The following is a 288,358-nucleotide window of genomic DNA, read 5'->3' as shown; positions in this document are numbered from 1 at the left end:
TTACAACATGTGTGTTACATTCTCTGTAATCCCAAGACCGCTTATTAAATAGTTTACCTCTCTCCTCTGATTTGAAATGCCATTTAAAAAACAAACAATGGAAAGTGGGTGATGGGCTTTGAGGAGGGTACTTGTTGGGATAAGCACTCAGTGTTGTATGGAAACCAATTTGTCAATAAATTATATTACAAAAATAATAAAAATATAAAATAAAATAAAAAACAAACAATGGTTTACTGATACAAGGATATCAATGAAGAAGCTCTCTGACACTGATATGAAAGCTCACCAGGATATATTATTAAGTAAATAGAAAGAGCAATGCAGGGAAAGAGTGCATATACTATTGGTGTAAGAAAGGAAGAAAATATTTGACTTTGTATTTGCATAAAGAAACACTAAAAGAATAAACAAGAACACAAGTGGTTATCTGAAGGAGGCAGGAAGTAGCAGAATGGGCAAATAGGGACAGAAAGGGGAATAATAATTCTTTGTGCTAGGCAGTATAATTCCCCCCAAATATGACTATGTTCTAATCCCCAGTACCTGCGGTTAGATGGCAATTACGTGACAATGGAGAATTATAGTTTCGCATGGACTTAAGGTTGCTAATCAAATAACTTTAAGATAGAGAGCATATCCTGGGTTGTCTAGATGGGCCCAATGTAGTCATAAAGGTCCTTAAAAGTGGAAAGGGGAAGCAACAAGAAGAGTCAGAGGATGATGTGATTATAGAAAGGCACAGAAAGATGCAAGGTTGATGGCTTTGAAGATGGAGGAAAGGGGCCACGAGTCAAGGAATGTGAATGCATTAGGGTTCCCAGAGAAACAAAAGATACATATACATGTATAGAATATATAGAAAGAAGAGATGTATGTGTATATATTATATAGAGAGATAGATATACAGAGAGAGACTGATTATAAGGAATTGGCATACAAGATTATAGAGGTTGAGAAACCCCATAATCTGCTATCTGCAAGTTGGCAACCCAGGAAAACTACTGGTTAATTCCACTTTAAATCCAAAGGCCTGAGAATCAGCAGAGCCAAGGTTGTGAACACCAGTACAAGGACAGGAGAAGACCAGGTCCCAGCTCAGCAGGCAGGCAGGAAGGAAAGAAATTCTCCTTTCCTCTGCCTTTGTTTCTATCCAGGCCCTCAGTGGGTTGGATGATGCTCACCCTCATGGGGGAGGGCCAACCTTTATGGAATCTACCAATAAAAGTGTTAATCTCATCTGGAAACACCCTCACAGACACACCCAGAAATAATGTTTAATCTGAACAAGCTGTGGCCCAAATTAACACATATAATTAACTATCACAGTGTGCAACCTCTAGAAGCTGGAAGGGGCAAAGAAGTGTAATCTCCCTTAGAGACTCCAGAAAGATATGCACTCTTGTCAACACCTTGACTGTAGCCCAGAAAGACCCAGGTTGACCTTCTACCCTACAAAAATGCACTTACTTTCTATTTTCATTTGTTTCTAGTAAATACTTCTATGACCGTAAATTTTGCATGGAATGCCACTTTAAACTGCCTTTAAGCCACAGTTTTTAAGGTGCAGTGATCTCAGTGCCATTCATTTTAAAATTTTTACAATTTTATAATTCCTCTTTATCCAAAATATAAATGTTAAAAAATTTCAAAATAGATTCCTTTTGCTCTCCCTTTTCTAATTTTTATTTGTTTTATTTCATTATTTTTGTTTACTTTAATATTAAGTTATTAAATTATTTTATTTGGCAAACTATTTTCAATCGATTTTACGTATTCCTTTTTTTAATGTTTATTTATTTATTTTGAGAGACAGAAAGAGAGAGCACACGTGCATGACTTGGGAAAGGGCAGAGAGAGAGAGACGGAGAGAGAGAATCCCAAGCAGGCTCTGCACCGTCAGCACAGAGCCACAGAGCCCATCGCAGGGTTCAAACTCACAAACTGGGAGATCATGACCTCAGCCAAAATCAAGAGTTGGCTTAACCGACTGAGCCACCCAGGCACCCCTTTTACATATTCTTCCTAAAGCACAAATCTGATCCTGTCTCTTGCTTCAATGGCTCCTCGTTACCCTCAGGATAAAATCTACAACTCTCACTGGGCTTCCCGTGAAGCCCTTCACAGTAGCATCCCTGTGGACTCCCTCAGTGCCCTGGCTCACTGTGCAGCTGACTCTTCCCCAGTCTCACCCTCACATTCAAATCGACCCTTCAACCTTCCCACCATATAAACTAATGCCACTGCATACTCTATAGCCACACAGAATTCCACTTGTTTTCGTGAACATGCCGTGCTCGCTCTTGCCTCAGGAACTTAACATGTTCTGTTTTCTCTGGGGAAACATTTTCTCATTTCTATTCTATTAACTGAATAGCTCTGCTCATCCTTCAGGTCTGAGGATGGACATCAGTTTCTCCAGAAAGCCCTTGGTGAAGGTAAGAAGCTCCTGCTAGACTCCACACAGCACTTACCAGGTCACCATCTCATCACATGAAAGCCCATCACCTATCTATTTTTTCCTCTAGAACTGTGACCAACTTAAGGGCAAAGACTGTCTTGTCCATCCTAATGTAAAGTCCCCTCTTCTCAGCTCACTCAAAGTTCCTGGTGCTCAGTGAGTATGTGTTGAGTATTTACTTATTCAACAAATCCATGTGCATAAATAGGGGGGAAAAAAGAAAATTATAGAGAGAAACAGTATATATATATATAAAATATTTTCAGCTGTTATATATTAAAAACTTACTGCCTTCAGCATGCCTGGGTGGCTCAGTCAGTTGACCTTCTAACTCTTGATCTCAGCTCAGATCTTGATTTCAGGGCTGTAAGTTCAAGTCCCATGTTGGGCTTTGCAGTGGGTGTGATATTTCCAAATTTATTCTTCATAAAAGTCATGGAAAATAGGTACATAAAGGTGCTCCCTGCCTATGGAGGTCTTATAATATATACAAATATAAAATACATACAGTCATGGCCACTCTCTGAAAATTGGCCTTGTAAAGAAGGTACTGAGCCAGTGGGAACTCAGAATTTGTGTCTGACCTCTATTTAACTTCTCTAGAGCCTCAATATGTGATAAGTTCCAAAAGCACCTGTTGGCTTTGTATATGTGACACTTCATGTTTGTTTCTCAAGCCTGTAAGAGAAACAGTGCCCATAAACACAGCTGCTGCTGCTGCTTTGGGCATTGTTGCCCTCTCATTCTCTGTTAAGCTGTGATGAAATCAAAGATTTATCCCTCTGTAGGCTATAGAATCACCAAGGGAAAATAATAAAGCTTAAGTGAGCAGCACCCAAGCCATCGGAAAATATTCTTGTGTGTGTTCACCTCTATTAAGCCCTAACCCATCCTGTAATGCCACATAAACAATCCAGTGCATTAACATTCTCAGTTTAGGCTCACAATTCTCAGAATCCTCATTTTGAGCCTTTGGTTAATGCACAATTATTTGAACAATAAAAACTGATTTTTTTTAGTTCACAATAGAGCTTTGTGTGAGCAAATGTATGTGCTTTTCATTCAGACATAAATAGCCCTACTTGGTTATGAATGAAATCAGCGTTTATTGTACTAATAATTCACAAACATGAATTAAATATACCTAGAGCTAAACAAGCTTTATTCCCTGCCTTCAACCCTAACATCTCTTCACTTTCTCACTCTCTGTTTCAAAAGGATATTTAGAAATAAATTCTGGATTTATAAGAAGTAAGGGTGAATAATATAGCTATATCTGTTGTAAGCTAGTAAACATGAATAAAGCCTGATTGGACATTATATCTGTGGTCTTTATTCCTCTGACTGTATGTTGATTTTATATGATGCTCAATACCTTTCCCTAATGGGAAGTCATGGGAAAAGTAATACAACATCTTGTACATTTTCTTTCTTTTATGAAAATCTCAACCTTACAGGTCCCATCCCAGCTGGGATATTATGACTAACTCTTGCAGTTTGTATGATAATATCTACCATTTATTAGATCACACCTATGTGCTAGGAATGCTCATCCTCACAGTGATTCTACCAGGTAGTTACTATGCCCATTCTAAGGAAGCATAACCAAAGTCTTTTTTTTTTATTTTATGAAATTTATTGTCAAATTAGTTTCCATACAACACCCAGTGCTCATCCCAAAAGATGTCCTCTTCAATGCCCATCACCAACTCTCCCCTCCCTCCCACCCCCCATCAACCCTCAGTTTGTTCTCAGTTTTTAAGAGTCTCTTATGCTTTGGCTTTCCCTCCCACTCTAATCTCTTCTTTGTCTTTTTTTTTCCTTCCCCTCCCCCATGGGTTTCTGTTAAGTTTCTCAGGATCCACATAAGAGTGAAACCATATGGTATCTGTCTTTCTGTGTATGGCTTATTTCACTTAGCATAACACTCTCCAGTTCCATCCACATTGCTATAAAGGGCCATATTTCATTCTTTCTCATTGCCACGTAGTACTCCATTGTGTATATAAACTACAATTTCTTTATCCATTCATCAGTTGATGGACATTTAGACTTTTTCCACAATTTGGCTATTGTTGAGAGTGCTACTATAAATATGGGGGTACCAGTGCCCCTATGCATCAGTACTCCTGTATCCCTTGGGTAAATTCCTAGCAGTGCTATTGTTGGGTCATAGGGTAGGTCTATTTTTAATTTTTTGAGGAACCTCCACACTGTTTTCCAGAGTGGCTGCACCAGTTTGCATTCCCACCAACAGTGCAGGAGGGTTCCCGTTTCTCCACATCCTCTCCAGCATCTATAGTCTCCTGATTTGTTCATTTTGGCCACTCCGACTGGTGTGAGGTGATATCTGAGTGTGGTTTTGATTTGTATTTCCCTGATGAGGAGAGACGTTGAGCATCTTTTCATGTGCCTGTTGGCCATCCAAATGTCTTCTTTAGAGAAGTGTCTATTCATGCTTTCTGCCCATTTCTTCACTTCAAAGTCTTAATTAGGTTCTATGTCATGTCCATGGTACAGCTAACAAATGGAGAAGTCTGGGATAGAATCAAACCCTTTATCTTTAAGCAAAATGACTAGAGACAGTAAAAACTCAAAACCTATCCCCAACATTACTGAATTATTTTTTCATAAAGAACACAAATAAGCTACTAGATTTCTTTCAAGTTTCTATTTGCCTTGGGTTCTAAGGCTAACTGCCCTTTGGGTAAATTTGAGTGCTCAAGATAAAGCTGCCTTCAGCTGAGATCCCCATATCCCACACAAAGTGGGGTACTGGGGAACTGGAAGAGGAGGGGGCCTTGGTGTGGACCCTGAGGTGGGAAATTTGGAGAAATCTGAAGATTGGGAATGTGGAATGCAGGGTTTTAGGCATAAAGGTCAAATCGAGACCACCACCACAGTCTCTCATTTCCCAAACACAAATCTCTTGAAGCCACAAAGCCACATATTGTTATGACCCGATGTACTGCTAAAAAGTACAAAGTACAAGAAAATTTGTCTCCCATAAATTTTTTCCCCATGTTTTCATCAGTGATGCATTCAGCCACCAAAAGAATAGAGAACACTGAGACATGACCAGACAATGAGGTGTTTCTAGTACAGCATATGATTATCCAATCAAATGGAACTAAAAACTAGCAATTAGGTCAAACTACATTAACATTAAACACAACTTTCTAATGCACATATCATCAATAATACAGACTCTGTCTTGGTTGAAGGTGGGGTAAGGAGTACTTCAACCATGGGATTAGGAGGACTGTAATAATATTTTCCCCCCAAGCCCTTGCTTTTCCATGCCTAAAGCAAAAGGAAATAGCTGAATTCCCTTCAACTCAGGAGGTAGGAAAACTAGTATAAGATAGCCGATACAATTCCATGTAATTTCTGAGCTACATTAATTGGAAGTTTTCTCACCTGAGATCATGGTAATTGTCAAAACCTGAGGAGCAAGAATTGTTGACTAGGAAGGCCAGGCACAAGGTGCCAAAAGCAGAGACTCAAGGTGAAGAGTCACCAAATAAATGGGGCCAGTAACTGAAATGGGGTCATATGGAGTCCATCATCTAAGAACTAAGATCAAAGAGTTTGGGAGTCCACAGACAGAGTCTGGATCAACCTCAGGATGAGGCACTGCTGTGAGGCCCCAAAGCACCAAGAGCTATAGACAGAGCAAAGGATAGAGGCAACATGAAAGGGCACAAGGAATCAATGCTGGAGAGGCTCAAGAACTGTCATCATGATGAGTGACACTTACCGTGCATTTACTTCATGCCAACCTTGGGCTGAGTGCTCTAAAAGTATCATTTCACTTAATCTTTACAAACCCAGGGGAAGCTGACCACAGAGACCAAATATTTGAATCATTCTGCTACCTGAAGAACATCTATGAGCTCAGAATGTGTCCTTGTTAAGTGGTGGCTCTCTGACTGTTCGGAACAAAAGACATGACTAATCCTAGAACCTCCTTCAGCTGTTAAAGCAAATTATTTTACAGATGCTGTGTGGTGGTGCCAGCACTCTAATTGTCCTGTGGAAGAATAATCAATGCCAGCTGCTAGCTAGAGGAATGCAAAACTTCCACCACACCCCCACCCCTCACTGAATCTGACTGGAAGTAAGTTCAAGGAAATCTTTTTTGGTGTTTAACAATAAAGCCAGATCAAGAAGCACAGGAAAGGTGGGCTCAAGATCCAAGAGTATATGTTGCAATATCCTCAAAATACCTCATCTTCCAGTTTGAGGACATGTTGGAAAAGTGACATTCATGTTCATAGGTTCTTGGGAATCTGCTACAAAGTTTTAATCAGTCAGGAATTGTTTTCTTCACCTTCTTCCCTCAGTTTTCACCATCCATTTCTCTCCCTTTTCCCTCAAGATCTCCCACCATCCACAATGTTCTCTAACATTGCCAATGGTTCAAGAAAGTATCTAAGACACTAGCTTGCATTCTAGTTCTTCCAAAATAAAACTCCTATAAGCCATTATATTGGAATACGTTCCTTGGAGGCAGAGCCTAAGACAAGGATTCTTATAGGTGGGATTTACTGGGGGGAGGACTCTCCTATGGGGAATGAGACAAGCACGACAAGTCAGAGAAAGGAGCTAAGTAAGTGTATGATCTCAGTCGGAGTCTGGCTTCAGTATGATCCCATGGAGAGCTCGAACACAAAACACACCACAAAACCAGCCCTCACTGGGGGCAAGAGGACCAGTCTTCTGTCCCCCCAAGTCAGTTAGTTCTTGGTTGTATGCTAAGAAACAGGACTTGAGGAGGAGCATTATGTCCCAAGTAGGCAGCTTATATTTGACCTAGGACAATTCTCCCAAGAAAGGGACAGCTATGGCTTGACTGTTTTCCATTTCATAGCTGTGTTAATTCTGTACTTTGTCCCCATATGGGGATTCACACTTTCTATAACCCAATTTGGACTATTTAAAGGGAGTGAAAACCTTGCTTCAGTGGTTCAGAAATATAGAATTTCTTGGTAATCTGTCAAACTATTTACCTGGGTTCTGTTTCTTTTATCTATATTTTTAAATATTGTAGAGAGAGCCACCAAATCTCTCCTGACTCAGAGTTGCAGAACACATAAAAAGTCTCTTTGTAATTCCTTTTGCATTTTGTACCATGTCTGTCCCCTTGCAAGGTATAATTTGTTCTGCCTCCTGTACCTTTGACACCAATGGGAATAAGGCCTATTTGTAGAGATAGCAGAGAGATGGTAGCCATTAAATCTGAAAGTGTTACCTTTTCTTGTTTGCAATAGGAATGATTATCTTGTAACCTCCAAATGGCACCTGCTTCAAGTGCAGAGTTTAAAGGGATTAAGGAATATGTCAATGTTAAGAGTTAGGAAGGAGGAGGAGAGGGGGAAGATAGTGGCAGAGTAGAAGGACCCTAGGCTTACCTCATCCCATGAATGCAACTAGATAACTATCAAATAATCCTAAATACCCAAGAAATCAATCTGAAGACTGGCAGAACAAATTCCACAACTAAAGGTAGAGAAGAGACCACATTAAAGACAGTAGAAAGTGCAGAGATGCAATTTGGGAGAGAAATGGATCATGGCTACTGTGGTAGGGAGGGAGGCACAGTCACAGAGAAGGGTGATAGACAGATTAATGCACAGGGGAATGCACTGGGAAAGTGAATCCCTGTGGCAATTGGCTCAGAAAGCAAGGGGACTCAAATTTCATGAGTTCTTGCAATCAGTGGGGCTTAAACCCTAGAATTTTAAAGGTCAGCATACTTGGCTCTGGGAGAACTCAGAGAACATTGAGGCTTCTCCTAGAGAGAAGGCAGGTGAAAGCCATGAACATACAGTGTGGAAACAAATCTGAAGAGCATCTGGGGCACATGGTGTGGAGGTTAGTTTCTCATCTCAGAGTGTGTCCCAGAGAGGCAACATTCATGGAGAAACCCTTTTGGAAACAAAGGAACTGGCAGGCACCATCTCCATCCCCCAGCCCTCACCATTAACACAGTGCCACCTGCAGGAACCAGTCCAGCATCCACACTTGCTACCTAACTTGCTTACAGCAAGCCCTACTCTCCACACTCCAGAAGAGCCGTTCTTCCCAATCACACTTGCCTCAGTCCCAGTGCCACAGGCACTCTCCCCGAGAAGAACAACCCAAATCCCTGCCAACACCGCATCTCCTGACCTGGGAGTTGTGCAAAGCCTCAGTTCCAGTGGCAGTGGCAATGGTGACAGATCACATTTCACAAGCAGACCAGAGCACACTTAGTTAAAACGTGCAACATTCAAGCCAGGGACCAAACACTACCCACAACAGGCAAAGAGAGCCTCTGCAGACAACTGACCTGAAGGATAAAGTCACCAGGGCACAATAGCAGAGCACGTGCAGCACACATTGGAGATACTCCTGGAATGGCAGGCCTTGGGGAACAAGGGACATAATACTGCAGAGCACTATAGGACCTCTTCTTCATAAAGCTATTCCCTCAAGAACAGGAGACATAATCGCTTCTCGGCCTTTTGGCTAAGATCAAGTGAAGAACAGGAGACATAGCTGACTTTCCTAACACAGAGAAAGGCACAGAGACTTAGATAAAGTGAGATGACAGATGAATTTGTCCCAAATAAAAGAACAGAACAAGGCCACAGCCAGAGACCTAAGTAAAACAGATATAAGTTACATGCCTGATGGAGAATTTGAAGCAATGATCATAAAGATACTCACTGGACTTGAGAAAAGAGTGGAGGACATCAGTAAAACCATTAACATGGAGATCGAAATAATAGAATAGAGAGAAAGAGCACAATAAATGAAATGAGAAACACACTTGGTGGAATGAACAGCAGGCTGGAAGAAGCAGAGGAACAAATTAATGACCTAGAAGACAGAGTAATGGAAAGTAATCAAACTGAACAAGAGAAAAAAAGAATTGTACAAAACAAGAAAAGACTTAGGGAACTCAGTGACTCCACCAAATGTAATAACATTTGTATTATAGGAGTCCCAGAAGAAGACAGAAGAGGGAGCAGGGAATTTATTTGAAGAAATAATACCTAAAACTTCCCTAATCTAGGAAAGGTAACAGATATCCAGATCTAGGAGGCACAGAAAACCCTCAATAAAATTTTAAAAAAGCAAATCCACACCAAGATATATTATAATTAAAATGGCTAAATATAGTGATAAAGAAAAAATATTAAAAGCAGCAGGACAAAAAGAGACAGTTACATACAAAATAAACCCTAGGAGGCTATCAGTGAATTTTTAAGCAGAAACTTTCCAAGCCAGAAAGGAGTGGCATGATACATTCAAAGTGCTGAATGGGAAAAGCCTATAGCCAAAGCTCTTAATCTATCCAGCAAGGCTATCATTTAGAATAGAAGGAAAGACAGAGAGTTTCCCAGACAAGCAAAAACTAAAGGAGTTCATGATCAGTAAACCAGTCCTGCAAGAAACACTCACTGAGGGGCAAGGAAGGACCAAAAATGACAGTATGAGTGCAAAAAACACAAAATCAGTAAAAATGAACATTTACCTTAAAAAATCAGTCAAAAAACTCACGGAATGCAGATGTAAAATATGACACCATATACTAAAAATATGGGAGGAAAGAGTAAAGAATGGTTTCAAACTTAAAGGACCATCAACTTAGTATAGACTGCTATCTGCAGAAAACGTTATATACAAACCTAATGGTAACCACAAATCAAAAACCACTAATAAATATGTAAAGAGTAAATAGAAAGAAATCCAAATATACCATTAAAAAAACAACACAGAAAACCATGAAATAGAGGAAGAAAAGAAAGGATCAGAGAAAATCTTCAGAAACAACCACAAAATAAGTGTAAAAGGGCAATAAATACATATCTATCAATAATTACTTGGCATGTAAATGTACTAAATGCTCCAATCAAAAGACATAGGGTGAAAGAATGGATAAAAAAAAACAGACCTGTCTATACGCTGCCTACAAGAGACTCATTTTAGACCTAAACACATCTGTTTGAAAGTAAGGGGATGGAAAATCATTTATCATGCAAATGGATATCCAAAAAAAGCTGGAGTAGCAATATTTATACCAAACAAGTGGACTTTAAAACACAGATTATAACAAGAGACAAAGAAGGACACCATATAATCATGAAAGGGACAATCCAATAAGAAGATATAACAATTCTTAATATTTATGTACCAAACATGAAAGCACTAAATACAAAAAAAAAAAAAAACCAGCTAATCACAAACATAAAGGAAATAATTGATAGTAATAAAATAATAGTAGGGGACTTTAACACCCCACTTACATCAATGGACTAGATCACTAAACAGAATATCAAAAGGAAACAATGGCTTTGAATGACACACTAGACCAGATGAATTTAACACCTGGTTATATTCAAAACATTCTATCCTAAAACAGTAGAATACACATTCTTTTCAAGTGCACATGGAACATTCTCCAGAACAGATCACATGTTAAGCCACAAAACAAGCCTCAACAAATTCAAAGAGATCATAGTCATACCATGCATCTTTTCTGACCACAATGCTATGAAACTAAAAGTCAACCACAAGACAAAAAGCTGGAAAACCCAATACATGGAGGCCAAATAACATGCTGCTACGCAATTAAAGGGTCAACCAGGAAATAAAAGAAGAAATAAAAAATTACATGAAACAAATTGAAATGAAAACACAGTGGTTCAAAACTTTGGGATGCAGCAAGTGCACTTCTAAGAGGGACGTTTATAGTAATACAGGCCTACTTCAAAAAGCAAGAAAAATCTCAAATAAACAACCTAACCCTAGACCTCAAGGTGCTAGAAAAAGTATACCAAACAAAACCTAAAAACAGCAGAAGGAAGGAAATAATAAATATTAGAGTAGAAATAAATTATATAGAAACTAAAAAAAACCCAACAACAATAGAACACATCAATAAAACCAGGAGCTGATTCTTTGAAAAAATCAATAAAATTGATAAACCTCTAGCCAGACTTATCAAGAAAAAAAAGAAAAAAGACTCAAGTAAATAAAATCACAAATGAGGGAGGAGGAATAACAACCAATACCGCAGAAATACAACAGTTATAAGAGAATATTATGAAAAACTATATGCCGGGGCGCCTGGGTGGCTCAGTTTGTTAAGTGTCTGACTTCAGCTCAGGTCATGATCTTGCAGTTCGTGAGTTTGAGCCCCATGTTGGGCTCTGTGCCAACAGCTTGGACCTTGGAGCTGCTTCAGATTCTGTGTCTCACTCTCTCTCTCTCTGTGCCACTCCCCCACTCTCACTCTGTCTCTCTCTCTCTCAAAAATAAACAATAAACATTAAAAAAAATTTTTTTAAAAACCATATGCCAACAAATTGGACAAAGTGGAAAAAATGGATATATCCCTAGAAACATATAACCTACCAAAAGTGAAACAGGAATAAAAATAAAATTTGAACAGACCAATAACAAGCAAACAAACTGAGTCAGTATCAAAAAAACTTGCAATAAACAAGAATCCAAGACCAGATGGCTTCACAGGCAAATTCCATCAGACATTTAAAGAAGAGTTAATACGTATTCTTTTCAAATTATTCCAAAAATAGAAAGGGAAGGAAAACTTCCAAATTCATTCTATGAGGCCAGCACTATCCTGATACAAAAACAAAGACACCAAAATATATATATATATATATATGTATATATATATATATATATATGTATATACATATATATATATATATATATGCCAATATCTCTGATGAACATCAATGCCAAAATCCTCAAAAAAGAATATTAGCAAACCAAAAAATATTAGCAAAAAAATATTAGCAAACCAAATATATATATATATGTTATATATTGTATATTATATATTATATATATAACAATATATTTTAAAAAATCATTCACCACAATCAAGTAGGATTTATTCCTGGAATGCAAAAGTGGTTCAATATTCACAAATCAATTAATATGATACATCACATCAATAAAAGAAAGGATAAGAACCATAAGATCATTTCAAAAGATGCAGAAAAAGCATTTGACAAAGTAAAACATCAATTTATGATAAAAATCCTTCAACAAAGTAGGTTTAGGAGGAACATACCTCAACATAACAAAGGCCATCAATGAAAAACCCACAGCTAACATCATACTCTGTGTGGAAAAACTGAGAGCTTCCCCCTAAGGCCAGGAGCAAGACAAGGATGTCCACTCTCACCATTTTTATTCAACATATTACTGGAAAACCTAGGCCACAGCAATCAGACAACAAAAAGAAATAGTAGGAATCCAAATTGATAATGAACAAGTAAAACTTTCACTATTTGCAGATGACATAATACTATACATAGAACAACCAAGACTCTTGTGAAAAAATTCTAGAACTGATAAATAAATTCTGTAAAGTTGCAGGATACAAAATCAACATACAGAAATCTGTTTCATTTCTATAAACAAAAAATAAAGAAGCAGAAAGAGAAATTAAGAAAACAATTTCAGGGGCACCCTGGTGGCTCAGTCTGTTAAGCTTCTGGCTCCTGATTTCAGCTCAGGTCATGATCTCACAATTCATGGATCAAGCCCCACATCAGACTCCATGCTGACAGCACAGAGCATGCTAGGCATCCTTTCTCTCCCTCTCTCTCTGCCCCTCACCCACTTTCTCTTTCTCTCTCAAAATAAATAAACTTAAAAAAAATAAAAGAAAACAATTCCATTTACAACTGCACCAAAAATAAGATACCTAGAAATAAACTTAACTAAAGATATGAAAAACCTGTACTCTGAAAACTATAAAACAGTGGTGAAAGAAACAGTGGTGAAGACAACACAAAGAAATGGAAAGACACTCCATCTCACGAATTGTAAGAACAAATATTGTTTAAATGTCCATATTACCAAAAGCAATCTAAACATTTAATGCAATCCATATCAAAATACCACCAGCATCTTTCAAAGAGCTAGAACAAACAATCCTAAAATTTTTATGGAACCACAAAAGACCCTGAATAGCCAAAGCAATCTTGAAAAAGAAAAGCAAAGCTGGAGGCATCACAATTCTGCATTCAAATTACATTACAAAGCTATAGTAACCAAAACAGTACAGTACCGGCACAAAAACAGACACATAGATCAATAGAACAGAATAGAAAATCCAAAAATAACTCCACAATTTTATCGTCAATTAATCGTCAACAAAGCAGGAAAGCAAGAAAGACTAGTCAATGGGAAAAAAACTGTCTTCAACAAATGGTGTTGGGAAAACTGGACAGCCACATGCAAAAGAATGAAACTGGACCACTTTCTTACATCATGCACAAAAATAAATTCAAAATGGATTAAAGACCTAAATGTGAGACCTGAAACCATAAAAATCCTAGAAGAGGAGGAGCCAAGATGACGGAACAGCATGGAAGTTTTTTGTGTGTCTCATGTCCATGAAATACAGCCAGACCAACACTAAACCATCCTGCACACTTAGAAAACTGATCTGAGGATTAACACAACAATCTGCAAAACCTGAACCACAGAATTCAGCAGGTACGTGGCATGGAGAGGTGAACTCGGGTAGAGAAAAGGCATGGATGACAAGGAGCCACTTTTTTTTTTTTTTTTAATTTTTTTTTCAACGTTTTTTATTTATTTTTGGGACAGAGAGAGACAGAGCATGAACGGGGGAGGGGCAGAGAGAGAGGGAGACACAGAATCGGAAACAGGCTCCAGGCTCCGAGCCATCAGCCCAGAGCCTGACGCGGGGCTCGAACTCACGGACCGCGAGATCGTGACCTGGCTGAAGTCGGACGCTTAACCGACTGCGCCACCCAGGCACCCCAAGGAGCCACTTTTTTAGGCAGAGAGATGATGGAGATGGGGGAGAGAATACAGTAAAATCACCTCTCCCGAAAAGCAGCTGGAGAGAAAGTGGAAAATTGGAAACAGCCACAGGGACTGAACTAAAAAGGGAGAAAGGAGAAAGGAGAGGGTTTAAATTCCATTAAAACTGTAAAAAGGGGGAGTGCAGTCTGAAACTCCACACCTCAATACCTGATGGTGCTCTGGTGGAAAGGGCAAATCCCCAGGAGCAGAGTGGGGTCCGGGAGGTTCTAGGGCCAAAAAGGGAGATGCGGTTCCACTGCTGGAAGGACATTTGGTAGAGGCTGTGGGGCCACCTGGGCCCAGCAGACCCCAGAGAAGGGCCACATTTGGTGATGCTGGAACAAGGTCATTGAGGGTGAAGCCTGGTGCCAGATGTGTGTTGTGATTTTCCATAATCCCTGTGGCTCTGCTGCTACACTCTCGCAAACTTTTTCTGGAGCAGGCTGGCACCTGGCTGCAGTCTCTAAACATTGGCAGCAACACGGTCCTGCAAGCATTCCTGGGTGCAGTGGCATTGCTCGGTGAGACCCTCCACAGAGGGACGGAGCAGGTCAAAGCCACAGTCCCTCAGAAGTGTGTGTGGAGGGGGGGGGGCGGCCGAGGAAGGCAGCCGCATCTGAGACAAAACTCAGGAGGCAGGTGCTGCCTGGGGCTTGGTCACAGACAGCATGGAAGCAGAGAGTAGACAGAAAGTGAAGACAAAGGATGGGTGCACAATTGCTGATTGGGGAGAACAGAGTTCTGATACCAGAGACTGGGTAGCTGGGTGACGCCATTTTCACCGCTCCCACGCATGCACATACGCACCTACAAGGGCGGCAACAATCTACCCCAGTAGGCTAGTAGCACCATCTAGTGGATAACAGAGCCATTACACTAAGCCCCACCCAACTGGGCCAATCTCCCTCTTCAACAACAGAAGTCTCACCACCTGCTTACTTTATGGACTATAAAGCACTTCATAGTTTGACTTCTAGGGGAAAATGAAGGAATTTCAGTTGTATTGCAATCTGTTAGCAGGTCCAAATATTCAATTTTCTTTCTTCCTTCTTTCTTTTTTGTTTCTTTCCTTTTTCTTGAATACACAAAGAGAAAAATTCATTTTTATTTTCTAAAAATTTTTTAATGTTTTACTTATTTTTGAGAGAGACAGAGACTGAGCAGGGGAGGGACAGAGAGAGAGGGACACATAGATTCTGAAGCAGGCTCCAGGCTCTGCAATGTCACCACAGAGCCCAACACGGGGCTCAAACTCACGAACTATGAGATCATGACCTGAGCCAAAGTTGGGTGCTTAACCAACTGACCCACCAAGGTGCCCCCATTTTTATTTTCAATTTTTATTAAAAATATATTTCTTTAATTTCTTTTCTACTATATTTTTTACTTTTGTGTAAATGTTTTTCAAATTATAGTTTACTTTTATCATTTCATTTTAGTCTATTTTAGGGTATTCATTTTTTCAAATTTTCAAACAATTTCCTTTTTTTCTTATTTTTCCCCCATTTTTTCTCTAATCTATCAAGCCACTTTCAACACCCAGACCAAAACACACCTAGGGAATACCATCATTTATTCAATTTTTTATGTGTGTGTGTTTGTTTTTAATTTTTAAATTTTAACATTTTTTAATTTAAATTTTTTTATTTTACTTTTTTCTACCTCGTTAATTCCTTTTCTTCCTTCAAAATGATGAAACAAAAGAATTCACTCCAAAAGAAAGAGCAGGAAGAAATGACAGCCAGGGACTTAACCAACACAGATACAAGCAAGATGTCTGAACCAGAATTTAGAATCACAATAATAAGAATACTAGCTGGAGCTGAAAATACATTAGAATCCCTTTCTAATGGAGATAAAAGAAGTAAAATCTAGTCAGGATGAAATAAAAAATGCTATAACTGAGCTGCAATCTCAAATGGATGCCGCAGCAGCAAGGATGCATTAGGCAGAACAGAGAATCAGCGATATAGAGGACAAACTTCTGGAGGATAATGAAGCAGAAAAAAAGAGGGAGACTAAGGCAAAAGAGCACAATTTAAGAATTAGAGAAATCAGTGACTCATTAAAAAGGAATAACATCAGAATCATAGGGGTCCCAGAAGAGGAAGAGAGAGAAATAGGGATAGAAGGGTTATGTCAGCAACTCATAGTGGAAAACTTTCCTAACCTGGGGAGAGACACATACATCAAAATCCAGGAAGCACAGAAGACTCCCATTAGATTCAACAAAAACCGACCATCAGCAAGGCATATCATAGTCAAAGTCACAAAACACTCAGGCAAGGAGAGAATCATGAAAGCACCAAGGGAAAAAAAGTCCCTAACATACAAGGGAAGACAGATCAGGTTTGCAGCAGACCTATCCACAGAAACTTGGCGGGCTAGAAAGGAATGGCAGGATATATTCATATTCTGATATATGCTGAATCAGAAAAATATGCAGCCAAGAATTCTTTATCCAGCAAGGCTGTCATTCAAAATAGAAGGAGAGGTAAAAAGTTTCCCAGACAAACAAAAACTAAAGGAGTTTGTGACCACTAACCCAGTCCTGCAAGAATTTTAAGGGTGACTCTCTAAGGGGAGAAAAGATGAATGAATGAATGAATGAATCAATCAGTCAATCAATAAAAACCAAAAGCAACAAAGATTAGAAAGGACCAGAGAACACCAACAGAAATTCCAACTCTCCAAGCAACATAATGGCAGTAAATTCATATCTTTCAGTACTCACTCTAAATGTCAATGGACTCAATGCTCCAATCAAAAGACATAGGGTAACAGAATGGATGAGAATACAAGATCCATCTATATGCTGTTTACAAGAGACCCTCTTTAGACCTAAAGACACCTTCAGATTGAAAGTAAGGGATGGAGAACTATCTATCATGCTAATGGTCAACAAAAGAAAGCCAGAGTAGCCATTCTTAAATCAGACAATCTAGACTTTAAAATAAAGACTATATCAAGAGATGAAGAAAAGCATTATATCATAATGAAGGGGTCCCTCTGCCAAGAGAACCTAACAATTGTAAACATTTACGGGCTAAATGTGGAGGCAACCAAATATATACATCAATTAATCACAAACAAAAAGAAACACACTGACAGTGATACCATAATAGTAGGAGACTTCAACACCCCACTCGCAGCAATGGACAGATCATCTAATCAAAAAATCAACAAGAAAACAATGGCTTTGAATGACACACTGGACCAGATGGACTTAACATATATATTCAGAACATTTCATCCTAAAGCAGTGGAATATACATTCTTCTCCAGGGCACATGGAACATTCTCCAGACTATGTGTCCCACATACTGGGACACAAATCATCCCTCAGCAAGTACAAAAAGATCAAGATCATAACGTGCATATATTCAGACCCACAATGTTATGAAACTTGAAATCAACCAAAATAAAAATTTGGAAAGGTAATAAATACTTGGAGACTAAAGAATATCCTACTAAAGAGTGAATAGGCCAACCAATAAGTTAAAGAGGAAATGAAAAAGTATATGGAAGCCAATGAAAATGATAACACTACAGCCCCAAACCTCTGGGATGCAGCAAAGGTGGTCATAAGAGGAAAGTATATAGCAATCCAGGCCTTCCTAAAGAGGGAATAAAGACCTCAGACACACAACCTAACCTTATGCCCTAAAGAGCTGGAAAAAGAAGAGCAAATAAAACCCCAAACAAGCAGAAGACAGGAAATAATAAAGATTAGAGCAAAAATTAATGCTATCGAAACCAAAAAAAACAGGTCAATGAAACCAGAAGCTGGTTCTTTGAAAGTATTAACAAAATTGAAAAACCAGTAGCCAGTTTGATCAAGAAGAAAAAGGAAAGGACCCAAATGAGTAAAATCAAGAATGAAAAAGGAGATATCACAACCAACAGAGCAGAAATAAATACAGTAAGAGAATATTATCAGCAATTATAATGGGCAATCTGGAAGAAATGGAAAAATTCCTAGAAACATATACACTACCAAAACTGAAACAGGAAGAAATAGAAAATTTGAACAGACCCATAACCAATAAGGAAATCGAATTAGTAATCAAAAATCTCCCAAAAAACAAGAGTCCAGGGCCAGATGGCTTTCCAGGGGAATCTTTCCAAACATTTAAGGAAGAGTTAACACCTATTCTCTTGAAGCTGTTCCAAAAAATAGAAATGGAAGGAAAACTTCCAAACTCTTTCTATGAAGCCAGCATTATCTTGATTCCAAAACCAGACAGAGACCCCACTAAAAAGCAGAAGTATTGACCAATTTCCCTGATGAACATGGATGCAAAAATCCCCAAGATGTTAGCCAACCAGATCCAACAATACATTAAAATATTATTCACCACGACCAGGTGGGATTTATACATGGGATGCAGGGCTGGTTCAATATCTGCAAAACAATTAACATGATTCATCACATCAATAAAAGGAAGGACAAGAACCATATGATCCTCTAAATAGATGCAGAGAAAGCACGTGACAAAATACAGCATCCTTTCTTGCTAAAAACCCTCAAGAAAGTAGTGATAAAAGGAGCATACCTTGAGATCATAAAAGCCATATATGAACGACCCAACGGTAATATCATCCTCAAAGGGGAAAAACTGAGAGCTTTCCCCCTAAGGTCAGGAACAAGATAGGGATGTCCACTCTCACCACTGTTATTCAACATAGTATTGGAAGTCTTAGCCTCTGCAGTCACACAACACAAAGAAATAAAAGGCATCCAAATCGGCCAGGAGGAGGTCAAACTTTCACTCTTCGCAGATGACATGATACTCTATATGGAAAACCCAAAAGATTCCACCAAAAAACTGCTAGAACTGATTCATGAATTCAGCAGAGCTTCAGGATATAAAATCCGTGCACAAAAATTGGTTGCATTCCTGTACACCAACAATGAAGCAACAGAAAGAGAAATCAAGGAATCGATCCCATTTACAGTTGCACCAAAAACCATAAAATAGTTAGGAATAAATCTAACCAAAGAGGTGAAAAATCTACACACTGAAAACTGTAGAAAGCTTATGAAAGAAATTGAAAAAGACATTAAAAAAAATGGAAAAACATTCCATGCTCCTGGATAGGAAGAACAAATACTGTGAAAATGTCAATACTACCCAAAGCAATCTACATATTCAATGCAATTCCTATCAAAATAACACCAGCATTCTTCACAGAGCAAGAACAAACAATCCTAAAATGTGTATGGAACCAGAAAAGACCCCAAATAGCCAAAGCAATCTTGAAAAAGAAAACCAAAGCAGGAGGCATCACAATCCCAGACTTCAAGCTATACTACACAGCTGTAATCATCAAGACAGTATGGTACTGGCACAAGAACAGACACTCAGATCAATGGAACAGAATAGAGAACCCAGAAATGGACCCACAGACACATGGCCAACTCATCTTTGACAAAGCAGAAAAGAATATCCAATGGAATAAAGACAGTCTCTTCAGCAAGTGGTGCTGGGAAAACTGGACAGCGACATGCAGAAGAATGAACCTGAACCACTTTCTTACACCATACACAAAAATAAACTCAAAATGGATGAAAGACCTCAATGTAAGGCAGGAAGCCATCAAAATCCTTGAGGAGAGGGGCGCCTGGGTGGCGCAGTCGGTTAAGCGTCCAACTTCAGCCAGGTCACGATCTCGCGGTCTGTGAGTTCGAGCCCCGCGTCAGGCTCTGGGCTGATGGCTCGGAGCCTGGAGCCTGTTTCCGATTCTGTGTCTCCCTCTCTCTCTGCCCCTCCCCCGTTCATGCTCTGTCTCTCTCTGTCCCAAAAATAAATAAAAAACGTTGGAAAAAAAAAAAAAATCCTTGAGGAGAAAGCAGGCAAAAACCTCTTTGATCTTGGCCACAGCAACTTCTTACTCAACACGTCTCTGGAGGCAAGGGAAACCAAAGCAAAAATGAACTACTGGGACCCCATCAAAATAAAAAGCTTCTGCACAACGAAGGAAACAATCAGCAAAACTAAAAGGCAACCAACAGAATGGGAGAAGATATTTGCAAATGACATATCAGATAAAGGATTAGTATCCAAAATCTGTAAAGAACTTACAAACTCAACACCCAAAAAACAAATAATCCAGTGAAGAAATGGGCAAAAGACATGAATAGACACTTCTCCAAAGAAGACATCCAGATGGCCAACTGACACATGAAATGTTTAATATCACTCATCATCAGGGAAATACAAATCAAAACCACAATGAGATACCCCCTTACACCTGTCAGAGTGCCTAACATGAACAACTCAGGCAATAACAGATGTTGGTGAGGGTGCAGAGAAAAAGGATCTCTTTTGCACTGTTGGTGGGAATGCAAGCTGGTGCAACCACTCTGGAAAACAGTATGGAGGTTCCTCAAAAAATTAAAAATAGAACTACCCTACAACCCAGTAATTGCTCTACTATGTACTTATCCAAGGGATACAGGTGTGCTGTTTCGAAGGGGCACATGCACCCCCATGTTTATAGCAGCACTATCAACAATAGCCAAAGGATGGAAAAAGCCCAAATGTCCATCGATGGATGAATGGATAAAGAAGTGTGGTGTATACACACACACACACACACACACACACACACAATGGAGTATTACTTGGAAATCAAAAAGAATGAAATCTTGCCATTTGCAACTATGTGGATGGAAGTAGAGGGTATTATGCTAAGTGAATTTAGTCAGAGAAAGACAAATATCATATGACTTCACTCTATGAGGACTTTAAGACACAGAACAGATGAACACAAGGGAAGGGAAACAAAAATAATATAAAAACAGGGAGGGGGGCAAAACATAAGAGACTCTTAAATATGGAGAACAAAGAGAGGGTTACTGGAGGGGTTGTGGAAGGGGGGGATGGGCCAGATGGGTAAGGGGAACTAAGGAATCTACTCCTGAAATCATTGTTACACTATATGCTAACTAATTTGGATGTAAATGTTTTTAAAAAATAAAATTTAAATAAAGAAGGAAAGAAAGAAAAGAAAAATACTGAAGACTTCTGCCAATAGTCACATGAATGAGCTTGGAAGTAGATCCTCCAATCCCTGTCAAGTTGTCAGAGACTGAAGCCCAGGCCAACAGCTTAACTGCAACCTCATGATCGGCCTTCAGCTAGAATTACTAACTACTGCTTACAGCCAAAGTACTCCAAGATTCCTGACACTCAAAAAGTATATGACATAGTAAATGTTTGCTGCTTTAAAAAAAATCCTAGAAGAGAGCACAGGCAGCAATTCCTCTGACATTGACCATAACAACTTCTTTCTAGATATATCTCTTGAGGCAAAGGAAACAAAAAATAAACTACTGGGACTATATCAAAATAAAAAGTTTCTGCAAAACAAAGGATATAGTCAAAAAAACTGAAGTGCAACCTACAGAATGAGAGAAGGTATATGTAAATGATGTATCAGAAAAAGGGTTATTATCAAAAATATATAACTTGCGAAACTCAACATCCAAAATGCAAGTAATCTAATTTAAAAATGGGCAGAAGACATGAACAGACTTTTCTCCAAAGAAATACAGATGGCCAACAGACACACGAAAACATGCTTATCATCACCTATCATCATGAAAACGCAAATCAAAACTACAATGAGATATCACTTCACACCTCTCAAAATGGCTAAAATCAACGACACAAGAAACAACAGTTGTTAGTGAGGATGTGAAGAAAAAGGAACCCTCTTATACCATTGGTAAGAATTCCAACTGGTGGAACCACTGTGGAAAACAGTATGGAGAGTCTTCAAAAAGTTAAAAATAGTACTACCCTGTGATCCAGCAATTACACTACTGGGTATTTATCCAAAGAATACAAAAACGCGAATTCAAAGGGATACATGCACCCCAGTGTTTATAAGCAGCATTATTTATAGATGCCAAGATATGAAAGCAGCCCAAGTGTCCATGGATTGATGAATGTATAAAGAAGTTTGGTGTCTGTGTATTATATATATATATATATTACCCAGCCATAAAAAAGAATGAAATTTTGCCATTTGCAATGACATGGATGGACCTAGAGAGTATAATGCTAAGTAAAATAAGTCCATCAGAGAAAGACAAAAACCATGTGATTTCATTCATATGTGGAGTTTAAGAAATAAAACAAATGAGCAAAAAGAAGAAAGAGAGAAAGAGAGAGAGAGAGAGAGAGACCAAGAAACAGACTCTTAGCCATAGAGAACAAACTGATGGCTACTAGAGCTGATAGTAAGTGGGGGGATGGGTGAAGTAGGTGATGTGGATTAAGGAATGCACTTGTAGTGATGAGCACCATGTGATTAAAATAAAAACTTAAAAAAGAAAGATTGGAAAAAAAAGTCAGGAAGGAAAGAACAATGAGTTATCTGAGTGCAGGAAAATGTCCCAAGAAATACAGATATATGGGGTAGGAGACTTAATTTGTTTGGTTTAGGAAGCAAAATTTAAGTATTAAGTCAGATAGTTTTAATTTTTGAACTCACTCAGCATGTAGCATCCAGAAGAATTAAGTGGCTTAGTCGTATATGAGCTTTGGAGTCTGAAAGTTCTGGTTTCAAATTCTGATCTTTCCACTTTCAAAGCTATGTGATCCAGTGTGTGATCCTGGACAAACTTCTCAATCTCAGAAACGTATTCCGCATCTGGAAAATGGTGATAATAATACATACCTCTCAGGGTTAATTCACATGAGTTGAGAAAATAAACCTATGGAGCTTAGGAGTATAAGAGGAGGAATATAATCAGGTATCAAGAAGATACTAGAACCAGTGTGTTAGTACAGATCCTCTGAGAAGCAGTTACCAACATGAGATTACTAGTACAAGAGTTTAATGGAGGAAATACCCGTAAGAGAAGTAGAGGAGGAAGCTGGAGAAGACAGGAAGGGCCTTTGGACCGTGATACATGCCTAGAACACATGGGGGAGAGGAGGAAGGAAACACAATTGGGCAGGAAGAGCCTTGGACTGCAGTGCAGTTCCAAGAGTGTCTTGGGCAAGTTGAGTCTTTGGACAGAAGTTTCCAGGTTGACTCTTGTGTCTTGCAGGAATGGGCCTCTGTTTCAGCCCTGCTGTGCACAATCATTGTCAGGGAGCAGCTTGTGGAAGAGGGACTTTGATGTTAATGTGGTGGTACATCCAGATAGGAAACAGCTGGAGCCATTGCTCAATTTTGCTCCCCACAACAGGAGATCTGGGGAAGGTCTTTTCATGGCCACCAAAACCAGGAATCAAAGGCTTTGAGAAACCTGGGATCCCTCCTTCTCTGTGTGTCTCTTTCTGCTTTGTGTTTTGTTCTTTCTCTTTCCCAGACTGGCTGCTTCTGTTTTCCCATGTGACACACAAGGCAGGAAACACCCCTCAGTTCCCAGGCTTCCATCAAATGGGCCCAGTTACCCAAAAATTAGCCACCTCTCCTTTTGTGTCTCAATTTCCGATTTCCTGGAAAGAGAGGCCAATTGGCTACACTTGGCCATGTTCATCACTGGACCAAGCAGCTACATATGGAGAGGGTAGGATCATATCACCAGGGATATGGCGGGGGTGGGGGGGTGGGGGGGAAATGGAGTAATTTCCAGAAACATGGGGACAGGGGTGGAGACTAGGACTAAATAGACAATTCAATCATAAAACATTCAACAGAGCATACCAGTATTCCTCATGGTGTCACTCTAAAATACTTTCCAGCATAAACAGTGCAACATTATGGAATTGCTAACTAGCTTAAGCTGTGATTCTGAGAGAAGTCAACTGCCTTAACAAAGGACCTATATTCCCAAAGCGGCCAGCTAGCAATATATCAGAAATGCCACACTCCAGAGAAGACTACAGTCCATGCTTCAGCAGTCCAAATATCAGTCAATCCCCAAAGTTTTGTTAATTAGAAAAGTGATGGCATAAATAGGCTTTTATTATGAGAACGGTGACTTAATTAGCATGATAAATGTTAGAAATGGGTTTTCATTGGTAAAAATTAAAAGTATTTAAAATATATGGATTGGCCGAACCGCTTTAGAGACACATCCCTCTTTTGCTTGAATGGGGTGTAAGAGTCTAGCTATGCTGTTGCCTGCACCCTTAAGAATGGTGCCTGAGTTGTGATCCCTAAGTGGTCCTGTTTCCAGCCACTGATTAAGAGGTGTTATGGTCTGGATGTTTGCATCCCAACAAAATCCTAACACCCAGTGTGACAGTAGTAGGAGGTCGGGTCTCTGAGAAGTCGTTAGGTCATGAGAGTGGAGCCCTCATAAATGGGATTAGTGTTCTTATAAGAGACCCCACAGAGCTCCCTAACCCCTTCCACCACGTGGGGACATAGTGACAAGTCTGCAATCTGCAGGAGGACCTTTACCAGACCCTAACCATGCTGGCACCCTGATCTTGAACTTCCAGCCTCCAGAATTCTTAAGATACAAACTTCTGTGTTTATAAGACACCCAGTCTTTGGTATTTTGTTAAAACAGCCTGAACAGACTACAAGAGGATTCTGATTTTCTGAGAGATCCATGACTTTACTGACCTTATAGAACAGGAGGTTATCTGTTGGATGACTACTACCTGATAGGTGTTTGTTTCATAAATAACTGTACACATGGCTGGACTTGGTAGGAGTCTCACTTCCATGTTACAGGGAAGTCAGGTTGTAGGGAACTCGCAAGCCCTCACCCATCTCATATTTCTTTGGTGTCTGCCCTTATCACGCTAAAAAGAACCTTAGGGTTGGAAGGTGACTAGATTCACTTTGGTCAGGCTGCAAAGGCAATAAGAAAGCTATTCAATCACTGGTTCCTCTGTGAAGCTCCCAAAGCCCTGTTTCCCATCTGAAATTGAGCGTGAGTCCCCTGAATATAAACACATCTCCTTGGTGACATAAGGGTTTTGTTTGTTTTCTAAATATACAACTGTCCTCCCAAGATTGTACTAGTTAAGACCAGGGAACGTTCTTGGCAGCCCACTCCATGCCCTACTCATTATACATGCTCTCTAAAAATTCTCAAATAAATGAACGAATGGCTGAAAGAATAGGCAATGTCATTCTACCTGTCTGTGTGCAATCTTATGACCTCTAGAGCACAGACTCTGTAGTTGTACACCCCTCTCCAGCTTAGGGTTAACCTTGTTTTCCCCCTCCTTCCCTTTTCCAGAGACCTCCTTCTGACCTGGGGTTGAGCATCACACCCCCTTCATATCAGCAGAATCAATAGCTCTAAGTTGGGTGAGCCAACTCTGCAGATCAGGGTCACCCTAGAGTGTTCATACCTGGAGAGCTTAGATGTACTTGGACCTGGCATAAATTCTGAATCAAATGGTCTACGTGGGAGCCCGACACTAGCATTTTTATAAAAGCTTCCTCAGAGGGGCACCTGGGTGGCTCAGTCGGTTAAGCATCCAACTTCAGCTCAGGTCATGATCTCATGGTTCGTGGGTTTAAGCCCCACATCGGGCTCTATGCTGGATTCTGTGTCTCCCTCTCTCTCTGCCCCTCCCCCGTGCTCGCACTCTCATTCTCTCTCTCTTTCTCTCTCTCTCTCTCTGTCTCTCAAACAAATAAACATTAAAATAAAATAAAAAAGAAATAAAAGAAAAAAGAAGAAAAGGAAAAAAAAAGCTTCCTCAGATGACTCTAACATAGCTGAAATTGAGAATCCTTAGTCTGGCTCTCATGTCACCAGATTCCCACACATAGCGACCATTGCATTCTGTGACCTCAGACAGAGTGGCTCATAAATACTTTTGAAACCCAGCTAATGGTGATTTAAGCAAGACTGGGTTCTTCTCCTGATCAGAACTTTGAAATTCTGGGACTCTGCCCACAGCACATGAGGCAGATCTGGAAGCATGTCTAGGGAGACATGCTGAATTCTCAGCCTAGCTCACCATGCCACCCTTTTTGCTTTACTGCCCCTCCCCCACCCTGTGTGCCAGCTGTGGTGAAGACCTGCAGCACGTGATGATGAGGTATGTCTGTGGTGATGTGCAGGGTGAGGTGGTACAGTAAGGAGAGACTCTGGAAGCATTGCAGAAACACCAGCAGGTCCAGGCAGGCAGGGCAGGTGGCTGATGAAATTTGGACAAAACACGTTTATAATTCAAAGCTGACTCCTAGCCTGTAATAGTAGAGCACATGAGTATGTCATACTCAGCATGGTGATGGCCAGTGCATGTCATCTTCTTTTGTTTGGGGCACCAAGGGACCATGTGGAATTGGCCAGATTAAGAAGGTAGGAAGCTGTTGCCTCCTTAGTCAATCCGAGATGGTGCCATTTCCACAGATAGCTCTTCCTCCACCACCCCACCCAACTCTCTAGCCATGATTTGCATTAACATTCAAGAAGATTCTGAGAGGAAATAGTAAAGAATTTTTGCCATTTGCTTTAGACACACACACGTCTGCACACACATACACACCAGCATTCTCACCCTAGACAAATCACACAGAGAGTCCTCTGTAGGCAGGGTATTGATTTTCCAAGGAAAACCTCTACCTGTTGCTTCTGCCTCAACAGTGTCTCACACTGAAACTGACCAGGCTATCTCCCCGCCTCACAAAGGATAGAACTGTGTGTGATCAGTATCTCTCACGTTCAACGCAGGCGTGCATGCATGAGCATGCACACACATGCCTCAGACATCCGGCATTTATCATTGTGAAGAACTATCCTACAAAGTGCAGGAGGCTTTTAATATCTGTGGTCCACACCCCCTAAATGCCAGCAGCAGCCTCAGTTGCTGTAATAATCAAAACCACCCTGTTTCCCGATGTCCCCCCCTGCAGGGCTGTACCGCCCCAGAATAAGGACCACGAATTGGCTCTGTGTCGGGTATTTGCCTTCACTCCTTAGTCAGCTGCTCTCAACCTTGGGGCAATTTCAACACCCCTCGTGGCTGGTTGCCTCCTCCAGCGACTTTGATGTGATTGGTCTAAACTGCATCTTACGCATCAGCATTTTTAAAAGAGCACCAGGTAATTCTAATGTTAGTGAGGTCAACCTTAACAGGGCTATATCCGCAGGCCTGGGACTCTGTGCCAGCAGTCTTGGCCAGCATCTCCTACTTGGGTACAGAGGGTGGCACAACATGAACCAAAGCAGCTGCTTTGAGTCAGGCTAACATTCCACTTCCTTCACCAGGCCCCAACACTGGGTCTCACATCTGCTTGGCTATTCTGTACCATGTCCCCTGCCTTCAGAATGATATATGGGTCAGTGAGAAGCCAACTACAACCCCTGGCTTGTCCTCTCCATGAGACACTGTAAAAGGGGAAAGGAAATATGTGTGTGCACTGCTTGGCCCAGAGAAAGAGAGCAACAGGGATGTCTGGTTTGGGAGCAGGAGTCCTTCAGGCTAACCCAGGCCTTCCTTCTGGAAGGGACTGTCACCAATAATCTGCCAGTAAATGTCTCTAGGTAGGTTTGCTTAATTATAGTGGCATTTAGCTACCCCCCATTGGGTTCTTTAATGAATGTCTCTTCCTTCATGGGTCCTGGGAGACTGTTCTCAATTATATGGCTGGAGTTTCCTGGGAAGCTTGTTTAGTAGGGCAACAAAGATTATTTGTCTCAGAAAAAAATCTGTTTTGTTTTGCTTAAACCCCACTATCTAAAGGTTTTTCTGTTGTTGTTTTAGGAGGTAGAAAAGCTTGGATTCTATAGAAGTGAGCCAATCTTTCAAGAAGACAGCTTGAGACAGCATCCTTCTGATTTGCTTTTGACTCAGAGTTCTCTCTTATCTGTAATATGTACCAGGAATGCCAGAAAATGGCTGATTTCAAGCTACCAATATTTTAAGAACTGACTGTCTTATTTCCCTTCCCATCTTCTCAAACATATACATGATTGGAAGCTCCTTACAATTAACCAGTTTATATCTTGAAGTCACATTATTGAAATACTGGAAATGCACCCTGTGAAAGAGTGATGGAGTCTCTGACCACAAGTTGGGAAGAAAGATTCTCAGTTTCCCTGAGAAGAGGCCCTGGGAAGACTGGATATGGTGTGCCAGCCAGCCATGACCAAAAATGTGCCCAACAGAGACTCAAAGGAAGGCATGGAGAGGGAAATCAAGATGCCATCCACAGAGCAAGTCACCAAGCTCTGATAAGGTCCTCAGTTTAATTAGCCCTTTTCTTCTCATTAGATATCTAGGAGGTAGAGAACAACATATTTCAAAAATAATCCAGGGAAAGAATCATGAAACTGTAGACAGAAGGACTGGAGATGGTACTTGTTGAGTCCCTGAACACCATGGCATGACCATGGGGGACCCACCTGTTCAGCTGCATGGGTTCAGGGGCCATTTGCAAGGACTGGAGCAGCACAGAGAACTTTGGCCTTTGTATATAGATATAAGAATTATTCAATTTTGAGAGATAGAGAAACAGAGCATGAATAGGGGAGGGGCAGAGAGAGAGGGAGATACAGAATCCAAAGCAGGCTCCAGGCTCCGAGTTGTCAGCACAGAGCCCAATGGGGGGCTCGAGCTCACAGACCATGGGATCATGACTTGAGCCAAAGTTGGGTGCTCAACCAACTGAGCCACCCAGGTACCCCCTTTGTGTGCCAATATAAACATGATCCTTATTGAATGTTATTTCTAAAGGTCCACTGCAATGTTATTTAGATAGCACTCCGTTTACAAAATGAGAGAGAAAAAAGAGAGAAAACAAAAATTCAGACACTATTGCTTTAGAGAGTGAGGGTTCTATAGTATATAAAACAAGTAGATATACACAAAATACCAAAAGGTAATGTTTACTATGCACCAGACAATATTCTATGCATTTTCACATATCAACATTTAATCTTTAGGACTGTTCTGTGAGGTAGGTGTCGTTATTAATCCCATTTTACAAATAAGAAAAATGGAGCACAGACTAAGTAACTCATACAAGTTCACATGCTAGTAAGTGGCAGAGTGAGACTGAAGCTGCTGGCAGTGTGGCTCAGAGTATGGGCTCTACTGTGGACGAGATCTCCCTTCTTAATTAGGTGTTCCTGGGATTGGGCATTCTGAGAAGGTGCATGTTTTCCTGGTTTTCTTTTTGACTGCAAGCTCCTCCAGGGTGTCTGGCTCATCAAGAGTGTCGGGAGAAGCCAATTCTGACTCACTATAGGGTACTGTGAGGCAGAGGTACTGTTCGGTTGGGACTTCTGGACACTGATTCTGCTTTCTCCTCCCAGAGGAAGGGAGTTCTTGCCAACAAGAACCAGGAGGCAGACATTTATAATAGCCTCTGAAAGGAAACCAAATAGATTGACAGTTCAAATTCTTGATAATGAGACAAAAAGGGTAGCAACATGGCAAAAATAGAGGTTTCCAGATCAGTCCAGATTTGGGCAGACCATTTCCTTGCAGTCAGAGTATTCTACCACAACTCAGGGGCCAAGGGTGCTCTGCTGAGGAATGCTGCTTCTGTGTTTATTTGCATGACCATCTCTCTTCTGGAGAAAATAAAAGTATGACCTTAGCTAATTAAGTGAGAGACTTTATCTAAACCTACATACCCACCAGAATATTGAAGTCATAAGTATTTGTTGGTGAAGGAATAAATAAATGAATGAATGCTGGGCTCCCTCTGCTGCCTGGTACTGTTGGGGAAAGTCACTGGGAGTGACTCACACCAGAGAGAAGCTCTCTCCTAGAATACATATCCACTTCCTCCAGAGCCCTAGGTCTCCTCAGCCTGCTGCTGGGTACTCTTGAGACACTGGCTCCTTGAGACTTTATCCTGTGACTCCGTCCCTCTCTCTGACCAGTGCCTGCATGAGAGGGGCAGAAATGTCACAGGCAGAGTGTGGCTGGGCCTCTCTCACATCTTTGAGGTTCTTCATTCCCAGCCAGGTAGTCACACCCTCTCCCCCAGCACAGGAGAGGAAGGCAGCCCCTCCCTACCCCTCACCCTACAGTGCTTCATTCAGTAAGGTTGGATTTGACATAATTCAGACTCACAGCTAAGGATTCATTTTTTCATGTGTCACCTTTAAGTCCAAAACAATATGTTTCCCCTCTTTTCTATAAAAGAGAAACTACTGTCTTTTTCATGTCCTGATCTTGTTGTGTTTGATTTTCCGTCAAAAAGAAGAACTAAAATGTAAATCCTTTGTAATAATGTATGATCAAAAGGCTCAAAGAGCTCACGGACATATTTTCTGAAGAAATAAGAGACATTACTGCATAGCCAGAAGAATTCCTGACACACTGTAACAGAAGGAGCCTTGGGGTGTCCAAATGCGAAATTATTACTGTAGTTTTTCTACTATTTGGCTGAACTATTTCCTGCCTCTATATCAAGGAATCCCATTAGCCTCCCGGTGCACTCCACTATTGTTTCAAACAAGTGCAATATTGCCCAGCTCAGAATTTGAAGCTGTTAGCATGCACCGATGGTCCAGAGCACAGCCCTGGCTGGGGGTGGTGTGCAGAAACAAAAGTTGTGTGAAACAGCTTACAAGATACCACAGATGCATTTCTTAAACCTCTCCAGTGACTAGTTATAAGAAATGTCCACAGAGCTATGCTCATTCTAGGGAAAACTTTTTAATTAAAGAAGAGATTTTCAATAGCTCCCATCTTGGGAAGGTCCACTGAGTGTAGGAATGGAAAGTTACTGGGCTGCCTCAACACGGGAGAGAAAAGGTAAAAATGGCTAAAAGTTCAAAATATGGTTTTACGAAAGCAGGCCTTGTGATAGACCACTCTGCTTGTGTTTAATTGGTCAGCTGCTAGGTGTCTCTGATGCTGTTTTCCCATCTAGCACATGGCACTAGACCAGCACATTGCCTAGCACATCACAGATACTCAAGTAATGATTGTGGCTGGGAGGAAGGGAGGGAGAGAAGGGGGAAGGGAGGGAGAGAAGGGGGAAGAGAGGGAGGGAGGGAAGAAGGAAGGAAGGAAGAAATGGATTCTCAAGCACTGCTACAGACTCAAACTAAAATAACATATAACCTCTCCTCACCATACTCACTTTCTAAAGCCCCAATATCCTAATGTAAGCCCTCACAAGAAGGGATAAGCGCACTGCCCTGGGAACAGTAGCTACATTGTGGCCCTTCAATAAGTTGGGGATAGAAGTATCCCAGATCACAAACCACTTATGGGAAAAGTAATTTTGGGGGCATCTGGGTGGCTAAGTCAGCTAAGTGTCCAACTTTGGCTCAGATCATGATCTCATGGTTTGTTATTTCAAGCCCCACATTGGGCTCTAGCCTGTCAGCGTGGAACCCACTTGGATCCTCTGTCCACCTTGCTCTCTGCCCCTCGCCTACTTGTGTACACTCTCTTCCAAAAATAAACATGAAAAAAAAGAGTAAATGCATAGTCTCTCCTTCCCCAGTTAGCATGATGGGACTTAAGGCTTCTTCCAAGTCCTTTTCCTTTACCCCAGGTTATGCAATATTACCCATAGCCCCAAACGTCAGGCTGAGTGTGTCCCCTGCCCTCCCTATTACTTCTGAGTCAGATCAGAGCTATTTCTTGAAGAGTCTTTGGTCACCAGGAAAGCAATGACCTTGCTTCCTAATGCTCAAGTTCATCCCCACTTAGGAGGAATTGCGAGACAGTCTTACAACCTTCATTCGGAAGCTCCCTTCCTCCACGAAGCAGCCCAGCAGAAAGAAGCATGTCTTAGATTTTACACCTTTGTCCTTCCTCCCTGGCATCCTTTTGATCCCCACAGTTCCTCTAAGATTGATTCATACATCTTCCTCCTCTCAACATGATGAGACAAGAGCAAAAATTATGAGTATATGAAAATTAACAGCCTTTTCCTCCCTCCCTCCTCTTCCCTTCAATTACATGAGAGTCTAGTGTTGCCAGCCAGACATCTTCCTCTATTTCTCCTCCCACTTTTTGTAAACATTGATGTTGTGAGTAGAAGAAGATATGTAAAAGATTGACATTGCAAAGGAAAAGGGAAGAAAAAAATTTAATAGAAAAAGAAAAAAGAAAAACAGATCTAAAAGTGATGGGTAATGTGGAAGAAAGAAGAGTCGTGCAGGTTTTAGGAAGTGTGGGTTTAAGAGTCCAGGAGTAGAAAAGGGAGTTTCAGGGACTAACTGTATCCTGTGTAGGATTAGGTGAGAGTGGCTGAGAGAGAGGGAGAGAGGGGGAGTGTGCTGCATTAAGAATATATTTCCTCCTGGGGCACGTGGGTGGCTCAGTCGGTTAAGCATCCGACTTTGGCTCAGGTCACGATCTCATGGCTCATGGGTTCAAGCCCCGCATTGTGCTCTGTGCTGACAGCTCAGAGCCTGGAGCCTGCTTCGGATTCTGTGTCTCCCTCCCTCTCTGTCCCTCCCCTGCTCGGTCTCCCTCTCTCTCTCTCAAATATAAGTAAACATGTTTTTAAAAAATTTTTAAAAAGGATATACTTCCTCCAGAGAATGAGTGAAGGTCTGAATTACTGTTCATGACTTTATGATGGCTGCAGAGTGTGTCTCTGAATATGATCTACCACCAAGATGGGTCACAGACAGATTTGCTCATATATTGAGGACAGTTACTTCCTCCAGCGTGGCCTTTTTCCCAGGCTGGTTTCCTCCATGTTCCACCCCTGCCCTTGACCTATACAAGCACTTGCTACTGATCCACTTCTCATCCCCAAAAATATAAACCTAAGTCATTTGACCTTTCCCCAGGCATACCAGAGTTTTGCAAAGTCCTCATTACTTGGGAAGATGGGTGTTCCTTCGTACTTTTGGAAACCTCCTTCCCTCCCATCCAGTCCCAAATTCCTACCCTAGCAACCAGCCAGGGGAAGGCATACTGGTAAAGGATCATGTGGCAGGAGATGCTAGAGACCAGGGTGGGAAGGGAAGTAACTAAATTGTTTTGGGGAGATTTTCTCAGTGTCAACATCAGTATCTGTAAGTGGACAGACTCAGAAGATTGTTTTGTCTTTAAAGTTGGGATAAGCAAGGGCAAATGTCACTCTGTAAAAGACTGGTTGTCCCGGAAGCCACAGGAAGAAAAAAGGTTTGGTAAACATACAAGTATGTGGTGTTCCACATGCTGCAAAGCCCTATTTCAAAGCATTTCTTATCTGTGAGGTTCTCAAACTCTCTTCCAGTTCTTAGCCAGCAATGTCAATTAAGTGGATAACTTGAAGACAGGCAGTCCCACACAATTTCCGTCAAAAGGCAATTTTCTGCTTTCATAACAGCAAGGATGGCTACTAGTAGTTAGAAAGGCAGAAGTGGCTCATCTATCTTTGGGGATAATTTATATGACTTGGATGACATGCAATTTAACACAGGCCACCCAAAAGGATGGTGATTTAATGCCCCAGGTTTTTTTAAATGCTTCTTTGTTGCCATTAGGTGAGTTTCACTTCATACTTCTTTGTTTTCATTTGAAGAGAAATCTGTTTCTAAAAAAAAAGTTTAAAACATCATTTTTTCAACTACAAACAGAGAATAAGAACCCCAAAGTCAAACATCTGACCTTGAACCCCAGAGTTAAGCCTCTGTGCTCTCAGTAAAAATAATAAAGATAGATTTGTGAATGTGAAACAACAAAGTGGATCCAAACAGCCCCCAGGAGATGAAGGTGGAAGGATGAATTTTTGTATTGTTTGCCTACAATGTCCAGATATGAGATGCAAATAATTTCCTTCCTGCAATTCTGTGAGAAAAAAGCTTGCTGTGGCAGCCAGCTTCTCATGAAGCTCATTACCTTTAGAAAGGACCCCAGCAACCCCCATTTGTTCCAGGAAATGGCTGACCACAGAAAACCCTCCAGCCCAATACTACACAATCCTTCCTCTTCTGCGATGTCCCCAGACTGCTCATTTGTCCCCTTGAAGCCAACCAAGACTGTCAAATGTACCTAAAGACTAACTAGAAAGTCTCTCTTGTGCTCAAAAATCCCATCTTAATAGAACACCTGTCAGTCAGATGTTGTCTCAGTGTTTCCTCTTTTAATAAAACTTACTCTCCTTTCTAACACCCTTGAACTCCTGCTGCAGTGAAAGGGCAGTAGATGAGTGGCCTTGCTGCAAGTTTATGAAAAAACCATACAAAAAAAATAGGCTTTGTTAATTTGTTGCCTCAGACTTAGTTTTAGGGAAACAGTATTATTTCCAGAGTGCTGACAAGAAATAGGAAGTTCAGTGGGACTTGTGATTAGCCCAAAGTCATACAGGAAAGCTGGAATTTCTACCTTGGAGGTCATGCATTTTTCCTCAGGCCTCCCCACTCCCCACCTTGGTTTGTACAATCCCTACTTCTGCAAACAGGTTGCTCCAGAAAACTGAGAGAGGGGAGGTCCAGAGGGAGGTACCTCTGGTGCCTGGGGCTCAGACAAGCAAATGGCCAACCAAACCTCAACGAAAAACAGCTCACAGCATGTGTTCATCTTACTGGCAAACCATGGCCACCAATGCCAAGTACATGGGTCTGGCATGCTCTCTGTGTGCATTAGACTATTTGCATCATTGGGGCTGCACACAATGCATTTTAACTTGATTTCACATATGACAAAACATTGAGGTAACAAGCAAAGGGATATGGGACAGTGTTTGGTTTGTCCAATAGAAAGACTTGAAGGTCCTAGAGCTAATGCTGAGGCCTCACTCTTCCAGGGTGCTTCCCCCAAACTATTAGTGCTTCCCATAGGAATCACCTAGAAATCTCATGAAAATGCCAGTTCTAGGTTTGAGATCCTGCATGTCTGACAAAGTGCCCACATGAAGCCAATGGTGCTGGCCTGAAGTATCAGGTAGTCCTCAACCCTGGCCACAGGATTATGAGATAGAAGAACCACCTAGGAAGAAGAATTGCCAGGCACGAGAACCACTGAGCAAGAGCCTCAGGTAATTAGTTCTAGCAAGCCTCACCCAGATACAAGAGGATGAGATAGCTGCCCCAGAACTGGGAAGCTTCATTAATGACTACCTTTCTTCACTTGAAGGCAGCCTTTTTCAGTAATTCTTTTGAGTTTAAATGCTTTTTATGTATTAGTGACAATATTTTAAAATATGTCTCATCATCAGGAAGCTGGTTTCTCTCCATGGTCCCCGCAGCCATTAAGACTAAGTTAAAAGGGGGCACCTGTGTGGCTTAGTCGGTTAAGCATCTGACTTCAGCTCAGGTCACGATCTCACAGCTTGCGAGTTTGAGCCCTGCATGGGGCTCTGTGCTGACAGCTCAGAGCCTAGAGCCTGCTTTGGATTCTGCATGTCCCTCTCTCTCTGCCCTTCCCCTGCTTGAGCTCTGTCTCTGTCTCTGTCTCTCCCTCTTAAAAATAAATAAACATTTTTAAAATGTTTTAAAAAATTAAAAAGACTGAGGCAAAAGGTTTCCTGTGCCATGAAGATGGGGATAGGAACTGCCCAAATCAGGGAAGGTGGCTCGCTAGGTACAGACAGTGACCTATACTGGGAGTAGGGTTGGGAGAGTGAAGAGAGACAGGAGGGCAGGAGAAGCCCGGCACTTGCAATAGAGAGCATTTCAGAGGAGAGTGAACAAGAGATGGGGCAGGAAACCACCTTTCCCTGACCACATCAACAGGAGCTTATGCCAGGGTGGACTTTTACAGCAGAAGCAACCGGATGTCCAGTAACTAAAGAGATGCAGGACATCCCTACAGAGTTAGAGACCCAGAGGACCACACAGAGACCAGCACCTGAGTCCAGCTTCTTTCATCAAAAGCTTCCTTTGGTATCTAGACATCATCTTGGCTGAAAAAAGGCAGAAGAGAGAAACCCACAAGACTGATATAGATCATTTACTAAAAGGAGACATTTTTGTGTCTCCTTTAAGTGGCAAATTTAAGTTTCCCTGGCTGTTTCCCCACCACCATCAGCAAGGAGAAGGCAAGTTTTTTCCCAGAGCAGTTACAGGAAATAAGACAAAATGTTCTTTTGACCATGATTCAGTTGTTCTCTGCAAGTTGTTGACCCCATATACCTAAGTCATTCAAAGCAGAGAGATCCTGTTGGGTTTTTTCTTTAAAGTAGCCTAAGAGGAGGAGAACATGGAGTGATCCGAGTTTCTCAATGAGAACTTAAAGGAGGCAGAAGAAAGAACTAGCAAGAAAATACAAACAATTATTGTAGTATCTGCTGAGTACTGCACTCAAGTAAGGCTTATCCCATACCACAATGCTGTTTTAAATCTGGCCAGTTAGAAAAAGTGGTTTCTCAACTATCTGTAAATTTGGTAGAAAAGGGACTATTATGTCTCTTTATAGCCAAATCAAATGTCATAAAGAAGTTCTTTTCAGACTTTCCATAGCTTCTCAGGCCACTATTTGGTGGTTATCTCTTCCTGCCTCCCCTGCATACTTGTCCAACTGCTTTCTAGGCCTCCAACCCATCCCAGGATAGGATCATTAAAGGGGGACTTCTCAAAAGGACACAGGCTCTTTAGCATATGCACGAGGTTGTGTTGAGAGGCCACCAATCTAAGCAGTAGAAATATTCACTTAAAGTGTTCCCTTGTATTAAGCATGTCCTGTTTTCTGTATTCAGATGCTTTGATGTGTAGGGCCTCGCTGACCTTGGACAGACTGCTCCTCCCAGGCCTAGCCAATTCCTAATGATAATAAATGATTCACCTATGAGCATGCATGCCTTTCATTAGTAACCAACCAATCCAGAGCCCACACTTCCAACTACTTCCTCTGTTGGGCCCTCATACTCAGGGCCACTATTTCCCTGCCCTAATTGCCCCAGAGCCAAGTGCCAGATAACTAAGGACTGCTCCTTTGCCCCAGAGCCCTCTGAAATTATTCAAACTAGCCAGTCCTATATGTGCCTACCTGCTTCGCCCATTCCTTCCTGTGAAAACTAAAATGAAGGCTCTTGCCCATGTTTTTGCCTTACTCTGCTGCCTCCTACTGACCCTGGTAATTCCCTGTGTGGCCCTGTGTGGTTCTCCACACCTTCCATTTCTAGGGAACTGTGAGTAAATTTCTTCCTTCATGAAAATCATTTCTGCATCGATGTCTTACCACACCCAATTAACACAAATCGCAGATACCCTTACAGCACTTGTCCTGTTAATGGTCCAGCCCCAGGGCCAGACTAGGAAGGGTCACTTGCTCATTTCCCCTCCTTGAAGAAAGCATAACCTCTCCACCTTCCACCCCAACACCAACCCCAGCCTCAACCCCATAGAGAAGGAAACAAAATTCAACAGGATAGCCAATGGCCTGAGAGAGAGAATAAGAGGAGTTAAGAAATGACAGGGCTGAAGAGGGGAGACAAGAAATGCAGGCAAGAAAGGTGGCTGGCTAGGGGTGCCTGGATGGCTCAGTCAGTTAAACGTCCAACTCTTGATTTTGGCTCAGATCATGGTTGCACGGTTCATGAGTTTGAGCCCCACGTAGGATTCTGCACTGACAGCACAGAGCCTGCTTGGGATTCTGTGTCTCTCTCCCTCTCTCTGCCCCTCTCCCAGTCATTTTCTCTCTCTTTTTCCCTCTCTCTCCATCTCTCTCTCTCTCTCCCTCTCAAACTCTCTCAAAATAAACTTTAAAAAAAAAAAAAAAGAAAAAAGGAAGGTGGCTGGTCGAGTGAATACTGAGAGGCAATTCAGAAAAGTAAAGAATTTTTTTGCCTTGTCCTTTTTTGTTCCCCATTCTGGTTTGATCCTATAACAGAAAAAATCCCCCTGCCTCACCTCTCCTATGACCACCACCGCCTGGACGGCAAAGCATCAACAGTACTTTCCTGCCCTTCCAAAAGTCAAAAGCAAAAGGGGTCAATCATTTCGCTACCAGTGCAGTGGCTTTCCAAGTCCTCTGATATTTCCTCGCTAAATCCTCTGGTTGCTCACCACATGATTAAAGTTTAATCTAGTTATGTGGCATTTTCATGTGGCTTTTTACCATTTATTTACAAAGCACTTTTGCTCCCCTCACCTCATTGGATTCCCCCAACAATCCTGAGAGGTCAGCAGGAATTAGTTTTCCAATAAAATCCCTTCTCTGTTCATCAATCCCTCAATTTCAAAGGAAACCTCAGCAAAATTTCATTATCAGAACAGACTCAATACCAATGGGATTCAAGTCTTTTGAGGCCATTTCCACCAATCCTCATGATGAATCCCGACATGAAACTGGAGACAAGGGAAGTTATTCTAATACCATTTAAGACTCCAATACTTAAATCAAGACCACGAACAACAACAAAAAAATCCATATTCTACACATTCATTCACTTGGGAAAAACTCAGATGCAAGAGGTTCAGGAAAGAGATGTGGAAAAATGCATTTGAAATCTCATTACAGCTGAAGCCATAATTAGGAGCCTTGCACTCACTTGCCAGCTCCTAAGTGTAATCTCTAAGATGGTGCAGATATGCAGGAAAACTAATAAATCCCTATTAGTTCTATGCTTCTCCTTATAGCACATGAAAATGTGATTTTTAAAAAGTGCAAGTTGGGTAATAACTTACAGATACACCTTGCTTTGTACAAAAGATTTCTTTTTTAAAATGTGTGAGTTGTCTGTGAGTCAGACTGCATTTGATATGAAAGGATATGAGGAAGGGAGAAAGGGTGGATTTGCCTTTTAAAAGAACCCAACAGATATCTTTTATAACTGGAAGAATAATTGCCTTAAAAAAGCAATTATCGGGGCGCCTGGGTGGCGCAGTCGGTTAAGCGTCCGACTTCAGCCAGGTCACAATCTCGCGGTCCGTGAGTTCGAGCCCCGCGTCGGGCTCTGGGCTGATGGCTCAGGGCTTGGAGCCTGTTTCCGATTCTGTGTCTCCCTCTCTCTCTACCCCTCCCCCGTTCATGCTCTGTCTCTCTCTGTCCCAAAAATAAATAATAAAAAACGTTGAAAAAAAAAATTAAAAAAGCAATTATCTTCTCATTTCAATACTGTGTAAATGTGTGATTTTACATGTCATATTTGCTTAAAGTGGGATGCAGACAGATCTAGTTTGCAAAACACTTCATTTAAATTCCCTTAATTAGAAGACTTTTAATGTATGAAAACAAGGTTCATACATAATTGCTGGTAGCTGCACCTAGTATGGGGTCTGAATATCCTTTTCTATTTCCAGTTTTGTTACGAACTATTTGTATGACTTAAGGTAAGTTACTTATCTTGTCATGATTTGGTTTCTTTTTTTTTTTTTTTTTTTTTTTTAATTTTTTTTATTTTTTTAACGTTTTTTATTTATTTTTGAGACAGAGAGAGACAGAGCATGAATGGGGGAGGGGCAGAGAGAGAGGGAGACACAGAATCGGAAGCAGGCTCCAGGCTCTGAGCCATCAGCCCAGAGCCCGATGCGGGGCTCGAACTCACGGACCGCGAGATCGTGACCTGGCTGAAGTCGGATGCTTAACCGACTGCGCCACCCAGGCGCCCCTTGGTTTCTTTTTCTGTAAAATAAGAAGTTTGAAGTAAGTTATTTTTACTCACTGATTTTTCTTTATACACTCATTGGTTTAACTTTTGTATTTAATATATATCAAGATGTTAATGTATATCAAGATGAATTTTCTGAGAACAATCTTTACATTTTTCCCCCTTGGCTTTAATGATATTAAGTTCAAGCCTGCTTAATGCTTCCATTAGCTTGCGATTTTGCAATATGTTTTATGTATCCAGCCTTGTTTACTCCTGTGAAGCAAGGAATATTATTGGAAAAAAAAAACTATATGCTGTAATCCAATGGATAATCATTACATTTATTATCTTGAATTTCTATTGAATTTCTCTCTGTGTTTATTATCCCATATTCAGAAAATTACCATATGTTCTCCTCTAGATAGCTATTATTATGTCAGATATATGCTTGTAAGATTTACTTTTTGTCATTATTTATCTTTTAATCATAGTTATGCTATGCCATAAATGAGAGAAGACAGATGGATCATTTCCCCAGTCCTGGCAGACAAAAAGGGGTATATTTAAAGTCAAATAAACAATGTAGCAAATACTCATTTCTTTTGCTTCAAAACAGACAGTGCTAGAATCAGGGCTGCCGCGTATGGTTGTGCAGGTTGCATACTGCACAACTCTCACATATACCATTAATATCATGTGAATGCTACCCTTGGCATTGTGCCAATACAACCTGCTGAGTCATATGCTGAGGCCCCTGCAGAAATTTATGCAAGACTTAGACCAGTCAGCGTATTTCCAGGAGAAAATGCAATTCTAACAGTAGTGTGTACAATACCATGAAGTTTATACTAGATCAGCTATAATCAGAGATAAGATAAATCAAACTGAGTCAACCACAAAGCATCCATAACTGATAAGTTTCTCTTTACTACTTAATTCTTACCATCTAAAGGGATACCTGCTCTATTTTCTCATTACCTTCAAGACTCTGCAGTACAGCTTCATCCAACTTACTGATCCAACTTACTGTGCCCTCTCAGGTTACCAGCAACATGATATGGACTTAATTTCTTTGGAGTCTCTCCAGCATTTATTTTTGCTGGTCACCCCCCTTTTTCTATGGCCTTTCTTGCTGAAATGGTTTCTTCCTTTAGGTTCAAAGATGGATGGTAAAGATCCTACCAGAAGAGCACACTGCCTGTATGGATAAGACCTGTGTTTTGTTACAAAAGTTGGAACTACATCCCAGGCAAGAAAAATAAATCATCTGGGTGCCCCTAAATGGCACCTCTCTTAGAGACACATGGAAAAGGATCTTCCATCTTAACAGAGGTATAGGTCATGATGGAGGGAAGAAGGATGTAGTATTGGGACCACACTCTGACCAGGACTCTGGTTTCTGCCTGGCCATATCAGTTGGCTTTATGTGAAACTTAGTGACTCTTGTCACCAATGGGAGTGCACTCATGATCCAGACTTCCAGGACTTGAACATCTCATAAAGGAGTGTGATTCTGGAAACTCACTCTGGATTCTCAAGGAACTGCTAAGAGAGGATTTGCCCCAGCACCAGCCACAGAAGGAAAGGACAAGCCCTCATCAGCGTAGTCTGAACCCTAATGACAGGACAGCTTTACCTGCAAAGATAGAGTCCTCGCTCTGTGTAGCCAAGGAACCCACTCCACCCTGAACTTCGGCCATGGAAGAGAGCCAGCACCCCTCTCCTCAGCGTCTCTAAATCATCTGGGATACTCATCCACTGTAGCTCAAACCCCCACAACCTCCTTATCCTGAGATATCAGGAATTGAAGAATGTTAACCCCATGGCCACTGTGGGAGCTGGGGCTTCACCCAGCTTCTGCTATTGAGACACACCTCCCTGAGATAATCTTCTACTTATTCTTAGCCAGAAAATGAGGTAGGACTAAGCCAGACTGGACATCCTCAGTCTGACAGTCTCAAGTCTCATAAGCCCTAGGGCACCCTGAACACTAACAAGGAAAGGATAAAGTTCTGGAAGGGAATAGTCAGGATGTGGAGACCTCTATTTTCAAAAGATAGGAATGCAGATAGGTCTCAAGTATTATTCCTCTGGGGAAAAACAGAGCACATTAGTCATAATACCAAAGTGTAGAGGCACCCCAGTCATAATGTTAAACGTAGACAACCCTTCTCCTTCCACTAAATAACTGCTCTTGTGCCCTTTCCCTGTCTTTTCTTTCTCACACCCCATCCCAAATATCCCTTGAGATTTAGGCTAAGGTGCACATGTCCACTCTGTGCTATTCTTTCTCAAATATCTTTTTCTTACAGATCTAATGAACTTTCACAACTTCAACACTCTCCTAAGGCTATAGTTGGAAAAGCCCTTGATTTGGAAACAGCCAAGAAGAAGGAGTCCTGAAGACATCCTCACACGGCCAGTCCAAACCAAAGGCAGACTGCTCATGCAAAAGATCACAATAAAGATAAACCCACACACTGAGAAGAGAGAAGAGATCCCATCTGTGAATAATTAGAGGACCTGATTGACCTGATAGAGCCAGAAATGTAGAAACTACAACCAGAGAAATAAAGATGGTTTTGGTGATTTGAAAGACAGGCTAATCCTCACTAATAAGCAGAGACAGGTACAGAGTTCCCGTCAAGAATAAGTCTCAAAGAAAGACTCCCTCCAGACAGAATAATCTTCCAAGTTTTAGACGTTAAAGACAAATGACTACACTTACAAATCACAAAGAAGAAAGGATAATGTTTAAAGCAGAGAGAAGAACGATATCAAACACTGCCTCAAGTGAGAAGACAAGACTTCGAGAGGACACCTACATATCAGAAAACAGATGTGATCACAATGCACACCAACCCAGCTGACTCTTCTCTCTGCAAGAAGGAGCATATTCCAAGACCTCGTGACTGAATCAATTCAACAACAAATTCTTGATCTACAAAGACAGCTCCAAAAGGCTATGAAAAATTGAAAACAGATGAAAGCCATTCAAAGGAGACATTTGTGAGAGTAGAGACCAAGGTCGGGTTAATTATATGAGGCAAATCAAGGAGACAAAAATTATAAAAGAGTTTATGAAGCTGAACAATAGGTAATGCTGTAACAGGCATATGGGAAAATTTTAATGATAACCACAAACATTTTCAAGTATATCCTGAGAACTTGCATGGATCATGAAAAATGGATCATTTTGTAGGAGATCAGAATATACCATCCCAAAATATTCTACTTTGACATATGGATTATTGGGGGCTGAATAAAATTGAGAAACAGACAAAAGAAAAACCCTCTGTTCTCCCCCTCGTTGCTAGCAAGGGAGCATAATTCTTAATCACTAAAGATGACTTTAAACCATCATCTTAGAGATAGTAACAGAGGAATCTACATAACAGACTTTACTAAAATAACGCTTATTTTATAATTTGCCCTATATTTAGCTTTCCAGTTTGCCACCCCTGAAAACCTAAATTCTTTCTCTTTGTCTTGTCACTTCCCTCCAAATTTATTGTCCTTCATGAAGATGCTATATAAGCCTGAAATTCAAACCACCTCTTTCTCCCACATATATGTACTCTGTATGTGTTAATAAACTTATTTGTATTTCTCTTATTAATCTGTCTTTTGTCAGTCTAATAGGTTGGATCCCAGGTGGAGAATCTAGAAGGGTAAAAGGAAAAGTGTTTCCTCCCTTATAATATTCTGGCATGTAATGTGTATTTAATAAAATCGAAAGTCAAAATTTAGTCTTCCATATTCTCCCATTATAGTGCAATAAAACTGAATTTCATGTCATGCATTAAAGTGTGCCCAGCTCCATGAACATTAAAAAAAGAGGTAGGAAAATTCTTAGACAGTATATGTACTCTTTCCCCTCTCCTTATAGTCTATGCTCAAATATTTTTAATTTGCCAAAAGCCCTATTCCAAATATCCTGATTCCTTCCTGACCCCTTCTCTTAAGCCAATTGAATTAAACATTTTTAGCACCAGGCTCTTAAGAAAGAAGCCTATTTCTCAGAGCCTCTTACGACATATTGACATCTGTCCACCCTATACTCCCCCACTTGGGTCTAGACTTTCTCTCTGGAATGAAATGGCAAGTGGTAGGGACTCTTCTTGGGCCATGGCCAGATCCCCTACCCTCAGTGACTTATTTGAGAGAAACTAAATAAATGAGATAGGCCACCAAAAAAATACAAGGTTATTTGCTTACTTTTCTAAGTACTTTAAGTACAGGAAACATGCTCAGCCCTTGATCTCTTTTCATACTTCCCTGTAGAATCACAAAGCTCAGGCTTTGTGTTTGCTATCCCCTGCCTGAAAAAACTGTCCCTCTCTCTGTTTCTTTGTCACCTGGCCAACTCCTACTTGGTTTTCTCATCTCAGATTAGACAACCTTTTCCTCTGGGAGCTTTCCTTGACTCCCTAAGACTGGGTTAAAACACTGCTTAGTGTTCCTCCACGCTGCTCCCTATCAATAGCCTAGCACTATGCATACTGTTCTGTAGTCGGGCACATTCACCTATATGGTCGTATAGACTGTAAGATTCTGGAAGGCAGGAAGTGCCCTTCAGATATCACCTTCTTTAATATCGTCAATGTCTAGCACAGAGCTGGGCACAGAGAAGGAACACAATAAATCTTACGTTGAAAAAAATGTAATATAGATCCAATATTACTTATAATATCTTGAGGTAAGTTCCAGCTAGGTTGAAAGACTTCAGCAATTAAGAAATGAAATAAAATTGAAGAAAGAATTTGGAATCTCTGTAAAGAAACTACTCTAAATACTGAAAATATTGAAGTTGTCATCAAAGATAGATATCTTTATAAATATAAAATGAAAACAAAAGATGGTAAAAATCCATTTAAATAAGTAGGAATGCAACAGAGCAAGGGAAATGTGATAGACATAACTAAAGCTTAGCATTCAACATACATAAATATGATACAAATATATATAAGACCATATTCCATAATTGGAAAAGAGAGATCTATGCTAAAGCATACAAACTGTAAAAAAAATCCACTGCTTCAGTAACAATTCAAGAAATGGATATTTTAAAAGTCTGGAGGTGACATCATATATTAAAATAAATAAAAATAATAAACCCACATATTTATAATTCTGTGGGAAAATGCAATTATTACTGTTGACATTATAAGTTGCTTCAGCTTGGAGAGCAATCTGGCAAGATGAGAAAAAAAACTAGAATATGTTCATACATGATACTTTACAATTTCACTTTGAGGGGTACATCCTAAGGAATTAATCTCATTAGAAAGCCAAGGATGAGTTTTATAAAGAAGTTCGTAACTAAGCTATTTAGGGATTATAAAAACTGGATCAATCCAAGTGCCAGTTGATAGAATTATGGTATAACTGCACTGGGCATCTGTTAGAGTAGCATTAATATGGACTATGTCCCAATGTGGGAGCCTGATATAAAGTACGGAAAAGAGAAAAATGCAAAATCTAAAACATGTACACAGTGTTTGCTGCCACATAAAGGTCAGAAGGGTATTCAGAGATACTATATCCTGCTTAGCTTTTGATCTTCCCCAGCTTCTGTGATAAAACTGCTTTCCCCCACCTCAAGTATTTTAGGGGGAAAAGATAAGAAGGGTCTAAAAGGAAAATGTCTGTACAGGCATTTTAATTGGTATGCAATGTACATAAAGCTGATTGCTGGCTATTATGATTACAATCATTATTATTTAATGTACCATGCTAGAATTGTTTTATTAAGTAAAAGCCAACTAATTAAAAAAAAGAGGGGGTATTCAGTGGTTACAACAACACATCCTCTATCACACATTCTTTCCCAGCCACATGCACACACATCCCTCTCCCATCTCCCCTCACTCCTTGGCCAGTGGCCCACCATACCCCTCCTCTCACTAGTCATTTCTGCTACTGATTTATAATTAAGCAAGATTAGTTCAAAATTTGTAGGGATTATTAGGCCTTGATCTCTATGAAGTAGTTATACTTTTTTGAGTCTAGAAAGAAAACACCATGAACGATTTGAGGTAATGAGAATTGCAGAGACTCACTAAAAAGGTAGAGAGGTATGAGGAAAGATGACTACCCAAGAAGCCACATTCCAGGCTCAAGAACCAACTCAGCCCTAAAGTTTCCTTACCTCAGACAAGTTCCTCACTCTCTCTGAACTTCAGATTCCTCAAGTTTCATATGGTAGAGTTGAGCTACAAGATTTCTCAGTCCTTTCCTTCAATTTTATTCTTCTTAGTGAGGTGGGGAGTGTGGTCTGTTAAATGGCTGACACACAGTTGAGGAAGCATAATTTCTCTAAACTTTATTTCCCACCATTTGCCTTTTTCTCAATTCCTGGGGTGATTCTTTTATTGATTGTCTCAATTTCTTCCCCAAACTATTGAAATGCCATTGTTCTTTGGCCATTATATTTTCATTTTTCTTCAAGTCCTCTGAGGCATTTTTAAAAATAAACCTTACTTTAAGAACAGTTTCAGGGGCACCTGAGTGGCTCAATCAGTTAAGCACCGACTTCAGCTTAGGTCATGATCTCACAGTTCACGAGTTCAAGCCCCATATCAGTCTCTCTGCTGACAGCTCGGAGTCTGGAGACTGTTATAGATTCTGTCTGTCTGTCTGTCTCTCTCTCTCTCTGTCTCTCTCTGTGCCTCTTCCATTCATGCTTTGTCTCTCCCTTTCTCTCTCACTCAGAAATACAATAAACATTTAAAAAAAAGAATCAGTTTCAGATTTATAGACTCTGAAGCACTTTGAGACATATACAAACAAAAAAGAGGGGTTTTTTAAAAACCTGTGTAAAACACAAAATATTCATAATTTTGGTTAAAATAGTTATTTTGTAAAGGCTAAAATATTCCTACATTTTCTTTTAGTAGAAAAATAATGGATAGGGGCACCTGGGTGGCTCAGTCAGGTAAGCGTCTGACTCTTGACTTTGGCTCAGGTCTTGATCTCACGGTTTGTGAGTTGGATCCCTGCCTCAGGTTCTGCACTGGCAACATAGAGCTTGCTTTGGATTCCTGTCTCCCCCGCACCCACCCCACCCCTGCCTGTCTCCTGCTTGCCTACCTATGTGTGTGCTCCCTCTCTCTCTCTCAAAATAAATAAATTAAACTTAAGACAAAAGAAAAAGAAAAAGAAAAAGAAAAAGAAAAAGAAAAAGAAAAAGAAAAAGAAAAAGAATGGAGATAAAGCATCTTGATTCTTAGCTAGTCTCTGGGCATAGTTAAGTAGCTAATCTGTTTCTTTTTTTTCTCCTTCTGCTTCTGCTTCTTCTTTCTAAAACATCATTGTTCTCATTTATGAGACAGAAAAATAGTATATAGCTAAGCTGTTAGAATTTTCATCATTTATAAATTTAATGTCACATTTGAAATAGCAACAAATAGCATAAAGATCTGTATGCTGAAAACTATAGAAAGCTTATGAAGGAAATTGAAGCATAAGAGACTCTTATGCAGAGCATAAGAGACTCTTAAAAATTGAGAATAAACTGAGGGTTGATGGGGGGGTGGAAGGGAGGGGAGGGTGGGTGATGGGCATTGAGGAGGGCACCTGTTGGGATGAGCACTGGGTATTGTATGGAAACCAATTTGACAATAAATTTCATATTAAAAAATAAATAAATAAAATAGAAAACAAAATGAAATAGCAACAAACATATTAAAATGTAAGTGATGAAATTATTTTTTTTAATGTTAACTTTTTTGGAAGAAGAGCCAATTATTCACCAGTCATATCTCTATTAGATGTTCCTGTAGGATTTTACTGCAGTATAGAAGTTTCTAGAGCTGGTCGCTCTGTATAGTTTACATTTCTTAGAACTATTAGGGATTGACTCCTTAAAGAAATAGCTTAAGACTTAGGGACCCACTTGAGACATCAAGGCAACCTTGAGGAAACTGATAAAGTAGAGATTTATACATGAACCACAGAAAGGTCAAATGGTGTAAAGGTTTTAACTTGTCTGATTGTGGGTTGTGGACTTCAGTGACAGATGGAATTGGTCTCTTTGTTATCACAGTATTTGCTTGCCAGCAATGAGGTTCAATTCCTGAGAAATCTCTTAGCAAGAGAATTCATGTTTGAGAAATTTATAACAAAATAGAAATAGTTTTATGAATAGTCCTTCTATTCTTGAAAGAAGGTATTAAGATGGGCAGAGCATAGAGGATTTTCAGAGCAGTGAGACGACTCTATATGGTACTATAAGTGGTGAACATATGTTACTATTTATGTATCCAAACCCATAGAATGTACAACATCAAGAAGGAACACTAATGGAAAGTATGTACTTTGGTTGGTAAACTATGGACAATGTAAGTTCATCAACTGTAAAAAAAAATGTTTTACTTGGGGAATGGGGTTGGTATAGGGGAGGCTATTCGTGTGTGAGTACAGGGAGTATACAGGAAATCTCTGTATCTTTTGTTCAGTTTTGCTGTGAACCTAAAAATACTCTAAAATACAGTCTATTTTTTTAAATCTCCTAAAATAAAAAAATATGAATAATACTATCCAAACCTTAAATTAGCAACAGTAAGTACTGTATTACCAATTTCCAGGTACTATTTCTCACTGAAAACTTTTTTGCTTACTTTTCTTGGAGATTCAGTGTGATGTTTATAAATTCGTTTTGTTTTGTTGTAGAAATTTGCACAATAATGCGGATTATGACTCAGAGTTCCTACATCCTGCTTCTGGGAAATTGCCTCATTTCAAAAGGCCCAGAATAACCTGGCTATAAGACGTTTTGGATAACGCTGTTCAACCTATTTGTTGCATATCTCTCAGTTCCCTCTTCAACAATGTAGATTTAGCTCTATCCATAATAAATAACCTTTTGCCAAAACATCAACTGCGATTCTCCTCCCCCTTCCCTGACACACCATTCAGCTCCTCTCTCCTCTGATGTGCCCTGTTCAGTTCTGAGGTCTGCCTGAATCATCCTTAAGTTCTTCCGGAGCCTTATGAAACAAATATCTACTTCTCTACCATCTACTATTATCAACTTTGTATGACCATTCCCTAGTTTACTCATTTTCTAAGTATCCCCAACAAGACCTTATTTGCTTCCTGCCTATCTTCCTACATTCCTGATTTTCCTGGCTGTGTTCCTGCATTTCTAAATAATATAGTCTGAAAGCCATTATGTGGGCCAAGCAAGCCAGGCATCTGTGTTGAGGGTAGGGTGCTGTCAGGGTCAACTGCAGGCGTTGGAGCCTCAGTGGGATGGCAAGGGCTCCTAAACAGGTTGGGGAGTAATGATATAGCCTAATGTGCAGCACTGGAGCTGAGTGGGGTAAGGAAGGAGTGGTGGGAAGAGGGCTATGGCAGCCCAAAGTTGAGTATAAGAGCCAGAGAAGTACAGCAGCTGCTTGGGACAGGAGCGGGAGAAAGTGATGGCTATAGGAGACTGATTACACACAGGGAGAGTTAATCTAATTACTAAATGTGTTAAGGATGATTGGAACCAAGTTTCTTGCTGTTGGATAAAGGAATTACAAATGTGTTGGACTGAAACTGAAAGCATTAAGTTCATTTATTAGTTCACAAATATTGAACTCATAGGTCTCAGTATAGAGATGTAGGAATACAGATATTCCAGAAAACCTGGTTATCAGATCTTGGTTTTTAAATGTCATTGTCCTTAAAAGGAACCAGTGCTGGGGCGCCTGGGTGGCTCGGTCAGTTAAGCGTCCGACTTCGGCTCAGGTCATGATCTCACTGTCCGTGAGTTCGAGCCCCGCGTCGGGCTCTGTGCTGACAGCTCAAAGCCTGGAGCCCGTTTCGGATTCTGTGCCTCCCTCTCTCTCTGACCCTCCCCCATTCATGCTCTGTCTCTCTCTGTCTCAAAAATAAATAAACGTTAAAAAAAATTTTTTTTTAAAATAAAAAAAAATTAAAAAAAGGAACCAGTGCTCCTTGGAGAAATGTTGGATTCCAGAGTTGAAGCAGGGCAAGAACAAGTTGGTCTGAAAAATCATATTAGGCTTGAAAGTAAGGATGAGTTCAAAGAATAATGGATACATGTCAAAGGGAAACAGGATCCAGCTTTAAGGGTATCTCACTGGCTAAATCTCGGACCATTTCAGAATCAAAATAAATAATTATATTAGTATATTATAATCCATTGACTACAACAGAAACCCATGATATAAACAAACAAACAAAAAAGCCAGGAGAAGAAAAAGTTATTCCTCCTAATACAATGCCAACTGATAAATGTAGAAGTAATGATAGAATTAGAAAAATCACCATATAACAATTATTATAGTAATAATTAACTAAGCAAAGAAGCATCAAGGGATGCTTACAGTAGTGGATAACATTTTGGTGAGAAATAGAATATTTCATAATATCAAAGTGCCTACTCACAAAATTCTTATTAATTACAAGGAGAAAAAATAGTAACTTTATAGTGGAGAAGCCTGGCAAACAACAGCAAGTGACCAAAGATAATATTGCTAGCAATGGGTTAAATCAAAATCATGTACCACCTGGTGGGAGGCAATGAGAACACAGCATCATTTCTGTGATATTCCTGCTCACACACAACACTCCCCGCCAAATGTATAATCTGAATCTAATCAGGAGGACATATCAGACAAACCTAATTTAAAGGGCATTCTGCAAAACAATTGTTCTGTAATCTTCCCAAGTGTCAAGTCATGCTGGTCAAGGAAAGACTAGGAAACTGTCCCAGACTGAAAGTGGTTAAAAAGACATGACAGTAAATACAAGACAAGATCTCAGACTGAATTCTTTCGTAAGTAGGATAACATTAGGATAATTGGTAAAACCTGAAGAGGGTCCAATGGTTAGATAATAGTAATGAATAAATGTTAATTTCCTGATTTTGATGGTTCTATTATAGCTATGTGAGAGAATGTTCTAATAGGTAGCAACTATACGCTAGTGTATTCCAGGGTAATGGTACTAGGTACGCACCTTACAAATAATTCAGGGGAAAAAATGTTCTTGCAAGATTTCTGTAAGTTCAAAAAGATTTCAAACTAAAAAGGGGAAATGTGAAATAGAATATGCTGGTTGGGGATCATTGCCTGAACGCATAGAAACTGATGGTGACCAACTTGAAAAATAAAGAAATGTATTTACTGGCAGGAGACTGGATAAGCATAAGGAAGCCTTGAATAAAAAACACAGCTTCAGAGAAGAAACGCATAAGGCAGCACTGAGAAATCTGGTTCAACCCTATCCTGAGGCCGGAGCTCTTTGGAGCCTCCTCTTAGAATCTCCACCTGGAAAGCCTCGAACATCCTTGGCCTCCCCAAGTTTAGGTTTGGCAGAATCAGTAGTTCCATTTTTCCAATTGCCTCTATGGGTTCCTGCTTTCCCTTGGTTTACCCTCTTGTCAGTTCTTCCATATTTTCAAGATTTGTTTTCAATGGGAGAGTTTGTCCAAATAATCTAGATGACCCTATTTCCATAAAGAGAAATTCCTGCTTTATTCTCTTCATAGCCCTTACCTCTTCCTAAAAAGCCTATATATTTCTTTACTTTCTGTCTCCCTGCACTAGACTGAAAATTGAGATGACAGGGCTCAAATGCCTTCGTCACCATTATATCCCATCCCAAGGAACCATTATATCCCATCCCAAGGAAAAAGCAAGCATGGCCACAAAGAACCTTTGCTACCAGAGGTCTGACAAATGATTGACCTAGGCACGACTCTTCAAATTAGCCTGAGACAATAAAAGCACATCCGTTCTTCCACATGTTATTGTTGAAACGATTTTCAAGATCTGGCTCTCCTGGGCTCACTGTCCCCAGCTGCTCCCTTTCAGATATACACCTTACCTCTTCGTCCTCCACCAAGTACATACTGAGAATGGCTCTTCTTGATTTGGCTGCTTATCTTTTCATAACCTGCTCAAATGTTACCTGCTCTATGAAACTTTCCCTTCATCCCTATGCAGAGCCCCATAGCCTCTTCTGCCTATCTCTACCATAGAGACCCTTACCATATTGTAATGAATTCTTTGGTTATATCTCTGGTCTTCTCACTATAATGTTCATGTTCATCACTGTATCCCCAATACCTAGCACAGTGCCTGGAACATATTAGAAGACCTTTATGTTGACAATACCCTAGGGCATCAGAGCCAATTGGTGCTCTCTGGTCAAACTTCTCTCAACTACGTGTTACTGACTCTCAATACCAGGGAAGTCAATAAAAACTCTTTTTAAATATTAAAAAATAAAATATCCTATTAGGCTTAGGATATTTTAATTCATTCATTTGACATTGTGGCCCAAAGATCTGCATTTTGAACAAACATCCCTTGTGATTCTGGGACAAATTTTGCGAAACACTGTTCCAGACCATTTTAAACTTTCACTACATTCCTCATCCATTCCAGTCTTGGCTAGTCTTCTCTAGCTAATCAGCCTCTATAAAACAAGGCAGACATCCCCTACAGTTCTGCTTTGCTGCTTCGGCATTTTGATGCAGATTGCCACTTTCTTAGTTGGATTTCCACAGAGACTTTGAGGCCTCAATTGTTTTGTTGAACTCTACTTTAGAATTTTATGTGATTTTATGTCCTGTGTCAACTCATTCTCATTTTGATTTTTAATTCCCATACTTCATGGTTTCTAATCCCAATTCTAAATCAGCTATCTGAGACTCTCAGCAATATCTCCACCCATGTAATTTTCCATAATAAAACCACAGGACTTCCTGGACCTTGAAAGCCACTCTCTGCCCAAGGTTCCCAAAGGTCTCTTCTACATAAGTTTTTCCTCACATCCACAGTCCTTCCTAAAATGCTGTGTGGTAAGAAGCAAAATGAATGCAAGCTTTGAAGAAAAATTCACCTCTTTTTTAGTTATAAAACTGACATTTTTGTTTCACTTGATGTTGGTTTAAGGGACTGAAATATCTGAGTTCTCTAGCTTCATTAACCACTATCCCATTAAATGTCGTGTCAAGTGAAGAGGAATCCCAAGGCTCTGCTGCTTCCTGGGATGTGGCATGTTTTATCGTTATCCCCCTTGATGAATCCCACTAAATTTGTTTTCTTGTCTGGTTCCCCCAGGAACACAAGTAAGTTAGATCTAGCCTGTTTATACAATATCAAGATGGTCCCAGCAGAATGGCACTCCTAAGAGTTATTTTCAGGCCTCAGTGAATGTCAGTAAGTGATGTGATCAGATGTACATTATCATGTCCAGCCTGTAGAACATTAAAGAAACCCTGCTTATTATCACAGGATGTTATAGGAGTTTTCAACATGAAAAGAAAATAGATTGTTTCCAGGAGTAACAAACTCAAATGTCAACAGGAACCTGGAGGATAATATAAATGTGTGAATCTAGTAGATATAAGAAAATAGGGCTTGGTGGGAATTGTGGGGAAAGGAAAATATATTTCACCAAAAGGTATTCAAATTGAAAAATAAAATTGCTAGAAGTCCCTAAAATATAAAATCTGCTGAACTGCCATCCTGCCACATTAATCTATATTCTTAAAAAGATATATTTGATCCACCCAGTTTTTTTTTTCTTTTTCAACTAGGTATTTTAGTTAGGCTCTAGGTTAAGCTACTGTAACCAAAAAAACCTAAAAATTCAGCGGGTTAAATAAGACAGAACTTTATTTCTCTAAGAGACCAGAAGTAGGTAGACAGTCCACATCATTGGGCAGCTCTGCTCCATGAGCTCTCTCTGGTATCCAAGGTGGTAGAGCAGTTCAGCCATCCTACACACAGGCTTACATCTGTGTGTCAAAGTGTCTGTTCCAGTTGCCACCACTTCTCAAGAGGCAAAAGAAAGAGGGGGAGTAGATTGATTTTAAGAACATGTCCCAAAAGTTGTACAAATCACTTCCACTCAATTACACCACCTCTCCTGGGGCACCCATGAGCACTGATAAAACCCATAGAGGGAGTTGTAATACTAAAAGACAGCAGAGAGTAAGAAATACTGGGAGGTAGGAACAGTTTCTGTCAAGCTAGGTTTTCAGGTAAAGCCAAACCAAGTTTCATAAACCATAAACCTAAATCTTTACCTACTCTTTAAATATGTGTTTATTGGCAAATCAATTCTAAACCAATCAGCTTTTAATATTTGTCATTTAACTCTACATGAAATTCACTCTATAGGACTGAAGAGAACTACTCACAAATTCACTTGAGTAGTACAGTTGTAGAAAAGCAAGAATAACATAGAGAAGGCTGGACGGCATTGAGACTTAAGAGCCTCATTTGATAGGTATAATGAAAACGACCAACTACAATTATTGCTAGAACATTACCTACTATGACAACAACTGCAAAGGAACAAAAGGTAAAAACTAGTCCAATTCAGGGCAAATGCAAAGGGTGAAGGTCTTATTCTCTATTATTTAAGTATCTAATTATTGTTGCTATTACTAACCCATCTTATCCCAAAAAGTAATGATGGAAACACAATGAGGATATATAAATACAGAAGGTAACAAATTAGACCTACATAAGAAACTTTTTAAAAACAAATGTAAGGGTATAAACGGGTCTAAGAAGAAGCTGGCACTGCTTTGATAAGTGACTTTTAGCAGGTGGCAGCTTAGGCCATCAAAAAGACTGATTAGCTGCAAAATTCACAGCATTACTAAGGTTATTTCCATTCAGTTTCTATTCCTTCAGCTTAGTTCTCTGCGTGTATGTTGCATTTTCATGGTACATGACTATCCACGCTGTTGCCTCTGCCTGCACACCATCTGCTCTACCTTCTCTTTAGCACAGTCTCCCCTAGCCCAGGCCAGGCAGTCGCTGCCTTTGGAGGTCTTCCCAGATTTTCCCCAACAGAGTTAGTCATTCTCTTTCATACTCTCACAGTTATATGTACATTATAGCAGTCATAATCTAAACTTATGCTGAATTCCATTTATTTTGTGATGATATCCCCTTCAAAAAGGTGTACATTCATTAAGCATGCTCAATAAATGTTGCTGAATCTGTAAGGAAAAGTATGCATTGCTAGCTGCACACTCTACTGAAAAATGCTCCTCATTGCCCATTCATCCTCACCATCTCTTGAGCACCCCATACTGCACAAGGAGCCATGCATAAGGATGTTCACTGCAACTTTACTTACAACTGTGAAAAACTAACAACCACCTAATTTGTCTATCAGTGAGTAGATATAGACATAAACTACTTAATTCATATGCTAGAATATAATATAGCAATTAAAATGAATAAATCAAAGCACAATTATTAGTCAATGGATTGTCTTTTCACTAAAAATCTAGGTAAATTTTTTTAAAGAAAAATAAATTTAAAAAATAATAAGGACTCTTCCCTTAACCCCAATTTACCTCTAACTTCTGTTCTGTCTTTATTTTTTTTAAGATTTTATTTTTAAGTAATCTCTACACCCAACATGGGGCTCAAATTTACAACCTTGATATCAAGAGTTTCATGCTCTGACTATTAACCCAGCCAGGCATCACTGTACTGTCTTTGTATGGCTTATTCTGGTATGAAGCTCAGGAACTGTGAACAAATTTCCATAAGCAGGAAGACAAGAGCCCAGAGGTTCTGTCCCATACAGTTCTCGAGTTTCTATCACATGGAGAAGTTCAAACCCTACATCTAGATACCCCTGAAGAATGTCTAAGTAATTCTTTGACCACATGTTAGTGATGAAAAAAAGCAAAACTGAGAATGATGCTAATATACTTTAGCTCCCAGAAACTACTCAGAGTACTCAGAGAAAATGGAATTTTAATATGTGGATTTAAAATCCTTAGCAGTTAACTATGCATTCATCCATTGGTGAGTGGAAAAGAATCCACAATGCAGAAAGGAAGACTAGAAAATCTCTACTCTTAAGAGAGAGGGTTCAGTGCTTCCTCCCCTTTAGGGGAGAACATTACACTCAACCCACTTTACCAAATTTCCAGAGTCTAAGGGAAAAATATGTTGGGAAGAATATTCAATGGGAAATCAGGAGATCTGGGCTTGTGATTATTCTCCATTTGCTCCCACCCCAGATTTATTCTCTGCCCTACTCCAAGTTCTGAGAGGCTGGACTCTCTGGATTATTTTACCCAGGCATCCAGTTGGGTTTGCCCAATGGGAGGCACTGACAGGAGATGGGAATAAGGAAAGCAAGAAATTGGGGAATTTCTCCCTCCTTTCCTTCCTGCATTGGTGCCACATTTGGGGCAGTGGCTGTGTCCCTCTACGACAGGTGTCAGGTAACATCTCCCCCAGACTGTGGCTCTCAGAGGATTTAAGGCCTCAGGGAGACAATAGCTTCCTGCTGTCACTAGTTTCTAGGTGCCTGCCATGTGGGTTTCCTTAAGTTTACCCACACCTCTATAAAAATGACCTCATGAAAGTCCCTTCAGTTGAATCATCAGACACTGCCCCTAACAAGCTGCCCCTAACAAGCTGCAAGTGCCAAAACAAACCACTTCTCCATGAGCCTCAGTTTACTATTAAGTGAGGGAAAGACAGATGACATTCAAAGTTTCATCCACCTTGAAGATTCTTCAATCCACTTGATCCTGAGACAGGGTGGAATCCTCAAGTTTTTTCAGCACATCTGTTTAAAGATGCTCCTTTTAAGAGAAAGCTACAGATGTTTGCCTTCCCATTTTCATTCCTTCTGAAGGAAATGTTTCAGCAGAATGAACTTGAGTTGACAGCCTGTTGGGCCAAACATTTTCTTAAATTTCATTTCCCGCCCCTGCTCTGAGTCTTTGCAGAGAGATGCAGGGTGATCATCCCTACTTAGATAATACTCACTGACAGGGACAGCTTAGAGCACCAGAGCCACCAACAAGCTTTTGGAAGCCCAAACTGATTTCAAGTCCCAAAACAACTTTGCTTTCCTGCCCTCTTTGCTCTCCAGTTCTTTTCCCTCTTTTCCAAACTCACCTCCTACTTCCTCCTTCATTTACTACTTCTTATTGACTCCTGTCCTTTGTGTGTCACTTCCCAAGACTATTGGGGGTACAAGAAATACATATGTCTTGGTCCTATAGCCTCAATTGTTTATTCGAAGACCCGAACAGCATCAAGGCTGATCAGCAGCTTCTGAGCCTAATGCCAAGAAGCCTCTACCTCTGCAGGCTATCAGTACTCTACTGGAGTAAGACACCTCAAAAAGCAGTCCACCTGGAATGGATGAGCAGCTGGCAGAAAGGATATCTGGGGTTCTTCCAGCTAGGCACAAGGTAGAGATTGCCTGCCAGAACTGCTGACATGATCTGAATGTTTGCTTAATTTCTATTTGAGCACTCATTCCAGGGCTGGCAGGAAACTTAATTTCAGTCTGTTTTGGCATCCTTCATATCTGTGTCTACAGAGAAGGCTATTTCTGGGTCACCAAGGCACTAGAGGACCTTCTGGTCATCAAGTCATACTTCATAACATGGCCTCTTCAGATCTGAGTGAGCCTCCTTGCTGCTTCTTCAAGGCTGTTCCTCAGACCTTGGATCTTTTTATAGGCCTCCTTGGATAAACCACAGAGGCATTGCCTTCTCAGCACACTTCCAGGAAGAGAGGGCCAGGTTCCTTCTTCAGGATTCACAGACTCCTCTGCTCTCATCCACTCTAAACAGGAATTACAGTCTTCAAAAGGGAGGAAATCCTTCTCCTTCCTGTTTCTGATCAAGACACATTATCCATGCCCTGAATCTTCTCCTCTCTTTGGGCTTAGGCTTTTAAAGGCAAAAGTCAGGATTTCTGTCTTCTGCCCTACCACCTGCTTCCCCTGATTCAATAAGCACAGCACTAGCCCATTGCTTGAATATGGGAAGGAAAAAGGAAGGGGCTGAGAGAGAAATATGAAAATAGATTACACATTCAAAGCTTCAGAGTAACACCATTCTTATCACAACTGATGTATACTTTCTTCAGTTCACATTTTAGCTAATGTCAACCTCCCAACCTCACCTCCACCACTACATAGCTTTAACAATAAGTGTTAAACACTTTCCTTACACAGATAACTTAACAACACAGGGACACATGTTTACTGAGTTTTGTGAGCATTTCCATCGTGCACCCATTCCCAACCAGCAGCCCACTGGGCCCTAGATACAATTGTCGGGGGTCTCTCAAAGCATCCTAGTGCTCTCTTAGACTGGTGCTAAGGAAATAATCCAAACAGCCTGGGAGTGCCACTGAAAGGGAGACAGGGAAAGAATCTTAAACAAAGCTCAAATCAAAAGCACAGGCTTTCCTGCAGGCAGGTTTTGAGTCCAAACTCCCACTTTGCCAACCATGAACAGTGTGATTTTAGGCCTCAGTTCCCTCTACTGTAAAATGTATATAGCAACAGTACCTACTTGCTGCCATGAAACATGAGAGTGTACACAATGCACCATCTTTAGCATTTGAGTGCTCAATAGGTTATCCTTGCCTTCATTAAGACTATCTAGAGGAGCCAAGATGGCAGAACAGCATGGAAGTTTTTTTGTGTCTCACATCCATGAAATACAGCCAGACCAACACTAAACCATACTGCACACCTAGAAAACTGATTGGAGGATTAACACAACAATATGCACAACCTGAACCACACAACTCAGCAGGTACCTCGTGCAGAGAGGTGAACTGGGGGAGAGAGAAGCTGTGGAGGGCAGGGAGCCATTTTTGTGTGTGAAGAGAGAATGGAAATGGGGGGAGAATATGGGAAAAACACCCCCCAACCCAAATGCAGCTGGAGAGAAAGCAGAAAGTGGAAACAGCTGCAGGGACTGAACTAAAAAGGGAGAAAGGAGAAAGGAGAGGGTTTAAATTCCATTAAGACTCTATAAACAGGGGGAGCGCAGAGTCTGAAACACCATAGCTCAATACCTGGTGGTGTTCTGGTGGGAAGAGTGAATCCCAGGAGCAGAGTGAAGTCCAGGGGTCTTTGGTCCACACAAGAGAGGCGGTTCCCCTGCTGGGAGGACACCTGGTAGAGGTGGTGTGTCACCCCCATCTCCCGCTACAGGCAGCGACCCAGTGGATCTGGGAGAACAATCATATTTGCTGGTGCTGGAACAAAGTCGCTGGGGATGAAGCCTGGTGCCAGATGTGTGTTGTGATAGGCCACAATCCCAGAAACACTGCTGCTACATGATCGCGTGAAATTTTTCTGGGGCACGCAGGCTGGCACCCGGCCACAGACTCTGGGCATTGGCAGCAGCACGGTCCTGCAAACGTTCCTGGGTGTGGCCATACCTGGCCATTGCTCAATAAGACTTTCCCACAGAGGGGCAGAACAGGTCAAATCCACAGTTCCTCAAAAATAAGGGGTCAGAAAAAACAGCCGCATCTGAGATAAAACTCAGGAGGGAGGCACTGCATGGGGCTTGGACATGGACTGTGTAAAAGCAGAGAGTGGATGGAAGCCAAAAACAAAGGACAGGTGCTTGATTGCTGATCAGGGAGAACAGAGTTCCGATACTACAGTCTGGCTAGCTGGGTGATGCCATTATCATAGCTCCTGTGCATGCACATACACACCTACAAGCACCACAACAATCCACCCCAGTAAGCTAAGCAGCACCATCTACTGGAGAACAGAGCCGTTACACTAACCCCTGCGCAACTGGGCCAACCTCATTCTTCAGGAACAAGAGTCTCTTCACCTGCTTAGTTTATGGACTATAAAGCAGTTCATAGTTTGATTTCTAGGGGAAATGAAGTAATTTCAGTCGTATTTCAGTCTGTTTGCCAGTCCATCTATTTAATTTCTTTTTTTTCTTTTATCTCTTTTTCATTGGTATTCTTTTTCTTAAATACAGAAAGAGAGAAAACTTATTTTTATCTTCAATTTTTATTAAAATATTTTTCTTTAATTTTTCTCAACTATATTTTTTACTTTTGTGTAAATTTTTCAAATTCTATTTTTCTTCCATCATTTCATTTTATTCTGCTTCAGTGTACTCATTTTTTCAAATTTTAAATGATTTCCTTTTTCTTTTCTTTCCCCTTTTTTCTCTAATCTATCAAGCCCCTTTCAACACCCAGACCAAAACACACCTAGGAAATAACATCATTTATTTGATTTTGTGTGCATGTGTGTTTTTAATTTTTTAACTTTAACATTTTTTTTTAATTTTTATTTTTTTTATTTTTTTACCTCATTAATTCCTTTTCTCCCTTCAAAATGATGAAATGAAGGAATTCACTCCAAAAGAAAAAGCAGGAAGAAATGACAGCCAGGGACCTAACCAACACAGATACAAGTAAGATGTCTGAACCAGAATTTAGAATCACAATAATAAGAATACTAGCTGGAGCCGAAAATACATTAGAATCCTTTTCTGTGGAGATAAAAGAAGTAAAATCTAGTCAGGATGAAATAAAAAATGCTATAACTGAGCTGCAATCTCAAATGGATGCCGCAGCAGCAAGGATGCATTAGGCAGAACAGAGAATCAGCGATATAGAGGACAAACTTCTGGAGGATAACGAAGCAGAAAAAAAGAGGGAGACTAAGGCAAAAGAGCACAATTTAAGAATTAGAGAAATCAGTGACTCATTAAAAAGGAATAACATCAGAATCATAGGGGTCCCAGAAGAGGAAGAGAGAGAAATAGGGATAGAAGGGTTATGTCAGCAACTCATAGCGGAAAACTTTCCTAACCTGGGGAGAGACACATACATCAAAATCCAGGAAGCACAGAAGACTCCCATTAGATTCAACAAAAACCGACCATCAGCAAGGCATATCATAGTCAAAGTCACAAAACACTCAGGCAAGGAGAGAATCATGAAAGCACCAAGGGAAAAAAAGTCCCTAACATACAATGGAAGACAGATCAGGTTTGCAGCAGACCCATCCACAGAAACTTGGCAGGCCAGAAAGGAATGGCAGGATATATTCAACGTGCTGAATCAGAAAAATATGCAGGCAGAATTCTTTATCCAGCAAGGCTGTCATTCAAAATAGAAGGAGAGATTAAAAAGTTTCCCAGACAAACAAAAATTAAAGGAGTTTGTGACCACTAACCCAGTCCTGCAAGAAATTTTAAGGGTGACTCTCTAAGGGGAGAAAAGATGAATGAATGAATGAATGAATGAATGAATACCAAAAGCAACAAATATTAGAAAGGACTAGAGAACACCACCAGAAATTCCAACTCTACAAGCAACATAATGGCAGTAAATTCATATCTTTCAGTACTCACTCTAAATGTCAATGGACTCAATGTTCCAATCAAAAGACATAGGGTAACAGAAAGGATAATAAAACAAGATCCATTTATATGCTGTTTACAAGATACCCACTTTAGACCTAAAGACACCTTCAGATTGAAAGTAAGGGATGGAGAACCATCTATGATGCTAATGGTCAACCAAAGAAAGCCAGAGTAGCCACTTAAATCAGACAATCTAGACTTTAAAATAAACACTATATCAAGAGATGAAGAAGGGCATTATATCATAATGAAGGGGTCTATCCACGAAGAGGACCTAACACTGTAAACATTTATAGGCTAAATGTGAAGGCAACCAAATATATAAATCAGCTAATCACAAACATAAAGAAACTCATCGATAGTAATACCATAATAGTAGGAGACTTCAACACCCCACTCACAGCAATTGACAGATCATCTAATCAAAAAATCAATAAGGAAACAATGGCTTTGAAGGACACACTGGACCAGATAGACTTACCAGATATTTTCAAAACATTTCATCCTAAAGCAATGGTATATACATTCTTCTCCAGTGTACACATTCTCCAGAATAGACCACACACTGGGACACAAATCATCCCTCAGCAAGTACAAAAAGATCGAGATCATACGATGCATATTTTCAGAACACAATGCTATGAAACTCGAAATCAACCACAAGAAAAAATTTGGAAAGGTAACAAATACTTGAAGACTAAAGACCATCCTACTAAAGAATGAATGGGCTAACCAAGAAGTTAAAGATTAAATTAAAAAGTACATGGAAGCCAATGAAAATGATAACACCACAACCCAAAACCTCTGGGACGCAACAAAGGCAGTCATAAGAGGAAAGTATATAGCAATCCAGGCCTTACTAAAGAAGGAAGAAAGATCTCAAATGCACAACATAACCTTACACCTTAAGGAGCTGGAAAATAAAAGGAAATAAAACCAAAAATCAGCAGAAGACAGGAACTGATAAATATTAGAGCAGAAATTAATGCTATTGAAGCAAACAAACAAAAAACAATAGAACAGATCAATGAAACCAGAAGCTGGTTCTTTGAAAGAATTAACAAAATTGATAAACCACTAGCCAGTTTGATCAAGAAGAAAAAGGAAAGGACCCAAATAAATAAAATCAAGAATGAAAGAGGAGAGATCACAACCAACACAGCAGAAATAAAAACAATAATAAGAGAATATTATGAGCTATTATATGCCAATAAAATAGGCAATCTGGAAGAAATGGACAAATTCCTAGAAACGTATACACTACCAAAACTGAAACAGGAAGAAAGAGAAAATTTGAACAGACCCCATAACCAGTAAGGAAATCGAATTAGTAATCAAAAATCTCCCAAAAAACAAGAGTCCAGGGCCAGATGGCTTTCCAGGGGAATCTTTCCAAACATTTAAGGAAGAGTTAACACCTATTCTCTTGAAGCTGTTCCAAAAAATATAAATGGAAGGAAAACTTCCAAACTCTTTCTATGAAGCCAGTATTACCTTGATTCCAAAACCAGACAGAGACCCCACCAAAAAGCAGAATATTGACCAATTTCCCTGATGAACATGGATGCAAAAGTCCTCAACAAGATATTAGCCAACCGGATCCAACAATACATTAAAAAAATTATTCACCATGACCAAGTGGGATTTATACCTGGATGCAAGGCTGGCTCCATATCCATAAAAGACCATGTGATTAATCACAACAATAAAAGAAAGGACAAGAACTTTATGATCCTCTCAATAGATGCAGAGAAAGCATGTGACAAAATACATAATCCTTTCTTGCTAAAAACCCTCAAGAAAGTAGGGATAGAAGGAGCATACCTAGAGATCATAAAAGCCATATATGAACGACCCAATGCTAATATTATCCTCAATGGGGAAAAACTGAGACCTTTCCCCCTAAGGTCAGGAACAAGACAGGGATGTCCACTCTTGCCACTGTTATTCAACATAGTATTGGAAGTCTTAGCCTCTGCAGTCACACAACACAAAGAAATAAAAGCATCCAATTTGGTCCGGAGAAGGTCAAACTTCCACTCTTCACAGATGACATGATACTCTATATGGAAAACCCAAAAGATTCCACCAAAAAAACTGCTAGAACTGATTCATGAATTCAGCAAAGTTGCAGGATATAAAATCAGTGCACAGAAATTGGTTGCATTCCTATACACCAACAATGAAGCGACAGAGAAATCAAGGAATCGATCCTATTTACAGTTGTACCAAAAACCATATACCTAGGAATAAATCTAGCCAAAGAGGTGAAAAAATCTACACACTGAAAATTATAGAAAGCTTATGACAGGAATTGGAGAAGGCACAAAAACAATGGGAAAAGATTCCATGCTCCTTGATAGTGAGAACAAATATTGTTAAAATGTCGATACTACCCAAAGCAATCTACATATTCAATGCAATCCCTATCAAAATAACACCAGCATTCTTCACAGAGCAAGAACAAACAATCCTAAAATGTGTATGGAACCAGAAAAGACCCCAAATAGCTAAAGCAATCTTGAAAAAGAAAACCAAAGCAGGAGGCATCACAATCCCAGACTTCAAGCTATACTACACAGCTGTAATCATCAAGACAGTATGGTACTGGCACAAGAACAGACACTCAGATCAATGGAACAGAATAGAGAACCCAGAAATGGACCCACAAACATATGGCCAACTCATCTTTGACAAAGCAGGAAAGAATATCCAATGGAATAAAGACAGTCTCTTCAGCAAGTGGTGCTGGGAAAACTCGACAGCGACACACAGAAAAAAGAACCTGGACCTCTTTCTTACCCCATACACAAAAATAAACTCAAAATGGATGAAAGACCTCAATATACGGCAGGAAGCCATCAAAATCCTTGAGGAGAAAGCAGGCAAAAACCTCTTTCATCTTGGCCACAGCAACTTCTTACTCAACATGTCTCTGGAGGCAAGGAAAACAAAAGCAAAAATGAACTACTGGGACCACATCAAAATAAAAAGCTTCTGCACAACGAAGGAAACAATCAGCAAAACTAAAAGGCAACTGACAGAATGAAAGAAGATATTTGCAAATGACATATCAGATAAAGAGTTAGTATCCAAAATCTATAAAGAACTTATCAAACTCAATACCCAAAAAACAAATAATCCAGTGAAGAAATGGGCAAAAGACATGAATAAACAGTTCTCCAAGGAAGATATCCAAATGGCCAACCGACACATGAAAAAAAATGCTCAACATCACTTATCATCAGGGAAATACAAACCAAAACTGCCATGAGATACCACCTCACACCTGTCAGAATGGCTAGCATTAACAACTCAGGCAACAACAGATGTTGGCAAGGATGCGGAGAAAGAGGATCTCTTTTGCATTGTTGGTAGGAACGCAAGCTGGTGCAGCCACTCTGGAAAACAGTATGAAGGTTCCTCAAAAAATTTAAAATAGAACTACCCTACGACCTAGCAATTGTACTACTAGGCATTTATGCAGGGGATACAGGTGTGCTGTTTTGAAGGGGCACATGCACCCGAATGTTTATAGCAGCACTATCAAGAATAGGCAATGTATGGAAAGAGCCCAAATGTCCATCAATGGATGAATGGGTAAAGAAGATGTATAGATAGATAGATAGATAGATAGATAGATAGATAGATAGATAGATATGTAGGTAGATAGATAGATAGATACACACACACACAAAATGGAGTATTACTCGTCAATATATATACACACACAATGGAGTATTACTCAGCAATAAAAAAATGAAATCTTGCTATTTGCAACTATGTGGATGGAACTAGAGGGTATTATGCTAAGTAAAATTAGTCACAGAAAGACAAATATCATATGACTTCACTCATATGAGTACTTTAAGACACAGAAGAGATGAACACAAGGAAAGGGAAGCAAAATATAATATAAAAATGGAGAGGGGGACAAAACGTAAGAGACTCTTAAATATGCAGAACAAACAGAGGGCTACTGGGAGAGATTGTGGGAGGGGGGATAGGCTAAATGGGTAAGGGGCATTAAGGAATCTACTCCTGAAATCATTGTTGTACTATATACTAACTAATTTGGATGTAAATCTTAAAAAATAAAAAATTTAAAAAAAGATTATCTAGTATATGTGCCCCAAACTCTTCTGAAGCTCTTCTGGCCCCTTCCTGTCCATGGGGATCTAAAAAGACATATTGGTTACAAAAAAGACAAAGCAGACATATGGTTACAAAAAAGACAAAGCAGAGGTATCTAGGTGGCTCAGTCGGTTAAGTGACTCTTGGCTTCAGCTCAGGTCATGATCTCATAGTTCATGAGATCAAACCCCACATTGGGCTTTGTGCTGAAAGCACAGAGCCTGCTTGGGATTCTCTCTCTTCCTCTCTCTCTCTCTGCCCATCCCTCTATCTCACTCTCAAAATAAACAAACTTTAAAAAGGAAAAGCAAGTAACATGGTGCCCATGGTGCAATCTCAGGAACCAGGAATACTACATTTGGTCTCCCAATGACATGTCAGGTGATAATTCACTAGACATTGCATTGGACGTTACTAATGCATGTACAGCTTCACCAGCATAATAGAAGCACTCTCAATCCCAACGTGGAGGGTTGCAGAAGGCTCTTAGAAAGCATGATGCCTAAAACCAGTCTGGAAGAAAGAGTTGAAAGTTTCCAGGTGGGTTGGAGAGATGAGAATGAGGGAGATTCAAAACAGTAACTTTAGAGCATGCAAAGTAGAAAGTGAAAATGGAAGTCAGGTCATAAAGAGCCTTGAAGATCATACTGAGAACTTCAGACTTTATTCTGAAGCTACTAGGAAGTCACCAAAGGATGTTAAGAAGTGAAATAGTTAGATTTAATTTTAAAAATGAAATCTGGTGTTAGTGTGGGAAATGAGTAGGAAGCAGAAAGACCTGTAGTAGGAAAACAGATAGGAAGCAATTGTAGTAATCCAGGTAAGAGGTGATAGTGCTCCAAACTAAGTCAGTGGTGATGGCAAAGAGAGGGTGCATAATAATAATTATAATAGATAATATTTTTGTTTCCTATATGTCAGACACTGTTCCAAGGCCTTTTTATGGGTTAAGTCATTTAAAGTTCATCTAAGCTCTTTCTGTCAGGTTTCTTTATTATTCCAAATTATCAGATGGGGAAAATGAGGCAGGGTCACACAGACAGCAAGCACACAGAGCCAGAATTCCAACTTGGGCAATCTGCTCCAAAGTTCTAACCATCATCCTGTGCTCCTAGGAGATTAATGGAAGGAATTACCAAATTGGTTGTGGAGTTTTGATAGAGGGAGAAGTCAAGGGTTATGTCTAGTCTTGGATAACTGAGTTGATAATGAAGAAAAAGGAATTGCAGAGGATGATGGACTTGTTTGGGAGAACGTGACTTTCACACGCCCACTAGACATCTAAGGAGAGATGTCAAATAGGCAGTTGGCACCTTGGCAACTGGAGGGAGACTGTGTCTTACTCACATTTAAGTCCTCAGCACCTCAACTGTTAGTAGGTACTTAATAAGTGTGCATTCGATGACTGGAAATTTGGGAGTCATCAACAGAAACTATGAGAGGACTTGTGATCACTCAGGAAAAGAATATAATGTAAGAAGAGAAATGGATCAGTGGTAGATTCTATCTGAGAAAGAACCAACATCTGAGGAGTACACACAGTAAGATCAGCCACAAGGGTGTTCATTCAACGTATTTTAAATCCTCCATCTATAAAATATGGAAAGCAATACTTCCCTCCTTACCTGGTGGTGAGGAAAGGAGGGTGACAAGATAGGAAATAGAAAAATTATCAGCATTGATTAAAATTATCAACAGTTTATAACTAAGCATCTAATCTGCTATGAGAAAATACCCAGCAAGACTTCTAAATAAAAGGATGACTTGGACAGTGAAGAACACGAATGAGGGGAGGATAGAGTCTGGCTGGCCAGTGCAAACCCTACCAGGCTCTGCCTATCACACAAGGCATGACTTGAATCCCACCCCTGTCAGAGACTTTTCCTGCCCACTTCACTTACTGATGGGACCTTGTACAGACACAGCATCCCTGAAAATGTACACTAGCTGGGTTCATTACAAAGAAAGCCAGGCTACTTCGAATCCATATTTAGCTGCAAAAATCCCAAACCAGTGATTTCTGGGATACCAGAATTTAGGATAAAATGAAGATTATTGAAAAATATATATACATACATACATACATATTTAAATTTTTAAATGTTTATTTCTTTTTGAGAGACAGAGAGTGCAAGCGGGGCAGGGGCAGAGAGAGAGGGGGACAGAGGATCCAAAGCAGGCTCTGCACGGACAGCAACAAGTCCGATATAGAACTCAAACACATGAACTGCAAGATCATGACCTCAGCTGAAGTCAGACATGCAACCAACTGAGCCACCCAGATGCCTCTATTGAAATATATTTTTTAAAGGAGTTTGTATTATTTTTAATAATGTTTACTATCCATTCACTGATAAAAAGGTGAACCAGTACTTGATTTTTCCCACAGACACATAATACTTAGTGGCATTCCCACCAATATATAACATCTCTAGACATTTGATTTTATTATTCCTAAGCAGGTAAAGTTTATTACCATCATTTGGTTTTGGTTTTTGTTTTTGTTTTGGGGGGTGTTTTGTTTTGTTTTCCAGAAAGGCTGCTTTATTGGAAACTATTCTGACATCATTTTTCAGACTCCCTGGCAGTCTTGGGCCCAGGGATGGGAGCCCTCCTATGACCATGGGGGGGCAGGGGTAGGGTCTCCACACACCAGGGCTCATTTTCCTATAGCTCCTGTGAATGGCAGCTGAGGACTTGATGGAATAGGACTTGATGGTCCCAGGCCCTCCACCGCGGGAAAAGCTCAGGGCATTGCCCTGCATGGCTCCCCCAAAGGCCAACATGACCAGCCCACTGCCACCTCTGCCAGTGGAGTTCACCACAGAGATGTTCACACCTCACACACCATCTCTGGCCAAGTGGCTCTCCTTGCCCTCCAGCAGCTTGCAGTAGGTGGTGATCTCAATGTCCAGGGCCAACTTGACGTTCATGAGCTCCTGGTACTCACACAGCTGCAGTGCCACATCCTGCTTGGCTTGCTGCAGGGCAGCCTCTAGCTCCTCCTGCTTGGCATGTGCATCCTTGAGTGCCAGCGCCTCCCCCCCACCCCCATTCTTCCTCCTTAGCAACGGCAGCCTCCAACACAGCACATTGGTTCTTTATATTGTTGATATCAGTCTGCAGCCTCTGAATCTCACAGTTCATCTCCAGAGTCTCCATTGGGGTTTTCCAGAGGTCATCCTCGTGCTTCCTGGCCTGGGCCTGGAGGGTCTCAAACTCGGTCTGGTACCAGGCCTCAGCCTCAGCCTGGGTGCATACTTGGCCTTTATCTCCGTTATGATGCCATCCAGGTCCATGGACAGCACCACAGATGTGTCCAAGATCTGGGAGTGCCTACTCTGGCTCAGACAAGGTCTTGAAGAAGTTGATCTCACCATTCAAGGCATCCACCTTGGCCTCCACCTCCACCTTGTTCATGCGGAAGGAGTTCACATCCTTTTCAGCAGCATGAACTCATTCTCAATAGCCATTCAACAGTTAATTTCAACCTCCTACTTGTCTTAAAGTCTTCCACAACATCCTGCATGTTTCAAAGATCTGCCTCCAGGTGGCCCCCGTCCAGCTGCAGCAACTCAAGCTGCCTCCACAGGCCAGCAATGTGGGCCTCAAAGGTATCATGGAGATGGCTGCTCTAGGCTGACTTCTGCTCCTACAGCAGGGCCTGCTTGGTCTCCAGCAGCTTGTTCTGCTGCTCCAGAAACCACACCTCATCAATGAAGGAGACAAACTTGTTGTTGAGGGTCTTGTTCTGCTTGTGCTCCTCCTGGTACATCTGCTGGATAGAGGGGCCTATGTCCACCTGCAGCAGAGCCAAGCAGATTCTGATTGATGGTGACCTCACAGATCTCAGTGCTAACTGGACACCTCTAGGCTGAGAACAGGCATGGCCAAGAGGCACCCAGACCATAAAGGTGGCTGTTGGTGAAGTTTCTGGGGCTAAGGAGCTCAGGTGCACCTGGGTGGCCCACCCCAATAAAGTGATGGAACTGGAGCTGAAGACCTGGGAGCTTAAGTATGTAGACATGCTGGCTGGACCAGACTGGACATAGTGGCAGGTACAAGGGAGCCAAACTCCCTTACCATCATTTGTAATGGGTCAGTCAGATGCAGAGTTGTCAGATATACCAAATAAAAAACAAAATGCCCAGTTAAATTTGAAATTTAAATAAATAATTTTTAGTACAAGTATGTCCCAAACGTTACATGGCCTGACACGTACATAGAACTAGACATCCTATTTTATTTGTATCTATTCTAATAGCTATGATCTTCTTTTTGTAGGATTCATAACATGAATCTGTCTCAGAGATTTGAAGCCCTCTGGTGTGGCAGATAAAAGAGCTCTATCCTTGCTGGTTAGGGACTAGGTCTGCTGAGGTGAGAGCAGGCTGGGTGGCTGGTTCATATATAAGATGCAGCCTGGATCTCTGGTTCTCCATACTCACTTCTCCTCTGAGCTCTCAAACCTACCAGGAAATCCCAAAACTCTGACAAAGAAATAGGTTGGACAACTTGAACATCAGCTCTGAGGGTAATAACAACTCCTTTTTTACATTTGTATTCCATGCTGAATTCCCCTCTTCTACTTTTAGCTTTATTTACCTTTATTTTCTGTTTTGCTTCAATTCTCTGAGAATTCCCTGAACTGGTGAAAAGTTCTCTGTGGACCCAGCAGAGTGGCCATTGTGAAACTAAAGAGAAGCTGATCCTGTGCTCAGTCCACAGACAGACAAAACTTTGCTTCTCACTACACCCAGATGTAGATATAGATATAGATATAGATATAGATATAGATATAGATATAGATAATTGTCAAGTTAGCTAACATACGAGGTATGCAGTGTGCTCTTGGCTTTGGGAATAGATTCCCACGATTCATCACTTAGATTCAACACCCAGTGTTCATCCCCACAAGTGCCCTCCTCAATGCCAATCACCGATATTCCCCACACTCACACCCTCATCAACCCTCAGTTTTTCTGTATTTAAGAGTCTCTCATGGTTTGCCTTCCTTTCTATTTGTAACTATTTTTTTCTTTCCCTTCCTCCAAGGTCTTCTGTTCAGTTTCTAAATTCCACATAGGAGTGAAAACATGATATGTCTTTCTCTGACTGATTTATCTCACTTAGCATAATACCCTCCCGTTTCATCCACGTTGTTGCAAATGGCAAGATTTCATTCTTTTTCGTTGCCAAGTAGTATTCCATTGTGTGCGTGTGTGTACATTTGTATACACATACACACACACACACACACACACACATACATACCACATCTACTTTATCCATTCATCAGGTGATGGATATTAGGCTCTTTCCATAATTTGGCTATTGTTGAAAGTGCTGCTATAAACATTGGGGTACATCTGTGCCTATGAATCAGCACTCCTGTATCCTTAGGATAAATTCCTAGCAGTGCTATTCCTGGGTCATAGGGTAATTCTATTTTTAATTTTTTGAGGAACCTACACACTGTTTTCCAGAGTTACTGCACCAGTTTTTATGCCCACCAACAGTGTAAGAGCATTCCCATTTCTCCACATTCTGGCCAACATTTGTTGTTTCCTGAGTTGTTAATTTTAGCCATTCTGATTGGTCACTACACCCAGATTAGAAGCAAGGAGACCATCTTTCAAACCATCATAATCATCCATATATGAATTATGTATTGTTCTAAGACATTTACAAAAGTATCCACGTGTCTATCCACCTCTTCACAAGTTCTACCAACAATTGATACTGATCACCTTATTTTACTAATAAAGCAAAACCAAACCCCACCTCATGGAAAGGTACTGGTGTTGGAACAAGGTCAGAGTCCCACTTAGTGACAAGCAAAGACACAATAATTATGGTGGTTTTTGAACACTCAAGTCTTTATGCACCAGGCTGTTCATCCTCACTGAACATAAAAAGCCTGTGTTTGCTCTTTGTGTTATTATCAAGGTGTATTATCTTTGGGTATTATCAAGGTGCTCTTTAGTTCATAATGCTTTGAATAAAGAAAATTTTAAAATACTCTTTTTGCCCCTTCCATTCTCTATACTTCATATGGTTCCTTCCATTCCTTGTCCTTAGGATTTTATCACTATCTGTAAAGCCAAATCACATTCTTAAGATTTTCCAGGATGGTCTCAAGGACTCAGTTCTCAACAGCTAGTAAAAGAATTCATTCTTACATCTGTTGACCATATGTCAACACCAAATCTATGCTAGGTGTTTCATATCATATAAGCATTTTATAATGCATATAGGACAGAAACTCCTATGTGCAAGGTACTGAACAAAGACAGTTAACACTTCACAAAACAAAATTAAAAATACATTATTGTACTAAAAATTAAAAAGACAATAAATGTTCCTTGAAGTTTAAGTTCAGTTTTATAAGTTCAGATAACTGCTAAATTGATAATCTTGATACAGATGAAAGAAGGAAACATGTTTTCTCTTCTCCCTGGAGAGGAAAATGCATTATCTTCTCTTCACAGCTTTCAGGTACCTGACACCTGAACTTGGCCTTGGGCCAGTGAGTGACTCACTTACTCAGTTACTGCCAAGGTAATGAAAGGGTCTTTTGTTCCATCAGTTGCAAGTTTTTGCAAGATGTTACACAGAAACACAGTTTAGAAATGTCAGTGGACACCACCCTCTCAGTAAGGGAGCCCAGAGTCCTGGGGCCTCATGGTGGCTCATACTTGGTCTCAGATAGTCTATCAAAGAGGCAGTGTGAAGAGATCCAGGCTCCAAGACTCCTAAGCCAAGTTGAGAAGAACTGCCCAGGTAATGGCTTTGGCTCTGCTGGAACATTCATCTAGGCAGAGATAGCACAGGGGAGCTTGATGGCACAAATCTTCATTTAGGCAGCAACTTGACTTAATTATGCAATTTCAGTCAAATTATTCAGCATTTCTGAGCCTCCCTTCTTCCCCCTCAGGTGATAACAAAGATCCTGAACCACCGTCGCTCAGCTATTCTGAGGGATAGGTAACATAATCAAAGGATGTTCAAGAAGACATAAAATGATAGCCTTAAACTATTCAGCCTTCATTTTACCTACCACTATGTCCCTAAGACCACATCAAATCCAGAGCACATGTTTGCTTCAGAAGACTTTTTTGGGAAAATTTCTGGGAACAGATGAAGTTCAGGTGAAAGAGGAGGTGAAGCATTTAGGATATATATTGATGTAGATAAGGGTTTTTGTTTTGCCTTCTTTTCTTCTATTTTGGTTTCTTAATGATATGACCTTAAACTAGGTGATTTTTTTTCACATTTCTTGGTCTCCATTTCAATGTCTGTAACATAAGAAATTTCCACTTGAATGCTCGATGAGTTTCATGAAGCTAACTGTACTGAATCAAATTCTCCAAACTAGCCCATGACAATGGCATCAGTAACTCCATGCTGTAATGGCTCATCCAGACACTTGGGTTCTGTCTCCCTTGACTCTGCTCTCTTATACCCCACATCCAATCCATTTACAAATCCTGTTGGCTCTACCCCCAAAACAACCACAATATCCAACCATGCTTCCCACTCTCATGAAATTCCTCTGTAATAACTGGAACTCATTATCCTCTATCACCTCTCCCTGAAGAATTGAATCATCTCTAATTGCTCTTTCCACTTTTCCCTTGTTTGTCGCTTTTTCCCAGTAATTTCCTAAACCCTCTGTATCTCTGCCTGAGGATCCTGATGGTAAAGTATGAGACAAAGGTTTCTGTGTCCCAGAGAGCAGAAGTAAGGAATAGACATTGAAATAGGAAAGGAGGTAGAGTCAACAAAAGAAAAGTGTAACTCAATCAACTGATGCTTTGTCCTCAGGGGAACTTGTAAGGGGCACCATGAATACATCTCAGAACCATGCACCTGGGAGAAGGGAAAAAGCATTAGCTTCTGTCTCCCAGTGATCAATGGATGCTCCAAAGGCCTGTTGTCTACCCACCCACCTGCCAAATTGGGTAGTACACGTGTGAGTCTAAGGGGATGTCCTATACAATAGCCTTAGAGGAGCCCAGGGCAGGACAGTAGGTATGTGGCACAAGCCAGCAGTGAGGCTTGGTTGGGAGCAACCCCAGTGTGGGTAATGGAGGCCTCACAGATGCATATTGGGCTCTTGGCTGGGCCCAGCTGCACCCAGGGTAGGGTCCCGCAGGTGATTGCAGCGACAGGGATGGATGTAGAGGAAGAGAGCTTTGCGCTGTCCTTCTCTTCCACCTCCAATGCAGAATTTGATGCTGTGATCGGATATTTACAGGACTTTATCATGGATGATGAGTTCCAGTTATTACAGAGGAAGTCTATGGACAAGTACTATCAGGAGTTTGAAGACATGGAAGAAAATAAACTCACTTAAGTGCCTATTTTTAACAAATGTATGTCTTTACTAGAAAAGTATATTGAAGAACAGCTGCTGGAGCAGATTCCTAGATTTAACATGGTGACTTTCCCAACAACTCTATAGCACCATAAAGATGAAGTGGCTGGTGACACAGTTGACATGCTGCTCACATTTACAGATTTTCTGGCCTTTAAAGAAATGTTTCTGGACTATAGATCAGAAACAGAAAAGTGGGAACTAGATTTAAGCAGTGGTTTAGTGGTGACTTCATTGTGCAAATCACCTTCTCTGCCACCTTCCCTGCGTGACCTGCACGCAGGTCTCTGCGTGACCTAGGTCCCACCATCAGACAATGGGATCTTTCTGGACATTGCCAGCCCAATAGACTGGAAGAGGCTTTGGCTAATGTGACAGAATACATCTTGGAAATACTGACTCTGTTCCTCAACTCTTCATTAATTTTAAGTATTGACGGGTCAGAAGACAATCATCTAACCCTCCTGGGACCCTGAAGCACCTTCTTGTCTTCAGTAATCCTAGCACTCCTCCCCCAAGTAGACCCCTCTCTCAGGCCTCTGAGTCAGGCTCCTCTGGAGCAAGTCCAAAGCCAGCATTCCACCCCGGCCCCTTCCCCAACATACATATTGGTAGGTCAACAGCATTTGGAAGAACCCACCACTTCCAGCCCTCTTTGTCTCAGCAGGCTCCACATGTCCACCAGGCCTTTTGTGTGCTCACAGCTTTCTACATGCATCAGTTTCAGTCCCACAGCCACAAAGGGGTTTTTGTCTGTTTGGGAACATTTCTCTAGGGTGTTACTCAAGCCAGCTGAGCTTTCTGAAGCAGCTCCCTTTCCAGCTAGTATTGGCTATAGGAATCAACAGAGAGAGAGATCCCTTACCTGAAGCTACATATGAAAATCAGTTCCTTGTCTTACACTTGTTAGTCCTTGTATCACTGTCTTCTGCTAGCCCTGATGTAGTCTGTTTCTAGAGTTCTCTTTAAAGAATTTTTAGAAAAATATTTTTATAGATGAATCCTCAGGCTAACCTAGTGAATATAATCTTGGAGCTTCCATGACTACCCACTTAAAGATCAAGTTATTATATGTTGTGTGCTTTTTAGCTGTTAGTTCTACGAAAGCAAAAATGCTTTCTGTGTTGGAATTCTTATTTCACTGGGTACCAGTGAGTGTGTTCTTATGCTAGAAGTATAAAAGATCTCTCTTTCTTACGGCATGTTACGTGTACAGGTTTGCTAAAATCCTTTCTGTATAATCAGTTAGTTTAGGTTTTCTGTTGGGGTAAAGGCTCTGTAGTTCCTTCCTCCTATCAAAATGTCCCTACCAAGTGTCCCCAATGTTCCACTGGGCTGGCTCAGCACAAGTAGGAAATAGCAAACAGCTTTGCTGGTCATCAATGCTTTTATTTAGCATAATGTTTCATAGAAATTACTGACCAGAAAACATGGATGTCACATCTCTAGAAAGAAAAAACATAGTATTTCAATTCTCAATGTGTACCTTCTATATCTTTCAAGTAGAAATAAGACTCTATACTGACTCCAATCAGCTCTTCTGGTTTTAAAGTATAAGCTATAGACTATATGTATTTCTGTAACTGATGTGTGGTGCTTGTTAAATACTTTTGTGCCATGAGTAAACTTTAAAAAAAGAAAAAGACAAATACCATATGATCTCACTCATATGTAGAATTTAAGAAACAAAACAAGCAAGCAAAGGAAAAGAGAGAAAGAGAAACCAAGAAACAGACTCTTAACTATAAAGAGCAAACTGATGGTTACCAGAGGGGAGATGGGTGAGGGATGGGTGAAGGGGATTAAGTACACTTATCTTGATGACACTGAGTAATGTATACAATTGTTGAATCACTATATTGTACACCTGAAACTAATATAACATTGTATGCTAACAATATTGGAAATAAAATTAAAAACAATAAAAATAAATAATTTCTGTTTCAATAAAAAAAAGAAATGCAAAAACTAATTACTGGGGAAAGAGTAGTCATTTCTGGAACTACTAAATATCCACATGTAAAAGAACGAAGTTGGACCCCTACATCACACCATAAGTTAAAAATTAACTCAAAATGAGTGATAGACCTAAATGTAATAGTTAAAGCTAAAAAACTCTTGGAAGAAAGTAGAAATGAATCTTTATGACCTAGGAGTAAGCATTAGTTTTTTAGATATAGTACCAAAAGCACTAGCAACACAAGAAAAACAAATTGGACTTCATCAAAATTAAAAACTTTTGTGCTTCAAAGGATGCTATCAACATTGACATTGGTACAATCTATAGAGCTTATTCTGAGAGAAGGTAACCAACAGAATGAGAGAAAATGTAAATAAATATCTGATAAGGAACTTGTATTCAGAATATATAAAAACTCTTAGAAATCAATAATTTAAAAGTTATGATGAGGGGCCTGTGTGGCTCAGTCAGTTGAGCGTCTGACTCTTGATTTCGGCTCAGGTCATGATCTCATGATTCATGGGTTTGAGCACTTTGTCAGGCTCTGTGCTGGCAGTTCAAAGCCTACTTGTGATTCTCTGTCTCCTTCTCTTTGCTCTCCCCCACTCTCTCTCTCTCTCTGTGTGTCTCTCAAAATAAATAAACTTTTAAAAAGATATAATACTGTACTAAAGTTATATAAGATGTCACATAACATATTTATAAAATGCACAGAAGACTTCAACTGACATTTCCCCAAAGAAGATATACAAATGGATAACATGTGCATGGAAAATCTGTTCAGTATCATTAGTCATTAGTCATTAAGATTATCAAATCAAAACCACAGTGAGATATGATTTTCACACTCACTGGTATTGCTATAATTAAAAAAATACATAGACAATAACAAATGTTTGCAAGGATGTAAAAAAAAAAAATAAAACCAGAATCCTCATATACTGCTGGTGGAAAAATATAAGTGGGGTAAGCCACTTTGAAAAATGGCTTCTTTTGGAAAACATTTCCTCAAAATGCTAAACATAGAGTTACCATATGACCCATCAACTTCAATCCTAGGTATATGCCAAAGAATCATGAAAACACATATCCACACAAGAACTTGTACACTAATTTTCATAGCAGCATTGTGCATGATTACAAAAAATGTGGAAATGACCCAAATGTCTACCAACAGATGAATGGATAAACAAAATGTGGTACATCCACACAAAGGGATGTTATCCAACTATAAAAAGGAATGAAGTTTTTGATACATGTTACAACATTGATGAGCCTTGAAAGCATTTAGGCAAGTGCAAGAAACCAGACCCAAAGGCCATATTGTATAGTTCCATTTACATAAAATGTTCAGAATAGGAAAATTCATACAACAGAAAGAAGATTAGTGGTAGCCCTAGGCTGGCGAGGAATAAGGGATGGAAAGTGACTGCTAATGAGTAAGGAGTTTCTTTTTGAATCATGAAAATGTTCTAAAATTAAATAGTGGTGATGGGTGCACAATTCCGTGAATATACTAAAAATGACTGAATTGTACACTTTAAAAGGAGAAATTTTATAATATGTGAATTATATCTCAATAAAGCTGGTATTGAGAAAATAGTGATGATGTGAAACATTTGCAAGGATGCAGAGAAACTGGAACTCTCACACACTGCTGATGAGAAAGTAAAATACTACAATTATTCCTGGAAGATAGATTGACAGTTTCTTTAAAAACTAAATGTATACTTATCATACCATCCAGCAATCACATACTTAGGCATTTCCTGCAGAGTGAAAATTTATGTCCACACAAAAATCTGTACAATTATTGTTTCTAGCAATTTTATTTGTAATAACCAAATACTGGAAAGAGCCAAAAGGTCTGACAAAGAATGAATAGTTGAACAAACTGATACAGACCATGAAATACTACTCAGCAATAAAAAGGAATGAATTTTTGATACATACAACAACTTGGATGGATCTTAGTTGATCTTAATGCTGAGTGAAAAATGCCAGTCTCAAAAGTTCATATACCATGTAATTCTAATTATATAACATTCTTGAAATGACAAAATTATAGAAATGGAAAACAAATTAGTGATTGCCAATGGTTAGGGATGGAGAGAGGGTAGGAAGAGGGTGTGACTATGAAGAGGTAGCACCATGGAGAGTTTTGTGGTGATGAGATCATTCTATGTCTTGAGTAAGTTGGTGGTTACATGAATCTAAATGTGATAAACTGACATAGGACCAAACACACACACACACACACACACACACACATTGTAACAATGTCAATTTCCTAATTATAATATTGTACTAAAGTTATATAAGATGTAGCCACTGGTAGAAAGTAGGTAAGGGTACCCCTGTGCACTATCTTTGCAACTTCTTATGAATCTATGGTTATTTCAAAATAAAAGGTTAAAAAAATACCCAAAAATTCCCAAAACACTGTTCTAGAGGCTCTTTAAAAAGTTCCTGTATAAATATTCCAGGAAAGGAAAAATTGATAAATAGGACTTCAGCAAATGAAAATCTTTGACTCTGCAAAAGACCCTGCCAAGAGGACAAAAAGACTAGCTAAAGAATGGAAAATAACATTACAAACAACATGTCCAACAAAGGACTAATATCTATAATGCAGTAAAAACCCTCAAAACTCAAAAGTAAAAAAAAATCCAATGAGAAAGTAAACAAAAAGTATGTACATTTCAAAGAGGGCATATGTATATACATATATATGTATATATATGTATATATGACAAACACATAAAAAGATATTCAATAGCATTAGGGGAATGCAAATTAAAACCATAATGACATCATTATGCATGTAGCAGAATGATTAAAATAAAAAATAGTAATAACACCAAATGCTGGCAAGGATGTGAAGAATCTGCATTACTCATTCATTGCTGGTTGGAATATAAAATGATATAGCCACTCTGGAAAATAGTTTAGCAATTTCCTTCCAAAACTAAAAATGATCTTACCACTTAGAAATTGCACTCTTGAGTATATATCCCAGCAGAATCAAAACTTATTTTCATGCAGAAACTTGTACAGCTTTTTTCATAATCTCTAAAACCTTCTAAGTACCCAAATGCTCCTCAACAGATAAATGGTTAAGTAAACCATGGTACATATATACCATGGAATATTACTCAGCAATTGAAAGGACCAACTATTGATACAGCAACTTAGATGAAAGTCAAGGAAATTTTGAATGGAAAAATCTCAAAAGGATACATACTGTATGATTACATTTATACATTCATGAAATAACATAATTATAGTGATAGAGAACAGATGAGTGGTTGCCAGGGGTTAGGGATTCAGGGAAGAGGTATGATGGTAGCTATAAAGGGGTATCACAAGAGAGTCTTGTAATGAAGAATCTTGAATCAAGAATCAACAATCAAGAATCTTTATCCTACTGGTGGTTATATAGAGATGTGCCTGTGATAAATTATACAGATATACACACCCACAAATATGCACACATGCACAAATGATACTTATATAATAGCTGAAATCAGAATAAGTTCTATAGGTTATACCAACGTCAGTCTCCAGGCATTGATACTGTATTACAGTTACATAATATGTTAACACAAGGGGAGGCTAGTTTATTTTTTTTTATTTTTTTTAATGTTTTTATTTATTTTTGAAGGAGAGAGAGAGACAGAGCATGAGTGGGGGAGGAGCAGAGAGAGAGGGAGACACAGAATTTGAAGCAGGCTCCAGGCTCTAAGCCACCAGCACAGAGCCTGATGCGGGGCTCAAACCCACAAACTGTGAGATCATGACCTGAGCCGAAGTCAGACACTTAACTGACTGAGCCACCCAGGCACCCCAAGGGGAGGCTAGTTTAGTGGTACACAGAAGCTCCATGTACACTTCTTTGTACTTTGTTGTGAATAATTATTTAAAAATAAAAAGTTTAAAAAATAATTTAAATAAATAAAGTTTTTTAAAAAGAAAGAAAACAACCCCTCTCCCCAACCCCTATCTGTATCTCCTACTCTTCCTTTTCACATAAAAGAAATTGAAAAGTAACTTCTTCAAATCTTCAATATCAAACAACAGAGGCCTATTTTTCTTGGTTTATAGACTTCTGTTTAGATTAAATTATGTATTAAATGAAAACATCTACTAATATAACAATAGGGGAAAATTAGCTCTATAAAATCTTCTGGTCCAAATTAAAATGTCTAAAATTTATATCATTGAAGAAAGCCAAGCATAACATAAGACTGTTAGACAAATTAAAGTTTCTAATAGTATTTTAAAAGAGATATTATATGGCAAACAACTGCTTCATTAACTCTAATACTGGCTACATTTAAAAATTTGCATACTAGTTCTCAGTCTAATTTGAACCAATTGTCCACAATTCAAATATACATTCTCTGGATTTCAAAACTCTCTAAACGTAAAGACCATATTCTCCCACTGGATACACACAGTGAGTTAAGAGTTCAGAAAATTTTCTCCTTCCCTTAGATCAAAGGAGTTAAGTGTCTGCTTGGATTCAGCTCCAACTTGGATAATTCAGGAAACTTTGATGATCTATAGAATGCATTATAGATAAAGTCTGGTAAAAAGCTCAGAAGGCAAAACATGCTGAGAGCACAAGGAACCTTCCAAGAATGGGTATTTGACTCTGACGAGAGAGCTAGTGAGAAGAACAGGAAATGTTGGAACTGCGAAGTAAATTAGGATAATGCAATAGGAATAAAGACCTTTTAGGCTCTCAGTGAATTATAAACATAAATACAGAATTCCCTAAAAGAGTAATGAAAATGAATTAGGAAAATAAGACTATCTGTAAGTGCTCCTATTTGCAAATATCCCCTGGGTATTTTAATTTCCTTCACACTAACATTAGCACAAATCTTCCTAAGTTAGTAGTCTGTGCTCTCATTTATTCAGCACAATTAATTTTGCCTCATCTTCTCAAGCTGTCATTTTCTGATGAGTTTTTCCTACTCTTCTTTGTTTTCTATTCCCCTTCCTTGAATTATGGGTTTCAAATCACTTCACTATAATAAAAGCAAACATGAAGCACTGGGACTTCATCAAGATAAAAAGCTTCTGCACAGAAAAATAAACAATCAAACCAAACTAAAAAGGCAGTTTATGGAATGGGAGAAGATATTTGTAAATTACATATCAGATAAAGGGTTAGTATCCAAAATCTATAAAAAACTTATCAAACTCAATACCCAAAAGATAAACAACCCAGTTGAGAAATGGGCAGAAGACATGAATAGACACTTTTTGAAAGAAGACATCCAGATGGCTAACAGACACATGAAAAGATGTTCAACATCACTCATCATCAGGGAAATACAAATCAAAACCACAATGAGACCTCATACCTGTCAGAATGGCTAAAATTAACAACACAAGAAACAAGAGGTGTTGGTGAGGATGCAGAGAAAAGGGAACCCTCTTGCACTGTTGGTAAGAATGCAAACTGGTGCAGCCACTCTGGAAAACAGTATGGAGGCTTCTCAAAAGTGCAAAATAGAACTACCCTATGACCCAGCAATCGCACTACTAGGTATTTACCCAAAGGATACAAAAATACACAAAGGGGTACATGCACCCCATTGTTTATAGCAGCAATATCAACAATAGCCAAACTTTGGAGAGAGTCCAAACATCCATCGACTGATGAATGGATAAAGAAGATATGGTATACAACAGAATATTACTCACCAATCAAAAAGAATGAAATATTGGTATTTACAACAATGTGGATGGAACTAGAATATATTATGCTAAGTGAATTAAATCAGTCAGAGAAAGACAAATACCATATTATTTCACTCACATGTGGAATTTAAGAAACAAAACACATGAACATATGGAAAGGGGGATAAGAGGAGAGAGGGAAGCAAACTACAAGAGGCTCTGAACAACAGAGAACAAACTGAGGGTTTATAGAGGGAGGTGGGTGGGAGACGGGCTAGATGGGTGATGGGTATTAAGGAGGGCACTTATTGTGATGAGCACTGGATATTGTATGTAAGTGATGAATCACTGAATTCTACTCCTGAAACCAATATTGCACTGTATGTTAACTAAAATTTAAAATATATATAATTATTTTAAAATATTAAAATATATAATATATATAATTATATATATATATTTATATATATATAAATCACTGTATTCCCTGTGTGTAGAGAAAGCCTTTCACACAGATCCTTAAAGAAAATCAAATCCCACTCAAACCTAATCATGAAATCCTTACATTCCACCTGTGTTGAGCCCCAATGGATGAGTAAAAGCTTAAGACACAATACTCTCAACTTACAGCCCCTTCCAGGACAGAGCAGGCCCCAGGAACATGGAATTGAAGCTAGCTTCCCCATTTTCAACATCAAAGACTAAGAAGAAGGACTACCTTTCTTCTCTGGGATCCTACCTCTCTTCACAAGAAATTGCACATAGGAAAGTCAAGCTCCTTTCCCTGCCCCCATCTTTTCAGGGAGAACCACCTTCAGTAAGCTGTCCCTACTTTTACTGTGTCAAGAAAAAATCTATAGGTTAATTTATGATAGCCTCCCCCATCCCCAAATAATTTCTCTCAATGCAGGGGCACCTGGGTGGTTCAGTCAGTTAAGCATCTGACTTCGCTCAGGTCATGATCTCTCACTCTGTGAGGTCAAGCCCCACATTGGGCTCTGTGCTGATAGCTCAGAGCCTGAAGCCTGCTTCAGATTCTGTGTCTCCTTTCTCTGCCCCTCTGCCTCTCATGCTCACTCTCTGTCTCTCTCTCTCTCTCTCAAAAATAAATAAACATTACGATTTTTTTTTAATTTCTCTCCAAGCATATATGAAAATATTCATGTAGAACATATTCAGAGCATTATTTGCCCCCTTCACTCCTGCCAAGTGGCGTCAACTTTTAGTATCTGGACTTAGTATCTGAGTGGCAAATAGATAATGTACAAAAAAGGGACTATGAATTTAGTCATTTCTAAGTTAATTTGTATCTTATTCACCACAGCAGCATAAAAGACTTATAAAGTATTGTTTAATTCATGTGTGAAGTCTATTATTTACTTCATTCACAGTCAATATAAGTGCTGATGGATCCTTTTCAATAATTCTTCATCCTGTTCTCAGTTTGGAAAACACAGTTCTGGGGAATGTTCTTGAAGCAGTGAGTTGAAAACTGTTTCCTGTGGCAGAAACACATTAGGCTGGGATTTTGAAAGCATGGCCATGGATAATGCATGGGAAATATAAAATATCATGAAAAGAAAACACAGTGTACAAGTGATTTGGAGGTTTCACTGAGATATCCTGGGGTGTCATTCATGAGCACCAACAAAATTGCATTGCCAGACAGGCATACCACACGTGAGAACCTATGTCAAGGCAAGTCTTCCAGCTCCTGGGGGGATATCTTGTGCCACAATACTGCTTTCAGTCTCACTCACTATTTCTCTTTTTCTGTTTCTTTTTTGATATCTTGTTTCTGGGTGAGTTTGCATTGCCCACCATTTTTTATGACTTTCATTGGAAGCATGGCATTGATTATATGGTCCAAGAATCTGGTCTCTTTTGACCAGAAGATGACAGAGAATCTGGTTTCTGTTCAATGAAAGATGAAAAGAAATCTTGTCGGTTCATATTTATTTGTTTGTCTGGAGGATTCTGACATCTCCTGGCTTTCTCTCTGTGTTTTGTCTTGTTTGTGCACCATTATGAGTTAAAATCACTTAAGAAGAAAATAAAGTTATTCCCACTAGAATGGAGAGTAGCCTGTGGATCAAAGAATAGCCAACTTGAGTGGCTTTGAGATCCACTGTATATTCTTAGTCATCCTGTTACCCAGCTGCAACCTACCAGTGAGTTTTGAAAACTCAATGCTGTAGTTGTGACATAGAGGTCACTAGTCCTTTTACTATGTGTGTGTAGATGAATATTGTCTTTACCCTACTTCACAAAAGTAATTAGCCTTGTTAAATGATTTATGAATAATTATAGTTCTTTCTATATCTGTGTCCAGTAATAGTGGTTGTTCTTACTTTCTCTCAAAAATTTAGAAAATAAATGTGTACACACTATAGGGTATATAATTCAATCAGACAGATGTACCATCAAGGGGAAGAAAATGCACACAAAGACTTAAATTCATGACATTGGTTTTGTGTGGACTTGAAAACAGATAGCTCTGACCTCTGAAAGAGCTTCATGTAGTTTGTACAATTTTGAAATCAACTGTGGGAATAAGCCAGAATTTGAGTTAGAATGCACAAAGCAGGATCACTGCTAGCTTGTCTGGTATTTTATGACCTCCAGAGAAAACAGAAGGTTCTGAATACAGTAGCCTCCATTACCCATGGGGGATACATTCCAAGACTCCCAGCGGATGTCTGAAACCACAGATAATACTGAATCTTACATATACCACAATTTTTCCTATACGTACATACCTGTGATAACATTTAATTTATGAATTAGGCATAGTAAGAGATTAATAACAATAATAATTAAATAGAGCAATTATAACAATATACTGTAGTAAAAGGTATGTAAATATGGTTTCTCAAAATATCTTATTGTACTGTACTCACCCTTCTTCTAGTGATGATGTGAAATGATAAAATGGCTACATGATGAGATGGAGGGAGGTGAATGACACAGGCACTGTGACATAGTATTAAACTACTATTGGCCTCCTTTCTGACAATAAGTCAGAAGGAAGATCATCCACTTCTTGACCGAGGTTACCCTCAGGTAATGGAAACTGCAGAAAGTGAAAGGGCAGATGGGGGGTGGGGGGCTATTGTACACCACTTTTTCTCTTCTCACTCAAAAGAAAATAATTACAGAGAAGTACCCAAATTAGACAAGTCAAGATATAAAGAAAAATAAACCTTAGAGTTCAGCCCTTAACTTCACTCACAGTCGGACGGAACAAGCACCACATGGTTTACAATAAAATAAAGAAAAATCCAGCTATAAACTCTAGTTTGCCCAGGAGTTGATCAGATTCCTCAATTGTGTGAGTGGGAAGTATTTTCTGAGAAATATATCTTGGTATATCTTGTCTACCTCCAGTGCAAATTAATAAATTAGGTTATAGGAGCACCTGGCTGGCTCAGTCAGTTAAGCGTTGGACTTCGACTCAGGTCATGATCTCATGGTTCATGAGTTTGAACCCCGCATTGTCCAGGCTCTGGCTGACAGCTCAGAGCCTGGAGCCTGCTTGGGATTCTGTGTATCCCTCTCTCTCTGCCCCTCCCCCCTCTCAAAAATAAATAAACATTAAAAAATTAAAAATAAATAAATAAATAAATTAGGTTATAAATTCTCTAAAATTTATCAGTTCTCCTGTTTTGATTGGCTTATAAAGACTAATAAGCATATGTATGTTTAAAAGTAAAAGAAATGAGGAATTTCAGGAAAGAATATCCAATGGGAAAAAGACAGTCTCTAGCAAATGATTCTGGGAGAACTGGACAGCAACATGCTGAATGAAACTGGACCACTTTCTTATACCATACACACAAATTCAAAATGGATGAAAAATCTACATGTGAGTCAGGAAACCATCAAAATCCTACAGAAGAAAACAGGCAACAACCTCTCTGACCTTGGCTGAACCAAGTTCTTACTTGACATGTCTCCAGGGGCAAGGGAAATAAAAGCAAAAATGAACTATTGGGACCTCATCAAGATAAGAAGCTTCTGGACAGCAAAGGAAACAATCAACAAAACTAAAAGGCAACCAAGAGAATGAGAGAAGATATTTGCAAATGACATATTGAATAAAAGGTTAGTATACAATATCTATAAAGAACTTACCAAACTTAGCACACAATAAAAAAATAATCCAGTGAAGAAAGGGGCAGAAGACATGAATAGACCCTTTTCCAAAGAAGACATCCAGATAGCAAACAGACACATGAAAAGATGCTCAACATCACTCATCATCAGGAAATACAAAGCAAAACCACAATGAGATACAAATCAAAACCAGAATGGCTAAAATTAATAATTCAGGAAACAACAGATGTTGGCTAGGATGTGGAGAAAGGGGAACCCCTTTGCATTCTTGGTGGGAATGCAAGCCGGTACAGTCAATCTGGAGAACAGTATGGAGGCTCCTCAAAAATTTAAAAATGGAACTACTGTAGGACCCAGAAATCTCACTACTAGGTATTTACCCAAAGGATAAAAAAATGCTGATTCGAAGGGGCACATGCACCCCAATGTTTATAGGAGCACTATCAACAATAGCCAAAGTATGGAAAGAGCCCAAATGTCCATTAACTGATGAATGGATAAAGAAGATGTAGTATACATATATAATGGAATATTGCTTAGTGATGAAAAAGAATGAAATCTTGTCATTTGCAACAATGTGGGTGGAACTGACTTATTATGCTAAGTGAAATAAGTCAGTCAGAGAAAGACAGATATCATATGTGGAATTTGAGAAACACAACAGATGAACATAGGGGAAGGGAAGGAAAAATAAGATAAAAACAGAGGATGGTAAACCATAAACGACTCTTAAATACCGAGAACAAATTGAGGGTTGCTAGAAGGGAGGGAGAGTGGCAGGGTGGGTTAAATGGGTGATGGGCATTAAGGAGGGCACTTTTCAGGATGGGCACTGGGTCTCATATTTAAGAGATGAATCACTGTGTTCTACTCCTGAAGCCAAGACCACATTGTATGTTAACAAACTTGAATATAAATAAAAAATAAAGTAAAATAAGAGTTTCCAGAAAATAATTATTTGAACTTCTAATGCTTTTAAATAAGCTAGTCCTTTGAGAAAGCTTCAGACAGTCACTGAAACAGTATTTCAAGAAAAAAAATAAAGGATGGGGGAGGGGAGGGGAATTTAGCTTTAAATTAAATCATTGCCCTTGGTTGCTAAGTTCCAAAATAAGATGCAAAGAAATATAAGTTGTTAGGGAAAAATAATTGTAAGAGAACTTCAGTACTTTTAAATAAAAGTTAAAAGAGTTTTTAAATATGTATACAACTATAAAATGACATTCAGACAGTATTGCTAACCAAGGTGAATCCTTGACAAAATAAACTTTTCTCAGCATGAAAAATGTTAACACAAATTTGGTTTAATTTTCCCATGAAAAGTCTAACCCTTTAAACTATCCAAATTCTCTAAAATAATTTTATGGGTCAAGTAAATCATCATTTCTGCAAAATATTTAGAATTATAGAAAACAAAAATCATAAATTCTAAATTAAATTATAATAAACCATGTCTTTATTAAAAAGGATTAAATACTATGAAGCTGTACCAAAAAAAATATTTTTTTTAATTTTATTTTAGGGGGCAGGGAGAGAGAATCCAGGCAGACTTCACACTGCCAGCACACAGCCTGACATGGAGCTCAGAACTCACAAACTGTGAGATCACGACCTGAGCTGAAATCAAGAGTCTGACGCTTAACCAACTGAGCCACCCAGGCACCCATATACCAACAAATTTAAATGTCACCTCTCTGGTAAATTCATAATACCAAAAGGAACTGTGTTTTTCTGTATTGCATAAGCATAAATAATTTCCAAAATCCTCAGTTAATTATAAGAACTTTGACTAATAATAAACTGAGAAGTTTTTGGTTACTTGAACAATCCTTTAAAAGTTAAAATTCATAGAGGGGCGCCTGGGTGGCTCAGTCGGTTAAGCGGCTGACTTCGGCTCAGGTCATGATCTGGCGGTCCGTGAGTTTGAGCTCCTCGTTGGGCTCTGTGCTGACAGCTCAGAGCCTGGAGCCTGTTTCAGATTCTGTGTCTCCCTCTCTCTGACCCTCCCCCATTCATGCTCTGTCTCTCTCTGTCTCAAAAATAAATAAACGTTAAAAAAAATTTTTTTTAATTTAAATTCATAGAAATAAAGACAATGCAAAAACACCAAGCATAGTTTATATACATGCCTCTTTTTATACATTAAATAGAAGCTATCAATGAATAGGTGGACAAGGTCATGCAAATACCTTGGGGGCATATTAGCATACATGTTTCTTTTTCTTACCTTAAGAAGGGTGAAGTGGATGTAGGTGACCACAGGCAAATGCCTACCATGTGTGCCTACGAGGCACAGCAGCCCAAACTGGAGCTCTGATCTGAAAGGAGCTTGTGTTGACAACCTGTTCTCAACTACCTGTTTGTTTCCCAGAAGTCCCTATACCTGTGGAAGGAAGTCAATTACCTCAATTAAAGGTTGAAACCAATTAAGAAAAAGATCGAGACTACAGTAGGTATAATCATTACAAAGGAATATAAATGCATTTATAAAATAAAGGATGTGACTTCGCTGTTGCTTTATACAGGAAAAAATGAATTTTGTCTTAAAATTTGAGGGGCGCCTGGGTGGCTCAGTCGGTTGCGCTTCCGACTTCAGCCCAGGTCACGATCTCACCGTCTGTGAGTTCGAGCCCCACATCGGGCTCTGTGCTGACAGCTCAGAGCCTGGAGCCTGCTTCGGATTCTGTGTTTCCCTCTCTCTCTAACCCTCCCCCACTCATGCTCTGTCTCTCTCTGTCTCAAAAATAAAATAAAACATAAAAAAAAAAATTTTTTTTTTAAAATTTGGTCATGCAAGAATGTGAAAAGAAATAGTAAAAAACAAATTTTGAGAATATACAATGAGTTGTATAAGATCAGAGGGAAGTAAATTGTATTTTCCTTGGTCTTATATCTGTAAATAATAAGTTTGAAAGAAGTACTAACAAGTATTAAAATATTTAGCAAAATTGGCTTACTTTGAAGAACTAATTTATAAGGTAGAATCCAGGGATTGGTAACCTGGTTCTGTAAAGGGCCAGATAGTAAATACCTTCAGTTTTGTGAGCCATAGGTCGCTACGGCAACTATTCAATTCCTCTCTTGTAGCCACAAAAGCAGTTACAGACAACAAATAAACAAATGGATGTAGCCATTCTTGACCAGATGGCCCTAGTTGTGGAGCCCAGAGACAGATAAAAGGCTGTGATAACCACTGGGTGTGTATGAATAAGTGATGAATCACTAAATTCTACTCCTGAAACCAATATTATACTGTATGTTAACTAACTGGAATTTAATAAAAACTTCAACATACAAACAAAAAATGGCTGTGAATTCTTTAAAGAAAAATGTTACATGGGTGATATATAAAAAGAGTAAAACTAGAATTTGGTTTTCTTCCTATGAAAATGACAAATTGATCTTTGAGTAACAGTTTGCTCTTAAGAAATAGTAAAAATCATTCTATACCTTCTCTATACTCAGCAGCCTCTTAACTCTCTGTACTTCCTTTATTTGTTCTTGAATCAATTTTAACAAAAGTCCACTTTTGAAAAAGCTAGAACATCTAGTAATTATAGTTACAGGCTGCTGTGGTCTGAAGCTAATCATTTCTTGCCTTTAGGTGCCTGTGACTTAAGCTCATACTCTATTTCCTCTGACAAATATTTTGGATATTGCCTTTCCCAATTGAGTCCCACATTCAAAATAATTCACCCTTTATAACCTAATATTTGGGATTACCCAGACTGGATAATATCAAAGATTTGCTCCCACCCCACACCACCCCACCTTATAAAGAAGAATTGCTAGAAATAATTGGATATGTTGGAAAGTCTCCACAATTTTACTTACCTCCACAATATTTGTCAAAGCCCATAATAATGAATAAGCTACTATCAAAAGGGAAGTTCAACCTCCCTAAGTTAATTATATACAAGTAAAATGTTATTAACATAAATATGTTTTGGAATTGAGTATCTTTTAGATTGGATAGAAATATATTGACGGTCATGTACAAAGACTGGCACAATAACTCCCAACAAATGAAGTTTTTTAATTAAAATTGTTTCTAGGCTTAAATATCCTTGCTAATTAGTTCACAATACAGTATGACTTAAAAGGACCTGAAAATTTGTCAATGTCCACAACATATTTTTAGTCTACGGGTAATCACTGAGTAACTCTTTATAAATTCCATAATACATTATACATCAAGAGAGGAGTCCACCGTTCTTTGTGAGATTATTTGTCATAATAAATCAACTGAAGTCATTTCATCTTATCACTGACAGGTATTTTTTGCTTTTCCCTCAAAGTTGCCTAAAGGTTTCTGCTACAAAATTCAGAGCAGGAATTTGAGTCTTCTGGAAGAAATATCAAAAAAGCTTCAGTAAATTCTATGTTCTTTTAACTAGTTATATTAAAGTAATAGACTAATGGGCGTAGGCTTGCCAGGATAAGCTGACCTTGTCGTAACTAACAGACATCTATCAGTCTGTACCAAAGATGTAAATCAGTAATACCAGGACTCCTAATCCAGAAGCAGAAAAATTCATGAAAGCCGGCTGCTAACTAACCTAAGATCAGCAAAACAAGAATTGCCTGGAGACAAATGAAACTGACTCAGGTGTGATTAATGATGTAATTTTAACATGAGAAAATCCTTTCTTCTCAATCTGTCTTTATACCTCAATTTAATAGGGTATACATATGTACATATACATATATTAAACTAAAATAAAATACTCTTCAAATAGTACCTTGTTTCAACCAAACTCAAAATTCAGAAAAAAAATCTATGAAAGATCTTAAAATTATAAGCTAATAAATAATCAGAAAAAATCTAAGATCTATGATTCTGGAAAAAGTGACAAAAATTGATTGGCTTTTTTATAAAATAAAAAAGGGAAAACCATGATTAAATATTATGCAAAGTACTTTACTAAATCTTTTTACTTTCCCAGATCATGTTATTTACATAGATTTAATAAGAATGTGTCCTCATTTCTACCAGAATATAATTGAAAAAATCAAATTTATAACCTTTGCCATGCTAGAAATGTCACATAGAAAAACAAATGTCATTTAATTGGGTATAATAATAAGCATATGATTAAGGAGTAGAAACTATACATCATAGGTGAAAATGATGTCTATACATTTTATTGGGTTGGCACCTGTCTTGTGGCTTCTGAGATCCTAGCTTTATTGATGTTACAGAATGTAGTGTCCTGACTGGTGAGAACAATGAAAAATGGTAGGAAAGCCCTGGAGTTTATAAGTACTACAGGTACAACCTGGGAAAAGAGAATTGGACAATTCTTTGTACCTCAGAAGACAAACTAATAAGGGAGTAAACGTCATTCTTGCACATAAAAAGGATAAAAATTCAGCCCTGAAGCCTTCATAAAATTTTCAGAGAGAAACTAACTCCCAAGCCTTAGTATCCTATGGCTCTAGTTTTATTAATCACTTCAAAAGGAGATATTTGTGCATTAATCAACATTCCTTGTATACTTATAAAATCAGCCAAATAAAACATCAAATTAATTATGTTTTTCATAAAAGTTCTAAGCAAACATATGTGGTCAAACCAGCACCTTTAAGGAAGAAGGTGCTTTGAGGAGGGTCTATGAAAGCAAAATTGCCACCTTGCTTTGCATCTTTGATGAGTTACCGTAAACTATGCCATTGAGCACTTTGCACCTGAGAACAATGCTAACAAGAAAACAACCAGGACTGCCCTGTCTAGCTCTGATTCTCAAAATAAATGAGACCTTGAGCCGCCAGGTCACTACTCCTTAAAAACAACAACAAAACTTTATTCATGACTTCTGAAATCCCGCTGTCCCCAGATACAGGATCCCTTGGAGTATATGATAATCAAGTAAGAAAAGTGTTGTTTTTCCACCATCAACATACTACAGTAGTCTTGGCAACTTTAATTTATTTTCTTTAAATTATTGTTATATATTTTATTTGGAGAGCAGTCTCTAAAAGCCTGGAATCCCGTGCAGAATCTCTTTGCAAGTAAGCTCCTTTTCTGTTCTAAATGATTTTGTCTCTGTGTCTTCCTTCCACATTTAAACCCCCTGCTCTTCAACATGTAGCCCCTGCAAAGTAGCCTTGACAAACTCATTGTGAACTTGCTTTAGATACCCTGACCCTGGCACAGTTACAACTAGCAGGCAGCTGCCCCTTTACAGCCCATGGGATGTCTACCCCAAGGTCCTAGAAAGCCTTGAACAGCTCTAAGGATTTGTTTTTTGCGTCTGGCAGTAACACACAGCCATCTCTCTGGCACCAGAGGGTTATCATCCCTTTTCAGCCCCACAAGCTTCTTTCAGCATGCTCCCCTTCCAGTTTAAAAATGACCCTGAGAGGGAGGAAAGAGAAGGCAGCCTCAGACGAGGTCTTTGGACATTAAATCAGCCCAAGCATAGAAAATCCACCGTGGATAAATCTTCTATTTCCTTTCCATTATGAGCCGGTCTATACGAACATAGTCACCCTGCCTCTCAGCTGTTATCTGCCTCTTCAAAAAGTTAATGCAGCTCCCAATTAGATCTTTTTTTCCTCCTGTTAATCTTGGTTCTGAAACCAGACTGCTGCTCTTCCTTTGCTGTCATCCCAGTAAGCCAAGTCTCAATTAGCCAGCCTAGTGGTGATTACCATCTTGTCACTTCACTGTTCAGACATTCTTTAATTTCCGGGAGCATGCCAGCCCCCTTCCTCCTGTCTGCCCTCCCTCCAAAGCACTTACGCTAAAACTGTAGCCCACAATGTCTCAAGCTGTATTATTCCACAGGGGGTGAAGGGCTGACAGGAAGGATGCCTTTTCCAGTTGGTCCAGACTCATTTGCATGTTAGGAATGTTAGAAGATGAGGGTTTTCTCCTGTGCCACCAGGAGTCTCTAACTGTCCTAAGTGAGACAGTCCTAAGTGAGACCTAAGTGAGGTCAGGCCTCCTGACCCTGCAGGCCTAAGGAGTTTAGATGGAACTAGTCCTCAAAGCAGATTCTAGCTTTAAAAACAAAATTTAAAAGAGAAGAGGGAGGAATCAGGTCCTCTTTTTCAATTATAAAAGACGACTAGTTGAACCCACTTTACTGAGATCAGTAAATCTCACCTCAGAAGTTAATTCAAAATTTCTAGAGTTCAGTTCTAGTTCTGCCAGTAACTGAGTGACTTTGAGTAAAGTCAAATCATATTTTGAGTGCAGTTTTTTGTTTGTTTGTTTATTTGTTTGTTTATAAGATTAGGGGTCTTCTGTTTAACTTAGAGCTACAAATACAAACTTATTCTCTTTATTCTATTCTAAAGGCACACTAAAATGAGTACATGGGAAAGGAAACAAAGAAAATAAAGGAAGAGCAGACAAGAGAGGTCCGCAAAATTTAGAAGCTGAGATGTGGATCAAGGAATTAATAGAGAAGGTAAATCCCAAGTGAGGATTGCACCAGAGAGGGATGAAAGTGAGAACCAGTCATCTCACACTGCAGACCCTCAGAGGACTCATAAACTGAAGACAAATAGCCACAGAAGGCGGGGACAAGGCAGGAGGCTGAAAAGACAGAGGGGAAGGGAAGGGCATTGAAAGTCATCAGCAGGGGGGCACCTGGTGAGCTCAGTCAGTGGAGCATCTGGCTCTTGATCTTGGAGTCATGAGTTTGAGCCCCATGTTGGACATAGAGATTACTTAAAATAAAAACATATTTTAAAAAAGAATAAAAGGAAAAAAAGCAAGTCATCAGCAGAACGTTGAACCTCGGCCCCCTCCTGCCCACGAGCCAGTCTACACACCTACCCCCCTTCTGTCTTCCATTGCAGGACACTGAGCTTTATTCTGGGGTGGGGTGGGGAATTGAATTAGAATGTCTCCAAACCCCAGTGCACCAGCTAGAGCAGAGGCATCTACTAAAAAGTACAGCGAAATAGATAATTGGAACTCTACCTACTGAACCAGAAGACCATCAGCCCCCTACTCAACTTCAAAACTTCCCAGCTAATCAGAGGGTAGCCAGGCAGAAGGACATTGGTAGATTCTTCTCTGGAGAAATAAAATGGTCCCAGAAAAATGACTGTAGGGGAGGAAAAAAATCCTCTACTCTCTTAGATTCAGTGCTTGGGTTTGTGAAACAAAGTGACAGGAAGACATATCAACAAAACAAAAACAGAATTTATTAATTTGTGTATCATGCATATGTGTGGGAGAACTCAGTGATGATCACTCAAAGCAGTGGTCAGAACGTGAGGTTTATGAAGCATCTTAACAAACAACAATAAATTTTGGAGAAGTGAGGGGACATAGGAAAAGAGGTTTAGGCTTTTAGAGATGGCAGACTGTGGGAAAGCAAATAAATGGGGGAAACTAATGGAAGATAAGAATTATCTAATTATCTGTTAGGTAGATTCTTCTTGGTGCCTGTCTGTGGGTTAATAAGAGTCTAGAGTTCTCTCCAGTGATTAAGAGTTCTTCCCTTCCTGATATAGGAAAAAGAGACAGCTTTACAAATATATGTCCAGTTCTTGGGCAAATAGAGGGAGGGTAGAGAGCTTTCCTTTTATCTGCTTCTTCCCAATTGCCTTCAGCCCAAAATAATCCTCATGCCAAAGTGTCATATTTGGGAATGGCCTATTCTGATACCCTATATAACCCATAAAAATGATCCATAAGTGCTGAGGATTTGGGTTTCCCGAAGAGATGGCCAATCATTCTATATGAACTCTATCAAATGGAAAGTTTACATAAACACAGCTTTCAGTTAACTTTTTAGGACCTTGCTCCTAAATATGAAAACATCAAAGCATCCTCAGATATTTGGGGATAGCCTAATATGAAAGACTAAGAACCAAACATACAAAGAGAAGAAAGAAACTCAAATGAAAGAGAGGCAATAACCAAAAAGTGAAATATGAATAACAGACCAACATAAACTATAATTAATATCAGAGCAGTAAGAGAAGATATTGGATCCCCAAAACAAGATCAGTGTGTGTAAGAAAGAGAAAAAGGAGAGAAGTAGAAAAAGGAAGGATAAAGGAAGGGAGGGTAAAGAGTAGAGAGGAGAATATACAAGAACAAGAAAAACTCTGACCAAAAAAAAAAGAAAAAAAATCCCCTGAAATTTTGAAAACTAGAAAGAATGTGTTGGAAGATGAAGTTGAGAAAATCTCTCAGAAAGTAGAAGCAAAAGACAAAGAAAAGGGAAATTGGGGTGGGGGTGGGGGAGAAGACTAGAAAAGTAGAGAATTTTTCCCATGACCAAATCTGATTCATAGTTAAAGAAAGAGAAAATAGAGAAAACAACAAATCACTATTAAATAATACAAGGAAATAACAAAAGAGCATAAATTTCCAGTGTAAAAGGGCCCGCTGAGTGCCCAGCACAATTAATGAAAAGAGATACCCTTTAGTACACATGACTGTGAAGTTTCTGAAATTAATTATAAAAGATTCTCCAAACAGAAACACTGAATTTTGCAGGCAATCAACCAACACCTTCAGAAGTCGTATAGAGTGATTTCTGTGACTCTACACCCATTTAAACTATCAGTCAGTTTGTATGGGGAAATAAGATCATTTCAGACCTACAATGTCTTTTTTTTTTTAGTTCATTTATTTATTTTGAGATACAGAAGAGAGGGCAGGGTCAGGGAAGAGAGAATCTCAAGCAGGATCCCCACCACCAGAGCAGAGCAGAGCCAACACAGGGCTCAAACCCACAAACCATGGGATTGTGACCTGAGCCAAAATCAAGAGTCAACTGCTCAACCGACTGAACCACCCAGGCACCCCTCAGACCTACAATGTCTTTTAAAAGTTACCTTGGGGCCCCTAGGTGGCTCAGTTGGTTAAGCATCCAACTCTTGGTTTTGGCTCAGGTCATGAACTCAGGTTCGTGGAATCAAGCCCCAAGTCAGGCTTTGAGCTGAGCATGGAGACTACTTGAGATTCTCTCCTCTCCCTCTCTCTCTGCCCCTCCCCTATTCTCTCTCTCTCTCTCTCTCAAAATAATAAATAAACATTTAAAAAAAGATATCCCAATGCACTTTCGCAGGAAGCAATTTTATCAGTCATGAATTATATAGTTACAATTGTATAGAACCAATTACTGTCAGATTAAACACATAAAGGTTTCTTTGTCTCTCTAGTGAAAGTAGGTCTAGAGATAGTCAAGCCAGCATGTGACTCCAAGAAATCATCAAGGACATACTATGTTTTGTCTTTATGATTGCTATTATTAGTACATTCATCCTCATGGACACTATATAGCTATCAGAGCAGCAGCATCACATCCATATCCCAGGAAGAAGAAAGAAGAGAGCACAGAGGGGGAAAAAGCTAACTCAGAAATCCTACTATTTATGTTTCATTGACCACATCTATCCATAAAAGAGCCTAGGAAACATGGTTTTGTTACTTGCTGAACCTAATAATGTAATTCCATTAGGTGGCAAGAAGAGGATAATGAATATTGGTTAGGCAACTGGAAGTCTAATGAAAGATACACTCCACTAAATGAGGGAGAAAACCAAGAAAAAAGGAGGCATGGTATTTGAGACACAGATAAGCTAACACAGTGGGGGAGCTGATGGAAAGTCCCGTACAGAGAACAGCTAGTCTAGATGGGGGCCTCCAAGAGAGAGGTGTCTACAAGTGATTGCCATGCCTGATGTGTTTAACCAGATATGGAAGTTTTAAAGGGTTTAAAATTCTGTTGGTTAATGTGATAGAAAGCTAAGTAAAGGTGGGGGGTGGATTATACAAAAAAGGGAATGTAATCATAGCATACATCTTGGTTCATCAGTGGACAATACATTTTCATAATATGGAGAACATTGAATGTTTTTAATCAAAGACTACTATTATATTCATAGGATGTATGAAGTAGAAGCATGGGAGATAGAAGAGCTCTAATTCTTATTCTTTTTAATTTTTAATGTTTATTTATTTCTGAGAGACAAAGCACAAGTGGGGGAAGGGCAGAGAGGGAGACACAGACTCTGAAGCAGGCTCCAGGCTCTGAGCTGTCAGCACAGAGCCCAACATGGGGCTCGAACCCATGAACCATGAGATCATGACGTGAGCCAAAGTTGGAAGCTCAACCTACTGAGCTACCCAGGCACCCCAAATTTTTCTTCTTTGTTTAATGTTTATTTATTTTGAGAGAGAGAGAGAGCACACGAGCAGTGGAGGAGCAGAGAGAGAGGGAGATCAAGGATCCCAAGCAGGCTCTGTGTTGTCAGTGTAGAGCCCTACACAAGGCTCAAACTCGCACCGTAAGATCATGACCTGAGCAGAAATCAAGAGTTGAACACTTAACCGACTGAGCAACCCAGGCACTTTTTCTTCTTCTTTTATAACAGGAACTCATTAGACATGTTTAAAAGTGATAAATTAAGAAATAGTGTAAGCATACTGTTTTAAAGGTAATTACCAAAAGCAACAGCTAAAAGTTTGGGGAAGGGGACATACAGGGATGACCGATGTTCTTCCTCATAAGCCTTAAGTTACCACTTTAAATTTTAAATATACATGTATACATGGATAAAAATTTTAAATAATTTTTAAACATTTAATGACTAAGGAAAATATTCATAATATACTGCTCCAGAGAAAGTCAGGTTGCAAAAAATATAGCCTCGGGGTGCCTGGGTGGCTCAGTCGGTTAAGCGTCCGACTTCAGCTCAGGTCATGATCTCATAGTTCATGAGTTCAAGCCCCACGTCAGGCTCTGTGCTGACAGCTCAGAGCCTGGAACCTGCTTCAGATTCTGTGTCTTCCTCTCTCTCTGCCCCTCCCCAGCTTGCACTCTGTCTCTCTCTCAAAAATAATAAGTAAACATTTAAAAAATTAAAAAGAAAAAGTTTCCCAGGGCATTTGAGTCAACCCAGGAGGTGGGAAATGGGAATGGGAAGGAAGGATTAGACGGTGACAGAAGCATGTGCATGAAGTGACTTCAAAGGTCACTGCTGCTGCAGATGGAGAAAATCAGAATGGAAAAACACTATGATATTGGGTGCTTAGAATTTAAATTCAGTTCTACAGGGGCACCTGGGTGGCTCAGTCAGTTAAGCATCCAATTAGGCTCACAGTTTGTGGGTTCAAGCCCTGCATCGGGCTCCATGCTGACAGCTCAGAGTCTGGAGCCTGCTTTAGATTCTGTGTCTCCCTCTCTTTGCCCCTACCCCGTTCATACTCTGTCTCTCTTTCTCTCCCTCAAAATAATAAATTTTAAAAATTTTTAAATAAGTTCAGTTCTAGAAATTTAATACACACACATGTGCATTTGCCTATGGAAGTGAGAATTCATGCCATCACACTAGTACAGCTTCATTGAAGGAATGGCAGAAGTTCCTGCCTTCCATCTGGCTCCAGGTGACAAGTCCAGTGTTAGAGAAGAAAGCTGGAGTGGGGTTTGTTCTAGTAGGGGAACCCCATGTGTATGGTAACCAGGGGAGGAAAGAGAGCTCTACTGGGAGCTTGCTGTTCTGAGAGATAGAGAGGGAGGGAGGGTTGGAGAGAGAGAGCCAGCATGTCTCTCTCTTGGCTAATCTCCATGTCCCACAAGAGACAGAGGAAATTATGAGATTTCTCTTTATGATGTGGTAGGGTCCAGGGGTCCTCACTTGTCTACATGCACTAAATCTCTACTTCTCTGTGCCATCACCCATGTGCAATGGCACAGATGGAGCTGTCATTTGTAAAGACCCCATGGGCAGCAGGGCACCAGTGATCATTCACTCCTGGATCCCCAAATGTTGAGATTGCATTTGCTTTGAGCCCAGACCCTTGCTTCCTGCTAACCTCTGAAGGTATGGGGGGAGAAGGGTCAGAATGCAGTTCCTAGTTTTTTTTCTTTTTCTTTTTTTAAATTTTTATCTTACAGAGAGTGAGAGCACAAAAAGGGGAGAAGGGAAAAGGAGAAAGGCAGAGGAGAAGGGCAGAGGGAGAAAGAGAGAAAATCCCAAGCAGGTCCCAGGCTCAGCATGGAGCCCAATGTGGGGCTCAATTCCATGACCCTGGCATCATGACCTGAACTAAAACCAAGAGTCAGACACTTGACTGACTGAGCCTCCCAGGTGCCCCTATTTTTTCTATCCAAATTTCTCTTCCTCTCCCCAGTCTCTAGCCCATTTCCTCTAGTCCTCAGTGCATATCTAGTACCAATCCCTTGCTGTGTCTGTCCATGCTGGTGAGTAAATCCATACTGTACCACATCAGAGGAAGGGGCTTTTGCTTTTTAACTTAAAAGCTAAAAAATAAAGTGTCTTTGCCCTGAGGTAAACCGTTCCTGGTGTCAATGTTCACCAGCCAAAGACCACCAGGAACACATTTGTTTAACATTTGTAGTTAAACAAGTTGAGTTTATTGCTTGTTGCAGGAGTAGGGGAAGCCACACTTTGGAGAACTGTGTTACATCTCATTAAAAGGGGGTTATTAAGAACTTGCTATAGGATTTTGGCTTATATTAGGTGATTTGGGGGAGGATTGAAGAAAGCAGACTTTTGCTCTGAACTGGCTACTGCAGAAAGCAGGGGTAAGATAACTCTATCTTTGGGTATCTTAATGAATCTTTTCTGGAAGGAGAGAAGACTAGATCGAGGCTAAAATCATATTTGGTTAAGAACAACAGTCTTTCACATTAGCCAGAAGAGGAAATGGCTCCTATTTTGTGGTTTAGGCAACACAATCATATTTTGTGGGGAGTCAATCATGGTTATAAAATGGGCTTGTTTTTGTCTTGCTCCATCACAACCACAGAGTGGCCTCGCCTAATGTTGAAGTTCTGTAATATTGATCATGTTCAGCAAGAGAACACCAAGGCTTAATCAGTAGTGCCAGGGAGGCTTCCAGATACCAGGGGCTGCTCTTCTCTTCCGCACTGGTTAGCTGCAAAGGTTTGCATCTGTACCATGTCAAGCAGGAAATGGCACATTAATTATGAATTTTTTTAATGTTTATTCATTTTTGAGAGACAGAGCACGAGAGGGGGAGGGGCAGAGACAGAGGGAGACACAGAATCTGAAGCAGGGTCCAGGCTCTGAGATGGCAGCATAGAGCCCAATGTGGGACTCAAATCCGCGAACCATCGTATCGACCTGAGCTGAAGTCAGATGCATAACCGACTGAGCCACCCAGTGGTCCCATCAATTATGAACTCGAAGGGGCCTGCCACACTGGGCCTAAACCTGATGATGCAGTTTGTCCCTAATTTGGTTCCATGTGTCTGATCTCAACTGGTCAAAACTCAGAGAAGTTTTGTGAAGGTTGTGAAGGTTTGTGATTCACAGTCCTAGCACCCAATGTATAGAGAAAACCTTGTGAGCAAATACAAGGCCCAGCATCTGAATTACCAAGCCCCATGCTGGGGCCACATCAGCCAGCTGGAGTGCACACAAACCTTTGATCCCTGTTGGAACAGCGGCTGGACATGGTTCTGGGTCTGCGGCCTCAGCTGAGCAGGTATGTCCCTGGGAGGGAGTCTCTTTATTCCAGGGAATCCTCACCTCCAAAAAAGGTGAAGCTTTAGCATACAGACTTTTTAGTGACAGGTGTATGGAATAATTTTTGCAACCAGAGCACGTTTTCTTTCTTCTAAATGTGTCTTAGCCAGAACTACTGTAAACAGTAAAGAGTACTTAAGTTCCCCATGGGCCACTGAACATTAACATGTGAACTTGATCTTTAAACCCTTAGTGCAAAGCATCGTAGGAGGCACCACCAACTGCCCCAAATTATGTCCTCCTATTTCAGGTCCTGCAGTTCTAGAAAAAGTATACAAGAAGTGGCAGATTTTTATGAATGAACAAATACAGAGGAACTGAGTGGCTAGCACAAGAGGGGTGGAGTGGTTTATCACAGAGGAAATAAGTCATCTTCTTAGAATGAAAATCAGAAAAAAAAAGTCCATGAAATTTATTTCAAACCCAGAGTCTTAGAAAGGAATTAGAAAGACTTTAGCAGGAACATGCTGTCTCTACAAATTAGATTTACTCAGTGACTCAAGGGAGAATCAGATCAGCTTAAGAAACAAGTTTTAGTCCTTCAATCAGAACACTGGCTGTGGGAAAGGAAAAGAAAAAATACATATAAAATAAAAAGACATACTGACTAACCTGCAGGGAGAAAAGACTTGCCTTAGGAGAAAAGTTGGAGGCCACAAAGGCCAGAGATCTCAAAACAGATTTGAAAGGAAAAAAGGCTATACTCAGACCTAACTTCTCAAAAAGCTGCAATCAGGGATGGTTTGGTTATTGCTAGATCAGAGAGGGTGATGGAATAAGGGTGACCCCACAGAGGAAAATGGGGAGACCACAGAGAGCAAGGGAATAATGACCTGGGGACACCATGGTTCGGGAAACTCTTCAGGGCCACCCTCTCTAAGCCTCAGGTGGCAAATTGATATGAACAATGGGCAAACTACCCTTAAGTGATTGGAACACTCACAGGAGACTTACAGGACATGTGCACTGACTTGAGAGGGGAAGACCAGGAAAATCAGTATGAAATACTTCAGGAATTAGTAAATGAAGGTCAAGACCTGAATATAGACAGAGCTTGCATCATGAGAGATAAATGCCTGAGATATGCAGGGGAGTAGGTGTACAGAAGAAAAGACGATGGGGTAACGTACAGCCTGGCAGGATACTCGCAGGTCGAGTCCTGGACTGAGTTACAGGCTGGGTGTATTGTGGAATTAATAGCCTGAACCTAGGGAGGGAAGGTAGCAGGATTTCTTTAAACAATGGAGAATTCCATGAGGCCCGTATGAGTCAGAAACTGAGCCAGCTTGAAAGGGAAGAAGTCCTTGTTGGTGTTATGCCCAGAATTCGTGATCCCCAAAGACCACCAGGGAGCCGAGTCCGATGCAAAAGCAAAAGAACCTTTATTCGAGCTAGCTCGAGCTCAATCCCCTACCTGCACCGACGCAGCGATGAGATACCAGGGAGAGAGAGCGAGTTTCAAAAGCACAAAGGTTTTATAGGGGTCTAGGGGCAGTTGGTGAGGTAATGGCTGTGGCCTCAGCCGATTGGCTGGGGAAGGGTCGTGGCCTCGGCTGATTGGCTGGGGAAGGGTCGGAGTCCTGTTACGCAGGTCGCTGGGCGTGTTTTGATCAGGAAGTTTGAACGGGTGAGCAGGAGGTTACTCAAGGGGAGGAGGCGCAGTCTGAGGTTTCTGTGATTTTCCCGGAAAAGGGGTCATGTCGGGGACATAGTCACTCAAGGTGGAGAACACAGAACAAGATGGAGTCGGCTGGTGTAGGCCCGCCCTTTCATTCCCCCCTTGTCATGTAACTTACGGACCCAATCATGGGACCGGCTGCATTTATGGTGACAAGGGGAACAGAGTTTGGAGGTTTACGCTAAGTTCTGGGAAGCATGTGTCCCTGGGGTGGCTCTGGGAGGTCTAATTAAGTATTGTCCCTGAGCTGGTATCTATGATCTGCCAGGTGATGTTTTGGGGGACGTGGGGACTCCCAGCAGCATGAGCAATGACAAGCAGAGTTAACAGAGTTACCAATATTAGGTGGGTCGAATGCGCTGTAGCTTGAGCTTGAGCTTGAGCGGGTTGTGTTGGTCCCGACTGATGGCCCATAGCGTGACGAAGTCCTTCCGGATCGAGGAGGGGTCCGCTGGCCGAACGTGGGTGTGATGGACCCAGGTCGCGATGCCGTCTACTTTGAGAGCGGTGGGGGTTGTCAGCACTACAATGTAGGGTCCCTTCCCGCGCGGCTCGAGAGTCTCTCGGTGGTGCCTCTTGACATAGACCCAGTCTCCCGGCTTGTACGGGCCAGCCTCGTAGATGGCACGGAGGCGCGGCCAAATGTCCTCGTGCGCCCTCTGGAGCCCTCTCAAGGAAAGAAAAAGTTCTTGATCTTTAAACTCTGCAAGAAGTTCAGCTCGAAGGCTGGGAATAACAGGGGGTGGCCTGCCAAACATGATCTCGTAGGGAGTAAAACCCAGAGTGTAAGGAGTGTTTCTAACCCGGTAAAGGGCGTACAGTAGGAGAGTCACCCAGTCCCCGCCAGTCTCCATGGTTAATTTGGTAAGGGTCTCTTTTAGGGTTCTATTCATTCTTTCTACCTGTCCTGAGCTCTGGGGCCTATAAGCACAATGTAATTTCCAGTTTGCCCCCACCGCCTTGGCTACTGCCTGTGTTACCTGCGAGATAAAAGCTGGTCCATTGTCTGATCCTACCATGGCAGGAAAACCATACCTGGGTAAGATGTCTTCTAGTAGCTTCTTAGCCACCGTCTGAGCCGTTTCATGCTTGGTTGGGTATGCCTCCACCCAGCCAGAGAAGGTGTCTGTAAATACTAAAAGATATTTATAACCATACCTTCCTGGTTTGACTTCAGTGAAGTCGACTTCCCATTGGGCTCCCAGTCTGGTGCCTCTGAGCCTGGTTCCTTTTTTATTTGATGTGGCTCTCGCGTTGGTGAGTTGGCAGGTCTTGCAGGCAGATACAACTTGCTCTATTTTGGTGTCCTGTTGGTGAATCTTGATTCCGGCATGTCGGATTAAGTCTTTTAATTTTCGGGCCCCCATGTGAGTAGACCGATGCATGTGCTCTAATATTGAGACTCCGAGCCGGTCTGGCAGCACAAGCTCCTTGTTAGGTGTATACCACCATCCCTTTATCTCCTGGGCCATGGGGAGTTTCTTGATCCGCTGTAACTCCTCCTGGGAGTATTTGGGCTGGTCTGGTAAAACTGGGTCTCCCGGGTCCCGTAGTTGTATGGTCATGGTGGGGACTGGAGTAAGGGCTACTGCCTTGGCTGCCTGGTCAGCCTTTCGATTACCTCTAGCTACTGGGTTATCAGCTTTTTGTGCCCTTGGCAGTGGATAATGGCTAGCTTGGCAGGAAGCCATAAGGCCGTAAGCAGGTTAAGTATCTCCTGCTTATTTTTTATAGTCCGTCCTTCTGCCGTCAGTAACCCCCTCTCCTGATAAATTGTCCCATGAATATGAGCTGTGGCAAATGCATAACGGCTGTCTGTGTAGATGTTAAGCCATTTTCCAGCTCCCAGCATCAGCGCCTTGGTGAGGGCTATGAACTCTGCTCGCTGGGCTGACGTTCCGGAGGGTAGAGCCTCCGCCCATACGGTGTCCGTTTCGGTGACCACCGCTGCACCCGCATACCTGTGTCCATCTCGCACAAAGCTGCTGCCATCAGTGAACCAAGTAGCCTCGGCATCGGGGAGGGGCTGGTCGGTCAGGTCCATCCGGAATCCATGTACTTGTTCCAGGATTCCCGCACAGTCATGTAGTGGAGCACCTAGGTCAGGGTCGGGCAGCAGGGTTGCAGGATTGAGGGCTGCACTGGGGTGGAACCGCACTCATGGAGGGTTGAGTAGGAGGCTCTGGTAATGAGTCACACATGTGTTGCTCATCCATCTATCCGGAGGCTGTTTCAGGACCCCTTCAATGGCGTGTGGGGTCGTGATCCAGATCTCCTGTCCTAGGGTCAGTTTGTCTGCATCCTTGACTAGGAGTGCTGTCACCGCAATAATTCTTAGGCATGGCGGCCAGCCGGCAGCCACTGGGTCTAGTTTCTTAGACAGGTAAGCCACTGGGCGGTTCCAGGGGCCTAAGGCTTGAGTTAGAACCCCTTTTGCTATTCCCTTATGTTCGTCTACAAAGAGGTGGAAGGGTTTCGTAATGTCTGGTAGGCCCAGGGCTGGGGCACTTAGGAGGGCCTTTTTTAACCAATTAAAGGCAATTTCTTCTTTTTCAGTCCATTTAAATGTTTTCCCCTCTTTGGTAGCTTCATATAGGGGCCTGGCGATCTCAGCAAAACCTGGAACCCAGAGGCGGCAGTAGCCGGCTGATCCTAGGAATTCCCTCACTTCTCTTCGGGAGGTGGGAGTAGGGATCTTTAGGACAGTTTCTTTTCTGGCATCTGATAACCGCTGCTGTCCACCCTCCAGGATATATCCCAGGTAACTTACCCTCTCCCTGCATATCTGAGCCTTCTTCGCGGATGCCCGGTACCCTAAAGCCCCCAGGGTAGCCAGCAGGTCCTGGGTCCCTCGCTCACAGTCTTTGGCCGTGTCGGCAGCAATCAGGATGTCATCTACGTACTGTAGGAGGGTGAGGCCAGGGTGCTCCCTTCTGTACTCACCCAGGTCCTCGTGTAGTGCCTCGTCGAAGATGGTGGGTGAATTTTTGAATCCCTGAGGTAGCCGTGTCCAGGTGAGTTGCCCACTGTAGCCCTCCTCCGGATCATGCCACTCGAAGGCGAACAGGGGTTGGCTCTGGGGTGCCAGCGGCAGACTGAAGAAGGTGTCCTTTAAATCTAGTACAGTATACCAGACCCTGGAGGGCGCCAAGGAGCTCAAGAGAGTATATGGGTTGGGAACAGTTGGGTGTATGTCCGCAACCCTCTTATTTACTTCCCGGCGGTCTTGTACCGGTCGGTAGTCATTTGTGAGGCTTTTTGGCCAGCAGTAAGGGGGTGTTCCAGGCAGACTGGAAAGGAACTAGTACCCCTAGGCTTTGTAGTCTCCGGATGTGTGGCTGGATCCCCTTCCGGGCCTCCTGGGACATGGGGTATTGTTTGATCCTTACCGGACTCTCTCCTGGCTTGAGCTCTACCAGGACTGGGGTCCTATGAGCAGCTAGTCCCATCCCCCCCCAGTCTCTGCCCAAACTGAGGGGAATTCTTGTAGCCATCTGTCTATATTATCCTCTCTCAGGAGCGCCTCCTGGTGGAGGAGGTATTCATCCTCCAGTTTCATGGTCAGTACCTGGATGGGGTGGCCCTTGCCATCGGTGACCTGAGGCCCCCCTTGTCTGAAAGTTATCTGAGCTCCAATCTTGGTCAGTAAGTCCCGTCCTAACAGCGGGTAGGGGCATTCTGGTATTACCATAAAGGAGTGGGATACCCAGCCCGTTCCCAAATCTACTGTTCTTCGGGTAGTCCATGAATACTGGCTCATACCAGTTGCCCCTTGTACCCAGGACTTCTTGCTGGCTAGTTTTCCTTGTGGGGTGCGGAGGACCGAATGTTGTGCTCCGGTGTCGACAAGGAAGTCAACAGGGGTCCCCTCCACTTTAAGAGTTACCCTGGGTTCGGGGAGAGGGTCCGAACCCCGACTCCCCTAATCACTTAGTTCATCTAGCTCTAGGACTTTTACTCGATCAGTCTTGCTTCCTTTCCCGCCGGCCCTTTTCAGACAATCTCGGGCCCAATGCCCTATCTCCTTGCAGTATGCGCACTGATCCTTCTGCAGCCTCTGCTTCCCCCCCTTGGTGGTTCTTTTACCTTTTCTTGTGTCGTCTGCCAGCTGCCGGAGACGGCGGTCTCGTTCCTCAGGGGAGTCAGCAGTGGTAGCTAGTAGTATTCTGGCCAGGTCTCGAGTCTGCTTACTGCTGGCAGCCGCCATGGCGCGAGCCTGCTTGTCCTCAGGAAGCTCCCGGTTATTATATACCTTTTCGGCTACCACCAGTAAGTCGTGCAGACTTTTTTCTCCTAGTCTATCTATTTTCTGTAATTTTCTCCTAATGTCTATGGCCGATTGGTTTACAAAGGCCATGATAACAGCTGCCTTGCTTTCCGGAGCCTCTGGATCCATGGGGGTATAGGTACGGAATGCCTCCATGATCCGTTCTAAAAAGGCAGCCGGAGATTCATCTTTTCCCTGTTGTACATTTCCTACCTTGGCCAAATTGGTTGGCTTTCTAGCAGCCATTCGGAGACCCCCCATTAGAGTCTGGCGGTAGACCCGGAGCCTCTCCTTACCTTCTGCCGTGTTGAAATCCCACTGGGGCCGAGTTAAGGGGAAGGAGGCATCTATCTGAGCCTGGTTGGTGGTGGGATTCCCGTCTGTGCCCGGAACTAGTTTTCGGGCCCCATTGAGGATTCTTTCTCTTTCTTCAGTCGTGAACAGGACCTGCAAAAGCTGCTGGCAATCTTCCCACGTGGGCTGATGGGTAAAAAGAACAGAGTCTAATAAATCAATAAGCCCTGCTGGTTTCTCAGAAAACTTAGGATTCTGAGCTTTCCAATTGTAGAGGTCACTAGTGGCGAAAGGCCAATAGTGATGGGGCTGATTCCCCTCCGCGTCTGGGGGTCCGGTGGCTCGCAGGGGCAGAATAGTGGAGTCGGCGGCGGAGGCGGATTGCTCCCTCTGAGCCCTTTGTCTGGTGAAGGGCGGGCTTCCCACTGGAGCCTTTCCGCCTCCCGCTCTCAGAACAACGTCTGCCTCCCCCGGAGGGGGAGGATGGTGTTCTTCCAGCATCCTAGAGGGGTTATACGGGGGAGGAAAAATTAATTCTTCTTCAGTACCCCCCTGTAAGACAGGGTAGAGGGGTGCTGAAGGCTGGATAAGACTTTTCTTCTTCTTTGTCCCCTGCAAAGCAAGAATGGGTTTTGGCTCCGGAGGGAGCAGGGCTAGGAAGGGCTTAAGCCAAGAGGGTGGGTCTTCTACAAGGTCCTGCCAAGTGATAATGTAAGGGAGCTAATCAAGATGGCCCGTCTTAGGCTGAGAGATGATACTCCTGACTCGGTGGATGGTAGGGAGGTCGAAGGTCCCCTCTGGTGGCCATCCGACATTGAAAGTTGGCCACTCGCTAGAACAAAAAAACTGCCACCAACCCTTTCGGACTTCCACACTGAGGTTGTTAGCTCTTCCCCTCACATCCTTAAAGTGATCAATCATAATACTTAGAGGAGTAGTCTGAGTCTGTCCCATAACGTCCGTCCAGTAAGTCCACAGAACAAAACAGAGAAACACAAAAACAGACAAACACAGGGCCCCTAGAAAATCTTCCAACTCCATGGAAGCAAAACTGAAAGCTAGCTTAGACATTTGAGGGGATTCCACGTCCCTACAAAACCGATGAGGGGATTCCACGTCCCTACAAAACCGATGAGGGGATTCCACGTCCCTCCAAAGACGACGGCCTCACGCCAACCAGCAGGAGCGACCCGCCTCGTCTCAGACCTTTGAGGGGATTCCACGTCCCTCCAGAAGGGAGAATCGGAACGTCTTCCGAAACTCCCGGCCCGTGGTCCTCCAGTGCGTCCACTTAGACCGCGTCGGGCACTACCAGAATTCCAGAAGTGACTCACACAGAAAAGACAGAACAAACAGACAGACACTAACCGTGGCCAGTCAGGCTCTCCGGGTCGGGGGTCCCTCGGGGGTCTTGGGGATCCCGGGCCGAGCCCCCAAATGTTATGCCCAGAATTCGTGATCCCCAAAGACCACCAGGGAGCCGAGTCCGATGCAAAAGCAAAAGAACCTTTATTCGAGCTAGCTCGAGCTCAATCCCCTACCTGCACCGACGCAGCGATGAGATACCAGGGAGAGAGAGCGAGTTTCAAAAGCACAAAGGTTTTATAGGGGTCTAGGGGCAGTTGGTGAGGTAATGGCTGTGGCCTCAGCCGATTGGCTGGGGAAGGGTCGTGGCCTCGGCTGATTGGCTGGGGAAGGGTCGGAGTCCTGTTACGCAGGTCGCTGGGCGTGTTTTGATCAGGAAGTTTGAACGGGTGAGCAGGAGGTTACTCAAGGGGAGGAGGCGCAGTCTGAGGTTTCTGTGATTTTCCCGGAAAAGGGGTCATGTTGGGGACATAGTCACTCAAGGTGGAGAACACAGAACAAGATGGAGTCGGCCGGCGTAGGCCCGCCCTTTCATTGGCAGGAAAAAAACAAAACAAAACAAAACTTGAGCTCGTGTATATGTGTTTCTTCAGTATGATGAGTTTGGTGCTGGTGCCATAATAATCTTGTTAATCCTACTGACTGCATAAGATTACATCAACTTTGAAGAGAATAGGACATTCTAGCATGTGCCCAGAGTGTCAGCACTGCAGAGTAAGCCAGGCTTTGCAGAAGGAGGTCTTTCTTACTGCAGAGAGAGAAAACAGGAAAGCAGGAATTGGGCATTAATCTTTTAACTGCAATTAGCAAGCCAAAAATTTTAGTTTTGAGTCTTTGAGGACTTTAAAAATGAGAGTGCATATTCAAATTTGAGGCACTGGAACACTGCAGGCACTGTGTTATTTGAGCTAAGTTTAGGCAGGCTGGCTTTTAAGTTTACTTAATCATCTCTGGCGAGCTGTATTGAGCTGCATGCCTGGACCTAAGTGGATTTAGGATGTAGTAAAGGGAATGAATTTTTGGCCTAGGGTACACTATGGCCTTGGAGCTGCTTTAAGTCAAATCCTGTCCTGACCCATGTCAGAGGGCATTAAGCACTGGCACCTGATTTGGCAATTAGTGGATGAAGGGGCCAGACCCCCCTCATCCCCAGCCAAATTTAGTCCACATCCTTCTTTTGGACTGTCAAATCAACTAAGAATAGTTTCTTACAGTTTTAAAGGGTTGGGAGAAAAACAAATAAATAAGAATATGCAACATAGACTATGTGTGACCTCAAAAGCTTAAAATAGTACTATTTGGTGTTTACAGAAAAAATAAATTGGCTGACCTGAGAGAAAATACTTCCTTCTCTCCACATTCCTACCTCAGCCCACCAACCCTGCCCATCTCTTTGAAAAGTGTTGGGTGAGAGCTTCCACTTTTTTCCCATTCCTACTCCTGAGAAATGAATGGTTAATGAGTGGTGAGGAACACCATAAGTTGGGCTCTGTCCCACGTAATGAGAGCTGGCATTACTTTGCTCAGAAGGAAAGTCAGCTCTTTCCCTCCCACTGGCTGTGCCTGGTGAGTGCGTTTATGAGACCAGGTGCTAGACAGAGGTCTACTTTACCAAGTCAGCTCTGCCACTAGCAAGTCCCTCTGTTCAGACTTCTGGGAGGTAAAAGTAGAGAACCACACTTGGGCCTTAGGTCCAAGCTACATTCTCCATGCAAGTCTTACCCAGAAGCCTAAGAAGGGTGCTGTGCACACTCTTGGTCCATCAATAAAGGCAATTTCAGGATTCTTAGCAGGTGACTCATGGCTGCCTTCACATGACTAGAACTTGACTGAGAAGGCAGGCTCCATCCCCCAATGGTTTTATTCATATGTGCATGGGTCCTTGAAGCCCGTATATAAATTAGAAGGAACACTGAGGAAACTCCTTTAAAGAGGCTTTATCTTTCTCTTAGAGATTCACATCTTGCTGTAAAGAACACTGAAATTATGCAATTAAGTTTCTAGAAGCAGACATACTCGGACTCCAGCTTAGTCATTTGTTATCTGTACTAACCTTTGGCAAATTCCTTTAACTTCTGACTCAGTTCTCTCATCCATTAAGTGGGGGTTAATAATACTACTATAATAGCATGCTTTTGAATACAATTTCTATAAAGCTCAACTCAAAACTGAATAAACCATAAAATAATTCATTGTCTCACATATCTCATAGTTGAGAGGTTAGGCAGAATTCAGGGTTGGTTGATTCAGCAGTGCCATCAAGGACCTCCATTCATTTTTCTGCTCCACTCTCACCAGCGTTAGCTTCCCCCCAACAGCACTAGGAAAATAGGCTGTCCTACCTTCATTTTGAGGGCTTTGGCTTTTCAGGGATAGGAATAGGGCTCTGAGTGGGGGAAGCGGTGAACTGTAGCAGTCTCTGTCAGCTCCTTGTCTACGTCCTCTCACCCTGACTATGTCAGGGCATAGTGACTTGACTTCCAACTGCCAGCACATGCATTTCTTCACCTGAGAGCTTTGTCTAGCTTCCAGAGCTGGCATCAGGACACAAAAGCCAAAGTATAAAACATCCATCTACCTATCTCCTCAAGAAGGACAACAGGGCAGCATTCTACTCTAGCCCCTGCAAGTTTCCCTGGGCAGTCACCCACTCGCACTTGTTTGGGCTGCCTTCCTCTCTCTTTCTTACTTCTCTATTCTGTTTGCTGGCAATTCCTGTGCTTTCAAACTCCTGTATCTGGGTTTGATTTTCCAGAAGCCTATCTAAGACAGACACCTTCAGAGCTGCTGGAAAAACAACTCATTACTTTAAAAACTTGCAAAGATAGGGGCACTTGTACCCCAATGTTTATAGCAGCACTCTCAACAATAGCCAAATTATGGAAAGAGCCTAAATGTCCATCAACTGATGAATGGATAAAGAAATTGTGGTTTATATACACAATGGAGTACTACGCGGCAATGAGAAAGAATGAAATTGGCCCTTTGTAGCAACGTGGATGGAACTGGAGAGTGTTATGCTAAGTGAAATAAGCCATACAGAGAAAGACAGATACCATATGTTTTCACTCTTATGTGGATCCTGAGAAACTTAACAGAAACCCATGGGGGAGGAGAAAGAAAAAAAAAAAGAGGTTAGAGTGGAAGAGAGCCAAAGCATAAGAGACTCTTAAAAACTGAGAACAAACTGAGGGTTGATGGGGGGTGGGAGGGAGGGCAGGGTGGGTGATGGGTATTGAGGAGGGCACCTTTTGGGATGAGCACTGGATGTTGTATGGAAACCAAATTGACAATAAACTTCATATATTGAAAAAAAAAGAAAGAAACCAATTTGATGATAAATTTCATATATTGGAAAAATAAATAAATAAATAAATAAATATTTGCAAAGAAGGAGAAAGAAACAAGCATTTATCCTGCCTATCCTATATAGAATGAAATAACAAATATTGGACAAGGAAACTTTTTTTTTTTAATAGAAGACCTCCAACAAATAAATGAAGAAGAAATGATTGAATTAAATATCATCATTTGAAAACTACTAAAGAATTATTGCATGATAATAGGCAATGATCATCAATGACTTCTAGCCTCAAAACAGAGACAACTGGATATCCTGATATGCCTCGTATTGGAAGCACACAACATTACCTGTGATGTAGTTTTGTTTCCCAAAACTCGTGCTGAATCTGATCAAGACTCTAGACCTAACTACCAGTTTACAGGAAATGCAAGTAATAAGGAACATATTAAACCCTACTCCAGGGAGGCAATCAGCAAATTCCAAATTATGACAATACTATGCAACTAAAGGACAATTTAATCAGCTGTGATAATGAACTTTTTTTTTTTTTTGATTATCCATGAGGGAAAAGGAGGGAAGCAGTGGGAAGAAAAGCAGAGGGGAGGAGAACAGAGGGAGGAGATGGGATCTTTGTCCTATTTTCAAGTGACTTGTCCTTGAAAGAAAAGACTGTTTATTCAATAAGATTTACCTACTAATTGACTAGTTGTCATAGCATGACTGCTTCTTTGCATCAGAGAGTAAAAAAAAGAGATGAGAAGTGTAAGTGGAGTTGGAAAAGGCTTTGAAAGTGAGAATGCAAACTTAATGAGCATTTGGTACTCTACCTTTTTTTATTTTTTTCACGTTTATTCATTTTTGAGAGCAGAGGAGGGGCAGAGAGAGGAAGACACAGAATCCAAATCAGGCTCCAGACTCTGAGCTGTCAGCACAGAGCCTGAGGCAGGGCTCAACCCCACAAACTGTGAGATCATGACCTAAGCTGAAGTCAGATGCTTAACTGACTGAGCCACCCAAGTGCCCCTGGTACTCTATTTTTTAAAGTGTATTTGAATCTAACCTAGAAACCCTGGAGTTTATGAGATCTTGGGGAGAAAGAAGGTGTTTCTATGCCATTTATTATTAAAACATTCCTGTCTTTGCCCTCTCCTCTGCTTTTCTTATTTCCTTCTTACAAAGAAAAGACAATTTCTCCTTTTCCTTTAAACTGAACATCCATTCATCTCTGAGAAAATGGCACCTGTGCCCCCAATGAACCTCATGAAGTTGAAACTCAAGGACCTCATCGACATCAGAGAGAACTTGAATGTAAAAGGTTTTACTGTGCTTGTTTGAAGGGCAGCTTTTCTGAATTTCAGGCTTGTTTTTGAAGGCAAAAAAGAAGACTATATTAGTTAGCATAAATACTTGCTTCAGCATTTCCCCCATTTATTCTACCTGAGCAGGTGCACAGTCCTTTAATCATAACTGTCAAGAAAGGAAGGCTTGCAATTTCCATCACTTAAAAAGACAGAAAGATGAAATAGAGGGGAGTCAAGAAGAAGGAGAGAGAGTGTGAAAATAGACACATTTACTGAAAGACAGGGATTGGGGGAGAGAGTGGGGTGGCAGAGAAAAGGAGGAAAAGAATGAGCACATGGTTTTACATTTTTCTCTGTTATTAGTTCATGAATAACAGATAATTCTTGTTGAGTCAAGAAAGAATGGTTTCAAAAGTTTCATCTTACACATAGGGTGGGAAGCTAGCGACCTTTCAGAATGTTCAAAAAATAAAAGAAGAATATTCAAAATAAAGAATTAAATTACTCGTTGTTTATGTTCATCCCTCCTCACCTTGTGAGGAAAGTAGATATTAGAAAAGACTTTTTTCTTTTTTCTTTTTTTTTTTTTTTTTTGGCTGAGGACATAGAGGGATACATTTTAGAGAAGCCCAGGGAGGAATAAGTTGCATTGCTGAGAAAAGAGAAAGATCTAGAGAGAAAGATCCAGAAAGAGCTACCTGGAGGAGCACAGATGTGAAGAAGGCATGGGGGAAGAAGCATGATGGGAAGGTGTACACACTTACATATACACATACACATCTGTAACCAATTATAAATGTATATATATGTATATATTCACATACACATATACATACAGAGAGAGAGAGAGAGAAACTGAAACTTCAAGGTATATCTGGTTGAGAGTAATGTCAAAGACACATGCTTTTGGTTTGTTGGAGTAAACTGTAAAAACCCAAAGAGAGGGACCATAAAGACCTATAACTTAACTCCAGCTAAGAAGATGTGCCAAAACTTTTTTTGTCTCATGATGTATAGACTAGCATATATTTTACCAGAATGAGGGAGGCAAGGAGCCATCCAGAGAGAAATCTGATCTCTTAGTGAGAAAGTAATTGTAATTCTCTACTAAAGCTCACCCAAACCCCTGAGGCAGCTGAACAACCACTGGTTGGGTTGTCATGAGTTGTAAGCTTATATTACCAGGTATCAACATCAAAATTACAAAATCACAGTTTAGCCAATGAGTCACCTAACTCATGAGTGAGTTAGGCAGCTGCCACTATGCATTCAGCTCCGATCTAAATGCACTTCCTGTAGTTTGATAGAGAGAGGTTTCTACTTGACTCATCAAACACTTGAGCAATCAGAACTATATTAACTATCTGATACTCTGAGACATCTTGATTTGAAAAATCAATGTACAGAAAAGCAGTTCTTTATGCCATTTATAACAGAAAGGCATTGATTGCATCGTTATTTACATGGCTGTCAGGAGAAGTAAACTTTATTATGGCCCAACTGCATGATTCAACATGTCAAAGCCTTACCTGATGGCTGGCATGCCTACTAAAATGTCCTTACTACTCTTTGCTGTAATTTATAGTACTAAATCAAAAGGAATTGAGGGTATTTTTTAAGTCCTAATGACTGATGCCAAATCAAAGGATCTATTTGGAAATACAGTCGTAAATGTTTCTCCCACCATTTAGAGGGAATCATGCTACAAATAACTGAACTCAGAGAAAGCAAATATAACAAATCACTACCATAGTAAAATATATCAGAAACAAACAAAATCCAGTAGGAAATTCTCTCTGAAGGACATAGAACTAAACATTGTATATATGTATGTATGTGTGCATTTTACTTGTATCTGATCTACTTCCAAAACTACATCAAGAAGTTTATAATAAGAATCATACATACAAAAAAAAACACTGTGTAGAATAAGATAATATATTAAATATATAAGATATCAGTAAACAACACTGTTGAGCATTACATATGGTACTTGCAGCAAAGGCAAAAGGAGAATAAGATGGCTTACAAATGACTCATTTCCTAACCCAAAAAAAGCATTAAATAAGTACATAAATAAATCTTTCCATAAATAAGTTCCTCAAGAGAGGAAAACATTTTCCTGTATAAAACTCTAAAAGATATTTACCTTCTATGTCCTCATACAAAGTCCATCAAACAATATCTTCAACATCCTTTTTATTGGATCCAATGTCTGGGGGACTTTTTCCATAGGAATATTCACTTCTACTTGGGCACAAAGCAGATTATTGAAATATTTATAACCCCCAAACTTCAGTTTGGAAAATTATGTTCATCATCCTTTTTGCAACAATATGAAATGCTCTCAGCTTTCAAAACTGAACTGATTTCAGTCCTATCACCCAGATTTTCCTATCTCTTCATAGAAGGATCTCAGTAAGTAGTTACATGGTTCACAAACTGGAGAGTAGGGTAATGGAAAAAACAGCAGCAACATCAGGAATCTAGGTATTGAAAACACTAAAGTCCATTCCTGTAAAGTAAAAAAATGAGCTAAACCTACTTAAAGCAGTTTCCTAAAATCGTAGAAAATCAGTACTCCCCAAAGAGTCAAATCACAGCATTAGAACTGACTTTTTTGGGGAGGAGGAGGGAAAGGAAAGCAAGTGTTCATTATCTTTTGTCACAGAGGTTCATTTGATAGAGCATGAATGCCTTTCATCTTTACCATTTCTCTATTTAGACACTGTTTAATTAGGTTAATAGAAACATTTAAGGTTTTGATAGTCTTTTAATTCACCTGCACAAACAGGGATAGTTGGAATTCAATTTTGGAAAAAATGATACAGCCATTTGAAAATGCTTTCCCTTTTATTCTCCCTGAACACATTTTTGGCATCTTATTAACATTTTCCAAATTGAATGAATCTGTCTCTTTGTGTTAGCAGATAAGAATAGGGAGAGGCCAACAGTCATTAGCAATTTATCATCCTTACTGATAAATTGGGACCTGGGCTGCCTAGAACATTAAGTTATAAGGGCAGCAGAGACATTGAAGAGTCAGTGATGCAGACCAAATGATGTCACGGCACACTCTGACACGTGCTGGAGTACATTAGCTGGTTGAGGACGTTCCTTCCACTCATTCAGCTCTACAGAAGTTGACAATCACATTTTTCCCAGACAGCTTTGCTAAGTCAACATGTCTGTCTCAACATGGCTGTAGTCTTAAGTCATCTGAACAAAACAAGGACAGAAAAACAGCTATGAAATCCAAAAAAGCAAAGAAATGAGAATAACCGCTTTCTCATACACGTAAAATACATTCACACTCACGAGAGCAAAACTGTCACAAACATATAGGAATATCCTGGACATTTATTTATTAGTAAGAGCCTTACCATGACCTTATCTTTCCAGCCTCATCTTATATCTGCACCTTTCCCACTGGTCACTGTACTCCAACCACCCTGGCCTTCCTTCTGCACCTCCAACATGCCACTTCACCATCTGCTGAGGGCCTTTGCACTCACTGTTCCTGTGCATGGGACATTATCCATGCATGTCTCCACATGGGGACTCCTTCTCATCATTCCAGTCTCAGATCAAATGTCCACTTTTTAGAAAATTAGTGGCACTCACAATTATATGAGATTATCTCATGTTTGTTTACTTTTAAAATATTTACTTATGTATTTTCAGTTGCACACAATTGGATTAATCATGGTATGATTTTGACATGCCCTCATTATTGGTCCGTATATGACCCAATTTTATTTAACTGGGTTTTTTTAATAGTGTGATACTGTTCACAACTTGAAAATAACTTAACATCTATGGTTGGTTCTCTTTATTTGTGGTAATTACATTATATAAAGTCACATCAAGCACCAAATTAGCAAACACTGAAGCACTGCTCCAAGAAGAAATATAGGATTATATTACTGCAAGCCTCTGGTAACATTTTGATCAGCCAACTCATAACCTTGTTTTATGGGTGTTCCTACTAAAGACTTCTTATTTAAGATATATTGTTGATTCATTAACATTGAACCAATGGCCAATAGCACTATAACTCATGCCCAAACGAAACTGAACAAAACACACATTTCTTCTCCATAAGGCATATTCAGCCTCCTTGAGCTTAGGAACACTACCTAGCATTTCAGATACTTGGGACTTATTTTGAACAATTAAATCACCAAAAAAGCACAAAAATGCAAAAACATGACACTAAAGAAACCATGAAAAGGACACTTGCTTACCATATCAGAGCTGAAACAACAAGGCAGAGCATTGCCTTGTTCAACTTGAGCTGGCAACATATACGTGTGTTGAGCAGCTCAAATTTCTTACCACTCTGAGCATGTTTGCAAATGACCAAAGAAGCACTTTGAGTATTGATTTTGTGGATACAAATAAATTTTAGTAAGTGGACAAATTTGCAAATATGAAATCTGAAAATGAAATAACCAACTGTAATTACACAGTCTTCCCTACCAACCAATCTTCTCTCCTCCAAGGTAATCATACATCTAAATCTTTAGAAAGTCTTAGTTTCCCTTTTACATTATGTGTGTTTACACTTATATGAATTCATCACAAAGGGTATTTTTAATTTTAGTTGCTAAGTGTGTCCATCCACAAGCACCTCTACTTCCTGAAATTGGGACTCCTGGAGTCCTGACTCCTAGAATTTAAACTCTCTCTTTATAGGACTAGTACCTTTACCAGATATGTTAATTTCCTAAGGCTCCTATAACAAAGTACCACAAACTAGGTGGCTTAAATAACAGAAATGTGTTGTCTCACAGTTCAGAGGCTAGAAGTCCAAACTCCAGGTGTTCTTCTGAGGGTTGTAAGGGAAGGATCTGTCCCAAGCCTCTCTCCTGGAGGTAAATGGCTATCTTCTTGTGTCTTCACATGGTCTTTCCTCTGTGTGTCTAGCTGCAAAATTCTCCTTTCTATAAACACACTAGTCATAATGGATTAGGCCTACCCTAAAGACTTTATCTTAACTGCCTCTGTAAAGACCATTTCCAAATAAGAGATACTTAGGACTTCAACATATGAATTTTAGGGGGACAAAATCCAACCCATAACATCAAATCCTAGTCACCTTGAGGACAGGAATGTGTCCCGTTTGTTGTTGTAGCCTTGATGCAGGCCTTAAATTTTCAGAATGTGAAAGTTATACACAAGCGTGTTATAAGTGGGAAAGTTTAATTATAACAATCTGGAACAAAATTTAGAATTCACAGAAGTTTAACAAGTATCTTAATTAAAATATCTAACTTCCCAAAGCAATTTTCTCATATATTACCACATCAGGTCTGCAAATCTTTCACTCATTCATCAAATAATTATCACATGCCTATTATTTACCAGAGGCTAGAAGTCCAAAATCTTCAGGAAGTTACAGTCAGGGGAGGAGGCAAACCAGTCAAGAGACAATGTCAGGCCTGACAGGCCTATGCATAGCCAATGCCAGACCTGTGCATAGCCAAGACAGCTGTCATTACCCTATAAAGAGAGATTAAGGCACCTACATTATATGTTATTCTGATGGTGTTCATGGGATTCCTGTGCCATTCATCCTTTCTACAAATAAGGAAACCATCTAAGAGCAAAAATACTGATTTCCTAATTACAATATGTATATTATGTTACAGGAGTAAAACTCAGCTCTTACCTCTGTGATTAATTCTCTTCATGCCATGTGACTAGGCCAGTTAAAAAGGGAGAAGAGGGGCACGTGTGTGGCTCAGTCAGTTAAGTGTCTGACTCTTGATTTTGGCTCAGGTCATGTTCTCATGGTTGTGGGATCGAGACCTGCCTGGGGCTCCATGCTGAGCCTGGAGCCTGCTTAAGATTCTCTCTCCCTCAGTCCCTCCCCCACTCATGGGCCTGCGTTTGCGTGCTCTCTCTATCTCAAAAAAGAAAGAAAGGAAGAAGAGTCTCCTCCTGCTATCCACAGCAGCACAGGTCCTGTTACTTCCTGAAGGTTATACCAGTAGTTCCATAAAATACCTCATCTATCTAGAAGAGAAATGTCTTTCAGGAGCAATGGAAAATCATAGTGCAATAACTTTCCTGTAAGTCTTTATCTGGCAACCTATCTAGTACACTACCAAGAAGCAGCTTTCTTTAAATGCTGTTATGGGGGCACCTGGGTGGTTCAGTCAACTAAGCTTCTGACTCTTGGTTTCAGCTCAGGTCATGATCTCACAGTTTTGTGAGTTTGAGCCCTGCATTGGGCTCTGCACAGGCAGCACGGAGCCTGCTTGGGATTCTCTCTCTCCCTCTCTCTCTGCCTCTTCCCCACTCATGCTATCTCTGTATCTCTCAAAATAAATAAATTTAAAAAATAAAATAAAATAAAAGTTGTCATGGATGTCAAAAAGTCAATGAACTTTTTCATACTACTTTCTGACCTAACTTAGTTCATAGTCCCACAAATCCCCCTCAAAACCAATCCATTCATTTCCCGCACCACTCTAGCAAACTTTATGTAACATTTATAAACTGTAACTTCACCCCATCTTAGAGGGGTTCGGAGAAAGTTTTCTGAAAGAAATGGGTAATTTCAATATGGATTTTGTTTACTCCGAGTTTGTTTTGTACTCGGAGAGAATGCATTGTCCTGAGCAATACTTCTGGAATTCCCCATTCCCATCTTATCAGCTTCTCTTCCATACCAGAAATGCCTTCACGACTCTCTTCAAAACTTGCATTAAAAAAAATAAATAAACAAAACGCCACTCCTTTACCCCAGTTCATTGTTATGAAGGACACCAAGAGATGAAAAATTAAAGACATGCCTTTCAAATCCAAAAATATTTGTAGAGTATCCACTATGCTGATCCTCTGGGGATCGTGAAAAAGAAATGAATCCTAGACTCTGCCCTCAAGGTTCTGTCATCTGGTAAAAGATAAAAGGCATGTGCACAAACAAGCATAGTGCATGAAAGAAATATTCAAAACTGAGGCACAGGGTGTCATGCCTAAATTAAAGAAAATCTGAGTCTTCTAAAAAACCTCTACCTCAGCAGTTTGAGAAAATTGCTTGTCACCAAATGATAAAAACAACAAAATTTCCATGGTTTCCAATTAATGCAAGGGATTCCATTCACCAATGTACTCTTCAAATAAGGGACTTGTCTAACCAAATTGTGAAGCATAACCATTATTACCAATTCCTGACAATTGTTCATTTAAACAAATGTCAGCAGCTAAGGTGGCTGCATCCCCCAGCTTAAACACCACTGTGTGTAATGTTGTAATTAGAGACAATGAATGGGATCCTTAAAAACAATGGAAGCCTCTCTTCAGCTTCTCGTACAAAAGAACAATGAAAGCCAGGAAGAGGTAAAGTGGGAATGAGGTGGGCAATAACAAATTGTTAATAGGGCTCGTGATTTCCCGACACAAAGCTGCAATGATGTGACCACACTGTGGAAAACATTGAACAAACTGAGGATTGATGGATGGGTGGGTGTGGGGGGGAGAGGGGAAAATGGGTGATGGGCATTGAGGGGGGCACTTGTTGGGATGAGCACTGGGTGTTGTACGTAAGACATGAATCACGGGAATCTACCCCCAAAACCAAGAGCACGCTGTATACACTGTATGTTAGCCAATTTGACAATAAATTATATTAAATAAATAAATGAAAATAAAAATAAAAAATACACATAGCTGGTGATCCCTCTGTATCTGACATGGAATATGTTGTAGGCATGAGTCAGAAATAAGTCGCTGCATAACAAACCACCCCAAAGTTAATGTCTTAAAAGAATTTATTATTGTATTTCATGGCTCTTGGGGTTGATGGGGCTTGGCTAGGCTCTTCTTGCTTGGGGTCTTTTGGTTTTTACAGTCAGATAGCAGCTGGGCTGGAGTCCTCCGCATACTTGCCTAGGCTGGAACTTGAAGGTGGTCACTCCTAAGGCTAGCTGTTCTTGTGAGCTGGTGGCTGGGAGTTCATCTGAGATGTGGGACTGGGGCACTTTCACTATATCTCCATGTGGTTTAGGCTTCCTCACAGCATGGTGTGCCAGAGTAGTTGGACTTCTTAGATGGTAGCTCAGGGGTCCAAGATGACAAGGCACAATCTGCCAGTCCTCTTAAAGGCTGGACCTGGACTGTCATAGCACCACTTTTACCACAATCCATTAAGTGAGCATGCCACTAAGGCCAGTCCAGATTCAAAGGGAGGAGATTGGACTTCCCTTCTCAATGTGAGGAGAAGCAGAGAATTTGTGGCCATTTTTAATCCACCACAGGAGGCCTCTCTGAGGAGATGATACTTATGCTGAAATCTTAACCATGAGATAGCCAGCACTGAGAATAATAGTTAAGAGCATTTTAGGCAGAAGGCCTCTCCATATTTCTGAACATATATCCAGTCCGTGCATCATTCAGATACTGCCTGTATCAACCACATTTAATTTGCCCATTACCCCAGTGAGAGCCATCTAGGTTACCTATCACTTCTTGCTACTTTAAACAATGTTGCAATGACCATCTTCATCCTCTAATGGATTTGTGTGAGATTTTCTCTAGGATGTTATCTAATCAAAAACAGCACTGCTGGGTCATAGAAGATACATGTACTTAACTTGGCTGATGTTTGCCAGATTGCATTGAAAAATAGCTCTACTGGTTTGTACAGCCACCAGCAGTGAGTGTACAAGGGTTCCTACAGTTCCACACTCCTATCTATGTTTAACGTTACCCAACTTTCTAGTTATTGCTAACCTGATACAAGTAACACAGTACCTCACTGCACTTCATTTGCACTTCCCTAAATACTAATAAGTTTTAGCATCTTCTTATAAGCATTTCAGCCATGTAGTACATCTTCTATGATTGTGTGTTTATAAACTGTCCATTTTTCCATTTTCCATTACTGTTTTTTCTTGTTAATTCACTAAATTGTTTTTTTCAGATACTAGTTTCTTGTCAGTTTTAGACATTGCAATTATCTTCTCCAAGTCTGACATTTGTTAACATGGTCCATTGTGTCTTCCTTAGAACAGAAATCCTTATTTTTTAACAGAATCAAATCTCTGGAGATTTTGTCTTATGGATCACCTTCTGGGGTTTAAGAAGTCCTTCTTTAATTCCCAGGTTATAAAAATATAAACTGTATTATCTTCACACTTTTACTTTTATAAGAAGTTAGAAAAATATGGAGTCCAAATACACAGTATTAGGAGAGATCCAGTTTTATTTTTTCCATATAGTAAGTCAAGTTTCCTAACATGATTTATTATATGATCCATACTCTCCCTATTGATATTGTTGTCTATAATTCTCTTTTATTACTGTCTATTCTCGTTCTGTTTATAGTTATTTTTCCTTATACATTCTGCATCTCACCTTCAATTACTTTCTGATTTCTTTGATCAAAGTTGCTGTATCCATTTACTTACTGATTCTTTCAAATAAAGAGCTTTTGATTATGTTGATCTTCTCTATTTTTATTTTTGTTGTTGTCTGTTTTTGTTTTTGTTTTTGTTTTTCCCCTTGTTTTATTCTTGATTTTTTGGTTTCACTTTTTAAAAAAATTCTTGAATTGAATTATAAGATTATATTTTTCTTCCTGGTAAAAATATTTAGACCTATAGATTTCTCTATTAGTACTTGTTTAGCCATGTTCTACAAAGGCTAGTGTATAGCATTTCAATTGTATTTCAGTTCTAACTATTCTTTAATTTTTCTTAAAACTCATTTTTAACCCAAAGGTTATTTGGTCATAGGTTCTTTAGTTTCCAGATAAAGGAAATATTTTTAGTCATGTATATGTTACTAGTTTCTATTCCTATGGTTTAACAAACATAGACTGCATAAAATTCTTTGTGCTTTATTAGGCCTAGTATACTTTCAACATTTCAAAGCCTTTTTTGTGAAATTTCTATTTTTTTTTGTTGGTACTCTTTCTTCTAATTTCTGAGTATTTTTTAAAGGTTTATTTATTTTTCAGAGAGAGAAAGAAGGGGTTTGGCAGAGAGAGGAGGACAGAGATCCAAAGGGGGCTCCATGCTGACAGTAGAGAGCCCCATGCGGGTTTTGAACTCAGGAACCATGAGATCATTACCTGAGTGGAAGTCGGATGCTTAACTGGCTGAGCCACCCAGGTGCCCCAAATTTCTCAGTATTTTAGTTGCCCATGCTAGAATAAATTACCAAAAATTTGGTGGCTTAGCATATCAGTAATTTATTCTCTCACAGCTCAGGAGGCCAGAAGTCTGAAATCAGTTTCATTGAATCAAAACCAAAATGTTGCAGAACCACAGTCTCTCTAGAGGCTACCATGGTTTCTGGTGGCTGTTGGCAGTCCTTGGCTTATAGCCACACCAGTCCAGTCTCTGCCCCTGGGTCACATTGCCTTTCCCCTTCTGTCTGCATCGAATCTCCCTCTACTTCTCTTTTATAAGGCACATATCACTTCATTTAGAGCCCACCTGGATAATCCAGGATAATCTCCCATCTGAAAACCCTTAACTTAATCATATCTGAAGAATTAAAAAAAAATTTTTTTTTAGACAAGGTAACATTCCCAGGTTCCAGACATTAGGATGTAAATATCTTCTGAGGGGCTATTTTTCAGCCTACCATTGTGGGTTTAATCCATTTGTACTTATTTTACTCCATTTAACTTATTTTAACAAAACTGCCATCCTATTATGACTTTTTTCTCCCATCTTATATCATGGTTTCCATATTCTACGTTTTCTTTAATATACTTTCTTTATATTTTCCATTTACCACACTTTCTTTCCTGCCTTTTAGTGGATAGATCAACTTTCTTCTGCTGATTTAATGGATACAAATCTTATTTACATTCTTATAGTGTTGCCTTGGGGTCTTTTATCAGTAGACTTGTTAACAAAGAATTCATAGCCTCAAGAAAAAGTTTGCCCCAAAGCACAGCTCCAGCCCAAAACCCCAAAAGCCCTGCCCTGGCAGGAGCCTCCCTACTCCTCTTTTCCCTCTCTCCTTTACACACCAGAAATAAGTTTCATTTGCTGAGCTCTGCTACATGGGAGGCACTGTGCTAAGCCTTTAAACTCCTCATCTTAGGGCACCTGGGTGGCTCAGTCAGTTAAGTGTCTGACTCTTGATTTCTGCTCAGGTCATGATCTCACGGTTGTGAGATCCAGCCTTGCAGACCCACCTCAAGCGTGGAGCCTGCTTAAGATTTTCACTCTCTCCCTCTCCCTCTGCACCTCTCCCCAGCCTGCCCCCCCCCAACCCATCACCTGCTCAAATGTGCATGCGCTCTCTCACTCTCTCTCTCAGAAAGAAAAAATAAATGAACTTGTCATCTCATTTATCCTTCTAACAATCCTGTGCAGTACACATTTAAGTTCCACTTTGTCAGATGAGGAAATTGAAGGTCAAAGAACTTGACCCAAATCACAGATAGTGTCAGCTCTTTCAAACTATTGAACAGCATGATTCTATTGCAACTTTCAGTTTGTTATGACAGTGAGATGGAAGTGCATACAAAGTCACGTTGAAGAGATGCTTACTTCTTTTACACATGCAACTGGTTTGTAAATGAAAACATACACGTGTTCAAAGATGCCTGAAACAATCTGCTTGATTTTTCTGTAACTATACAGTAAGATGGAAATAGTATGGTTTTGGGAATGAAAAACCTGAATTCATTCTCAGCTTTCCCACTTCCTAGAGAGCTGAATCTTAGGTCACAAAACCACATAAGCCTCATTTTCTCATCTTTAAAATGAGGGTAATGATAGTATCTACCTCACAGAGTTAGTGAAAGCACATTTATGTTTTGAAACGTTTCATGTTTTGAAATTTTATATATTTATTTAAATCTTTTCTATTGGGGCACCTGAGTGGCTCAGTTGGTTAAGCGTCTGACTTCAGCTCAGGTCATGATCTCAAAGTTCATGAGTTAAAGCCCCTCATTGGGCTCTGTGCTGACAGCTCAGAGCCTGAAGCCTGCTTCAGATTCTGTCTCCCTCTCTCTCTGCTCCTCCCCCACTCGTGCTCTGTGCCTCTCCCTCGCTCAAAAATAAACATTAAAAATTCTTTTTTAAAAACCTTGTCTGTTTATTAAACAAATTGAAGCATGAAAAACATACATGGAGGTCCTTGATATAGTGGAAATATTTTTAAACTGACAATCAGGAAAACTTGGTTGCTAATTTTATTTTTACCTTGGTTTCCTCAGCAGTCAAATGAGGAGACTTAACTAGATGGTTTCTAACGTTGCTTCCAACGCTAATTCTCTTGGACTCTACCTGCACGGACCACAGAACGGGAGCTGATGCTGCAGTTTTTGTTGTGTGTTAATGCCACCCAGAGAGAATATTTATGGAGATGAATAAAAACAGTGGTACCTTGTGTTTTTGTCATATTTTCCTTGACATCAGAATAATGGCCGCAGTGAGACGTTATATTAAACTTTGCTGTCTGGGTGCTGCTCATTGGTCAGAGTGACTTGTGGGAAAAGTACTGTGATGCTATGAGTTGAAATATTACCTTTTAGCTCAGCCAGACAAGGAAAGCAGAGAAGTATCTTGTTTAAATTTTCACTGGAGGGGACTGCTAGTGCTGTGCTCACATAAGCTATAACAAAACCCAAAAATCAACAGCCTAAATCATAATCTTTACAAGTGGGCCGAATAGTACATACAGTATTATAATGTAATTTGTTGTCTAAAAAATTTAAAAATATACTCTTTTTATAAAACAACAATCAGAATCTTCTTGGCTCATGGGTAAAGGGAGAAAGGGGGAGATGGTTCATACCAGATTTAGGTAGGGACACCTGGGTGGCTCAGTCAGTTAAGCATCCTCAGTCAGTTGATGATCTTGTGGTTTGTGAATTCCAGCCCCCCACCGGGCTCTATGCTAAGAGCTCAGAGCCTGGAACCTGCTTTGGATTCTGTGTCTCCCTCTCTCTGTTTGCCCCTCCCACACCCATGCTCACTCTCTCTCTCTCTCTCTCTTTCAAAAATGAACATTTACATTTTTTTTATTTTAAAAAATTAAAAAAATTTTTTTTAATTTTTTAAATTTAAAAAAATGTTTAATTTTAAAAATTTTAAAAAGATTTAGGTGGATTCAGGAGGAGGGAAATTTTTTTTTGGACTATACAAGAGAACATGAATTAAAAGGTTGAGAAATACTCCTTTAGAGAGATAAACTGTTCCTTAAAAGGTTTTCTGTTTAATTTGGTTAGGTTTTTGACCAACCACAGATCCCAAACTGTGAAAAGAGCACATACTCAATATGCACCTCAAACCAAACAAAGGTACACCCTGGAAACTCATGAATCAACTCCTAAGAACATAAATCAAGGGCTTGATTACTAACAATGCCTCCCTGTATCCAGAATCCATGAGCTCCACAGTATATTGGTGATTTCCTGTGTAGAAATTTTTTTCAATGTTCCTTCCTTTCGATATTCAAAACAAATCATACTGGGTACCTGAATAAAGGCCATTTGCAAACATTAAATTCCCATCCCTCTTCTTGGCTGACCATAACAGAACATTGTAAGAACTCATCTCCTAATACCTGTATATTGTTTCTCAAGTTGCCACGTAACCATATTTATACAGTATAACTAAGCCACTGACCACTCTGTCCTTGTTGTGCCCTTTGATTACAATTATTTAATAATATGCAAGGGTGAGGGCAATTATTCTTAGATCAGTGTTTATATCCTGCTTTGGACCACAATAAATAGCCAGTTACTTCTCTGAGGAAAGACAAAATTATGCTGCCTTCTGTTTTCCATCTCATGTTATGCTTTGAATCTTGAATAGAACACAGTGATTTCACAGTGTTTTGGACAATGTGTACAGTTTTGAGGCCTGGGGCATTCTTACTGACTGCTATTTATCAAGTACATGTATCATGCTTGCCCAAAGAGGAATTTCAGATTGAGACCAAGCTGGCATTTGTGAAGTGCCTTCTCCAAACCAGCAATTTCCTAAGCACTTACACAATCATGAATGGATATATTGACAGAACTGTTTGATAATCAGCTTAGTGGAGGTAGTTATATCTGGAAGCAGTCCAAGGTCCCAGTGCCTTTAAATCTACATTATCACAGGTAAAATTGGAGAAATCTGAGTGAGATCGTAGATTATATCAATGTCAATATCTGGTTGTGATATTGTGCCATAGTTTTACAAGATGCACTCTTCCTTAAAGGATTTCCTTAGCTCTGAAGGTTCACTTTGTATCTATATCTATGGTTTTGTCAATCTTTATTTATCTCTTATTTGCTTAAATAATTTATTATTTATTTATCTCTTATTTAATTGCCTGTGAGATTACACTTACTTGCCCCCTGTGATTTCATTATGTTTAATGACATGAGTCTTTTTCAAAATTAGGCTGTCCTTTACCTTTTTTGCAAATGTCTAGCATATTTCCTATGTTTTTCCCTTTTTAACTGATATTTACTCAAGAACAGGTCTATTATTAGCACCTGCACCCAAAAACTAACGTTGGTTGACTGCCTGGCTTTCCTCTCTGTTAATCTGGGCACCATTCAGTCCCCTTGGCCTTCAAAGCTGGAGGGCTAGAGAGGGTTGGTTTGCTTGATCGATTCAGTATGCAAAGTAGAGTGAACAGAGAGCTGAGGCTGGAGATAGTCAAGGTTACTTTTTTCTGTTTTTTGTTGCAGCACTATTTAGGATCAACTCCTACAAATTTGGAGGGGAGTGCCCTGTCGTTTGCAAAGGGACAAAGTGGAGAATGCAGTTTGGCTCAAGATGTCTTCCCTACTTTGGGGTTACCTGACCATATTACTGAGAAGTCACTCCACAGAATAGCCCTGCATGCTATTATATTTTATATAATAAAGTGTTATATTTTGTAAAGTCATTTGTGTTTTTTAAACATAGTCACCTTTGCTGCTATTTGCCAACACCTGTGAAAATATCCCTTAGTAGATTTGTCACTTTCTCCATACCAGGACTAGCAAAGTGAGGACAAGATTCCTAGAGAGCCAAAGAGGATCCTTTTGATCAAGCCAAACTCTTTGTAAAAATTTTTTTAACGTTTTTATTTATTATTGAGAGACAGAGAGACACAGAGTGTGAGCAGGGTAGAGAGAGGGGGAGACACAGAATCTGAAGTAGGCTCCAGGCTCTGAGGTGTCAGCACAGAGCCCAAAGCAGGGCTCGAACTCACCAACAATGAGACCATGACCTGAGCCGAAGTTGATTGCTTAACCAACTGAGCCACCCAGGCGCCCCTAAGCCAAACTCTTTCGGACTCAGGGTCTTCCCACATGCTGTTCCCTCTTCCTAAATACTTGTCCCCAATTTTTCTCCTTGCTACTTCTTACTGATCCTTTAGTGATCAGCTTAAATGTCTTTGCCTTGGAGATGTAGTCACCAATCCTTCCATGAAATTGAAGTTTCTCTTTGTTATGTTCCATCAGAGCTCTCTGTTCCTTTCCTTCTTGGAATGCAATACATTGATTTGGGTTGAAGCACCTGGGTGGCTCAGGTGGTTCAGCGTCCGACTCTTGATTTTGGTTCAGGTCATGATCTCAGGGTCTATGATTGAACCTTAGGAGCTGGACACAGCATGGAGCTGAATGGAGGGCTGCTTATCATTCTCTCTCTCTCTCTCTCCCTCCGACCCTCTCCCCAACTTGTGCTCTCTCTCCCTCTCTCTCTCTCTGTCTCTAAAATAAAAAAAAAAAATCTATTGCATATTTATTTAGGTTTATTTGTTTAATGTCAATCTGTCTTTAAATTCTATCAAAGCATAGATCATGTCTATTTAGTTCACCACTGTCTACCTAATGACTAGCCTAATGCCTTAGCCTCAGTGAGAAGTACTTGGTAAATAGTTGTGGAATAAATGAATAGATAAGCTAAGGAACAAGAGACTGTGTTGTGTTTGATTTCTGCTGCAATTGCCTGTTCCCAAAGTCCCAAGTGCTATTGTAGATGTTGATTACTATCATCACTATTTTATCTGAACTTTTGGAACAAACTCTCATCAGAAGTTATGAAATATCAGTATTTGATAATGTGTTTTGATCCAGAAGCCATATAAAACCTGTCCTTAGATGATAACCTGTATAGAGTAGTATAAACACCACAGAATTTATGTCTAAGAAACTTGGATTTGGACTAGTTGAATGGCTAGTCTATTTAAACAATTTTACCTTCAATTTGCACCAGTGTGTGGAATAATATGGACTTCTTGAATCTTTGTGCAAGGATAAAATGAAATAACAAATACTAAATGCCTAGCACTGCAAAAACAAAGGGTTTTGTCTTATGTCCAATTCAGACCAATAGATGGTGGTTTCCAGGAGTGTTACTCTGAAAAGAATTGCGAGGTCTTATCTAAGTTCAAAAAGTGCTGTGATAGATTAACAATGTCTGCAAAGGACAAATTAAAGAAAGTGGTAGGAATATTTATCGACTGCAGACTAGAAAAATGCCACTCAATGATTGTTAGTTTCCTTCCTTTTTTGCTGCTATAAATTCCAAGTAAATCAGAAATAAAGATTACCATAAAATGTCTCAAAACCTAAAGCTAAACAACAAGGGCAACTTAGGGCTTGCATTAGGCCAAAATGAAAACATGACTTTTAGAACATGGGTAGAACTACTTACAGATTCCAAGGACGTGAATTCATAAAAGTCCAGATACAATTCAACACAAGGTCCTTGTATCCTGACAACCAACCCCTGCCCCCCTGTAGAATGACACAACTGACTCACAGTTGTTAGCACCCCCATCATCACCTGCACAAATCTGGACAGCTATCTGGTGGCAAGTACAGCACAAAACTCCAGGTCTTTAAAAGATTCTGCATCTGTGCTTCATCCGTGGAGATAATTTATGGGTTTTAGTAGGTAGTACATTTGAACTTGGCGCAGGTGTTTGCATGCAAGCATAGCAATGATCAACTTAGATAAGGCCACAGAAAATGATATCATTTAGAAACAAGCATTCAGCCACCGCAACAAAGCGCAGCTTAACACAGAGCCTGCTTAGAGAGGAAAAGCAGATCGTTTAGAGCCACAAGACACACGAAAGCATTGATACTATGTTCCAGCATATTCTGGAGTGTCCTCAAAGTTCCCAGCACATTAAAATACTCTGATTTTTGTAATTGTGAACTTTCTCCATCTATTCCAAATAAACTCAGTGTGAAAGAGGAAAACAGTTTTTCTTTTCTGGATCTTTCTGAACTTTCCTAGAGTTATGAAAATGTTGTGTAATGACTGACTGAATCAGAACAATCATTTGTTGTTTTTTCTCCCAGCAAGAGATGTGCACTCCCAACCCTTAGGAGATCCTATTGTCCCATCCCTACCCCAGCACCAACCTCTGTAAAGCTCTTTTGGCAATCATACTCTGGCCCATGGCAGCAGAAAGTTTTACCACCATAGTTTAGTATTATTTGTAAAGACTTGTTATAATGCCAAGGATAAGAAGTGATTTGAGGGAGATTCAGCAAATGGGACCCCTGAAATAATCTCCTTGTCTCCATTCTGTGAATCTGTAAGGTATCAATTCAGAAAGTCAAATACGGCCCACCTTCATACCAAAGGTCTAGCTAGTAGTGACTGAGTTAGAAGCCAACACAGGTTTCTTGATTTTAATCTTATACTTGTTACTTTCTGCCCTCCTGCTGTAACCAGGTTTATAGAAGCAGGACAGCCTCAGGCTTACAAAGGAGCCAGCTTTGTGGCTCCAGTCCCAGGTCTGCCACTGTCTAGACGGTGGCAGACAAGTCACTTAATCTCTCTGGTTAATGAAAAGGTTAGGACAAGGTGATCTCTGATGCCTCTTCTAAATCAGACAGTCTATTCTATAAAGATTGATCCAGGTCTCCTGTTTCCTCCTTAATCTTTTAAGAAAGCTCTATGGCTTTCAGAGGTTGGGAGTCATGCAAATTTTCTACTGTTTGTGCTCTCAAAAAGGCCACCCTCAGGGCAGCCCTGCCTGGGTCCCTCAGAAGAAACAGCCCTGATATTTGCTCCTCAGTCTCACATCTCCAGAACAAAGTCAACTTCACCCATAGCCTTAAGAGACAGCTCCAGTAATCTACCCAGTATGCTCCATGAAACCTAATGTACAGCCACCACTTCCCACGTTCTTGGACTTTGGTACCTGAAAACAGTGGATGGTCTTTGTATTAGAAGTGCCCCTCTTGAATTTCTACAATACATAGAGATGCTGTTTTGTTGGGCAGTGTCACTTGGAAGGCCCTCCCAAAGGTCCCATTTGGTAGTACTAGAGACACCTCATGAATCTTAGGTGGTATTCTACAGGGCATCAATGAATCATTCAATGCAGCAATATATATCCCACATAATACTTGTAATCTTGATAGATACACAGTCCATAATCCTCTACATTAATCTATGGTGTCTCTCAAATGGATGGCAGCAATGAGAGATCCTTGCATGCAGGCGTCGTATGAATCACAGGAAGCAGGTTTGCTGATCCCAAACCTGCAACAAACCCCAAAGCAGTCCTTCATTTTCTTTTGAAAACACACTGAATTTGCTTCAATTCCAAGACCAAGAGAGAAATATTTAGTTGTTTGTCACTGGTACCAGGAGACGATTTTCATTTTCAACTGTGGTGCAGATTTGCACCTATTTAGAATTTGATGTCATTCTTATCTTCGCAAGTCGATGCATATAGAGACGCTTTAACACACAAAGCCTGAATGCCCCACAAGCACATTACAATGAATCTCAGCATCTGCTTGCATGCATAAGAAGGACAACACAAGCCCAAACCAGAAAGAGGGAAGCAGCTCTCACCAGTTGATTGCCCAATGGCTTAGCTTCCTCCAAGAATGGAAACTCTCGCCAAAGTATCGGTATGTTCACAAAACAATTATTCCCCATATGTGGTCTTGATCCAGGGCAGGTTCCAATGTAATGTGTACTTTACAGTGTCCTCACCCATCAGGGGCTACGCAGCCAAAATCATCAGTTCTGTTACCATCGTGCACAGGTAAATAATCACACCCCCAGCTTGTGCTGTTGATTATTTTGGTTTATTTGTTTTTCCGTTTACTCTTTTTCAGAATCTCTATAGCTGGTAATAGGAGGGGGAAAATATTGAGCATAGCCACCATCTTGGGGAGACACTCTGATGACAACAGTTTTGAACATGGCTATTTCACTGATCCACCTTTGCCCTGGTGATGCTTAAATCTTTCTCTCTCACTCTCAACTTTCTGCTTTGCTCTAGATAGTTATTTACAACTGCCTAGTGGCCATTGCCTAGATGTCTCATTGTCACATCAAAATCAAAATCCCTTCCCACCAAACTGGCTCTACTTTCTCCATCATCTTGGAGTATGATTCCATGGCTAGAAAACTCAACTAACTCCCTGTCTCTTTTACCTTCACCTTAAGAGAATCACCACATCTGTTGAATCTATCCCCAAAACATCTCATCAGGCTATTCTACCATCCGTCCCTTCTGCTGCTATATTAACCCAAAACACAATTTGTTCTTGCCTCTGACATAATCATCATGCTTATATGCTCATCTCTATTCCAGGATGATGTTTCTGAAATGCAGATCTAATCATGTTCTCTCTTGGAAAAACCCCACTGGCTATCTATTGCTAACAGGCTTAGATATTGCTTTCACTCAATCATATTGATCATTTCTAGAACTGGTTCCTTGTATCATCTCACTCTCCTCGAAATGTTATATGCCTAGAAGGTGTTCCATAAATATGACAAATTAGCTTGAACTATCTCTCACAAACAAGTGAAAAGAGAGTACCTAGAATCTAAGAAGTTGCAGGTACTGGGTTATAAAGTCCAAAAAAGAATGCTTTGAATCTCTTCTTTAACTACCCATCACTAAACAGCTCTGTTTGCTCAGTTTGCAACCTTGTGAGTGAAGAGCTTTCTGTTCCCACCCTAAAGGAAGTTTCCTGCTGGGAGACAGCAGAAGAAATAGAGTTGAGATTGGAGGTTTCCAGAATGTGACAGTTTGGAAAGCTGTTATTACTGAGTGTATTTAACAAAAAAAAAAAAAAAAAAAAAAAAAAAATGCAATTCTACTGCTTTGAATACTCAGCAACAAAGAAGTAGGTTTGTTACTAGAAGATTATGGCTGGCCTTCCACCCCACTTGTCTTTCCATCTTACCACAGAGTTCCTGTTTTTCACTCTGTGATATTCTAGGTTTGGAATCAACCTACACAGTTATATTAAGAAACCCATTACGTAAATGTTGACATTGGAATAAAGATGCATTGAAAAGAAAGACATACATTTCAAGGCATCAGACAGAACATCAAAGAGATTTTCCTCTTATGAAAAAGAATACCCTACACTATAGGCTAGCAAAGTCCTACAGCAATCACTCTGAATCAGACTCTTAGGCTTCTGGGTTTGAGGTGGATCTTAGGAAGTTGGGGCCAGTCTTTCAGTCTCTCTCCAGTGATTTTCATGTTTATCATTAGCTCCTTTAAAAAAATAAAGTGATGGCTGGGGCTCAAGTTCAGTCCTTGTAGACATGCACGTGATCAAAACTGACAGGGTCCATTTGCTAATTATATGTAGCTACTACTCTGTTTCATCAGAACTTGAACTAAAAGACCAAAAGCCAAGCCATTAGTCATTTGAGAATATAAATGGAATTTCATGTTCCTATGACTGATTGGTCTTAATTTATGAAGGACTCTGTGAGGACAAACAACAAGAATCAAATATGTATCCTTGCCAGGGCTCATAAAATGAGATGTAATTGGTCTGGGCCTCTGATGTTTTAGTGCTTTAAGCAATTTTAATATCTTTACAAAACTAAAAGCTTCTTTTGTAAACCTGTTTAAGTCTAATTGATGATCTCAAGGTCAAAGTCAATGTATTTATGCTTCATTTTTCCTTTTACAGACAAAACAATGGTGCAAACTCAAGTGCTCACACATATATCAAACACCAGATATAAAAGCAGAATGAAAGTAATGTCCTTGAAGTATCAGTGGCTGAGGGAAGGTACAGAAGCCACTGACACACATGTATGTGCTCAATGAAGTGGACCCAGGCCAGGACATATATATTTCAATCTCTTTATTTTTTTGAATTTTATTTTTTTAAATTTACATCCAAATTAGTTACCACATAGTCTAACAATGATTTCAGGAGTAGATTCCTTAGTGTCCCTTACCCATTACCCTCCCACAACCACTCCAGTAACCCTCAGTTTGTTCTCCATATGTTTGAGTCTCTTCTGTTTTGTCCCCCTCCCTGTTTTTATATTATTTTTGTTTCCCTTCCCTTATGTTCATCTGTTTTGTCTCTTAAAGTCCTCATATGAGTAAAGTCATATGATTTTTGTCTTTCTCTGACTGACTCATTTCACTTAACATAATACCCTCCAGTTCCATCCACCTAGTTGCAAATGGCAAGATTTCATTCTTTTTGATTGCTGAGTAATACTCCATTGTATATATATACCACCTCTTTATCCATTCATCAATCGATGGACATTTGCCTCTTTCCATGCTTTGGCTAATGTGGATAGTGCTGCTATAAACATGGAAGTGCATGTGTCCCTTCAAAACAGCATACCTGTAACTCATGGATAAATGCCTAGTAGTGCAATTTCTGGGTCATAGGGTAGTTTTATTTTTAGTTTTTTGAGGAACCTCCATACTGTTTTCCAGAATGGCTGCATCAGCTTGCATTCCCACCAACAATGCAAAAGAGATCCTCTTTCTCTGCATCCTCACCAACATCTGTTGTTGCCTGAGTTGTTAATCTTAGCCACTCTGACTTGTGTGAGGTAGTATCTCATTGTGGTTTTGATTTCCCTCATGATGAGTGAAGATGAGCATTTTTTCATGTGTCGATTGGCCATCTGGATGTCTTCTTTGAAGAAGTGTCTATTCATGTCTTTTGCCCACTTCTTCACTATTATTTGTTTTTTTGGGTGTTGAGTTTGATAAGTTCTTTGTAGATTTTGGATACTAACCCTTTATCTGATATGTCATTTGCAAATATCTTTTCCATTCTGTCGGTTGCCTTTTAGTTTTGCTGATTGTTTCCTTCGTTGTGCAGAAGCTTTTTATTTTGATATGGTCCCAGTAGTTCATTTTTGCTTTTGTTTCCCTTGCCTCCGGAGACATGTTGAGTAAGAAGTTTCTGTGGCCAAGATCAAAGAGGTTTTTGCCTGCTTTCTCCTCGAGGATTTTGATGGCTTCCTGTCTTACATTGAGGTCTTTCATCCATTTTGAGTTTATTTTTGTGTAAGGGGTAAGAAAGGGGTCCAGGTTCATTCTTCTGCATGTCGCTGTCCAGTTTTCCCAGCACCACTTGCTGAAGAGACCGTCTTTATTCCATTGGATATTCTTTCCTGCTTTGTCAAAGATGAGTTGGCCATATGTCTGTGGGTCCATTTCTGGGTTCTCTATTCTGTTCCATTGATCTCAGTGTCTGTTCTTGTGCCAGTACCATACTGTCTGGATGATTACAGCTGTGTAGTATAGCTTGAAGTCTGGGATTGTGATGCCTCCTGCTTTGGTTTTCTTTTTCAAGATTGCTTTGGCTATTCGGGGTCTTTTCTGGTTCCATACACATTTTAGGATTGTTTGTTCTTGCTCCGTGAAGAATGCTGGTGTTATTTTGATAGGGATTGCACTGAATATGTAGATTGCTTTGGGTAGTATCGACATTTTCACAGTATTTGTTCTTCCTATCCAGGAGCATGGAATCTTTTTCCATTTCTTTGTGTCTTCTTCAATTTCTTTCATAAGCTATCTATAGTTTTCAGTGTATTGATTTTTCACCTCTTTGGTTAGATTTATTCCTAAGTATTTTATGGTTTTTGGTGCAACTGTAAATGGGATCGATTCCTTGATTTCTCTTTCTGTCGCTTCATTGTTGGTGTATAGGAATGCAACCGATTTCTGTGCATTGATTTTATATCCTGCAACTTTGCTGAATTGATGAATCAGTTCTAGCAGTTTTTTGGTGGAATCTTTTGGGTTTTCCATATAGAGTAACATGTCATCTGCGAAGAGTGAAAGTTTGACCTCCTCCTGGCCAATTTGGATGCCTTTTATTTCTTTGTGTTGTGTGACTGCTGAGGCTAAGACTTCCAATACTATGTTGAATAACAGTGGCAAGAGTGGACATCCCTATCTTGGTCCTGACCTTAGGGGGAAAGCTCTCAGTTTTCCCCCATTGAGGATGATATTAGCGTTGGGTCGTTCATATATGGCTTTTATGATCTCGAGGTATGCTCCTTCTATTCCTACTTTCTTGAGGGTTTTTATCAAGAAAGGATGCTGTATTTTGTCACATGCTTTCTCTGCATCTATTGAGAGGATCATATGGTTCTTGTCCTTTCTTTCATTGATGTGATGAATCACGTGAATTGTTTTGCGGATATTGAACCAGCCCTGCATCCCACGTATAAACCCCACTTGGTCGTGGTGAATAATTTTTTTAATGTATTGTTGGATCCGGTTGGCTAACATCTTCTTGAGGATTTTTGCATCCATGTTCATAAGGGAATTGGTCTACACTTCTGCTTTTTAGTGGGGTCTCTGTCTGGTTTTGGAATCAAGGTAATGCTGGCTTCACAGAAAGAGTTTGGAAGTTTTCCTTCCATTTCTATTTTTTGGAACAGTTTCAAGAGAATAGGTGTTAACTCTTCCTTACATGCTTGGTAGAATTCCCCTGGAAAGCCATCTGGCCCCGGATTCTTGTTTTTTGGGAGATTTTTGATTACTAATTCAATTTCCTTACTGGTGATGGGTCTGTTCAAATTTTCTATTTCTTCCTGTTTCAGTTTTGGTAGTGTATATGTTTCTAGGAATTTGTCCATTTCTTCCAGATTGCCCATTTTATTGGCATATAATGGCTCATAATATTCTCTTATTATTGTTTTTATTTCTGCTGTGTTGGTTGTGATCTCTCCTCTTTCATTCTTGATATTACTTATTTGGGTCCTTTCCTTTTTCTTTTTGATCAAACTGGCTAGAGGTTTACCAATTTTGTTAATTCTTTCAAAGAACCAGCTTCTGGTTTCATTGATCTGTTCTACTGTTTTTTGGTGGTTTTTTTTGGTTTTGATAGCATTAATTTCTGCTCTAATCTTTATTATTTCCTGTCTTCTGCTGGTTTTGGGTTTTATTTGCTGTTCATTTTCCAGCTTCTTAAGGCATAAGGTTAGGTTGTGTATCTGAGATCTTTCTTCCTTCTTTAGGAAGGCCTGGATTGCTATATACTTTCCTCTTATGACCACCTTTGCCCTGTCCCAGAGGCTTTGGGTTGTGGTGTTATCATTTTCATTGGCTTCCATATACTTTTTAATTTCCTCTTTAACTGCTTGGTTAGCCCATTCATTCTTTAGTAGGATGTTCTTCAGTCTCCAAGTATTTGTTACCTTTCCAAATTTTTTCTTGTGGTTGATTTCGAGTTTCATAGCATTGTGGCCTGAAAATATGCATAGCATTGTGGCCTGAAAGTATGATCTTGATCTTTTTGTACTTACTTAGGGCTGATTTGTGTCCCAGTATATGGTCTATTCTGGAGAACATTTCATGTGCACTGGAGAAGAATGTATATTCTGCTGCTTTAGGATAAAATGTTCTGAATATATATGTTAAGTCCATCTGGTCCAGTGTGTCCTTCAAAGCCACTGTTTCCTTGTTGATTTTCTGATTAGATGGTCTGTCCATTGCTGTGAGTGGGGTGTTGAAGTCTCCTACTATTATGGTATTACTATCGATGAGTTTCTTTATGTTTGTGATTAATTGATTTATATATTTGGGTGCTGCCACATAAATCTCTTTATCTTTAAAATAGACCTTATACAAATGTATCAATGCACCACAAAATCATTGTGTATCCTTATGTACTCTAGGCTGGGTATTTTTTTTAATAAGTTAATATCACTGCTAAGAAATACCATGTGTGCCAGAAAATATCAAGACCATGTACATACAATAAAGTCTAAACCCACCAACCTCCCAAAAAATTATAGCTCCTCTTCACTAAAACAAAGAATCATATTCATTATCCATGAGATCACTATTGAGCATCAACTATGTGCCAAGCATTAGATAGAGGAACAGTGAACAAAATAGTCATGGTCTTTACCTCCACAGAACTTACATTCAAGCCAGTACAATAATCCAAAGAATTAAACAGAGTAAGAAAACAAGTAAAATAATCACAAGTTATGATAAATAACTCAAAGGGAATGAGGAAGGGGTTCAGAAATCAGAAACGATATATAGATCATTCAGCTCCTCCTCTCTACAGATAAGGAAACAGATTCCTAGTGGTGAAATGATTTGCCCAAGTTCATACAATCCCATCTAATCCCCTCCTTTGACAAGTAAGGAAATGTATCAAAATTACATTCTATCCAAATGCAGAATTCTATCATTAACCAAATTATTCATAGTCCTGATTCAAATGCATTATAGTGACATTCTTATGATATTCTAATTGAAATCCTAATATTATTCTTATATAATGTCACAGTGCACAGTGTGGATCCTGAGCACTGTCACCATCAGTTGGTTTCAATTATCTAGCCAGTGGGCAATTCCAGACTGCTGCTTATTAATTGGGTTTAATGACCCTAATGGTGAGCACATTCTAACCAACAGGACCTTTCTCCTTTTCTCCCCTACAGAGACCATCAAAAATACTGGTCTCCTGAAATGTATCCAGTTGGTATGCACTAATCATCTGCAGTCTACCCTGCCTGTTCAAAATTGGCTTCTCCTATGGGAACAACCTCATTATGGAAGGATAGTTTTCAATCTGAGAGTGTCTGTCATGGGCAGGATTAGAACACCTATTATTTGTATATGGTTTTACAGTTTACACGCTTCTCTTACACATTACCCCATTTAAACCTCACAACAATCTTGTGAGAAGAGCAATATTATCCACATTTTACACATGAGGAAAGCAAACCCCAGAAATGTTAGCTAATTTGCCCAAATTAGTGAATGAACACAAGTGACAGGGCCAGGATTAGAACCAAGGCCTTCAAACTCTGAGATCTATATGTTTTCCCATCACACCTCTAAAATGCATTTGCCCAAAGGACAGTCTTTGCTACAAGGCTGAAGAATAGAGATACTATCATTAGCCAAAAGTTAGACTTTAGATTGCACCAGCCATCCTGCAGATGACGGGGGGATTAAGGGAAGTAGACAATTGCTAAAAACCAATATGAGAATAAGGAGCTGGAAGGTCAATGGCAGTTGAAGTAGCCTTCATGATCTTCCCACTGTGGCTACTACATAGTGGGGTGGATAGAACATGCATTTGCATAAAATGGCTATAAGAGCTGACCCTTAGATTACCACTTGGTGGGCTCTCTACACTTTACATATACTAATTCATTTAATCACCTCAACAACTCTATGGGGCAAGATTCTATTATATGTATCCATTTCACAGATGCAGAAACTGAAGCATGGAGAGTTTTTAGGTATTTTGCCCAAAATCTTTAAGAAAGAATAGGAAGTCTGGCTCCAGAGTCCCTGATATTATCTACTACACTATAGTGTATATCGTCATCACTGTAGTGGATAGGATATCTGTTATTTTCACATCTCTACATCCATCTACTTTCTAGTAGTATCAACAATTTATCTCTGTCATGTTGTATTCAGTCTTGGTGAGACGACCTATCAAGTTGTCCTTTAAAACCTGGTCAATCTGCCCTTATCTCCCATGAATTTGTATTTTGAATGGACAAAAACAAAGACAGGGAAACAGTTGGATAATTCATTCCACAACAGAACCCTGAAGAGTTGTGTTTGTTCCTGCAAACTGGATCTTAGGAGCAAGCTCGTCCCTAACTTTCTGAGCCTGGTTCTTCAGCTTTCCCTTTGATTCTAAAAGTTGCCCACATCCACTTTGTTGTTTTTTGCTCAAGCAAGCCGAAGTCCATTTGTATGGCTTACAAACTCTGGCATACCATCATCATTTGTCCCTGCTCTCCTACCACGTAGCGATGTGACCCTGGGACACCTCCCTCAGGATCTCAATTGCCTGAGCTATGCAAGTGAATTAGAAGACCTCTTTTTTTTTAATAGCTGTAATGTTTTTAATTTGATTCTGTGATTTCCTGGTCATACTTTGTCTCATTATTCTTGCTTTATGTACTACTCCTATACCCATCTGTAAGCAAAAATATCTCTGCTTCTCTTTCAGGCCACAAAATGCCATCCATACAGATCTGGTCTACCTATTATTCATTTTCTCTAGCCCCCAAGCCAGCGCTCCACAGTGGCTACTTCAGACTTTCTCCTTTCTCCCAATACCCCCTATTAGATTCCAAATAGATGGCCTTGTCTTCTGTGGTAGTGAGAATATTACAGTGATCCATCATCTGGCCCACAGTCCCTAGTTCATTTTCATCTTTTCCTCAACACATCTCCACCTCTTTCTTTTTCTACTCTTCTTTCTTCTTTCTCTTTAAACTATATCTCTTCCCACGTATTCAGAGTACAGTTCAACAAACGGGTATCTTTCATGCACCATGTTCTAGGCACTGTGCTTAGCACATAGGGGACAAAGGTAAATATGACCAGCCCTGCCCCTAGGAAGCATACAGTCTGTTTATGGAGGCATATATAAATAGCTAATAGCAGGGCGCCTGGGTGGCTCAGTCGGTTAAGCGTCAGACTTTGGCTCAGGTCATGATCTCACGGTCTGTGGGTTCTAGCCCCACATCAGGCTCTGTGCTGACAGCTCGCAGCCTGGAATCTGTTTCAGATTCTGTGTCTCCCTCTCTCTCTGCTCCTTCCCCACTCATATTCTTTCTCTCTCTCTCAAAAATAAAATAAACACTAAAAAATATTTAATAAAAAAATAAATAGATAATACCAATTAAAGTTGCAAACGTTTTAATAGAGCTATTTACAAAGTGTTATAGGAGCAGTGAAGCGGTCAGGACTGACTTCCTGTAGCTGAAGAATGAACAGGAGCTGGCCAAATGAAGAAGGCTATGGCAGGTAGATTAGAAAGAGCAAGCAGCATGAGCAGAAACAGAGAATCATCCAAAATCACAGAGCCCCACACATGCCCACAAACACACACCCCTGACTGGCAATTATGCCCACCATGCCTGATTGCATCAGGTAACACAAAAGTGCAGCCAAGACACCCAACTCATTCCTCATGCTCTGAACTCTCATGCCCTATACGGCTCTCAAAAGTCCCTTTTCTGACCCCATCTCCTAAAATCCTTCACTACACCTTCACTAACCCTTCACTTGTGTTCAGTCATCATCAAAATCCCTTCTTGGGACATTTCCTTCACTGCCTGCTTTACCAAAACTGACACTCCCCTGAACACCTGCTTCCTCTACAGCCCTCTCAAGGGGTGGCTGCTTTCCAACTACCCTATCCTCCACACCAGGCATGGAGACAGGGGAGAGTCCTCTTTGCTCCCATTGCTGCTTCAAGGCCATTCCCCTGCTTCTTCCCTAAAACAAAACCAAGATAAAAAAAATCAGCTTTTGATCTTTCTATCTTGTGTCAACAGACTATCACCTACCATCCCTTCCTTATTGCAATCAGCCATAACTTCTAGTTCATTCTGTCAGTGTTTTAAGATTTTAGTTCCCAGCTCACTGTCACACCTTCCAACATAATGTTACTGCAATTCATTTTATTTTCATTATCTACATGGATGATATTCTAACACCTAGTACTTGGCTATCCCATCTCCTCAATGATCTTTCTTGTTCTCCTCCACCTTAGTAACCCACCCCATTGCCTGGGCCTTGTCAATACAAATATCAATAACAGAAACCTCTCCATTGTCTCAGTCGCAACAATTCCACACTCTAACCATCACCTCCTACCTTTCCTGCTCATCAGCTAACACAACTCCAACAATATTTCAGTTCCACTGGACTATGCATTGATCTGATTCTCTGCATCCTTGTGTCCTCCTCTCCCTCTTACCCAATACTATGGTCTGAATGCATTACCTCCCCCTGCCAAAAAAAAATCATATGTTGAAATCTTAATGCCTGATGTGATGGTTATTAGGAGGTGGTACCTTTGGGAAGTGTTTAGGTCAGAAGAGTGGAGCTCTCATGAATGAGGTTGTGTTCTTATAAAAGAGAGCCCACAAACCCACCCTTCCACCACATGAGGACACAAGTGTACAATCCACTCTGATTTCAGACTTCAAGCCTCCAGAACTATGAGAAATAAATTTCTTTTTATTATAAGCCACCCATTCTCTGGTATTTTGTTATAGCTATTCAGACAGACCAAGAATGGACTAAGACACCCTGCTTAACTTAGTCCATGATTACACCACTTTCTCACATATACCTTCACCTTTCTGGAACTTAACCAGGAAACCTTCTCCCCTGTTTAAATCCAAATTTCCACCCCCTTTATGCCTGTATCCAAGCAAACCAAGCCTTCATAGAAAAAATTACATGATCATGCTGACTAGTTTATAAATTTGTGACTACAAACCTTAAGTAGATCTTCAGTATTGCCCAACAAGCCTATGACACTTACTGGATACATTCAATCTTTCAACCTCCTAAATGAATATTTTGTACCTTTTCTTCTCTTCTCAAACCTCCAGTAATTCTTCCCATCCTTACTCTCAGCTGATGATTTTGTTCCTACGTCACTAATTACAGCCAGCTACCTCTCACATGCAGCTACTAATATCCGCATCACACATTGCACCTTCTTTTTTGTTTCTAGATTAACTGCTCTTGCTCCTATCTAAGATCAATTCTTCCACTATCCCCTGGGTTCTGTTCACTCCTGCCAACTCAAGGACATTGTCAAAGCACCTATTACCCCTTATGCTGCATCACCAATTTTTCCCTCTCTACTGAATCATTCTTAAAGGACACTTACTGTAATTTCTTTCAGTCTTGACTTCATATCCCCTTCAATCCACCCTTCTCTTTCTTTGCTCCCCTTTTCAGAAGATCTCCAAGGTGTTATCTATATACATTGCCTCTAATTCCTATTCATCCATTACCCTTTCTGAGATAGAATCATATAACATAAAATTTACCATTTTAAAGTGTACAGTCCAGTGGTTCAAGGTTGTACAATCATCAAATTATCTAACTCCAAAACATTTTTACAATCCAAAAATAAAAAAGCCATACTCATTAGCAGTCACTAATTTCCTCCATTTCACAGATTTTGGCAAATACTAAACTAAACTACTTTCTGTCTCTATGGATTCACATATTCTGGACATTTCATATAAATGGAATCATATCACATAATATGTGGCTTTTGTGTCTGGCTTCTTCCACTTACCATGTTTTTGAGGTTCACCCATGTTGTAGCATGTGTCAGTATTTCTTTTTCCAGCCTCTTTTGTGAGACTGCTGTAATCAGGTTTTTCCTTCCACAGAAACTATAGTCAGCCCTCTTCTTGTTGCAAAATCTAGTGACTAAATCTCAGACAACACCTTACTTAATGTGTCAGCAGTATTTAACACAAGTGATTCTCCTCCTTGAAAAATTTTCTTTGCTTAGTTTCCAGGACCCCACATCCTCCAGTTTTCCTTCTACTTCACTGGTCATTCTTCCTGGGTGTCCTTTGCAGGTTTCTTCTTAACTTTCTGATTCTAAATGTTCAAGTGCCCACAAGCTCAAGTCCTTACATCTCTTCTGTTTTCTCTATCTACATTCATTCCCTTAGGGATCACGTCCAGTCTTGTGGCTTTAAATTACATCTACATTGGGCCGCCTGAGTGGCTCCGTTGGTTAGGTGACCAACTCTTGATTTCAGCTCAGGTCATGATATCATGGTTTGTGAGACAGAGCCCTGCGTCAGGCTCTGCATCAGAGCCTGTTTGGGATTCTCTTACTGGTTCTCTCTCTCTGCCCCTCCCCCACTCGTGTGTGTGTGTGTGTGTGTGTGTGTGTGCGCGCGCGCACGCGCGCGCTCTCTCTCTAAGTAAATAAACTTTAAATAAATAAATAAATAAATAAATAAATAAATAAATAAATAGATCAGACTCTACACATCTAAAACCCAACTCCTGAATTCACCAAACCCTGCTCTTCCTCAGTCTTTCTCATCCCAGTTAATCTAACTCCACCCTTTCTAGTGCTCAGGCCAAAATTCTTGGCTTCATCCTAGAGTCTTCTTTTTTTCATACATCCACATAAGAAAATTCTCTTGCCTATAACTCTAAGATATATCCACAACTAGAAATTTCTCACTACCTTCACCCCACTCATTCTAGACTAAAGCATTATCTTTGTTTATTGCAATGACCCTTTAAATGGCCCCTCAGTTTCAAACCCTTGTTCCCACCCCCCAGCACCAGTTTCAACACAGAACTCCAAACAATCCTTTTTAAATAACTCAGACCATATCATATCATACCTCTGTTCAAAAATCATCCAATGACTTTGCATCTCAGAGTAGAACCAAAGTTCTTTACAATAACTGAAAAGGTTCTGCGCAAAATGACCCTCACTACGTGTCTAAGCACATATACTCCTCTTAGCTACCTCTCTTCCTCCATTCCAGCCAACGTGGCTATTCTTTGAATACTTCAGGCATGTTCCTGCCTTTGCTCAGGAACTTTGCACTTGATGTTCCCCTTGCCTGGATTTCTCTCACCCCAGATTACCTGCATGGTATACTCACCTTTTCAATTCGTCACTCAAACAACTCATTCTCAGTTAGTTTTCTTTATTCTATCTTTTTCTCAGGCCTCCCTGCATCCTTTACACACCACACTCAAAATCTTATATACAGTATTTCCTTGTTTTCATAATGTAACCTCTAGAACATTAGCTCTATACAGGCAGGAATTTTTGTCTGGTTTGTTCACTAATTTATCTGAGTGCCTAGCTCCAAGCCTCACACATAGTAGGTACTTCATTAATATTTGTTGAATGAGTAAAGTAATGGGGTGCTCAACACCCATTACTGGAACTGGAAATGCTAAATTTATAGTCTCATGTTTTTCATTAGCTTATGAAGGCAGAGAAGGTGAGATTATAGAACTGGTTGAAGTTTTGCTGAACAAGCATGTTGGAAAAGGAGAGTATATGAGAGTTGTGGTTATTAGTGATAAAGTGGCTCATGGGATCACCATGGAAACCAGCCTTGGGAAGGGGAAAAATGATTCTACAAAAAGAACAGATAGACCAGGTAAAATAAAGTATTTTAGAGTATGAAGAGCCCTATGAGGTTAAAAATTGAATTAAAGACTTAGAAAGATAAGGGGCTGTGGTCACAGAGTAGATTCATAGTTCAAATATCAGAGCTATATCTATTATTGATTTTGACAAGGTCCAATGTGTCCCAATGTAAGTGACTGAGATGAAACAGAAACGTTCACTAGAAATGAGAAAGTGAGGCTGTAGTGTGGGATGGAGCATTTCTATAGACACTGAAGTACCTTGAGTTACCAGAAGAAACTGGAATAAAGGAAAAAATTATCATACTAGCCATATGACTTGGTTTTTAATTTAACATCTATGCCTCAGTTTCTTTGTCTAAAAACATTAACGGTAATATTAATACCTACCCCCAGAGAGTTATTATGAGGCTTAAATTAGTTAATATTTGTAAAGCCCTTAGAATATTGCCTGGCACATAAGTAGTGCTTTAATACTAATAATACACAACATTCCAAAGACTTCATGAATTCAAAAGCATGAGCCAGTCAGGCAGCTCAAGACATGATGGCGATGTCAAGAGAAAGCAGGGACGTCAAAGGAGTAGGCAAGCAATGCCACAAAGACTGGCCAAGTAACATGAACAGCTGGACAAGCCTAGGGAGTCCTCACGAGTGTGCTGGGTGAGCAGTGGGGACTGTGGTGAGCTAAAAGGAGCCACTTCACCACACTCTGAGCCAGCCATTGCCCTGCAGCAATGTAAGCCCTGTGTTATAGAAATTCCTGGTTTTTACAAGAGAGGCCATAAATTTCCATTTTTACATTAAATCTCAGTTATGCAGGGGCACTTGGGTGGCTCAGTTGGTTAAGGGTCCCACTTCAGCTCGGGTCATGATCTCACAGTTCATGAGTTCGAGCCCCACATCGGGCTCTGTGCTGACAGCTCAGAGCCTGGAGCCTGCTTCAGATTCTGTGTCTCCCAGTCTCTCTGCCCCTCCCCCCCCTCTGCTTGCATTCTCTCTCTCTCTCTCCCTCTCAAAAATTAATAAACATTTTTTAAAAATCTCTCAGTTATGCAGATAAAGACACAACAACAACAAAAAAAGAATTACAGGCCAATATCTCTGATGACACAGATGCCAAAATCCTCAACAAAATACTAGTAAACCAATCCAACAATACATTTTAAAAAATAATTCACCACAATCAAGTGAGACTTATTCTCTGGATGCAAGAGTGGTTCAATATTCAGAGATCAATCAACACGACACATCATATCAGTAAGAGAAAGCATAAAAGTCATATATTATGTCAACAGATGCAGAAAAAGCATTTGACAAAATGCAACATCCATTCATGATAAAAACCCTGAACAAAGTAGGTTTAGAAAGAACATACCTAAACATAATAAAGGCCACCTATGAAAAATCCACAGCTAATATCATCCTCAATAGGGAAAAAGAGAGCTTTTCCTCTCCAGTCAGGAAAAAGACAGGGATGTCCACTCTCACCACTTTTATTCAACATAGTACTGAAAGTTCTAGCCACAGTAATCATAAAACAAAAAGAAATAAAAGGCATCTGTTGCATTTCTGTATCCAATAGTGCAGCAATAGAAAGAGAAATCAAGAAACTGATCCCAATTACAGTTGCACCAAAAACCCTAAGATACCTAGGAATAAACCTAATCAAAGAGGTAAAAGATCTGTATGCTGAAACTATAGAAAGCTTATGAAAGAAATTGAAGAATACATAAAGAAATGTAAAAACATTCCATGCTCATGGATAGGACGAACAAATATTGTTAAAATGTCTATACTACCTAAAGCAATCTACACATTCAATGCAATAACTATCAAAATAACACCAGCAGTCCTCACAGAGCTAGAACAAACAATTCTAAATTTGTATGGAACCAGAAAAGACCCCAAATAGCCAAAGTAATGTTGAAAAAGAAAACCAAAGCTGGAGGTATCACAATTCCATACTTTAAGCTGTGTAACAAAGCTGTAATCAAGACAGTAAAGTACTTGCATAAAAACAGACATATAGATCAATGGAACAGAATAGAGAACCCAGAAATGAAACCACAAATGTATGGCCAACTCATCTTTGACACAGCAGGAAAGAGTATCCAATGGAAAAAAAAGTCTCTTCAGCAAGTGGTGCTGGGAAAACTGGACAGCGACATGCAGAAGAATGAACCTGGACCACTTTCTTACACCATACACACACACACACACACAAATTCAGAATGGATGAAAGACCTAAATGTGAGACAGGAAACCATCAAAATCCTACAGGAGAAAACAGTAGGAGGTCTTTGACCTCAGCTGCAGCAATTTCTTACTAGACATGTCTCTGGAGGCAAGGGAAATAAAAGCTAAAATGAACTACTGGGATTTCATCAAGATTCTCAATGTAATGTTGAGATGTAATCAACAAAACTAAAAGGCAATGACAGAATAGGAGAAGATATTTTCAAATGACATATCAGATAAAGGGTTAGTGTCCAAAGTCTATAAAGAACTTATCAAAGTCAACACCCAAAATTCAAAGATTTTTTTTCCAAGATTCTTTTCCAAAGAAGACATGCTGACGGCCAACAGACACATGAAAACATGCTTAACATCACTTATCACAGGGAAATGTAAATCAGAACTACAATGAGGTATCACCTCATACCTGTCAGAATGGCTAAAATCAACAACACAAGAAACAACAGGTGTTGGTGAGGATGCAGAGAAAAGGGAACCCTCTTGGCACTCTTGGTGGGAATGCAAACTGGTACAGCCACTCTGGAAAACAGCACAGAGTTTCCTCAAGAAATTAAAAATATAGCTATCCTACAAGCCAGCAATTGCACTACTAGGTATTTACAAAAAAAAAAAACAAAAACAAAAACAAAAAACACAAAAATACTAATTCAAAAGGATACATGTATCCTGATGTTTATAGCAGCATTATCTCCAATAGTCAAATTATGGACATCCCAAGTGTCCACCAACTGAATAATTTATAAAAAAGATGTAGGAGATATATATATATATATATATATATATATATATATATATATATATATATACACACACATATATATATACACATATATATATACATATAATGCAAATTAAATATATAATATAATATATATATATACAAAAATAAACTTCAAATGGATTAAGAACCAAAATTTGAGACCTGAATGAAAATTCTAGAAGAGAACACAGATTTATAGATATAGATAGATATAGATATAGATATCTATCTTATATATACTTATATATGTCACAATATTTAGTATTATTCTAAGTGAAATAAGTCAGAGAAAGACAAATACCATATCATTTCACTCATATGTGGAATTTAAGAAACAAAGCAAATGAGCGAAGGGGGGAAAAAAGAGAAAATGAGAGAAAAATCAAGAAACAAATTGATGGTTACCAGAGGGAAGGGATGAGTTAAATAGACGACAGGGATTAAGAAGTACAGTTATCTTGATGACCCCTGGGTGAAGTATGGAATTGTTGAATCACTATATTTTACATCTGAAACTAATGCAATACTGTATGTTAACTATACTTGAATTAAAATTTTTTAAAAATTAGAAAAAATAAAATAAATACATCTCCTAGTTATGAAAAGTAGGATAACATTTATAAAATATTGTAAGGTCCAAAATGTTAGCAAACCATCTTTGACACAATGGCCACCAGTCTGAACTCCCTGTTTTACAAGAATGTAAAAAACAGGCATCCTCCCTGCCCCATGACCTGTGTCATATAGGAAAAGAAAGAATGTCTTTACAGGTGGAAGGTGGTTTCTGTGAAGGTCAAAAAGAGGAGGAAACTTTCAGTGAAGACGCTGAAGAGATAGAAAATCAAGGACGAGAGCACATGAGAGAGAAGGTAATCAAGGACTTACATTTTAGGCAGTGACTAGGCATGAAAAAGATGAGAGTGACAGAGAGATTAAGTGCCTTATATTCCAAATGGACCCATGGTATCAAATCCAGGCAGATGATAGGAGACCCAACCTCCAGATATACTAATTCCCAGGGGAGCTTGCTCCCACATTACACCTTCCCTACCTAACATCTTTAATTCCCCCCAAAGGACTTCTTTCCATTTTCCAAATAGGCATCAATTTCTGTATCCCAAAAGTCATTTTCTGTATGATCTATTAACTTAACTTTAAGTGAGCACACATACTTCTTTTGGCTATTACTTCTTTCCCTCCCCACAAGCTCTTCTTTTCCTTCTCACCACTTGGGCCTTCTCTAATTTCAGCCCTCATCTTTCTCTCTTTCTTTTTCTCTTAGAAAATCAGTAATTCTCAGGCAGTAACTGCTGCTTTTTGCTAATACCTCCCAAATCTGCACCACACTCAACTCCAATTCCATATTTCCAATTGGCCCCTGCTAGAAGGGGAAATTTTCTACCCGCTCATAAGCCTTCTTAAAAAGGAATAGTAATTTACTTATTAACATTTGTGCTCCAGCACCTAATCAACTGCATGTTAGGTGGGAGCTACTCAATAAAGTGTTTTTAATAAATGAATGCCTGAAATGTATCTCCATATTCAATATGTCCAACCATTAATGATTTTTCTAAATATGTTTGTAAGCACACACAAGTAAGTATGCTTATGTCAAGTATGTTCATGTTCATATGTATGTATGAACCAAAATGTAAACAATTATCAATATGTGTTAACATCATGTTATTATTTATAACTTTCTACATTACTTGAGCATTTATAATTAGTATATATTGCTTTTAAAATGTAGTCAGGAGCTATTTTCATTTTTTAAAGGAAATAAGTATTACATTTATTATCTTCAAACCAAAATGATTTTCATTCTCCCCATATCTGGGTTTTAAACCCTGGTATTCTCTTCAAAGCCTACTTTTCCTAGAATAACTGTATTCTATCAATTATGCAGTCTTGCAGGTTCTACCTTCACAATTTCCCTTAGACTTATTCCCCAAGTTCCCATTTGATCTGCCCCCATTTTTTGCCTAGAGTACCAAAACCTCACACTTGGCCTATCAGCCAGTTCAGACTATGTTCTGCTGGAGCACAGACAATACAAAATCCTAGTGGCATACGATGGAAGAGATTTATTTCTCCCTCATGTTACATGTCCCTTATAGGTTGGTTGAAAGTTCTGTTCCATGTCTCTTCACTCCAGGACCCAATTTGATGGAACAGCCAATATCTAGAACACTACAGTCACTGAGGCAGAGGGAAAGAAAGCTGGCTTACAATTGCTTTCACCTAGAGATAACATACAACTGCTCATAACACATTTACCAGAATTATTCACACGCCTCCCCAACTACAAGGGAGCCAGAAAGTGGAATCTTGCCATGTGCTGATGTGGGGGAAGGGGACTGAAAATTATTGGCAAACAAAATTAATACTACCACACTTGTAAAAACCACCAGACTGACTCTCCTGACTCAAAACTATCCTGTTTTACCTGGCCACCTGGGATTTAGAATCACAAAGATGAGACTCCAGTCTTAATCTCTCATTTATTACTTGACTAATCAGTCATTTAATTTCCTCGGGTTTAATTTTTAACAATGCTTCTCCTTACCTACATTCCTGAGAACATATAAAATATTAGATGAGAATTCATATGCACATTTATAGCAATAAGTAGAATTAACTTAATGCAACATTAATTCAGTAGCCAGCTTATGAAGCTGGCAGACTGCATGATTTCACTTACTGTGATGCCTGAAGTGTACTTGTGTGGGAGATAGGAGAGGGAGTGTCTTCCTGATCCCTGATATGGAGGATTGCTCTTGGCTGCTATGCTTTATGCCTTTCTTGGAATGCTATCCCATCAATCAGCTTAGTGACCCCTGACTTTTTACTGTGAAACCCTCAGATCGCAGGGTCTAAACCCCTGCTGGGCTTGGGGAATCAAAGGGAGTTGTTTCTTTTTACTGCAATAACCATCTTTTTCCTTTCGTACTGCTTTCTTGCTCTCTTCTCTCTTATGACATTTACTTTGCTAGCTAGAGAAGTACTCTCTTCCCAAAGGCACCTCCCTCCCCGTGTTATAGAATATCCCCATATTATCTCCCACCACATCCATGACAATGCTGCCTGATGCTGACAACCCCAAGTTATACCTATAAAATGCTGCTTATCCTTGCCTCTGAACTTTGTTCATGCTATTTTCCACTCCATAAATAGCATCCCACATCTTCCCTAATTTTTTAAGCTTTACTTGCTCTTTACTTTTCCCTGCTACCACCATCCATGCTTGGAATTCATTTCTTCTACATTTAATGCTCACATTTTGGCATTTATTGCTTCCCTCCAAATTGCTTCACATGAGTGTATTTTGCATCTCCAAAATTTTGCTAGCAATTTCTAACACATTTCATTCTTATGGGCTTCTTTGATCTCCCCATCCAGATGCAGAGACTGACTAAAGAGATTCAAGCCTAGGCTCAGAAGAGAAATGATTTCCTTCAGCCCCTGAGTACAAAAGCACAATTATTCAAGGACCAGCTTGTTCACCCCACAGGAGAGGGCACCTAAACATCATGTGTCATCTTGAAACTTAACCCAATAGCTACATTGGGTGAGTCACCTTCAAAACACAAAGGAAAGTTGAGTTGCTTGCTTCATAGGGTGCCAAGGCCTTTATGCTACCACCAGTAATTCTCGAAAGTCAGGATTGGAAGCAAGTATTCCCCAGTTTTCAAAGCTAGGCTCAGACCCCAGCTGTAGGGTCCAGACATGGCATGAGGATATAGTTTTCTGCCCTTGAAAGCAGGCAGTTGTGTGTTTAAAAAAGCAAAAAGAAATATGCATCTTTGTTAAAACTTGTCCTAAAAAAATACAACACCCACAACTGGGGCACCACAGAGACAAACAGATAGATCATGCCTGGGGCTTGAGCCCCTAATGCAATCTGCCCAGCTGGAGGAGCCACAATGATTTGTTAAGACCTTTTAATCTGATGACTAAACAGCAACGAGATGGATGCCTGGAGTACAGTGATTGCTGCAGGGTTTGCAGACACCCAGGCTGAACAGATGGAGCATGGTAGACGTATGGTGGGGTCTCAGAGACATATAAGCATTGGGGCTCCCCACAAAAGAAATATTTTATGTCAACCACAGCAGTATCACATCTTCACCAAGATAACACTGTCTCTTTGAAACCTGTCCCACTCAAGCGAAGCAAAGAAACATACTATTGGTGATTGTCCATTATTTTGAGGGGGAACACATCTCAAATTGTAGAACTTTTATTTCTCTTTCCTACCTAATTTCCACTCACCACCTACATGGATCTCTTGTGTCAAACAAAAAAAGAGCAGTGCCAAAATCATCTGTGCCTGCTTAGGAGGTTGATGGGCTCATCAGAGGACTAGTCACACAGACACAATTTTCCAACAGCTGCCAACTTGTCTCAAGGGGAAAATAAAAAAACATTTACTACTTTGACACGAGTTCAGAGCAAACATGTTCCCTCCATGTTTTCTTTATGTTTAGCAGCATACTGGTAGTTTAATTTTTATCGAGTTATAACTGGTATAAGATAATTTATTTTCAAAATCTTTCAATATAGGGAAACTAAACAGACTGTCATCTTTTTATCCTGTAGTATTTTTTTTTTGGTGATTTTCCTTGAGTTTCCTTTTATCTTTTAATGCTTTGCCCAAAACAAACAACAACTACAAAACACAATCCCCTTTGTGGGCAGGCAACTGTTAAAGAGTATAAGAATTTCAACTGAAATGACACAAATCACTGCAAAAAAAGTTTTCTAAACTGTGGGTGGTGACTTTTGGATGCTGTGACTCACTAAAGAGGAATATTAAGTTAGAGAATTATGATGGAGAAAAAATTTAAAGGGAATAAATCTCCACTTTCAATTTTTATTTTCTAGTTAACTAATACAAGAGTTCCCTTAAAACAAAGGTTTCTTGGTGTGTGTGTGTGTGTGTGTGTGTGTGTGTGTGTGTTTAAAGAGTATAAAAGAGTTTTCATTCCATGAATCCATCTTTCAGGTTCTGGTCCCAGGTCTTTCCATCTCAATTTGTAAGCCATAAAGATCAAGTATATTTGGCAATAACAATATTTTATTTTATATATTGTGGAGAAAATTTCTAGGTAGTAATTGATTTTCTTATTCTGTGAGCCTTAAAAAATACATGCAACAGGCATAATCTCAGGAGGAGCCTCAAAGTTGAGGCACAATTTTATCTCACAGGCAAAGACTTGTTTTAGAAATTGCCCATATGGCTCCACTTTTGAGCTTTTAGTACTGACAGGCAGCTACAGAAGCCAGATGGGTGACCTACGTAGCATTCCAACATCATAAATCTTCTTAATTAAATTAAATTTTCAAAAAAGAAAAAAAATCAAATGTAATGGGATACAATTATCTTAGGAATAAGACACGTGCAATGTGCCTTGCTGCTTATTGCATTTGGTCCTTTTATTGGTACATAGTTATTAACAGGATCGTGGGATACTTTAGATGAAATTATGCACTTGGATAATATTAGTGGAATATTAATGGTCTGTTGTGAATTATAACATAGATTTCCCTGTGTTGGGAAAACATAAATGGGGATAAAACAAATGTAATCAAAATATCCCATCCTACACAAACAGAAAGGATATACAGTTAGGATTAAGTTTTGTGCATGTATCAGAAAACTCACATACCAGTGCTTAAAGAAGTAAAAGAAGTTCGCCAATAGGTGGCCCAGAGCTGGAAAGGAAGCCTCAGGTCATCGGGACACACCTCCTTCAACTCTCTGTGCCATTGCTCTTAGTGTATGGCTAACTGCACTTAGCGCATCCTCATGGATGGCTTATGGTTTAAGATGGCTATAGATACACTACCGTGTTCGAAGCCAGAAGAAAGAAGATGGTAGGCAGGGTGAAAATGGCACACTTCCCAGCTAGATCAGACCTCTTTACAAAGATTCCTCAGAAATTCCAACTGATGGCTTCTGTTTATATTTCATTGGTCATCCCTGGTGGCAAAGAAAACTGGGAAATATAGATGCTTTAGCTAAGTACATTGCTGCCTTCCCCCAAAACCTGGTAAGGAATAGAGAATGGATATGGGGGAGAGAACTAAAAATCTATGCTATAGAAAATGCTGAATGAGAAAAATCTACAGCCAAGAATACTCTATCCAGAAAAACTATCAATCAGAATTGAAGGAGAGAAAATTTCCCAGACAAACAAAAACTAAAGGAGTTCATGACCACTAAAGCAGCCCTGCAAAAATTATTAAAAGTACAGTTTGGCTGGAAAGGAAAGACCAAAAATAACAGTGTGAAGGTAGGAAACACAAAAGCAATAAAAATGGATATTTTTATAGAAAAAGAACTGACAAAATAAAAGGATGTAAAATATAACAACCTATCCTTAAAAGATGGAGTGGAGAGGAGAAAAGAATGGGTTTAAACTTGAACAACCATCAACTTAATATAGACTGCTATATGCAGAAGAGGTTATACGCAAACCCAAATGTAACATATATCAAAAACTACCAATAAACGTGCAAAGAATAAAGAGAAAGCAATTGAAATGTACCAATAAAAAAAACCCCAGCAAACCATGAAAGAGAAAAAGAGAAGAAAGGATCAGAGAAATTTTTCAGAAACAACCACAAAACAAGTAATGAAATGGCAATAAATACACATCTATCAATAATTACGTGGAATGTAAATGGACTAAACACTCCAATCAAGAGACTTAGGTTGTCAGAATGGATAAACAAAAACAAAAACAAAAAAAAACAATATCCATCTATAAACTGCCTACAGGAGACTTATTTTAGACCTAAAGACATCTGCAGATTGAAACTGAGGGGAAAGAGAAATATTTATCATGCAAATAGATGTCAAAAGAAAGCCAAACTAGCACTACTAATATCAGACAAAATAGACTTTAAAACAAAGACTGTGACAAGAGACAAAGAAGGGTACTATATAATAAAGGAGATAATCCAACAGGAAGATATAACAATTGTAAATATTTATGCACCCAACATGAAAACACCCAAATACATAAAATAGCAAGTAACAAACATAAAGGAAATAATGGATAATAAGACAATAATAGGAAAGGACTTTAAGACCTCACTTACATCAATGGATACATCATCTATACAGAAAATCAACAAGAAAACAATGGCTTTGAATGACACACTGGATCAGAAGGATTTAACAGATTTATGCAGAAAATTCCATCCTTTTCATGCAGAATACACATCCTTTTCAAAGGCACATGGAACACTCTCCAGAATAGAACACATATTAAGCCACAAAATAGGCCTCAACAAATACAAGAAGATTGAAACCATGCCATGGACCTCTTCTAACCACAATGCTATGAAACTAGAAGTCAACCACAAGAAAAAAATCTAGAAAGACCACAAATAACATAATACTAAAAATGAGGTTAAATAAAGTAATACTAAGAATGAGAAGATCAACTGAGAAATCAAAGAGGAAATTTAAAAAACATGGAAACAAATGAAATGAAAACACAACATCCTAAAACCTTTGGGATGCAGCAAAAGCAGTCCTAAGAGAGAAGTGTATAGCAATACAGCTCTACCTCAAAAAGCAAGAAAAATAACAAATAAACAACCTAACCTTATACTTAAAGGAACTAGAAAAAGAACAACAAATGAAGCCTAAAGCCCGTAGGAGGAAGGAAATAAAAAGATTAGAACAGAAGTAAACAAGTAAAAAAAAGGGGGTGGGGGGGAGAGAAGCCAAGATGGAGGAACAGCATGGAAGCTTCTTGTGTGTCTCACGTCCATGAAATACAGCCAGACCAACACTAAACCATCCTACACCCCTAGAAAACTGATTGGAAGATTAGAACAACAATCTGCACAACCTGAACCACAGAATTCAGCAGGTATGTGGCACAAAGAGCTGAACTTGGGGAGCAAGAAGCTGCAAAAGGTAGGGAACCCCTTGTGCGGGTGGAGAGAGGACAGAGACTGGGGAGAGGGGGGAGCATATGGGAAAAGCACCCCTCCCCAAAAGCAGCTGCAGAGAAAATGGAAAATTGGAAACAGCTGCAGGGACTAAACTAAAAAGGGAGAAAGGAGAAAGGAGAGGGTTTAAAATCCATTAAGACTGTAAACAAGGGGAGCACAAATGCTGCAACTCTGCAGCTCGATACCTGGCAGTGCTCTGGTGGGAAAGATGAATCCCCAGAAACACAGTGGGGTCCGGGAGGTTCTTGGGCCACATGGGGAAAAGTGGTTCCACTGCTGGAAGGACATTTGGTAGAGACTGTTGAAGCCACCTGGTCCCAGCAGACCCCGGAAGGCAGCCACATTCACTGGTGCTGGGGCAAGGTCATTGAGAGTGAAGCCTGGTGCCAGATGTGTGTTGCGATTTTCCATAATCCCTGAAACACTGATGCTACACTGTCTCGCGAACTTTTTGGGGGGTGGGCTGGCACCTGGCCGCAGTCTCCGGGCACCGGCAACAGCAGGGTCCAGCGGGCGTTCCTGGGTGCAGCCGACATTGGGCCATTGCTCATTCTGCCATTGCTCAGTGAGACCTTCCCCCAGAGGGGCGGAACGGGTCAAAGGCGCAGTCCTTCGGAAGTAAGGAGCCAGGGAAAACAACCGCATCTGAGACAAAACTCGGGAGAGAGGTACTGCCTGGGGCCTGGTCACGGAGAGTGAAAAAGCTTGCTGATCCAGGAGAACAGACTGGGTAGCTGGGTGGCGCCATTTTCACTGCTCCCGTGCACGCACATGGGCACCTACAAGCACTGCAACAATCCACCCCAGTAGGCTAGCATCGTCATCTAGTGGAGAGCAGAGCTGTTAAACCAAGTCCCACCCAACTGGGCCAATTTTGCTCTTCAAGAACACAAACCTCACTGTGGGCTTAATTTATGGACTATAAAGAGCTACATGGACTGACCTCTAGGGGAAAATGAAGCAATTTCAGTCCTACTTCAATCTGTTAGAAGGTTCATCTATTCAATTTTTTTCTTTTTTTCTTTTTCCTTTTTCTCTTTTACAATGATTTTCTTTTTCTTGAGTACAGAAAGAGAAAAACTCATTTTTACTTTCAATTTTTTATTAAAAATATCTGTCTTTAATTTTTTTTACTATATTTTTTACTTTTGTGTAAATTTTTTCAAATTCAACTTTACTTCCATCATTTTATTTTAGTCTACTTCAGTGTACTCACCTTTTCAAATTTTCAAAAAATTTCCTTTTTTATTTCTTTCTTTTTCTTTTTTCTCTTTTCCATTTATTTTCTTTTTCTTGAATGCAGAAAGAGAAAAACTTCATTTTTAATTTCAATTTCTTTTAAAAATATTTTTATTTCATTTGTATTACTATATTTTTTGCATTTATGTAAATTTGTTCAAATCCTATCTTACTCCCATCATTTTATTTAAGTCTACTACAGTGTATTCACTTTTTCAAATTTTCAAACAATTTCTTCTTTTTCTTTTCTTTTCTTTTTTCTTTATCTTTTTTCTCTTTTTTGTTTCTTTTCTTTTTTCTTAAATATAGAAAGTGAAAAAATTCATATTTCTATTTAATTTTTATTAAAAATATTTTTCTTTAATTTTTTTCTACTATATTCTCTACTTTTGTGTATATTTTTTCAAATTGTATTTTACCCACATCATCTCATTCTAGTCTACGTTAGTGTATTCATTTTTTTAAATTCTCAAACGATTTCCTTTTTTTTTCTCCCTCCCTTTTATTTCTTTAATCTGTCAAACCACTTTCAACACCCAGACCAAAACACACCTATGATCTAGCATCATCTATTCGACTTGTGTGTGTGTGTGTGTAATTTTTAATTTTAATACTTTTTTAATTTTAATTTTGTTTAATTTCAATTTTTCTACCTCATTAATTCATTTTCTCCCTTCAAAATGACAAAACGAAGGAATTCACACCAAAAGAAAGAGCACGAAGAAACGACAGCCAGGGATTTAACCAACACAGATACAAGCAAGATGTCTGAACCAGAATTTAGAATCACAATAATAAGAATACTAGCTGGAGTCAAAAATAGATTAGAATCTCTTTTTGCAGAGATAAAAGAAGTAAAAAATAGCCAGAATGAAATTTAAAATGCTATAACCAAGCTGCAATCACAGATGGATACAGCAGTGGCAAGGATGGATGAGGCAGAGCAGAGAATCAGTGATAAAGAGGACTAACTTATAGAGAATAATGAAGCAGAAAAAAAGAGGGAGATTAAGGCAAAAGAGCACGATTTAAGAATTAGAGCAGTGACTCATTAAAAAGGAACAACATCAGAATCATAGGGGTCCCCGAGAAGGAAGAGAGAGAAACAGGGATGGAAGGGTTATGTGAGCAAATCATAATGGAAAACTTTCTTAACCTGGGGAAAGACACAGACATCAAAATCCAGGAAGAACAGAGGACTCCCATTAGATTCAACAAAAACTGACCATCAACAAGGCATATCATAGTCAAATTCACAAAATACTCAGGCAAGGAGAGAATCATGAAAGCAGCAAGGGAAAAAAAAGTCCTTAACCTACAAGGGAAGACAGATCAGGTTTGCAGCAGACCTATCCACAGAAACCTGGCAGGCCAGAAAGGAGTGGCAGGATATATTCAGTGTGCTGAATCAGAAAAATATGCAGCCAAGAATTCTTTATACAGCAAGGCTATCATTGAAAATAGAAGGAAAGATAAAAAGTTTCCCAGACAAACAAAAATTAAAGGAGTTTGTGTCCACTAATCTGGCCCTGCAAGAAATTTTAAGGGGGACTCTCTGAGGGGAGAAAGATGAAAATATATATACATAAATAAATAGATACCAAAAGCAACAAAGATTAGAAAGGACCAGAGAACACCACCAGAAACTCCAACTCTACAAGCATCATAATGGCAATAAATTCATATCTTTCAGTACTCACTCTAAACGTCAATGGACTCAATGCCCCAATAAAAGACATAGGGTAACAGAATGGATAAGAAAACAAAATCCATCTATATGCTGTTTACAAGAGACCCACTTTAGACCTAAAGACGCCTACAGATTGAAAATAAAGGGATGGAGAACTATCTATCATGATAATGGTCAACAAAAGAAAGCCAGAGTAGCCACACTTATATCAGACAATCTAGACTTTAAAATAAAGACTGTATCAAGAAATGCAGAAGGGCATTATATCATAATCAAGGGGTCTATAGACCAAGAAGACCTAACAATTGTAAACAGTTATGCGCCAAATGTGAGAGCATCCAAATATATAAATCAATTAATCACAAACATAAAGAAACTCATCGATAGTAATACCATAATAGTAGGAGACTTCAACACCCCACTCACAGCAATGGGCAGATCATCCAATCAAAAAATCAACAAGGAAACAATGGCTTTGAATGACACATTGGACCAGATGGACTTAATATATATATTTAGAATATTTCATCCTAAAGCAGCAGAATATACATTCTTCTCCAGTGCACATGGAACGTTCTCCAGAATAGACCATATACTGGGACACAAATCAACCCTAAGTAAGTACAAAAAGATTGAGATCATACCGTGCATATTTTCAGACCACAATGCTATGAAACTCAAAATCAACCACAAGAAAAAATTTGGAAAGGTAACAAATACTTGGAGACTGAAGAACATCCTACTAAAGAATGAATGGGCTAGCCAAGCAGTTAAAGAGGAAATTAAAAAGTATATGGAAGTCAATGAAAATGATAAGACCACAATCCAAAACCTCTGGGATGCAGCAAAGTCAGCCATAAGAAGAAAGTATATAGCAATCCAGGCCTTCCTAAAGAAGGAAGAAAGATCTCAGACACACAACCTAACCTTACGCCTTAAGAAGCTGGAAAAAGAACAGCAAATAAAACCCAAAATCAGCAGAAGACAGGAAATAATAAAGATTAGAGCAGAAATTAATCCTATCAAAACCAAAAAAACAGTAGAACAGATCAATGAAACCAGAAGCTGGTTCTTTGAAAGAATTAACAAAATTGGTAAACCACTAGCCAGTTTGATCAAGAAGAAAAAGGAAAGGACCCAAATAATTCAAATCAAGAATATAAGAGGGGAGATCAAAACCAACACAACAGAAATAAAAACAATAACAAGAGAATATTATGAGCAATTATATGCCAATAAAATGGGCAATCTGGAAGAAATGGACAAATTCCTAGAAACATATACACTACCAAAACTGAAACAGGAAGAAATAGAAAATTTGAACAGACCCATCACCAGTAAGGAAATCGAATTAGTAATCAAAAATCTCCCAAAAAACAAGAATCCGGGGCCAGATGGCTTATCCAGGGGGAATTCTTTCAAACACATAAGGAAGAGTTAACACCTATTCTCTTGAAACTGTTCCAAAAAATAGAAATGGAAGGAAAACTTCCAAACTCTTTCTATGAAGCCAGCATTACCTTGATTCCAAAATCAGACAGAGACCCCACTAAAAAGCAGAGTATAGACCAATTTCCCTTATGAATATGGATGCAAAAATCCTCAAGAAGATGTTAGCCAACCGGATCCAACAATACATTAAAAAAATTATGCACCACGACCAAGTGGGGTTTATACATGGGTTGCAGAAAGGACAAGAACCACGTGATCCTCTCAATAGATGCAGAGAAAGCATGTGACAAAATACATCATCCTTTCTTGATAAAAACCCTCAAGAAAGTAGGGATAGAAGGATCATACCTCAAGATCATATAAGCCATATATGAACGACCCAACGCTAATATCATCCTCAAAGGGGAAAAACTGAGAGCTTTCCCCCTAAGGTCAGGAACAAGACAGGGATGTCCACTCTTGCCACTGTTATTCAACATAGTATTGGAAGCCTTAGCCCCTGCAATCAGACAACACAAAGAAATAAAAGGCATCCAAATCGGCCAGGAGGAGGTCAAACTTTCACTCTTCGCAGATGACATGGTACTCTATATGGAAAACCTAAAAGATTCCACCAAAAAACTGCTAGAACTGATTCATGAATTCAGCAAAGTTGCAGGATACAAAATCAATGCACAGAAATCGGATGCATTCCTATACACCAACAATGAAGTGACAGAGAAATCAAGGAATCAATCCCATTTACAGTTGCACCAAAAACCATAAAATACCTAGGAATAAATCTAACCAAAGAGGTGAAAAATCTATACACTGAAAACTATAGATAGCTTATGAAAGAAATTGAAGAAGACACAAAGAAATGGAAAAAGATTCCATGCTCCTGGATAGGAAGAACAAATACTGTGAAAATGTCGATACTACCCAAAGCAATCTACATATTCAATGCAATCCCTATCAAAATAACACCAGCATTCTTCACGGAGCAAGAACAAACAATCCTAAAATATGTATGGAATCAGAAAAGACCCCGAATAGCCAAAGCAATCTTGAAAAAGAAAACCAAAGCAGGAGGCATCACAATCCCAGACTTCAAGCTATACTACACAGCTGTAATCATCCAGACAGTATGGTACTGGCACAAGAACAGACACTCAGATCAATGGAACAGAATAGAGAACCCAGAAATGGACCCACAGACATGGCCAACTCATCTTTGACAAAGCAGGAAAGAATATCCAATGGAATAAAGACGGTCTCTTCAGCAAGTGGTGCTGGGAAAACTGGACAGCGACATGCAGAAGAATGAACCTGACCCGTTTCTTACCCATACACAAAAATAAACTCAAAATGGATGAAAGACCTCAATGTAAGACAGGAAGCCATCAAAATCCTCGAGGAGAAAGCAGGCAAAAACCTCTTTGATCTTGGCCACAGCAACTTCTTACTCAACATGTCTCCAGAGGCAGGGGAAACAAAAGCAAAAATGAACTACTGGGACCGCATCAAAATAAAAACTTCTGCACAGCGAAGGAAACAATCAGCAAAACTGAAAGGCAACCGACAGAATGGGAGAAGATATTTGCAAATGACATATCAGATAAAGGGTTAGTATCCAAAATCTACAAAGAACTTATCAAACTCAACACCCAAAAAACAAATAATAGTGAAGAAATGGGCAAAAGACATGAATAGACACTTCTCCAAAGAAGACATCCAGATGGCCAACCAACACATGAAAAAATGCTCAACATCACTCCTCATCAGGGAAATCAAAACCACAATGAGATACTACCTCACACAAGTCAGAATGGCTAACATTAACAACTCAGGCAACAACAGATGTTGGCGAGGATGTGGAGAAAGAGGATCTCTTTTGCATTGTTGGTGGGAACGCAAGCTGGTGAAGCCATTCTGGAAAACATATGGAGGTTCCTCAAAAAACTAAAAATAGAACTACCCTATGACCCAGCAATTGCACTACTAGGCATTTATCCATGGCATACAGGTGTGCTGTTTCGAAGGGACACATGCACTTCCCTGTTTATAGCAGCACTATCAACAATAGCCAAAGCATGGAAAGAGGCAAATGTCCATCGATGGATGAATGGATAAAGAAGAGGTGGTATATATATATACAATGGAGTATTACTCGGCAATCAAAAAGAATGAAATCTTGCCATTTGCAACTAGGTGGATGGAACTGGAGGGTATTATGTTAAGTGAAATGAGTCAGAGAAAGACAAAAATCATATGACTTCACTCATATGAGGACTTTAAGAGACAAAACAGATGAACATAAGGGAAGGTAAACAAAAATAATATAAAAACAGGGAAGGGGACAAAGCAGAAGAGACTCAAAAATATGGAGAACAAACTGAGGGTGGCTGGAGGGGTTGTGGGAGGGGGGATGGGCTAAATGGGTAAGGGGCATTAAGGAATCTACTCCTGAAATCATTGCTTCATTATACGTTAACTAATTTGGATGTAAAACTTTAAAAATAAAAAATAAAGGTTAAAAAAAAAACAGGATTGGATAAGGGAGCCATCTGAATAAGAGACTAAGGAAACATGACCACCAAATGCAATGGGGACTTTAACTGAATACTCAGGTTTTAAAAAATAAAAACCAAGTACAAATGTCATTTTGGGGTTTGTTTTGAGAAATGTGAATATAACTATATATTAGATGATTCTATTGATTATCTTATTGACTATATTAAAATTTCAGATGTCATTAAAAAAAAAAGCAACAGAAGCAATCAATGAAACCAAGAGCTGGTTCTTTGAGAAAAATCAATAAAATGATAAACTTCAAGGAAAAAAAGAGAGAAAATACCCAAATAAATAAAATCATAAGTGAGAGAGGAGAAATAACAACCAACACCACAGAAATACAAACAATTATAAGAGCATATTATGAAAAACTATATGGCAACAAATTGGACAAACCACAAGAAATGTATAATTCCTAGAAACATATAAATTACCAATACTGAAACAGGAAGAAGTAGAAAACTTGAACTAACCAATAACCAGCCAAGAAACTGAATCTGTAATAAAAAAAGAAAAAAGCTTCCAACAAACAAAAGTCTAGGAGCAGAAGGATTCACAGGCAAATTCTACCAAATATTTAAGGAATTATTAATGCATATTCTTCTCAAACTATTCCAAAAAATAGAAAAGAAAGGAAAATTTCCAAGTTCATTCTATGAGACTAGCATTACCCTGATACCAAAACCTGATAAAGACACCACAAAAACAAAACAAAAAGACAGAGAGAGAGAGAGAGAACTATAGGCCAACATCTCTGATGAACATAGATGCAAAAATCCTCAACAAAATACTAGTAAACCTAATCCAACAATACATTTTAAAAAATCAGTCACCACAATCATGTGGGACTTATTCCTAGATTGAAAGTATGGTTCAATAATTGCAAATCAATCAACATGATACATCACATTAATAAAAGAAAGGGTAAGAACCATATGGTCATTTCAATAGATGCAGAAAAGCATTTGACAAAGTACAACATCCATTCATGATAAAAAAAAAAAAAAAAAACCCTCAACATAGTAGGTTTAAAGGGAACATACCTCAACATAATAAAGGCCATCTATGAAAAATCCACACCTAATATCATCCTCAATAAGGAAAAACAGAGAGCTTTTCCTCTACATTCAGGGACTAGACAGGGATGTTCACTCTCATTACTTTTATTCAACATAGTGCTGGAAGTCCTAGCCACAGTAATCAGACAACGAAAAGAAACAAAAGGCATCCAAATTGGTAAGGAAGAAGTAAAACTTTCACAATTTGCTGATAACATGACACTAGATACAGAAAATCTGAAAGATTCCACCAAAAAAAAACTACTAGAACTGATAAATGAATTCAGTAAAGTCACAGGATACAAAATCAGTCTGCAGAAATCTATCGCATTTTATTTAAATTCCAGTTAGTTAACATACAGAGTAATATTAATTTCAGGTGTACAATATAGTGATTCAGCAAGTTCCATACATCACCTTGTGCTCAACACCACAAGTGCCCTCCTCAATTTCCATCATCTATTTAACACATCTCCCTGCACACCTCCGTTCTGGTAACCATCAGTTCATCCTCTATACTTAAGAGTCTGTTTCTTCGTTTCTCTCTCTCTCTCTCTCCCTCTCTCTCTCACCTTTGCTCATTTACTTTGTTTCTTAAATTCCACATACGAGTGAAGTCAGATGATATTTGTCTTTCTTGGACTGACTTAGTTTGCTTAGCATAATACTCTCTAGCTCCACCCATGTTGTTGCAAATGGCAAGAGCTAAATAATATTCCTTTTTAGAGCTAAATAATATTCTCTTCTATTCTACTACTACTACTACTACTACTACTACTACTACTACTATTTTCTGCTTCTGCTTCTGCTTCTGTTTCTGCTTTTTCTTCTTTTTTAGAGAGAGAGAGAGAGAGAGCGTGCACGCACGCGCATGTGCAAGTGAGGGAGAGAGGCAGAGTATGAAAGAGAAAGAGAGAATCTTAAGAAGTCTCCATGCTGGGTGAAGCACCTCTCAACCATCTGTGAGATGCCAAGCTGTCATGATCCTATAATTCCATGCCTACCTTGAGGGCAACTTTTAGAGACCATGTAAGGCCTTGCATCTAGAATGGATCTGAGACAGGAACCTCCTATTACACCCATTGTTTTCTCTATTGGGTGACCCTCAAGTCTACATAGCTCCATTAAGAAGTAAGAGCCCAGGGGCACCGGGGTGGCTCAGTCGGTTGAGTGTCCAGCTTCAGCTCAGGTCATGGTCTCACAGTTGATGAGTTTGAGCCCCATGTTGGGCTCTGTGCTAACAAACAGCTCTGAGCCTGGATCCCGCTTTGGATTCTTCATCTCCCTCTCTCTCTCTCCCCTTCCCCTACTCATGCTCTTCTCTCTCTCTTTCTCTCAAAAATAAGTAAATGTTAAAAAAATAAAAAATAAAAAAAAAGAAGTAGGAGCCCATGAGTCATGGAGCCTATCTACTGGCTTCCCATCAAACTCCAACAGATGGACTTCTTCTCCCTTAAGAGCTTGAATGAGAAGAATGCATACTTCAGCCTGGCTGGGTTGGGAGATGGAGCCAGGTAATGAGGGGTTAGAATAAGCTCTTACTATGCTCAAGGAACAATACCCTTTCTTGAAGTTCTGTCAGATTCTGAGGACATAGGATGAATTCAAAGTCAGATGCCCAGGAAGACCAGAATTATAGGGTCTCTGAACTCGAACAAAAGGCAATTAGAGACCTGTGGTACCCAGAACATCTAGCATCCAAGATCATGAGGTTTAGAACCAGGTGGATACCAGAACTTGAGGCATCTAGTCACCATATGGGGATCATTTAAACTCTCTTAGAAAGAAGCTTACACGTCCCCAAAATCTGTTCCAATCTTTTCTTCAAGACAGGAACTCTGCTTCTCTCCCCTGGAGTAACAGGGATTATTCCAAATAACAAGAACTGTATTAGTTTCCTAGGGCTGCCATAACAAATTACCACAAAATAGGTGGCTTAAAGCCATTCTTTCTTAAAACTATTCTTTCATAGGTCTGGAGGTCAGAAGTAAAAATCAAAGTTTCAGCAGGTTTGGATTCTGGAGGCTCTGAGAGAGAATCTTTTCCATGCTTCTCTCCTAGTTTCTGGTGGCTGCTGACAATTCTTGGCATCCTTGGCTTGGAGAGACATCACTCCAATCTCTGCCTCTTTTTTTCACCTGGCCTTCTTATGTGTCCCTATGTTTTCTCCTTTACTGTCTCTTATAGAGACATTTTGTCATTAGATTTAGGCCTTACCCTAAATCCAGGATGATTTCATCTTGAGGTCCCTAATTTAATTACATCTGCAAAGACCATATTTTCAAATAAGTTCACATTCATAAACACTGGGGATCAGGACTTGGACATATCTTTTGGGAGCCACTATTCAACCCACTACAAGAAATAAAAACAAAATAGCAAACATAAGATAGATTTTTCATCTACCGAAAATGTATAAGTTGCCCAAAATTGTGATTTTTATAGTGTCAATGCTATAAGCTTCTAAAACACCTTTCCTTTCTACTAAAATACATATGGAGACACAAGAAGTAAAAACAAAAATAAAAATAAATCACATGACCACAGAGACTAAAAACAAATTAGTAAATTTTGCCAGAGTCTTGGAGAATGCCCACCAACCTTAAAGCTTATGGGGCTCATTTGGAAAACAATTAGTATTTTACAAACACTGTCCTCTGAAACCAAGAGCCTTGCTAGTCTGCAAGTGACAGTGTGTCAAGAGGTCCCAAGACCACTCCCAGATTTGATCATTCACTAGGAGAACTCTCAAGACTCAGCATATATTCACACTCAGCTAAAATTTATCACAGCAAGAGGATACCAAGAACAATCAGCAAAGGGAAAGGTGAATGAAGTGAAGTCAGGGGGAAATCAGGCACAAGTTCTCAAGGGACCTCTCCCAGTAGAGTCACACAGGATATGCTTAATTCCCCTAGCAACTAGCTGTCATAACATATGTGAAGTGATGCCAACCAGGAAAGCTTGTTATAGACTGTGCGCTGAGGACTTTTATTGGGTGATGATCCCAGAGGCAAAACCCTGTTTGTAACATACCTAAATTGTAGACTGTCAGAAGGAAAGCAGGTGTTCAGCATAAACCATATTGTTTGTACAAATAATCTAAGCATAGGGAGCCACTTTTATCAGTTCATAGCAGGAACCTTCCAAAATTTTAAGTTTCCAGATACCAGCCAAGGCTCCAACCTTGTAAGCAGGCCTTTCCAAGGATAGCAGTTTAGCTCTACTGTGTTAACTCTTTTCTGCACAGGTAGCCTGAGAAGAGATTTCTCTCCCCTCTGACTCTGCTGACTGTCCCCTGCTGACTGTCCCTGGCTCAGAGATACAGAGTACCAGAAAACAACAGCCATCCCCAGGCCCTGCACAATGTTCTTGGAAGAAGGTAGAGTTTGAGTCTCACCTTTACACCCCCAGTGTCAGCTTTCTGTCTCTATCCATTTAGAGACTGAAACTATATTACTCAGAAAGTAACATAAGAGAGGATGAGGCATAGAGACCCCTTGCATTCTAGAAGGTAGGGTCTCTACCCATGACACATTCTAGGTAGGAACAGGGACAGGTTGGGTCCTGGCACATACCCAAATTGCAGACTCTCAGAACTGACAGACAGATTGTACCAGTACCACATAGACAATAATACAAGCCACCCTTAGCCTCTCTTTTGGAAAACACCAAGTCAGATAACCTGGCTACCTACAAAGGATGTAAACCTTCTGTGGTGCAATTCCAAACGTTAAAAATGACAGAAAAATAATACAGTGATTTCTAACTATTTAGACATGTGCCCTATCAAGCTAAGGATGAAAGCTATAGACCCTCAAACAAAACCAGAAAAGAAGAAGAAGGAGGAGGAGGAGGAGGAGGAGGAGGAGGAGGAGGAGGAGAAAAGAAAAGAAAAGAAAAGAAAAGAAAAGAAAAGAAAAGAAAAGAAAAGAAAAGAAAAGAGAAAAGAAAAGAAAATGAACACATACTCAGGCAATACTCTGTAACAACTACTTTATTTATTTATTTATTTTTTTTTGCCTTTTAAATCTGGATTTATTTATTTATTTATTTATTTATTTATTTATTTATTTTTAAATATGAAATTTATTGTCGAATTGGTTTCCATACAACACATAGTGCTCATCCCAACAGGTGCCCTCCTCAATGCCCATCACCCACTTTCCCCTCCCTCCCACCACCCCCCCATCAACCCTCAGTTTATTCTCAGTTTTTAAGAGTCTCTTATGGTTTGGCTCCCTCCCTCTCTAACTTTTTTTTCCTTACCCTCCCCCATGGTCTTCTGTTAAGTTTCTCAGGATCCACATAAGAGTGAAAACATATGGCATCTGTCTTGAAAGACAACACTTTTTCAGTAATAATAAGTCTGAAGCTTTAAAAAAAATCTGTAAAAATATGGGCAAGTTAGAGGTAACCAGACAAACACAACTACAATGAGAAACTTTAACCCACGATTCTCATCTTCTGCTAATCAAATAAATGATAAAACATACATAAGGAATTCAAATAATTAGAATTATTCAATATACACACATTAAACTTTTTACCTTACAAAGAATAAACCACATATGTAAGAATAAATAAAACATTTATAAATGTGTATCAAATATTGAGCAATAAAGGAACTTTCTTAAATGCCAAAATGCATAAAGTGTACAAGGCAACTTTCCTGGCCACAGTAAAAGAATAATATAAACTATATTTCAAGAGTTTCAGAAAGAAACAAAAAGGAGCCTCAACTTCTTCAAAAAATATTTTTAAGCACTATCTATTACTACTGGTTCAAAAAGAAAAACAAAACTATGATTACAAAAAACACCTATCTTTCTGGAGCCTGTTGGCATTGACCTTGAACTTCCCTGTTTTCATGCTTAGATCTCAGAAATTTGAGAGCTGAAAGGGCTGGGATGACCTTGGGTGACTCCTACAAATGGATTGCTAACAACTAACACCAATTCCATCTACACTGTGCTCATCCTCACCAGCTATTTTGACAGAGTAGGCACTCAAAATATATGTTTGTGTGTCTGTACACACACATATCTATACATACCTATACATATATGCAGACATATATATACATACAAACATATATATGTATATGCATATACAATGGAATTTAACTGGATAATAGGAAGGAAAACAGCATCAAAATAGATCACTGGCAAAACAAAAATCTTATGTGACTACTTTGAAAGCAAACACATTAAGTATTTTAAGGATCTCCTTGTGTTGGAGAGAATTAAGAGTGATATATCTGGGAAGCCTGAGGTTGGTTTTTAGATTTGGTGATGTGGGCAAATTCTAGGGCAGAGTATGAATATAGTAGGTGAAGTTATCAGGCTTGGACCCCAGACAAAATTAGAGAAATTTCTTTTCCTAAATTTACTAAGGAAAATCCATAGCCTGGAAGGTAGGTACCTTGGTACATAATTATTTTGTGTTACTCTCTGTATTTTTCTATATGTTTGAAATATTTTATAATTTTTAAAATGAGAGTAATTCTTACTATATTATTGACAAGAATTCTACAAAACAGACTCTCATATTGTGCTGATAGGAATGCATATTGGGAAGCAATATTGTAATATTTATTAAAAGCTTCAAAAGTATGGATACTCTTTATTTAGCTTACTAATTACATTTTGGGAAAAATCTATCCTTAAGGGGAAAAAAATGTAGTCAAAGGGAAAATGTATTCAATATACTTATTGAAACAATTTATAATAGGAAAAGTAAGAAATAAATTCAAAATAAAAGATCATTACTTAACTCAGAGACTGAAATTATGACAGCCCATGGACCAAATCCAATCCATTGCCTGCTTTCCTAAATAGTTTTATTGGAACATAGCCATAACCATTTGTTTACATGTTGTCTATCTTCTTTTAAGCTAAGTTAGCAGAATTGAGTAGTAACAATAGATACCATATGGTCCACACTGCTAAAAATATTCACTATCAGGCCCTTTATAGAGTCTGCCAACCCCTTACTGAAATTATGGAATATCAACATACAAATATAATTCAGCCATTCAGCCATGTAAAATTATGTTTATTAGAGAAATTTTAATGACATGAGAAAATACAATATTAAGTTAAAAATGTACGTATACCATGTATGTATACCATGACCTCAACCATGAAAAACAATATGCATATAGCCCATTTATGTCTTCAGGAAATGTTCATTGAATATCTACTATATACAGCATCAGAGATTCTGCCAGATTTTAAAAACACAACTATGAGGGAAAGGGTCTGTGAATATAGACAAGTAAAAAGACAATTACAATGTATAGTCACAAATGCTTGGAAAGGTGAATCAGAGGACACGAGAGTACATAGGAAGGTGTTGGACCCAGTGCTTGGGACCAGGGAAGGCATTCAGGAGTAAGTGGTATTATTCCTCAAATCTAAAGGAAAAGAGTCAGCAAAAAGGAGGTAGGGGGATAAAGTGTCCCAGGCAGATAAAGCAGCAAACCAGGGGTTAAAACAAACAAAAGGAAGGCCTAAGGGCAAGAGTGGGTGTGATGAAATGACAGGAAATCTGAAAGTAGTTTAACATGACCAAAATATATTCTAAAAGAATACTAAAGAAACTATTCCCCAGAGGTAAGATTAAAAAGCACATTCCAAGGATATTAGAATAAACCTTGGCATTAATACTCACAGCCCCCACCATCACCACTATCCTCTTCTCAGTGAGCACACCCCTTCCCATCCCAAGAAAGAAGACTTTATGGGAAGTTGAGCCATTGTACATAATGAGAAGCTGGGAAGAAAAGGAAGAGAGACACAAGTCTGTGTGTTAGCAGAGAATTGGAGGGAGACAGACAGTTAATAAGTGACCACACATACTTCTGCTGTTCCAGAAGAAACACAAATAAAATATTTTAGATACATTATAAAGATCAAGTGTGATAAAAAGAGTAAATGTTACATTTATCCACATACAAAAAGGATTTTTTAAGATAGGATTTATTCTATAAAGGGTAAAAATCTTTGTCTCATAAATCCTCTTATAGACTTCAAAGATTAGATAGTCTTTCATTAATTCTTGAGGGATAATTTTCCTAAATGGAATTTGGCTGGACAATCCCCTCTACTACTTGCTTAACATTTAATTATGAATCACCTTGATATGTCATCAGTACCTGAACTGATGGACCTAGTCTCATATCCCCATCCTCATTTGTTCCTGTTCCTGTGTAGTACTTGACTAGGGGGCTGTAATTTCCTCACACAATCTTGTTTAAGTAATTCTATCTCATTTTAAAGTCTTATTAAATTGTTAAAAAGAAGTATTCAGAGAGTTGTGGCTCCATTTTTCTAAGAATAACCTGTGGAGGACTGCTGTTCCCATTATTAGTTAAGCTGAGTGTTCCAAATCTGGCACAGATTGTAAATTATGATGTTGTAAATTCTTCCAGATTCACACTTGCTAAAGTCATCATCCCTCTGTGTGTGCATGTGTGCATATTTTACCCCATATTACATCAAACTTGGATGACTGTAATCATTTGCTAAGTGATTTACTTGCTCCAAGCTATCTCACACAACTCTCAAAAACATCTTTTCTTCAGTCACTACTATGTTTTGAAAACCTTCAATAGTTTCCCATTACCCATGGGATAAACTCCACTCCCTACCCTAGGACTTCAATGTTCTTCAAAATCACATTGCAATTTATCTGCAAATTCTTATTTTTCACTAGCCCCATTACTACCAAACAAGGCTACTCAGACTTTATTGTTTTCCTATGCCTCCTACCTCCTAACTGCCTACAATGCCCCCACTTTATCCCTCCATCTGAATCCAACTTGGCCGATCCAAGGCCAAGCAATCCCACTGGCCACTCTAAAACACAGGGATCTTATTCTCCTTCTTCATTCATCAGCTCTACCACTCACTTGGTAAGTTTCACATTCCGAAATTATCCAATTGCTTTTTCATGTGTGTTGGTTGTATCTCCTCAGCTAGAACTTAACATTCCTTGAGAAGTAAGCAATGATTCATTCAGCTTGGACCAAGTGCTCAAAAAAATACAACTAGTAATAGATCATTCATTTTATGATAGAAACATTCAAATTTGACACACCCTCAGGATGGAGGGTAGTTTTCTTTGTACTGCTTTTCCCCAAAACCGCAAGAGCCCCATGGCTGGGTTTTTCCCAGGCTACTACTGAGGCAAGATTAGTGCATTCCATTTCTGTCTGAGCTACTTCACCTCAGGGCCAAGCAGACATATGGTACTGATTGACTAAGAGCTAAAGGGCAATAAGCACAGTGTACTCAACCCCAATTTTGGAGAAAGTATATTTAACTTCAAAGCACTGATATTTACTATAAAACTGAACAAAAATTGCTTATTATTGAACTCTTATCATATGCCTATATTTCAGACTATGAACTCCAAACTTTATATACATTAATTCACTTAATTCTTATAACAACCTTATGAAGTAGGTATTATAAGCCCCCATCTTATACATGAAAAGCTAAGGTTCAAAGGTTAAATAGCTTGTTCAAGGTAACACGGATAGAAAATGGAAAAGCTGGGACTCAGATCCAGGTCTCTTTGACTCCAAATCTAAGAATTATCACCCACTATATGGTATTGACTTCCAATCACAGCACAGCCTTTCCTCTTCTCCCTCTTTCTTTCTGATGAACATGTAGTCTGAAAAGAGCCATATCAGCTAACAAAACCTCACTTTATGTCAGGTATGGTCTGATCTACTGAGCTAGAAATCAAGAATTTCTAGCAGTGTCATGACCTAAGATATCTGTGCTATTTTATAGCATTTATAGTCCTTTACATTTATGATCTCCTGGACTGAAGGCAAATTAAAAGAGGAAACATCATAGAGTTTCTCACCTTACCCTCTCTTTGTGTCTTTCATGTGGACATAAGTGATTATGATATGTTGGAGAGGTATAAAATATATAGGTAAGTGATGGGAAGTTGACCTATTGCTGAAAGTCACAAGATCTTTGCAAAAGCTTCATCTCTGAGGAAGGCTTGGCCCAGGATATTGCTTGATCCCTAGGGCTTGAGGTTGATTATGAAGCCAATAAAAATGATTAAGGGTCTGCCAAGCAATGCTAGCCTATTTTATTATTTTTTTTAAACCCAAGGACTTTAGAAGCCATAAGTACAGATGCACTTCATGAGGTTAGATAGAAAGGAATTCTGCTTGCCATAAAAATGTGTGCAGAAATATAGTTGAAAAGACTGATGTTTACCTCCAAACTAATCCATAAGCCTGGGAATGACATCATCAAGATGGTGACACTGATCATTCCCAGCTTCAGTCCTCTTCACAAGAAAACCAACTAGCAATTATCCATACACAAAAGAGCACTGTAAAAATCCCAGAACACAGGAGTAAGGCTGAAGGACCCCCTAGATTGCAGAGGCCAAGAAGGACCACATTAGAAGAATAAGAGCAGTGACTACACTCTGATCCAAGCTCCCCCACCCTTGGGAGCTGCCATAGCACTGCATTGAAAAGGCACCCTTTGGGCTGTAGGCCCTTTTTCCAGTGGGAGAAAGAAAGCCCAAGGTGGATATCCAGCCCCCACACTGTTATAGGATGCTTTCCAGGAAGCCTACTTGGGTCTCACCTCATGGGAATCACTAGGGGCATCTGCAGGCTTGACCATTGGGCAATAGGTAAAAATAGAGAAGAGGAGTGGGTTTACAGCAATCAGCATTTAAATCTTAACAGATCACATTCCTTCTTGCAGTAGTGCCCAAGCAGAGATCCCAAATGATTCTGCTCATCTACAGAGCTGAGCTGGTAGCTTTATCTGGTGAGGGAGTTCAATTGGCAGTTCTGTACCAGCCATGGAGCTCATTTTTGGCCCCTCCTGAGCAAGAAAGCAAATTCACAGCCCCGTCCAACCACTGAGTATAGCCTCCAGTCCTGCCCACCCATGAAGCCTTGCCAGAGAACCTGGGCCTCTACAGAGCATATCTCACAGCCCCATTTGAGCAGAAAGCCAAGCCAGAAATACTGTCCAACTATTAAGTATAACCTCCAGCCCCACATTACCACAGAGCCTGAACAGTGACCCTGGGCAGCTTTGGAGCCCAGCCATCGTACCACCCAGCCACTGAGTCCAATGTACAGTGCTGCTCAATTGCTAAACACAATCTGTGGTCTTACCTAGGCAGACAGCCCAATCTGCACATTTAGAAGCCTATAACTTCACCCAGAAAGAGAATCCAGACAATGATCCTGCCCAACCATCAAGCATAATCTCCAGCCCCATCCAACTGTGGGATACAGCTAGAGGCCCCTTCCAGCAAGAGAGCCCAGACAGCCCAACAGCAAAACACAACCAGCAGCCTACCTTAACTGTGAAGCCCAGCTTGCAGTCCTGCCAACTTTGGAGCACACACTGATGTCTGAGCCCTGCCTGATCAAAGAGCATAGCCTGATGCTCTATCTAATCAGAAAGCCAAGTCTTCAGCCTTGCCTAAACATTGGACAAGCCAGTGTCACCATCTAGTCAGGGAGCACAGCCTGAGACCTGACCCAACCAGGAAAGATTGCAGAGCCTAGCCATTGCCCTGTCAAATCAGAGTCTAACAAGTGACTCCACCCTACAGGGGAATAGAGCCTGTGACCTCACCCAACCAGAGGTGATTGAGAGCCCAGCTATTGGTCCTGTGTAACTGCAGAGCACACTCACTAGTCCCACCTGATCAGGAAGCCCAATTAGCAGCCCTGCATGAATATGAAGCCCAGCCAGTAGGCCCATCCAATCACAGACAAATCAATAAATGTGAAATAATGTGAAACACCACACTAATGAAAAAAATAAAAATCACATGATGATCTCAATAGAGACAGAACAAGCATTTGAAAAATTCAACATCCATTCAAGATAAAAATACTCAACAAACTGGGTATAGAAGGAATATATCTCAAAATAATAAAAGCCATATATGACAAGTCCACAATTACATCATACTCGGTGGTAAAAGTTTTGAAAATTTTTCCTTTAAGACTGGGCATAAAGCAAGGGAGCCCACCTCACCACTCTTACTCAATGGAGTAGTAAAAGTCCTAGCCAAAGCAATCAGGCAAAAAAAGAAATAAAAGCCCTCCAAATTGGAAAGGAAGAAGTAAACTTTCTCTGCTTTCAAGTAACATGACCTGTTACTCAGAAAATCTAAAGGACTCGACTGAAAAATTGTTAGAACTAATCAACAAAGTCAGTAAAGTTGAAAGGTACAAAATAAGCCTACAGAAATCAGTTGCATTTCTATACACCAACAACGAAACATCTGAAAAGAAATTTGCAATAGCATCAGAAACAATAAAATACTAAGCAAGAAATTTAACCAAGATAGCAAAAGACCTATACACTGAAAACTATAAGACATTGATTTTAAAAAATTTAATAGAACACAAATAAATGGAAAGATGTCCCATGTTCATGGATTAGAAGAATTAATATTGTTAAAATGTCAACAGTACCCAAAGCCAGCTACAGATTCAATGCCATCCCTGTCAAATAGCATTTTTCAGAAAGATAGAAAAACAATCCTAAAATTCATATGGAACCACATAAGACCCCGAATAGCAAAAGCAATCCTGAAAAAGAAAAACAAAGCTGGAGGCATCATACTTCCTGATTTCAAACTATATTTCAAGCTATAGTAAGCAAAACAGTTTGGTACTGGCACAAAAACAGACACATAGAAGTATGGAACTAAATTAAGAGCCCAGAAATAAACCTATGTTCATACAGTCAACAAACATTTGACAAAGGGCCAAGAATACTAAATGGAGAAAAGACAGTCTCTTTAATAAATGCTGTTGGGAAAACATTTTATGAATTTTCCATGTGCAAAGGAATGAAACTGGACACCTACCTTACATCACTCACAAAAATTAACTTGAAATACGTTAAAGACTTCAATGTAAGACCTGAAAGTATAAAACTCCTAGAAGAAAACACTGGGGAAAAGCTCCTAAACACGGGTCTTGGCAATGATTTTTTGGATATCACATCAAAAGCACAAGCAACAAAAGAAAACATAAACAAGTGAGATTACAGCTAACTAAAAAGGCTCTGCATAGGAAAAGTAAGATCAATAAAATGAAAAGGCAACCTACAGAAAGGGAGAAAATATTTGCAAACCAAGTATCTGAAAAGGAGTTAATATCCAAAATAAATAAAGAACTCATACAGCTAAATATCAAATAAATAAATAATCTGATTAAAAATAGACAAAAGAGCATGCTCAGTCCGTTAAGCGTCTGACTTTGGCTCAGGTCATGATCTCACAGCTTGTGAATTCAAGCCCTCCGTTGGGTCCTGTGCCAACAACTTAGAGCCTGACCTGCTTCAGATTCTGTGTCTCCCTCTCTCTCTCTCTGCCCCTCCCCTGATCATGCTCTGTCTCTCTCTGTCTCTCAAAAATAAAAATTAAAAAAAAATTTTTAAATAGACAAAAGACCTGAATAGACATTTTTCCAAAGAAGATATTCAAATGGCCAACAGGTATATGTAAACTTACTCAACATCACTATACATCAAGGAAATGCAAATCAAAACCACAATGAGATATCACTTCATATCAGTTACAGTGGCTATCATCAAAAAAACAAAAGATAGCAAGATCTGGCAAGGTTGTGAAGAAAAGGGAACTCTTGTACACTAATGTTGGGAATGTCATTTTATAAGGTGAATATGGAAAATAGTATGAACATTACTTAAAAAATTAAAAGTGGAGGGGCGCCTGGGTGGCTCAGGTCATTTAAGCATCTTACTCTTGGTATTGGCTCAGGTATGATCTCATGGTTTGTGAATTGAGCCCCAAATTGGGCTCCACACTGGCAGCCACAGAACCTGCTTGGGCTTCTCTCTCTCTCTCTCTCTCTCTCTCTCTCTCTCTCTCTCCCTCTCTCTCTCTGTGCCTCCCCCACCTCTCTCTCAAAATAAAGATAAACTTTAAAAAATTAAAAGTGGAAGTACTATATAATCCAGTAATTCCATATCCAGTATATATCCAAAGGAAATGAAATCCCTAACTTCAAGAGTTATCTGCACTCCTATCTGCATTATTTATAAGAGCCAAGACAAAGCACCAACCTAGATATCCATTCAACAAATAAACAGATACAGAAAATGTGATACACACACACACACACACACACACACACACACACACACACACACACTGGAATATTATTCAGCCATAAATAAAAAGGAAATCCTGCCATTGCAACAACATGAATGAACCTGAAGGACATTATGCTAAGTGAAGTAAGTCAGACATAGAAAGACAAATACTGTACCATCTCACTTATATGTGGAATCTAAAAAAGTCATAGAAACAGAGAGTAGACTGCAGGTTGCCCAGTGCAGGAGGTGGGAGTTGAGTGGGAGAAATGGGTGAAGGTAGTTAAAGGACATGCACTTTCAGTTGTAAGATAGGTAAATCCTGGGGATATAATGTACAGTATGGTGACCCTAGTTGACAATAGTGTTTTATATGTTTGAAAGTTGCTAAGGTAGTATATTTTAAAGTTTTCACACAAAAATTTTGTGAGGTGATAAATGTGATAACAACCTTATGTGGTGATCAACTTCATAGTATATACGTATATCAAATCATTGTGTTGTACACCTTACATTTACACAATGTTATATATCAATTATATCTTAACAAAGCTGGGAGGAAAATAAAACCATGAGTCAGAGTCCATGAACTCCATAACTTTTTGCAGCTTTTCTTTTTACCTCCTATGACACATGACAGATTTACTGATGACATGACATGACATGACCTGCATGACCTCTGAGAACTGGATGGTTTTTTTGACTCTAGTGATTTATTCAGTCTTCTGTGAGGTCTTTATTCATGTAAAATTTTCAATCCACCTTGCAAGCAACTGCCTCCCTTTCAAAAACTTAAAGAAACCAATTGCTTATAAGTACATTCAAGTCAATTGAGGGCAGCTGAGTTGTAGTATCCTGAAAATTGCAAACAAACTGAGTTTAACTTCACTTTCTGGGAAGAAACAAGAACAAATCCTCCAACATTCAATTGGCAAGCACCTAGAAGACCTATTCCGAGAGTCGTCCTTCTAAGTCTTTTCCAGCACCTCATTATAGATGTCCTGGTGCTGACATAGGAGATAAACTATGACTGGAAGGTGTCACCTCTGAATCTACTCTTCTGTAAATTGGAAGTTGTATTTCAAGTCTTACCTCTGAAGGACAGAATGAAGATTAACAAGGCCCTCGTGTCTCAGAGTTTGAAATGACAGCAAAGGGGAAGAGAAAATAGCTCAATAGACTCTTGTCACATACAAAAGAAAATCCTTTCCAAATTCTTCCTTAAGTTCAGCTCTGAACCACTAAAGTATACTAAATTAGGGCAAGCTGAATTCCTGAGCAATTATCTAAATATCCCATAGCCATTTCCATCTCAGAAAACGGTAATATTTTCCTTAATGTCTATTGTTATGTTACTCTTTTTCATTTCTTTTTTTTTAAGGTTTATTTATTTATTTTGAGAGAGAGAGAGTGCAAGCAGGAGTGAGTCAGAGAGAGAGGGAAGAGAGAGAATCCCAAGCAGGTTCTGTGCTGACAGCAGGGCTTGAACTCACCAACCATGAGACCGTGACTCAAGCTAAAATCAAGAGTCGGGATGCTCGGCCGACTGAGCCACCCAGGTGCCCCACTCTTCTTATTTCTTAAATTATGTTTCTTCATGATCAGATTTGCCTGAGACTATTTTACTTTATTATACAGTGCTAAGTTCCATGGCTCAGCACTCTCTTTTGCAAACACTGCCTTGCCCCTTTCTCCTTTTACTACACTCACTTTGGTTAGACACCAGCCCTGGCTAATCCAGCAACCCACTTACTCCACTTCTGTGCCAAAGAAGCACCGGGTTACTGAACTTACTTCCAATTTGCAACCAGATTTCAAATAAGCACCCTATACACCCAGACAATCCTACTATACTTTCCTACTAAACTTACATTCTCAGTCTCTGGGAGGATTATTTCATATCTGTTCTCTTTCTCAAATCATCAAACCCCTTCCCCATCTCATTTTCAGTTATAAAGGCATCATTTCATAGAAAAAATAGTTCCAATCAGACAAATCTACCTTATCTTGCCATCCCAAACTCCATCAACTTACCTAAATTTATTTTTTAATTGCAGTAAAATATACATAAAATAAAATTTACCATTTTAAACATTTTTAAGTACATTCACATTGTGCAATCATCACTATTATCCATCTGCAGAACTTTTTTCATCTGTACTTATTTTTTAAGGAAATAATAATTTATTAAGGAAATAATTTATATAATTAAATATATATAAATATATATAAATTTTTATAATTTATATAATAATTTATTAAGGGAATAATAATTAATTGACTACTTGCTATTTGCTATTTCCCAAGCACTGCTCTGAACAATTTATACACATGAACTCATTTAATCACCACAAAGGTGGTATTTCATGAGGTATTATCTTCTGCATTATACAGAGCCAAAAATAAGGCACAAAAAAGTTGAGTAATAGTGCGAGGGCCCAAAGGAAATAATTGTTATAGTCACATATTCTCCCTTTCCCCTGTAACAATGGATAAACTGTCTATGCTCCCACCTAAGGTATCTTTCTACCTATATCCTGGACCTCATCACTCTCACCTCCTCAGGGACTTCACTCCAGCCATTGTCTTCTTCCCCTTTCATATTATCAGTTTGTTCTTCCCTACTGCATCTTTCCTGTTGGCATACAAATAGGATTACTGGCATCCATCTTTAACAACAAAAGAGAAACGGTCCCTTAACCCACACCTTCCTCCAGCTACTGCCCTGGTTTTCTGGTAATTTTCACAGTAGAAATCCTTAGAAAAGGTGTCTCTACTTGTCTTCACTTTCTTTTTTTTTTTTTTTTTTTTTTTTTTTTAGAATTGAGAACTATATTTTATTTTTTTTTATTTTTTTATTTTTTTAATTTTTTAATATATGAAATTTACTGTCAAATTGGTTTCCATACAACACCCAGTGCTCATCCCAAAAGGTGCCCTCCTCAATACCCATCACCCACCCTGCCCTCCCTCCCACCCCCCATCAACCCTCAGTTTGTTCTCAGTTTTTAACAGTCTCTTATGCTTTGGCTCTCTCCCACTCTAGCCTCTTTTTTTTTTTTTTTTCCTTCCCCTCCCCCATGGGTTTCTGTTACGTTTCTCAGGATCCACATAAGAGTGAAACCATATGGTATCTGTCTTTCTCTGTATGGCTTATTTCACTTAGCATCACACTCTCCAGTTCCATCCATGTTGCTACAAAAGGCCATATTTCATTTTTTCTCATTGCCACGTAGTATTCCATTGTGTATATAAACCACAATTTCTTTATCCATTCATCAGTTGATGGACATTTAGGCTCTTTCCATAATTTGGCTATTGTTGAGAGTGCCGCTATAAACATTGGGGTACAGGTGCCCCTATGCATCAGTACTCCTGTATCCCTTGGGTAAATTCCTAGCAGTGTTATTGCTGGGTCATAGGGTAGGTCTATTTTTAATTTTTTGAGGAACCTCCACACTGCTTTCCAGAGCGGCTGCACCAATTTGCATTCCCACCAACAGTGCAAGAGGGTTCCTGTTTCTCCACATCCTCTCCAGCATCTGTAGTCTCCTGATTTCTTCATTTTGGCCACTCTGACTGGCGTGAGGTGATATCTGAGTGTGGTTTTGATTTGTATTTCCCTGATAAGGAGCGACGTTGAACATCTTTTCATGTGCCTGTTGGCCATCCGGATGTCTTCTTTAGAGAAGTGTCTATTCATGTTTTCTGCCCATTTCTTCACTGGGTTATTTGTTTTTTGGGTGTGGAGTTTGATGAGCTCTTTATAGATTTTGGATACTAGCCCTTTGTCCGATGTGTCATTTGTAAATATCTTTTCTCATTCCGTTGGTTGCCTTTTAGTTTTGTTGGTTGTTTCCTTTGCTGTGCAGAAGCTTTTTATCTTCATAAGGTCCCAGTAATTCACGTTTGCTTTTAATTCCCTTGCCTTTGGGGATGTGCCGAGTAAGAGATTGCTACGGCTGAGGTCAGAGAGGTCTTTTCCTGCTTTCTCCTCTAAGGTTTTGATGGTTTCCTGTCTCACATTCAGGTCCTTTATCCATTTTGAGTTTATTTTTGTGAATGGTGTGAGAAAGTGGTCTAGTTTCAACCTTCTGCATGTTGCTGTCCAGTTCTCCCAGCACCATTTGTTAAAGAGACAGTCTTTTTTCCATTGGATATTCTTTCCTGCTTTGTCAAAGATGAGTTGGCCATACGTTTGTGGGTCTAGTTCTGGGGTTTCTATTCTATTCCATTGGTCTATGTGTCTGTTTTTATGCCAATACCATGCTGACTTGATGATGACAGCTTTGTAGTAGAGGCTAAAGTCTGGGATTGTGATGCCTCCTGCTTTGGTCTTCTTCTTCAAAATTACTTTGGCTATTCGGGGCCTTTTGTGGTTCCATATGAATTTTAGGATTGCTTGTTCTAGTTTCGAGAAGAATGCTGGTGCAATTTTGATTGGGATTGCATTGAATGTGTAGATAGCTTTGGGTAGTATTGACATTTTGACAATATTTATTCTTCCAATCCATGAGCAGGGAATGTCTTTCCATTTCTTTATATCTTCTTCAATTACCTGCATAAGCTTTCTATAGTTTTCAGCATACAGATCTTTTACATCTTTGGTTAGATTTATTCCTAGGTGTTTTATGCTTCTTGGTGCAATTGTGAATGGGATCAGTTTCTTCATTTGTCTTTCTGTTGCTTCATTGTTAGTGTATAAGAATGCAACTGATTTCTGCACATTGATTTTGTATCCTGCAACTTTGCTGAATTCATGTATCAGTTCTAGCAGACTTTTGGTGGAGTCTATCGGATTTTCCATGTATAATATCATGTCATCTGCAAAAAGCGAAAGCTTGACTTCATCTTTGCCAATTTTGATGCCTTTGATTTCCTTTTGTTGTCTGATTGCTGATGCTAGAACTTCCAGCACTATGTTAAACAAGAGCGGTGACAGTGGGCATCCCTGTCGTGTTCCTGATCTCAGGGAAAAAGCTCTCAGTTTTTCCCCGTTGAGGATGATGTTAGCTGTGGGCTTTTCATAAATGGCCTTTATGATCTTTAAGTATGTTCCTTCTATCCCGACTTTCTCAAGGGTTTTTATTAAGAAAGGGTGCTAGATTTTGTCAAAGGCCTTTTCTGCATCGATTGACAGGATCATATGGTTCTTCTCTTTTTTTTTGTTAATGTGATGTATCACGTTGATCGATTTGCGAATGTTGAACCAGCCCTGCATCCCAGGGATGAATCCCACTTGATCATGGTGAATAATTCTTTTTATATGCTGTTGAATTCGATTTGCTAGTATCTTATTAAGAATTTTTGCATCCATATTCATCAGGGATATTGGCCTGTAGTTCTCTTTTTTTACTGGGTCTCTGTCTGGTTTAGGAATCAAAGTAATACTGGCTTCATAGAATGAGTCTGGAAGTTTTCCTTCCCTTTCTATTTCTTGGAATAGCTTGAGAAGGATAGGTATTATCTCTGCTTTAAATGTCTGGTAGAACTCCCCTGGGAAGCCATCTGGTCCTGGACTCTTATTTGTTGGGAGATTTTTGGTAACCGATTCAATTTCTTCGCTGGTTATGGGTCTGTTCAAGCTTTCTATTTCCTCCTGATTGAGTTTTGGAAGAGTGTGGGTGTTTAGAAATTTGTCCATTTCTTCCAGGTTGTCCAATTTGCTGGCATATAATTTTTCATAGTATTCCCTGATAATTGTTTGTATCTCTGAGGGATTGGTTGTAATAATTCCATTTTCATTCATGATTTTATCTATTTGGGTCATCTCCCTTTTCTTTTTGAGAAGCCTGGCTAGAGGTTTGTCAATTTTGTTTATTTTTTCAAAAAACCAACTCTTGGTTTCGTTGATCTGCTCTACAGTTTTTTTAGATTCTATATTGTTTATTTCTGCTCTGATCTTTATTATTTCTCTTCTTCTGCTGGGTTTAGGCTGCCTTTGCTGTTCTGCTTCTATTTCCTTTAGGTGTGCTGTTAGATTTTGTATTTGGGATTTTTCTTGTTTCTTGAGATAGGCCTGGATTGCAATGTATTTTCCTCTCAGGACTGCCTTCGCTGCATCCCAAAGCGTTTGGATTGTTGTATTTTCATTTTCGTTTGTTTCCATGTATATTTTATTTTCTTCTCTAATTGCCTGGTTGACCCACTCATTCGTTAGTAGGGTGTTCTTTAACCTCCATGCTTTTGGAGGTTTTCCAGACTTTTTCCTGTGGTTGATTTCAAGCTTCATAGCATTGTGGTCTGAAAGTATGCATGGTATAATTTCAATTCTTGTAAACTTATGAAGGGCTGTTTTGTGACCCAGTATATGATCTATCTTGGAGAATGTTCCATGTGCACTCGAGAAGAAAGTATATTCTGTTGCTTTGGGATGCAGAGTTCTAAATATATCTGTCAAGTCCATCTGATCCAATGTATCATTCAGGGCCCTTGTTTCTTTATTGACTGTGTGTCTAGATGATCTATCCATTTCTGTAAGTGGGGTGTTAAAGTCCCCTGCAATGACCACATTCTTATCAATAAGGTTGCTTATGTTTATGAGTAATTGTTTTATATATCTGGGGGCTCCGGTATTTGGCGCATAGACATTTATAATAGTTAGCTCTTCCTGGTGGATAGACCCTGTGATTATTATATAATGCCCTTCTTCATCTCTTGTTACAGCCTTTAATTTAAAGTCTAGTTTGTCTGATATAAGTATGGCTACTCCAGCTTTCTTTTGGCTTCCAGGAGCATGATAAATAGTTCTCCATCCCCTCACTCTCAATCTAAAGGTGTCCTCAGATCTAAAATGAGTCTCTTGTAGACAGCAAATAGATGGGTCTTGCTTTTTTATCCATTCTGATACCCTATGTCTTTTAGTTGGCGCATTTAATCCATTTACATTCAGTGTTATTATAGAAAGATATGGGTTTAGAGTCATTGTGATGTCTGTATGTTTTATGCTTGTAGTGATGTCTCTGGTACTTTGTCTCACAGGATCCCCCTTAGGATCTCTTGTAGGGCTGGTTTCGTGGTGACAAATTCCTTCAGTTTTTGTTTGTTTGGGAAGACCTTTATCTCTCCTTCTATTCTAAATGACAGACTTGCTGGATAAAGGATTCTCGGCTGCATATTTTTTCTGTTTAGCACACTGAAGATATCGTGCCAAGCCTTTCTGGCCTGCCAAGTTTCAAAGGAGAGATCAGTCACGAGTCTTATAGGTCTCCCTTTATATGTGAGGGCACGTTTATCCCTTGCTGCTTTCAGAATTTTCTCTTTATCCTTGTATTTTGCCAGTTTCACTATGATATGTCGTGCAGAAGATCGACTCAAGTTACGTCTGAAGGGAGTTCTCTGTGCCTCTTGGATTTCAATGCCTTTTTCCTTCCCCAGTTCAGGGAAGTTCTCAGCTATAATTTGTTCAAGTACCCCTTCAGCACCTTTCCCTCTCTCTTCCTCCTCTGGGATACCAATTATGCGTATATTATTTTTTTTTAGTGTATCACTTAGTTCTCTAATTTTCCCCTCATACTCCTGGATTTTTTTATCTCTCTTTCTTTCAGCTTCCTCTTTCTCCATAACTTTATCTTCTAGTTCACCTATTCTCTCCTCTGCCTCTTCAAGCCGAGCCATCGTGGATTCCATTTTGTTTTGCATTTCATTTAAAGCGTTTTTCAACTCCTCGTGACTGTTCCTTAGTCCCTCGATCTTTGTGGCAAGAGATTCTCTGCTGTCCTGTATACTGTTTTCAAGCCCAGCGATTAATTTTATGACTATTATTCTAAATTCACTTTCTGTTATATTATTTAAATCCTTTTTGATCAGTTCATTAGCTGTTGTTATTTCCTGGAGATTCTTCTGAGGGGAATTCTTCCGTTTGGTCATTTTGGAGAGTCCCTGGCGTGGTGAGGACCTGCAGTGCACTTCCCCTGTGCTGTGGTGTATAACTGGAGTTAGTGGGCGGGGCCGCAGTCCGACCCGATGTCTGCCCCCAGCCCACTGCTGGGGCCACAGTCAGACTGGTGTGTGCCTTCTCTTCCCCTCTCCTAGGGGCGGGATTCACTGTGGGGTGGCGTGTCCCGTCTGGGCTACTTGCACACTGCCAGGCTTGTGTTGCTGGGGATCTGGCGTATTAGCTGGGGTGGGTAGGCAAGGTGCACAGGGGGTGGAGGGGCAGGCTTAGGTCGCTTCTCCTTAGGTGATCCACTTCAGGAGGAGCCCTGTGGCAGCGGGAGGGAGTCAGATCCGCTGCCAGAGGTTTGGCTCCGCAGAAGCACAGAGTTGGGTGTTTGCCCGGAGCGAGCAAGTTCCCTGGCAGGAACTGGTTCCCTTTGGGATTTTGGCTGGGGGATGGGCGGGGGAGATGGCGCTGGCGAGCGCCTTTGTTCCCAGCCAAGCTGAGCTCTGTCGTCCGGGGGTTCAGCAGCTCTCCCTCCCTTTGTCCTCCAGCCTTCCCTCTTTCTGAGCAGAGCTGTTAAATTATGACCTCCCAGACACGAAGTCGCGCTTGCTGTCGGAAAACAGTCCATCCGGCCCCTCTGCTTTTGCCAGCCAGACTCGGGGGCTCCGCTTGGCCGGCGAGCCGCCCCTCCGCCCCGGCTCCCTCCCGCCAGTCCGTGGAGCGCGCACCGCCTCGCCGCCCTTCCTACCCTCTTCCGTGGGCCTCTGGTCTGCGCTTGACTCCGGAGACTCCCTTCTGCTAATCCTCTGGCGGTTTTCTGGGTTCTTTAGGCAGGTGTAGGTGGAATCTAAGTGATCGGCAGGACGCGCTGTGAGCCCCGCGTCCTCCTACGCCGCCATCTTCTTGTCTTCACTTTCTTATTCCATTCTTTTCTTAACCCACTTCAGTTCTGGTTTTCTGCACCGACATAATATAGCCTGATTTTAATTGCATTAGTGGTTTATTTTTGCACTTTTCAAAAACATTCCTAAACCTGCATTTATCTAGATATTAAAGGGGTGCCTGGGTGGCTCAGTCAGTTAAGCGTCTGACTTCAGCTGAGGCCATGTTCTCACAGTTCACAGCCTGTGTCAGGCTCTATGCTGACAGCTCAGAGTCTGGAGCCTACTTCAGATTCTGTGTTTCTCTCTCTCTCTCTCTCTCTCTCTCTCTCTCTGCCTCTCCCCTGCTCATGCTCTGTCTCTCTCACTCTCAAAAATGAATAAATGTTTAAAAAAATTATCTGGATATTAAATATCAAGAACCAAACAACTTTCTGTTCCCTACCATGGAAGACAAGGAATTGAGACCTCTTTCTTTCTCTGCGTCCTTTCCAATTTCCAGGTCTTTATTTTAATCTGGGGTTTCAAATCCCATCATCACTATTGTCTTTAACACATTCTTTTATGATCTTTTAAGATTGTTACATTCAAGAAGTGCCTGTGTGGCTCAATCAAGTTAAGTGTCTGACTTCAGCTCAGGTAACGATCTCACAGTTGGTGGGTTCGAGCCCCACGTCGGGCTCTGTGCTGGAGCCAGCTTCAGATTCTGTGTCTCCCTCTCTCTCTGCCCTTCCCCTGCTCACACTGTCTCTCTCAAAAATAAATAAATAGACTTTTTTTTTTAATGCTTGAAAAAAAAAAAAAAAAAGACTGTTACTTTCAACTTCGCAACCATATTCACACCAGTTACCACATCTATTTGTGCATATTTGGTAAGTGTCAATGCTCTCTGGTGTATCTTTTTTTCTATTAGCACTCCTCACAGTTTAGTATGGGTTCATTTCTCATTGAACTGATAGATGCATAAGTATATCTTTCAGGAAGAACACCTAGACAGTATATTGTACAAAAATCTTAACGATACAGAAATTCTATTGCCTTCACACATAAATTTGAGTGGGCTTAGAATTTCTGTGTCACAATCTTATTTTTCCTGAAAATTTCTGTAGAACACCAGATCTCAGTGTTCGGCTGTGTAATACTACTTCCAGATATGATCAGTCTAGCATGAGTTTTACTCATCGGTGATTTTTATAAAGCTTCAAGAGTGATTCTGATGAGAAAACAGTAGTAAGAAGCATTGCCATAGGTATTTCTCCAAGTTTTCTGGTGTTCTGGATTACCAAAAAGTTGAAAGCAACCTGAAATTGTGTCTTTCTTAGGTAATTTGTTTAGGTAATTTGCATACATATGTTTAAATCTAAATTTGACCACTGAGTATTGATGCTCAGTGATGATGAGATTATGTAACTTCTCAGAGCCCCAAATTCACCACCTTGTTGCTGAATAAAGCTCTGTTTATGTCTTACACTACTCTTGTAGAGAATGATAATGTTTAGTGTCAAATACATAATAAATGATAGATAACATTTTTGCTTACTCTTGAAATTCATAAATTTCGCTGGGATATATCCAATGATAGATCTCTTAATCTTGCCTGGAAGGCAAGAACTTTCTCAACTCTTGGTTCAGATTTGGTTTTTTATTTGTTTGCTTGTATATATAGATAAGGAGTTTTCTTATTACACTTGTATTACAAATTAATTCTACCTTAATTAATCATGTATTCCCCTCCAATGATATCTATTATTCATGGGCTAGATTTTTGTGATCACTCCATCATATTTATCATCTTCTCACATAGTTTTCAACTTTTTGTTATGTATTCTGGGAGTGCCTTCTCAATTTCATTCTCTACCTCAGTGTTTTTCAGTGTTCTAGAGAAACTTCAGTGACAGCTCTAGAGAAGCCTTTTAAGATCCACTATTTGGGTCAAGGATGAAAGTGTAATAGAGGGAGCTCCAGGACCCTACCTACACTTCGACCAAAAACTCATTCATTACCTTTACATGGTGAGAGTCTACATAGGCTTTCATTAAAGAAAGAGACTGACAGCTTTTAAAAAACATTTAAAGTCATCGTTATACATTACTTACTCAATTTTCTCTACTTGTCAATTTGTTCTTTTTTACCTTCAGTATGGATTTTGATTTGACTACTATGTTTTTTTATTTCAATAATGCTCCTTCCTAGAGCTTTTTTCTTGTTCATAGAGGTGATTTCCTCTTACATGTTAATAAAACCTATCAAAACATTTTCTAAAATTCTCTTCTGATTCTCACAGTAAACCAAATTAATTTATATTTTATATGTTTCTCCTATCTCTTAAAACATTGCTTCCCTTCTTTGGTGCTGTATGGGCTGTTTTTTTTGGTCGTTTGTTATCATTAAGCAGGAGAACCAATCCTAACCCCATTGTTGGAGAACAGACTGTTGCAGGTGTCTTCTCCCTAATGTAGTTACTATCTCTTCCAGAGATGGAAGAATCATCCATCAAATATAAAGCCAAAAGCAAGCTGATATGTATAGCTCTGAGGCCAGTTCCCATCAGGTCTGTCAACTAGAATCCTTTATCAGACTACATGGGGGACCATCCCCATCATTTCCCTAGTCATGAGGGAAAAAATGCAGCTCCCAGGGAAACTGAGGCCATCTGGGGGCTAGTCCTACTTAATGAGAAAAGTAATGAAAGGAAGAGTTATACCTTTTAACATCCCTACATCTGAAAGTTCTCAACATATGTCTCTGAAGGATGTGACGTTCTACCTTCCATTCCCCTCCATCTCCAGCCACATTATATCTGGAAACCATGGCTCAAATGAAGAGCTGCTACTAATAATGCAGACATCACACCTTCCTATTTATGACTCTCTTTTTACGCATGTTTTATATAGTGACTGAACTGCCTTGCCATACATGACCCATCCATAAAGCTCCAACTTAATTTCCAAACTTCTGCTCAGTGGTCCCTCCTCTGTGAACATTTTCCTGGATAACCCCTCATTCAGACAAAACTAATCTGTGGTACTCCTCTCCATGTACATACTTCTACTCTATTCATTAATTTTTTATTCAAACATCTGTCTCCCCTACTAGGTTGTCCCTTGAGGCTAAGACTCAATACCTAGCAAAGTACCTCATCAATAGTGGATAATCAATAAGTGTTCAACTAAAAGGCTATGGTTTTAGTTGAACTAAAACCAGTCTCTTTAGTTGAACTAAAAGAGACACATTCCGGCCACATCAAGAATCTGACTTTCTAGGCTTCTAGAGCTTTTATGGGGGGAGACCAGGGGTGGTCACCTCCAAATGATACCTGGAAATGTTGCTTTAGTTTTGGAGCAGCCATGCCAGGGACAGTATGGCAGAAGTTTCTTAATCCAGAACCACCACCAAAGGAAGTGGTAGAAATTCCTCCTGGATAATGAAATATGGTCTGTTCTCATCTTAATTTTGAGAGCAATTACAGATTATATCAGGAGCAACTCGAGAGAAGAGACTATATTGAACATCTGTGTCTCTAAAAACTGGCATAGGGTTTTGCACTTCATAGGAGCAGATTTCACTGATTTAATTGAATTAATGAATTAATGCATTACATTAACCATAAATAGGTTTTTTTTACTGTATATTTGGGGGAAATCTGGTCAGGATGAGCAAGATTGCAACAATTTTTTTAAGTGCGTTTCAGGAAGAAGGGCTATGTAAGTAAACACAGAGACATAGAGACACTACTTTCAAATACAAGGCCATTTACACAAAAACAGACACATAGACCAATGGAATAGAATAGAAACCCCAGAACTAGACCCACAAATGTATGGCCAACTAATCTTTGACAAAGCAGGAAAGAATATCCAATGGAAAAAAGATAGTCTCTTTAACAAATGGTGCTGGGAGAACTGGACAGCAACATGCAGAAGGTTGAAACTAGACCACTTTCTCACACCATTCACAAAAATAAACTCAAAATGGATAAAGGACCTGAATGTGAGACAGGAAACCATCAAAACCCTAGAGGAGAAAGCAGAAAAAGACCTCTCTGACCTCAGCCGTAGCAATCTTTTACTCGACACATCCCCAAAGGCAAGAGAATTAAAAGCAAAAATGAACTACTGGGACCTTATGAAGATAAAAAGCTTCTGCACAGCAAAGGAAACAACCAACAAAACTAAAAGGCAACCAACGGAATGGGAAAAGATATTTGCAAATGACATATCAGACAAAGGGCTAGTATCCAAAATCTATAAAGAGCTCACCAAACTCCACACCCAAAAAACAAATAACCCAGTGAAGAAATGGGCAGAAAACATGAATAGACACTTCTCTAAAGAAGACATCCGGATGGCCAACAGGCACATGAAAAGATGCTCAACGTCCCTCCTCATCAGGGAAATACAAGTTGAAACCACACTCAGATATCACCTCACGCCAGAGTGGCCAAAATGAACAAATCAGGAAACTATAGATGCTGGAGAGGATATGGAGAAACGGGAACCCTCTTGCACTGTTGGTGGGAATGCAAATTGGTGCAGCCACTCTGGAAAACAGTGTGGAGGTTCCTCAAAAAATTAAAAATAGACCTACCCTATGACCCAGCAGTACCACTGCTAGGAATTTACCCAAGGGATACAGGAGTACTGATGCATAGGGGCACCTGTACCCCAATGTTTATAGCAGCACTCTCAACAATAACCAAATTATGGAAAGAGCCAACTGATGAATGGATAAAGAAATTGTGGCTTATATACACAATGGAGTACTACGTGGCAATGAGAAAGAATAAAATATAGCCCTTTGTAGCAACATGGATGGAACTGGAGAGTGTTATGCTAAGTGAAATAAGCCATACAGAGAAAGACAGATACCATATGGTTTCACTCTCATGTGGATCCTGAGAAACTTAACAGAAACCCATGGGGGAGGGGAAGAAAAAAAAAAAAAAAAAAGAGGTTAGAGTGGAAGAGAGCCAAAGCATAAGAGACTCTTAAAAACTGAGAACAAACTGAGGGTTGATGGGGGGTGGGAGGGAGGGCAGGGTGGGTGATGGGTATTGAGGAGGGCACATTTTGGGATGAGCACTGGGTGTTGTATGGAAACAAACTTGACAATAAACTTCATATATTGAAAAAAAAAAAAAAACAAATACAAAGCCATTTAAAACCTTAGCACTATTGAATGAACGGCTCAAAACTAGAAACAAAAATATGGGTGCTTTCGCTGTTATTGTTATCACCTGAGTTAAAAAATATTTCATCCATAACTAAATGTCCTTGGCAGTAGTTCTTGGCTATCTAGTTAATTATGTCCAACAGAGAAAAGACCAAACATATTTAAGCTGCTCTTACACAAAATTGCCAATTAATTGAACTTTCCTGATAGACAATCTATCACAATAAGGCAGATTTTACCATGTGTAACAGAATCAAATTTATCCTAATCAAAATCCATTTTGTATACCATTAATGCTCTTTGTAATTTTTGAGCACTTATAAATTTATACTAGTAAGGTGGATTAGATGCCCCTAATTTGTCCATGCAGGACAAATAACTTAAAACAATTTGTGGTGTTTATTAGTACATCTAAGATACAGTGTATCTTAAAATAGTGTCTGTCTTGATCTACTGGCTGAATCTAGCCCCATAATTAGTTTTTCTTATTAGAGTCAGCTCAGGTCAGCTTCTATTTTGAGACAATATTTAAGATCTCACAATACATGGATTCTAATCCTTAATACAACCAATTGATAAATGGAATTCCTTTCCACAGCTTTCTTTAAACCCTCATGTTGGTTCTGATGTCCAATTTTTCCATCCTCTTGGAGGATTCTAATGAAGGAATTTTTACCATTCTCTGAGGTTTCCTTTCACTCCCTGATCCCTATAGGCTGAGAATGACATATCTGGTTTATGGAAGGACATCTATCACTGCTCATGATTCACTTCCCTCCTACCATGCAGAAGCAGACCAGGAAAAACTCTTCAGTTGCCCTACTCACAAATGGGAAGCTGTATTAGTCAGTATTCTCCAGAGAAACAGAACCAATAGGAGAATGACTGACTGATTGACTGGTTGATGAGATATATAGAGAGATAGATATTATAAAAAAGTTCAGGGGCGCCTGGGTGGCTCAGTCGGTTGAGCGTCCGACTTCGGCTCAGGTCACGATCTCACTGTCCGTGGGTTCGAGCCCCGCATCGGGCTCTGTGCTGACAGCTCAGAGCCTGGAGCCTGTTTCAGATTCTGTGTCTCCCTCTCTCTCTGACCCTCCCCCGTTCATGCTCTGTCTCTCTCTGTCTCAAAAATAAATAAATGTTAAAATAAATAAATAAATTAATTAAAAAGTTCATTATAAGGAATTGGCTCACACAATTTGGAAGCTGAGAAGTCTCAAGATCTAGGGAGAAAGTGAAGACTCAGGAGAGTCAATGGTAGAATTTAAAGGCCTGAGAACCAGAAAAGCTGGTGTTATTATAAGAGAAAGAATTCTTTTTTAGTCACTCTTTTATTCTGTTCAGACCTTCAATGGATTGAATGAGGGCCAAGCACATTAGAGAGGGCAATCTGCTTTACTCAGTCTAACGATTCATAGATTAATCTCATACAAAAACACCCTCATAGACACATCCAGAATAATGTTTGACCAAATATCTGGGCACCTCATAGCCCAGTGAAACTAACACTTAAAATTAACTATCACAAAGGCTAAGTCAGTTCAGTTCAGGGGCACTACTGTGTAGAAAGCCCCACTTCCACCTCCAGTACAAACCACCTTCTCTAATCCAGCTTTCCTAGTGAATCCCAGATTGGAGTAATATGACTGACACTCTGCTTTTTATCTTCACATGAGAACTATGTCTGTAAAGTTGACCAAAACCCATAGTGGAGGAGGGTTTGCTTAATTATCAAGTCCCCACAAGCAGTCTTATATGATAGTTATTAATACTTATTTTTCCTAATTTCTTCTAGTCCTTCCTATTTTCTAACTAGAGGGCTCAAGAGAGGTCCCCTTATTTGCTCTTTTTGTTCATTTCCAGAACATTTTTAAATTTGTCCATTTTTCTGTAGCCCAGTGTGAACCCAACTATATTTTATGCAGTTAGTCTGGAGTTAAAGAATGAAATGCATGAAATGAAATGTCCACTGGTGTTCCACCAGTCATCATCTTGATTTCTAAACCTGATAGTGTAAAAAGAGACACTGGCCTTCTATTTGGTCATTTTCTGAACTAAAATGAGTCCAATACCATAATATATCTATTTGGCTTTAGCCACTGACTATATTCCCAATTTCCATCTCAACTTAAAAAAAAACTTAGAAGAATTGATGTTACATAATTTAAAATTCACATAATCCATTAAGCATTTTCAATATTCTCATCAAAAAATTTTAACCTGAATCTATTAGTTAAGCCTCTACACTTAAGTGCCAGTTTTCAGGAAATAACAAGGACTCAAGCAACAAGTGAAATGTTCTATGAGGAAACAGAGAAGTCAAGAATCTGTAAGACAATGAAGCTGACTCTTCAAAAAAAAAAAAAAAAAAAAAAGGAAGAAAGAAAGAAAGAGGAAAAAAAACTACTAAAGTTTAACAACCAAATGCAATATTTGAATTTAGTCTAGAACCTGGTTTCAAAAAGATGAAAAGAAGTTATAAGCTGTCTTTTATAGGCTTCATTTTGGGCACAGTGGAAATTTGCATATGAAGTATAGGTTAAACGATACTATGAAATTACCATTAACTTCCATAGATAAGATAATTATAAAAAGAAAATTCTTACTCTTAGGAGAAGTATGCAAAAATATTTAGGGATGAAGTGTTACAATGTTTACAAATTACATTCAAATTGTACACTCCAACATATATAAAAAGCAAATATGGTAAAGTATTAGTAATTGTTGAATCTACATGTAAGGTCCAGAAATGTTCACTATACCCATGTCCACTCTACCACCACTACTTTTTAAAACTGTATGTTTGAAACTTCTCATAATATTAAAACAACACTTAGGGGGGCGCCTGGGTGGCTCAGTCGGTTGAGCGGCTGACTTCAGCTCAGGTCATGATCTCTCAGTCCGTGAGTTCGAACCCCGCGTCGGGCTCTGTGCTGACAGCTCAGAGCCTGGAGCCTGCTTCAGATTCTGTGTCTCCCTCTCTCTGACCCTCCCCTGCTCATGCTCTGTCTCTCCCTGTCTCAAAAATAAATAAACGTTAAAAAAAAAATTTAAAACAACACTTAGAAGGGGTTCAGTTTTTTCTGAATGTTCTGGCCACCTACATACTAAATCAAAACAAAACAGTTCAGTAGGGCAGTGAGTAGTAATGATACAAATAAGTAGAGTTTTCATACTCTAGCCTTGGTGATGCTTCACACAGGCAGCTCACTGCCATTTCTGTTGGGCCCACAGCACACTGTTTATATTGTCTTCCCAGCCCCAAAGTCATCCTGCCCTATGTATAAGGAGATACATAGGGCAGATGTGTCCTCAGGGAATCTCCAGTCCCCTTCTGGATGGAGACTATCTCATTCATCTTCAATTCTTATACCTTAGTCCAAAGTCAGAGATGTTCAATAAACAGCTGTCAGATAAATCAAGAAGTGCTTCTCCCTTCTTCTACTATCTTGAAACACCAATTTGGAATAAGAATAATGTTCATTATAACTTGGTAATGTACATTTGGTCCCTTTCGACACATTAAAAAATGAAATTGATGAAGAGCCTCCTCATCTCACAACCAATCTGTTATGGACTGAATGTTTGTGTCTCCCCCAAATTCATATATTGAAATCCTAACTCCCAGTGTGATTACATTAGAATGTGGGGCCTTTGGGAGGTGATTAGGTCATAAGGGTAGCATTTTCATGAGTGGGATTAATGCCCTAATAAAAGAGGCCCCACAGAGTTTCCTCTCCCCTTCTACCATGTAAGGACACATCCTTTTATGAACCAGGAAGTAGGGCCTCACCAGACACTGAATCTGCCAGCACCTTGATCTTGGACTTCCCAGCCTTCAGAACTATGAGAAATAAATGTTTGTCTTTAGGCCACACAACCTATGGTATTTTTGTTATAGCAGCCTTAACTAAGATAAAACCCAATATTCTACCTTGATCATTATCACCTCAATCTTAGTTGTCTGAGAAAGCAGAACATGGAGCCTGCTGGGAAATACCATAACCCATGTATTATTTTCCCACCACCTTTTTTTTTTTTTTTGAGAGTGAGAGAGAGAGAGAACATGCACATGCATGTGAGCAGGGGAGGAGCAGAGGGAGAAGGGGAGAGAGAAGCCCAAGCAGGCTCCATCCACATCCAGCACAGAGGCCAACACAGGGCTCAATTCCACAACCAACCATGAGATCACGACCTGAGCTAAAATCACAAGTTGACTCTTAACTTGTGCCTGAACCACCCAGGCACCCCTTTCCCACCTTTTTTTTTGTCTTTTAATTCTCAAGTTAGTTAACATACAGTGTAGTATTGGTTTCAGGAGTAGAACCCAGTGATTCATCGCTCACATATAACACCCAGCACTCATCCCATTAAGTGCCCTCCTTAATTCCCATCACTCATTAACCCACCCCATCAACCCTCAGTTTGTTCTCTGTATTTGAGTCTCTTGTGGTTTGCCTCCCTCTCTGTTTTTGTCTTATTTTTCCTTCCCTTCCCCTATGATCATCTGTTAAGTATCTGAAATTCCACATATGAGTGAAATCATGTGACATCTTTCTTTGGCTGACTTATTTCACTTTAGCATAATACCCTCCAGTTCCATCCATGTTGCTGCAAATGGCAAGATTTCATTCTTTTTCATCACTGAGTAGTATTCCATTGTATATATATACCATATCTTCTCTTTTTTTTTTATTTTTTTTTAACGTTTATTTATTTTTGAGACAGAGAGAGACAAAGCATGAACAGGGGAGGGGCAGAGAGAGAGGGAGACACAGAATCTGAAACGGGCTCCAGGCTGAGAGCTGTCAGCACAGAGCGATGCAGGGCTCGAACTCACAGACCGTGAGATCGTGACCTGAACCAAAGTCAGACCCTGAACCGAAGTCAGACGCTTAACCGACTGAGCCACCCAGGCGCCCCTATATACCATATCTTCTTAATTCATTCATCAGTTGATGGACATTTGGACTCTTTTCATAATTTGGCTATTTTTTTTAATGTTTATTTATTTTTGAGAGAGAGAGACAGTGTGCAAGCAGGGGAGGTTCAGAGAAAGAGAGAGACACAGAATCCAAAGCAGGCTGCAGGCTCCAGGCTCTGAGCTGTCAGCACAGAGCCCACTGCAGGGCTCAAACTCACCAACTGCGAGATCATGACCTGAGCTGAAGTTGGACGCTTAACTGACTGAGCCACCCAGGCACCCCATAATTTGGCTCTTGTTGATAGCGCTGTTATAACATTGGAGTGTATGTGCCCCTTTGAATCAGTATTTGTGTATCCTTTGGATAAATAGTAGTGCAATTGTTGTGTCATAGGAACCACCTTTTTTTTTAATGTTTATTTTTGAGAAAGAGAGAGAGAGAGTAGGGCCGGGGCAGAGAGAGAGAGAGAGAGAGAGAGAGAGAGAGAATCTGAAGCAGGCTTCTGCACTGACAGTAGAGAGCCTGATGTGAGGTTCGAACTCACAAACCATGAGATCATGACCGAGCTGAAGTTGGACACTTAACTGACTGAGCCACCCAGGCACCCCTCCCATCACCTTTTAAACTGGACCATCATATCCATAAACCAACCCCAAAGGAGTGTTTCCCAAAGTGTAGTCTCTATTGAAAATTACAGGTTTCTTAGCCCCTTATTCAGTGATTCTGAATCAGTCCAAAGTGAGGTCTAGAAATCTATTCCTCTTAACTTTTCCCAGGTGATTCTGATGTACATCTGATGTAAGGGCTACTCTCCTAAACAGCAAACATTGGTTCTAGGTGACCACTCATACATTGAACTACACACACACACACACACACACACACACACACATGCACACACAGTTTCCTTCTGATTTGATTATGCTTACCTTCTCTCTCCTCTTTGGCCTAATATCTCCTTTCTACCTGAATTTTGACCCAGTCGGTTTGGGTCATCCTCCTGCCTGCCCTGGCTTGTTGGACCTTGGGCACATGTGTGCATTTGGTGGTTTTCTCATTCCTCTATTCTCCCCCCAGTTCACTGGAAACTCCCCAGTCTGCCTTCTTGGCCCTTTAGAGCAACATGGATCCCAAATAACCCACCTTTACTCCAAGGAGAGGGAGGCATTCAAGTAGAGTCAATTAATGTCCTTACCAAAACTCTAGTACAAAGCACAGGACTATAAGCAAGCCTGAGGGAGCAGGGGGCAGAGACCTAACTCTTGCTGCCTTCTGTTACTTTTTATGAGGACCAAGGGGCCCCTCCCACTACTCCTTAGTAGTGTAAACATAATCCCAGTGAGATTTTTTTTCATTACACTGGTAATACATGAATGTAATCTCATTATAAAATAATTTAAAACAATACAGATCTGCTAAAGCTGTAACATCCCATTTCCAGTCCCCTTCCCATAAATAACTGATAACAAATCAGTTTGGCATACATTTTTCTATTTACATATATTAAGTTAAACAAATGGTTCTAAGGCAGGAGAGGATTTTGCTCCCCACCCCAACCCCGGGACATTCGGCAATCCATGGGGACATTTTTGGTTGTCACAACTGGGAAGTGATAACAACATCTAGTGGGTAAAGGTCAGTAATACTGCTAAACATCCTATAATACACAAGACAGCCTCCACAACAAAAATTACCTGGCCCAAAATGTAATGGTACCATGGTTGAGAAACCCTGAGTTAAACTACATGAAACTATCAATGTTCAAACAATTCTGACATTTTAAAAGGGCAATTTTATATGGTACAACCTAATATATATATTTATACACACATGGTAACATATAGTTTTGTTTGTGGCTGTTTTACATAAATGCATTAGACCATATGTCTTATTCTACAACTTTCTTTTTTCCTTTAACAATATGCCTGGCAGATTCTCCATGCCAGGAACCAGAGCTCCATCTGATTCTTTTCTAGCTGCTAAAAGGTATTCATTGCTGAGAAAGCTCCTTTTATAAACCATGCTGCAACGAGCATCCTGACCCATTTCTTTCTCCCCACATGGGTTAGGTCTGAGGTGGAGCTAAGGCTGAGGGACACTAAGGACCAGAGAGGAATGTGCTTGCCCTCGAGGGAGGGCAGAGAGTCCTTTGGCCCTCTTTAAGGCCTAGTTGCCATCAACTATAGTTGCCTGTTTCCCCTCACAGCAGTGACCATTCCATGCCACAAGCATTTACAACAGAGCAGTGTGAATTCTAAAACCTGTTTGTAGACTTTCCACCCTGCTATTCTCATGGGGTGAATAAAGGGCTAGGAAGTGATTTACACCACTTGTCTGCTTTCCAGACCTTCTCTGAGCTGCTGGGAGTTTCTGTCACACCTTTTTGAAATCTACTCAAATGTCAACACATCACTGAGCAAAATAACCCCCCCACACACACATTTTCTAAGCATCCGGTATCAATATAGCCAAAGAACCAGAGCCAAAAGTAACTTTTGTTTTTCCACAAATGGCTTAAAGGCATTAATTATCATGGAAAACTACATGCAGACTGTTCAGAGACAAAAAGATACCCCTCCCCACATGTTCCAAGAGAATAGCATATTGTCATCTGAAAGAGTAATTTATTTCCACATAATTGGCTCTATAAAGGGCATCTTCAGTGTCTAATTCCCTAAATAACTCGAGGCCTACTGTTACTAGTTCTGACCCCACAGGGGAAGGAGAGCTGTAATTAATTGACTCATTTTTGATTAATGCATTCCAGCTTTCCTTTACTGCCACTCTTCTAGGAGAAAATTGGCCAGCCCTGTGACTCTATTTCCAAGGACCTAATTCACTTAAAATAAACAAAGAAATCTGGACGGCAAGCAAGAAGTTGGTTGTTCACAGGATACCCCTGGGGACTGCACCTTTCCTGTGTATCCTGTACATCTCAGAGGACTGAGAGAGGGACTTTGCTTGGCTCTCAGCAGTAAAATCTTTAATACACAGTAGTAGATGCCTGGTTTTTTGCTGTTGTTTGGCATTTGTTGTTGTTTGTTTTTAGTTTCCTGGTTTATTTAACAACTATAGTACTAAAGGAGGTAGGAAGGAAAGAAGGGAGGGGAAGAAAGAAAGAAAATAAAATCCCAAAAAGCATTTTAAGGGACCTCACTTCTTCACATAGTATAAAGGCTACCAATCTTGGACCACACCCAACCAACGGTTTTATGAGCAAAACTATGATGAAGCACAAGCTTCAAGCTTTTTTTTGGCAACGGGGGGGGGGGGGGGATGGTGTTATTTATGAACATCCTATTATATTCTTTTAATTCCTCTTATTTGAGCTCAGATGCAGGCAAAAGAGTAACTCTATGACTTACAAATCCACAGTTCTTCAATCATCCAACACCATTTTTTTAAAGTAAGACCAGATACTAGGCGCTTCTTCATTTTTCTTTTTTCCCCTATTTCTCTACCCCATTCTCTGTATGTGCCCCATTCTCTGTATGCTAGACAACTGAATCCATAATTAGATAATCGTGCTGCCCACACCTCCCTTGGATGAAGTATAGTCACTAGTTCCAAGTTATATTATTCCAAAGGGATATGTTTTGGTGTCTTTAACAGGCACCCTAATAAATCCTCTATTACCCTATTATTCTATTTCCAAAGTCATCATTCTATTTCCCTCCCAACTCTTTCTCAGATATATGATGGCTGGATTGGACTTTTAGCTCTTTGCATTTCCTTATACACCCTGGACAATCTCAGTGTGATCTCAAGATCTCTAAAAGCAGCAGATGGGGTCTTCAATGTGAAGATAATAGCTAGAGCCTTTCAGGACCTCCTAAAATAATGACAACCTGCAAATGACAAGCCTTCAAATGAGCAGTAGTTCATGTATCAGTTGATACTTACAGGAACCCAGTGAGGAAAATGTCAATGGGGATGTCATTCACATCCTACTTCAAGAAGTTCACTTAGAAGTATTTTTACATTTTATAGATGAGAACATTGGAGATAAGGAGTAAGTATCCACTTCCATTCAACCCAGTCAATGACACAAATTCTCACTGACCAGAAAATTTATAATTATTTTTTGTCAGTACCAATTCAGTTTTGTTTTTTGGTTTTTTTTTGTTGTTGTTGTTGTTGTTTTGTTTTGTTTTGTTTTGTTTTGTTTTTTTTATGAAACATACACAGCTTGAGGAATCAAGGACATAAGGAGGTAAGGTAGGAATGGCACTTCGGTGCCTGGAAATTCCAAATTGATGATAATGCTTGGGGAAACCATACAACTGGCTTCAAGGGCTCTTAGGTGCTCACCTTGGCAACATGCTCAACTCTCACAGTTTTAAAGACTTAGACCCCTAGCAGATGTCCCAAACCCTTGATATAGCTACTGTTATCACTCTACAGCAAAAGTTCACAAACTTGGGCTACATCTGAGGATCACTTGGGAAGTTTTTAACAAATACAAATGTCCAGTTCCCAAAAGATGTTGATTTAGTCTGGGGTAGGGCCCTGGCATCAGTATTAATTAAAAACCTCTCAGATGATTCTCATGGTCAGCCAGGGCTGAGAACAACTGGCTCACAGGCATCCTTGGCCTACAGCCACCATTAACGGTCAGGAATACTTCTCTACCTCTCTTGGGACCTGTCCTCTCAGGCTCCCTCTGATAATTCCTTCTATGAAGGCCTTCCAAAATAACCTTCTCGAGATTCTTTCCAATTAGCAAATATGAGGTTTTTCACAGGGAACAGAGAACAATAAGAGGACTACAGACAAAGGGAAATTTTGCATTATTACTTATTACTGAAAATTTATTTATTGCCCACAATGTGCTGAAAAAAGGATTTTGAGAATGCCTTATCTGGTTTTCAGCTGCTATGAACACAATTAGTCATGGGGTTTTATATCCCTCTATTTAACTGCCTGTGAAGTTAATAGGTAGATGCAATGCTGGAGTTGAGCTGGTTCAACTCTGAACTCAATATCCAGCTTTTAAAGAAATGAGAAGTTGGTGCCTCTAAGATTGCAAAAATCCAATTAAGTATCACTTTCCCCTGCTGCTAGATAGACTTAGACCCTGGAAGTAATGTTAACGATACCACATGAACATCCAAGACAATCACCATGCCTCTTTTACTGAAATCACACCCAAGCCAGAAATTAAACAGAAAGTGCAAGAATATTAATGCAACCCCCTGGCTTTCAGTTGTCAGACAAAATACTACAAGAGGTAGCTGATGATGTGGGCCAGACAAGAAATTTAAAAAGAAAAATGTACCATTATTCTGTTTTCTTTTTCAAAGAGGAGGCATTCAAGGTCAGCAAAACAGATTACATAGATATTTTCCCAAAAGATATCCTTTGGGATCCACCGCCCAAGCCTACGTGCCCCTCCATGCGTTCTCCACTGTAATTAAGATACATGTGCTTTCCTGGGCTTTCGAAGTTGCTGACAGACAGCTCAGCTACCAACAAAGTGTAAATTGCCAAAGGCAGATGCTCAATGTTAGATGGTGCCCCAGGCAATGCCAGACTGTGCAGCTACACCTGGGACCTAGTCTGACTACAAAGCAGGGTGTTAAATTAAACAGTGTCAAGACAAATAAAATATGGCGCTTGATTTAGATTGCTGTTTTTCCTTTAAAAGATGGGGATGAAAGGGTACTCCCAGGACTGAGCAATTTCATCTGTCTCTTGGCTCCTGCTCCACCATGCCCTAGCAGTCAAACCTCCAAACTTCCTCTAGGAACTCTTTCCTCCTCAGAGTGACTTAAGATGGGCTTGTTTCCATTCCTGCTCTGAAACATGAGCCAGACTTTTCACATTGTAAGTAAAAGAAAATAGGGTGCCTGTGATAGACTAACTTGTGTTCCCCCAAAAGTCATATGTTGAAGTCCTAACACCCAACACCTCAGAATATGACTGTATTTAGAGATGGGGCCTTTCAAGAAGTGATTACATTAAAATGAGGCCATTAGAATGGGCCCTAATCCAAGCTGACTGCTGTCCTTATAAAAAAGAGGAAATTTGGGCACATGAAAGAGACACCAGGGTTACACACACACAGAGGAGAGACCACATGAGGACACAGTGAGAAGACAGCCACCTGGAAGCCAAAGAGAGAGGCGCCAGGAGAAACCAAACCTGTCAACACCTTGATCTTGGAAACCAGCTCCAGAATGTAAGAAAATAAATATCTATTGTTTAAGCCATCCAGTTTGTGGTATTCTGTTATGGCAGCCCTAGCAAACTAATACAGCAGCCCCCCTACTATAATTAAGCATTGTATTGACATACAAATTGGAGAACACTAATTCTTTTTGTTGTTGAAGAAGACTGAGTGAGAAACTTCAAGAGTTCACTACATGAGGAGAGCTGGTATGCTCACCATAACGTCTTGAGCCACACCTGCTCATAAATATAAGGAATCCCTACCCGCCTTGGAAAGTGTTCTTGGGTGTTTGCTAGACTTTGAATGACCTGAACTCAATCACAAAAGTGACAGCTACTTCACAGACCAAAGCAATGCTCCGTCTGGGCTGGTGGGGGGATGGGGAGGTGTCCCATAACCCTTAGCTCATCAGCGGCAAAAAAATGAGATAAAGCCAATTACTTCTGAGAACTTTAAGCTGAGGTGCCCTCAGAAGAGTCTGTTGTCATCCATGGAACTCAGGAAAAGCTGGGGGAGTGGGAAGCAACAGCCTAGTGCTGTGGAGATCTGGCCCCCACCTCACAAATGGCAAGAGGGCCTGAGAGAAGAATCCCTCAGAGACCTGTCACACACAAGTCCATTCAGACTCTGCATCCAGAAGGGGACCCCCACCGCAGACCCTAAAGTCACTTCTACAACACTAATAGCTCCTTACTGTATTACTGTAAACTGTATTACTATCTCATAGGGCAAAGGCACAAGCAATAGAAAGTGCCATCAGACTCAAACTTATCTATATTTACCAACCAAAAAATATCTGCCAAACATAAGTTCTAGTGACCTCTGCTCAGTGTTGGAGTTGGGATAAGGATGTGGGAGGGGTATGGCTGTATCTTATATCAGCCTAAATGACACACACACAGCAGAGTCATTACCATATTTAATCTCCCAAAGTATTGTTTCACAAGAGTTGCAGAAAACTTTCCTGACTTCCCATAATGAACAAGTCACAAGACAGGTTCACAGCTAGGCCCACTTCTTGCCATTAAGGGTCCCAATAGGGTCTCTTAAATGAGCTACCTACTCCACCTGTCAAGTGACTTCTTTTCAACTTAAACAACTTTTTTTTTTTTTTTTTTTTTTTTTTTAAGTAGGCTCCACCAGCAGCACAGGGCCTAGCATGGGGCTTGAACTCACGACCCTGAGATCAAGGCCTGAGTTGAGATCAAGAGTCAGATGTTTAACTGACTAAACCACCCAGGTGCCCCCAATTTAAACAACTTCTTCTTAAACTGTTCTACATTAAATTACATTAAAATATAAGCTGGCCTCATTTGGATTTCCATTATAGTTTTAAATATTATTCTTAGTTTTGGTTAATCCTCAGTTTGTCATCACTTCTAAACTTTAGTTTTCGGTTTCTGAACTCTACATTACTAGCTTACTCCTTAGATAAGAGGAAAATGGAACTCTGAATACATCAGAGAGGTCCTATTTGAAGGATACTTGAAGATCACCCTAAAAGGTCATTTTGTGGGGTGCCTGGATGGCTCAGTCGGTTAAGCACCAGACTTTGACTCAGGTCATGATCTCACAGTTCGTGGGTTTCAGTCCCTCATCAGGCTCTGTGCTGGCAACTCAGAGCCTGGAGCCTGCTTCGGTTTCTGTGTCTCCCTCTCTCTCTGACCCTCCCCCGCTCACCCTCTGTCTCTCTCTCTCTCTCAAAAATAAATAATCATTAAAAAAAAAAAGAGTCATTCTGCGCTGTGCATATCCACACACACACACACACACACACACACACACACACACAAGCATACATGCCCCATTTGCCAACTTTGAAAGTTAACTTCTCTGTATACAAGGCTTTCTTAAAGCAGAATCTCCTAGTATTATTTTCCTTGAGGAAAAAGTGCTTTATTTCTTTTTTTAAAAAAATTTTTTTAATGTTTATTTATTTGAGAGAGAGAGAGAGAGAGAGAGATTGAGACAAAGCATGAGCAGGGGAATGGCAGAGAAGGAGAGGGAGATACAGAATCCAAAACAGGCACCAGGCTCCAAGCTGTCAGCACAGAGCCCGATGCAGGGCCCAAACCCATGAACCATGAGCTCATGACTTGAGCCGAAGTCAGATGCTTAACCAACTGAGCCACCCAGGTGTCCCAAAAGTGCTTTTTTCTTTGCCATTCTTGGAAATTAGTTGTTCTGAAACCCTTAATCTCAGAAGGAGGGGCACCTAAATTCTTTGAAACACGTTTTTACTGGTTTATAATTTCTCTTTGATTCAAGTCCCCTTTATTTGCTTGTTGATTCTCTACTACTTTCATCATTACTGGCATAGAATATGGCAGCAGCAAAGAGACAATTATCTCGGCAAACTGTCCCACAAACATCATCCATCTGACAGAAATTCTTTTCTCACTTTGCAAGCATCCTGACCACTCCTTCTCAAAGTTGGATGGCTTTTCTTAACAGATACATCCTCAGTTTCCAAGAATCCCTGTTCATTTATTTCCCCAAACAAACCATGTTCCTTCCGAGACAAAGCTGCATCATCCAATACATACCTTGTTAGTTTAACTAGACATATATATATATATATATATATATATATATATATATATATACATATATGTATTTTTTTATTTCCTTGACTTTATTGTGTTAATAGGGGTAGCTATCCTATTTATCTGAAATATACAAAATCTTCACTATGTTTTTTCTTAAACATTTCCTAGTTGTGATAATTCAGGTAAAAGATAAGATTGATCTCACTTGGGCATTACAAAAAAAGCCAATGGGAGAAATACTATTATGATCATTCTACATTAAGTATCTGAAGACTCATAAAAGGGAATGCATTTTTCCCAGAGTAGTGTAGCCAGAATCCAAATCCAGGCAGTGGTACCAAAGCCTGCATTCTTTACTTCTAGTTTCAATATCATAACTGGGGAGGGCAGGATGTTTAAGTGATCAGATCAAGCAACTATTGATATAAGTAAGCTTAGGGATTGTCCAAACACCCAATACAATGTCCACTCAAGGCAACTGAAGGGAAGCATGACTGCATGGTAATTGGACAAAGAAACTGAAACTCAGTAACTGCATCATTCTATGTGAGGAAAGACAAAAGGAAGGTCATTACATCTGTTTGTTATTTATAAAAAGGAGTCAAAAAGAAAAACATCATCAGTGTGCGGTCAGCACTATCCAGGGGAGAGACTACTCAGGCCTAGATGCAGAAGTTTTATGAACATTAGTATGGCAGGCAGATGCCTTAGTGGACTTGGGTGCAGGAAGATGCCTCCAGACCAGCCAGAAAGGATCACGCCAAACCTGATTCACCCCAGCAGTACCCCAGAGACATGCAGGGCTACTCCAGGAGGAGTAAAATCTTCCTCAGGAAACCAAGGCCAGAAGTTGTTGAGTGAGCATCCCAGGAGCTATGAAAAGCATTTGGCATATGTTATCTCATTTAATCATTTCAACAACCCTATGAAGTATTATTATCTCCAAATTAGGATATACTTAGATCTATGTTCACATAGGTAAGAAAGAAATGCTTTAAACCCTGTACTTGAGGTAAATACACCTACTCTTTTGGGTTGGTTGTGTGTGTGTGTGTGTGTGTGTGTGTGTGTGTGTGTGTGTGTACGTAGGCAGTGAAATGGAGAATCCTGTGCCCCCAAACCCACTTGAGAGAATCCTGCAGTACTCAATAAACACAGCCCAGAACTTCCTCCATACATGGTTCCACAGGGGATCAACATGAGACTCAGTCTGCAGGAGAAACCAGAAAAGTTCATGTTCCACAAACAAGAAACTTAATGGAAAGAATGACCTGACTTGAATCACACTTGCACTGATCTAGAGCTTTTTCTAGATGACTTGGGAAGTTTTAAAATGCTGAGGTCTGTCCAAACCACCCTCCTCCCAGAGATTCTAATTTAATTAGTCCAGAGTATGGCACAGCATGTGGGATGTTGTAAAGCTCTTCAGTGGTTTCCAATGTGCAGCCAAGGCTGAGAAACACAAGGAGTCTTTCAAATTTCTTCATAAAGGAAAAGACTGGACTCCAGAAGCTGAGAGGATATATGCAAGAGAGGAGCACTGGAGGTTGAAAGGGGAGAGATTGGGATGGGGAGTGGAGCTAAGCTGGTCAAGAATAAAAGGTTCAGGGATGCCTGGGTGGCTCAGTAGATTAAGCGTCCAGCTTCAGCTCAAGTCATGATCTCGCAGTGTGTGGGTCCAAGCCCTGTGTCAGGCTCTGTGCTGACAGCTCAGAGCCTGGAGCCTGCTTCAGATTCTGTGCCTCCCTCTCTTTCTGCCCCTCCCCCCACTTGTGCTCTGTTTCTCTCTCTCTCTCTAAACTAAATAAACATTAAAAAAAATTTTTTTAAAGAATAAAACTTTCATAGCCCAGAACTGTTATTTTCCTTGCCTCAAAAAATTTTAAAGGGTCTGGCAAGAAATACTGAGTAAGAAGAGATATTATGTTTATTTACCAAACTGGCAATGCTGTATCAGTGAGAAAACCATGGTGAGGGCCCTCTCATCTATTGCAGATTGATGTCAAACTCTATGACCTTTAGGGAAGGAAACTTGCAACTATGTATCAAGAGCCTCAACAATGCCCATAGCCTTTATATGGGCATAAAAGAAAGGTATCCAAGGATATGCACCAAATTAACAGTGGTTTTCTCTGGGTCATAGTATTTCAGGTGAATTTTATTTCTTTATGTTTTCATAGACCTCTTTGTTTTCTGTCTTTTACACAACGAGCATGTATTGCTTTTGGGCAAAACAACAAAATGTAAAAATAATGTTTTATTAAAAGTTTTGCATCTTTTTTTAATTTTTTAAAATGTTTTTATTTATTTTTGAGACAGAGAGAGACAGAGCATGAGCAGGGGAGGAGCAGAGACAGAAGGAGACACAGAATCCAAAACAGGCTTCAGGCTCTGAGCTGTCAGCACAGAGCCCGACACGGGGCTCGAACTCACAAACTGTGAGATCATGACCTGAGCTGAAGTCAGACGCCCAACTGACTGAGCCACCCAGGTGCCCCAAAAGTTTTGCATCTTTGACATGACTATTACACTCATGTATTTCCCACCACTTCCTCCCTATCACACCAATATTTCTTCTTTGGGCCCATAAATCATATGCCACCAGATATAACTGCACATTGATTCCTGTAGAACTGAGCATGGAGCCCTGGACTGTGTTTCTCAAAAGGATATCTCAAACAAACAGATTTGGGGGCACAAGATTTTCCATTTCTCTGTTCTATAGATACACACACATACAAAAATAAAAGAAAAAAAAAACACATTTCAAAATGTTTCACTTAATAGGATTACCTCATTCCAAAGTCCAAACATTGATTAAGAACATGGACTCTGGAGTTAACAGTCTTGGAATCCAGGCAATGTGAACTTGGGCATATTAATATCCCTGTGCCTCAGCTTCTGAAAAGTGAAGTTGAGAAGAAAATCTACCCCAGGGGACAAGACATGATTTGCTTTGAGTTTAGTGGGTTTCAGCTCTTGTTCTGCCACTTGAGAGCTGTTCAACCCAGGACGCACCTCAGTCTCTCTGAGCTTCAGCTTCCTCATCAATAAGAGTGGAACGATCATAATAAACCTGTCTCTCTCACCTTAATGTGAGCGCCAACTGAGACAATGTATGAAAACTCTAAAGCAGTATGCAAATGTCAGTAACTGTTTTTACAAAAGTTTTTATTTCATTCTGTCAAATTTGATTCAGTCACCACCACTACCCCCACAATGACTGTATGGGAGCCAGGAACAGGGCTGCGTTGCTTGCATTTTTTAGGAAAGCAAAGAGGCTCAGAGCCTTCCACTCTCCTCATCACTGTCAAAACAAAGAAGTAACTTTGGCAGCATTTCAACCCCATGATGTGTGCTGAGCCCCAGGAACCTGGAAAGGCATGGCCATCCAGTCACACCCCTGAGGTGACTGCTGAACTTTATGGATTTTAAATAGAAACCAAACCACTTCTGCCTAGACGAGCTTTGCCGCCATAGTAGGCATGGATATAACTCTGCAACACTTGAGATTTTTTAAATGTCACATTTCTATAACTCTCTAAATCAAATGTAAACTGCTCTGAACACTCAGCCACCAAACACTGATAGGAACTTCATCTCTGTCATTGTATCAATGACCTACTCCCCTCTCTGGGATCTTAGAGATTCCCCAGCTAACAGGGCACCCAATGTAAAGGTCATGGGCCCCAGTCCAAGGTAGCTTCTGCTTCCTGAAACTGCAGTCTAGCCCTAGAACTCCAGCTTTGAGCTGGATTCTGTTCTGTATGGACTCAGGGAGACTCCTGGTCGAAGTGTGTGGAACGTAAGACCACAGACTCAGTATTGTAAACAAAATGTCATTTTCTAAAAATGGCTATACAGGGAGGCAAGATCAAAAGTTCTCACAGCCAGAGGCTGAACAAGCAGTATACCCACTTCCTTAACAGAGCAAAATTACAGACTTTCTCTTGCATCCTGGTACCAACTTAGTATCTGCTAAAGAATAGGTTTGTGGTTGGCAGAGAAGGGTCTTGGTAACTTGGGCAAGAGTAAGATGACTTGATACTACAGGGAGGGAGAAAGAAGGTGCCCTCTGGTCATGCCTCAGCAACTCACAACAGAGCTATTTGTAAGGGGTGTTGATAGCAAGACTTTAAAGAGGACACAGCATATGTCCAATAAGACATTCAGGATCCACCGTTTTATTGAGATTAACATTTCCTCTCTCGGTTTATGTAACATGAACTTTGTCTATTTCAGGGGTTGGGAAATCTTTTTAAAAATCCTCAAAGGACTACTTCCTGACAGGAAACTTCATAATTAAGCTGTTTCAAAATGGAGATTGAAGTTATGTGCTGGTTTCCTGTTCCCATCAGCCATCTCCCCCAAGCAGCTACAAAATTAGCTGTGTTACTCTCCTACTTAAAACCCACCACTAGCTTCCCAGTTGGAATAAAATCTAAATCCTTTCCATGAGGTGGTCTCTGTTACCTGAGTTTACCTCCTGTTGTTCTCTTCCCCCCCACAACTCTATCCACTTTGCTCCAGACACTCTAACCTCCTTGCTGTTCTTACAATACCCATGCATATGCTGCCTCAGAGACTTTGGACTTGCTAAAATGTTCTTACCCCCAGATATCTGCATAGTTTCTACTTAACTTCAGTCAGGTCTTCATTCAAATGTCCCCTTCTCAGTCAACACTTCCTTCATCTCACTTTCTAAAATATCAACCTATGCACACACACCCATGTATGCATGTACTTCCTAACCCTTTGCCACACTTATTTTTCTACAAGGTACTTATCACTAACATACCATATGTTTTACTTATTCATCTTTTTTTATCTATTTTCTTCACTACTGGATCCTCAGTTACTTACCATAGTGCCTAGCATATAGTAGGTGCTTAACAAATATTCACTGAATGAATGAGTGACTTCATGTGGCTGCCTACTCATTACTCAGGTCTCAACTCAAATTTTGCCTCTTCTAAGAGGTCTTCCCAACCATGCCAACTTAAAGATGCCCAATCTACCCACATACACTAGTTTGTACTCTTTTTAGCACTTATTAATGTCTAGATTCTCTTATTTGTTTGCTTATAGATTTATAGTCTGTATCCCGACCCTAGAATGAGAGCTTTCTGAGGACAGAGGCTTTGTCTACCTTGTTTACAACTATATCCTCGACACCCAGAATAATTCTGGGCATCTTAGAGCGTTTAATAAATATCTAATGAATGAATGGCAAAATGAAAAAGACGTGAGCAGGTGCACAAATTGGCCTTCTGAGTGAAGTTGTTGGATATAAACTAATTCATTTATAGGGGAACTAAATTCTCAGTAACATTTCTGTCATATTCTTAACAAATTTACAAGTTAGGATTGTGAAGACTCCTCTCCATGGGCCCCATTCCCCTAATAAGTAAACCGTGGTAATTGGACTAGATATAGAATGACAGGCCCTTCTGCTTTGAACAAAAATAAAAGACCCTCATGGACCTTATATTCTAACAAAGGACATAGACAATAAGCAAATAATCACATGTGTGGTGAATATGTGCATGGGGCTTATAAGCATATAACACAGAGCTCAATCGGGTTGGGAGGCAGATGTGGTTATGAAAACTCTGCTTTGAAGAAGATATTTTAAGTATTTGTGCTGAGACTTGAAGTAGCTAGTAAAGGGGGATAATGGAGGAAGGTTGGGAAAGCAGAGGGAGCAGCAGGCAAAACACTGGGGTGGAAGAAAGCCCTTCATGTTAGATTCAGAGGGTAGCAGGTGCAGCAGAAAAGGTAGGCAGAGCCAGATCATGCAGGGCCTTGTCGGTTATGGCAAGGATCTGGGATGTTATCTTACGTGCAGTGGGAAGCCTTTGAAGGGACTTAAATAGGGGGATATCATTAAAAGATCATCTACCTGCAGGACAGATTGAGAATAGATGGGAAGAAGGTGACACTGAGGTCAGCAGACCAGTTAGGAAGCTGGGGCAATAACCTAGGAGCAGGAAAATCCTGGACCAGGGTTGCAGTAGTGGGATTCCAGAAGAATAAGGAGGACCTGGTGATTGACAGTTGACAAAAGATAAAAAGAACAAAGTTGCAAAGAAGACTTGGCATTTCTTCTTTATGCAACTTGGTGGATAGTGTTACTTACTGACATCAGGATACCACAGAGAAAATCAGATTTGAAGAAACATATGGTAAACTCAATTTGGACCAAGTAAGCATCCAAGTAGAGAAGCCAAATAGGTAGTTGGATAAACGGGACTGGAGCTCAGTAAAAGCCTAGGCTCTGTTGTCTCCTAGGTGGCAAGATGAAGATTACAAGATTCTAGAAGATTCTAAGAGCCAGGATTAATCCAACAATCAGCAACTTGACCTTTAGCTCATGTTGGGAAGTTTCCTTAAAAGCAAAGAGGCTTAGGGTCCTTAATAGGTTCTCCCATATGCCTAATAACAACCAGGCAATGATCTATCCTGGCTTCTCTAACAGTAGAAAAAATTTTTTATCAAACAAAGATCCACATGTCATTGTGGAATTGAATTATAGCAGCTTCTATTTATTGAACCAATACTATGTGATAAGCCCTTCACAGTTGTAATATGGAGATAATCACTGTTAGTAGTTGTTGATATAGCCCTCAGTTATTGTTGCACATGATCTCACTCAATCCTCAAGACAACTCTTTGTGGTAGTCATGATGATCTTTTCCATTTTATACATAAAGAAACTAGGTTTCAGAAAAGTGAAGGACTTGCCCAGATTATTCAAGGAAGGAATGGAAATGCCATGATGCAAAACCAGACTTGTCTGACCAAGCCCTACTCCTAATCCAGGCAACAAGTTTCCAGAAAGTTAATCTAACAGATGGTCTTTTTCTTTCCCTGAGGCTTAGGAAATAATATCCAAGGCAAAAGAACTAATCGTTCTGATTAGCTCCTGATTATCCTGTCCATTCTGTCACTTCATACTAAGAAGTGGGGTCTGGAAAGATGCCATTAGCAGAAAAAGGTATACTTTACAATTATAGGGTAGAACTGCCAAAAACCAAGGCTCTCCAGCCATGTAATGTTCTCCTATATGAAAGACAGCTATATGGTCCTATATGGTCCTCTGGAGCCCAGGGCCAAAAACAAGTCCATATCACTTATTTTTCAAATCCTCACACATGTAGGGGAAGTGTGGGCCAACAGAAAATATTCTCAGTACTTCAATGCAGCAGTAGGAGAGTGTCAGTTCCTTGGTAGGTAACCTTGGGCAAGTAACTTAATTTAAATGTTACTTTTCTCATGTGTTTAATGGGGCTAATAGTGGTATTACTTCATATCAATAATATCCTACCATTATATAGGGCTTAATACAGACTAGGCACTATTCTAAGCACATTATATATATTAACTCATTTAATCATTTCCACAACCCTGTGGGAAAGGCTGAGTAGGACTTATGATTATCCTCATATTGCAGAAGAGTAAATGAGGCACAGAGAGTTAAGTCATTTGCCCAAGGTCACACAGCTAGCAGTAATAGAGCTGAGACCAAACCCAAGCAATCTGAGAATGTCTCACCACCAAATCATACAGCGTCTTCATGTTATGAGGATTAAATGAGATAATGCATGTAAAGTATTTTTAGCACAGTACCTGGTAGATAGTAAGTGCTTAGTTAATGCTATGCCATTATTTTTATTGTAATCATCATCATCATTTAAAGACTGAAGCAGAAGATAGCGTTTAAAACTGAGACATAACAACACAACACCAAAAAGCAGACTTCCAAACTTTTTAGAAGTGTCTTATAAAAAAAGAAACACTATTTGCAAGACAGGATCTTAAAACCCAATCTAGAAGGATGGCACTTTTTTTAAGCATCCCATTTACGCAAGCAGCTCGATAAATGTCAAGGGAGCTGAACAGCACTGCAGACCAACCACAGAGGGAATTCCCTCGTAAAAGCCTCAGAACCATTTGGAGCACAGTCAGCAGGAGATCAGCAGCACACTCATTGTTGCCATCTCCACCTCCCTACCTGATGAATTAAGAAACTGCCGCATCCTTTTGAAGAAGGAGAAGAAAATAAAACTAATTAGAAAAGCCATATATTGCAATGAGAAGCCTGCTTTAATGCTAAAAGGGATTCCTATTATCCAGAAGGGATAAGAAGGATTACAGAGCTGAGTGGAGGCTTTGATGATTTTCCCACTGTGGGCTCCTACTCCTCAAAACCTAATGACTCCATCTCAGAAGGGACTTTGCAACAAACACTTTTAAAGCAGGTTCCCCTACTCACCCTGCTCTTCTCATTCATGTAACACAATCCCTAAATCTCTCATGTAACTTGTTTGTCTCTTGTCACACATGTCTCTCTAGAAAGGCACATATCCCCAACACCTACTAGATTTTCAAAAAATATTTGCTAAATAAAAGAGAGTGAAATTTCAATCTCTACTCACACCTCATCTCTGAAAAACATGTAAGTGTCTAAATGTACAATCCAGAGCAATCACCACAAAAATCCCCTCTCCTCTCTTCTTTCTACTCTAGCATAGTGCTACCCAAAGGAAATATACTACTAGCCACCTAGCAGCAATTTTAAATTTTCAGTTGTACATTTTAAAAAGTAAAAGGAAACAATCATAATTAATGTTAATAATATATTTTGTTTATTTAAGCTAATATATTCAAAATATTACCAAGATATGATAATATTTATCATATTATATTTAAATATTTAAATATAATATTTAAAAGCTATCAATGAGATCTTCTACTATTTTTTTTTTCTTTTTGGTTCTAAGTGTTTAAAATCCAGAACATCTTACCTTCACAGTACATCTCAATTTGGACTAGCCACATTTCAAGCCCTCAATGGGCACATACGGCTGGTTGGCTGCTATGTTGGACAGAGCAGCTCTAGCACCTTAAACCTCTCAAGAGCCTTCCTCTCTATCTCAGGAAAGCTCATACTCTCTTTCTCTCTCTTTCTCCCTGTCTCTCTGCACTTCCTGCTCCCGTGGCCTAGAATTTTTGCTCCACCCTTAATAGGCACCTTCTCATGGTCCAGATCTCCAAGCCATATTATTTATTGCCTATTGGTTGTTTAACTGATGTCACCGTCCATTAGAATATAATCCCCATGAGGCAAAGACCTGATAGTATCCCCAGAGCCCAACACAGCGTGTGACTATTTGTGAATGAATAAATGAATGAATGAATGGATGAACAAATGAATCCATTAGATCCATCTCTTCCCTCCTTTGTACTAAGTCTTTTCAGAAAACAAAGACCCACCTTACTTCTAGCCCTCCCCTGGGAAATGTGAATCATGTTAGGTCCTAGCTGCTTTTGTTCAGGGTCTTAATCATCTTTGGGCCAAGAACCCTTTGGTAGTCTGTGACACCCATAACTCATTTCTCAAAATAAAATAACGCATAAAATAATATTCACAGAATTACAAAGGAAATTCATTACATGTAATTACATTTGGCAAATTTTTCTTAGAATTGTGTATGGTAGTATAACACTTTCTTTTAATGTTTATTTATTTATTTTGAGATAGAGAACACAAGCAGGGGGAGGGGCAGAGGGAGAGAGAGAGAGAATGAGAGAGAGAGAGAGAGAGAGAGAGAGAGAGAGAGAGAGAGAGAGAATCACAAGCAGGCTCCATGCTCAGCACAGAGCCTGACACAGGGCCCAATCCTATGACTGTGAGATCATAACCTGAGCTGAAATCAAGAGTCGGACACTTAACCTGACTGAGCAACCCAGGTGCCCCAGCACTTTTTATTAGTGTACTAAATAACAAGATCTAGCAGTGAGTCTAATAACTTCCCTAATTTTGAAGTCGTTCTAAGAGTACATGCTTTATTGAGAGATCTGACAAACTATAATGTGATATGAAAATATTTGTAATTCTTACGGGTGGAAGAGCTCTAGGTGTTGCTAATATCACTGTATTCCTAATAGAAGGAAATGCTACATTTCAGTTAGAGGTTAGGGAAAACAAGGATAGTTTTTTTCCCCATCAAAGTTCACAGACTCCTTTGAATTCTATTCACTTCCTGGCATCCATGGACTCCAGGTTAAGAGCCTCTATGGTAGGTAAGAGTCTAGCCCCTCAATTTTGTCCTTTTTTCCTCAGAGTGAAGGATTGAGAATGCCTCAATGCTCCTTTTCCACTGCAGTCTAAGAGCAGCAGGTAAGGGTACTGCTGATGCTTTAAAAATAAAAGCATTCTATTCAAGTATCATACACACTGGTGGGAAGCATCAACTTCAGATTTATATTAGCCTGGCTTTGTCACTGCCTAACTCTGGCCAAGGGTAATTGTTAGCCTCTTCAAATCTCGGCTCCTTCACCTGTAAGACAAGGTTGAGACCTTCTACTCACAGGATGGGCTGCAGGATGAAGTACAATAACAGACTTACTTACCAAAGCCAGTGTGCACTCAGGGGATGTCGCCCATAGTGCTGTTGATGTTTCTACTGGCCCATCCCTACTTCATGCCCTTCCTCTAATAACAGCTTCAGTATCCAGCAGGACCTCCACACTAAGTTTCTTGAAGTTGACTAATCAGCACCACTGGCCACCTTTTGCTCTGCTCTCCAGTCATTCTCCCTTTGGCTCCTGTCAGGCCACATACTTGGGTGGGGAAAGGAATTAGAATTACCCAGGCCTGAACTGGCATCCTGGAGGTCTACAGACAAGTGAGGCTAGTCAAGTTATTTTGTTCCTCGGGGCCTCACATTAACATGCATGGTAATAGGCTTCCTCTATGGAGCCACAATGAAGATTCAGTGAACACACACTTTTGTTTAATAAATGTTAACTGTCTTCTCTTAGATGTTTCTTCAAATGGAAATTAATTACTAAGAAAAGCATTCAGGTAGGGTAGAAGTTGCTGAGAGAAGGATAAAGAATGAGGAAGTAGCCATTGTGTGGAACTTTGCCACACAAAGTTCATTTCACTTTCATCAATTCTGTTTTTTTTTCTGAGTTTAAGTTTTCCAGCCACAAGCTTTCAACCAAGTATCTACATTTGAAAAGATAAGATTCCCCAATAAGGAGATAAGAAGCCCTCTGTCCCTACCTCAATCTAGACTGTGCTCCTGGCAGGTGGAATAGTGGCTTTGCTTTAGGAGAGAAAGAGGGAATTCAGATTGTTCTGAAGTATGACCAAAAATACCCCCATATAAAGCAAAATGACCCACCCTAAGCTGTCCTGTAGCCCAGGGATTTTTTAAGGATTTCCATGTAGAAGATACGAGAGTATAGAGTCTAGTTCTCAGGGGCCAATCTCAGTACTGTGAGCATTCCCCAACTATAACCACCACCTCCCCACACTGCCTCCCCCACCCCCGGTGCATTCTCAAGACTAGTGTGGGCTTAGAGTCAGACAGGCCTGGATTCATGTCAGCTCAGTCACTTACCACCTGGATGAACTTTAACAAGTCAATTTTTCTCCCAGCCTCAATTCTTCTCATCTGTTAAAAAAAAATAATGTTGTTGTGGAGGTACAATGAGGACTAGAGATTCTATAGATAAAGTTCCTGGCACACAGTAGGTATTCAGTAAACAGCAAATATTATTATGTAATGTGAACCGCAAGAATTGAAAAGAGGAATACAGTGTCTGAAAAGGGAGGTGAGGCCAATCAAGATACAAAGAAGGGAAGGAAAAAATCAAAATGAGAGACCATATTGCTGAAGGCATTTCAGCTTGTTCGGTGCTACTGTCAAGTAAATGATGATGCAGGGATGATTAGAAGGTAATTTTATGTGATACAAAAACAATTTATTCATTGAGCACAGCACAGAGCAAGAGATGAGAACTGACATGCACAGGAGGTCAATTACAGATATCATTCCCAGAGTCAGAACAGGTCTCTTATCACATGTCACATCCCACAACAGACCAGCCCCACCCTCCCTGTGCACATCCTTGCTCACCAAGGCAAAATCCCTCTGTTTCACAAAGCGATGACAACAATCAAAATGTCAGTAAAAAAATTACTGAATTGTCACTATTTCTTTGGCGATGTTATTTTTAACCTTTGAATGTTTCTTCCCTGGCTTTTGGGATTCTTATAACCAGTGACAGTGTAAAGCCCTAAGTACCCATGATAGTCATTAATTGCTCATTACTTAACTCCATTCCCAAATTCTCTTTTCCCTTGGAGATATAAATAGGAAGGTATCAGTGCCAAATGGTAAAGAGGAGGCTTGATTTTGTTCTCATCCTCCAACAAAAGTCCTGGGAAGCTCTGTTCTCAATGAATAATATCTCTCCTTCTCCTTCTCCTTCTCCTTCTTCTCCTTCTCCTTCTCCTTCTCCTTCTCCTTCTCCTTCTCCTTCTCCTTCTCCTTCTCCCCCTCCCCCTCCCCTCCCCCTCCCCCTCCCCCTCCCCCTCCCCCTCCTTCTTCTTCTTCTTCTTCTTCTTCTTCTTCTTCTTCTTCCTACTCCCTACACTGCCCCCCTCCCAAGTCACACTCTCTAATTTCCTCCCAAGACAGGTAGATCGCTTACCAGGATTCTATGAAAGAGAACCAGGCCTAGGACCCACAATAACAAAAGAAGAACAGTGGAGACATGACATCAGTTCCCACCATGAGCAGCAAATCATCCTGGATGCTGGGGGAAAAGATAATGGTAGCCTACCAGATACCTACAGTCTACTTCTTATACACAGTGAAGTCAAATACCTTTGCTTAACTCAGAATACAAGGTCCCAACAATCCACCCCAACCCTCACTTCCAGCCCCATCTTTCACCCTCTTTGCTACCACAACACACATTAGACCCTAGAATCACCTCAAGGTCCTGGTGATTTACATGAAGCCATGTGACATCTGAAAATGTGGGATAAAGCAGAGTTTGAAACCAGCACTACCATTTATAAGTTGTGTAACTTAGGCAAATCTCTTAACCTCTCGGGACCTCAGTTTCCTTAGTTGTAAAACGTGGATGATAATACGTTTTACATAGGTTTACATGAAGGTTAAATGAGATGACACATGGTAAGCGCCTGATATGTGAATGACAGAAAATTCCCACTAGATGCCCATCCCTCCACACTAGGTTAGACGTGGGTAAGAATAAGGGAGAAATAAACTTGCTGTTATTTTTTTTTTTCCTTAGGGTGCCTGGGTGGCTCAGTCAGTTAAGTGTCTGACTCTTGATGTCGGCTCAGGTCGTGATCTCATGGTTGTGAGATGGAGCCCTGTGTTGGGTTCCACACTTAGTACGGAGCCTACTTGGGACTCTCTCTCTCATCCTCTCTCTGCCTCTCCCCAGCTCACACACCTGCTCGCTCTCTCTCTCTCAAAACAAATAAACTTAAAAATAATAATAAATAAACTTTAAAAAAGAATTTTAAAAAACTTTTTCTCTCTTATTAACATACCAATAAGATTCGTTGGTGTCAACAACCTTTAATAATGCAAATCACCACTGTGAGCATTAAGTTTATCAATTTCCATCTTCATATGAATTATTTAAATAAAAGCAGTACCTTCCAGAGTTTGATATTTCAGCATTGTGATTACAATGCAAAGGAGCAAGGTTATTTTTTTTTAACTATTTAGAAAGGAAGCAGATGGCAAGGAAGAAGTTTGGACATTCAGAACACAGCAACTGGGTGTCTGAAGGTCAGGGTTAGATAGTGGGAAAAGAAAAGTACAAGAATAGAAGAGGGGTAGAGGAAGGACGAGGATGCTGGGAGGGAAACAGAAGGCCATTACATGTAAACTTGTCCCACTTTGTGATTGTGCCTTGGGCTCTGGTGGCAGCTGGACTGTCACTGACAGTCACCCAGCCTGCTGCCTGTGGCTTACTCACAGTGGATTGAGACATCAAGATGCATTTGTCAGGTTGCCTTGTCAGCTTACCCCAGTTCAGCCAGACTTCTTAGTACAGGCTCTTTCTGCTCCCATCCAGCCCAGGTACCTCCCACACAAAACCCTTCCCTTTTCCCTACTGAGATGACAAAGAAAAGATAGAAAAAGAAATGAGAGAAAAGATGGAAAGAGATGAGCACATGTAAAATAGGTCAGAATCTTACTCCTTCTCCCTACTCCTCCTGCATAGCAGTATAATGCTTCCAAACCAAAGGACTACAAAACTTTATCCCTCACTATTTTTCAAGTTCTCCTTAGCTTCTTACATGGCATTTCATGTTTTCATACCATTTGATTTTCATAATAGATGTGTGAACAGAGCAGGAAGGACTATTCCCATTTAAAATAATGAGGAGACTATGGTCCAAAAATGTTGGCCCTTTCCCAAATTCCAACTGCTGGTTAGGAAACATGCCACTTTGGGACTCAAGTCTCTTGACTCTACTTTCCAAGATAGTGAGTCAGGACTAAAACTTTACTCGAAGCCTTCAAATCACTAAGTCACAAAAACTGGACTAAGAAGTCTCCACTGCATGAAGCTGTGGGCAGAAATGGAAGAGCTACAGATTTCAAACCCTGTCTCTGCCAGTGACTACTAATGAGACTTTTAAGATCTTCACCTATGTGGTCCTTGATTTTCTCATCTCTCAGATGAGTCTGATGGCCAATCTTCTACTCTACAGTATAAATAGAATAAACACCTTATCTATTTCACAGTTGTACCTCTAAACAATCTCCTTCACTAACCAGATTCAATATCCTACCAAGTGTTTGAGACTCTGCAAGACCTAAAACAATCTTAAATATGGGCAGCATTGCTAGAAACCCATAATGAGGCTCATTGTCTTCCCATTCAGGGCTCTCACTCTGTCTTACAACCACCATCCACCCCCATCTGTAAAGCACAACAATGTCTAGAAAAGGGGCATGCTTTAGGTGGGAACATCCATTTAGTCCTGCAAGAAATGTTGCAAGAGGGCCAGAGCGGGGCTTTTAAAGTGTAGATCCAAGGCAGCATCCCAATGCCTCTGGTCTAAGGACAGCTTTGTCCATGATTATTTGTCCTTCTCCATCTCCAAGTATCTGCTTTCAGTTCCTTTTGCTGGTAAACCCATTCATTAAAACTTTTTCATCTGTAATGCAGATAAAAATTTGAAAGTTACTTTGTCCTATTTTAATAATCCCCAACCTTGCTTTCATGGGAATGCTTCCATTAACTTGAAAGGAAAGGCATGGAATCCTCAAAAATCATTTTTACGATGATTAAAATTAATCTTGACTTAAAAGATAAAATTCTTATTCACAATAACCAAAAACTGTCCACATTGTGATCCACCAAAATGTCCACCAAAAAATGTCCACCAAAAGATGAATGGATAAACAAAATATGCTATATACATACAATGGCATATTATTTAGCCACACAAAGGAAAGAAATTCTGATACATGCTACAACATGAATGAATCTTGAGGTCATTATGATAAGTGAAATAAGTCAAACACAAAAGAACAAACACTGTGATTCCATTTACATAAGGTACCTAGAATAGTCAAGTTCACAGAGACAGAAAGTAGAAAAGAGGTTACGAGGGGCTGGGAGGAGGGAAGATGGAGAGTTATTGTTTAATGGGTACAGAGTTTGTACTTGTAATGATGAAAAAGTTCTAGAAATGGATAGTGGTAATGGCTATGTAACAGTGTGAATATATTTAACGCTACTGAAATGTACACTTTAAAATGGTTCAAAAGGTAAATATTAAGTTACATATATTTTGCCACAATAACAAAAGAATAAAAATGCTACTGAACACCCTCAAGCTTTTCTGGAGGGAGAATGATAAAGAAGAAAGAAGAGAGAGCCTGAAATCAAATTTCCAAAAACAGTGTCACCTCTAAAAAGACTGGGGACAGTTCTCTAAGGGAAGTTGTGTATTTCAGCATCACCCAGGTATCATAATTGCTCTGTACCCTCCTCATTTGCACCTTGTCCCTTATCAAAAGAGCTTGCATATAAGTAAATTGGTTCTTCCTCCTTTGCTCTTCGTACCACAATACCTTAAGTGGAAGATAAACACCAGATTAAAAACCACCCCAAGGCCAATGCTAAACTCAACATTGTTGCTAAATCAGCCTTAGACTACAGAGCAAAAACTCTTCACCCACACCTAGCATTAGAATCACCCATGGGTTGGGTAGGGGTTCTTTTTTTTTAATTTTCAGCTTTTATAGCTTTTGAAATTAAATGAACTTTCTGCACCCATGCCCATTCTCAATAGGTACAGAAATTTCCACTGACACTCTAGAAAATAATGACATATTACAGATGTGACTGCTGAAGCAATTATCCCTTTGTTACTTTAAAATGGCCACACACCATTTTTAGTCAGGTCTGCATTGCCAGAGAGGGAAATGAGGCCATCATCTAATTAATTTTTATCTCTATTATCTGGGCAGCTGTCTGAATCCTGATCTTCCCTTTGTCGGTAGAAATATGACATGATTGGAAGAGTTAGATATGACAGGAATGGGCTTAGAAAACTTTTATAAAACTACCAGATTTCTCTCTTCAGTAAACATGTTCATGCCCATCTCTCCTCTGTATTTACCACTTAAACCTTCTCCTCAAAGTATGGCCTTCAGATCTGCAACATCAGCATCATCCAGGAACCTTCTTAGAAATACAGCCACATCTAGGGCACCACCCTAGACCCACTGAATAAGATTCCCAGTTGCACCACATTTTCTAGGGTATTCATATGCACTATAAATTTTAAGAAGCACTGTGTGCTTTCCTGTGGCTGCTCTAACAGATTACCACAAACTTCATTGCTTAAAACAACAAAAATTTAATCTCTCACAGTTCTGTAGGCCAGATATCCAAAATCTGTTTCACTGGGCTGAAACCAAGGTGTTGGCAAAACCACACTCCCTTTCAGGTGCTTGAGGGAACAATCTGTTCCTTGCCTCTTCCAGGTTCCAACACAAAAGACATTTGTGATGGCCAATCCTATATAATCTCATCTCAAAATCCTTAATTTAAAGCACACATCTGCAAAGACCCTTTTTCCACATAAAGTAACACTTATAGCTTTTAGGGATTAGGAAATGGATATCTTTTGGGGAGCCATTTTCCCACCTATCACTGCCCTGCATCTAGGAAGTTTTAGCCATTTTCCCACCTATCACTGCCCTGCATCTAGGAAGTTTTATTTCCACATGTTAACTGGTATATAACCAAACTACCTAAGTGATCTGTATAAATACCATCTCTCAATATAGTGAACAAAGAGCCATCCTTCCAAACCTATATTCAGCAAAGAAGCATTGAAATTTCAAAAACTGCTGTTAGCCAAACCCAAGGACTGTGAAGTTTCCTTGCAGTAGGGACTCACAAACATAGCCCTTACCCACCCAATCTGTCAAACAGATTTCTATGTTATACCCCAGAACACTGTGGGACCCAAGTCGCCACAGAAAGGTCTGGGGATTTGTATTTTTAACAGGTATACTTTGGTAATTCTACTAGGAATCCTAACCATCAGACAAGTTTGAAAAACACTGCTTAGACCAGTAGTCCTCATCCCTCACTGCACATTATAATCACTTGGGGAAATTTTTTAAAATACTGAGTCCCAGGTCCACTCAGACAAATTCAATCTGATTCTCTTGAGGTGGGTATTTGCCAAAGCTCCCTAGATGATTCTAATGTGCAGCCAAGCTTAAGAACCACTGATTTTGCCTCTCCAGGGCCAGTTAAGTGAGTTAAATGGGATTTAACCGACTCAGGTAAGCCACCCATTAAACTAAGCCTATCTGGGCTGCTGCTTTTTTAAGAAAAAGACCTGCAGGGCCTCTTTTGAAATGACTGGATCCTGACCTTGAAGCACTAGGCAGTTATTAAAGTACTTCAGAAAATCACCCCAAAGGAGTTCCTGCCCCAGCCAGGAGAACCCATGCAACCTCCCACTCTTGGGCACTAAGCACTAAAGAATAAAGCCACTCACCCCAAGCAGTCCTCTTACTCACCCCAAATCCCATCCTTCTTTATGAAGAAGAACTTATTTACTTCTCTTCTTCTCTGGCTCCCACACATACTTTCTTCTGGCCCCATAATAATAAAGTTAAAGAAAAAAATGTTAATGCTTATTTACTAATCAAAATGTTCTCTACTCCCATGGCTTTATTTTTTTTTTATTTTTTTTCAACGTTTTTTATTTATTTTTGGGACAGAGAGAGACAGAGCATGAACGGGGGAGGGGCAGAGAGAGGGGGAGACACAGAATCGGAAACAGGCTCCAGGCTCCGAGCCATCAGCCCAGAGCCTGACACGGGGCTCAAACTCACGGACCGCGAGATCGTGACCTGGCTGAAGTCGGACGCTTAACCGACTGCGCCACCCAGGCGCCCCATACTCCAATGGCTTTAAATGTCTGAAAAGTTTACATTTTTGGTCCTTTCCACAGAAAGGTGTTATCTCACTGAGGAGCCTACAGTTCAAGCCAACAGTTCTGCAAGCTATTAGCAGAACAGGGAACAGGGGACCAGAAGGAGAGAATAGTTCTTGCTATAGAGAAGAATTTATGCTCAAGAGAAAACTGCATTATCTATAACTCGCTCTTCTATATTTTCTGATTCTCAGTTTATTGGAACTATTCTTTGACTTTTTAAAGTATAGATAACGGATAGCAACGCAAAATAATCCTTGTCTATAGGCAAGCAAATTCTGTCCTACCCAGTGGAGATTCAACTGAGTTGTCTCCCCTCCATGGAAAAAAGTTTTGCCTCCATTTTCACATTGATGGCAACTTTCCTTTACTCCATATAAATTTTTGCTTTCTAAATTTTTTCCTCTTAATCAGTCAAAGCATCATGAGTTAAATAAACTCTTTAATATGTGTTCATTTTTATAACTGTATGAGGGTAGAGATTTTACCCTTTTTTGAAAATTAGCTTTTAACATTGTTCATGACCACTTCAGATGCCTAGGAGGACAAGGCCCGCTGTTACTGCTCAAGCTTATAGAATAACCCTAAAACAACCAGGTGAAGATCAAGAGAGTTTGTCTCTGGGAGAAAGCCTTCCAGGGTTCCCTAGTCACCTAGGCTCCAAACTCATCCTGTCCTGGTTCCTTCTTATTTAGCCAAACAAGTAAATCATCACCTAGGACTATAAACTCTTCTCTGCATACAATGTTGAATTCAGGTACAAAAGGCATCAGAGTAAGGGATTCTTCTTCCTAGATAAGAAATTATGACTTAAACCAGCACTCTCCCACAAGGAGCTGTGGAGATATTTATAGGTGTCCACCCCAATTTGGGGGTTTAAAAAGGGTATCTGGAACAATTGTATTTTCTCCAAGTCCTCAAGAATGGTAAAGGTAATGTGAAAAGGTGGAAAATATCCCCAACTTAAAGGAAAACTAGCTAATTGGGAAAATCATAGAACTATCCTAAGTGCATGACATCACTTATGTAAGTTGTAATAATTAAGCATGGCTCTATTTATCACGGTGATGGTCAAAATTGCAAATATTTCACCAAGATAGGAAATTTTAACCACCATTACCTTGTCCAAATAATCTGTGCCCCAACTACATTTTAGGAATGATACATCTGCAATTGCCTTTACCTCAACTCTCCCAAAGTTTCTGAAGTTAGTTTTGCTGCTTTCTCCATGATTCTCTACTCTGGGATTGCTTTACCTTCAAAGTCAGTATTTCAACCATTTAGTTCTTCAATGACATTCTCTTTTTTCTAGCTGGTTAAAATACTCCAATAATACTTTTTCTCCAATCTAATTGGTATAACTACCAAGTAGCCCTTTATCTTCTCCATATACATTGAAACATCTCTCTACCTTTTCTATATTCATTATCTCATTCCTGTCTTCTCTTCCCTCCCTGTCTATCTTTGATTCAATTATTTATTATCTTAAATATTTTTGCAAATATCCTATACTCCCTTGCCTCTTTGTCTTTAAATCCCACTGGCAGGCCAAATCCACAACTCAGACAAAATCAGCTAGAACTTTCTCCAAGCCTGCACTTGGACATCTGAGGGCTGCTGGGGAAAACCCCAGAGTAGGACCAATTGGTGTCACTATAAATTATTGAAGGTCGGCCTTAACCAGATCCTCAACTTGACCCTATAACCTTATTACATGGCTATAGACAATTCTGTCCCCCACCACACACATATTTCAAACCTCTCTTCTCTCATTTCTGACTCCTTCAAAACCCTCTGCTACTCTTAGCAAACCAACCTGTATCACAGAAGAAAAAGGTATCTTCAAATGGGAATACCCCTGACTTCCTGTTATCAAATCTTCAAACCCACTAGAGCTCTATGTATCCTCTACTCCTGTCAGAAGGGGCCAGTCATTCTGCTCTGGATCTATCCCCTCCTGCTTCCTTAGGGACTGCATACAGTCAAGCCACTGCTCTGATCATCCTTATCTTTGGCTTCCCCCAAAACTACTGGATCCTTCTTGACCATAGGCAAACATTCCTAAGTTCCTCCCTTAGTAAAAAATGGGAAAATAACCTTCATCAGCTTGCATTTTCCTCTCTGTATACTGCCCTCTCCTTTTCCATTTAACAAATTTCTTACAACTCCCTTTTCCTTTTACTTTCCCCAGACTCCTAATTTATCTACTATGTTTATGTTCCTTCTTAGCTCAGTTAGCTCCCCATTCTTTTCTTCCCAGCCTTTAACTGTGGAACTTCCTCAAGCCTTGGTCTCATGCAAGCTTCTCTCCTCTTTATTCTATCTATGCCCATGATTCTAGGGGCCGGTTGTATACAGATGACTCCCTAATTTAGACATCCAGCCCTGGCCACCATATAAGATCCAACCCCAAAATCAAACTCTAGATCACCCTTCTTAAAAAAATTTAAACTTCTTCCAGTGTTTCCCATGTCAATTACTAATATCACTATCAATTTCATTAGACAAAACAAAAATTTTCAAGCCATTTTTGCTGTCTGACACCACCCCCCCACCAGCCTACATATCCATTTCATCACCAAGTCTTGCATTTTTGCTTCCTCTTTACATGTCAGATCAGTCCACATTATTCTGTATCTATTGCCATCTCTGGTCCAACCTTCCCCCATGCCTTGTTTGGACTCCTGCTTGATCAACCACTCCATACAATGCAAATGGTTCATGTCCAGGCACTTTTGCAAGCAAGCAGGTGAATGAATGAATGAATGCCTACAGGAAATAAGATTTGATGGACTTACCACTGTAAAAAAAAAATTCTATTCATTCAACAAATATTTTTTGTGTTTCTACTCTGGCCTAGGTATTGGTTTAGGTACTAGAGAAAAGATGATCAGAGAGTCTTTCCTCAGAAAGCTTACAATCTAGAAAGTGGTAGGAGCACTCAGTCAACAACAATAATACAAAACAGAATACAAAAAACAATCTATAAGCAAAAGGATCATCCTCCCTGCCCCAGAAGGCAGATGTAGCTCAAAGAAAGGAGAAATCACATCCAGTTGTATTTTTAGGACACACTTCCTAAAGGACATGGTGCTAACATATGGAAACAGGATATATGGGCAGTAAGTAGATCCTAAGAGGAAGTGATTTCTAAGCAAAGAACCAGAACACAGAAAATATAGAAAATAATAATCCAGCCTGGCTAAGCATAGACTAATGAGAGATAGAGCTGGAATGGAAGAATCATTGGAAGTTCACTGCGAGAAGAAATTCACTGTGACATGGAAATATCTCCAAATACAAGATGTTTCTTCCTAAATGGCTTCTCTTTAGTTAGAATTTACTTTTTTAGTTACTTACCTAAGGTGAAGAAAAGCTTTAGGCTTACACCATGCAAATGTGGGAATGAATAGAGAAGAATCTTGTTGATAACATATATGCAATTAGTTGTTCATGATTCCTCACAGCATACTTAAAAATGAGATGTACCTGAGAATTCTGTATTCTAAATTAGATCTGCACAGTATTTAGATTGGCACCTAAGAATCCAATTATAATGCTTAACAGGTCAATATTTCCTACTCCTTCACATAAGTAACTGCAAAGTAACTATTGCCTCTTTACATAAATACATTAAACTTCTCCTTCAAAGTAGGCTCAGGAACATGAGGTCATTGCCAGAGTTGTCTGAAATCAGAACAGAAGTGACAACCACAGCAACCAGGACAGAAGAAAGAAGTGTATTTAAGCTTCATGGGAAGTATTTCTTATTATTTTAACCTCCAGCCCAAAAAAGAGGAGGAGGTACACAAAGAAAGGAATTATGGCAAAATAGAGAGAGAAAGGGGAGAGTAGACAACTAAAAAGCTATGTGACTTTAATTTGTATTTCCGTGATGATGGGTGATGGTAAGCATCTTTTCATGTGTCTGTTAGCCATCTGGATGTCTTCTTTGGAAAAGTGTCTATTTATGTCTTCTGCCCATTTCTTTATTGGGTTGTTTGTTTTTTGGGTGTTGAGTTTGATAACTTCTTTACAGATTTTGGATACTAACCCTCTGTCAGATATGTTTTTTGCAAATAGCCTCTCCCATTCTATAGGCTGCCTTTTAGTTTTGTTGATTATTTCCTTCACTGTTCAGAAGTCCCAATAGTTCATGTTTGCTTTTGTTTCCCTTGCCTTCAGTGACATGTGTGGTAAGAAGTTGCTTTGGCTGAGGCCAAAGAGGTTGCTTCCTGTGTTTCCTCTAGGAATTTGATGGTTTCCTGTCTCACATTTGGGTCTTACATCCATTTTGAATTTATTTTTGTGTTCAGTGTAAGAAAGTGGTCCAGTTTCATTCTTCTGCATGTTGCCACCCAGTTTTCCCACCACCATTTGTTAAAGAGACTGTCTTTTTTCCATTGGATACCTTTCCTGCTTTGCCAAAAATTATTTGACCATATACCACCTCACATCTACCAGAATGGCTAAAATTAACAACACAAGAAACAACAGGTGTTGGCAAGTTCGCAAAGAAAGCTCCCACTGCTTGTGGGAATGCAAACTGGTGCAGCCACTCTGAAGAACAGTATGGAGTTTTCTCAAAAACCTAAAAATAGAACTACCATACCATCCAGCAATTGCACTACTAGGTATTTACCCCAAGGATAAAAAATACAAATTCAAAGAGGGTACATGCACCCCAATGTTTATAGCAGCATTATCAACAATAGCCAAACTACAGAAAAAGCCCACATGTACATTGACTGATGAATGGTGCCATAGAGAAGATGTGTGTGTGTGTGTGTGTGTGTGTGTGAGTGTGTGTGTGTGTGTGTAATGGATTATTACTCAGCTATTAAAAATAATGAAATATTGCCATTTGCAACAATGTGGATGGAGCTAGGATGTATTATGCTAAGCGAAATAAGTCAGAGACAGACAAATACCATATGATTTCATTCCTATGTGGAATTTAAGAAATAAAACAGATGAACATATGGGAAGGGGTGGGAGGGCAGGGGAAGAGAAGACAGGGAAACAAACTACATGAGACTTTTAATGATAGAGAACAATTTGAGGCTTGATGGAAGGAGGTGGGTGGGAGATGGGCTAGATGGATGATGGGTATTAAGAAGGGCACTTGTGATGATCATGGGTGTTGTATGTAAGTGGTGAATCACTGAATTCTACTCCTGAAACCAATATTTCACTGTATGTTAACAAACTAAAATTTATATTAGAGAATGTTCATAAAATTAATAATAAAAAAACAGAAAACAATGTGCCACCATATTTCATATCTCACCAGTGGCAAACATAATCAATCAATCATAACATTCTTTCCCAGAGAACTCAGCACCAACCTCAAATTATTTCTGAACTTACCACTCCAAATAATGACTAGTAAACAATCAAAATTGGCCCACAAAAAAAAAAAATCTCTTTTCCATTCTCAGGATAATGAATTAGAGTCTGCAGAATCTGGGTTTAAACCTATATTCAGATTGTTACCAGCTACACAACAATGAGCATCCCCAACTCTCTAAACCACAACTTACTACAGCTTTGAATAGAGGTAATGACTTCGCTGGGATTGTGGCAAGACTCAAAGTGCCAATGTATTAAAGAACGCTTTGAAAATTGTAGGGTTCTATAGAGGTGAGGTATTCTCCAAATAGGAGGTGTTACTACTCGATACTTCCAGAACACACCCATGTGCTCAGAACACATTCCTTGGCATTTCTCAGTAGCCTGTAGGGTCACATGTGAAAAGAAACCAGCAGGAGGAACTCAGCAGTTCTCTACTATGCCTTTGTATTCTTTTCATATGCCCTTCCCTGTTCCGAGTGGACAGCCAGATTGCTGTCTTTAGTACAATTACCTTGACAGTCTAGTGGCCCTTGTCCAGTCTTTTAGTTCATGTAGGTGAGACTTTGTAGCATGCCTGCCTAAAGCTGGTAGCCCTGCCCACACAGGGGTTAGCCAGTCAGTCTTTAGAAGTTTATAACACAAATGTAAACTGCAACCACAGCTATAGTTAAATAAAACAATTTCGAACAGAGTAAATGATTAGCTCCTGAATACTAATTTTTATATGGTTTTGTTTTTCATTTTGTGATGAAGCAGGAACAATCAAGGTGCTCTGTAAAGATGGGGCCCTGCTAAGCTAATAAAGCACATGGCTTATCTAAAACAATTTGGCCTGAAGTCCTAAAGTTTCACTCAGCAGCCCAGAGTTAGATGCCATAAAAAGCTAGAAGTTGAAATAATTATGTCCTTGCAGAGACAGAAACATTATGAAGGATATTCTAAAAACATCTGAGGACTAGCACCATGAATGTAGGACTCCTGTTCATGTTACCAGGATGAGTAACGCACAGTTTCTTGCCATTTTTATTCTGCTATGTGGAGAACGAATTATATGGGCATCTAAGGAGGCAGAGAGACTGATTTAGGAGGCTGCTGGAATAATTCAGATGCAAGGCAATGATGGTGATAGATGCAGAATGGGGAAAGGTGTTTGGACTGGGGATTATTTAGGAAGTAGAATTGCTAGACTTCTTGATGGATCAAATGGAGGCAGTGAATAAAGGAAGGAGTTGAGAATGGCGCCAATGTTTTGAGCAACTGGGTGAGTAGAAGCATCATTTTCCTAAATAAGTTAGAACAGAGGGGGTGTGACTGAGAATCCACAGTTCTACCTTGAACACAGAGTTTTTTCCCTTCCTGACACCAACTATATGGTAATTTTTCCAATACCACTTCTCTAACTCTCCGACACCATATATGTGCCCTACAATTCAATTTAATTCTTACACTCATTACCTGCAGTTGGCATCAAATTCCACAGGTGTAATTCCACAGTCCCACAAGACTGCCCTCACTTCAAAGGCCTGTTACAAGTATCAGGTCACCTATACTTTTTACCAACCAGCTATAAATCAGGAGTTCCCAACACCCCCTCCTCAGGTTCAATAATTTTCTAGAACAGCTCAAAGAACTCAGAAAGCCACATTACATATATTTTTTCGTTTTTACAAAGGATATAAATAAGCAGTCAATTAAGAAGGGACTTAAGGCAAGGCCTGGAAAGGTCTCAACCCCAGAACTTCTGTCCCCATTGAGTTGGGATGTGCCACCCTCCCAGTACATGGACGTGTTCACCAACTCAGAAGCTCTCCAAACTCCATTGTTTAGGAGTTTCTATGCAAGTTTCATCACATAGCAATGATTGATTAAATCATTGGCTGTTGATAATTAACTCGATCTCTCAAGTTCCCTGAAGTTTGGGGAGTAGGGCTGAAAGTTCCAAACTTCTAATCAATACTTGATTTTTCTGGTGACCAAATCCCATCCTGAAGCTGTCTAAAAGCCTACCAAGAGTCACCTCATTATAACAAAAAATTCTCCTGTAACCCTTATCACTCAGGAAATTTCAAAGATTTGAGGAGTAGAGAAAGATATTTCTGGTACTGAAGGTACATAAGTTTCATAGGGTGTCTCCACAATCTCACCAGGCAGGTGACCATATACAAACCTCGGGCTCAGGGAGAAATAAGAGGCCAGATTCAAACCATGCCTCTACCACTTACTGGCTTCTGTGACTGTGGATAGGCACTTAGCCTCTCCCTGTTTTAGCTTCTTCATCTCAAAAATGCAAATAATAACCATTCTGCAGGACTCTATAAAAATAAGAGAGCATATAGTTACCATTCAATCAACAAATACATATTGAGTCTACCCCATGGCAGAAACTGTCCTAGGGGCTGGAGATAGAGCATGGGACAGAACAAAAATCCACCCCTCATGAATCTACATTCCAGTGAGGAAAACAAAATGAACAAATAAATAAGAAAACCTATACCATGCAGTTGATGGGAAGTGCTACCGGAAAAAAGAAATCAGTAGAAAAGAAGACTGGGAGTGGGAGGTGGTCAATGTTGTCACCTTAAATAGAATAGTCAAAGAAGACCTCATTGAAAAGGGGCTATGTGAGCAGAAACCTGAGAAGGTGAGAGAGAAAGCCAGGCAAACAGCTAGAGAAGAGTGCTCTAGACAGTGAGAAAAGCAAGACCCATGAGGTGGAGGTTTTCCTGACATTTGTTCCAAGCCCAGAAAGGAGGTCAATGTGGCCAGAAGTAACCCAGTGAGAAGTGCTACTTCTGCTCAGAATTCCAATAATGTTCATTATTGGGATGGCCTATTCAGCCTGCATCCTAAACTACTACTTTTCAGTTGCATATTGTTTTAACTCTCCAACTGCTAACATATAATTATTTTTCTGCTAATTACCTCCTTAAGAGCAGAGCCTTTTTGTACAGCCATTTCTGTCCCAACCAAGTGCCTCAGACTTGGAAATCAGTTGTCATCCTGTAAACTGACTATACACGCACCTGCATGCGTACACACATACACAAACAAGCAAATTGCCAACTCATCCTATTTACTGAAATACTAGCCTCTGTGTCCAAGTTTCCTCATCTCCACAGTTTGACTAAATTACTTTAAATTTATTTGCATTAAGAAGTGGGAATTCACTTGGGAATTCACTTTTCACATGGCAATATCCTCACAGCCTGGCTTTCCTGAAATTCCTTCAACAAGGATACTGCTTACACTGGCTCCATCAACAGCTAATCCCAGCAAAAATGACTCTAAATCTCATACACCTGAATGTTTTTGTTTGCAGGATGCTTTATTAGCAACACATGTTTTCTCTGCAGATCACAATCACCTGCTGTTCCAAAGACCGTAATTTGAGAAGCTAACTTGTAGAGGGCTAGAAATGCATGTGGTGACAGGAAAAATCATTAGTTTTCATAATTGCTCTGTGAACAAAGAATAGGCACTCCAATGAAAATAATCACTACCATTTATTGAGCATTTACTATCAGACATGTACTGTGGTAAGTGTTTCACTGACTTCAGCTAATTAAGTTAAATCTTCAGGGTAGGTATTAGCCCTAAATTATAGATTTTTTTAAAAAGCCATCTGAGTTTAAGTCATTGGCCCAAGATCACACAAGCTATTGAGGGGCAGAACTAGGATTTGAACGCAGACCAAACAGTAGTAAAAATAGCACACCAAATGTATATGCAACAAAGATCTAACAAGTGATCTCATTCTGAGACTCAGGACAAAGTTCTTTTCACAAAATTGGAAGGTTTGTCCTTACTGATAGCCAGGAAAAAGCTAAAGCTGAATACCAGGACGGATCGTGACCAATCCCCAAGACAAGAGGGAGAGGCATGGAGAGGGCCTAGATCCCTTTCACTTGAGTGAATTGACAGACAAGTTGCATTTGGGTCTGCAGTGCTAGAACCTTTCCCCACAAATTAGTTGTGGGTGCTTGATGTTGATGACTGAGAGCAATTATACCACTCATAGCAGATGGGAGCATATAGTGCCAACCAAAATGAATCAATGTGTCACAGCAGCAAGGTTCTCAGATAAGATTTTAAAAATGTTGTCAAACAATGATTATAATATTACCAGGGGGATGGGGCCAGCAATTACACCTTTCAGCCAATAATTTATAGCACTTTTATTTTTTTTACCCTATCGAGCGGCCATTGTTATGGCTCCAATTTACAGATGGAGAAATATAAAGTAGCTTGCCCCAGTGTATAGGGCTAAGTCACTGGCAGACCTTGTGGTGTTTTGAGAGGACCTAATAGATTCCTTTTTCCTACCTGGGTCTTGAAACAAATGTGTTTTTTTTTTTTTAATGGCAGAGGCAAAGATGGAGCACAGAATGCCATCTTTATTATAAATAAAGCTAGGTTGAAAGACAAATGGCCTGGCTAACTCCCTCATAGTCAACCTCAAGGAAAGACAACCTAAGGGAAAGGGAAAGCTGGCTGAGTCACTGCCACCACCACCCCCCCCCCATAACCCCCACTGCTCCCACTAACTTGGATAGAGGTTTTGCTCTCAAAACCTTGGCTAGATAAACTCCCCAGTATAAAAACATGGACCAAAGACTATTGTCAGTCAATCAGGTAACTCACTGTATCCATGTGGGGAGTCAGTCTACATAGGGGTGTCACTCTCTTCTATGATTTTCCTCATTTGAGTCTTCAGGTCCAAATATATTGCTCTAAGTAGGAGAGGGGCTTCCCATGAAGGAATAGATGTTGCTATTGCCAACATCCTGGGAAGAGACTGATCCAGGGAAGAAATTAGGATTCAGGGAGACAAGCCCCAGATTGAGATGAGGACAAAAATCCCTTCTTTCTAAAAGCTGGAGGTGATGGTATTGGAGCAAAAGTTCCTGTCTCCAGGGAGAATACAAAAGAAAGCATACATGCTGCCACCTTGGCTCACTCCTTGGATTGGTGTTCCCAGGCCTCTCTTTGTCAATGCTGTCTAGCTCCACAAAGGCATAGACCCACCCTCAGCACCCACACAAGAACAGCTAACAAGAATTTCACTGAACACTGGAAAGCCCAAAAGGCCATTACAGCATGATATCATCAGCCTGAATGTCACATTTGAATACTCCAGGTCTATAGACCAAGCCTCACCAGCTCTCGGCAGGGCATCTCCCTCTCTTTAGTCACTGACCTGCAGCCTGTTACCAAGTCCCCTACCTAGAGCTCATCTCCTAAATCTCCTCCAGGGTCCTTTCAAAGGAAAATGCATTTTATGTTCCCCTCCCAATCAAAATATTTTTCTATTCCATGCAAGTAAAGAAGACACTCATTTTAATTTGTATTTCAGTTTATTTTAGACATTCACTTTATTTTTTTTAATTTTTTATTATTTTTTTCTAAATATGATTTATTGTCGAGTTAGCTAACATACAGTGTATAAAGTGTGCTCTTGGTTTCAGGAGTAGGTTCCCATGATTCATCACTTACATATACAACACCCAGTGCTCATCCCAACAAGTGCCTTCTTCAATGCCCATCAATCATTTTTCCCACCCCCTCTGCACCTCCATCAACCCTCAGTTTGTTCTCTGTATTTAAGAGTCTCTTATGGTTTGCCTCCCTCTCTGCAAACTATTTTTACCCCTTCTCTTCCTGCATGGTCTTCTGTTAATTTTCTCAAATTCCACATGAATGAAAACATATGATATCTGTCTTTCTCTGACTGACTTATTTCACTTAGCATAATAACCCTCCAGTTCAATCCACATTGTTGCAAATGGCAAGATTTCATTTTTTTTTCTCATTACCAAGTAGTATTCCATTGTATATATAAACCACATCTTCTTTATCCATTCATCCATTGATGGACATTTGGGTTCTTTCCATAATTTGGCTGTTGTTGATAGCACTGCTATAAACATTGGGATACATGTGCCCCTATGAATCAGCACTCCTGTATCCTTTGGATAAATTCCTAGTGGTGCTATTGCTGGGTCACAGGGTGATTCTATTTTTAATTTTTTAAGGAACCTCCACACTGTTTTCCAGAGTGGCTGTACCAGTTTTCATTCCTACCAACAGTGCAAGAGGGTTCCCATTTCTCCACATCCTCACCAACCTCTGTTGTTTCCTGAGTTGTTGATTTTAGCCGTTCTGACCCGGTGTGAGGTGGTATCTCAATGTGATTTCAATTTGTATTTCACTGATGATGAACAATGTTAAGCACCTTTTCATGTGTCTGTTGGCCATCTGGATGTCTTCTTTGGAAAAGTGTCTATTCATGTCTTCTTCCCATTCTTCACTGGATTATTTGTTTTTTGGGTGTTGAGTTTGGTAAGTTCTTTATAGACTTTGGATACTAACCCCCTATCCGATATGTCATTTGCAAATATCTTCTCCCATTCCATCGGTGACTTTTAGTTTTGTTGTTTCTTTTGCTGTGCAGAAGCTTTTTATCTTGATGAGGTCCTAATAGTTCATTTTTGCTTTTATTTCCCTTGCCTTCAGAGACGTGTTAAGTAAGAAGTTTCTGCAGCCAAGGCCAAAGAGGTAGTTGCCTGTTTTATCATCTAGGGTTTTGATGGTTTCCTATCTCACATTTAGGTCTTTCATCCATTTTGAGTTTATTTTGTGTATGGTGTAAGAAAGTGGTCCAGTTTCATTCTTCTGCATGTTGCTGTCCAGTTCTCCCAGCACCATTTGCTGAAGTTCCATTGGATACTCTTTCTTGATTTGTCAAAAATTAATTGGCCGTAAATTTGTGGGTCCAATTCTGGATTCTCTATTCTATTCCATTGGTCTATGTGTCTGTGTTTGTGCCAATGCCATACTGTCTTGATGATTACAGCTTTGTAGTACAGACTAATCTGGGATTGTGATGCCTCCAGCTTTGTTTTTCTTTTTCAACAGTACTTTGGCTATTCGTGGTCTTTTATGGTTCCATACAAATTTTTACAATTGTTTGTTCTAGCTCTGAGAAGAATACAGATACAATTTTTATTGGGATTGCACTGAATGTGTAGATTTCTTTGGGTAGTATTGACATTTTAACAATATTTATTCTTCCAATCCATGAGCATGGAATGTTTTTCCTTTCCTTTGGGTCTTCTTCAGTTTCTTTCATACGTTTTCTATAGTTTTTAGCATACAGATCTTTTACATCTTTGGCTAGGTGTGTTCCTAGGTATTTTATGGTTCTTGGGGCAATTGTAAATGGGATCGATTTCTTGATTTCTCTTTCTATTACTTAGTTATTAATGTATAGAAATACAACCAATTTCTGTACATTGATTTTATAACCTGTGACTTTGCTGAATTTATATATCAGTTCTAGCAGTTTTTTGGTGGAGTATTTCAGGTTTTCCATGTAGAGTATCATGTCATCTGCAAAAAGTGAAAGTTTGATTTGTTCTTTACCAATCTGAAGGTCTTTTATTTCATTTTGTTGTCTGATTGCTGAGGCTACTTCCAACACTATGTTAAACAACAGTGGTGAAAGTGGACATCCCTGTCATGTTTATCAGCTCAGGGGGAAAGCTCTCAGTTCTTCCCCATTGAGAATTATATTAGCTGTGGGCATTTCATATATGGCTTCTATGATGTTAAGGTATGTCTCTTCTATTTTGACTTTCTTGAGTGGGATGCTGCAAAGACTACAAAGGACCAGAGACATCACCACAAGCATGAAACCAACAGATAACACAATGACACTAAATCCATATCTTTCAATAATCACTCTGAATGTAAATGGACTAAATGGCCCAAACAAAAGACATAGGGTATCAGAATGGATAAAAAAAAAAAAAAAAAAAAAAAACAAGATCCATCTATATGCTGTCTACAAGAGACTGAGGACATCTTCAGATTGAAAGCGAGGGGATGGAGAACCATCTATCATGCTACTGGAAGTCAAAAGAAAACTGGAGTAGCCATACTTAGACAAACTAGATTTTAAACTAAAGACTGTAACAAGAAATGAAGAAGGACATTATGTCATAATTAAGGAGTCTACCCATCAAGAAGGGCTAAAAATTTAAATGTTTATGCCCCCAACTTGAAAGAACCCAAATATATAAATCAATTAATCATAAACGTAAGCAATCTTATTGATAAGAATATGGAAATTGCAGGGGACTTTAATATCCACTTACAGCAATGGAAAGATCATATAGGTAGAAAATCAATAAAGAAACAATGGCTTTCAAAGTATGGAAAGAGTCCAAATGTCTATCGATGGATGAATAAAGAAAATGTGGTATATAATATACAATGGAGTATTACTCACCAATCAAAACGAATGAAATCTTGCCATTTGCAACTAGGTGGATGGAACTGGAGGGTATTATGCTAAGTGAAATGAGTCAGTCAGAGAAAGACAAAAGTCATATGACTTCACTCATATGAGGACTTTAAGAGACAAAACAGATGAACATAAGGGAAGGAAACAAAACTAATATAAAAATAGGGAGGGGGACAAAACAGAAGAGACTCATAAATATGGAGAACAAACTGAAGGTGGCTGGAGGGATTGGGGGGGGGAATGGTCTAAATGGGTAAGGGGCATTAAGGAATCTACTCCTGAAATCATTGTTTCACTATATGCTAACTAATTTGGATGTAAATTTTTTAAAATAAAAAATAAAATTAAAAAAAAAGATGAACAACAACAACAAAAAAAGAAACAATGGCTTTGTATGATACACTGGACCAGATGAACTTGACAGATATATTCAGAACTTTTCATCCAAAAGCACAGAACACAAATTCTTCTCGAGTGCACATGGAACATTCTCCAAAATAGATCACATACTAGGTCACAAAACAGCCTTCAACAAATATAAAAGAAATGAGATCATGTCATGCATATTTTCAGATCATAACACTATGAAACTTGAAATCAACCACAAGAAAAAATTTGGAAAGCCTCCAAATGCATGGAGGTTAAAGAACATTCTACTAAAGAATGAATGGTTTAACCAAGCAATTAAAGTAGAAATTAAAAAACATATAGAAGCAAATGAAAATGAAAATATGACAGTCTAAACCCTTTGGGATGCAGCAAAAGCAGCCCTAAGAGGAAAATACATTGCAATCCAGACCTATCTCAGGAAACAAGAAAAATTCCAAATACAAAACCTAACTTCACCTAAAGTAACTAGAAGTAAAGCAAAAAGGAACTCCAAAGCCAGATTAAGAAGAGAAATAATAAAGATTAGAGCAGAAATAAACAATATAGAATTCAAAAAAACAGTATAATACATCAATGAATCTAAGAGATGGTTTTTTTGAAAGAATAAACAAAATTGATAAACCCCTAACCAGACTTCTCAAAAAGAAGAGAGAACCCAAATAGATAAAATCACAAATAAAAGAGGAGAGATCACAACCAACACCACAGAAATACAAACAATTATTAGAGAATACTACAAAAAATTACATGCCAATTAACTGAACAACAAGAAAGAAGAAATGGAAGAAGAAATGGACAAATTCCTAGACACCTACATACCTCCAAAACTTAAATAGGAAAAAATAGAAAATTTGAACAGACCCATAACCAACAAAGAAATTGAATCGGTTATCAAAAAATCTCCAAACAAATAAGAGTCCTGGGACAGATAGCTTCCCAAGGGAATTCTATCAGACCTTTAAAGCAGAGTTAGTAACTATTCTTCTCAAGCTGTTCCAAAAAACAGAAATGGAAAGAAAGCTTCTGGACTCATTCTATGAAGCCAGGATTAACTTGATTCCCAAACCAGACAGAGAATAATCCACTAAAAAGAATAATTACAGGCCAATATCCCTGATGAACATGGATGCAAAAATTCTCAACAAGATATTAGCAAATCAAATTCAACAGTATATTAAAAGAATTATTCACCATTATCAACTGGGATTCATTCATGGACTGCAGGGCTGGTTCAATATTCACAGATCAGTCAATGTCATACATCACATTAATAGAAGAAAGGATAAGAACCATATGATCCTGTCAACAGATGCAGAAAAAGAATTTGACAAAATACAGCATCCTTTCTTAATAAAAACCCTATGGACGTTTACTTTAAACAGAAGTAAACTTCAACTTACTTTAGCTTAAAACAGAAGTTTAGTATCTGGTTGTATTAAACCTTTCTACTCCAGAATAGGTTCTTGCCTTTATCTTATCTAACCAGAAGTCCCACTGAAGTGTTGCTTCTGTTGTTAATAGAACAATCTATCCCCAAAGTCAAGTAAAACTTTAATCTCTAAGAGAACAGAAAAGATGCTGGAAATTTTTTAATAGCTATTGCCCACCTCCATCCCAGCCACTGATTCTAGCCCTCGAGGCTTAAAAAAATATATCAGGGGTTCCATCTAGTTCCATCACAAAAGTTCTATTCCTATCTCAAAGTAGAGAACAGACACAGATGTTTTCCTGTTTCCTTCTGACCTTAACAGAATCTTCATATTTTTAGAGCTCTGTCAACATTTTTTTCTGCCCCAATACACCCCAGGAAGATAATAAACTCTGTCAGTAACAGCACCTCACAGACCATGGCAAGGATTCTCATTTTGGTGGGGGGGGGGGGGGGGGGAGTATACAAACTTTATAGAGACATAGCAACAATTTTGAGAAGAAAGTTGTTTGGTGTGAAAAGGTAATTACATTACCCCTCCACTCTCAATCCTCATTTTCCCCTCAAATAAAAATAAATTCTTTAAATGCCCTAACTCACCTATGTTTTTTTTATCCCCTCAACCATTATATAATTCAGTTGTAAGTGTTTATTGCAAACCTCACTATTCCCTCAAAAGTCAAGTCCTGGGGTTACATTAATGTCTGCCTTCATTTTTCCTTCTCTGCCCAACAAGATGTTAATACCTACAAGGGACTCTACAGACATGCCTAATGTTCATGTCATTAGAACCAAATTTTAGGGGCGCCTGGGTGGCGCAGTCGGTTAAGCGTCCGACTTCAGCCAGGCCACGATCTCGCGGTCTGTGAGTTCGAGCCCCGCGTCAGGCTCTGGGCTGATGGCTCGGAGCCTGGAGCCTGTTTCCGATTCTGTGTCTCCCTCTCTCTCTGACCCTCCCCCGTTCATGCTCTGTCTCTCTCTGTCCCAAAAATAAAAAAATAAAAAACGTTGAAAAAAAAAAATTTAAAAAAAAAAAAAAAAAAAAAAAGAACCAAATTTTACATTTGTGAAGAGCAAAAACAATGCCTCAAACACCATGATCAGATTCATTCTACATTCTCCTCAGCTCTTCATATGTCCTAAAAGATGGCGTGCTTTGTTAAGAGCTTGCAAGAGTGCTGCCTTCCTGTAGGTTTTTACCTTTGGTTTTCGAATGATACAGGTTTACCAAGAGTACTCCTCCTTTATGGGCACCTGGATAGGTCAGTTGGCTAAGTGTCTGACTCTTGATCTCGGCTCAGGTCTTGATCTCACAGTTTGTGAGATTGAGCCCCATGTCAGGCTTTGTGCTGACAGTGTGGAGCCTGCTTGGGATTCTCTTTCCCTTTCTCTCTGCCCCTACCCTGCTTACTCTCTCTCTTTTTCTGTTAAAATAAATAAATCAACTTAAAAAAAAAAAACAGTACTCCTCCCATAAGCAAGACCATTATATAAAAAGCATATTACCTAAAATAAAAATGAATGTTATATTCACCTTGTAAAATCATTTACCCATTGAGTTTCCCTGGTACCTTTGAAAATGATTAAATTTATTTGAAGTTCTGATTTATACACACATGGGGGGGAGTAGTCTTATAATGTAAAGTAAGTGTACTGATACCCATAAAGAATTCTTCCCCACGAATTCACCAATCTTTCTCTATACATTCTGCATCTTTATTTACATATTCATTATCAAAGTCATGAATGTCCCAATAGATACAGAATATGAATAACTACATAAACGTATAAATTTCTAACTATTATTTGGGTATTTGCTGCAAGGAAGCCTGCTTTTCCATCACATCACAAAAAATTGAGCTGAAATGTCAGTTTCAGAAAAAACACTTCTAAGTGTCTGATTAAGTGAGTAAGGAGTTAGGTATCTCAGGTGCCAAAAGGCTCTGACCTAACATTTACTCAGTCCTAGAGAAAACAGCTATGCTGAATCATAGGCAGAAAGATAAGAAAAACACTTTAAGTCTTCAAATTAAGTTAGTCACTCATTTTGTAACTGTGTTCACTTCTGACAGCCCTTGATAGACAAATATTTCAGGGGAAACTGTATGTAAAGAAAATAAATTGCCATTTGGAACTTTTCATGCCTGGCACCCTTGAGGAAGAAAGAACCCCATCCTTATTCTGCACGTAGCACTTCCTGCTGTTTTGTTCTTTATTTAGTTCTCTTTAAAGTTCAGCAGCATTTTAATTATTTCTCAAATTCTCCAAAATTCTAAACCACTCTATACGTGACAGAATTTTGAATAAATCCTCAAGTTCTCAAAATATAAAGTGCTGAGCCACAACTGAAAACAGCAGCCAGTGACTTTGTCAGGTATCTTTTCTCTTCTGGCCCGGCTTGGTGCCCTCAGCTAGCACCATCTCTCCCTCTTCACTGACCATAGCAGCCTGCTCCTTACACTCACTTGGAGTCTTCTGGCCCCATCACTTAGGTCTCTATTGCTTGTCTCATCACTGTATTCATAATAGCCTCATCACCCTCTCCTTCCCCACAGAATCCTGACTTTTTTTTTTCAAGGATCCACTCCTTCACACAAGCATGTGCTTCAAGGAAACTGGTCCCCTGCTTCAAGTGGTGGATCTGGTGGCCACCAGGAGATAGCAAATCAGGAGATAGCACTCTTCTGGTGACCATGATGACTTGAGTTGATCCAATCAGACTGAAGAGACAGACTTGTAGCTCATGGTTGGAAAGAAGTTCTCTTACTCTCTCTTCTGTCTGCTGGACAGGAATAGGGAAGCATGAGGCCCCAGTTGTCAGTGGCAGCCTCCTTGTGGCATAAGGAGAACCATCTTTGGCATGAAATTGTGAAAATATCTGGAATGGATTCTTGATATCATTATTGAGCCGCTACTACCTCTTCTGGAGACTACCTGTCTTCTGAGTTTTCTTGAAAGATTTCTAAGAGGTTTCAATATTCTAAAATACAGTATAAATTCTTTTAAGAGGAAAGTGTAATATACTGTCCTTTCCAAACATATTGGAACAAATAGCCCTACTACTGTCAAAGACTAGCATTCCATGGAACCCAGCTTAGGAAACATGCACTATGACATGCACTATGACATGCACTATGTCATTTTAGGGCTCTCTGACACCAAAAATTTCTCCTGAGAAGAGCAGTCAGCCACTAAAAAATTAGAGGTAAAGAACACACAACATTATCCGTTAAGCCCAAGATTCTCTGCTTGAGTTGCATACTCTGTGTTGACAATTTGAACATAATCACGTACTAACTTCTTTTTCCAAATCAAGTCAATATGCATTTGTTAAATCATATATTTACTTCATCCACAAACATTTTATATGGGTTCATTCCTCTGCTCAAGAAATTAAAATGCCAACCATAGCAAGGCTTACTTCATCTGCTTGACTTTCAAAACCATCCTGATCTGACCCTTCCCTAGTTATCCATTTCTTACAACCCCCTAATCAGTCTACACTTTAGACTCATTACCCACTCCTATCCCTTGGGATTCATCTGAAATTCCAACTACAGCAGCCTCATCCTTCCCCTGCTCCTTTTCAGGTCTGGAATTTCAAATTCATTTTAATTATTCACTTAATTATATAACAATACCTTAATATACTCTCCTTACAAAAACTTAAGTAATAGGCTAACATTTGCTTTGATAGGCTCAATTCTGGTTCTTCTCTTGCCTCTCCAGGGGTATCAATTTGATGTATAAACTTCCAGACCTTTTCCTAAGCATTTGTATACATATATATGAACCCACAAACATACGGGGCCATATTACCTTCTACTCCCACTTTCTGTCCTCACTGTGCTTACTGACAACTTCAAGATCCTGGAAACCAGAGACCTATTAGTTTTAGGAAACTGAGAACAGGGCAAAGAAAAGTACAACTTAGCCTGTCAGGAAAAATTGGTGGTACACAGCACCCACAATCCCACAGAAAATGCCACATTCTCTAAAGAGCAAATACGAGACAACAGAGCCTTCTTACAAGCAGACATGGAAGAGAAGAGGAGATATGGGGTGTTAGAACAAGGCTGTAAGACTTCCTGAAGAAGACTTCCTACTTCCACCAGGTGTCAGATAGCAGCAATGATTTGAGGTAAGCAACACTCCGACACTACGCAGTCCAAGTCCTCACTGGGATCCTCTTCTCAAAGTTGGGAGGCCTAAGCCACACTCTGCTCCACTAATTCCTTTCCATTTCCTGATTCTTCTGTCTGGGAAACTGGAAGGAATACCATTTTGGGTTTAGACAGCTACTTACCAAAAGTTCAAGCCAAGGGAGAGTAGGGCAAGAAAATGAAAGTGTGTTTAAATTGGATTTGCCCATTCTTAGCCAACCTTTCACCAGGATGGCCAAGACTGTTCTCTTCTGAGTTTGACAGAAACACACATAGGGCAAGCATATTAGTGGTGCATGTTTTTCTCCAGAATCTAAGAGAGAACATAACGGGCACCTGAGATGGCCAGAACCCCACAGACATACATCTACAGTCTCACTAGTTCCCATCACCTGCCTTCTGCCCTCTCTACCTTATCCCTCATTTCCTAAACTGGACCTTTGGTTATGAAACCTCTTTTGTTAATGTCCACTATGTTCACTTGAATAAAATAACCAACTATAATGATTCCTAATGATTCCACTGAAGATGACCTCCCTGGATTCATGATTCATCCAGAGCAGCAAACTCCTGTGCCAAGCCAGCAGAGGGGGGTGAGAGAGAGCATCACCTTGGTTCAGGCAATGTTTTCAGCTGATTTAAATCCTTACTCCTGGCTCATGCCCCAGAATAGAGGCAAGGCTCTCTCTTACGGGCATCTACAATCTCTGCTTTTTCTTTTTCTTTTTTTTCCTGCTTTTTCACATATAAAATCCCAGAGCAAAAAACAATACATTATATATTTGGAATTATGCCCAACATAAACTCTGCATTCCTCCCTGACTTCATGTCATACTTCTCTCTCCTTACTCATTCTGCTCCCTCTCTGTTCCACTCACAGGCCATACTCCATCCCAGCTTAGGTGTTTGCACATGCTGTTCCTTCTGCCTAAAATGCTCTTGCCCCAATCTCTGCATGGTTGTCTCTCTCTTGTCATTCACCTTAAGTGTCTTGTTTTAGGGCTCCTGGGTGGCTCAGTCAGTTAAGTGTTCGACTATTGGTTTCAGCTCAGGTCATGATCTCATGTTTTATGAGTTTGAGCCCTGCATGGGGCTCTTCCCTGACAGTGTAGAGCCTGCTTGGGATGCTCTCTCTCTCTCTCTCTCTCTCTCTCTCTCTGTCCTTCCCCCACTCTATCTTGCTCTCACATTCTCCCCTGCCCCATCAAAATAAATAAACTTTAAAAAGAAAAATAAAGTGTCTTGTCCTAAATTCCATCTCCTAAGAGAGGTCTTCTTTAGACATTCTGTTACAAAAGATCTATCATAACCACTAACTGAGTAAACAAATGAGCAAGCCCTGGAGTGCTGCACTGGTCAACAGCTCTGCCCAGGTAATCCTAAGGGGGATGGACAAATCCAAAGTATAGCTCCTGGCTAGGTTTGCCAACACTGTTGCCAAAAAAACTCAGATAATCTTGTTACAAGAGAAGCCAGTAACACAAGAAATGAGGGTTTGGAAAAGACAAAAGGAGAAATTTATTTTGGGTGTCAGCAGCCAGGGGAGGTTGCAGGCTCAGGTCTTAACAACCGACCCCTCTGCCTGCAAGATGGACACCTAGAGTATTATAAGGAGAGGATGTGGGGATATATGCAAAAGAGCAGACAAGGAACACCTGACCATGGGTATAGGTCGGTATGTGTTCAGCCCATGATCAAAGGCAGGGAAAGGGATGTGTAGGTTGTGGTCTTCCAGGTATTCCATTGTTATCAGGGCTTTTCTGGTCTGCTGGTTGGAATATTCCAGTCATTGCAAAACACCTTCATTAATGCCTCAAGAAAGTGCAATAAGAAATAAGCACAATAGGTTTTAGTGAGAACATGAGCTAAGTGGTCTTGCCTGTTTCTGATTTTCACTGTTGAGGTCTGTAGTTGAGCAAGAGAACTCACTAACAATCTGATCCAATGTAGTCCCTTCTTTCACATCTCCCTGTCTTAGTTTTCTGCATAGCACTTACCATATTTGATGTTTTTCTTTTCTTTTTTTCTTTTTCCTATTGTTTTTAAATTATTTTCTAGACTAAAATGGGAATGGGGCACCATCTTGCTTACCCCAGCATCCCAGATACCTAAAAACAATGCCTAGCATATAGAAGGTACTTAATAAATAAGTGAATAAATGAATCCTTGAACCTGCAACTTCACAAGTAATGCCCTGCATCTCTCTCTCTCTCTCTCTCTCTCTCTCTCTCTCTCTCTCTCTCTCCTTCTTTCTCTCATTTCTCATCCTTCCTCCAACTCATGCTTTGCTTCAACCAGATTCATCTACTTCATTTTTTTTTTGAAGTCTCTACTCATGCACACTGTTTCATCTCTCATTCTTTGGCACATATTATTCCCTTCCCTGTTGTTCCCACCCCTAGCCCCAAGCCCTACTTTCCCCACCTAGCAGAATCCTCCCTGACTTTCAACTGTTAAGTCAAGCACTACTTTTTTCAGGAAGAGTCCTCACCTACCTCTTTCCACCCTCATCAAGCCACAAGTTCCTCCTCCATGCTGGGAATTCTGTGCTTGCATCTGTCAAAAAATGTATCTCACTGTTCTAGCTCTGTGTCTTCTTACCCCCACTTACTCCCCTGGATGCTGAAGTCATGAACTGAGGCCATGTTAGTTACTAAACATCTGCATCCCACTCACAGGTGGATATTCAATAACCAGTTGCTGAATAAATGAATAGGAAACATCCAAATATATTTGAAAGGAAGGAAAGAAAAACAATAGGAAGAAAGGAAGGAGAGAAGTAGCTTAAATGACAGAGGACGGACTGCATTTATATCTTTAAGATTTAATGAGATTTAGAAGAAAACTCTGAGACCTGAGAAAAACACTGTATCAAAGTTAAGGGGGTCAAAGTCTGCACTGACCCTCTTTCATCCATCCCACTGGCTTTGATGCAGTAATGTGGAAACATACTAGTTGTAGCCTTTTCAAATTATTTATTTTTATTATAAAGTTATTGAATGCAACAGAAGACATGAAACTACCTAATTTATCTAAACTAAGCCCTCCTATTAACACACATACCACACTTCTTTGAAATAGGAATAAAAGGCCACAGTAACAGTCTTTATGTGGGATCTATAATAATGCACTATCACCCTGTAGGTATGGATGTGCTCCTCAACATCCACAGTTGCCTAAGCCCATCCTAGGGATTGGATCCAATAGCAGTACTTTCACTGGAGCAATGTCAAGAACCATTCTCCAAAGGTTCAACCTCCAGGATCAGAGAAGGGGAAGGAGAGCATGCACCCCCATAGCAGTATCATAGGGCTATGAAAATCTGAGACTCTTATAATTAGTGGAAATCAATATGTCATCCTACACTGTATGTGCTGTTTCTGTTACTCCAATCATATGGCTATAAATCTTATGTGTGTATAAATTAAGCAACCCTAAGGTGTTGGTTTTAGCTTTAGTTTTTATGTATATACAAAATAGGCTATTCTGTATGTCAGTTATAAATGTGGTTAAGTATACTTCTGGAGTAGACTCTTCTGATACTCCCATCTATCTAGCTGGAGTTTTACATATACATAAATTAGACAACCCTAACATGTTGCTCCTAATAAGATGTGGTGGTGTTTTCTTTCACTAGACACAGGCAGTTTTCAAAGGTTAGTATGGTAAGATACTGAAATCAGAGCTGGGGCTGAGAATTATAATTTACACACACACACACACACACACACACACACACACACACACACACCACATTGGAAGCTATAACCCACATTGTGTAATTTCTTTCTCTTTTTTTCTAACTTTCATATTTTTTAAGTTTACTTATTTATTTTGAGAGAGAAAGGTCATGCAGAAGGGGCAGAGAAAGAGAAGGAGAGAGAGAGAGAATCCCAAACAGGATCTGCACTGTTAGCATGCAGCCTGATGAGGGGCTTGAACCCATGAACGGTGAAATCATGATCTCAGCAAAATCAAGAGTCAAACACTGGATGGATATTAGCCATCCAGGTGCCCAGATAATTTCTTACTCTTAAAGAGAGAAGTATACGTATGATTCATTTAATTCTGCTCATAAAACTAAAAAGGAAGCAAAGAGGATTCAAATCTCCTTCCCAGGTCTGTGATACTTGACATAGTTTCTAACCAAAGCTGTTTCCTTTCCACCCTCTTTTTTTCTAGTGATAGCAAGGGTATGCAGTATGATAGAAAGAAAGTGTCCTGACTCTGTGACACACAGGCTCCCTGAATTTGACCCCCCAAAACTTATAGTTAGCCCAATTTTTCTTCTTGGTATCCTAAGAGAAAAAAGGAAATTATAAAAAATTATAGGCCGGGCACCTGGGTGGCAGAGTTGGTTAAGCATCTGACTTCAGCTCGGGTCGGGGTCTCAGTTCATGAGTTCGAGCCCTGCATCGGGCTCTGTGCTTACAGCTCAGAGCCTGGAGCCTGCTTCAGATTCTGTGTCTCCTTTTCTCTCTGACCCTTCCCTGCTCCTGCTCTGTCTCTCTCTGTCTCTCAAAAAAAAAAAAAAAATTTAAAAAAAGAAATAAAGAAAAAATTATAGGTCAACAGGTTGATGGTCCCATAACAAACATTTCAAAGACCATTGAATGAATAATGATACAACACATAGCCACACAATAAGAACATAAATTAAGGAGACAGATTTCTCAAGACTCATATGGGCTTATTAGTTTCATTTCTGTAGTTGTACCTCATGTGTCAAGACTCCAGGACAGAGAACTGGTCACCTAGAGGCGTTATATCCTCACTCCTCAGATAATCAAAAACCTGCCTTTACTACGGCAGAAAAGTACACCATGTACTGGACCATCCTTCTCCCCTAAGACTACCTGGTAGTAGGACACAGGGAGGCTGAGAAAAGTACCAAGTCAAGGCATAAATATACATCTTCCTAAAGTTCAATTTTACTGAGAAATTGAAAGGAGAAGTGATGTGAAAGAGGAGTGTTCCAAAGAAACAACAGGTCCAAAATGGAGTCACTTATGTTAAGCCCCACCAAGACTTAATACCTAACCTAACTGCAGCTTCAACCTCTCCCAAGAGTGGAATTTTAAACAAATCAGCCTAGAATTTCCTGATCAGTGCTAATGAGGTCATCTGAATAAGACCCTCAGCAACTCCCCCTAAGAGAAGGTGAACTTGCCTGAAACAATCCTTTCTTTTCTTTTGCTAACCTCTTTGTCCTGTCCCAATTTCTGCCTATAAAAGCCTTCCCTTTTGTACAGCTCCTCAGAGCACCCTTCTATTTGTTAGACGGAATGCTGCCCAGTTCATGAATCAATGAGTAAAGCCAATTTGATCTTTAAATTAATTAGATTGAATTTTTGTTCTTTAACAGATGTAGTGATAGCGGTGGACTAAAGAATTTCTTCAGCTTCAGAGAGGATGAGAAACACAAGCATGATGCCCTTGAGGCTTTTGAGTTCTCTTTCTCATCATTCCTGAGGCTCTTTGCATTGAGCTCCCAGCTTAATTTGCTATCTAAAGTTTCCTATTTGTTTAGAAACCCCAGCCCTTGGTTCTATCCCTAGATTCCACATTGGGAACTACTGGTGGCTGGTATATTTCCCCATTTGTTTGGAATCAGTTCACAGTCCCCATTCTTTGGGATCCTCTGGTTCAATCCTTTCCCTAATCCCCAGATTCCATGTAGAAAACTACTGATAGTTAACAGCCAGAATTGGAATGGGTCCAACTTAAAAACCAGGATGAGCCCAGGATAGGAATGGGCCTAATTTGAGCTGGACTGGTTCCAATGAAAGACCTCAGGTGAATATTAAATAAGATCAAGTTGCTAATGGGAATCTTGAAAGACAAAAAGACCACAAACATTGATGAACATGGGTCAGGCATTTAGTGGTTGTTAGAGCATTTGCCACCTCAAGACAACTCCCACGATAGGCCCTCTTTGATATTAGTTTGGCTTCAGCAAACCAAAAGGCTTAGCTAAAAGAAATGGGATCCTTTCTATACAAAGAGTTGAGCATGCCACCTTCTGGGACACTTATGTTATGTTTAAGAACTATAGTGCTAGAAGTTGCAGATATCTAGCAAAATGGAAACGTTTTACTAAAAATAACCTAGAATTACAATAGCCATTATGGGGAACATTCCAATTAGACAAGATCAGTCACTTAAGAAATGCACTTGAGAGGAAAGGATCCCAAGTTAAACAGAATAGGATGTCTACTTTAATTGGTATGCAGAGCTTCCAAAATGCTTCAAGATTCTAAAATAGCTTCATTAAAGGACTCCTCACAAAAGGCTAATAATAAATTAAAGACACAAGAAATACCTAAAACAAAAAGACTGCTGTGACTCCTACGGTTCCCCCTTATCCTTTGTTACCTGAGTACTCACATTTTACTAATCTCTGTCTGAACTGCCTTTCCACTCTGAGACTATTAGGTGGGTTTATTTTATTCTAATTTATTTTTATTTATTTTTAATTCCAGTATAGTTAACATACAGTATAATATTATTTTCAGGTGTACAATATAGTGACTCAACAATTCCTTACATCACCCAGTGCTCATCACAACAAATGCACTCTTTAATTACATGTAGGCAGTTATGTTTTAAAATAAAACTACCCAAGATTTCAGGCAAACTTCCTTAGGATCCTTCACCGTTTGGCCAAAAACTAAACTAAGGGCCATAGGTAAGATTTCCTAAACCTACGGAGGAACCTCAAAAGTTTTTTTTTTCTGAAGAATTCAAAGTTATTATCAGGGCCTATGACCCCAGCTTCCAGATCTTTATCAGCCTGTACACATGGTGGTAGCACCTGCTGAGCTCAAAACAGGAGGCAAGAAGGAAGATGGCAAAAACCCAAGGATGATATTTGAGATCCTCTGTCTTCAACATCTTAGGGACTAGGAGAAGCTCACAAAATAGCAACTGAACAGACACTGAAAGAGAGATTGTCCTCAAAGGTCTTGTGCAAATTCTTCTCAAACACCCTCATACTTACCTCCAAAGGAAAGTCCCTATATGAGCCCCTCCTACAGTTGACAGGACACCGGGGAGTTCACTGATAAACTACTACCAGTAATTTCATAAACAGCCAAAAGGACACTGAAAATAAAATTAATGGGAAGCCTTGCCAAAGTTTACTTGATGCCAGAGCTACACTTTCTACTTTAAACTATACCTTCATAGGACAACAAATCCCTCAGAGTAAGAAGGTTTCAACACTAGGGGTATCTAACAAAGTTTTTATCTCAACCAGTACACGTGACTCTAGGACCCTCTACTGAAAAACATTCCTTTTTGCTATATGACAAAGCCCCAACCAATCTATCAGGCAATTAAAAGAGCTAATACATTGTGCTTCTAATGGAAATCTCACCTTAGCATTTCCCAAACAACTGAATCTGATTGTTTATGTTCCTTACAGTCTGTCCTTGACATAAAAGAGGAATAATTCCAGCAAAAGTCCCAGAATTTAATTGAGGTGCCTCAAAACCGGGGGCTGCATCTAATACTGACATTAGAAGAATAAAAAGCATGGAACCTATAAAGATTCAGTTACATATAACTAAACCTCTCCCTAAATTACCTCAGTATCCATTAAAGCCTGAGGATACACAAGGACTCACACCATAGAAGAAGGTCTAATTGCCCAGGGGCTAAGTATTCTCTGCAACGCACTGATCTTGCTGGTCCAGACACCTAATATATAGGGATAATGATTTGTCCAGGATTGGAGGGATGTTAAGAAAATATTCATCATTTCCCAATTGCTCCAAACCAGAACACCCTCTGTCACAAGTGACACCAGACTCAAAGTAGTTTACTGTCACAGACCTTTGTTCAGCCCTTTTCAGCATCCCTGTAGGCCCTAGCAGCCAATTTTTACTTGCCTTTACATGGAATAACTGACAATATACATGGACAGTTATGCCTCAAGAGTTCACTGAGTTCTTATTACTCTCAAGTACTTCACCAAGATTTAAGCACCCTCCATCTCATTCCCCTGGGAGATAGGCACTTTTTTATAATATTTAGATGATCTTTGTCATGCTCAGTTACCAAAGAGGCATCCATAACAGATTTTGTTTATTTGCTGCCACGGCTAAAAAGGGACACAAAGTCTCTTTGGGAAAAATTACAATTATCTCTAGATACTGTCCCTTACCTAGGTAAGGATTACCTAGGTAATCTAAGTGCTGAAGGAAAGGAATTCAGATGTCTCCAAAAGGAATTAAGCTAATCCAGGAACTTCCTAGATCTACAGCTAAGTGACAGTTTCATGGACTTTGAGGTTTATCTGGTTATTACAGACTAGGGGTTCCTAATTTTTCCCTGTGAGCTTCCCCACTGTATGAACTTACTAAAATATTAGTCCCTGAACACTTTCCTTAGGAAGACAAACATAGGCAGGATTTTATGAGACTAAAACAAGCACTACAAGAACCACCTGCATTAAGGCCACCGAACTATTCAAAACCTTTTACGTTATTTGTACATGAAAGGGATAATCAAGCTCTGGGAACCCTCACACAAGTAATGGTAATAAACATAGGCCTATTGCCTTTTATAGCACAAGACTTGATTCAGTTGCTAGTGCCTATCCCTGCTGTCTTAAGGCTATAGCCGCAGCTGCAAAGTTAATGAAGCCTCAGCAGATCAGACCCTAGGAAATGACATTTACTTGTAAATTCTACTTGCTGTCCAAAGTCTTAACTCTGAACTGACTCAACATTTCTTTGCAAGTAGACTAACTTCCTATGCGATCCTTCTGTTTTCACCACCTAATCTACAACTTAAACATTGTAATGTCTTTAATCCTGCTATGTTACTACCTCTACCTGATGCAGGCAAGCCCCATTACTGTGTGGTAATAACATCCCATTATGAAATACCCCTTTAACTAGTCCCAACCTAATCCTGTTTGTTGATGAATCATACTGTAGAATAGGAGAATTTTCAAGCTGATATTTCTACTCAGTGTGACCTACTCAAAAGGGAAAACTTCCCACAAACTAAATCAACCCAGTAAGTAGCACTCCATGCCCTTACTTGTGCACGCCAGTTATCAGAAGGACAAATGGTTAATATTTAATATATTACCCTGATAGTTGGTATGCCTTTGAGGTCATCCATGAGTTGGGGATGTTATGGAAACAAAGGGGTTTTCTTACATCCCATGAGCAACAGGTAAATGATCTTAATGCTATTCTCTTGCCTTCTGAAATTGCTGTCATTGAAACTGAGGCTCACACTAAAAGGACTAAACCTGAGTATCAGGGAAATGCCCTGGCTGACTTTATGCAAAGGCAACAGCACCAGAATCTATAAAGATTGTAGCACATGTGAATGAAATCCATTCTGCTTCTTCAAAAAGTGGCCATATTTTTGCCATCCTGACAGTCTGCTCCTGAATCAGAGAAATTAGGATGGGTAAACAAAGGCTGTAAATTAAACAAACAATCGGGGCTATGAGAAACCCAAAACAGCTGCTTGTTTCCTCCCAGTTCCCTGGAAAACCCCATTTTTCAGTTTTTGCACCCCTTTACGTATCATAGTGCATAAGATGACTCAAACTATGAATCAACATTGGTAGGAAGACTTCTATGAAGTTGCAAAATCAGTCTACTAGCAATGTTTGATCTGCTAGGTCCACAATCCTGGAAAAGCTATTTTTTGTCCCCAAGGCATCAGGCCTCCTTCCTTTGAACACCTGCAGCTGGACTTCATTCAACCATCACTTAGTATGGGCTATCCATATATTTTTGTTATTGTATGTATGTTTTTTGGATGGGTTGAAGTTTCCTCTGCCACAAACCTGATGCCCTCACACTGGCAAAGAAACTGTTAGAATATATGTTTCCCATTTGAGGTACACCTTCCACAGTCTCTGGGGGTGAAGGCACCCACTTCACTGGGCAAATCATATGAGCCTTAATGAAAACCTTGCAAACTTTTTGGAACTATCACTGTCCCTAACACCCTGAATCATTGGACAGGGTTGAGAGAACTAATGGGACCCTCCAACTTAAAATTTCTAAATTGACTAAAATCAACCATGGATTCCCCTGACCAAAGGTCTTGCCTTTGGTCTTGCTGACTGTTAACAGTACCCACTTTGGGAAACATGAACTCACTCTACATGAGATAGTTATTGGCAGACCAATGTCTACTGGTATGCAACTTTCTGCTAATCCTTTGTCATCTCACATCAGTATGACCAGCTAGTATAAATCTTCAATGTCTCATGTTTAAGTGTATCATCAACAGATTAAAGAAGTTTTCCCAGATCCTAATTCAAAGGGTCCTATTGGTCACAATCCATAGCCAGGTGATTGGGTATTCTGGAAGTGTCATGAGAGAAAGACAGCCCTTGAGCTCCATTGGAAGAGACCTAGGTAAGGTCCTGGTAAGTATTCATGACCACTGACACTGCTGTAAAACTAAAAGATACTGAGCCTTGGACACACATCTCATAGCTAAAGAAGGCTCCACCTAACATCTGATCCTATAGAGACACTGGAGACCTACAAATCAAATTGATGAGGAAGAGAAGTAGCTGACATCAAAGTAGATGGCCTCCACCCAAAGTGCTGAAACCCTTTCTCCTTTTTAATTTTTTCTTTCAATTTACTCTGGCACTAACCTGGAAAGATAATGCCTTTGTCCATATATCCCAGGCCATTGTTAAGGAGAGCAACCTTTCAGATGCTGAATTGATCATTATGCAAGACATCCCCTTGTCCTCCCTGTGACCAACTTCTCTTCTATTGCCAGTGTCACTGCAAACTACAATTGACCCCCTTAGAAGTATGTGCCAAACTAGACACATTTACCTATATGAATCTTAGTACATTTGCACCCCTACATTCCCATGATTCTCTAGATCAGATTTCACCAGAAACACCCATCTTTGTAAATCATTTAAGATGACTTTTCATTTCAGGTGAGGATATTCTTTTCCCATATGTGCTAAAAACCTGACTGACCCCCTGGTTTAGGAGTAAATACAAATGAGAATACGATCAGGAAGTTCTCTTTAACTCTTGGAGACATTGCAGATTTTCATTACTAGGACACTAGGTACCCAGCAAAGATCCCTAGATTCTGGTCAAAGCTGTTCTCACTAACAGTATTATCTTTTAGCTGAGCAAGGAGGTATCTGTGCTATGGCCAACACCACCTGTTGTACCTGGATTACTATTTCTGGGGAAGCTGAAACAAACTTACATAAGATCATTGAGCAAGCCAACTGGCATAAAGGGTGACCCCATCCATCGGAACTTTCTTTGATTGGTTTGGCAACCATGGCTCTGAAATACACTTCAAACGTCAGGAATTATCTTGCTTATAGTTATCATAATAATCTCCTTGGTGCACTGTATTGCTCACAAGCTTTAAATACATGTTGACAGCAGCTAACCACCAAACAAATTATCTCCCTAAAGAAATGGAACATCAAAAAAGGAACAAAGAATATGACCAACTAAAAAATTATGAGCCTAAAGTTGTGATCTCTGAATAACACAGTGATTGAGAAAAAAAATAGGATCAATGTGTTGAAAAGAAAACCATAGGCCCAAAATGGAGCCACTTATGCTAGGCCATGTCACCAAACTGAGACATAATACCTCACTTAATTGCAGTTTCAACCTCCCCCAGAAATGTTGTCTTAACCAGTCCGTCAAGAGTTTTCTAGTCAGCACCAGTTAAGGTAATCTGTTACATGGGCTCTCTCCATCCCACAAAGAAAGATGAGGCAATTCACCTAACAAGACCCTTTTTTTCCCAAAGGAAGATGACCTTACCTGAAATAATCCTTTTTTTCTGTTTAAGACTTCCTTGGCCTACCTTTAAAAATCTTTCCCTTTCTATAGCCCTTTAGAGATCTCTTCTACTTGCTAGACAGAATACTGCCCAATTTATGAATTGTTTAATAAAGCTAATTAGATCTTTAAAATGTACTCAGTTGAAGTTTTGTTATTCAACAAAAGGTTCAAGAACTATAGAGTAACTGAGAGTATCACTAATGCCTTTAATTTTAACCACATCTCTGTTAGGTTGAAAGTTTAATTGAAAGGGAGGAACTGTTGAAAAGAAACAATGGGCCCAAAATGGAGTCACTATGTTAAGTACCACCAAGACTTAATACCTAACATAACTGCAGTTTTAGCCTCTCCCACAAGTAGAATTTTAAACCAGTCTGTAAAGAATTTATCAAACTCACCACCCAAAAAACAAACAACCCAGTTAAGAAATGGGCAGAAGACATGAATAGACATTTCTCCAAAGAAGACATCCAGATGGCTAATAGACACATGAAAAGATGCTCTACATCACTCATCATCAGAGAAATACAAATCAAAATCATGATGAAATACCACCTCACACTTGTCAGAATGGCTAAAATTAACAACACAAGAAACACAGGTGTTGGCAAGGTTGTAGAGAAAGGGGAACCCTCTTGTGCTGTTGATGGGAATGCACACTGCGACAGCCACTCTGGAGAAGAGTATGGAGGTCCCTCAAAGAACTAAAAATAGAACTACCCTATGATCTGACAATTACACTACTAAGTATTTACCCAAAGGACACAAAAATACAGATTTGAAGGGGTACATACACTCTGATGTTTATAGCAGCATTATCAATAATAGCCAAACTATGGGGGCGCCTGGGTGGCTCAGTCGGTTAAGCAGCCGACTTCGGCTCAGGTCATGATCTCATGGTCCGTGGGTTTGAGCCCCGCGTCTGGCTCTGTGCTGACAGCTCAGAGCCTGGAGCCTGTTTCAGATTCTGTGTCTCCCTCTCTCTGACCCTCCCCCGTTCATGCTCTGTCTCTCTCTGTCTCAAAAATAAATAAACGTTAAAAAAAATTTTTTTTTTAAAAATAATAGCCAAACTATGGAAAGAACCCAAAAGTCCATTGATTGATAAATGGGTAAAGAAGAATGTGATATAGATATAGATAGATAGACATAGACATAGACATAGACATAGACATAGACATAGATATGTAATTACTCAGCCATCAAAAAGAATGAAATCTTGCCACTTGAAATGACATGGACAGAGCTAGAATGTATTATGCTAAGCAAAATAAGTCAATCAGAGAAAGATAAATACCACATGATTTCACTCATGTGCAATTTAAGAAACTAAACATGAATATATGGGAAGGGATGGAGGGATGGGGGAAGAAGAGAGGCAAACACACCACAAGAGACTCTTAAGGATAGAGAACAAGCTGAGGGTTGATGGAGGGAGGTGGGTGGGAGATGAGCTAGCTGGGTGATGGGTATTAAGGAGAGCACCTGTGATGGGCACTGGACATTGTATGTAAGAGATGAATCACTGAATTCTCCTGCAACCAGTATTGCACTGTATGTTAACTAAAATTTAAAAAATAAAAATAAAAAAGATAAACTAATCAGTCTAGAATTTCCTCATCAGCACCAGTGAGGTCATCTACAGGACAAGACTCCTTGCCCTTTGCTCCAAGAGAAGGTGGCTTTGCCTAAAACAATCCTTTCTTTTCCTTTGCTAATAACTTCTTTGTCCTGCCATGTTTCTGCCTATAAGTCTTTCTATTTTGTACAGCTCCTTGGAACACTACTATTTGTTAGACGGAATGCTGCCTGATTCATGAATCACTGAATAAATAAAGCCAATTAACTCTTCTCATTTACTTAGTTGAATTTTGCTCTTTTTTACAATGGGAAGTAGCTCAAAACATATTTTGGTACAAAAACAAGTTAGACATACTATAATACCTAATGCAAAATGTCCATTAATTTCAAATATTAAATGAAAAATGAAAAGACTGTGAGTTTGCTGCAAGCACTTTCAGGTTCTAACTCCAGTCCCCATTTTCTCCAACCCCAACTAGTCTAATAATCAATCCCCTTTGCCTTGGGGTATTTTGCAATGGAAAAGTTTAAGAAGCATTGAATCCCTGTAGATTTTCAGAAATATAGGATGAAAGTTGACACCAAAAAGGATATTTGTGTGTACTTTAAATATACAGAAAATTAATCAGGACATAGCATCTCTCCATTCTGAGTCTATCCATTTTTCTTTTGCACCACAGTATACCCCCCAACCCAATCCCTGCAAAAAAGAAACTCATGCACATATTCCCACTGTCCTCAAGAATTCTGAGTCAACAAAACTTTATTTGCACCGATGATAATGTGCATTCCACATGGACATGTCCATCCATCCCCCCACCTAACAATCACTAAGTTGGGCACCTAAGGATACAAAGATGAGTGTAGTGTTGTTCCTACCCTGGAGAAATTCACAGGCATGTGAGGAATCGAGTTATCAATTTTTAAATGACTTTATAATGTGATAAATCCATTAATAAAGCTACAAAGTACTGCAGAGAGGGAGAAAGGATTCCTTCTTCCTCACAGGAAGAACTGTCAGGGAAGATTTCCCAGATGAAGCAGCTTTCAGGGCTTTGCAGCAGCAAAGTGAGCCTCCATCTGGATGGAATCCCAATGTACTCTGAAGACTCCTCTACCCAGCTGGCTGCTTCCTCACATCTCTCCCTCACTCCAGCCCTAAGTGCCTCCATTGCCTTCACTTCACTCAACAACCTCAAAACACTTCCCTACTTTTTAAATTATGTCAACATTGCACAATTTGTTGAACATTTGTCCTATGAAAGGCTGCCTTTGCAGTTTTTAGTGTAACATTTAATACTCCCAACAACCATATTTTATCATCCCTGCTCTAGTCGAGGAGACTGAGGCTCAAAGAGGTTAAGTTTCAAGCATAGATCAGTCTACACTATCCATTGTCCTCACTATCTCCCTTGGTTATAAAGTTGTGCTTGCCTGAAGGTATTTGACATGCTTATTTTTATGAATGAAATACCAATATCTAGACTAGCTAGTTAAAAGATTCAGGACTGACAGGATCATTATTTGATGATGGAATTATGCATTTTTTAAAAATTTTCTTTATACTTTTACATGTTTCAAAAAAAACTTCTTGTCTTAGTCTGATTACATATTATTTATAAAATGGAAATTATGCTTGTTTGCTTGCTTACTCTATTTCTACTGAAATAAGCAGTGCCATGATGAAGAAGATAACAGAGAAACTCAAATTAGAAGTTGGGTAGGGAGGAGGAGACACATAACAAAAGAAAGAATAATGAGCAGCCAGAGACATGGAGTGAGGTAGCTTAGAGAAAAAGGTCACACAGCCCAATCTCAATGCCCTTTGAAATTTTAAAGGCCCAGAAACAGTATCCAAAAAGTACTGATTGAAACCAGGAGGCATCAGACTACAAACTGAGCCTGGGGAATGTCAGAAAAGCAAGTCTCTCAAGCCTGTAGTACAAAAGGCTCAGCCAAGTACCCCCTGGTGAACAGAGCTCCAGCATTCATGATGCACAGTCATGCTCAAGAGGAAGGCCAGCAGGGTTTCCTTCTCTATAACCAGATGTGGACAAAGAGCTTTCACCTGTGTCCATGCTGTCAGCTCCTCTAGCTTGGATGCAAAGCTGCAGCTGTCAACGTGATGTTCCCCCACCTGTGCCAGGCCCGGGGTGAGGTCAGGACAGCTTGCAGATCTAGGATCTGTGCCCAAGCCAAGGTGGGGTGCCAGAAGTCAACAAGCCAAAAGATAAACATAAAAACACCCTCACCTTGTCAAATCTCTGCCTTCTATTGTGTGCCTTAAGAGTGATAAGGGGCAGCACTTCCACTGCCACTTTGTCAAGAAACATTTCCAGAGTGGGTTTTTCAAGAGGCTGAGACAGAGTTTTCTGACAGAATCCTCCTTCTACTGACCCAGGTGGCCTCAAGAAAGCATCTCAAGCTGGACACTCATCAACAAGGAAGCTAAATTTCAACCCCTCTTTGATTTCCACTCTGCTTCTGTAAGGTCCTTTTCAAAATCCATATGGTTTCACCAAATACTCACTTAGACCTATTAGAAGTTGAAGAAGAAAAAATGAGTAACCCAAAACAGACATCATCTATTCCTTTTAATGTGGTTGCCACATCAAAGGGCTGGTGGATTCAGTCAAAGTTGCTTGCCATTTTCCAGGAGCTGGTTACCACAAAGGAAAAGGATTTTATTTAAGGTGAGAAAAAAAAAAAAAGGCCAGCAAGTAGACCAATTTAAGTTTCTTGGAAGCAGTGAATGCCAGGGGCTGGATGCAGATAAGATTATCTGAACTAAAAGTGTAACAGGGATAGCCTATCTCCAAGTCCATTTCTAATATTCTATCTACTGATAAAGAACTGTCAATTAAAGAAAACCTCAACCTTGTGTCAAAAGGGAGAGTCAGTAGTCAGACTGAAACATTCAGATAAGAGGTATCAGCAACAAACTGGGAAGCAAATTGAGAGAAAAAGAGTTATACACATGCACATGCATGCCCGCACACACAAAAATGGCATATACACAAGGCATCAGGAGGGTAGGACTGCTGGTAAAAACAGGTGCAGAGCTCTGAGGTATAATTAATCACTGCTCCTGTAACCTCAGCAAAGCAAAACTGCTCTCCACCCAAACCCTGAAGAGCCTGTCAAAATGAGTTAGGAAAAAAACTCCATTTTCTTTCTTGCTCAGGTGTTACAATGTGGATAAAGAAGAAAGACATGTCACACAGATGCAGAGTTCTCCTGACACTGAAAGGAGGTCCTCTACAGGTTGCAGCTTCTGATCTCCCCTCTAGTGGCAGTTACAGAGGAATGTTTTCATATTTCTAGGAATGCTTCTTGTTTGGAAGGTGAAATTTATCCTTCTCAATAGTCAAGGCCCTGGAAAAATGAGTCTGTGCTGTCAGATCCACCTGTGAACTACAGTGAATAGGAATTCTCTACATGCTGTGGCTCTGCTCAAGGGTCCTGCATGAGGCCTGCATTTCTGCAGGTAGGTGACAGTATAAAGAAAACTTACTGCAACCCAGCATTTCCCCCAAGGCACAGTTATCTTAGAACACAACATAGGACCATCTTTGCCCATAACACAGTGGTAGTTGTGTGTGTGATATGATTTTAAGGCTGTAGCTGTGTTAACTCAAACTAGCCTATCGTGAAACTTAAACTCTACCATAATGAATGATTTCTATCATATTGCATAGTCAAATGTACCCTTATAAAATTCCATGAATAGAGAACACCTAAACATTATCAGTGTGCAGAAATTGAGTTTCTCAGCTCTGCTGGATGACTGTGTGGGAATCTGGCAGAGGGAAGAGTAAGAAAACTCTTAGAATTTATACTGCTACCCAGTAAATCCCTCGTCCAGCCCAGGCCCTCACGACTGGTCTCTCATGGTATTCAGAGCTCCATGAGATAAAGCTGAAAGTATCTTCATATGCAAAACTAACTTTTTAAAAATTTTATCTTTAAATGTAATACTAAACTCTCTTCAGCTCTGCAATGCCAATTATTGTCCTTTAATGGCCTTTAGCTCCTAGCCATTTCCTATCTAAAACCAACAGTGCCCCTCTTAGGAAGCTTCATTCTCCTTACAGCCACTCCCTTATAAATATTTGCTCTCTTCCCCTCTCTCTTCCTTTCTTCTTCCTACTACCCATTCCCTAAACTTCCTCTCCTTTATTTGACAAAATTCAGGTGAGTCACATTGACAAACATACCATGTGAAGCTTCATCCAAATAGATTTCCAGTGAGTTAAGAGAAACTTGAAGTTAACATTGCTTGTGTTTCCACTGAGCTGATTAAAGCCCAGATTTTTATGAGTTTGGAAACACGGCAGATAGTAAGATTGTAGGAATTTACTGACTGCATAAGGATTGCATTGAACCCCACTGGTAAGGAGATATACAGTGGAAGGCATGAGCTTTGGAGGCTACTGGACTTGCGGGTCAGAAACATCTAGATTCAAGTCCTGGCTCTACCACTTAATAGCTATACAACTTTGGACAAATTGTTTAATCATTCTGAGTCTCATTTTTCTCATCTCTAAAATGGAAATAATAAAACCTGTTTTTCAGAGTTGTATTAAATGAGGCAATAAATGTAAAGGAATGAAATGAATGTAAATGGAAAGGTTTTTTTTTAATTAATTCTCTTTTCTTCTTTCTGATCAAAGTATCAATGGTTTCTTTTGATTCTGTAAGCAGAGAGCTCAGCTTTCAATTCCATTTCTTGGTTCCTGGACTTCAGTATCTTACTATATGGCCATTGGGTATTGCATGTTGTAATCAGATAAAATCAATGTCAAATAAACAACATGAAATCAGATGAAAATTCCTGCTCAGATTCTGTATCTTTACTTTCAGGCAAGTCTACTTGAGTGATTAAAACCAGCTAAAAATCACCTCTTCTCTGAAGCCATTTATAAATAGTAATTGAATGCCCTCTTGTCCTTACTAGACAATGTGGATAAAATGGTGAGCAAAACAGCTTTGAGTCCTGCCCTGTAAGAGTAATTATATACTTATAGATATGCCTCTTCCATTAGACTCCAGAGTCAGAGCCAAATATTCTTCATTTCAAACTTGGCATATAGGTGTTCAAAAAACAAAACAAAACAAAAAACTGCTGAATAAAATGAATGATTGGTTGAATTCAACACTTTATAAAACTTATGCTTTTTTTTTAAAAAAAAGGAGAAGTCAGGATAGTTTAACTAAGTTTTTTTAGTTTTAAAAATTATTGTGTTTACTCCTAATACGTATCTAGTTCATTGGCTACTGCCTTAGTCTGTTCAGGCTGCCACAGCAAAATACCATAGACCGAGAGGCTTAAACAACAGGAATTTATTTCTCACATTTCTGGAGAACTTTAGTCCAAGTTTAAGGTGCCACTAAATTCAGTTCCCCAGTGAGGGATCTCTTCTTGGTTTGCAAACAGCTATCTCTAGCTCTGTCTTCACAAGGGAGGAAAGAGAGAAAAAGAATTCTTTCTTTCTCTTCTTATAAGGACACTAATCCCATCATGGAGGCCCATTTTCATGACTACCTCAACCTAATTATCTCTCAAAGGCTCCACCTCCAAATATTATCACATTGGGGGTTAGGTTTTCAGCATATGAATTGGGGTTTGGAGGGCACAAATATTCCATCCAGAATAGCAACAATCCTTCATAATTTACCCAATAGAGGGCAAACAAAGTTTTCAGGAGATATTTTTCATTTTTTATTTTTCTTATAATTTTTTTAAAATGTTTATTTATATATTTTGAGAGAGCAAGGGAAGGCAGAGAGAGAGGAAGAGACAGAGAATCCCAAGCAGGTTCCATGCTGTCAGTGTAAAAGCTGATGTGGGGATAGATCTCACAAACTGTGATATCACAACCTGAGCTGAAATCAAGAGTTGGATGCTCAACCAACTGAGCCACCCAGGTGCTACAGGAGATATTTTTTAAATGATTAGTCTGTTTTAAATAAGAAGAAGGGAAGAGAAGGAAAGGGGAGAGGAGAAGAAGGGAGGAAGGGAGGAAGAGCGAGGTGGGTATGGGAGGGAAAGGAAGGGGGAAGGGAAGGAGGAAGGGAAGGAGGAAGGGAAGACAGAAGGCAAGGGAAGGGACAGGAAGGGAAGAGAAGGGAAGGGAAGGATTAATTCCCAGGGGCAAAACTCACATTTCATGGAAAAATCCATCAGGAATAGTAGATCTTAATACCAGCTCTATAACAAACTATGATGGACTTTGATCAAGTCACTTCACCTCCTTTCTCCTAACAGGGAAGGAGCTGGACTGAGTGTTCCTCAGGTCCCTCTCCAGTTCTGCTATGCTGGGATTCTCATAGAAGTAGCCACCTGAAATATTATTTTTTAATTTGCGAGTCCCTATTGTCACCTTTCCTTACCAATCTCTGATACAGACTGAACAGAAACCCACAAATGAAAATGATACTTGTTTTCATTCAAGACTTCACCATCCACCAAGGAAGCAATTGCTCTCCACATCCCCTCCCCCACATATGTCGCCAGGTCTTTGATTAAAGCACCAAGAGTCCTACTAGAGGCAATTTGCACTCACCTTATTTAGTGAAAAGACAAAAACAGAAAGCAAATTGAAACTCTTTCAGAAGATACTTTGAACTTGAAAAAAATACCTAGTTCCACTTAAATAAAAAATTCTCCTTAAGATATGCTTAGGATTTGCTCCTTAGCAAATGCTTACCTTTAAGCCTAGTATATTTAAAAACAAACAAACAAACCACCAAAACCATATAACTTCTCAATTTTTAAAAAGACTAAGGCTGATATGCTGCTGTTATTGATATGCACTGTATTTTCTATTTTGAATTCTACAAATGTATGATTGCAGTCAAAAAAGGATGTATCTGCAGATTCCTCAAAGAACAGAAAGCCCCAGGTGAAGACCTACTATACAGAATGTTCATATTGTTAGCTCAGGTTTCCTCTCTGTGTTTCTCCCAGATAACTTTAATCTCAATTGGGAACTTTAATAGAGGTATATTGGTAACAAAAATTAAAAGGACTTCTCTCTTTCCCCCTGCTGTTTTCTATTAGCAGTGCATTGCACTGTGTTATATTCCAATGTTTACTTAAACATCTCATAAATATTAGAGAACTAGGCTAGCAAGAATGGTGACCACAAAATAATGAAAAGTTGAAAATTAAACATTTGAACAGTAAAGGTTTACATAAGCCACACTCACGTGCATATAGGTAGTCCAGCCCCCCTTCAATGCAGTGTATTCTGTAAAATCACATGAAAAAGAAAAGCAAATTTATTCTTTTTGGCACTGAATCCTACCATTCATTCCCTTTTTCCTGGTAGATAGTGACCCTGTGGTTATAAGTGGAAACCATGAAATCAATGACAGAAAAAGAAATGACAAATCAGCAGGTAAAGTATATACCACTATGCAAAAATATCCATTCCTGAGCTCCCATTTGACCAAGGGCCAGAAGTCTCTACATACGCTGTCTTAAATAATTCTCACAACATTGTGAAAATACAGTATTATCTTCATTTTACAGGTAAGAGAATTTAGAGAGATTAAGTAAATCAGTAACTTAAAGTCACTCAGTTGGTAAATGATAAACACCCAGTTATGGCTGATTCCTAAACTCATGTTTGTTCCTCTACATTGTGAACATGAAGAACAGGTGCCATCCTAGGCACTGAGGAATAAAAAGACACTCTATGCTGTGGACGGAATTGTGTTCCTCTAAAATTCCTGTGTTGAAATCTCAATCCTCATGTAACTATACTTGCAGATAGGACCTATATGGAGGTAAGAATAAATGAGGCCATGATGGTGGAGCTCTGATCCAAAAGAATTACTGTTCTTGTAAGTACAGATACCAAGAGAGCTCCCCCCACTAAGGGTACACAAAAAAGAGGTCATGTGGGCACACAGTGACAAGGCAGCCATCTGCAAGCCAAGAAGTAGACACTAGCCAGAAACCCCATTGGCAAGAATTTTGATCATGGCCTACTACCAAAACTGTGAAAAAGTAAATTTCTGTCTGAGCCACCCAGTCTATGGCATTTTATTATGGCAGCCTAAGCAGACTAAGACACCCTAAATATCCTGTGAATCCCCTCACCCTTCTCTAATCCTCCCATAATTTCTTCTCTCATCTGTTGCCGCCGCCTTTAGTCCACCCTCTACCCCGCCGCCAACATGATCTTTCCAAAAGGCAATCCTGATCCTCACTCTACCTGAAACACCTCCTTTGGCTTCTGAACTGTCAATAAGAAATACACTCTCCTAGAGTTTTCAACATCATGAAGGGAAATCATAACAGACATAGAACAGGAGCATAAACTCCAAACTCCTGAGCTAATAAGTCTCATCACAAAACCCCAGTCTGCTTTTCCATTCTTACCTCTCTGACCACTCATACCACTCCCCAACACACCCCCTAACCAAATATATCCTAAAATATATTTTTATACCATATTCTCTCCCCCAATAAATGTAGTTTCTCCTTATTTCATACTCTCCTTATCCTTCTGGATAATTCTTATTCATCCCCCAAGATCCACCTTACTTCCTCCTTGAAACTTCAGATTATTTGATCTTTTTGCTATTGAGTTGTAGGAGTTCTTCATAGATTTTGGATATTAACCCCTTATCAGATAATGATTTACAAATATTTTCTCCTGTTCTGTAGGTTGCCTTTGCATTTCACTCACTATTTCTTTTGCTGTGCAGAAGCTTTTTAGAGTGATATAGTCATACTTGCTAATTTTTGTTTTTGTTGCTTACGTTTTAGGTGTCATACCCAAAAAACCATTACCAATTCCTAAGTCAAGGAGCTTTTCCCATGTTTTCTTCTAGGACTTTTATAGTTTCAGGTTTGCATTAAGTCTTTAATCCATTTTGAGTTAATTTTTGTGAGTAGTATAAGGGTCTAGTGTCATTCTTTTACAGGTGAATATCTAAGTTTCCCAGTACCATTTATTAGAGAGATTGTCTTTTTTCAGTTGAATATTCCTGGCTTCTTTGTGAAATATTAGTTGGCCATATATGCATGGGTTTACATCTGAGCTTTCAGTTTTGTTCCATTAGTTTGTGTGTCTGTTTTTGTGCCAGTACCATACTGTTTTGATTACTATAATTTTATGATATAGTTTGAAATCATGAAGTTTAATGCCTCTTGCTTAGTTTTTTCTTTCTCAGGATTGCTTGGCTATATGGGGTCTTCTGCAGTTCCATATAGATTTTAAGATTTTTTTTTTCTACTTTCGTAAAAAATGCCGTTTGGAATCTTGACAAGGATTGCACTGAATCTATAGGTGGCTTTAGGTGGTATGGACATTTTGACAATATTAATTCTTTCAATTCATGAACAGAGAATACCTTTCCATTTATTTGTGTCTTCTTTAATTTCCTTCATCCCTATTTTATAGTTTTCAGTGTAGAGTTCTTTCATCTCCTTGGCTAAATTTATTCCTAAGTATTTTATTGTTTTTGATGCTGTTTTAAATGGGATCATTTTATTTCTTTTTCAGATAATTCATTGTTAGTATATAGAAACACAACTGATTTCTGTATGTTAATTGTGTATGCTGCAACTTTACTGAATTTATTGATTAGAACTAACAGTTTTTGGTAAAGCCTCTGGGATTTTCTATATATAATATCATGTCATCTGAAAATAAAAACAATATATTCTTCCTTTCCAATTGTGATGCCTTGTATTTCTTCTTCTGGCCTGATTGCTCTGATTAGGAGTTCCTGTACTATGTTGAATAGAAGTGGTGAGAGTGGACACCCTTGTCTTGTTTCTGATCTTAGAGTGAGTTTTCAAACTTTCACCATTGAGTATGATGTTAGCTGTGGGCTTGTCATATATGTCCTTTATTATGCTGAGGTATGTTCCTTCTATACCTAATTTTATCATGAACAGATGTTGAATTTTGTCAAATGCTTGTTCTTTTTTTTTCTATTTTATTTATTTTTATTTTTTAATTTACATCCAAGTTAGCATATAGTGCAATAATGATTTCAGGATTAGAATCCAGTGATTCATCCCCTACATGCAACACCCACTGCTCATCCCAACAAGCTTCCTCCTTAATGCCCCTTGCCCACTTAGCCCATCTCCCTACCCAAAACCCCTCCAGCAACCCTCAGTTTGTTCTCTGTATTTAAGAGTCTCTTATGTTTTGTCCCCCTCCCTGTTTTTACATTATTTTTGCTTCCCTTCCTTGTGTTCATCTGTTTTGTACCTTACATTCCACATATGTGTGAAGGCACATGATATTTGTCTTTCTCTGACTGCTTTTTCTGTGTCTTCTGAGATGATCACATTGCTTTTTTTCTTTCACTCTATTACTATGATGTATCACATTTATCAATTTACATACATTTAACCTTCTTTGCATTCCAGGGATAAATCACACTTGATCATGGTTAATGATCCTTTTAATGTGCTGCTGAACTCAATTTGTTAGTTGTGTTTGTTTGTTTGTTTGTTTGTTTATTTAAGAATCTCTGCATCAGGATATTGGCCTATGGTTTTCTTTTCTTATAGTTGTCCTTGTCTGGCTTTGATATCAGGGTAATTCTATCCTCATAAAAGGAGATTGGGAGTATTCCCTCCTCTTTGATTTTTTGGAAATATTTTGGGAGGACTGGTCTTGATTCTTTTTTAAATGTTTTGTATAATTCATCTGTTGAGCCATCTTGTCCCAGGCTTTGCTTTGTTGTGATATTTTTTATTACTGAATCAAGCTCCTTATCAGCAACTGATCCATTCAGATTTTCTATTCTTTCTGATTCAGTCTTGGTAGGTTGTATATTTCTAAAAACATTTCCATTTCTTCTGGGTTATTCTGCTTGTTGGCATATAGTTGTTCATAGAAGACTCTCATAAACCTTTGTATTTTTGCGGTGTCAGATGTAATATTATAGATGTTCTTACAGAGATATTCTACACATTTAAAATAGTATATGTAAGTATATATTTTTTATTCTTTCCCTTACAGAAATGATAGTATACTATAAATGCTTTTCTGCTCTTTTAACTTAAACTGAAGCCATTCAATATCAATATGTAAACAATATGTATCCTCATTTGTTCAGATGTTCATAGTTTTCCATTGCAGGAATATATAATAATTATTTACCAACTCCCCTTTTGTTGTACAATTAGGTTGTTTGCAGGCTTTTTCTATTACAAACAAAGCTGCAGTGAATAGCCTCATGCTAAGTCATTTTATACATGCAACACCTATCTTTTTTTTTATTTAGTTTATTTATTTTGAGAGAGACAGAGAGCACAGGGAGGGGCAGAGAGAGAGAGGGAGAGAATCCCAAGCAGGCTCTATACTGTCAGCATGCAGCCAGACATAGGGCTTAATCCTACAAACCGTGAGATCATGACCTGAGCCGAAATCAAGAGTAACTGGTGCCCTCAGGAACAGTTTACTTATATAGGGCTATTTCTCCTACATTAAATGGTCTTAGAGTGTTATTTTATGTTTTTATCATTTAGATGCCTCACCTTCACTATAAAGCATCACTTCTGGCTGTTATTCTAGCTTTCTTATGTACTACTCTTAATCTTCTGGGGAGAGAACCCAGAGGACTTAATTCGTTAGAATTGCCTGTAAGCCAAATGTAGATAGGCTCTGAGGATTTAGAGGCCCTGTCATGAAGAATGCATGTTTTTTCTTATTGCTGTAGAAACTCCTTTACCCATAGTTTTACCCAAAGTTATGGATCAGGAACAAAGCTACATTCCAGAGCCAAAACATATCATCTCTGCCCTCCTTCAACAAAGATATGATGGCAACAATGGTTGTATGTAATCACAATATGACTTATCAGTTTTCTACATGTTTACTGTGTTTGCATCTAGTTTTGAGATTGTAAATGGACTTTATTAACCTCATGTTTCTTAAGTGCAAAACAGAATTTTGACAGTGCTAGTTAAAATGCATGCGATTAGGATGGAAATGAAAGCAAAGAATAAAAATAATAGAATGTCGAGAAAATGGGCATGTGGGGAGAATTGTTTAACAGGATTAATTCTGAAGACCCAAGAGCAATTCTGCAAATGTTACACCTGTGCAATGGACAAAAATAGGTAAGTGTCAGAGTGCCTGGGTGGTTTAGTCAGTGGGTGTATGACTGGTGCCCTCAGGAACACAAGTAGCTGATAAACCAGAGTCACTAAAATACTAAATTATGGTTACTCTGTGCTTTTTAAGAAAGCGGAAAGGGGCGCCTGGGTGGCTCAGTCAGTTGAGCATCCAACTTCGGCTCAGATCATGATCTCACGCCTCGTGAGTTCAAGCCCCGCGTCGGGCTCTGTGCTGACAGCTCAGAGCCTGGAGCCTGCTTCCGATTCTGTGTCTCCCTCTCTCTCTGCCCCTCCCCCGCTCATGCTCTGTCTGTCTCAAAAATAAATAAACATTAAAAAAAATTTTTTTTTAAATAAAAAAAAAAGCAGAAAAAAAAAGGGAAGGGGATGGGCTTATTTACATATAAAAAGGTGAAGAATGTCTTGAGAAAGATTTTTGTATTACATTATTTCATTTAATTACCAATCACTTTGGGTAGTATGATCATTCTCATGTTACAAATGAGATTCAAAACACTTAAGTAATTTACCCAGGGTTACCCAGTTACTCATATTCAGGTCTAACAGATTCCAAAGTTCTTGTTTTTAACACTATATCACACACTGCCTTTCTTGCCATGCTCACTGCTACATTGAGGATTAAAGTGCTGTGAGCCAACCCAGGAAAATAATCCCTGTTCATAACATCATTTCTATGGAAGGAAAGGGTGACCTGTGTAAAGCAACCTACACATGAATTTTAAAAACCCAATATAGTCTTTCCTTGGGTTCTTCCTGCAGTATATTTGTTACCCCTTTTGTCCTACCTAGCACAATGCAGGAAAACACTCCATAACTTTCTGTTGGATTTTTAACCAGTTTTAACCAGTTGGATTTTTAACCAGTCTTTTTTTTTTTTTAGCTTTGTTTTTTTTAACACTTACTCATTTTTGAGAGACAGAGAAAACAGAGCACAAGCAGAGGAGGGGCAAAGAGAGAGGGAGACAGAGAATCCAAATTATGCTCCAGGTTCTGAGTTGTCAGCACAGAGCCTGACACAGGGTTTCAACCCTCTAAACACAAGATCATGACCTGAGCCAAAGTCAGATGCTTGACCGACTGAGCCACCCAGGCACCCCAACCAGTTTCCCATGTCTTAATATTGTGCATTTAGACTCCTATTTCAGGAGTCCTGCAATTTTTTAATATTTGGTAAAAATATTTTTTACAGAAATAAGACATCTTTGTCAATTATATATATAGTATATATGCATTATATACAGTGGATGAAAGCATTTCTGTCCACAGCTCTATTGGCAGAAAGTTCTCTCCTAAAATAGTGTCAGACACACAGTAGGTACTTAAGAAATTGCTAGTAAATCAATGCATAAGTTAATGAATATGGAGTGAGGCTTACAAAAGGTAGCTCAACTTTGGCAAACTCGTTTGCCTAAGGGATCAGAATCTGGAAGTAGACCAATTCAATGAAAATCAATTCTTTGAAGGAGCAATTTGCCAATGTTACAGCAAAACTGAAACAAATTGGTGAATTGATTATTTGACAATTAATCATTTGGTAAGTTGATGTTGGCAAACTACTTTATAGGTAAATTAGTCACTTGAAAAATTGGTCATTGTTTTTAAAGCACTTCTTGAGCAATGACTGAGCCTTGCATTTTAAAAGCAGGGATCTAGCCTGGACTGTCTTTGTGGCAATATCCATGTGATCAAGTCATATGTCAAAGTCCATCTATTTAAGTTCTCCTGTCCTTCACCTAGGTAACCCTGACTTCCCTTTTATGTGTCCTTCTACTCCTGTAGCTACTGCCTCTTGTCACAATAAATTTCCCTTTCTCTTATCTCTGGTATATACCTCCATCATTCCTGTCAGGTCTACTGCTCTGAGCACAAACTGTTGAATGTTTTTGTCCTTCCAACTCTTATTCCTTCTCACCCTAGTTCTACTCTAACCCTCCATCCACACTATGCCCTATTGGAGGTAAACATTTAGTAAGGAAAAAAAAATGTGCTTCAATAGACAACTATGCATTGTCTTGAGGATATTCCTCCAGGTCGTATGACTCTAGACTTTCATTTTTGAACACTTTTTTTTTTTTTAAGTAGGCTTCACGGCAGCATGGAGCCCAACACAGAACTCGGACTCCTGACCCTGAGATCAAGACCTGAGCTGAGATAACAAGTTGGACACTTAACTGATTGAGCCTCCCAGAGACCCCTCATTTTTTAACACTTTCTACATACAGCACAATCTTCCAGGTTTTCTGATTCTGGGCCTGTTTATTGTCTTTGTTTTACAACTCTGTAAAAATATGTCTGTTTTTTAATTCTCTTTTGAAATGGTTATAACATCTGTCTAGTTCTCTCAATGAATGAATTAAAAAAAATCTTTAACACATATTCATTTTTAAATCTGCACAAGAACCATGTTTTTACCTTTTTAAAAATATTATCTTTTAACACACTCCTTTTTCCTTTAGCTTACTTGCATTTGTACAGTATTAAGAGTATTGTCACTGAAATGGGACTGTGTGCTTATGTCTATGGTCTTCAAGAGCCATTACAAGCCAGAGTACCTTGGTTCACTGGTAACCTTTGACCAATCAATCCTAATGCCTTTACTTCTTTGCCTTTACTTTTTATCATAATGAAAATATTTGCAAATAGGTGAACCATGAGTTACTTTTAACAACTTTATGGGACGCCTGGGTGGCTCAGTTGGTTGAGTGTCTGACTTCAGCTCAGGTCATGATCTCACAGTTTGTGAGTTCAAGCCCCACATCGGGCTCTGTGCTGAGAGCTCAGAGCCTGGAGCCTGCTTCAAATTCTGTGTTTCCCTCTCTCTCCGCTCCTCCTCACTCATGCTCTGTCTCTCTCTGTCTTTCAAAAAATAGATAATTGTTTAAAAAAATCTTTATTGACACACAATTTATATACCATAAAGCTCACCCATGTAAAGTATATAATTCATTTTTAGCATATTCACAGAGATGTGCAACCATCACCACGTTCAATTTTAAAACATTCCCATCAATCCAAAAAGAAATTCCATATGGATTATCCACATTGTCCCACAATTCCCCTTGCCCTTGGCAACCACTAATCTACTTTCTGTCTCTATGAATTTGTCTATTCCAGATATTTAATATTAGTGGAATCATGTAATATGTCTTTTGCAACTGGCTTCTTTCACTTAGCATGTTTTCAAGTTTAGTCCACATTGTGACATGTATCAGTACTTCATTTCTTTTTATAGACAAATTATCAAATTATATTTCATTTTATGGATATACCACAGTTTTTAAAGTGCTTATTTTTTAATTTTTTTTAATGTTTTATTTTATTTTTTGAGAGGCAGAGAGAGACAGAGTGTGAGCAGGGGAGGGGCAGAGAGTAAGAGACACAGATTACAAAGCAGCCTCCAGGATCCAAGATGTTAGCACAGATCCCAAAACAGGGCTCGAACCCAGGAATGTGAGATCATGACCTGAGCCAAAGTCGGCCGCTCAACCAACTGAGCCACCCAGGTACCCCTTATTTATGTATTTTTTTAGAGAGAAAGAGAGATACAATCATGTGTGAGTGGGAGAGGAGCAGACAGGGAGAAAGAGAGAATCCTAAGTAGACTCCATACTATCAGCACAGAACTCAAGGCTTGAACTCATGAACCATGAGATCATGATCTGAGATGAAATCAAGAGTCAGATGATTAACCAACTAAGCCACGCAGGTGCCCCTGGATATACCACATTTTATTTACCCATTCATCACACATTTGGGGTGTTCTACTTTCTAGCTATCATGGATAATGCTGGTATAAATATTATGTACAAGTTTTTATGTGGACATAGGTTTTTATCTCTCTTGGGTATATACCTAGAGTGGGTCATATGGTAACTCTGTTGAACCTTTTTAGAAACTGCCAAATTATTTTCCAAGGTAGCTGCATCATTTTACATTCCTACCAGCAATGTGTGAAGGCCCCAGTTTCTCTGCCAAGCATCTCTGCCAATACTTGTGATGGTCTCTTTGATTATAACCATTCTGGTAGGTGTTCCATGACTTATATTTTATCATTTACATATTTGATTTCACTTTCTCATGACCATTCTTTTCATTGTGACCACAAAGTTTTAAATTCCCTTGGGAAAGTTGATTAGGGGAAGGGTAGAACATATGTCCTATGGTACTCATTCATTCCTACTCACCTGACTATCTTTTCTAGTCCTTTCCTGGCTATCCATGAAGATACTATCATTTCTCACTACCATTATCTATAGAGGTACCATGTTATCTAAGTTAATGAAAAAGGGTGAGAGAAGAGAGCTGGTCTCATGCTCATTCTTAACACCATTTTGGAACTATGTAACTGACATATATATCTGATCTCTTTGCATAGAAGCCATTCTTATATATTGTCCTCATCAAATCACTGCTGCTGTTGCTTACCATGACATGGGAAATACTGTCAGTTGTCCTTCTGTAACCATTCTTTCCTACATCCTTTATTAACAGAGTACTCAGCTTTAGCTGGACACATAATCACTAGGAAAAGAACATAATCTTGGTTTCCATTGTAGCAAGGCATGGCCCTGTGACTAGTGGTTAAGTGTACAACTTTTAAAACATCCTCTTAAGAGGAAAAGATTTACCCTTCCCTTTTCTTTTTTTCTTCTTCCTCAGATGTGGAAATGGGGGTAGCGAGCCATCTTTGAATGTGCTGATGAACAAACTTGGCCCAGGGATAGCTAAGCAGCAAGAGAGGAATTTGAGTCCCTAATGCCATGTAACTGCCATGCCACATCTCAGCTATTTATGCTCAGACTGCTATGTAAGAGAGAACAAACTTTGTCCTGTTTAAGTCATTGTGATTTTGGTCTATATTATGGCAATCAGAACTAGACCCCAAGTAATATATGCCATCACCATAATTTCCCTGACCTACTATCTGGCCCACTTCCAAACTTCCGAGGAAATGGTTTGCTTACCATCTCATCCTTTATAGACATCTCTAGCAATCACACATCCTCCTCTGTTGCTAAGACCCTTTAATATTAAGACTTCTCAGAAGCCTCTCTTATTCAACAGACCCAGCACTTCCACTTCATAGCAGTACAGTACCAGTGCATGCCAAACTTAATCAGGCTCTCACAACTTCTTACAGTGTTTTTATCTCTCTCTTCCTTAGCATATTCCTGAAAATAACATTTTGTGATAGGTCTGTTTTTCCTTTTGTGATAGGTCTGTTTTTCTCTTTCCTTTCACTATGAAACTTCTCAAAAGAGCAAGCTACAAATGATATCCTCTTTTCTCCTATGATGTATTAGCCATGGTTTTTCAGAGAAATAGAAGCAGAATAGATATTTACATATATCCACAAATATGTGTGTGTGCATGATATACATACAGAAAGAGAGAGAGCTCACATGATTATGGAGGTTGACATATCCAAAATCTGCAGGGTAGGCTGCCAGGTTGGAGACCCAGGGAAGAGTTGATGCTGAAGTTTGAGTCTGAAGGCAGTTGGCTAACAGAATTCTCTCTTCTGAGGATGGTTAGGGCTTTTCTTTTCTTTAATTAAAGCCTTCTACTAGTTAGATAAGGCCCACCAACACTGCAGAAAGTAATCTGCATTATGTAAAGTCTGCAGATTTATATGTTAATATTATCTAAAAATACCTTCACAGAAACTTCTAGAATAATGTTTGACCAAAGATATAGGTACCATGGCCTAATGAAGTTGACATAAAATTAATCAGCACACTCTACCCCCTTATTTCCATGAAATCTCATTTCCGTTCCTTCAGCTCTACATAAATTGTGGCCCTAATCCTAGATTTAAGTGGGAGACTATGAAACCCTAACTGCATCTGAAGTTTTAAGTGTTTGGCATGGTGAGAGTTTATCAAATTTTCAAAAGATGAAAATCACCATCCTAATCACTAAATACAGTGGTCTTTCCCATCATCCTTGTCCTTGATCTATGTGACTTCTTGCCCTCCCCATAGTTGTTTAAGAACCAATAAAACTTCACTTTTTGCAGATGACACAATATTATACATGGAAAATCCAACAGACTCCACCAAAAGTCTGCTAGAACTGATACATGAATTCAGCAAAGTTGCAGGATACAAAATCAATGTACAGAAATTAGTTGCATTCTTATACACTAATAATGAAGCAACAGAAAGACAAATAAAGAAACTGATCCCATTCACAATTGCACCAAGAAGCATAAAATACCTAGGAATAAATCTAACCAAAGATGTAAAAGATCTGTATGCTGTAAACTATAGAAAGCTTATGAAGGAAATTGAAGAAGATATAAAGAAATGGAAAAACATTCTGTGCTCATGGATTGGAAGAATAAATATTGCCAAAATGTCAATACTACCCAAAACTATCTACACATTCAATGCAATCTCAATCAAAATTGCACCAGCATTCTTCTCAAAACTAGAACAAGCAATCCTAAAATTCATATGGAACCACAAAAGGCCCCAAATAGCCAAAGTAATTTTGAAGAAGACCAAAGCAGGAGGCATCACAATCCCAGACTTTAGCCTCTACTACAAAGCTGTAATCATCAAGACAGCATGGTATTGGCATAAAAACAGACACATAGACCAATGGAATAGAATAGAAACCCCAGAACTAGACCCACAAACATATGGCCAACTCATCTTTGACAAAGCAGGAAAGAATATCCAATGGAAAAAAGACTGTCTCTTTAACAAATGGTGCTGGGAGAACTGGACAGCAACATGCAGAAGGTTGAAACTAGACCACTTTCTCACACCATTCACAAAAATAAACTCAAAATGGATAAAGGACCTGAATGTGAGACAGGAAACCATCACAACCCTAGAGGAGAAAGCAGGAAAAGACCTCTCTGACCTCAGCCGTAGCAATCTCTTACTCGTCACATCCCCAAAGGCAAGGGAATTAAAAGCAAAAATGAACTACTGGGACCTTATGAAGATAAAAAGCTTCTGCACAGCAAAGGAAACAACCAACAAAACTAAAAGGCAACCAACGGAATGGGAAAAGATATTTGCAAATGACACATCGGACAAAGGGCTAGTATCCAAAATCTATAAAGAGCTCATCAAACTCCACACCTGAAAAACAAATAACCCAGTGAAGAAATGGGCAGAAAACATGAATAGACACTTCTCTAAAGAAGACATCCGGATGGCCAACAGGCACATGAAAAGATGCTCAAAGTCACTGCTCATCAGGGAAATACAAATCAAAAGCACACTCAGGTATCACCTCACGCCAGTCAGAGTGGCCAAAATGAACAAATCAGGAGACTATAGATGCTGGAGAGGATGTGGAGAAACGGGAACCCTCTTGCACTGTTGGTGGGAATGCAAATTGGTGCAGCCACTCTGGAAAACAGTGTGGAGGTTCCTCAAAAAATTAAAAATAGACCTACCCTATGACCCAGCAATAGCACTGCTAGGAATTTATCCAAGGGATACAGGAGTACTGATGCATAGGGGCACTTGTACCCCAATGTTTATAGCAGCACTCTCAACAATAGCCAAATTATGGAAAGAGCCTAAATGTCCATCAACTGATGAATGGATAAAGAAATTGTGGTTTATATACACAATGGAGTACTACGTGGCAATGAGAAAGAATGAAATATGGCCTTTTGTAGTAACGTGGACGGAACTAGAGAGTGTTATGCTAAGTGAAATAAGCCATAAAGAGAAAGACAGATACCATATGTTTTCACTCTTATTTGGATCCTGAGAAACTTAACAGAAACTCATGGGGGAGGGGAAGGAAAAAAAAAAAGGAGGTTAGAGTGGGAGAGAGCCAAAGCATAAGAGACTCTTAAAAACTGAGAACAAACTGAGGGTTGATGGGGGATGGGAGGGAGGGGAGGGTGGGTGATGGGTACTGAGGAGGGCACCTTTTGGGATGAGCACTGGGTGTTGTATGGAAACCAATTTGACAATAAATTTCATATATTGAAAAAAAAAGAAACCATTAAAATATGGATATTCATGTATTCAGTGAAATAATTTATATTCCATGCTAGGAGAAAAAAAGTCATGGAAACTACTTTATATTCACTGAGATCTTGCTAATCTCCAAAATACTTAACCTCTACAGCATAAAAATTGAAATCTTTTTATTCTACTTATCAATGGCTCTTTCTCAATTAAACATTATAATTTTTTAAGATGGAAACATAAATATAAGCATTAATATCCAAAAAAAAAAAAATAAAGAAGAACGAATAAAACTTACTTAATTGTTCAAACTACTTCAGTTTGGTTTCTGTAGCTTTCAACCAAAAGAGTCCTGGTTAACCCTCCATGAGTTAGTTTTAATCCACTGATCTTCTTGCTATACACTTTCTTTGAGAGATTTTATCTACTGTCATAGCTTTAATTCTATCTCTGATATACTATTTTAGAAAGATGTTAGATGTGGAAACTTTTGGACTTCAGTTTAAGCCTCAACTCTGATAATTAGCACCTGAGCAAATTTATTTAACCTGATACTGTAGTCTCCTCATCTATATAATGGGGCAATAAAATATACTTTACTGAGCAAGTCAGTGATTTGAGCCTAGAACATGGTAAGCATGTAATAAATAATGTTTCTTGGGGTGCGTGGGTGGCTCAGTCAGTTAAGCATCCAACTTTAGCTCAGGTCATGATCTCGCCTTCGTTGAGTTCAAGCTCTGCATCATGCTCTGTACTGACAGCTCAGAGCCTGAGTATGCTTTGGATTCTCTGTCTCCCTCTCTCTCTGCCCCTCCCCTGCTCACTCTCTGTCTGTCTGCCTCTCTCTCTCTCTCAAAAATAAATAAACATTAAAAAAATTTTTTTGAAATAATAGTATTTCTCTATCCGCCTTCCTTTTCTAAGTAGATGACCCCAAGACAAGCCCTTAAGCTCTCATTTCTCTATCTACACTCAAATTTAGCCTTTTTCTCTGCCTGCCAGTCATTTCCATTCAGGTGTTATGACCTGAATTACATTTATATATTTAACCTGCCTAAAAAACCTAAACATAAGACCATAGCCCTCTCAAAATCACTTTCTCATCATCTTACTGTTTCTCTCCATGGGATCACTCTTTTCCAAAGTGAACCTTCTTTGATTCCTCCTTCCCATCCACCAGGCACCATGATCTCTCATTCTGTCCTTTGGAATCTGTCCCTTCCATTTCATTTCCATGATATCGATATAATTTACATCTTAATTACCTCAAGTCTCAACTGTTCCTTCTGGAGTCTTTTCCTTACCTCTAGAATATCTCCACTCTAATCGATCCAAAGCCAAGTTAAAGATCAGAAAATACTTTTTTTGACCATGTTGCTACTCTTTTTAAGTGGGACCTCAAAGACTGCAGGATAAAGAACAGACTTCCTGGCCTGGTATTCAAGGTCATGTATGATCTGACTCCAACTAGTAGCCTTCCTTCATAAGCCTCTTACTTTAATCAAAGTGTATTTTTTTAAGTTGATTTATTTATTTTTAAGAGAGAAAGAGCACAAGCGGGGGGAGGGGCATAGAGACAGAAGGAGACAGAGAATCTGAAGCAGGTTCCAGGCTCTGAGCTGTCAGTACAGAGCCCAACACAGGGCTTGAACTCACAAACGGTGAGATCATGACCTGAGCCAAAGTTGGATGCCCAACCGACTGAGCTACCCAGGTGTCCCTAATCAAAGTGGTTTTTAAACTACGCCCAAACATATTTGGTACTCTCCACCCCTTCATATTGTAATACTATTCCTGTCATTCCATCCTTCTGAACACTCTCCACTCCTATCTACCCTACTCCTTTCCGTGGAAACCCAACTAAAATACAAAATGGCGTGCCTGGGTGGCTCAGTCAGTTAAGCGTCCGACTTCAGCTCAGGTCATGATCTCCCAGTTTGTAAGTTCAAGCCCCACATTGGGCTCTGTGCTGACAGCTCAGAGCCTGGAGCCTGCTTCAGATTCTGTTTCTCCATCTCTCTCTCTGCCCCTCCCCCGCTCACACGCACACGCTCTCTCTCACACACATACACAAAAATAAAAAAAACATTAAAAAAATTAAAATACAATCTACTGGGGTGCCTGGGTGGCTCAGTCAGTTAAGCATCAGACTCTTGATTTTGGCTCAGGTCATGGTCTCGTGATTCATGAGTTCAAGCCTCATATCAGGCTCGGCACTCAGAGTGCAGAGTCTGCTTGGGATTCTCTCTCTCACTCTTCTTCCTGCCAATTTGTTCTCTCCCTCCCTCAGAAAAAATAAGCTTTTAAAAATAATAATAATAAAATACAATACAATCTACTTGTGGAATCATCCTGGATCACCCAAACCAAAGTAAACTTTTAATCCTCTAAAGTCTCTTTGTTAAGGTCCCAGCAGGAAACAGATGAAACACTGGAATTAGGATAATTTGAGGAGAGTTTAATTAAAGAACTAGTTAGGAAGTCAAATCAACAGTCAAGAGTCAAGGCCTGCAGCCTGAAGAATATAGCCAGTTACCAGAAACCATACTGGGAGGGAGACTGGGAGATGAAGTAATCCAACCTTACACTCTTTCCTTCCTCTGATTTCTACCAGCATTTTCCATAATCTGAACCCAACCAGAAACCAGAGGTTAGGGAAGCCCACAGATGTAGTCAACTTTCATGGCACAGAGTAAAGAGTAGATGGGTGGGGCGTTGATCTGAATTAATGAAGAGAAGAAATTTAACACTGTAGACTAAAAATTCTCTATTCACTCCCATGAAATCATAGCAAAAGCATTTTTAAGCAATCGCTTTGAAATGTATATAAAAAAAAGATAGATTAAAAGGATGGATAGATAAAGCAAGTACGGTAACATGACAATTCCAAATTTATATAGTTGTGTATATTGGTGTTTTCTGCAAAATGCAACTTGATTCCATGATTGAAATTTTTAATAATTAAATATTAAAGGTAAAAAGGGAAAAGGCATTTAAAAGAAGCAGTAAGACTTAACTACTATATGACAAACTCTTTTTCCTCCATACTCTTTATATTTTAAGTGTAGCTTCGTATTTCAGTTTGTCATAACCAGGCTACTGAAATCTCAGGAGTGAAATAATTTTCAAAGGGTCAGGAAACAAAATGTTCCACATGTTGTTGCTGTTTTAATTATTATTGCATTTTAACACCATCTTTTAAATGTGTAAATGCTTCTTCCACAACAAATACTCTGTTCCAATTGTATCATCTTTTCTCTAGCCTTCAGTAGAAACAGAGATAGTCAGATACAGAGAAAGAGAGGGGGGAGAGAAAAAAGAGAAGGGTAGGAAGGACAAGACAAGACAGAAGGAAGAAAAAAAGACATTTAAAAAGAAATGGTTTGAAGGTGAACCAGAATTCAGAATAGGCCTAAAATGGAACTTGGCATTATGATCAAAGTTGAGCATAAATTGATCAAAAATCAATTATGAAATACTTTTATGCCCCCTATAAATCCAGAGTCTAGAAAATACTGATAGTCTATCAAAGTCCAATGGCTATTTCCTACTGCACAGATGTTCATTTTACAATTCCAAGTAGTATTACAGCACAGATTGAAGGAGTGGAGGGGGAATGTGATGAATTAGGTGTGGAAAAAGATAATTTCCTGCCTTCCTCTCTCATCTCAGTGCAAATAAGGTATTAGTTTTGCATAATACCATGGTCACAATGCGCTTACATACCTAATGAGTAAATAATCTTACCTGTTGCTACATCTATCCTCTCCAATGTACAGAGGAACTACATATAGTCTGTTCTATTCTGTGTCTCCAGTATCTGGTCTACTGCTATGCACATGATAGGGAGATGCCTTATAAATCTTTGGGTTATATTTTGAATACATAAAATGACGAAGACAAGGACAGGCAGCATGGTGCAATGGAGAATGGAGAAATTAAAGAAAAAAGTTCACAAGGCATGCATAGGAAATAGTGTGTCCCCCAAAAGGCCAACTGTCTTCCAAGCCAGCAAACCAGGCAGGATTTTCTCCACACTTGCTGATTAAGCCCCTTTCCATGTCACACATCTGTTGTTGAGAGAGATTAAAGCAGTCTATCAAATTATAGTCAACCATTCCAGACCTAGGAGCAATCCTAGGGGTGTGTGTGTGTGTGTGTGTGTGTGTGTGCGCGCGCGCGAGCGCACGCGCATGTGTGTGTGTATCCCAATACATTTTTAACTTAAACTTTAATTTCAGAGGGCAATATTTTCCCTTATTACTAAGTTTTTGTGTTGAAATTAGTTTATCAATTATGTGGCCATGGGAGATACTCTTCTGAGTTTTATTTCTTCATTTGCAAAAGAGGATTATTATGTCACTGGATCATTGTGTAAGCTTAATAGAGATAATGTATTTTTTTTTTTAAATTTTAGAGAGAAAGTGTGTGGGCAGGAGAGAGGGACAGAGGGAAAGAGAGAGAGAATCTCAAGCAGGCTCCATGCTCAGCATGGAGACTAACATGGGGCTCAATCCCACAACCCTGGGATAATGATCTGAGCCAAAATCAAGAGCCAGAGGCTCAGTCGACTGAGCCACCCAAGCACCCCTAGAGATAATATATTTAAAAGGCACTCTATATATATATCAGGAATTATTATCTATACTGACCTTCAGTTTTTTCACCCACTTCTGCTCCAAAGCCACTTCTTTAAATCCTGCAGGAAATATGAAGATATGTCTCTCCTTTTTGATGGTAGTGGCCATCTGCCCTGGAGGGCCTTAGTTCTCTGACACCCACTCATATTCATCTTTGCGATACCTATAATACAGACACATGTGCTACCATTAAGTCCAAATATCAGGAAATCCCATTAGTAATGGCCATAAGTGGATATCCCTAATTTCCCATGCAAAAGGAAGAATTTGTAACTATGATAAACATGATAGGACTGTCAAAATTATACTAACTCAACTACATTAATTGTGAGATATAACAAATTCTATCCATTCTACGACTATGTAAAAATCAAAGGTTTTCCATCAATATAAGAGAAAAACAAAGACTGCAAATGCTGAAATTGCTCTATCTTTCAAAGACTTTCCAGGCTATTTCTAAGGAATATCCCCATTAGTTATTCAGCCTTAGTAGTAGGGTAGGGAGCAGAGCACTGTAGATTACAAGAGATACCCAGGTCCTGGGATATGCAAGTAACTTTGACAGCACAAAACAGCTTTTTTGTTGGACTTACTAAATAAGCATTACCAACTCCTATAATAAACAAAGAGAAATTTCTCTAAAATACAAAGACCTACTAAAAATCTCAGTGGGGGCACAGAATTAAAAACAATTTAAAGAGCAACTAGACTATAAGTGAAGGAAACCCATTTACTAATCCTAGAGCATTCACTAAATGGTAAGGGAACTGCTGGAACTCTCTCCAGAGTCATAGCTGCTGGCAACACCATGGTTTACATTATCCCTCCATCTTGATAGTACAAATAAGAACACAGGGTGCTCCAGTTGGCCTGCCATCTCAGTGAGCACCAGGTGCCTTGCCAAACCAGGTCCAATAGTCCTCCCAAGGTGTCTCTCACCTACCAGCATCCACCCCAGCTCCTGCTATCCCACCAAGGCTGTCCCAGCACAGTGCACATCAGAAAACTTCTACCCTGCACCCACTACAGTAAACTCCATATCATCAAGACAGCCCAGGTGCAAAGCACCCCACAACACCCCCCAGATGACCCACTTCAACTCCACCCATCCCACTAGGACACCACTTGCACAGAACACCTCAGCCCACACCCACCCTAGCTCCAGCCAGCCAGCCAAAGTCACCAGGCACACACAGTTTATACAGGAGGAGTTCCTACACAAGACCACTCCTTCAAGAATGGGAAAGGCAGATGTTAAACTTAACTCATAGAAACAAGCATAGAAAGTCAAATAAAAGGAGGGGACAGAGGAATATACTCCAAATGAAAGAACAAGAAAAAACTTGAGACAAAAAACTAAACAAAAGGGGGATAAGCAATCTACCTGATAAAGAGCTCAAAGTAATGGTCATAAATCTGCTCACCAGACTTCAGAGAAGAGTGGATAATTTCAGTGAGAACTTCAACAAGGAAAATATTAAAAGAACCAATCAGAGGGGTACCTGGGTGACTCAGCCGGTTAAGCATCTGATTTCAGCTCAGGTCATGACATCATGGTTCATGGGTTTGAGCCCCATATTAGACTCTGTGCTGACAGCTCAGAACCTGGAGCCTGCTTCAGATCTGTGTCTCCCTCTCTCTCTGCCCCTCTCATGCTTGTGCTCTCTCTCTCTCTCTCAAAAATAAATAAATAAACTTAAAAGATAAAGAGAGAGAGAAATTCAAAAGCAGCCAGAGAGAAGCAAATAGTTACATACAAGGGAAGTCCCATAAGGCTACAACCTGATTTTTCAGCAGAAACTTTGCAGGTCAGGAGGGAATGGCATTATGTATTCAAAGAATTGAAAGGAGAAAAAAACCTACAACCAAAAATATTCTACCCAGCAAGGATATTCAGATCTGAAAGAGAGAGAGTTTCCCAAATAAACAAGTTAAAGGAGTTCATCATCAATAAACTAACCTTAGAAAAAATTTTAAAGGGACTTCTCCAAGTAGAAAAGAAAGGCCATAATTAGCAGTAAGAAAATTATAAATAAAAGATGTAAAATATGACAACACACACATAAAAGGTGGAGGGGGAAGTAAAAGAAAAATCATTTTAAAATGTGTTCAAACTTAAGTGTTCATCAACTTAACATAGAGTGCTATATACTTAGGATGCTATAAATGAACTTCTTGGTAACCCAGACAAAAAACCTATAAAAGTTACAAAAGAAATAAAGAGAAAGAAAACCATGCATAAACTCCCCCTCCCCACCACCAAAAAAGAGTCATCAATCTCCAAGAAAGAGTACAAAAGAAAGAACAGAGAAGACCTACAAAAACAATCATAAATCGAGCAACAAAAGTACATAACCAATGATAATTACTTTAAGTTGTAAGTGGTCTAAATGCTCGAATCAAAAGACACAGTGTGGGTACTAGTGGGGGTACCAGAAAGATGGTGGAGTAGGAGGACCCTAAACTCATCCCAACCCATGTTTAAATATCACTCCCATCCAACTCAACAAACTGGAGAGTGATTGGAAGACTAGGAGAACAAATCACAACCAAATGTAGAGAAGGAGCCACACCATACAAGTTGGGAAGGGCAGAATCTATGGTTGAGAGCTGCCCACAGGAGGGAGGGAGCTGCTCCTGCAGAGAGGGAAAAGCACCAGGGAGCCCACACAGAGAAAACAAATCCCCCATAACATCTGGGCTTGAAAACAAGAGAGGCTGAATTCTGTGAGTTTCTACAACCAGTGAGACTTGGAGCCTGGAGCTTTAAAAGTCTGCTGACTCAGGGTGCCTAGGTGGCTCAGTTGGTTTAGTGTTCAACTCTTGATTTGGCTCAGGTCATGATCTGTGAGTATGAGCCCCAGACTGGGCTCTGTACTGACAGCATGGAGCCTGCTTGGAAATCTCTCTCTCCCTCTGTCTCTCTGTCTCTCTGTCTCTCTCTCTCTCTCTGACTCTCTCTCTCTCTCTCTTTCAAAATAAATAAACTTTTTTTTTCTAAGTCTGCTGATTCAGCACTAGGCAAGCAAGGAGGGCAAGTGATAGCTGGGTTCCAGCCCTTAAGAGATAACAGCCCAGAGAGAGGCAGTTTGCACAGAGTTTAAAATCAACAGTTTGCACAAAGCCTGAGCAACACAGAAGAGAAATCTGTTTATAAGGATTTTAGAGGGTACTGGGGGACTTCTCTGGGAACAAAGAAGCTGGAAAAAAACATTTTCCACTCCTCCCCCTCAGCATAAACAATGAACCCACCCATGGGAGGTGGTGCTGCCCAAACACTTGCTACCTTCCCTGCTAGCAGTGTGTCCTGTCCATTAGTTCTCCTGAGGACTTGCCCACTCTAAGCCTGTGGGCCAGGACCCTAAGCTCAGTGCAAAATCAATGAAACAGCTCCTGACTGTGTCTCCACCCTTCCTGCCTACTTTGATGTGGCCTCTTCTCTGCATTTAACTGTGGAAAGTCTGTTCTGCCAGTCTTTGGGCCATTTTTCTGGGTAATTTATATTGGTGTGGGTGTTGCCTAGTTGTATCTGTGGGACAACGTGAGCAAAGAATCTTCCTCCTCTACCAACTTCCTTGGAAGTCCTTTTTTTTTTTTAAGTCTCTTTCATCTATTTCTGCTCTGATCTTATTATTTCCTTCCCTCTACTAACTTTAGGTTTTTGTCTGTGCTTCTTTTTCTAGTTCCTTTGGAAGCAAGTTTAGATTGTTTTGCTGTTGTTGTTGTTTGAGATTTTTCTTTTTTTTTTCTTTTTTAATATATGAAATTTACTGTCAAATTGGTTTCCATACAACACCCAGTGCTCATCCCAAAAGGTGCCCTCCTCAATACCCATCACCCACCCTGCCCTCCCTCCCACCCCGCCCTCCCTCCCACCCCCCATTAACCCTCAGTTTGTTCTCAGTTTTTAACAGTCTCTTATGCTTTGGCTCTCTCCCACTCTAACCTCCCTTTTTTTTTTTTTTTCCTTCCCCTCCCCCATGGGTTTCTGTTACGTTTCTCAGGATCCACATAAGAGTGAAACCATATGGTATCTGTCTTTCTCTGTATGGCTTATTTCACTTAGCATCACACTCTCCAGTTCCATCCACGTTGCTACAAAAGGCCATATTTCATTTTTTCTCATTGCCACGTAGTATTCCATTGTGTATATAAACCACAATTTCTTTATCCATTCATCAGTTGATGGACATTTAGGCTCTTTCCATAATTTGGCTATTGTTGAGAGTGCTGCTATAAACATTGGGGTACAAGTGCCCCTATGCATCAGTACTCCTGTATCCCTTGGATAAATTCCTAGCAGTGCTATTGCTGGGTCATAGGGTAGGTCTATTTTTAATTTTCTGAGGAACCTCCACACTGCTTTCCAGAGTGGCTGCACCAATTTGCATTCCCACCAACAGTGCAAGAGGGTTCCTGTTTCTCCACATCCTCTCCAGCATCTATAGTCTCCTGATTTCTTCATTTTGGCCACTCTGACTGGCGTGATGTGGTATCTGAGTGTGGTTTTGATTTGTATTTCCCTGATAAGGAGCGACGTTGAACATCTTTTCATGTGCCTGTTGGCCATCCGGATGTCTTCTTTAGAGAAGTGTCTATTCATGTTTTCTGCCCATTTCTTCACTGGGTTATTTGTTTTTCGGGTGTGGAGTTTGATGAGCTCTTTATAGATTTTGGATACTAGCCCTTTGTCCGATGTGTCATTTGCAAATATCTTTTCCCGTTCCGTTGGTTGCCTTTTAGTTTTGTTGGTTGTTTCCTTTGCTGTGCAGAAGCTTTTTATCTTCATAAGGTCCCAGTAATTCACTTTTGCTTTTAATTCCCTTGCCTTTGGGGATGTGCCGAGTAAGAGATTGCTACGGCTGAGGTCAGAGAGGTCTTTTCCTGCTTTCTCCTCTAGGGTTGTGATGGTTTCCTGTCTCACATTCAGGTCCTTTATCCATTTTGAGTTTATTTTTGTGAATGGTGTGAGAAAGTGGTCTAGTTTCAACTTTCTGCATGTTGCTGTCCAGTTCTCCCAGCACCATTTGTTAAAGAGACAGTCTTTTTTCCATTGGATATTCTTTCCTGCTTTGTCAAAGATGAGTTGGCCATACGTTTGTGGGTCTAGGTCTGGGGTTTCTATTCTATTCCATTGGTCTATGTGTCTGTTTTTATGCCAATACCATGCTGTCTTGATGATGACAGCTTTGTAGTAGAGGCTAAAGTCTGGGATTGTGATGCCTCTTGCTTTGGTCTTCTTCTTCAAAATTACTTTGGCTATTCGGGGTCTTTTGTGGTTCCATATGAATTTTAGGATTGCTTGTTCTAGTTTCAAGAAGAATGCTGGTGCAATTTTGATTGGGATTGCATTGAATGTGTAGATAGCTTTGGGTAGTATTGATATTTTGACAATATTTATTCTTGCAATCCATGAGCAGGGAATGTCTTTCCATTTCTTTATATCTTCTTCAATTACCTGCATAAGCTTTCTATAGTTTTCAGCATACAGATCTTTTACATCTTTGGTTAGATTTATTCCTAGGTATTTTATGCTTCTTGGTGCAATTGTGAATGGGATCAGTTTCTTTATTTGTCTTTCTGTTGCTTCATTATTAGTGTATAAGAATGCAACTAATTTCTGTACATTGATTTTGTATCCTGCAACTTTGCTGAATTCATGTATCAGTTCTAGCAGACTTTTGGTGGAGTCTATCGGATTTTCCATGTATAATATCATGTCATCTGCAAAAAACGAAAGCTTGACTTCATCTTTGCCAATTTTGATGCCTTTGATTTCCTTTTGTTGTCTGATTGCTGATGCTAGAACTTCCAGCACTGTATTAAACAACAGCGGTGAGAGTGGGCATCCCTGTCGTGTTCCTGATCTCAGGGAAAAAGCTCTCAGTTTTTCCCCGTTGAGGATGATGTTAGCTGTGGGCTTTTCATAAATGGCCTTTATGATCTTTAAGTATGTTCCTTCTATCCCGACTTTCTCAAGGGTTTTTATTAAGAAAGGGTGCTGGATTTTGTCAAAGGCCTTTTCTGCATCGATTGACAGGATCATATGGTTCTTCTCTTTTTTTTTGTTAATGTGATGTATCACGTTGATCGATTTGCGAATGTTGAACCAGCCCTGCATCCCAGGAATGAATCCCACTTGATCATGGTGGATAATTCTTTTTATATGCTGTTGAATTCGATTTGCTAGTATCTTATTGAGAATTTTTGCATCCATATTCATCAGAGATATTGGCCTGTAGTTCTCTTTTTTTACTGGGTCTCTGTCTGGTTTAGGAATCAAAGTAATACTGGCTTCATAGAATGAGTCTGGAAGTTTTCCTTCCCTTTCTATTTCTTGGAATAGCTTCAGAAGGATAGGTATTATCTCTGCTTTAAATGTCTGGTAGAACTCCCCTGGGAAGCCATCTGGTCCTGGACTCTTATTTGTTGGGAGATTTTTGATAACCGATTCAATTTCTTCGCTGGTTATGGGTCTGTTCAAGCTTTCTATTTCCTCCTGATTGAGTTTTGGAAGAGTGTGGGTGTTTAGGAATTTGTCCATTTCTTCCAGGTTGTCCAATTTGTTGGCATATAATTTTTCATAGTATTCCCTGATAATTGTTTGTATCTCTGAGGGATTGGTTGTAATAATTCCATTTTCATTCATGATTTTATCTATTTGGGTCATCTCCCTTTTCTTTTTGAGAAGCCTGGCTAGAGGTTTGTCAATTTTGTTTATTTTTTCAAAAAAACCAACTCTTGGTTTCGTTGATCTGCTCTACAGTTTTTTTAGATTCTATATTGTTTATTTCTGCTCTGATCTTTATTATTTCTCTTCTTCTGCTGGGTTTAGGCTGCCTTTGCTGTTCTGCTTCTATTTCCTTTAGGTGTGCTGTTAGATTTTGTATTTGGGATTTTTCTTGTTTCTTGAGATAGGCCTGGATTGGATTGCAATGTATTTTCCTCTCAGGACTGCCTTCGCTGCGTCCCAAAGCGTTTGGATTGTTGTATTTTCATTTTCGTTTGTTTCCATATATTTTTTAATTTCTTCTCTAATTGCCTGGTTGACCCACTCATTCGTTAGTAGGGTGTTCTTTAACCTCAACGCTTTTGGAGGTTTTCCAGACTTTTTCCTGTGGTTGATTTCAAGCTTCATAGCATTGTGGTCTGAAAGTATGCATGGTATAATTTCAATTCTTGTAAACTTATGAAGGGCTGTTTTGTGACCCAGTAGATGATCTATCTTGGAGAATGTTCCATGTGCACTCAAGAAGAAAGTATATTCTGTTGTTTTGGGATGCAGAGTTCTAAATATATCTGTCAAGTCCATCTGATCCAATGTATCATTCAGGGCCCTTGTTTCTTTATTGACCGTGTGTCTAGATGATCTATCCATTTCTGTAAGTGGGGTGTTAAAGTCCCCTGCAATGACCACATTCTTATCAATAAGGTTGCTTATGTTTATGAGTAATTGTTTTATATATCTGGGGGCTCCGGTATTCGGCGCATAGACATTTATAATTGTTAGCTCTTCCTGATGGATAGACCCTGCAATTATTATATAATGCCCTTCTTCATCTCTTGTTACAGCCTTTAATTTAAAGTGTAGTTTGTCTGATATAAGTATGGCTACTCCAGCTTTCTTTTGGCTTCCAGTAGCATGATAAATGGTTCTCCATCCCCTCACTCTCAATCTAAAGGTGTCCTCAGATCTAAAATGAGTCTCTTGTAGACAGCAAATAGATGGGTCTTGTTTTTTTATCCATTCTGATACCCTATGTCTTTTGGTTGGCGCATTTAATCCATTTACATTCAGTGTTATTATAGAAAGATATGGGTTTAGAGTCATTTTGATGTCTGTATGTTTTATGCTTGTAGTGATGTCTCTGGTACTTTGTCTCACAGGATCCCCCTTAGGATCTCTTGTAGGGCTGGTTTCGTGGTGACAAATTCCTTCAGTTTTTGTTTGTTTGGGAAGACCTTTATCTCTCCTTCTATTCTAAATGACAGACTTGCTGGATAAAGGATTCTCGGCTGCATATTTTTTCTGTTTAGCACACTGAAGATATCGTGCCAAGCCTTTCTGGCCTGCCAAGTTTCAAAGGAGAGATCAGTCACGAGTCTTATAGGTCTCCCTTTATATGTGAGGGCACGTTTATCCCTTGCTGCTTTCAGAATTTTCTCTTTATCCTTGTATTTTGCCAGTTTCACTATGATATGTCGTGCAGAAGATCGATTCAAGTTACGTCTGAAGGGAGTTCTCTGTGCCTCTTGGATTTCAATGCCTTTTTCCTTCCCCAGTTCAGGGAAGTTCTCAGCTATAATTTCTTCAAGTACCCCTTCAGCACCTTTCCCTCTCTCTTCCTCCTCTGGGATACCAATTATGCGTATATTATTTCTTTTTATTGTATCACTTAGTTCTCTAATTTTCCCCTCATACTCCTGGATTTTTTTATCTCTTTCTTTCAGCTTCCTCTTTCTCCATAACTTTATCTTCTAGTTCACCTATTCTCTCCTCTGCCTCTTCAATCCGAGCCGTCGTGGTTTCCATTTTGTTTTGCATTTCGTTTAAAGCGTTTTTCAGCTCCTCGTGACTGTTCCTTAGTCCCTTGATC

General features: G+C 39.6%; 1 protein-coding gene and 2 pseudogenes across 1 annotated transcript; 1 reads left to right on the top strand and 2 right to left on the bottom strand.

The window, feature by feature from the left end:
- Positions 1-57,076: 57,076 nt before the first annotated feature.
- On the bottom strand, positions 57,077-68,994 carry LOC132676742 (keratin, type II cytoskeletal 7 pseudogene; annotated as a pseudogene).
- A 4,149-nt stretch (positions 68,995-73,143) lies between these two features.
- LOC132676731 (ADP-ribosylation factor-like protein 2-binding protein pseudogene) lies at positions 73,144-73,647 on the top strand (annotated as a pseudogene).
- Positions 73,648-98,931: 25,284 nt separating this feature from the next.
- On the bottom strand, positions 98,932-271,422 carry LOC145712971 (uncharacterized). Its single transcript, XM_081790730.1, has 6 exons — positions 271,360-271,422; positions 263,165-263,328; positions 104,232-104,578; positions 101,816-102,423; positions 99,461-99,613; positions 98,932-99,012 (listed from the first exon to the last, which is right to left on the bottom strand). The coding sequence occupies exons 1-6, from the start codon at positions 271,420-271,422 to the stop codon at positions 98,932-98,934; spliced, it is 1,416 nt and encodes a 471-aa protein (XP_081646856.1).
- Between the last annotated feature and the right edge of the window lie 16,936 nt (positions 271,423-288,358).

This window comes from Panthera onca, chromosome A2 (genome assembly GCF_046562875.1).
Source record: "Panthera onca isolate mPanOnc1 chromosome A2, mPanOnc1 haplotype 2, whole genome shotgun sequence".
NCBI lineage: Eukaryota > Metazoa > Chordata > Mammalia > Carnivora > Felidae > Panthera > Panthera onca.
The sequence above is the reverse complement of the archived record's forward strand: the minus strand, read 5'-3'. Positions and strand labels throughout refer to the sequence as shown.

Bases quoted from the DNA above. Each gene is read 5' to 3' on its own strand.
- LOC145712971 (XM_081790730.1), bottom strand. From the start codon at position 271,422: ATGGTAGTGAGAAATGATAGTATCTTCATGGATAGCCAGGAAAGGACT. The intron at 102,424-104,231 runs GTGAGTACAGAA...AATATCTTTTAG, and splicing joins GGCACTACACGAGGACCTGG to TATTTACAGACACCTTCTCT. The intron at 99,013-99,460 runs GTAATTCAGATG...GACATGGTACAG, and splicing joins TGGCCCCAGCATGGGGCTTG to ATGCAAACCTTTGCAGCTAA.